Source organism: Chiloscyllium plagiosum, unplaced genomic scaffold (genome assembly GCF_037043375.1).
Source record: "Chiloscyllium plagiosum isolate Xiang-an unplaced genomic scaffold, Cpla_swu_hap1 HiC_scaffold_27, whole genome shotgun sequence".
In the NCBI taxonomy this organism is placed as follows: domain Eukaryota; kingdom Metazoa; phylum Chordata; class Chondrichthyes; order Orectolobiformes; family Hemiscylliidae; genus Chiloscyllium; species Chiloscyllium plagiosum.
This window is the reverse complement of record NW_028270165.1, coordinates 3,740,480-4,028,837: the sequence shown is the minus strand read 5'-3', so window position 1 is coordinate 4,028,837 and position 288,358 is coordinate 3,740,480. Positions and strand designations below refer to the sequence as shown.

The following is a 288,358-nucleotide window of genomic DNA, read 5'->3' as shown; positions in this document are numbered from 1 at the left end:
GCGGCTTGCGATCTGTGTCGCTCGTTCGTCTAGGGGTATGGTTCTCGCTTTGCGTTTTCCCCTGCGAAACATCCCGGGTTCAAATCCCCAGCGAGCCCGCGTTTCCTGATTTGTGCAAAAGTGCCCGATTAACTTTCTCAACCTCGCTAAACGAGGTTGGAGAACGAATTGGGCAGAAAGCAAGCAAGGAAGTGAAATGATGGAATATTGCGTTGACTTCAGTGGTGCCGTGTTTAAGGAATGTCAGCAATGAAGCAAGATTGGAACATTAGGACAGCTCTCCTCGGAGAACAGAAGTTTGAAATCTGGCCTGATTGAAACTTTCCAAGTCATGCGGGATCCAGGCAGAGAAAGTAATGCAGTTAAAGTGCTCCCACGCCTGAAAGGATCGGCAATGATTCGGCAGTTTTAAAGTCACGAGGAAAAGAACTAAAGGTGACATGAGGAAGAACGCTTTCGTACAGGGAATGGTTGGGGTCAGTAAATCCCTAACTGACATTGACAAAGAGGCAAATTCAACAGACGCAAAAGGAAATTCGGCGGTCATGTTTAAAGTAACAATGTGCAGATTTACGCTGAGAAGGCAAGAGAATAGAGAAACACGTTTACTTACTGTATTGAACCAGCAGAGTGAAGGTGTGCGCTGTGACACATGTTGTGACTCAGAATGAAATCACAGTTCGACCAACAGAATGTGGGAAGTTAGAAACAAGTTAATATTTACACAGCCTCCATTTGTCTGTGAAACAGCATATTACACGACAGTAATGGAGATTAGATTAGATTACTTACAGTGTGGAAACAGGCCCTTCGGCCCAACAAGTCCACACCGAAGCGTAATCCACCCAGACCCATTCTCCGACATTTACCCCTTACCTAACACTGCAGGCAATTTAGCCTGGCCAATTCACCTAACCTGAACATTTTTTTGGATTATGGGAGGAAACCGGAGCACCCGGAGGAAACCCACGCAGACACGGGGAGAATGTGCAAACTCCACACAGAGTCGCCTGAGGTGGGAATTGAACCTGGCGCTGGCGCTGTGAGACAGCAGTGCTAACCACTGTTCCACCGTGCCGCCCACTTTCGAACGTGCATGCCGCGTGCCAGACGAAAACCTGAAGTGTTCTGTGGAAACCGGGAGCGTGCTGGGCCCATAACCCAGCGGTCGATGGATCGAAACCATCCTCTGCTATTGCTCAAAGTCTCCTTCAGCAGCTTTCCTTTGTAAAGGTACTCTATTCTGTATCTTGCCTTCGCACCTACTTTCTGAATATCCTGAATCATACCGATACACTCAGGAAACTCACACGGTTCAAGTAACATGCTTTTTGGAGGTCTGAGTGGTCGTCTCCTGTTCTTCGTCGGTTTCCTATGAACTGATTCGCAAAACCACTTCTTTGAGGTGCCAATGAGCTGATAAAGTTGAAACACATGCCTTGCGGTTTTATCCATTCCCTGCAGTAATTCGCCACGCAGGTTCGGACGTGAATGACAAAACGATCAGCATGTCACAAACCGTATCACCACTCAGACACAGCCCCTTACTATTAGGACAGATATCACTGATTGTGAATAACCTCAGAGAGAGAAAAGTGGCAGAGAGTCGCCGTGGACTCGATGGGCTGAACGTCTTCTGTCTGGGCGAGAATGATGTTACGTGTTTATGCCGTCCCACTGCCTGTCTCTGGGACAGAGAGGCTGAGGGAGCGACAATGGTTCATTTAACAGTCCCTTCCGTGTTGGACTGCCTGCAGTCCCTCAGCTCAGGGCCGTGGGGATGACTCTCAGTGAGTGAAGGTTTCACTCGGATTCTCTTCATCTTGGACACTTAGGCTCAGAGGTTAACTGCTGCGCGGTCGCAGCGATGAAAGCGATGCCCACTTTGTGCTCATATGAATTTACTTGAGGGAAGAGTCCTCGGTGTCCATTTCTCTCTGCCCCGCCAGCACAGCATCTTTCTATCTCTCCGATAACAGACTTTGGAGGAAATTCATCATCAAAGTTACTCACTTCCCACGCATTAGTATAAGTGATACCTCTCACCCCAAGGGATTGAGAGAGAGAGAGCAGAAGAGCGAATGACTCTTCCCTCCCTCCAGAAAAGCGGACAAGTAGAAACAAATTGGTTTAATTATCCGCCAGTGGAGAGAGTCCAGTTCCTGGGAATGAGACAAGCATCAGCGCCCCGGGGACAGAATGACAAGCAGATGTTCTGGAAATTCTTTGCTGCTTGCAATTCTTGGAGCAATGTGGAACGTATTTCACACTGAGCAAGTTTCAGCTGGCTCAGAGTCTCTAGTGTACATTGCTCTCTGAGTTTATATTTGCACATCGGCGACATGTCTGCACAACAGCACATGGCACTACAGCAGTGAAGATCTTTTGACCTCATTCTCGAACACGCCAGATGGAAAGCTGAATACTTCTCTGGAAAAGCTACCGTGCAATGCAGGGGAATGGCACAGCGGGTGCATGCTGGGATGATAAACCAGAAGCGAAACCATTTTCTCCTATTCACTCAATGTCGTCTTTAGCAGCTTTCCCGTATAACGGCGCTCTGTTCTTTTCCTTGCCTTGTGATCTGCTTCCGAAAACTTCGGGTATCTGAGTTAAATATGTCACATCGATACACAAGTCAAATTTACACAGTTGCTCTGGCACCCTTGTGGAGCTCTGAGTTGTCTTGTCCTATTCTCTGTCAGTGTGTCCTGATCTCGTGTGAAACCTCTTCTCTCAGATGGCAATGAACCGGTGAAGTTGAAACACATGACTTTCTGTTTTTGTTCATTTCCTGCAGTAAAGAAACCAACGCCCGTGTCACAAAAAAACTTTCTGCAGGATCGCTGTGTCAAGACAAATTCTGAACACCAAGCAGGCTGCACAAAAATGTACTCATATCAATTTACCTGAGGGAAGAGTCTCCGGTGTCCATTTCTCTCAGTCTCCATCTTTCTGTCTCTCCGTTAACAGGATCTTTGGAACAAGTTCAAAGTTGCCCATTTCCTATGCATGACTGTAACTGACTTATCTTGCCTCAGGTAATAGTGCGAGAGAGCAGAAGAGCGAATGGGCTCTGCCTTCCACCAGCACAGCTTGCAAGTAGAAACAAAATGGTTCAATTATCCACCAGTGGAGAGAGCCCGGTCCCTGGGGACGGGACAAACAGCAGCGTCCTGGGAGCAGCGAGACAGATTGAGAAGCAGATGTTCTTGAAACTCTTGCCAGCTTGCAATTCTGGGAGCAATGTACAATGTATTTCGTACTGAGCAAGTCTCAGCTGCTTCAGGAGGTGGCTGCACCCATGGCTGGTGGCTCGTTAGTCTGGGATGTGATTCTAGCTTTGGGTCTTCCAGCGAATGCAGACGTGTGAGAGTTCCTGGGTTCCAATCCAAGGCAAACTCTCATTTCTTAAATTGACCTGAGCAAAAATGCCCAATCAATTTTCTCAAAAAGCCGCTTCGTTAAATAAGATCGCACTGCCTGAATTAGGGACGGTGCAGAGCTGCCATTGCAGTGAACACGGTGAAGAGAAACACTTGTTCAAAGTGAGAACAAGTATTGCAGATGTTTCGCTCGCGCAATCCGAGTCTGAATAAATCCTCCACTTGTATTACGCTCAATTCTGAGGGTGACACTTCAGGAAGCGGGGAAGTGAAGTGATTGCAGATGGCGCTGAACAGGTTAACGTGAATGGTCCCGTCCTGAGGAATGTCAGCAATGAAGGGAGATTGGAAAGTTTGGGGCAGCTGTCTTTGGAGAACAGAGGGCTGAAAGCTGGTCTGATTGACGTTTTCCACGTCATGATGGTTTTAGACAGAGAAAATAATGCAGTGTAAATGCTCCCAGGCCTGAAAGGATCGAGAATGATTTGGCAGAGATTTAAAGTCATCAGGAAAATAAGTAAAAGTGACATTAGGAAGACCGTTTTCGCACAGGGAGTGGGGTCAGTAAATCGCTGTCTGACAGTGACAAAGAGGCAGATTCAATGGACACAAAAGGGAATTCGGTGGGCACGTTCAATGTAACAATGTGCAGATTGACAGGGAGAAGGTGATTCTGAGTGAAATCGGAGTTGGACCAACAGGATACTCCATCACAGCAATGAAGGTGTTTTGACGTCATTCTCGAAGGTACATGCCACACTGCAGATTCAAAACCGAGTATTCCTTTGAATCACGGAGTAATTTGTTTACAGTTATTCAGTTGAGGTGAGTGGAGTTGACCATTGGGAGCCACTCCAGTTGATAGGTCGAAGCCGTTTTCTCCTGTGTGATAGTCCCACCAGCACTCCAATTTGCTGTGCTTCCAGTCAGTAGACGCAGATTACTATCCGATACTGATACACAGACCACGATGACCCAGCTGTGGTGATAAGCTTGTGAAGATCTGAGTGCTCTTCTCCTGTCCTCTGTCTGGCTGCTATGACCCGAAACATCAAACCTCTCTTCTCCGAGATAGAAATAAACTGGTGAAGGTGAAACACATCAGTTGCGGTGTGTCCCATGCGCAGGAGGCCCTGCAGTAATTCCCCACGCTGTTTCACACAGCAGCATCCTCTCGGTGAATTACACTTGGCAAAAAAATCGATTGAACCAAATCAGTGTCCGCCACTGGATTTTACTGCCACCGTTTATAAAATTCAGGCTCACCGTTAATGTGGAGAGAAACCGTCAGACTAGAGTTTCCGCTTCTCCTGTTGAGTAAAGATAATTTTAACTGTGTCCAGTGAGAGGAAAGGATTTGCTGTTGGTGGGAAACATTTCTATCTGAACTCGCTATCACTCTCCTAATAGATTGAAACAAAAAGCTGGGAGTCTCTGCATATGTTGTAAAATTATCGGCATTACATTAATTCACACCGCGCTGTCATCAACTGAACGAAGCGGCTGCCCAGAGGTAGGCGGCTGTGTTTAAATCCCGTGATGAACTGGGGGAGCTGAGCATTTACTCAAACAATGGGCACACCACCTCCCTGACACAGTGTTCACAAATCAAACTGACAGCAAAGCTTCACGTGTGATCGAAAATTTCCGCAAAGAAGATTTGGCTCAACAGATATCCGGAGTGAACGTACTCCTTTCTTGATTTGAAATATAAGAAGATGACGTCAGTGAGCCTGACGTGATTCGAACACACAACCTTTTGATTTGGAGTCAGACGTGCTACCGTTGCGCCACAAGCTCATGCATGGCCCACAGCCTCTACTCATGCTTAAGGGAAGTGATCGCACAGCAATGACTTTACGTTATGTGTAACAACGGAGATCAACAGTTCATGTGTGTTCTGTCTCTGCCCCCTCTCCTTCTGTCTCTCGAAGTAATTTCCAACTCTGCCTCAATAAAAAGGTGAAAGAACTGTGGATGCTGTATATCAGAAACAAAAAACAGGAGTTGCCGGTGACCCTTCCACAGAACTGATGGTGATTGGGAAAATGTTGGTTAAAATGCTGGAGATATTGTGGGAGGAAGGCGGATGCAGTTAATGATAGATCAGGACAGAGCTTAAAGCGAGGGAAGAACTGTGGACAGGAAAGGGAGTTGATAACGATCTGCGTGGGAGGATGAATGGAGACAGTTCGTGGCTAAGAATAGGTAGTGTGTAATGACAGACTATGTGATAACAAGGCTTGGTGTGTGTGGAAGGGACGAGGATACTATGCATTTCAGGCCCGAGAATTATTGAATTCGATATTGGGAACAGAGGGATGTAAGGTCTCCAAGTGAAATATTCGGTGCTCTTCGTTCTGCTGGTGCTGAGCTTCGCTGGAACACAGCAAACCTGAGACAGAGATGTTGGCCAGGGAACAGGGTGGGGTGTGGAATTGGCAGGCAACTGGAAGCTCAGGGTCTTTTTTGCAGGTAGAACGTAGATGTTCTGTGCAGCAGTCACCCAGTTTATGCTTCGTTTTCCCCAATGTCGATGAGACCACATTACGAGCAGCAACTGCAGTCGACTGGGTTGTGGGAAGTGCAGGTCAAGTGCTGCTTCACCTGGAAGGTAAGTTTGGACACTTGGATAGAGAGGAGGGAGCAGATAAATGGGCTGGTGTCAGACATTCGGCAGTTGCAGGGGAAAGTGCCGTTGGTCTATTGCGGTGGGAATGGGGTTAGGCTTGGAGGGAATGAAGGAAGAGTGGACCCAAGGTATAACTCCTGCCCATTTACCTATCTGCCAAATAGAGGAATTTGTTAAGTGTGTACAAGGACATTTTCTAATTCACAATGTGGATGTACATACTGGCGAGGGTGCAAAACCTAAGGGCCAGTAACCATAATTCTATTAACTTTAGAACAGTGATTAAAAATAATATATCAGATCTAAATGTTGAAGTTCTAAATTGGAGGAAGACTCAGGTATTAGGCAAGATCTTTCAAAAGCTGTTTGGGGGCAGATGTTCGCAGGTCAAAGGACTGCTGGAAAATGGGAAGCCTTAAAATATGAGATAACAAGAGTCCAGACGCAGTATATTCCTAATTCGGAGATGCCGGTGTTGGACTGGGGTGTACAAAGTTATAACATCACACCACACCAGGTTATAGTCCAACAGGTTTACTTGGAAGCACACTAGCTTTCGGAGCGACGCTCCTTCATCAGGTGTTTGTCTGATGCAGGAAAGGAAAGGCTGGTAGGTTTGGGAATGCTGGATGACGAGAGAAAATGAGATTTTGGTTAAGATAAAGAAGGATGGTATATATCAGGTATCGGCAGAGAGATCGAGTGAATCCTTAGAGTATAAAGGCAGTACGAGCATACTTAAGAGGGAAATCATGAGGACAAAAAAGGGGACATGAGATAGCTTTGGCAAATAGAGTCATGGATAACCCAAATGGTTTTTATAAATACATTAAGGACAAAAGGATAACAAGGGAGAGAATAGGGCCACTCAAAGATCAGCAAGGCGGCCTTTGTGTGGAGCTGCAGTAGATGGGGGGCGGGGGGGTGGGGGGGGGGTGCGAGATACTGAACGGATATTGTGCATCAGTGTTTACTGTAGAGAAGGGCATGGAAGATCTAGAATGTGAGAAAGTAGATGGTGACATGTTGAAAAAATGCCCATATTACAGATGAGAAATTGCTGGATATCTAGATATGCATAAAAGTGGATAATTCCCAAGGACCTGATCAGGAGTACCCTAGAACTCTGTGGGAAACTGGGGAAGTGATTGTTGGGCCTCTTACTGAGATATTTCTATCATCAACAGTCACAGGTGAGGTGCCGGAAGACCAGAGGGTGGCTAATGTGATGCCACTATTTAAGAAAGGTGGTAAGGAAAAGCCAGGGAACTATGGACCAGTGAACCTGACATCCGTGATGGGCAAGTTTTTGGAGAGAATCCTAAGAGACAGGATTTGCATGTATTTGGAAAGGCAAGAATTGATTATGGATAGTCAGCATGGCTTTATGCTTGGGAAATCATGTCTCATGAACATGATTGGGTTTTTTGAAGAAGTAACAAAGTGGATTGATGAGGGCAGAGCGATGGACGTGATCTATATGGACTTCAGGAAGGCGATCATCAAGGTTGCTCATGGGAGACTGGTGAGCATGGTTTAATCAAGGCATGCAGGGACAACTCGCCATTTGGATACAGAACTGGCTAGCAGGCGGAGGGTTGCTTTTCAGACTGAAGGCCTGTGACCAATGGTGTGTCACAAGGATTGAGGCTGGATCCGCTACTTTTTGTCATTTATATAAATGATTTGTATGTAAACGGAGGAGGTATAGTTAGCAAGTTTGTAGATGACACCAAAATTGGAGGTGCAGTGGACAGTAAAGAAGGTTACCTCAGATCACAACGGGACCTTGATCAGATGGGCCAATGGGCTGAGGAATGGCAGTTGGAGGTTAATGTGGATAAATGTGAGGTGCTGCATTTTGGAAAATCAAATCAGAGCATGACTTTTACACTTAATGGTAAGTTCATTGGAAGTGTTGCTGAACAAAGAGACCTTGGAGTTCAGGTTGATAGTTCCTTAAAAGTAGAGACTCAGGCAGATTGGATAGTACAGAAGGCGTTTGGTGTGCTTTCCTTTGTTGGTCCGAGCATCGAGGATAGATGTTGGGAGCTCATGTTGCCACTGTACAGAACATTGGTCAGGCCACGTTTGGAATATTGCATGTAATTTTGGTCTGCTTCCTATCGGAAAGATGTTGTGAAACTAGAAAAGGTTTAGAAATGATTTACAGGGATATTGTCAGGGTTGGAGGTTGGAGGGTAGGAAGGTTTTATGGGGATTTGAGCCAAGTGCTGGCAAATGGGACTAGATTAGGTTAGGATATCTGGGCTGCATGGATGAGTTGGACCGAAGGGTCTGTTTCCGTGCTGTACATCTGTGTCACTCTGTGAGACTCCATGGGATTCTCTGCCCAAGAGAGCAGTTGAGACAGCTTCATGAAGTTTATTGAAGACGCAGTTGGATGGGTTTTTGCATGGTAGGGGAATTAAGGGTAGTCGGGATTGTGCAGGTTGTTGGAGCTGTGATCTTAATGAATGACGGAGCAGGCTTGACCAAATGGTCTACTCCTGCTTCTGTTACTTTGAATCTGTAACACTGCATTTCCCGCGGCAGTAGTTTTCCCACGGCACAAAGGAGGTTTTCTAAAGTATATTTAAACCCCTTGCTTTGCTTGAACTCAAACTGTATTGACTTGGAGGAGAGTGGGATTTGCAAAGTGCCCTCCCCTCCACATGTGCCTCAACTGCAGGACAGCTGTCCGGCCCGCCCTCCATTGTTGACGTCACAATGCGGATGCAGCCCTGTCAGTTTCAGAGTGAAACTCCCTCCCTCTGGGCAACATCTGGGAGCAAAGCAATGTCTCCCCCTTTCCATATACCATCCTCCAGCAGCGGGGGGGGGGGGGGGCGCGGGGTTGGGGAAGGGGAGGTAGGGGTGGGTGAAACACTGTTCACTTGTAGCAACTGGAGTTAATCCAGGGAGGGAGCAGACACTCCAAAGGTGCTCAAATACTTTTTATCTCTCTTAAAGCTATTTTCCTTGTGTATTCCCTCAGTTTGGCACGTATACAGTTTGCACCCTAGAAAAGGATTGCTCCTTTCCTCATGTTCACAACTAAAAGGTTAGATTCTCAAGAAACTGAGCAGCATTTAAAGGATTGGCACATTGCTCAAAAAAAGGTAGGTCTCGTGGGGCCTGTGGCTCGTTGGTCTAGAGGTATGATTCTCGCTTCGGGCCTTCTGATGCGTGGGCATGCGAGAGATCCCGGGTTCAAATCCCGGACGAGCCCTTGTTTCTTGCACTTCCTTGTGCAAAAATGGCCAGTCAATACTCTCAAAAAGCCGCTTCATTAAACGAGATACCGTTCGAATGAACGCGGCAAGGGCAGCACTTATTCAAAGAGAATACGTGCTTTACTTCACACAGAGGGTGGTGGGCGTTTGGAACGCATTGCCAGCAGACGTCGTCGATTCATTTAAGATGCGTCTGGATAAATGCATGAGTGGGTGGGGAGTAGAGGGAAACAGATGCTTCGGAATTGACCGACAGGTTTAGACAGTACATTTGGAACGGCTCAAGCTTGAAGGGCCTGTTCCTGGGCTGTAAACTTTCTTTCTTCTATATGGTGTATATCTGATATTGTTGGCTGTTGTAAAAGTTTCTTTGTAATTATTAGTCACCTTCTAATGTAGTAATGGAGTTACGTCCTTTTTTTGTCATATTTTTTATTTAATAGGTCAGCAGGAAGTCATTCAGCAATTTTACTGCCTTTCTTTTCTCAAGCAGCCTGAACATTTCATTTTCATATCCTTGATTCAGCTCCATTTCCAGCATCTTTGTAGGCAGTTTGTTCCATGTTATTATCACTGAAATGAAGTTTTCGTCTATGCACAGCTAAGCCGATCTGGCTGCATGAGGGTTTTCAGGTTTCTGTGGCCTGGATAATATGTGATCAGCAGACATCTCTCAATCTGCAGGAATTGACACCAATGTTATGTTCATTAACTGTACTGACAGTGATCACTTATTTTGTGATTTTTCTTTGCAGGAAGACGTGCAGAAAGAAATCTGAAAACAAATGATACATCAACTTCTGACAGAGCCACTTGATTCATTGGGACTTGAATATCAGCAGCCATTCCAATCAAGAAGGCATGTTTGCTTTTGTTTGTTTGAGAGATTTTGGACAGTCCTGTGGCAGGAAGAATACTGAGACACCGAGTGAGGGAGATTCAGTGCGCTGACTGTGAAAAGTGCTTCAAACCATTTACTCATCTTGGAGGAATCAAAGTTTCACGCCTCAAGGTGGGAAAGGCTATGTACCCGTCCTGTTTGTAAATTCAATCCCAGAGCAACACAAGGAAAGCTCCCTCCAAAGGAGAAACCTTGGAAATGTGGGGTCTTTGGGAAAGGATTCCCTTCCCCATCCCTGCTGGAAACCCACAGACGCATTCACACCGGGAGAGGCCATTCACCTGCTCAGTGTGTGGGAAGGGCTTCAGTCGGATCAGCCATCAGCAGACGCATGAGTGAGTCCACAAGGGAGAGAAGCCATTCACATGCCCCATGTGCAGGCGGGGTTTCACTCAGTCAGCTGCACTGCTGACCCACCAGCGGCTCCACCCTGGAGAGAGGCCATTCACCTGCTGTAAGTGCCGGAAGGGATTCACCTGCTCCTCCCACGCGGAGGCACCAGTGAGTTCACGCGCCATCACAGGGGGGTTGAAGGAGCGGTGGCCGAGTGCCAAGTACCTATGCACGAAACGTCGATTCTCCTGCTCCTTGGATGCTGCCGGACCACCACACTCTCGACTCTGATCTCCAGCATCTGCATTTTTCACTTTCTCCTCGAGGGCAAGGTTGGACTTGTCTTTTATTCACTCATTCACTCCTTACAGCCTGTCCTTTGTTGTGGCATAAATGCACATACATCAATGCAAGTTTCAGAAAGATTTCTGCAGCTTTACCTTTGAAAAAAAATAACATTCTTCCCGACTGTAACGAAGTTTCTGAATATTTGGTTTTAGTTATTGTCAATTTTAAAAATCAGCTATTTCTCACATGCCGTGTTTCCCAGGTAAAGTCATTACCATCCATTCTCTCTCTTCCCTGAGAAAGACTTCATACAGCGATCAAAGAGGGCTGAGCCACGAGAAAGGACGATTGTGGGGGTGGAGGGGGTGAAGGGGTCGCTGGTGGTGGTGGAGAAGGGAGGAAAATTGACAGGGGAACAGACTGGTGTTCAGAGGGTTTGGGGGAGAGAATAGAGGGTGCAGTGTGAGGAGAGAGAATAGGCAGGGGCCAATGGATGGGGAGAAAATGGACAGGGGGGCAGAATGTGAAGAGAGTGACAGCACAAATGCCACCTTCTCCAGGACTCGTGTCAGTGTCCCACGAACTGGAACCCACTCCTCCCACATTTCTCAAAATACGCGTGGCCAAGGCAGTGGAACCATATCATCCCTACAGGCCATTCACACCGACCTTCCCAACAGCATCCCGCTTAGACTCAGTCGTTTATGCTACAGCCCTGCAGTTCCCCATGGCTATTTCCTGACGAAGGGTTTTGCCCGAAACGTCGAGTCTCCTGCTCCTCGGATGCTCCCTAACCTGCTGTGCTATTCCAGCTCCACACTCTCGACCCTAATCTCCAGCATCTGCAGTCCTCACTTTCGCCCAGTAAGGGGTGAATGTTCTATTCCTAGTCTTTTAGATCTTTCAAAATCTTTCCTACACACCCTAAACCTTTACCCTCTAGTTTTGGAATACCTCTAACCTGGGGAAAAGACAGAAACGTTGACCAGCCAGACAAAATGCAAAAGAAATAAAATGTCGAGGCACAGGGGAAAAAATCGGCAAAATAAAATAGCTTCGGCATTTTTCTTTCGTATTCGCATTTGGACGCTTAATATTTGTCATGATCGGGAGGTGCCTGTGTTGGACTAAGGTGTACGAAGTTAAAAATCACACAACACCAGGTTACAGTCCAATCGGCTTGTTTGGAAGCACTAGCTTTCGGAGCGCTGTTACTTCATCAGGTGGTTGTGGAATATAAGATCATAAATTCTGTGTCTTACGATGTTATACTCTACAATCAGCTGATGAAGGAGCAGGGCTCCGAAAGCTAGTGCTTCCAAATAAGTCTGTTGGACTATCACCAGGTGCTTTGTGATTTTTAATTTTAAAATTTGTAACAAATTCCTGCACACTGAGCATGCTCCACGGTGTCAGCAAGTACGGCGCATGATCGCCAGTGTCAGCAAAGCACTGCGCATACTCTTGGGTGTCCGCAGAAACGGCGCGCGAGCTGCTTTCCATGGAGCAGTGGAGAACCGGAAGGAGTCTGGTCCTCCTGCCAATCAGAGCCGGCCATTGTGGAAATGCGGAGGTTGGACCGTGAGCTCTGAAGCTGCTGCTGCTGCTCTTTTCACTCTGCATAAGGTGAAACTTCACCCCAGACTGTAACTTCCTTCCTCTGTCTAACATTTGTGAGTACAACAGTGTTTTTATCACCACGTTTTCATTCTGGGGTTCAAGAGTGAACCGAGGGAGCGGCCAGACTCTGGAAAAGTTGATCCAGGTCTGTGTGTCAACTTGCAAACACATGGAAAATGCAGTCCCACATTGTGAAGTTATAGCCTTTGCAGTGTAAAAAAATAGCAGAAAGGAGGTGCATTGTTTAAATGGTGATATGTTGAGATGTGGCGAAAGTGAGATGATGGAGATCAGAGTCGAATATTGTGGCGCTGGAAAACCACAGTAGGTCAGGCAGCAACTGAGGAGGAGGAGAGTCGACGTTTCGGGCACGAGCCCTTCATCAGGAGTGATGTGTGGATAGACAAAGGGCCCTCAGTGTCATTCCACACCAGTCACTGCCAGTTGTCAGAAAGTGCAACAAGCAATGAGCAAAGCAAGTGGTATATCAGCAAGAGGAATTGAGTTCAGAAGTGGGGATGTCTTCCTGCAGTTAGGTCGGTTAGTGAATGTATTCAAGGCTGAGTTCATGTGACTTTGAAGAACAAAGAAGTTTTGGGAGAATGCAAGAAAATGGTTTTAAAACCAGTACAGAACAGTTACAGAGTCATACAGCACAGAAACAGACCACTCAGTCGAACTAGTCAATTCTGGCGGCGTTCTGAAACTAAACTAGTCCCACCTGCCAATGATTGACCTACATCCCTCCGAACCTTTCCTATTCATGTACTTATCCAAATGTCTTTTAAACATTGTAACTGTACCTGCATCCAACAACTCCACTGGACATTGATTCCTCACACGAACTACTCTTTATCTTTAAAAAAAAATGTGCCCCTCATGTCTTCTTAAAATATTTCTTTCCTCACCTTCAAAATTTGCTCCCTAATCTTGAAACATCCACACTAGGGTAAGAATACCTGCCGTTCACCTCATCTATACCTCTCATGATTTTATAATCCTCTCTAAGGTCACCTCTCAAACTCTGATGCTCCAGTGCAAAAAGTCCCAGCCTATCCATCTAGATGCAGGTATATTTATATCCAGTTATGAACTGTTCAATGCTGGTGCCAGCTGGAAAGACAAATGACCTATTCCTGCTTCCAATTCTCTCACTGTGTCTAGGACAGCAAGAGACCATACAACATAGGTGCAGAAATTAAGCCATTTAGTCCATCAGATCTGCTCCACCATTCAATCACGGCTTATACGTTTCTCAACCCCATTTTGAAATATGGATTTTGGAAAGGCAGATCAGGGCAGGATCTACCCAATTAATGGGGAGTGTTGTTGAATAAACATACCTTGGAGTGCTGGTTCATAGTGGAGTCGGAGGTAGACAGGATAGCAAAGAAGGTGTTGATATATTTGCTTTTATAGGTCAGTGCATTTCAATACAGATGTTGGGAGGTCATGTTGCGGCTATACGGGACATTGATTAGGCCACTTTTGGAATACTGCATTCGGTTCTGGTTTCCCTGCTACAGGAAAAGTGTTACGAACCTTTGCAAGGATTTGGAAAAGATTTACAAGGGTATTGCCAGAGTTGGGGGGTTTGATCTATATGGAGAGGCTGAATAGGCTGGGCTGTTTTCTCTGGATCATTGGGGGCTGAGGGGTGACTTTATAAAAGTTCATAAGGCGCATGGATAGGGTGAATAGCCAAAATCTTTTCCCCAGAGAAGGGGAGTCCAAACCTAGAGGTCATAGGTCTGAGGTGAGAGGGTAAATATTTAAAAGGAACTTTACAGGCACCTTTCTCACGCAGAAGGTGTTGTGTGTATAGAATGAGCTGCCAGAGGAAGTGGTGGAGGCTGGTATAATTAAAGCATTTCAAAAGGCATCTGGTAATAGGGAGAATTGAGAGGGGTAGGGGTTATGTGCTGACAAATGAGACGATGTTAATTTGGGATATCTGGTCAGCACGGACAATTTGGACTGAAGGAAAGCAGAAGTGTCATTGTGAAGACTGGACTTTCAGAGCAACTTTCAAACATGTTTTGTCCATACTGGGAGCAGAACCTACAATGAAATCTTTCATTTGTGAGACAGCAACTGAGTGAGTGAGGACATTCAGGATATTGGTGGAAAGTGGGAATTTGTTGCAATGTGGAGTTGAAGTGATTTAAGTAAAGTGTGCTGAGCAGGGAGCCTAGTGAAGGGTTAGGTGAGTTTTTGTTTTAAACTGCTCATTTCTTTCAGCCTCCAACATTGTATTTCCAATGCTGTCCATCAGTGGGATTGGTGAATCAGTAACTGGTATCGTTAGAAGCCTTACGACTTTCAGTCCTGCAGGTATAGCATTGTCTCATCAGCTTTGTAAAGGTTACTGGCAGCAGCGGGAGGTGTGGGCTGGGATTCACGAGAAATGATTAAGCAGTTAGATAACACACGTACAAGAGGGCAGGGTGGGACTTGTCTTTCGATTTGCAGAAGGTGGGAGGTTCTGGTGCTGCAGTCAATGGCAAACACAACTGCGGTAAATCATAGAATCAATACAGCGTGGAAGCAGGCCATTCATCCCATCAAGTCCACACTGACCCATCCGATGAGCATGCCACCCAGACCCACCCTATCAAGTCGTTTCTGCCGGTGAGTGAGACTAGGTCCCAAGATTAGGGAGAGTAGGTTTAAGACAGAGGAGAAGGAACTGCTTTTCCCAGAGAGTGGTGAATCTATGGAATTCTCTGCTCAAAGAAGCAGAAGAAGCAGCCATATTCAAGACATAGTTCGATGGGATTTTGTATGGTAGGTGAATTTAGGATAGTCAGGATAATGCAGGTACGAGGAGCTGAGACGATGGATAGATGAGCCATGATCCTTATGAATGGTGGAGTAGCTCAATGGACCAAATGACCTACTCCTGCTTCTATTACTGCAAATGTATAAACATGCATTTTTTATGGACAATCCGTACCAAGGCAGGTGAGCAATGTAGTGGTGTGGAAATGAACATCAGAGAATGATAGAAAGGGACACGGAAAGTAAATGTCCCAGTCCAAAGATGTGCAGGTCAGGTCAAATGACCATGCTAAATTGTCCATAGTGTTAGGTTCATTAATCAGAAAGAAATGGGTCTGGGTGGGTTACTCTTCAGGGTGTCGGTGTGGACTTGTTGGGCCGAAGGGCCTGTTTCCACACTGTAGGGAATCGAATCTAATCAATCAAAACTGAATTCTACAGAACACAAGAATTGAAACTGAAGACTGTATGGCTGAATGTGTGCTGCAATGTTACACAACTGAATGAATTCACTGCACACATTGAAGAGAATAATTATGATCTGAGACTCCTTACAGGGACGTGGGTTCAGGATGACAAGGATTGGATCTGAATATTGAGGGGGTACGTGGCATTCAAGTTGAATAGGAAGCGAGGTAAAGGTAGAGGGTTGGCACTGCTAATCAAAGCACTAATAACAAATCTGGTGTCAGCTCGGATTTCAGGTCCTGATTTCTCTGTCCTCTTCTCCCTGTTCCCACAGAGTAAGATGTCTGTTCTCAGCTCAGCTGGCTTTCTGCTGAAACTTTGAGCCCCTTTTACACCTTCCAGAGCAATAAAACATTCAGTCGATCAAGGCCCAATCCACAATATTCTCAGCCTGACAACCATCCAGACTGAGAGAGTCATCGGAGCAGGGAATAAAACAAGAAAAATGAAACAAGATTAGACATAAATGCACATTTGGTGCTTAAAGTGTGTTCATTAGATAGTAAACCAGAATTAGGGGTCTCCCAGGATTCTTATCATCCCCTGCTTGAGGAATTCTCTCTCCCTAACAATATTTACATCAACAGAAATAAAGCATCTGTTATCAAATAGACATAGAGATATACAGCACGGAAATAGACTTTTTGATCCAACACATCCATGCTGACAAGATGTCCTATATAAATCTAGTGTCCCATTTGCCAGCATTTGGCCCATATCCCTCCAAACCTTTCCTATTCACACATCCATCCAGATGCCTTTTAAATGTTGTAGTTGTACCAGCCTCCACCACTTCCTCCAGCCTATTTACTCAATTCCTGCCCCTCATGATTTTATAAATGTCCATAAGATCACCCCTCAGCCTCCGACATTCCAGGGAAGCAGCCCCATCCTATTCAGGCTCTCCTTCTTCCACAAACTCTCCAACCCTGGCGACATCCTTTTCAATCTTTTCTGCACACTTTCAAGTTTCACAACATCGTTCCTATCCTATAGTAGGGAGACCAGAATCGAATGCAATAATCCAAAAGTGGCCGAACCAATGTCCTGTACAGCTACAACATGACCTCCCAACTCCTGTACCCATTCAATGAGACAAATGGCCTCTTTCTGCACTGCAGCGATTTAATGATTTGATTTTGTATCAGAGTCAATTTCAGTCACTATCTCTGGTTTATGGTGTGTCAGGGTGGGATCGCTGGTACCAGAATTGCATGCAATACTCCAAACGTGGCCTAACCAATGTCTTCTACAGTCGCAACATAACCTCCCGACTCCCGCACTCAGTGCACTGACCAATAAAGGCAGGTATATCAAACACCTTCTTCACTATGCTGTCTATGTGCGACTCCCCTTTCAAGGAACTATGAACTTACCATCGAGTCATACAGCATGATCATGGACCTTTGGTCCAACTAGTCCATGCCAACGATAATCCCAAACTAAATCAGTCTCTCCTGCCTGCTGTTGGCCTGTATCCCTCCAAACCTTTCCTATTCATGTACTAAAACAAATGTCTTTTTATTGTACCCGCATCCACCGCTTCCTGAGGAAGTTTATTCCACACATCAACCACCCTCTGTGTAAAATTAGTATTTGAATGGCAAGGATGAAGTTAAATTGAAATGGTTCATTAAAATCAACAGCTTCTACCAAACCCCCTACAATAGGTATGGCAGCAACTCCAACTCTGGAGTCTCTCAAATCGATATTTCCATGGAGTGGAGGGGGGAGTAAAGTGTTGGATTCACAGAGGTGGGCGTCTTCTGAGAGTGTAAAGCTAAAATTAAACCCCGTGCTTTGCTTGAACTCAAACCGCATTGACGTGGAGAAGAGCGAAAGGAGTTTGCAAAGTGTCCTCCCCTCCCCATGTGCCTCAGCTGCAGGGCAGCGCAGGAGCAGTGCGCACCCCCCCCCCCCCCCCCACCCCATTGTGGACGTCACAACGTGGAGGTAGCCCTGTCAATTTCAGAGTGAAACTCCCTCCCTCTGGGTAATATCTGGGAGCAAAGCAAGGTCTCTCCCTTTCCATTCCTCATCCTGGGAGGAGGGGGAGAGAGAGGCGTGGCGGGGTGTGGTGTGGGGTGGAGACTGTTCACTTGTAGCAACTGGAGTGACTCCATGGAGGGAGCAGGCTCTCCAAAGGTGCTCAGATGCTCTCTGTCCCTCTCAAATGTATTTTCCTTGTGTATTCCCTCAGTTTGGCACGTAGAGAGTTTGCACCCTGGAAAAGGTTTACTTCTTTCCTCATGTTCAGAATTATAAGGGTAGTTTCTCATGGAACTGAACAGTATTTCAGGGATTGGCACATTGATTTCAAATGTCGACATCTGTTGCTTCATATGGTGTATATCTGATATTATTGGCTGTTATAAAAACTTTGTGACTATGATTTTTCACCTTCTAATGCAGTAATAGAGTTACGTTCTATATCTCTTGTCTCTTTTTTATTTACAAGGACAGCAGGAAGTCATTCAGTAACTTCACTGGCTTTCTTTTCCCAAGCAGCCTTGACATTTCATTATCATATTCTTGATTCAGCTCCATTTCCAGCACCTTTGTCAACAGCTTGTTCCAGGTTATTGCGATCTAAATTAAGTTGTCCTCCATACACACTTAAGGCTATCATGTTGCATGAGGGTTTTCTGCGTCCTGCATAATATATGGTCAGCACTCATCTAGCAATCTACAGGAATTGCCACCGATGTTATGTTCATTTAACAGTACTGACAGTGATCACTCAATTTGTGATTCTTTTTGGAGGAAGACATGCAGAAAGAAATCTGAAAACAAATGATACATCATCTTCTGACAGAGCCACTTGAATCATTGGAGCTTGAATATCAGCAGCCATTCAATTCGAGAAGAAATGTTTGCTTTTGTCTGTGTGAGAGATTTTGAACACTGGTGTGGCAGGAATAATATTGAGACACCCGAGTGAGACAGATTCAGTACGCTGTCTGTGAAAAATGCGTCAAACAATTTACTCAGCTTGGGGGATCAAAATCTCACCCCTCATAGTGGGGAGAGACTATGTATCCATTCTGTTTTTAATTTCAAATCCAGCGCGACACAAAGAATGCTCCCCTCATGGGGAAACCATGGAAATGTGGGGACTGTGGGAATGGGTTCCCTTCCCCATTGGGGCTAGACACCCACAGATGCGTTCTCACTGGGGAGACGCCGTTCTCCTGCTCAGTATGCGGGAAGGGATTCAGTTGGCTGTGCAGCCTACAGACACACCAGCGAGTTCACACTAGGGAGAGGCTATTCATGTGCCGCCATTGTGGGAAGGGATTCATTCAGTCGTCCCACCTGTAGACACACCAGCAGGTTCACAGTAGGGAGAGGCCGTTCTCCTGCTCTCTGTGTGGGCAGCGATTCATCGATGCATCCCACCTCCCGAAACACCAGCGGGTTCACCTGGGGGAGAGGCCGTTCACCTGCTCTGAGTGCAGGAAGGGATTTGTCGATTCTTACACCCTGCTGACCCACCAGCAGGTCCACATCGGAGAGGCGCCATTCACCTGCCTTAAGTGCGAGAAGAGCTTCAGTCATGTGGGCAACTTGTGGAGGCACCAGCGGATCCACACCAGGGAGAGGCCATTCACATGCTCTGTGTGCGGGAAGGGGGTTCACTCAGACATCTACACTGTAATCTACCAAAGGGTCCATATCATGGAGAGGGCGTTAATCTGCTCTCAGTGTGGAAAGGGCTTCACCTGCTCCTCCCAACTGCGGAGTCACCAGCGAGTTCTGGAATTTTTTGAGGATGTAACTCTGAAGATGGACAAGGGAGATCCAGTGGATGTAGTGTACCTGGACTTTCAGAAAGCTTTTGATAAAGTCCCACACAGGAGGTTAGTGAGCAAAATTAGGGCGCATGGTAGTGGGGGCAAAGTACTGACTTGGATTGAAAATTGGTTGGCTGACAGGAAACAAAGAGTAGTGATAAGCAGCTCGCTTTCAGAATGGCAGGCGGTGACCAGTGGGGTACCGCAGGGATCAGTGCTGGGACCGCAGCTTTTTACAATATATATTAATGATATAGAAGATGGTATTAATAGTAATATTAGCAAATTTGCTGATGATACAAAGCTGGGTGGCAGCGTGAAACGTGAGGAGCATGTTAGGATATTACAGGGTGACCTAGACAGGTTAGGTGAGTGGACAGATGCATGGCAGATGCAGTTTAATGTGGATAAATGTATGGTTATCCACTTTGGTGGCAAGAACAGGAAGGCCGATTACTACCTAAATGGAGTCAAGTTAGGTAAAGGGGCAGTACAAAGAGATCTGGGTGTTCATGTACACCAGTCAATGAAGGCAAGCATGCAGGTACAGCAGGTAGTGAAGAAAGCTAATAGCATGCTGGCCTGGAATATTGTGTGCAGTTCTGGTCTCCAAATTTGAGGAAAGACATTCTGGCTATTGAGGGAGTGCAGCGTAGTTTCATGAGATCAATTCCTTGAATGGTGGGACTATCTTATGTTGAAAGGTTGGAGCGACAGGGGTTGCATTCCCTTGAGTTTAGAAGATTGAGAGGGGATCTGATTGAGACGTATAAGATTATTAAAGGATTGGACACTCTGGAGGCAGGAAATATGTTTCTGCTGATGGGTGAGTGCCGAACCAGAGGACACAGCTTAAAAATAAGGGGTAGGCCATTTAGGACAGAGATGAGGAGAAACTTCTTCACCCAGAAAGTGGTGGGTGTGTTGAATGCTCTGCCCCAGGAGACAGTGGAGGCCCAGTCTCTGAATTCGTTTAAGAAAGAGTTGGATAGAGCTAGCAAGGATAGTGGAATCAAGGGTTATGGAGATAAGGCAGGAACAGGATACTGATTGCGGATGATCTGCCATAATCATAATGAATGGTGGTGCAGGCTCGAAGGGCAGAATGGCCTACTCCTGCACCTATTGTCTATTGAGTTCACATGCCATTGCAGGGGGATTGAAGTGGTGACGGCCGAGTGCCATTATCGACTGGACGATCAACTCAGTTCCGGAGATTCCCGGGGTTTGAATCCAGCCGAGGCAGATGGTGGGATTGGAATTCGGTCAGAAATTTGGAGTTCTGAATCTAATAATGAAACCATTTTTGGGGGGGGAGAAACTGCCATCTAATTCACTCATGTTCCTTTTAGGAAAGGAAACTGCCATTGTGGGAAAGGATTCACTCAGTCATCTCAACTGCATCCTTTATCCGGTCTGGCGTACACCTGACTCCAGACCCACAGCAGCATAGTTGACTCTTGACTGCCCCCCCACCATGTCAAATGAGTGGGAATAACTAAAATGGATACAGTGTGTGGGTGGAAATTGCTGAGTGAGGCAATACTTCCTTCAGCTTAAGGCTGTACCAAGAATCCAATTATAAAGGGACAACTTGGTGCTGACCAACAGTAAAGGAAGTGGAGTTGGGAGGAGTGTGTGAGCTTTGAGCTGTTTAAAAAAATGCTTCTTTTCATACACTTTTTTTTTGCTGGGGAAATCTGAAGCTGTAACAAAGTTGGGTGGCAATAAAGGTTACTTGAACTTAACCCCAGTCTCAGACTGTCAATGAAAGCTATGAGATCCAATAGGTTTTTGTTTTAAAACTGCTCATTTCTTTCAACCTCTTGCACTAAGTTTCCAATATCGTGTATCAGAAGGAGCAGTGAATGAGTAGCTAATATTGTTAGAAATTGTAAGTTTTTCATCTCTGCAGGTATTGCATCGTTTCATCGACATTGTAAGGTTTACTGGCAGCACCGGGAAGTGTGGGATGTATTCACAAGAAACAAAGTTAAAAATCATACAACACCAGGTTATAGTCCAACATGTTTATCTGGAAGCACGAACTTTCGGAACACTACTCCTTCATCAGGTGTTTGTGGAGAAGGATCATAGGAGAATTTATAGCAATAGATCGCAGTTTCATGCAACAGAAATGATATAGAACAACTTAGATTGTTGTGAAGTCTTTCATCTTTGAGAATGGGTTGCAGGTTTTGGTTCATTAATATGTAAATCCCAGAACTTGTTTGAAGACACATTCTCGAGACAACTTAAGGTCTGTATCCCAATCTTGAGTGAGACTGGTTCTATTTCCAAAGTAGGAATTTATAAAATCTCACATGGATTAACTGCCTGTAGATTGTATTTGGCTCAAAAAGCGCACAATGTATCTGCAAATACAAAATCACACCAAAGGCTTATATGTAAGTGCGCATGCATGAGAGTATAGGTGAGTGTGTGCGTGCTTGATAAAGTGTGCGAGTGATAGAGTATCAGCCTGTGAGAGGGTGTATATGTGTGTGTGTCTGAGAGGGATCTGTGTGAATTTGAGAGTGTGTGCTTTGTGTGGTTGTGAGAGCGAGTGACAGTGAAGTGGGGTTACCTGTCATGTGACATGAATCCAAGGTCCTGGTTGATGCCATCCTCATGTGTTCCGAACTTGGCTACCAGCCTCTGCTGGGCCACTAAAACTGAATAAGCAGTTACATAGCACACATTGTAGAGGGCAGGGTGGGACTTGTCTTTCGATTTGCAGAAGGTGGGAGGTTCTGGGTGCTGGAAACTAGGGAAAACACATGTTGGAGGACCTTCGCCTCAGAGAGATGCAGCTGGAAGCCAGGCTGCAGACACGTTGGGGGAATCATCAAACCCCCTATACTGTGAAAATAGGCCCTCTGGCCCAACAATGCACATTGACCCCCCCTCAGAGCATCCCACTCAATAACCTCCGCAGCTAATCCCTGAATTTAGAACACCCAATCCACTCTAAGCTGCACATCCTGGGAGGAAACCAGAGCACCAAGAGATGGGGGGAGGGGGAGGGGGGTAGGAAAGTGCAAACTCCACACAGACAATCACCCTGAGGGTGGCCTCGAACTCAACTCCCTGGCACTGTGAGGCAGCTGCTGCCGCACCACCTACAGTCTTGGATTGAAGGAATCGATTGGCTTCATGCCAGTCCTGGTGACACTCCAGCCCGTTTGGGGAATTGAATTTGCTTCCACAGAGTTTCCACGGTGCAGGGGTCATTGCGTCTCAGCAGCTTCAACGATCCAAAGAAGGGCTCGTCTACGGCGAGAACACTAGTCCACATTTCGCTGCAGAGTTAAAGTTCTCTGCACAGCCAGAACCCTGGAACACTCCCACGCAGGCTGCGTATAATCACGGGGCTTCTCAAGTCACGTTGATGTTCGAAATAATTTCCCCTCCTGGATTCAAACGCTGCTGATATTCAGGCCCTGAGTAAATTTCTTGTGCACGCCTGAACAGCAAATCCTCCTCTGCTAATACCTTGAGAAAACAGATCATTGCTGTCAGTGCAGGGCAGGAAATAGGATAAGAGAATTCTAGTTTGTACCGAGCAGCCTTCCTTATCTCCTACCCGAAATCTCTGTCTCCCATTTCCTCCACCTTTCAATGGATTCCAACTCGAATTCATCCTTCCATCCTCCTGTTTTTGCCCAGCTCCCCTCACCGGAAAGCGCTGACTCTCGGTTCAGTTTCTTAGTCACTTCTTGCCGTTCCCAGTATATTGCCCACATCTTTATTTACTTTTTAAAACAGAAAGGCAGTGGTTTGCTGATGCCAGGATCTGAGGGTAATTGCGTTCACGCTCCAGATTCTCTCTCGCGTCTTTCACAAAAATCTGCACTGCGCATGTGCAAAGAAGGGGATGCTGGGAGTGGGTGGGACGCATTCACCAACTCCCCATTCAATCAAGATCCAATCATGCCCACAGCGCCTCCTGTCTATTCTCTCTCGCTATCCCAGCTCCCCCCCCGTCACACACGCCACCCTATGCACCTCCGTCCATTCTATCTCCATACCCTCTGCCCCCTGTCCAGTCCAGTCTCTCGTCCACCCTCTGCTTTCCTCCATTCAGTCCGTCTCCCCACATTCATTCTCTCTCTCCTCCCACTCTCTACCCCTCTCCATTCTCTCTCTTCCCCCATCCTCTGCTCTCCATCCATTCCCTCTGTCTCCCCCCACCCTCTCCTAACACTCATTGTTGCTCTCTTTCTCCCCACCCTCTGCCCCCCTTCCATTCTCTCCCCACCCACTGACCCACGTCCATTCTCTCTCCCCACACTCTGCACCCCCATTCTCTCGCTCTCTGACAAACGCTTTGCACCCCACCCTGTGCACCCCCAGGGTTTCTCTAACTCCAATGCTCTGTCCCCGTGTCCATTTCTCTCTCTCTCTTCCCCCTAGCCTCTGTTTCCCGTCCAATTTCTCTACTTGCACCCCCACCCTCATCCTTTCTTGTATCAGCCCATCTCAGGATCGAGAGAGCGCGGATGGTGATGACTCTACTTGGGAGATGGGAGGGTGTGGTGTGAGAAATGGCTGATCTTTAACATTGAGAATCGCTAAAATGATATTTTCAAAAACATCGGTAAAGGTTGAAAGCAAATTCAATTATTTTTTTAAAAAGTTCCAGACATTTTTCAGAAACTTGCATTGAAATCTATGCAATTAGGCCACAGTTGAGGACAGGCTGTAAGGATGGAATGGCCAATTCCTCATCTTGTGAAGTTGGTTCAGATTAAGTAGTAATAGAGTCATAGAGTTGCAGAGCATGGAAACAAACCTGTCGGTGCATGCCAACCACATATTCTAAATTAATCCGGTGATCCATTTGCCACCATTTGACCCATATCTCTCTCAACCCTTCCTATTCATATACCCATCCAGATGCCTTTTAAATGTTGTAATTGTTCCAGACTCGACCACTGTCTCTGGCAGCTCATTCCATACATATACCACATTCTGCATGAAAATGTTACCAGTTCGGTCCCATTTAAACCTTTCCCCTCTCACCCTGACCCTATGCCCCTCCAGTTTTGAATTTCCTCTACCCTGGGGAAAAGACATTCAAAAATTGAGCAGCCAGACAAAATGCAAAAGGAATAAACTGTTGAGCCCCAGGAAAACAAAAGAAGTGTGGCTCCAGCCTTTTTTTCTCTCCGATTGGCAATTGGACCAGCATCTCCACTGGGCATACTGCGCATGCTTCTCGGTGTCAGGAAGCATTGCGCATATACGCTGGTGTCAGCAAAATACGACGAATGCTCTTGCTGTTAGCGGAAATGGCGCGCAACATTCTTCTGATCGCCCAATGGGAAGCTCTGAAGGACCGGAAGGAGTGTGGTCCTCCTGCAATTGAGAGCCTCCCCCAAATTGTCTGAATGCGGAAGTTGGACAATGCGCTTGTGAAGGTGTTGCTGCTCCTCTCTCTATGAATGAAGATTTAACTTCATCCCAGTCTGCAACTTCTTTCCTCTGTCCAACATCTGTGAGTACAACACACTCTTCTCACCCCTTTTCCATTTTATTTTTTCACTCTGGTGTTCAGTTCTTGACTTGCAGCAAAGTTGGTTCAGGTATGTGTCTCAATTGGCAAACACATTGTAAATGTAGTAACGCAGTGTGAAGTTATAGCCTTTCCTATGAAATAAAAACAGAAAGGAGGTAAATTGTTTAAATGGTGATATATTGGGATGTGGAGTAAGTGAGGACTGCAGATACCGGAAATCAGAGTCGAAAATTGTGCCGCTGGAAAAGCACAGCTGGTCAGACAGCATCCGAGGTGCAGAACAGTCAACGTTTTGGGCAAAAGCCCTTCATCAGGAATGATGTGTGGATGTACAAACGTGCCTCAGATACCTTCTGCTCAGGCTTTCTACTCCAGTCAATGCCAGTTGTCACATAGGTGCAGCAAGCAATCAGCAAGGCAAGTGGTATATTAGCAAGAGGAAATTAGTTCAAAGTGGGGATGCCTTCCTGTAGTTTGGGACATATTGAATATATTCAAAGCTGAGTTCATCTGACTTTTGAATGTCAAAAATAGTTATGGGGAAGGCAAGAATTAAAAAAAAAAAATTATTAGAAACTTTTTCAAATCTCTCACAGCACCTCTATATACAAAAAAGAACAATACCAAAATACAGAAAAATAGCAGTACAACAATGTCATATTATGATACTATTAATAATGAGCTACCTATTATTCTACTAGAACAAACTTAGCTTAAACTAAACTACAATCAAATTGAATAAAAATAAAATTAAACATAATTTAAGTTAATTTGAATTCTATCACATTACTTTATTCTATTTCACTCACCACATCTCCATTAAGGCTCCCATCCATGGGAGCACCAGTTATTGCACCCGTATTCCTTTCACCCAGCCTTGCCCTCCCAGGGCCCATGAGCGCCCGGACTGATTCCCACTTGATCAGCAGTATTAAGCTCTAATTAATACTGCTGATCAGTCTGCATCAATATAATTTGGAAAGGGCCGCTAAGTCTTGTAAAACTACTATTTTGTGGTGCACCATATTTGTGAGGTCATCTTGGGGGGGATGCTCCATCACCAGCATATGCCACCCCATAAGCCCTGGGGTTTTTTCCAACATCCAATTAATTAAAATGTTCTTCCTTGCACAGTGCTTAAGAATGTTACACAGTCTGTTCCTGTGTTCTCCAAGAGAAGGCAAATTTGGCAACCCCAGAAGAAGAAATACCGGATTCACATTAACTTCAATCCCCCAGGATGTCCTTCAGCTCCCTCACTATAGCACTCCAGTATCTCTGGATCTTACAACATGACCAATAGCAGTGTGTGAGTGCCTATACTAATTTTACATTTGGGACACCCTGGTGATGTGCCTATCTTGAACTTAGCTCGCCTCTCTAGCGCCACATAAGCCCTGTGCAAAATCTTCAATTGCATGCCCTGTGCTTTGTTACATATTGAAATTTTCCTTACATTTTCCCATATATCTTGCCATACTTCTAATGAAATATCCTATCCTAGCTCCCGATTCCACATCCTAGAGAGTCCCTCCACATCCCCTAAGGTACGTCCCTTCTGTAAATGATACAACGTACTAACTGAAAGAGCACCTGTACACAGAGTACTCTTTACTCCACATTTGACCTGTATTGCTGAGCCAGAAGCGTGGTATTCCTCTGTATATAATCCCTTAGCTGAAAGTACCGGAAAAGGTCCCTATTAGACAATGCATATTTCTGACTTAGCTGGCTAAATGACATCAAGACCTAACCCTCGAATAAATCTCTCAGACAGAAGATTCCCTTATTCTCCCAGGACTGAAAGCCGGAGTCCATTGCCCCAGGTTTAAATACTTGGGCTGCCACCAGTGGGGTAATCAGTGAGGTCATCAGCCAATTGCCCTTGTCTTGCCTCATTATCCTCCAGGCTTTCACTGTATTTAAAATGATTGTACTCTTACACTGCTCAGTCTCGGATTTCATCTTATCAATGAATAATAGATTAAGTAGGGGACATCTCAACTGCAATGCTTCAACGTCAAGCAAAATCGACCCCGAGTCCCCTCGTGCCCAGTCACACATATATGCTAAGAAAGCGCAGATTTGATATCTCTTCAAGTCCAAAAGGTCCATTCCTCCTCATCCTGTGAGAGCTGCAATTTGATAAACTTAATTAGGGGGCGGCTGCGACACCAAATAAAAGAACCGAGCCAACCATTGAGCCTCAGTAATACTCATCTGGGTAGCAACAACAGGAGCATTCTCATGGGGTACAATAGGCGAGGAAGAACATTCATTTTAATCAGAGCTATTCGGCCTAACCATGAAAACGGTAATCCGTCCCATCGCTGCAAATCCTGCTTTATCCTCTCCAGTAATTGTACATAGTTAGCTTTTTACAGCTGGTGGAAGGCAGGAGTAATAAAAATTCCCAAATGCAAAAACTCTTTTGACAACCATCTAAACAGGAACTGCATTCCATCCTTCAGATCAGGCACCTCCACTAATTCTCTCCCTCCACCCACCCAAATAAATTATTGTTCGAATCAATCGAGGAACGGACTCCTCCAGATTGGCCAAGAACAAAAGGACATCATCAGCATATAGGGTAATCTTATGTTCCCCCATTCCCACTCCTGGCGCCACTATTTCAGGAATCCTCCTGGTAGCTTCAGCTAATGGCTCAATTGGCAAGGTAAAGAGCAGTGGTGAAAGAGGACGCCCCTGTTGACTACCTCTCCCAGTATTAAAGTTATCTGACTTAGTGCCATTTGTGATGACTGCTGCTTTAGGATCATTATACAACACCACCACCCACCTAGCAAAGGTTGTACCCAGACCAAAGCGCTTGAGGACCCCAAGCAGGTACAGCCATTCTATCTGGTCAAATGCCTTTTCTGCATCTAGGGAGGTCACCGAACCCAGGATCAACCTTTGCTGGCATACCTGCACCATGTTCAGTACCCTCCTGATATTGTTGGAGGAGCTACGGCCCTTAACAAAACCCATCTGATCTTCTTTCACAATACAGAACAACACCTTTTCCAACCTCAGGGTCAGCGTCTTGGGTAGAATTTTAAAATCTACATTCAACAGTGAAATGGGTCTGTATGAAGCACATTCTTCGGGCTCTTTCCCCTCCTTTAAAATGAGGGAGATATTAGCCTTCCTAAGAGAGGGCGGAAGATAATCCTGTGCATATGAATAGCGATACATCCCCACCAACATATTTATGAATTCCTTATAGAATTCACTTGGGAATCCATCTGACCCCAGTGCTTTGCCACCTTGGAGATGTTTTATTGCATCCTGCACCTCCTGTATCGTCATAGGCCCATTCAACAGGGAACCTGTTCCGCGGTTATACTAGGGAGATGCAGGATCTCAAAAAAGGCCTGTATTCTCGCTGCACCATGTTCATCTCCCTCCGACCGATATAACCCTGCAAAGTATTCCCTAAATCTTCTTTAACTCACGGGTAACTGTACCAGCCTTCTCTCTAACAGACATAATAGATTGGGAAACATTTTTCTTTCTGGCCAGATATCTACCTGGCTTATCTACAAAATCAAACAATCTTTGTTGAGCAAAGCAGACCTTTTTTTTTCCCAGTGTGTGCAATGAGTTGGGAGCAGCCCGGAGAGCTGCAGCTTGACCAGTGAAGGCCTATTGTAATATACTTCCTCAGCTATCTGCAGACGGGTCTCCAACATCTGTTGTTACTCCTTCCTCTGCGTCCTTCTCGTCATTGAATAAAAAATAATCAGGCCTCATAAAGATGCCTTAGTGGCCTCCTACAGTATTTCCGGATTACTGGCCGTACCCGAGTTGATATCCCAGAAGGCTCTGAACTCTTGTGATGTACTCAACAGATTTGCTATCCCTTAACAGGTATGGGTCCATGCACCACTGCTGTGCATCCATTCCACCACTCTTGATTTTACCATCTAATTACACTAGCACATGGTCCGAGACAGCAATAATGCCAATTTCACAAGCCAATGTTCTGTCCAAGCAATCCAATGGCATTAAAAAGTATCAGTTCCCATGTGGTACTTGTGTGGGTTGGAAGAGAAAGTAAAGTCTCTTCCATTAGGGTGGAGATGCCTCCACACATCCACTAATCCCAACTCCTCACACATGTCCACCAACTGCTCAGGTTGCGCAGGTGTACCTGCCTGGCCCCTTGGCACACTGTCTACCTCGGGATCTATTAGGCGATTAAAATCCCCTCCAGTGACCATGCGGCGTCCCCCAAGACTCATTAATTTAGCAACTGCATCAATTAGAAATTTAAGAGGGTGCACCGGGGGGACAATACACATTCAGGACGCCATACTCTTCACCATGTATGAGAGCTTTAAGAATGACGGACAGTCCATGTTTGTCCTTAATTTGCTCAATTACCTGGAAAGGGAGGTTCCTTCTTACCAGTATAGCCACTCCTCTACACTTGGAGCTAAAGGAGGAGAAGAATACCCTATCATAACCTCCTTGCTGCAGTTTCAGATGTTCCTTATCAGTTAAATGTGTCCACCCTTTCCTTCCTGAGGCTTGACAGCACCGTCTTTCTTTTTAATGGGGGAATGGCTCCCTTTTACATTCCAGGGGCACCACCTGAATGAATCAGTAGCCATGGTCATCCAGGGCAGCCCGTGGTTTCCCAAGAGGAGGAAGCTTATCTGAGGTGTGGTGAGCAACAAAGACATTAACTCTATAAAGTCTAAAAACTGCTCCGATTCAAAACTACTATAACTAAAAATCTAACCACCACATATAACTTAAGCAAATGCGCAAATAACCCCCAATTATGTAGAGATCTCCCCCCTCAACCCCCCAACCCCACCATTGCCACCATCCTGCCTCCTTCCCACTGAGGCTGTGCCCCAAACTCCAGGCAATTCACAGATTGAAAAAAACATGTTATTTACATTCTGAGAGTTAACAATGGTTGCCCATCTCCCCACACTCCTTCTCCATACATCTTAAGCACAGGTATAGCCACCCCCAATCCAAACACAAAAGGACAGCAGGAAAGAAATGGCCTCCGACAATACCTAACTGACTGATATACTATATAATTCCAGTTTTACGTCAAGGCAGTACGTATAAAGCCGATAACCACAAGAAAAGGGGCAAAAAAGTAATGATGTCCCTCCCGCCTTCACCCCGACTCGATTTCTTTAATTCAGAGAATTTGCAAAGTCCTTCGCCTTTTCTGCTGAATCAAAATTATATACCATCCCTCCATGAGAGAAACGCAATACGGTCAGGGACCTCAAAGAATATTTTCTGTTCAGATCCCTTAATTTTCTCTTAACTTCATCAAATGCCCGTTTCTTAATCCAGGCTCCCGAGAAGTCCTGAAAATATATTATTCTTGAGCCTTTGTGCATTAAAGCCTGTGGATCTCTTCCCAGTCTTCTTGCTGTTACAATCACTAACTGTTTTTCTCTTTTATGCAGGAGGCGCACTCGGACCACGCTGGGCTGCGGGTCCGACCCGGACCTGCGCATTTCGATCCGGTGGGCCCGCTTCACACTCAACAGGCCCGACTCCAACTCCAGCCCCAGGAATCCAATAAAGTCTTCGCCTCCCTCACATTCCGGAAGACCCACGAGCTGTAAGATATTTCTTCTACTTCAGTTTTCCAGGTCGTCCACTTGTTCCTGAAGGACCCGAACCTGGTCTTCCAGCGTTTAGATCCTTCCTCCTGAGACCTCCGCCACGGTCTTGATGCCACGGTCCTCTCCTCCGCTGCCTATTCTCTTCGGGCCAACATTTGAATTTCCTGCTCCATGCTTTTCCAGTGTGGCAGATAGCGGTTCCACCGCTGCTTCAATCTTATCTCAGAGTTTGGCAAACACCGAGAGTAACTGCTGCTGCCCCATTAAACCCAAAGGGTCTGCCCTGGGAGTTTGAGCAATGGCTCCAGGCGCCCCTGATGCAGTAGGGGAGTGCCCTACCTGCTGCACCCCTGTCGGCCCTTTTCCTTCATTTGCTTTCATTCTGGTCCTAAAGCTGTCAAACCACAATTATAGCAGCTCTAGACGTTCAGTAAGTTTATATTAGCGATTGTTTTCTCCTACGGATGGTTAATGAGGTGGGGGGAGGGGGTAAAAGTCCACCTTGCCGGGGGTATGGCACAGAGCCCAGCACAGCAGACCACTCAAACCACCGCCATCTTGGATTTCCAAGAAAATGGTTTTAAGACCAGTACAGAACAGCTGCACGGTCATACAGCACACAAACAGACCCTTCGGACCAACTAGTCTATGCTGACTATGTTCTCAAACCCAACTAGTCCCATCTGCCAGTGATTGGCCCATATCCCTCCGAACCTTTCCTGTTCATGTAGATTTCCAAATGTCTTTTAAACATTGTCACTCTACATGCATCCACTACTCCCTTTGGACACCCATTCCACACACAAACCGGAGAAAGAAATGGAGCTCTTCATATCTTTTTGAAATCTTTCTCCTCTCCCCTTCAAAATTTGCTCCCTAATCTTGAACGCCCCACCCTAGGGAAAGGACACCTGCCTTTCACCTCATCTGTACCCTTCATGATATTATAATCCTCTATAAGGTCACCTCTCAATCTCCTCTGCTCCAGTGAAAGAAAACCCAATCTATCCACCTGGCTGTAGGTATATTCATATTCAGTTATGATGTGTTCAATGTTGGTGCAGGCTCAAATGGCCAACTCCTGCTCCCAATTCTCTCACTCTGTGTCCAGGACAGCATTAGGAGATTGGGAAAGGGGAGGGATAGATATCTTGTTTGTTTTTATTTTTAAAATGCACTTGATTCCCACAAATAAAATCAACAGGTACAAGTACAGCACATGCAGTGTTCCTCATTGCAGCTTCAAGGTTTTGTGTCCTCTTCTTACGCGTTGGCTCCAGCACATTCAGCATACTTCCCCCGCCTCCCCACCCCCCCACCCCCCCCCCACCCTCCCCATCCCCGCCCTGAGCCGTTGATGCTTCCATTGTTTATAAAATCAAGAGAGGAATGGATAGGGTAAATAGACAAGGTCTTTTCTCTGGGAGTGTAGAACTATAGAGTAAAAGATTGAGGGTGAGGTGGCCCGGGGAGGGGGCGAGGAATTTAAAAGGAACCGAAGGGGCAATTCATGCAGAAGATGGCGCGTGTAAGGAAAGAGCTGCCAGAGGAAGTAGTAGATGCTGGTATAATTATGACACATTTAAAAGGCATCTGGATAGGTTTATGAATAGGAAGGGTTTAGAGGGATATGGGCCAAATGCTGGCAAATGAGACCAGATTCAGTGAGGATATCTGGTCAGCATAGACCATTGGACCAAAGGACCTGTTTCTGTGCTGTATATCTAGATGACTCTGGTTTGCCATGCCAGTCTGTTCAATTTCTCTCTGGTGTCATAGCCTTGATGTCTCATTCTAAAACTCCCCTGTGGGGGCACGTTTACCATTTTGTGTCTGATTGGTTGCCAAGAAGCTACATTGCCGGTTCATCCTGAATTTACACACTATATTTTTGCTTCCAAAAATCAGACCTGCTCACTCTCAACAGTATCCCAATGTCGTGGAAGATATTAATTTTCAGGTGCAGATATCCAAAATTCAGAGAGATGTCAGTTGTGACTGTTTTGCTCTTCTGTCCCTGTCAGATCCTGAATCAGCAATTTCAGGAGAATTAGAATGGAGTGAGAACAGAGGGGGAGAGAGAGAGAGAGGGATGGTGCTTTCAGTTTTGTGGAATAATAAAACAAAAGAATGTTCTGCAGAAAGTAGAATTGCATGTTCTGAATTTCTACACTGGACTGACAGTGTTGACTTTTGTAATCTCTTTTCAGACTATTTGATCTGAAGATGAAGTTTCAAAATCAACACATGAAGGGCTGATGCCTGAACCATTGACTCTCCTGCTCCTCAGATGCTGCCTGACCTGCAGTTTTCTACTCTGATTCTCCAGCATTTGTGAGTCACTCAATCCACCGGGACTGCAACAATTTTCAACTATGATCCAATTGGTTCCTGTTTCAGTACATTTTCAGCATCAGTGGGACTGGAAGAGAGACCCTACTGTTGCAGCAACGCACTGAGTGTGGAGCCTGAAACAGTTATCTGGCCTGGAAAGAGGAATTCGAGGCAGGGAGGGGACATACACGCGTTTGTGTGCAACTGTAGCTTCGGCCATGGAGAAACCATGGAAGTGTGGCGACTGCGGGAAAGGCTTCCGTGTCCCGTCTGCCCTGGAGACACATCGGCGCAGTCACACCCGGGAGAAGCCATTCTCCTGTCCTAAGTGCAGGAAGGCCTTCAGTGATTCCTCCGCCCTGCTGAGGCACCGGCGGGTGCACACTGGGGAGAGGCCCTTCAGCTGCCCGAAGTGCAGGAAGAGCTTCAGCGATTCCTCCGCCCGGCTGAGGCACTTGCAGGTTCACACAGGGGCGTGGCCCTTCAGCTGCCTCAAGTGTGGGAAGGCCTTCAGCGATTCCTCCGCCCTGATCAGGCACCAGCGGCTGCACACAGGGGAGAGGCCCTTCCGCTGCCCCGATTGTGGGAATGTGTTCACTCGCTCCTCCCACCTCGTGGTTCACCGGCGGGTCTACACCGGTGAGAAGCCCTTCCCCTGCCCCAAATGTGGGAAGGCCTTCAGCGATTCCTCTGACCTGCTGGCTCACCAGCGGGTCCACACCGGCGACAGGCCATTCACCTGCTCTGTCTGCGGGAAGTGCTTTACACGCTCTTCCGACCTGTTGAAGCACCAGCGGGTCCACACTGGGGAAAGGCCCTACAGCTGCTCTGTGTGCGGGAAGGGCTTTGCTGTCTCCTCCACTCTACTGACGCACCAGCGGGTCCACACTGGGGAGAGGCCGTTTGCCTGCCTCGAGTGCGGGAAGGGCTTTGCTGTCTCCTCCACTCTACTGACGCAACAGCGGGTCCACACTGGGGAGAGGCCGTTTGCCTGCCCCAAGTGTGGGCAGAGGTTCACAATGTCCTGCAGCTTGAACAAGCACCAGCGGAAGCACCAATGCTCCTAACAATCAGATTCTGCCGGTAACGCTGCTGAGGGTCACCCCCAGGACTGATCCTCCTGCCCTTTCTGACAGTGGGGGGAGTGGGAGAGTTGGTAGGCTTTTTTGTTTTCTACTGGGGGAGTGGGGGGGGGGGAAGGGAGGGTGGTGGATCAGTGGTTAGCACTGCTGCCTCATAGCGCCAGGGACCCAGATTTAATTCCATCCTCAGGGTGACTGTCTGTGTGGCGTTTGCATGTAATTCCCCGCTGTGTCTGCGTGGGTTTCCTCTGCGTGTTGCAGTGTCTTCCCAAAGTGCAAACGTGCGCATGTTTGGGCGAATTGGCCAAGCTAAATAGTCCCATAGTGTTCAAATATGTGTAGGTGTGGTGCATTAGTTAGGGGTAAGTGCAGAGTGATAGGGTAGGAAAATGTGTCTGGGTGAGTTACTCTTCGAAGGGTCGCTCTGAACTTGTTGGGCAGAAGGGCCCGTTTCCACACTGTAGTGCCTCTATGTTTCTATGAACCTTGCTTCCAGTGGGCGCTGCTGCTCATTGAGCCCAAGACCCGCACAAACCTACGACTGCAAGACCATTGGAGCAGAAGTTAGGATATTTTGACCCATCGAATCTGCTCCACCATTTATTAGAGACAAAATAAAAAACTGCAGATGCTGTAATCTAAAATAGACAAACAGGAGGCTGGGCACAATAAGGCAGGCAGCACCAGCAGGTGGAGAAGTCAGCATTTCAGGTATTATCTCTCAGGACTGAAGAAGGGTTCTACCCGAAACGTTGACATCTCCATCAGAAATGATTTATCAGTATGTTGTTAGAACTAGAGGGCATAGGTTTAGAGTGAGAGGGGAAGGATTTAAAAGGGACCGAAAGGGAAAACTTTTCATGCAGAGTGGTGCGTGCATGGAATAAGCTGCCAGAGGAAGTGGAGGAGACTGGTAGAATTACAGAATTTAAAAGACATTTGGTTGGGGACATGAATAGAAAGGGTTAGAGGGATTTGGGCCAAGTGCTGGCAAATGGGACTAGATTAATTAAGAATATCTGGTCCGCGTGGACGAGTTGGACTGAAGGATCTGTTTCCGTGCTGTACCTCTCTATGACTACCGGTCCTGATGTAAGTTTCGAATTTAGTAACTTTGAATAATTCAATCTTGTTGAATTCACCTCCTGGAAGGTTTCAAATGAAACCCTCCAAGCGATATGATTTAACTACGCCGAGTTGGATAAAGTATCCCATCAAGTTCACATGAATGCGCAGTTGAAGAAGTTGAAGTCAGAAGTCACACAACACCAGGTTTCAGTCCAACAGGTTTATTTGAAATCCCAAGCTTTGGGAGCATTGCTCCTTCATCAGTGCTGCTCCTTCATCACTTCACCTGATGAAGGAACAGTGCTTCGAAAGCTCATGAGTTCAAATCAATCTATTGGGATTCTCACCTGGTGTTGTGTGACTTCTGACCTGTCCCCCCCCCCCCCCCCCCCCCCCCCAGCACCTCCACATCAGAGATGACGAATGAGATCAGACTTTATTCAGCATGATTTAGTGAGATATTCATCTGGATGTCCTTATGCCTCAAACATCGATTCTCCTGCGCCTCGGGTGCTGCCTGACCTGCTGTGCTTTTCCAGCACCACACTCTCAACTCTGATCTCCAGCATTTGCAGTCCTCACTTTATCCTGGTTCATGTGGAAACTCAACACTGTCAGAGTTACAAAGAGATTCCAGTCATAGAGTACTATAGCACAGAGACAGGCCCTTCAGCCCAAACTGGTCCATGCTGACCAAAATGTTTGTCAACACTAACCTCATTTCCCTGCACTTGGCCCATATCTTTCTAAAGCTTTCCTACCCATGTATTTTTGAAACGCCTTTTCAATGTTGTTAATGTACCTGCTTCAACCACTTCCACTGGCAGCTGTTTCCCCAGGCGAACTACACTCTGTAAATATTTTGCCCCACATCTTTTCTTCCATCTTTCTCCTCTCACCATAAAACGCGTCCTTGCTCTTGAAATCCTTCCTCAAGGGAAGAGACAGCTACCATTTAGCCAACTCTACCCCTCATGGTTTGAAAATATTGCCTCTCAACTTCCTCTGCTCCAGTGGAAAAACATCCCAGCCTATCCAGCCTAAATTCTAATTTGATAATAATGGCAGTGATGATTTTGGCTGTGTGTGTGTCAAGGATCTCTCCTTTCTAAGCCAATGCTGTGCCTCTTAGGTTCACCTGATCTTAAAACGAATGGCACCCCATTCATTTAAAATGTCCATGTTTTCTGTGTAAAGTCGGTCCTGGTCGGCAAATAGGCAGTGGTGTCTTATATTCCCGTAGACTTCTTTTGACCGGGTTCATATGCTCTGTTTTGAGATGTATGAGTAAATCTTCAGAACAAAAGATTAATGCAGCCTTTATTCATGTCTCATTATTAAAAACACTTTCTCCATTTACAGATGTGATTGAGAAGCTTCTCCCAATGAATCTTTGACTGATAACAGCATTTGTCAGGCTTTTGAAAGTCACTGCAGCTCTGTCATAGCACAGGGGAGGGCTCTTTCAGACACAACGCGTCATGTAGTAAATTCTCCCACATTAGTCGAGCAAAGTAGACGTCTTTTTAAGACATTATGATACTTGAAAGGGTTCAGAAAAGGTTTGGAAGGTTGTTGCCAGGGTTGCAAGGTTTGAGCTACAGTGAGAGGCTGAATACGCTGGTACTATTTTCCCTGAAGCTTTAGAGTCAGCCAGAAACATCTGTTGAATCAGAAAACATGTCTTTCTGCAGCAGCTTTAGACAGACTGCTTGCCAAAACCAAAACCAGGGGAAAAGAATAGGACAACTGCCCTTTCATTGTAGAAGCGTTTTAGAAAAATAAAATGTCAAACCCTTTTCCCGGATTGTTGCCTTAGCCAGTATCTGTTAACCATTAGTGAAAACCTTAATCCTAGATGAATGGGAAGCCTTTTACAACCCCTCCTGAAAATAAACCAACAACGTAATCTTCTTAAAGGAGGAACATGATCACAACAAAAAGCACTTGAACTGAAACATTTGTAACAAAAGGCTGTACAGTTAGCAGGACAAGAAAACAGGTTTTCAATTTCACCAATCAATTTAAATCAGCCCCATTGGCTACCAGAAATTTATTAAATTTAAATCCTAAAGTTTTGACAACAGGACCAATCCTATCATAAAGAATTGGCGGTCTCAGTCATCTGTGTATTAGATAAAGCATCATTTAGAAAAACAGAGAAGGACATTCCTGACGGAGGAATCGGAGGAGGCATCCCAGACAGAAAATGGCGCAGAATATTCCGGAAGACACATAACCTGGTTGTAATCTGAGAGATTAAATTCTATTTTGTGTCATCTGAGTGGGACATGTATTGATTGGAAAAGCATACCAGAAGAATCTTGATTTATTCCAGAATACTCAGTAGTTAGGAAGGATTTCTTCAGTTTGTTAGTAGTTTTGTTCATTTGTTCACCGTGAGAGTTGGTGAAATAAATTGCTGATTGTCGGTTGTAAAGTGTCAGGGATTTACTTTTAACACTACAGCAGGTTACACCACTTATCACACTGACTTTACAGATTAAAGGGCAACGTGCCACTCTTTGGACGTTTCAGTTTGAGATCTTGGTGAGGTGGGGGGGGGGGGGGGGTTCAGCCTTCGCTTTGTAACAGTATTGATGACATTCTCTTGAATGCAATGGAGTCAATATTAATCCAAGCCTCTTGTTGTGGTTGTGGGTGAATCACCTTAATGTGGCTCCTGACTCAGAAACCGCACAGACAATCAACTGCTGAAACAATGATTTGCACTTTATTGCACGTCGCAACCACAAATAAAACCTCTCAAGTTCATTCAGCTTCACTCCCCAAACGTGGCTATCACCCAGTTGATGTCTGAAGTTAACTGGTTTTCCACCGACGGTGCCCATCTCTGGAAGTTCCAGGGGTTTGATGCAGTATTATTCTTCTGAGTACTGCTGCGGCTGCATCATTCTGGAGTTGAAGTTTGGTGGCGTTTCCTCAATTTCCAATCTGTGGTGTGACTTTTGTTTTTAAGACTCTAACATCACCTCACATTGCTGGAGACCTCAGGTCTGCAGCTTACCTTCTTATCCTTGAGGGTTAGCTGCCTGTTTGAAACAGCCTGCCATGCAATTAACCCCTCTATGTCAGGGCTTTCCTTCTGCAGGCAGAATTAATTGTTCTTTTGTCACACCATTATTAAACAACATTATCTTGCCTGTCCCAAGAAACAACTTATTGTGTTGCCTCCTTCTTCCCATGGATGTTCATTAGCAGAAATTAAGCCATTTATCGTATTGAATCTGCTCTGCCATTCAGTCATGGTTGATATTTTTCTTAACCCCATTCTCCCTGTAACCTTTGAGCCCCTTGATACTCAAGAATGAGTGAATGGTGGAGCAGACTCAATGGGCTGAATGGCCTAATTTACTTCCTGTGGTGTCACAGTTTCTCGTCGGCCCTTTCGTTTCTTGGTCCAGAAAGAGTTATTGTTGACTCGTGAAGTTTGCGAAGCTCTGGAGTTTACAGGTGCACACCACTCTCCTCTCTGCCTCCTCCCAGAATAACGATTCCTCCTGAGATACTGGCAGTTCTTGAGATCCCTGGATATCCAGGAATACAAATCAGTGTGTCTGGAAGTCTCTGCTGCTACCCTGGAACAGAAGGATTATGGGGAGAAAATCCAGAAATCCGAAGAGCAAAGAGACTTGGGACTTCTAGCACAGGATTCTCTCAAGGTAAACTTACAGGCTGAGTCAGTAGTGAGGAAGGCAAATGCAACAATGGCATTTATTTTGACAGGACTTGAATATAAAAGCAGGGATGTACTTCTGAGGATCTTTCAGGTTCCAGTCAGGCCACAATTGGAGTACTGTACACAGTTTGGTCTCCATATCTCAGGAAGGATGTACTGGCCCTGGAACATGTTCAGAGGAGGTTGATGAGAAAGGTCCCAGGATTGAAAAGCTTAACATATGAAGAACATTTGAGGACTCTGGGTCTATACTCAATGGAGTTTAGAAGATGACAAGGGAACAAATTGAAACCTACAGCATACTGAACAGCTTAGACAGAGTGGATGTTGGGAAAATGTTTCCATAGGTAGGAGAAACGAGGACCCGAGGGCTCAGCCTTCAAGTAAAGGGAAGACCTATTGGAACGGAGATAAGGAAAACTTCTTCAGACAGACAGTGGTGTATCTATGGAATTCACTGCCCCAGAAGGCTGTGAAGGCCAGATCGTTGAATACATTTAAGCTGGGGATAACTAGTTTCTTGAGTATCAAGAGGATCAAAGGTTATGGGGAGAATGGGGTTGAGAAACTTATCAGCCATGATTGAATGATGGAGCAGACTCAATGGGCTGAATGGCATAATTTCTGCTCCTATAATCTTATCATATGCTGATGTGTGGAGGGGTGAGAATGGGGGAAAAGAGATAAAGAGGTGAACACAATTAAAGTGAAGCTGGGTACAGATACATAGGAAATACAATAATTGAACGATAAATTTCAGACCACATAGAAGCACTCGCATACAGAGGGATCTGGCCATATAGATCTCCAAAATTGGCAATACAGGCGGGTAACGTGATCAAGAAGGCACACAGCACGTTTGCCTTGAGTCTAAGAGTTGACGAGTTATGTTACAGCTATTTATTCCGGCCACATTCAGAATATTGCGTGCAGTTCTGGTCCCTACACTCCCAGAAGGACATGGATGCTCTGCGAGAGGGTATAGAGAAGGTTCACTAGGACACTGCCTGGTCTGGAGGTCTCATTATGAGCAGAGAATGGGATAAACCTGGATTATTTTCACTGTGAAGATGGGGCAGAGAGATAACCTCAACAAAATGATGAGACACACAGATTGACTGGACGGGGGTGGCATGGTGGCTCAATCATTAGCACTGATGCCTCACAGCACCAGGGAAACTGGTTCGATTTCAGTCCCAGGTCACTGTCTGTGTGGAGTTTGCACATTCTCCCTGTGTCGATATGGGTTTCCTCCGGATTCCTCTCACAATCCAAATGTGTGGATTCGGGTGGAGTGGCTATGCTAAATTACCCCAATGCCCAGGGATTGGCAGGTTAAGTTGGATTGTCCGTGCTTAAATTGCCCCACAGTGTTCAGGAATGTGAATGTTAGGTACATTAGTCAGGGGTAAATGTCGAGTAATAGGGGTAGGGAAATGGGTCTGTGTGGATTATTCTTTGGATGTTTGGGGTTGGGCCAGATAGTCTGTTAGATAGTCAGAGGCTTCCCCCACCCCACCCACAGGGTGGAAAAGTCAACTACAAGAGGGCACAAGTTCAAGGCGAGAGGGGGACAGTCAGGGGGAGAATTGAAAGGGAAGATTTTTCACCCAGTTGGATGGTGGACGCCTGGAATGCACTGCCAGTGGACGAAGTGGAAAGAGGCACCTTAGCAACACTTAAGGTGTATCTGGACAGACACATGAAGGGGAGGTGAATATAGGGACAGAAACCACGCATCGGCAATAAATAGCAGGTCTAAGTTAGGATTAAGAATTGGCACAGGCTTGGGCGGGGAGGGGGTAGGGGGTAAAGTCAACTTTCCAAAAGCAGGGGATACCTGTATGGTGATGAAGGGGTGGGTGGAGGCTCAGGTGGAGCATAAACACTGACAGAGCCCAATTGGATTGACTGTGGTGGAGACTCAATGGGACAGAGACAAATGTATCTATTTCAGATTTCCCTGCACTTCAGCCGCTTCTGTGGACTGTTTCCGTAGGGAAGGTGCAATCCCAGGCTCAGAGAGCATCAGCCCCCACTGGAAGTAAAGTGGGTGAGAGAGCGGCCATTCAGCATAAAGGAACCCCTTGCCCCTCCCACTTCACCCACTAAACAGGGTTCAAGATGACACTCTCAGCAGCGGTAACAGCAGAGTCCAACCCGAATCCCTGCGCCATCTAACTTATGAAGTTGCTGGTGTCTCCACAAGTTGCACGACTGGGTGAAGCCCTTTCCATACACTGGACAGGTGAACGGCCGCTCCTTGGTGTGGATGCGCTGGTGTTTACGCAGGGTGGAGGAATCACAGAAGTCATTGCTCCACACGGGACAGGTGAACGGCCTCTCCTCAGTGTGGTAGCGGAAGCTGAGCAGCAGGTGATACGACTGGGTGTAGCCCTTCCCGTGCACAGAGCAGGAAAACGGTTTCTCCCCGGTGTGCATCCGCTGGTGCGGCAGTAGGTGGTGTGACTAAGTGTAGCCCTGCCCACACACGGGGCAGATGAACGGGTTCTTGCTGATGTGGACCCACTGGTGGGCCAGGAGGTGGTGTAACTGAGTGAAGCCTTTCCTGCACTGAGTGCTGGCGAACAGCCGCTGCCCGGTGTGCAAACGCCGATGAATCTCCAGTGTAGATGGCGAAGGGAAACCATTCCCACACTCCCCACATTTCCACGGTTTCTCCATGGTGCAGGTGCCCTCGTCTGTCTCAGACCATAACAATCAGTTGAAAGCTCACTCACGCTTACAGCATGTGTGTGGTGTTTCTGGTGAACCCTCTGATAATTGGAACACTCATTCAGTCTGTAAAGCTTGTTCCAGTCCCTACTCTGGTGTGAGGGTATGCGAGACTCTGAGTTTCCAGTCACACTTACGTTTAAAACCTAACTAAGCAGACAGGCCTTTTCCCCTTTGTTTTCACGGCCATCAATATCCACGTCCTCGTGAATCAAGTGACTGTCAGACTTTGATGTGATGTTTGGTCTGAGATTTCTGCCGCCAAATTCTTCTCTTGTAATATTCCAGTGAAGTGATTGCAAGGGTCATCACAGTCAGTCCATGATAGAAAATCTGAACGTAATTCTAGCTACTGTGGAACATTCTTTCCTCTCAATCCCAAAGATCTTTGTGTCGATCTATATGTAACTGTAAACCGACAGGGTTATGGGGCAGACTGCATACCTCCACGAAGAGTTCACATGGACTCAAGTTGCTGAACGGATATCTTTAGTGCAGTATTGACACTCTTACTGAAGATCTACAATATGCTGCAGTACGATATTACAAGCCCAGGAACAACTGCAAATCAGACAAGGTCTTTTCAGAAGTTGGACCCTGAACTTCTGAATCTGCTGCTGCTCTTCCTCTCTCTCTCTCTCTGAATGAAGATTGATCTTCACCCAGACTGCAACTTCCTTCCTCTGTCACAATATTTGTGAACAAATCCATTTTTTTGAAGGATGGCCTGTTTCCTGATCATCACAATTAAAAGGGTGTCTCCCCCTGATATGCAAAGTGACAGTCAGTCAGGGGAGGGCAGGGTCACGTCTTGTGTTGTGTGGAATCTGTGACAGCTGCAACAATTCATCCCAACTCCTGTACTCAGTGCTCCGACTGATGAAAACAAGCATGCCGAAAGTCTTCTTCACTGCCCTGTCTACCCATGACTCCACTTTCTAGGAGCTATGAACCTGCACCCTTACATCTCTTGGTTTGAAATACTGCATATGAAACAGATTTGGTGTTTGTTGGTATGTGTTATTATTTGGTGCTTATCTCGGCTCTAATTCGGTATTTTATACTGAATGCCATGACTGATGAAGGCCAGTGTGCCAAACGTTTCTACCTGTGACTCCACTTTCAGAGAACTGTGAACATGTACTCCAAGATCCCTCTGTTCCACTACACTCTTTAACGTCCTGCCATTCACCATGAAATTCCTACCTTGATTTGACTATACAAAATGTAAGACCTCACACTTATCTATATTAAACTCCATTTGCCATTAACCTTAAACCTATGCCCTCTAATTTTGGACTCCCCGAACCCCAAGGGAGAAGACCTTGCCTATTTACCCTACCCATGTCCCTCATGATTTTATAAATGTCTTTTATGTCACCCCTCAACCTCCAAAGCTCCAGAGAAAATAGCTCCAGTCTATTCAGCCTCTTCCTGTAGCTCAAACCCTCCAACCCTGGCAGCATCCTTGTAAATGTTTTCTGACCCTTTAAAGTTTCACAACACCCTTCCTGCAGCAGAAAGCACAGAATTGCATGCAGTATTGCAACAATGATGGCACCAATGTCCTCTCTGAAGAGGGTTTTAAAACAATACTTATGACTACAAGCAAATCAGGTTAGTTGGGCATGACTTTCCCATAGCAGTTGGTTTTGGTTGTCCTTCATTAACCTATGCTTTATAATATATAAGAAAATATTTTGAGGGATGGGATTGTTGCTAGCACGTCCAACATTTGCTCCCCATCCCTCATGGCCTTTGGACTGAGCAATTGGCTACATGCTAGAAGGCAGTTGAGAGTCAACCACATTGTAGTAGGTCTGGAGTCACGTGATGTGAGCGTGTGCACGCGTGTGTAGGGTTGTGAGTGGTAGATTTCCCTCCCTAAAAGAACACTTTCACAACACTCTATAATGATTGGACAAAAATAACAGTTCTGGTAGCATCTATGAGGAGACGACAGTGTTACTGTTTTGAGTCCGGTGGCCCTTCAAAATTAGGCTGGATTCAAAACATTAACTGTTTTCTTTCCACAGATGCTGCCAGACCTGCTGCATTTCCCCAGCAATTGTGCCTTTTGTTGCTGATCTCCAACATCTGCAATTCATTGTCTTAGCCAATAATGGTTTCCTGGTTGCCAGTACAGAGACAAACTCTCACTTCCAGATCTTTTTATTCGTTGAAAATAAAGTCCACTAGCATCCATGATGGGATTTTAATTTTTGTTCTCAGAAGACCGAGATCTCTGGGCTACTTAACCAGTATCACGAGATCACAATCTTCCCTTCATTGACAGTGACATTGACAATCTTGTCCTGAATATTTTTCTTTATTCATTCATGGAACGTGACACTTGGTCTCCCAAAAAATAACCAAGTGCCAATTCAGAGGGCAGTTAAGAGTCAACCACATGACTTTCGATTAAGGGTGACACATTCACCAAACTGGGACAGGACTGAAGATTTCCTTCCTTGAAAAAAAAGGTTATTAGTGAACAAGATAGGTACTTATGACAATTGATAAGATCACCAAAGCAGCGATAAGTTTATATTCCAGATACATAAATTGATTTCAAATTGCATCGGGGCCATAGCAGCATCAATTTGAAACTCCAGATGTTAAATCCAGGAACAATTCCCAAATGCCACCAACTCCCTACAATCTCTAGGCTTCCCAACACTGACTGGTCTGTAATTGCCAGTTGCATGCTTTTCCTCCTTACTATTTACTATTCAATTCAGCCCATTGAGTTGACTCTGCCATTTATTCAGATCACGATAATTCTGGGAAACATTTACTCCATTTTGCTGCCATTTCCCCATAATCCTCAATTCCCTTACTGGTTAAAAAAAATCTATCTCAGCCTTGAATGCACGTAACAACCCAGGCTCAACAGCCCTCTGTAGTATCAAGTTCCACAGATTTACTGCCCTCAGGAGAAATTCCTATCTGTCCTAAACATGCAATCTCTCATTTGGAGGTTACTTCCTCTGGTCCCAGACTCACCCACTTTTCCACGTCTAGCCTGTCAAGTCGCCTCAGAATCTTGTACGTGACAATAAGGTTACCTCTAATTCTTCGAACTTCTAATAAGCACAGGCCCAACCTATTCAGTTCTCCTCATAAGACATTCTTTCCATCCCTGGTATCATCATGGTCAACATTCTCTGGACTGCCTCCAATGCCAATATATCTTTCCTCAGGTAAAGGGCCCTAAACTGTTCACAGTATTCAGTTGTGGCCTGACTAATGCCTTACATAGATTCACTATAACCTCCCTACATTTCTACTCTATTGAAAAGGCCAACCGCCAATTAGCCTCCCTATTACTCACTGAAAGTGGATGAAGAGATTCGTGGTTGTGATTCCAAATCCCTCTATCTAATGTCATCCTCACCACCTGCTTTCACATCAACTGTGTCTTCTGCAAATTTAGCAATAGTACCTTCACTTTACTTATCCAAGTAATTCGTATATATATTGTAAATAATGTTGGCCCCAGTGCTGATTCCTGTGGTACACCACTAGTTACAAGTTGTCATCCTGAACATGTCCCTTACCACAACTGTGGTCGTTAGCCAATGTTCTATCCATGCTCACATACAGCCTCCCAACACTGTGGGCTCTTTGCTTACTATTTCATGAGATGTGAATATCATTGGCTGGCCAACAACTCTTCCCAAACTGACTTTGAAATGGTGGTGCCGAACTGCCTCTTAAATTGCTTCACAAATATGATGTGGTCTGCAACAATGTTCAGGAGTGATTTCCAGCATTTTGGTCAATAACAAAGAAACAATGCGATATATCTTGCAGTCGGAATCCTGTGTTCACACTTGTCTGTTCTTGGTGGTTGAGGTCATGACTTGGAAGGTGCTTTTGAAGAACCACCACTCATGCAATCAAGCCAGACTAATAGATTGTGGCCCGAGACTCTGCCATTTTGACTTCCCTCATCAATCTACATTCTTTCCAGCGAAGTTTCAGTCTCAACCCGCCACGCAATGCCATCCGTTACGGCTTAAAAGATAAGAATACACATGATTACCGACCGTATTTTGGGTTGTATAAATATTTGCCTGCCAGAATTATTTTCCAAAAGACTTTAATTAAACTGGGTGACTGCATGAAATGGTTTGTTGGTCAGACTATAATCATCATCATCCAAGGAGACAATGCCAGTAATACCATTGAACTCTTTTTGTTTAAAAAGCACAAGTTCTTGATTTATTTTTACAACTTACTAGCATTCACACCTGCATATTCAATGTCAAACTCAGACAACATAAATGAAATTATACCATTAATTTTGTTTTACAACAATCCAACAGATTAATTAATAATACACAGTGAATACCAAGGCTGATTAATGTGAAATGAAATTTGACTGAAAATGTAAAATCGAGATGAGAGATAACAAATGGGGGAAGGGCAGAAGGCAGGAAATGCAGCATCATAGAAGGTGCTCCTCCAGGGAGTGTATTTTATAAACTACAACTGCAAAATATAAACAAACACTCTGACATGATCCTCTGGTTTTCATGTAAACCATACTCCTTCCAGTAGGTACCATTTAAATAAGTTAATAGATACAAGCCTTGAGCAAATCCAGCCTCCAGCCGGGCCCGCCGCTTCTTGGAGCTCAGAGAGGGGTTCCCACTCATTCATTCAACAGGAGGCGGCTCAATTTATTGTAATGGGCACGGAGGGTACAGTGGTCGTGTATCATGTTGAGGAGGAAGCTGTTTCCTCTCATTCAACAGAAGTGGACCTATTTACTAGAGTTTTTTTGTGGTGCAGCTGTAGTCTCCCATAGAGCCCTGAGGCTCAGGTTCAAATCCCACTGGTCCAGTGTGTGTAATAACATTACTGCCCAAGCCACGTGCCAATTGGCAGAGGGATAAGAAAATTAGGGAAGTAAACACGTCAACCTGTTCAATGCTATCTCCAATCATTTCACTTCCTGTCCAATTCGTACTACAGGGAGCCCAGCCTCGTTTCACGGAGGTTCTTTTTGAGAAGTTTAATCGGGCATTTTTGCACAAGTCAAGTTAAGAAAGCCGGGATCTCTCGCAAGACTGCGCGGGAGACAACAATTGTAATTCGAGGCGGGGTGTCTGAATTATGAATTCACTAATAGCCTCATCTAAGCGATGGTGCAGTCCTCGCCAGCCTCTGTCTCTGTGGCGCAATTGGTCAGCGCGTTCGGCTGTTAACTCAAAGGTTGGTGGTTCGAGCCCACCCAGGGGCGGTGTGTTCGCTGTTGTTCGCTGTTCTTCACTGGCTTCGAAGCTGAGCGCTATTAATGGGGTCAGGAAAATGTTCCCCAAACGGAAATCCTCTCCACTAAGGGGCTTCTGAATTGAATTAATGTCTAACGGAAGGGACTGCGGATGCTGAGAAGCCGAGACAAAAAGAGAAACTCGGCAGGTTTGACAGTACCTGTCGGAGAAAACAGAATTTTGAAATGTTGTCTCTGATTCTCTTCCCACAGATGTTGCCTGACCTGCTGAGTTCCTCCTGAAATTTCTCGTGTTGTTTTTAACGGAAAGTTCATTTCACCTTTTGGGATGAAACACCTAGACTCGCCATGTGCAGATATTTATTCCTTTCGAATCACTGTGAAGTGATTGGATTCAAACAAACTCTGCGATGATTCACTCTTTCTCAGCTCCACAGGCAGACAGACCTGGGAAGTGAAGTTGTCAGTGTGGTTCTGTATTCGTGGGCCGAGTGGTTCATGCGATGGAACACATGGCGAGTCTAGGTGTTTCCCCACGCAGGTGTGAACCCTGCCGAGTACAAAATGAGAAATGTCGTCGAAAAGAAAGGGAGCTGGCTCCCCGGCTTCTTCTTTAAGATTCAAATCAGTGGAGGGGGAAAAGTATTTCACTCACATTGGGACTGGTGGGTATCTGCAACCCACTGCCTGTTCGGGTGGAACAAGCAGATACCCGCAGAGCTTCTTTTGAGGCTGTGAGCAAAGTGTTTGGAAATGAGATTAGAACAGTGAGGGGCTTGAAATCGTGATCGAAATGAAGCAGGCACCTGAGGACAAGGGTATTTCCTTTGCCAGTGAAAGATACTGCTTCACAAAGTTGGGCCTGTGGAAGGGAATCAGTGACGGTGATTATCTTTGGTTGCTCACCTTGTGAAGGTTCCCATTGCTGCGCATGTCCGTGTTAACGTCAGAACTCTGCAGCATGGCGGCGTGAGATACGCACAGGGCCGCGGCGCAATGGATGACGCATCTGACTCCACCGACCTGTTTGAAGTGCAGCTCACAGTTTCTTCACACACCCCAATTAATCTTTCTCATTGTCCTGAAGCCGGCATACGGTTTGAATTCCCGATCTGCGGGAATGAGAATCTTTTCACTGTCTCGCGTCAGTAAATGTCCCTGAGAACATCGGAGTCACGTCACAGCGCTGTCAGATGAGGGGAAGCTGAAAGAGCCCCACACGCTGCTCACGGGCACACTTTCCTTTCCCCAACTCACCGCCTCAACCACTGCGGCTCCTGGGAGTGGAAAGGAAATAATCACCAAAACCCAGTCTTAGCTTTGTGTATCTTCAGAAAATAAGCAAAGGTTCATCCCTTCGGATTTTCTATCCTGGGATGACAGGGATGGGTTTTGTCACTCTTTTGTAGGACATTGCAAGTGGATGTTTTGCAGAAAAGCACCACAATGCCATCTGATTAATCAGGACCTGGATGTTTTCGGTCTTTGAATGTAAGTGTTGTGCTCCAGAACTTTGTTGTTCACAGTTTATAATACTTATCTTCCCAGTCCCCTGTATCACTTATCGAAAATGTTTAATTTGCATCTTGTAATCCTTTCACTGTCTGCTAATGAGGATAGCGTTTCCGTGTTTTACCTAAATTATCTTGACCTTGCATACCTCAAGCCACAAGCTAATTTCACGAGAATACTTTTCCAGTTCAAAAGCCAACTGTTAATGATGGCTCTGTTTCTTGTCACGTATCCAATTTCAGATCGATGTTGTTAATGTCCCTTTTATTCCTTCAGATCCAGGTTTCGCTCACAGGGCTAGAACAGAACTGTCACCAAATACATTTACCAATCTACGTTCATCCTATCGATTGTATTAGCATCATCAACACTTCTCATCAAAATAACTCGAGAGACTTTCACCACAATTTTCTGTGAACAGTTCCACATTAGCTTTGCTGAATGAACCCCAAATTTCTTGAAGTGGCTCCTTATTTTCGGCCCTGATTATTAATCTCTCTATGCATGGGAATGGATCCTTCCCACCCGTTCTATCACTCATCAATGTGTGTAGTTCAGTTCGATCTCCCATCAGCCTCCTCTGTCCTGATCAAATCCAGGGGAACAGGATACGTTGGGACTATGGCGCGGACAGGAAAAGCCCAATACTCACCTTTCCTGTAAGAACCATTCCATGAGAAATTTTAGACCACAACTTTGGGCGTGTAGTTGTCGCCGAACACTTAAGGTGCTGGCGTAGAGATCCTTTGGGGCTCCCCCGCTCAGGGTGGTAACCTGCTGACTATGCTTTCTTCACTGACGATTTTAAATGACTTCCTGTTGGCTGCATTATCGCTCAAACTTCACAAAACCCGTCTCGATAAAATCCAGTTTTCTCATGTCTGGGAATTGATTGCCATGCAGGAAAATCTGGTTGTGAACAAACAACGTACCAGCCTCACAACGTCAGCTCTGTTTCCCTTTCCACAGATGCTGCTCGACCTGTTGGCTTTCTGCAGTATTCTCTATGTTTATTAGGCACAAGTGCTGCTTTTCATTCAAGAACTTCAATCCCTGTCCTCTGGTAACTGACTCTGGTCAGTGGCAATTGATTCTTCTCATCATTAATCTGCCCATTCCCACCGCTTCTTCTCCCATCATGATCAACAGCCCCAGGAAATCTCCAGTTAACCTTCTTTGCTCCAAAGCGAACATTCCCAACCTTGGGAATGTCTCTCCAAAATGGAAATTCCTCATCCCTGGAAATGAATCATGGCGTACAATTGGGAAGATGTTTTGGCAAAATATTGTCAGTTATGAAATGGAAAAATGTTCATGAAGCAAAACAGAAATCCCAGTCTCCAGCTTTGTGAACCTTGAGAAACTCTTTGGGAAGCGGATTTCGAGGAGAATGAAAGATGAACTGTCCGACTGAGTAGAGACAGTCCAGACACCGTCCCCTTGTTGAAGTTTGCGGGAGATTGACTCTGATGTTCTCGGGACATGAACTGATCTGAGACATTGAAAGAATTGTCGTTCCTGCACATCAGGAATTCAAACCCCTTCTCGCCTCCGAGCCAATGAGAGAACTCGGGTAACAGGCAAAACACGGAAAGGCTCGAAGGGTGACGGCCCGGAGTAAGAAAGCTAGTTCCTCCTGACATGGATGTGTCTCCAGCCTGTCCCCGGTGTCTCCACAATGAATGTCCCAGGCTTTATTATGGAAAAGTAAAACTGATAGACGACAACTGGAAATCGAGGCCGGGAGGCTGAATTATGAATTCACTAATAGCCTCCCCTAAGCGATGGCGCAGCCCACGTCATCGCCTGTCTCTGTGGCGCAATTGGTCAGCGCGTTCGGCTGTTAATCGAAAGGTTGGTGGATCGAGCTCACCCAGAGGCGATGAGCTTCTGGTTGCCTGTCACTTTAACACGCCACCCTGTTCCCTGACCCACATCTCTGTCTCAGACATGCAGCAGTGTTCCAACAAAGCTCCGCTCCAGATGGAAGACAAGCGCCTCATTTTCCGTTTGGAATCCTCCAGTCTTCAAGATCGAGTTCAATATTATTTGGACCCGAACACCCCCATGCCCTTGATCCCTACCACACCCACACGAGGCCGTGTTATCACATCGTCTGCTGTTACACACGACTTATTGTTAGCCAGGAATAGTCTCCATGAACAGTTAGTCACCCTCCGACACAGATCGTTATTCTCTCCTTTGTCCCTCCAATGTTCTCCCTCTGAACTAGTGGCAAAGAGAGCAATGTGGATTGATATCCCTGAGCCAGCTCTTTGTCCCATCTCCAGGAACCAGGTTCTCTCCACTGGCGGATAATTAAACCACTTTGTTGTTGCGTTGACGTGAGGAGATTATATAAATATAAACTTTTCTAAATCCCCACCTTCCGTTGATTGAACTGTGAGTTCACTCTGAATCACAACACGTGTCACAGCGCAATTTGAGGCCCACATTAGCTCTGCTGGTTCTATACAGCAAGTAAATGAGAGTCTCTATTCGTATCATTCTCTTGCCTTCGCCCTGTAAATCTCCACATTGTTACTTTGGACATGACCACCGAATTCCCTTTTTTGTTCTTGAATCTGCCTCCTTGTCACGGTCAGACAGGGACAAGAAAGTGTTCTTCCTAATGTCACTTTTACTTTTTTTTCCAAATGCCTTGAAATCTCTGCCAATTTTTGGGAAATTGAAAGGATTCTCATTCCTGCACATGAGGCTGAATTGATTTAATTTCTAACGTAAAGGACTGCGGATGCTGAGAATCAGAGACACAAAGAGGAGCTGCTGGAGAAACTCAGCCGGTTTGGCAGTACCTGTGGGAGAAAACAGAGTTCTGAAATATTGTCTCTGATTCTCTTTCCACCGATGGTGCCTGACCTGCTGAGTTGCTCCTGCAATTTCTGTTTTTGCTTTTAACTGAAAGTTTATTTCATCTTTCGTGATGAAACAACCAGACTCGCCATGTGCAGATATGTAACCCTTTCGAAACCTGTGAAGTGATTGTATTCAAACAAACCCAGCAATAACTCACTATTTCTCAGCTCCACAGGCAGAGAGACCTGGGAAATGAAGCTGTCAGTGTGGTTCTTTATTCCTGGGTCGAGTGGTTAATACGATGGATTTGAGATCGATTGCGATCTCCCCACGCAGGTGTGAACCTTGCCGACTATAGTTGAGAAATGTCGTCAAAAAGAAAGGAAGACTGTTCCCCGGTTTCTTCTTTAAGATTCACATCATTGGAGGGGTTGGAAATCTGCAACCCATTGCCTGTCAGGGTGGAACAAGCAGATACGCACAGAGCTACTTTTGAGGCTATGAGCCAAGTGTTTGGAAATGAGACGAGAACAGTGAGGGGCGTGAAGTCGTGATCGAAATGAAGCAGGCACCTGAGGACGAATGTGTTTTATTTGCCAGTGAAAGATACTGCTTCACCAAGTTGGGACAATGGAAGGGAAGCAGTGACGGTGATTATCTTTGGCTGTTCCTCTTGTGAATGTTCCCATTGCTGCGCATGTCCGTGTTAACGTCAGAACTCTGCAGCATGGTGGCGTCAGGTACGCACAGGGCCGGGGGCGCAATGGATGACGCATCTGACTCCACCTACCTCTTTGAAATGCAGCTCACAGCTTCTTCACACACTCCAATTAATCTTTCTCATTGTCCTGAAGCTGGCATACGGTTTGAATTCCTGATTTGCGGGAATGGGAATCTTTTTACTGTCTTGCGTCAGTAAGTGTCCCTGAGAACATCAGAGTCACGTCACATCGCTGTCAGAGGAGGGGAAGCTGAAATCGCCCCACACGCTGCTCATGGACATATTTCACTTTCTCCAACTCACCTCCCCAACCACTGCAGCTCCTGGGAGTGGAAAGGGAACAAACACCAAAACCCAGTCTCAGCTTTGTAAATCTTCAGGAAATAAGAAATCTGTTCATCCTGTTGGATCTTCGATCCTGGCCTGACAGCGTTGATTTTAAATGGCTGTCCAGTCAGTGCCGATTCGTTTTGGCTGAAAAACATCTTCCTTATCTCATCCCAGCATTTCTTGCCACAGAGAACTGTGCGGCAGAGTTCATGTATATATTTCCTTGTATGGTATTTTGTAAATAACATTCGTTTGCGGGTTGTTTGTATAGGCTATTCCAGGTTCAATAGCCGCTCTTTAAGTATGTTGGTAGGTTTGTGGGCTACCATGATGCTGAGAGCGTTGAGTTGTCTGGACATCATTTCCCAGATCTCTTTTATGTAAAGTAATGTGGCTAGGGTTTCTGCACACGTTGTGTCTGCTTGTGTCAGTTTGTTGATGTGAAATCGACATACTGGGTTTATTGGGTAGGCAAAAGTGCGGATTGCAGATGCTGGAAACCAGAGTTTAGATCAGAGTGGTGCTGGAAAAGCACAGCAGGTCAGACAGCTTCCGAGGAGCAGGAAAATCGACTTTTCGGTCAAAAGCCCTTCATCAGGAATGGAAGCAGGACACCTCCAGGGCGAAGAGATAAATTGGGGGGTGGGGGTGTGCTGGGCCGAAGGTAGCAAAGAGTACAATAGGTGAATAGGGGTGGGGATGGAGGTGAAAAGTCAGAGAGGAGGGTGGAGCGGATAAGTGGGAAGGGAGATTGGCAGGTAGGACAGGTCATGAGGATAGCACTGTGCTGGAAGTTTGGAACTGAAGTAAGGTGTGGGGAGGGGAAATGAGGAAACTGGTGAAGTCTACATTAATGTTCTGGGTTTGAATTTATCCGAGGCGGAAGATGGGGCGTTCTTCCTCCAGGCATCGGGTGTGGAGGGAGCGGCGATGGAGGAGGCCCAGGACTTGCATGTCCTCGGCAGAGTGGGAGGGGGTGTTGAAATGTTGGGCCAGAGGGCGATGGGGTTGATTGTTGCGGTTGTCCTGGAAATATCCCCTCAAGTGCCGTGACTGGACTCTGCGAGGAGTCTCCAGCCTCCCCAATGTAGAGGAGACCGCATCGGGAGCAATGGATACAAGAAATGACATTGTTGGATGCACAGGTGAAAGCTTGCTGACGACCGGGGCCCAGGTTCGATTTCCGGGCAGGAAAGTAATTTTTAGGAGAGCTGACAAGCGGAATCCGCATCTCCCTGGTGGTCTAGTGGTTAGGATTTGGCGCTCTCACCACCGCGGCCCGGGTTCGATTCCTGGTCAGGGAAACCATTTTCAGGGGTGCAGGCTACCATTCTTCTTAAATGCGCTGTGTAATTATTTATAGTCGTTCCTGGGTGCTGCAGTGTATCGTGGCTCGTTGAAATTGTGTCCTGATTCAGATTTGTTTGTATGTGGAGGGATGATTGCTTCTGTAGTTAAGTACTTGGTTCGTGTGTGTTGTTTTCCTGTAGAGGCTGTTTTGAATTTACCATTGACATTTGCTCTACTGTGACATCCAGAAATGGCACTTTGTTGTTGTTCTCCTCTTTTGTGAATTTTATGTCAGCGAGGATATTGTTGATGGTGTTGTAGGTTTCCTCTAATTTGTTTCATTTTTTGATGACAAAAGTGTCATCACTGTCGTGGACCCAAAGTTTGGGTGGATCGTTGGAAGGGCTGTTTGTTCGAGTCTCTGCATTATTGCTTCTGCGAGGAATCCTGATACTGGTGGTTTCATGGGTATTTCGTTGATTTGTTTGGAGGGCTTGTTACTGAATACGAAGTGGGTGGTAAGACACAGTTCTACGAGGTTGACAGTGCTATCTTTGCTGATGAAGTTGGTGCTGTGTTTGTGTCTCTGGTTCTTCGAGTAGTGTCTCCAGTTTTCTTTGGCCAAGTTGATGTTAATGGATGTGAACAGGGCTGTTATGTCAAAGAACAGCATTATTCCATCCTCTTCTATCTTAGTGTCTTTGGTGTTCAGGAATTCTTGGATGGAGTAAATGGAGTGGCGTGAATCTTCGACTTGGTGTTTTCAGTGGAGGCCTTTGACTAGTCTGCATATTGGTGTTCCAAATGGTGAAGCTTTGGGCCTGAGGGGGGCTCCTGGTTTGAAGAGGAGAACAACAACATAGTACCATTCTTAGATGTCACAGTAGAGCGAACAGTCAATGGGGAACTTCAAACTGGCGTCTACAGAAAAACAACACACACAAACCAAATATTTAACCACAGAAACAATCATCCCAACAACCACAAACGTTGCTGCATCAGGACATTATTTCAACGAGCCACTACACACTGCAGCACAGAGAAACTACGAAGAGCAGAAAAGGAATTCGTATATAGTGTATTTAAGGAGAACGGGTACCCAATAAACCCAGTCCGCCGATTTCTCATTGATGCTTCCAAGCTGACTTTCAAAAAATCGTTTGTCCCTCCATTCTTTCCTGTTTGTTTTTTGTGGGTTTTGAAAGCTTTCGCAATCCTCTGACTGAGTATTGGAGTTGGGACTTTATGTTTGTGGCTGTACAGGACATTGGTTAGACCAGTTTTGGAATATTGTGTGCAATTCTGGTCTCCTATCAGAAGGACACTGTGAAATTTGAAAGGGTTCTGAAGCACCAGTGGGTCCACAGAGGGGAAGAGGCCCTTCGGCTGCCCTGAGTGTGGGAAGGCCTTCAGTGATTCCTCTGCTTGCTGCCGCAACAGTTGGTCCACACCGGGGAAGGCTGTTCTCCGGCCCCAAGTGCGAGATGGCCTTCAGCAGTTCTTCCCACCTGCTGAGACACCAATGGGTCCACACTGAGGAGAGGCCGTTCTTCTGCCCCGAGTGTAGGAAGGGCTTTGCTCTTTCCTCCGACCTGCTGGCCCATTGGTGAGTCCACATGGGGGAGTGGTCGTTCAGTTGCCCTAAGTGCAGGAAGTCCTTCAGCACTTCCTCAGCCCTGCTGAGGCACCAGTCCGTCCACACCGGGGAGAAGCCGTTCTCCTGCCCCGAGTGTGGGAAGGGCTTTATCCGCTCCTCCACACTGCGGAAGCATCAGCTGGTCCACACGGGAGCGGGGGGGGGGGGGGGTGGGGGGGGGGGGGGGAAGGCCATTCTGCTGACCTGAGTGCGGGAAGGCCTTCAGCAATTCCTCCACCCTGCTGAAGCACCTGTGTGTCCTTCAGCAGTGGGAGGCCCTTCAGCTGGCCCGAGTGTGGGAAGAGGTTCATGTTTGCTTGCAACTTGCGGAAGCACCAGCGGGGGCACTGCTGCTCATTGAGCCAGGGACTGCACATTGCCAATGAAATGATCCAAATAAACCTCAGACCGCAAGACCATCGGAGCAGAAGTTAGGCCATTGGGCCCGTCGAGTCTACTCTGCCATTCGTTAGAGACAAAATTAGTGCAGATGAGATTAGCTACAGGAAACAGGCCATTTGTCCCAACAAGTCCACACAAACCCTCCGAAGAGTAACCCATCCACACCCATTTCCCTCTAACTAATGTACCTAACTCTATGGGCAATTAAGCATGGCCAATCAACATGACCTGCACATCTTTGGTTTATGTAAGAAGACAGGATAACCCAGAGAAAACCCATGCAGACACTGGGAGATTGTGCAAACTCCTCACAGACAGCTATCCAAGGCCGGAGTCAAACCTGGGTCCCGTGCGCTGTGAGGCTGCAGTGGTAACCACTGAGCCACTACAAATTGCAACCCGAAGTTGCAAGCAGGAGGTTGGGAGAATACAACCTCAGAATGTGGAGTAGTCAGCGTTTTGGGTATTAACCCTTCTTCAGGACTGAAACGTTAACTTCTCCATGAGAAACGATTTATGGGAATGATGCTGGGGGTTGTAGGGTTTGAGCTCCAGGGAGAGGCTGAATAGGCTGGAGCTGTTTTACCTGGAGCATCGGAGGCAGAGGAGTGACCTAATAGAGGTTACAAAATCATGAGGGGCATGGACAGGGTAATAGACAAGGTCTTTTCTCAGGGGTGGGGGAGTCCAGAACTAGAGGGCATAGGTTTAGGGTGAGAGGCGAAATATATTAAAGGGACAACGTCTTCATGCAGGGGGTGGTACATATATGAAATGAGCTGCCAGAATATATGGGTCAGGTGCTGTCAAATTGGACTAGATTAATTTAGGATATCAGGTCAGCATGGACAAGTTGGACCGAAGGGTCTGTTTCCATGCTGTACGTGTCTTTGACTACTGGTCCTGATGTAATTTTAAAATAGGGTCCAAGTAACTTTGAATAGTTCAATCTTATTGAGCTCACTTCCTGAAAAGTTTCAAATCAATCATCTGAGCGATACTGTTTAAACATGCTAAGTTGGACAAAGTATCCCATCAAGTTCAACACAAACCCAGAGTTGAAGAAGTCAGAAGTCAGAACACCAAGGGGACCAAAACTGATCACAATATTCCAGGTGCAGCCTCATCAACGTCCTGTATAACTACAACATAACTTGCCAACATCTATACTCAATCCCCTAATTGATGAAGGCCAGTGTGCCGAAACCTTTCTTCACTGCCTTGTGTACCGATGTTGTCAGAGATATAGGACCTACTTTAAACTGATCCACAATCCAGCTACTGGGATCCCAGAAGCAGAGTAGTGCTGCGTGAGTGTGCTGGGCACATAACCCAGAGGTCGATGGGTAAAAACCATGTGATGCTATTGCCCAATGTCTTCGTAAGCTGCTTTCATTTACAATGGTGCTCTGTTCTGTATGTTGCCTTTGCATCTGCTTCCCAAAGCTTCTTCAGTGGAGGAGTGGCAGCTGGAGCCCAGCAGTTCAATGACCCGCCGGAGCTTGAGGAAGGTCCAAGCTCCAAGAAGCGGGGGGTAAGGCTGGAGGCTGGATTTGCTCAAGGCTTGTATTTTTAACTCATTTAATGGTTCCTACTGTCTGGGGCTATGGTTTACATTAAAACCGGAGGATCATATCAGAGTGTTTATATTGAGCAGCGGTAGTTGGTAAAATACACTCCCTGGAGGAGCACCTTCTATGATGCTGCATTTCTTGCTTTATGCCCTTCCCCCATTTCTTATCTCCCAGCTTGGTTGTATGTTTTTTTGGTTAAATTTAATTTCATATTAATCAGACTGGGTATTGACTGTGTGCTATTAATTTGCTTCTTCGAATATTGAAAGTCAAAATTAATGGTGTAATTTCATTTCTGATGTCAGAGTTTGACATTAAATGTGCAGATGTGAATACCAGTAAGTTGTGAAAATACATCAAGAACTTGTGGTTTTTAACAAAAAGAGCAGTTCACTGATATTCATGGCATTGTCTCATTTGGGAGTGATGATTCAAATCAGACCAACAAACCGTTTCATGCAGTCACCCAATTTAGTTAAAATTTTCTTTAATTTAATTAAAGAAAAGAGCTCTGGCAGGCTAAGATTTATGCAATCTATTTATAAGATTATGTCCATTGCTTGCAATATGGTCTCATCCACATTGGGGAAACTGGACGCCAACTCGCGGAACGTTTCAGGGAACAGCTCTGGGACACTAAAACTAAACGACCGACGCCCTGTGGCTGAACGCTTTAACTCGCCCTCCCATTCCGCCAAGGACATGCAAGTCCTGGGCCGCCTCCACTGCCAAACTCTTGCTACCCGACGCTTGTAAGAAAAACACCTCACCTTCTGACTTGGGACCCTCCAACCACATGGTATCAATGTAGATTTCATCAGTTTCCGCATTTCCTCTCCCCCACCTTGTCCCAGATCCAACCTTCCAATTCGACACCAACCTCTTGACCTGTCATACCTGTCCACCTTGCTTCTCACCTATCTGCTCCACCCTCATCTCGGACCTATTACCATCAATCCCGACCTCCATCTACCTATTGCATTCCCAGCTGCCATTCATCCAGCCCCACTTCCTTCCCATTTACCTCTCAGCCCCCTTGGGCCACCCTTTATTCCTGATGAAGAGCTTATGCTCTAAACCAAGACTGTGATGAAACAACATTCTCAACAATTAGGAAATAGCTCCCAAGTCAGATTTCATTCCCTCTTCTGTTTCCCAGTACTTTCAGGAATAAGATATGTCTTTTTCTTCCACTAGAAAGTGATCTTCCACTTTGCGCTGTCTGAAGTGTTATGCCACATTATTACTTCAGCCACCTTTTAAGAATCCTTTCAACCTGTTTTTCTAACAATTGTGGAGGTGACCAAAAGCAAACATTACACTCCTCCTGAATGTCCCATTTCTCCTCCTATGAGCCATTTTGTCATGTTGTCTTGTTACAAGCAGCCGAGTGCACTTGGTTTCTGAATTGAAATTTGGCCATTGAAGTGATCAGAATTACTATATATCGATGGATAGCTATGTTTGCACTAACTGTAATTATCCACCAATATGATGTCGTTTGTTCCACCAAAACTGGAAACAATGCTTTGTGATTATATTGCAGTCGGATGTAGAAAATCATCCCAGCGATCTTCACGTTATTATAGTTTACTGTGGCCATACAGCATTGCGAGGCAATTTGATGTGACTAAAACTTGGATGGAAAGAATGTAGATTGATGAGAAGTCAAAATGGCAGTGTCTCTGGCCACAATTGATCTGTCTGGCTTGATTATATGAGTGGCGGCTCTTCAAGAGCAACTTCCACTCCATCACTTCAACCAGCAAGAGGAGATAAGTGTGAACACAACATTCCAACTGTGACATATACGCATTGCTTCGATGTTATTGATCAAAATCCTGGAACTCGCTCCTGAACCTTTATTATAGACCACATCATATTTGTGAAGTAATTTAAGAGGCAGCTCACCACCACTTTTTCAAGGACAGTTTGGGAAGACTTGCTGGCAGAGCCAATGATATGCACATGATATTGGAAACAGTCTAATCGCATGGATAGATGATTGGCTAACCAATGATACAGAAGGGATAAGGGGCATGCTCAGGATCGCAACTTATAACTAGCAACGTTCCACAGGGATCAGTGCTGGGGCACAAAATTATTTACGATATTTATATGAATTACTTGGATAAGTAAAGTGAATGTACTATTGCCAGGACTGCAGTAGAGACAGTTGATTAGAATGCAGGTGGTGAGGATGACATGAACTCTTCATCCAAGTTCAGTGAGTAATCGGGAAGGCAAAAGGGAGATTGGCCTTTCAATGGAATATAAAAGTAGGGAGGTTATAGTGAACTTCCGCCTGGAGGTTTTGATTGAAAGTGCAGTGAAGATTCAACCAGCTGACAGTGGATCTGAATCACATGTCGATCAGACCAGGTTTGGACAGCAGGAAACCAGATAAGTTTTTACAACAAACCACAACGATTTCATCATTTGACTCTTAATTCCAGATTTATATTGAATTCAGATTCCACCATCTGCCGTGGCAGGTTTTGAACCCAAGTCCCGTGAACATTACCTGGGTGAATGGTCTGGTGACAATAAAGTGGCCATCGCCTCCCCTGAACACATTGGCATATTGTGTTCAGAGGTAACAAAGGAGCAAGAGGTTTCAGCAGCTGCTAAGTTGTTGATATTACACAAGGGAACATCAGCACTCTCAGTAATGGCACAAACTGAAGTCAGTGTCCTGTATCAGAGGTAAGGGCTCGGGATCCACAAGAAATAGGAACAGCAATACGCCATTCAGCCTCTTGAGCCTGCTCCTCCATTCAGTAGGATCGTGGCTGATCTGGCATTCCCCACATCCACTTTCCTGCCCTTTTCCTGTAACTGTTCATCCCCTGACTGATCACGAATCTATCGATCCTAGTTTTAAATGTGACAAGAATGATGTCAACAGAGTTACTGGGGTTGGGGGAGGGGCGGGGGGTGCTCAGGTCGAACTTGGGGACTAAAACAATGGCTTCACACTTCACAATATTTAACTAAGGGAATGTTTATGGTTATCCAATGCTGGAAATTGGGCAGGCATTCAGATGAAATTATTGATAAATTATGAATGACAGAGGAGTCGGGAGAGAAGTGGTGTTCAGGCACAGTTGGATATCATCAGTATAGATGCCAACACCAGCAGCTACGGTTAAATAAATAAGAACGGAAGACGCTAAAAGCAGACCCTCCCAGAGCATACAGCGATGTTGGAGAGGGTCAGTACTGTCATTAACTCTGATCAAGGCTGTCCGCAGGTCGACGAGGGAATGTTCATCCCTGTCACCGTTACAAAGGATGTCAAATATGACCTTGATAAGAACTGTTTCAGGGGTAGAAACCAGACTCGAGGGCTTTAAATATAGAATTCTGGAAAAGATGGGAATGGCTAATTCAATAATGTTACATCCAAACCAACACTTCCATTGGTGCGATAATTATAGAAGTGTTTTGGTTTTTATTTGGATGATTCTCAGCAATACTGAGTAAGAAGCAACAAAATTAACACAAGAAATACTGCAATTCCTCCAATATGCCTGCTCCCAATAGGAGGCCACCTGGTGTTCACTTAACTGTCTGCAAGGCGCAATATTGGAAATGAATTATCCAGTTCATAGCTATAAGAGGGGAGACACAGACTGCTTGATACAAAGGGCGGGAGGAGGCCACTCGGCCCTACGAGCCTGCTGCAACATTCAATAAGATCATGACTGATCTGAATACAACCACAGCTCTACATTCCTCCACATCCCCAACAATCTGTCACCCACTTGGTTAGCAAGAACCTGTCTACCTCTGCCTTAAAGATTCTGAATTCACTGCCTTTTGAGGAAGACACACAACCATCAGAAAGAAAAAAAATCATCCTCATTTTTGTCTTCTACTTTTAAAATATGACCGTCTATTTTCAGATATTAAGATAGGGATACAAGCTGCATTCAAATAATACCTGTGGTACAGTTAACTATCTCAAAGTGCTTCACGTGAACATAATGAGAATTCCTTTAAAAATCACAAGAGTGGAGCACAGATTAGGACAGGTGGCCAAAGAATTGGTCAAAGGGGCAGGTTTAGGGCAATCTTTTAAACAGGTTCAATTTCCCAAACATCTGAGGACTAAGACATAAAGAGCAAACACAAAATAGCAAAGGATGGGAAACAACAGTGTGGACATAATGTCACAGGATGAGTAATCCAGGGAACATGAGTTCAAATCCCACCACAGCAAGAGGTGAGATGTGAATAATTCAAATCATAAATGGGGAATACAAAATTAGTCTCAGTATGGTATCGATGGCACTGACGTCAATTGTCATAAAAGCCCATGTTCACCAATGTCCTTTCAGGAGGGAAACTGCCATGCTTACCTGGTCTGGCTTACATGTGACTCCAGACACACACAATGTGGTTGACTCTTAAATTGCCCTCTGAATTGGCATAAGCAAGACACCTTGCACTTAAGGATGGATAACAAACATCAACCTTGTTAAAGTGTCAGAACAGAAATTGCTGGAGAAACTCAGCCAGTCTGGCAACACCGGTGGAGAGAGAGAGAGAAAGAAACAGAGTAAATATCCTGGCCTTCGTCCAGAACAGTTGTGAAGAAGGGTCACAGCACTTGAAATGCTAACTCTGCTTCTCTCTCCACTTGTGCTTCCAGTCCTACTGAGTTTCTCCAGCAATTGGTGCATTTTTGTGTTTCAGATCTCCAGCATTGAAGTTCTTTATTACACTGACTTAGGGAAGCTCAAATCCGATAAAAGAATAAAGCAGAAGGGCTGGAATTACTCAGCAAGTCTGGCAGCAGCTATGGAGATAAAAACAGTTAGTTCTTCGGGTAATTGAATGATCTTACATCGGGGACAAACTTTTGGCAAGCTGCAAGACTAAAAGGCACTGGTGTAACTTCAACATCTGGGAGAACTCTCTCAGCCATGGAGGTCAGACCGACTCAGCATTCTGGTCCTGCTCATTACCTGTTAACTTCTCTATTTGTTGTTCTTGTTATATTTCTACATGGTTGACACATTCCTATGTTTTAAAATGATATTCCAAACTGACAGGAATTTTCCATGTAAGTAATCATACATTAGAGGGTTTGGAACGTGAATGTAACTTTTAAACAAAAAGTATTTATTCATGCATGGTGTGTGGGCATCGCTGGCAATGCTTGCATTTATACCATCCTTAACCACCCTGTGGTTGGTTGGAAAAGTGAATGAACGTGTCTGAGAGTGTCTTGATCAGCACAGCAATCTCAAAGATGGGTGTGCTCAGGTAGAAGTACCCTCCACTCCCACAGCCAAGTCTGCATTCACTTCAATTACAGATGCCATCTCACACTCCCAGGACAAGGACAGCATGGGATTACAATCAGAATAAAGCTTCCTCTACTCTTAAATTGAAAGTGAAGCTACCTCAACACTGTCCCCAACAAACACTGTCAAGACAGAGAGCGCATTGGGTTAGATACAGAGTAAAACTCTCTCTACACTTCCCCATTCATTCAGTCCCTGGACAATGACAGCAAAGGGTTAAATAAACAGTACAGCTTCTTCCATTATGACTGACACTTAGTACGTTCTACACCAATCCTCAAAGATAATTCAGAACTGAGCCTATTATCTGGTACTGAATTCACACACCCTAATGGGAATGACAGCAACAGAAAATCAGGTAAAACACACACAATGTACAACAAAACTAGACCGTTATTGGGATCTAAGATATTTAAATGAGAGGAGATATGATCCCTGCAATGATCTGAATGTGAGCTGAACAACTTTCTCACTTGAACAATATTCTCTGGGAATGCAATGTCCACCTCACTGCTGTCTATTCAGTTCCTCTGCTCTCGTTCAGGGCTGAGTTGCGGCTGACCACATGGTGGCGTGGGCGTCAAGAGGTTAGACAATTAAGGTCAACTTGGATTGAGGGCATCCTGTGTCATGCCAGTGAGGTCGAGGGTCGCTGATTTACTCAACTTATAATCGGGGACAAGGGGATGTCAGGCTGGGCTTGTATCAATTTGCGTTTAGAAGAAACAGATGATCTGATGAAGCTGTATAACATCTGGAGAGGACTTAATGTAAATGTAATGTCCACTCATTTCTAGCCAGAGACTAGCCTCTCATTTAAGATAGGAGAGTTTTGTTTTTCTCTCAAGTGTTCCCACGTCTTTGAAATTCACTTCTTTAGAGAGCAGCATGTGGTGGTGGCACGGTGGTTCGCACTGCTGCCTCACGGCATCAGTGACCTCGGTTTGATCCCACCCTCGGGCCGACTGTCTGTGTGGAGTTTGCACTTCTCCCCTTGTGTCTGCGTGGGTTTCCTCTGGTGCTCTGGCCTCCTACCACAGTCCAAAGGATGTGCAGGTGAGTGTAGATTGACCATGGGAGATGCAGGGTTACAGAGATAGAGTAACTAACTGGTTTTGGGTGGGACGGTCAGTCAATGTTGACTCGATGGGCTGAATGGCCTACTTGCACGCAATTGACCTATATCAATCAACAATATACTCTTGCTTTATGGTTACCGGCATCAAATTACATTCGTGGTTTTGGTTATTTCATCTCTTACGTCATCATATTCAACCAACTGCAGCATCTCGAAACTTGCTTAATTACAAAATCCAATATCAGCAGAGTACTTTTTCTTTTTGTCACGACCATTATCTTGAAATCTGACGTGTGACCTCTTCATTGCTGTCAAAGTTCCTTATTTGTCCCTACATTGTCATGGTTTTACTTTGTCGAATGACTTCCTGGCTTTTGCATTTAAGACCCTATATTTTGCCCTCGTCAACACTTTCCCTTCCAAATCTGTACTAAAGATTTCATGAAAAACCTCAGAGTGTGGTGAGACTGTGGAACTCACTCCCATAGTGAATAGTTGGGGTGAAAGACATTACAACTAAGGGTAAGCAACCAAATACACATGAATGTCACTCTCACCAGATTCACAACACAGTGAAATTAAAACATGCAAAGCCCCTCAATTTCTCAACTGTTCCTAACCAGACTTGATGAAGAACAGATCTTGCACATCAACATTATAATTTAAACAAAAACCAACAATTATAAATACGGCAACTTTTCTAGGCCAAAGTTAAGTAGATAATCTAATTAATAGCAATGAATTAAACCCTTTGATCAAGTCCCCCATCATCTCAGAAATAGAAATTTCAGCGGCAAATTAAGAAAGAATTTCTTTTAAAAACTTACCAATTCAAACAAACAGTTTCCAACAATGTATTGCCAAGCCTTTGTGCAATACTTGGACTATGAGTTTTTCACAGACACGTAACTGTAAATCCAATTTAAAAGTCACTGCTGAATGTGACGAGACACCCCAAAGTATTCAGCCATTTCTTACAGGCTGGGACTCATTCCCAGAAAGAGCCAACAATTCTTTAACTGGACAGTAGAATCTCGAGAGAACAGCTCCTGGGCTCAACAAGCAGCAACGCCCAATGGAAGCAAAGTTGGCGGCGGGGCAGGGAGGGGCAAGGGCATAAAACAAAAAAGCCCACTGACTCTCCCACTGCACACACACTGTCAGAATGCACAGGGGCTCAGTCCTGGGAGTGACCCACAGCAGTTTCATCAAGAGGGCCACACTTGATGAACAGATCTTGCACACCAGAATTATAATTTAAACAAGAACAAACAATTATGAATACCGCAAATTTACTAGGGCAAAGTTAAACAAGATAATCCAGTTAATAGCGATGATTTAAGCCTTATGATCAAGTCCTCCACCATCCCATAGACACAAAATTAAGGGGTAAATTAAGGAAGAGAATTTTTAAAATTATCAATTGAAGCAATCAATTCCCAACAATGGATTGCCAAGCCGTTGGGCAATTCTTCGATGATGAGTTGTTCACAGGCACATAACCGTAAATTTAATTTGAAAGTCACTGCTGAATGTGAATGGACACCCTGAAGTATTCAGCTATTTCTTACAGACTGGGGCTCGTTTCCAGACAGAGCCAATAATTCTTTAACTGGACAGAAAACACTAGAGAGAAGAGCTCCTGGTCTCAACGAGCAGCAGTGCCCACTGGAAGCAAAGTTGCGGGGGTGGGGAGCACGACGGCATAAAACAAAAAAATCCGACCGACTCTCCCGCTATAAGCACTGTCAGAATGGACAGGGGTTCAGTCCTGGCAGTGACCCACAGCAGTTTCACCAACAGAATCAGATTGTTGGGAGCACTGGTGTGCCCGCTGGTGCTTCTGCAAGGTGCAGAATGATGAGAACCTCCGCCTGCACTCGGGGCAGGTGAACGGCCTCTCCCCGGTATGGTCCCCGCCTGTGCCTCAGCAGGTGGGAGGAATTGCTGAAGGCCTGCCCGCACTCTGGGCAGGGGAAGGGCCTCTCCCCGGTATGGACCCGAAGGTGGGATGCCTGGTTAAAGCCCTTCCCGCACTTGAGGCAGGAGAACGGGCTCTCCCCGGTGTGGACCCGCTGGTGCCTCAGCAGGGCAGAGGTATCGTTGAAGGCCTTCCCGCACCTGGATCAGCTGAAGGGCTTCTCCAATATGTGGACCCGGCAGTGGGTCAGCAGGACGGAGGAACAGCTGAAGGCCTTCCCGCATTCGGGGCAGGAGAATGACCTCTCGCTTGTGTGACCCGCTGGTACCTCTGCAGGACAGAGGAAATGCTGAAGGTCTTCCCGCACTCAGGGCAGCTGAAGGGTCTCTCCCTAATGTGGACCCGCTGATGGCTCAGCAGGCGGGAGGAATTGCTGAAGCCCTTTCCGCACTCAGAGCAGGAGAACAGTCTCTCCCCGGTGTGACTGCGCCCATGAGTCTCCAGGTCAGATGGGAAACGGAAGCCTTTCCCACAGTCGCCACACTTCCACGGTTTCTCCACGGGACGGGATTCCTTAGGTTTCTCCATGACCGAAGCTTCACCTGCACACAAACGCGTGTACAGTACCTCTCTGCCGTGAATTCCTCTTCCCAGTCTGTATAACATTTACTGGCTCCACAACCAAAGTACTGCAACAGTAGGGTCTCTCTTCCAGTCTCACTGATGCTGAAAACGTACTGAAACAGGAACTAAAACGCTTGGTTCCTTCTCACAGAATCATGGTCGAAAATTGTTACAGTCCCGACGGATTCAGTGACTGTCAGACATTGACGTGAAATTGAGGACAGCAAATGCTGGAGAGTCAGAGTCAAAGTGCAATGCTGGAAAATCACAACAGATCAGGCAGCATCCGAGGAGCAGTCGAGTCAATGTTTCAGGCAAAGCCCTTCAGCTATTGATATTGAAACTTCCGTCTTCAGATCTTCAAATAATCTGTAAAAAGAGATTACAAAAATCATCACTGTCAGTCCAGGTTAGAAATTCCAAACAAGCAATTCTACTTTACGCAGAACATTCTTTTCTTTTTCCACAAAATTGAAAGCACCATCCCACCCCCTCTCACCCCTCTATTCTCACTCCGCTCAAACTAATTCTCCCCATGGTACTGATTCAGGATCTTACAGAGACCGAAAAGTGAAAACATCAAGACAGACACCTCTGAATTTTGGATACATCCACCTGAAAGTTAGTATCTTTCACGATATGTAGGAATGAGTAAGTCTGATTTTGGGAAGCAAAAAAAGTACCAATTCAGGATGAACCTTCAATGCAGCTTCTTGAGAAACAACCAGACACGGAATGGTTAACATCTGGGGAGGTGGAGGAAATGAGGTATCAAGGCATTGGCACCGACACCCAGACAGAAACTGAACATACAGGCATGGCAAACATTACGGGCAAGCCAGAGTCATTGAGATACACAGCACAAAAACAGGTCCTTCAGTCCAACTCATCCGTGCCGACCAGATAGCCTAAATTAATCTCGTCTCATTTACCAGCACTTGGCCCATATCCCTCTGAACTCTTCCTATTCATATATCCATCCAGACGCCTTTTAAATGCTATAATTGGACCTACATCCACTACTTCCTCCGGCAGATCATGCCTTACACTTGCCTCCCTCACGCCAAACATACTACCCTCCTGTTCTGGACTTCTCCCATCCCTGGGAAATGACTTTGTCTATTTAACCTATCCATGCCTCGCATGACTCTATAAACGTCTGTAAGGTCACCCCTCAGCCTCTGGTATACCGGGGAAAACAGCTCAAGTAATGCACTGCGTGTACTTTTAGCTTCACACTCGCTGAACCTCCCTCCCGTGTAAAACATTGTTTCCCTCCCCAACACTGTCCATGGGAAAAGCCAAGAGTGCTGAGACTCTGGAGTTGGGGGAATGCCACGTAGAATTCCTACAATGTGGAAACACGCCATTCAGCCAAACAAGTCCACGCAGACCATCCAAAGTGTAACCCATGCATACAATTTCCCCTATCCCATTACACTACACTACACTACACTTCCTGCACACTCTGGGCCCATTTAGTATGGTCACTTCTCCCGAAACCGCACATCGTTAGACTTTGGGAGGAAACCAGAGCAGCCGGAGGAAACCCACGCAGACACGGCAGGGAGAATGTGCAAACTCCACACAGACAGTCGCCCCAAGGCTGGAATCGAACGCTGGTGCTTGGTGCGGTAACGCAGCAGTGCTCACCACTGATTGTGCTACTTACGTGTGCAAAAGGAGGTGGGGCCTGGGAACTTTGTTAATTGTACCACACAGTGGATTGTTGAGTAAGGTTAAATCTCACGGGATCCAGGGAGAGCTAACCAACTGGGTACAAAATTTAGAAGCGCGTTGTTGTAGATGCTGGAATCCTTCCTGAAAACAACAAATGCTGAAGATCACAGTGGGTCAGGCAGCGCTGTGCTACTCTATGACCGGATAGTGTGGATGTGGAGATGATGTTTCCACGAGGAGAAGGGTTGAGGATGCCAAGTCATTGAGAGCATTTAAGACAGAGATAGGTTCTTGATTAGTAAGGGGTCAAGGGTTATGAGGAGAAGGCAGCAGAATGGGATGGAGAAATATATCAGCCATGATCGACTGGTGGAGTAGACTCGATGGGCCAAACGGCCTCATCCTGCTCCTGTGTATTATTGTCTTAAAGCGGAGCAGTAGTCTTTAGAGGTTCTCACAAACTATTTCAGAATCCTGAAGAGGAGTTGTTGGACTGGAAACCTTAACTCTGCTTTTTCTCCACATATGCTTCCAGTCCTGCTGAGTTTTTCCAGTGTTGTCAGTTTTTGTTTCAGTTTTCCAGCATCCACAGTTCTTTGTCTTATTTATCACAGTCATTTCTTGCCTTTCACAAATGTCTGGAACTTCATCTCCCTGATCAAAGTGTTCACTTACCCTAGAAATGACCACTACCTCCTTATCAGAGTAGACCCCTTTGTTGCAAAATGATTGTTCAATTCTGTGACCAAAATAATTGCATTCGTAATTACTTACACCAGGGACTCTCAATATCTCAGGCAAGAACACAGCCAGATTTTTTCAGACAGTATATTTATGTGATTTGATACAAATCCCTATTCCCTACTTTACCAGCGTGCTGCTGGGAATGGAGGGTTTGAGTTAAGAAGAAGCTGGGACATTTTTCCAACGAAGCCTAGCAAGTTGACAGATAACTTTATAGAGATTTTTAAAATCAGGAGGGGGAAAAAATAAGGTGTCATTTCCTGGAGGCTCAGAATATTTTATTGCTCCAGAAGGTGTAAAAGGGGGTCAAAGATTCAGCAGAAATCGAGTAGAGCTGAGAACAGACAACATTTTACTCTGTGGGAACAGGGGGACCAGAGGACAGAGAAATCAGGACCTGAAATCGAGCTGACACCAGACTACCATGTTATCAGTGCTTTGACAATGGCACTTCTGTGCGGGGCAGGTTGAATTATGAATTGAATAGTAACTTCCTCAAGGAGACTGTGCAGGAAGGGCCGGGCCTGTCTCTGTGGCGCAACTGGTCAGCGCGTTCGGCTGTTAACCGGAAGGTTGGTGGTTGGAGACCACCCCGAGACGGTGCGTTTGTTGTTCTCGCTCAAACCGCTTTCTTGGCTGCAAAGATGCGCGTTTTAAATGGTGTCTGGAAAATGTTTCCCAAACGGAAATCTTTTCCACTGAGGAAGCACAAAGGGGTTTCTGAATTGATAGATTTTCTAACGTAAAGGACTGCGGATGCTTACAGTCCGAGACAGAAAGCGAAACAGCTGGAGCAACTCAGTACCTGGATGAGGAAAAAAAAGTTCTGAAATGTTGTCTCTGATTCTCTTTCTACAGATGCTGCCTGACCTGCTGAGTTGCTCCTGCAATTTCTGGTTTTGTTTTTAACTGAACGTCCATTTCATCTTTCGGGATGAAACACCCAGAATCGCCATTTGCAGATATTTAACCCTTTCGAAACCTGTGAAGTGATTGGATTCAAACAAACTCTGCAATGATTCACTCTTTCTCAGCTCCACAGGCAGAGAGACCTGGGAAATGAAGCTGTCAGTGTGGTTCTGTATTGGTGGCCCGAGTGGTGAATGCGATGGACATGAAATCCATTGCGGTTTCCCCACGCAGGTGTGAACCCTGCCGACTACAGTTGAGAACTGTCGTCAAAAAGAAAGGGAGATTGCTCCACGGTTTTTTTAAAGATGCAAATCAGTGGAGGGGTTGAAATATTTCAATCACATTGGGACTGGTCGGGAATCTGCAACCCACTGCCTGTCAGGGTGGGACAAGCAGATACCCACAGAGCTGCTTTTGAGGATATGAGCCAAGTGTTTGGAAATGAGACTAGAACAGTGAGGGGCGTGAAGTCGTGATCGAAATGAGGCAGGCACCTGAGGACAAAGGTGTTTTATTTGCCAGTGAAAGATACTGCTTCACAAATTGGTACAATGGAAGGGAAGCAGTGACGGTGATTATCTTTGGCTGTTCACCTTGTGAATGTTCCCATTGCTGCCCATGTCCGTATAACGTCAAAACTCTGCAGCATGGCGGCGTCAGGTACGCACAGGGCCGGGGGCGCAATGGATGACGCATCTGACTCCACCTTCCTGTTTGAAATGCAGCTCACAGCTTCTTCACACACCCCAATTAATCTTTCTTATTGTCCTGAAGCCGGCATACGGTTTGAATTCCCGATCTGCAGGAACGAGACTCTTTTCACTGTCTCGCGTCAGTAAGTGTCCCTGAGAACATCAAAGTCACGTCACAGCGCTGTCAGAGGAGGGGAAGCTGAAAGAGCCCCACACGCTGCTCACGGGCACATTTCACTTTCCCCAACTCACCGCCCCAACCACTGCGGCTTCTGGGAGTGGAAAGGGAACAAACACCAAAACCCAGTCTCAGCTTTGTAAATCTTCTGGAAATAAGAAAACTAATTGTCCCTTCCAATCTTCCATCCTGGCCTGACAGCGCTGATTTTAAATGGCTGTCCAGTTAGTGCCGATTCGTTTTGGCTGAAAAAAATCTTCCTTATCTCATCCCAGCATTTCTTGCCACAGAGAACTGTGCGGCAGAGTTCATGTATATATTTCCTTGTATGGTATTTTGTAAATAACATTCGTTCGCGGGTTGTTTGTATTTAAGGTTCACTAGCTGTTGTTTAATGCTGAGAGAGTTGAGTTGTCTGGACATCATTTCACAGATGTCTTTAATGTAAAGTAATGTGGCTAGGGTTTCTGCAGACGTTGTGTCTGCTAGTGTCAGTTTGTTGATGTGAAATCGTCACACTGGGTTCATTGGGTAGGCAAAAGTGAGGACTGCAGATGCTGGAAACCAAAGGTTTGATCAGAGTGGTGCTGGAAAAGCACAGCAGGTCAGACAGCTTCCGAGGAGCAGGAAAACCGACGTTTCGGGCAAAAGCCCTTCCTCAGGAATAGAGGCAGGACGCTTCCAGGGATGACGAGATAAATTGGGGGGGGGGGGGGAGGGGCTGTGCCGAAGGTAGCAAAGAGTACAATAGGTGAATGGGGGTGGGGATGGAGGTGACAGGTCAGAGAGGAGGGTGGAGTGGACAGTTGAGAAGGGAGATTGGCAGGGAGGACAGGTCATGAGGACAGCGCTGAGCTGGAAGGTTGGAACTGAGGTAAGGTGGGGGGAGGGGAAATGAGGGAACTAGTGAAGTCCACATTGATGTCCTACTGTTGAATTTATCCGAGGTGAAAGATGGGGCGTTCTTCCTTCAGGCATCGGGTGGGGAGTGAGCGGCGATGGAGGAGGCCCAGGACCTGCATGTCCTCGGCAGAGTGGGAGAGGGAGTTGAGAGGGTGATGGGGTTGATTGGTGCGGGTGTCCTGGAGATGTTCCCTCAAGCGCTGTGACTTGACTCTGCGAGGAGTCTCCAGTCTCCCCAATGTAGAGGAGACCGCATCGGGAGCAATGGATACAAGCAATGACATTGGTGGTAGCCTTCTCACGATCGTGGCCCAGGTTCGATTTCCGGGCAGGGAAGCAATTTACAATAGGGCTGTGAGGGAGTGGTGCTGTCTCCCTGGTAGTCTAGTGGTTAGGATTCGGCGCTTTCACCGCTGCGGCACGGGTTCGATTCCTGATCAGGGAAGTATTTCTCAGTGGATCTTTTGCCTACCCATTCTCCTTAAATGCGCTGTACAGTTCCTTATTGGTCTTCGTCGTTACTGGCTACTGCAGTGTGTCGTGCCTCGTTGAAATAGTGTCCTGATTCAGGCTTGTTTGTATGTGTAGGGATCATTGCTTCTGTAGCTAAGTACTTGGTTCGTGTGTGTTGTTTTCCTGTAGACGCTGTTTGAATTTACCATTGACTGTTCGCTCTACTGTGACATCTCGAAATGGCACTTTGTTGTTGTTCTCCTCTTTTGTGAATTTTATGCCAGTAAGGATATTGTTGATGGTGTTGTAGATTTCCTCTAATTTACTTCATTTTTTGATGACAAAAGTGTCATCACTGTGGCGGACACAAAGTTTGGGTTGGATCGTTGGAAGGGCTGTTGGTTTGAGACTCTGCATTATTGCTTCTGCTAGGAATCCTGATACTGGTGGTTTCATGGGTGTTTCGTTGATTTGTTTGAGGCTTGTTACTGAATATGAAGTGGGTGGTTAAGGCACAGTTCCACGAGCTGGATAGTGCTATCTTTGCTGATGAAGTTGGTGCTGTATTTGTGTCTTTGGTTCTTCGAGTAGTGTCTTCAGTTTTCTTTGGCCACGTTGATGTTAATGGATGTGAACAGGGCTGTTATGTCAAAGGACATCATTATTCCATCCTCTTCTAACTTAGTGTCTTTGGTGTTCAGGAATTCTTGGATGGAATAAATGGAGTGGCGTGAATCTTCGACTTGGTGTTTTAGTCTTCAGTGGAGGCCTTTGACTAGTCTGTATATTGGTGTTCCAAGTAGTGAGACTATGGCCTGAGGGGGGCTCCTGGTTTGAAGAGGAGGAGAACAACAACAAAGTGCCATTCTTAGATGTCACAGTAGAGCGAACAGTCAATAGGGAACTTCACACTAGCGTCTACAGAAAAACAACACACGCAAACCAAGTGCTTAACCACCGAAGCAATCATCCCAACACCCACAAACGAAGCTGCATCAGGACATTATTTCAATGAGCCACTACACACTGCATATAGAGGATTATAAAATCATGAGGGATACGGATGAGGTGAACAGCAGGTGTCCTTTCCCTCAGCTGGGGGTTTCAGGATCAGGGAGCAAATATTTTGAGGTGAGTAGAGAAAGGTTTTATAAAGACAGAACAAGGATCGTTTTTAAGAGAGTGGTCTGAGTGCAGAATGAATGTCCAGAAGAAGTCATAGAGTCACAGAGATGTACAGCACAGAAACAGACTGTTTGGTCCAACTTGTCCATGCTGACCAACTATCCCAACCCAATCTCGTCCCACCTGACAGCACACGGCCCCATATCCCTCCAAACCCTTCCTATTCATATACCTAACCAAATGCCTTTTAAATGTTGCAATCGTACTAGACTTCACCACTTCCTCTGGCAGTTCATTCAATAAACGTACAATCCTCTGCGTGAAAACGTTGCCCCTTAGATCTCTTTTGTATCTTTCCCCTCTTATGCTAAACCCATGCCCTCTCGTTCTGGACTCCCCCACCCCTGGGAAAAGACTTTGTCTATTTATCCTATCCATACCCCTCATAATTTTATACACGTACAGTTACAACGTTTAAAAGACATTTGGATAAGTACATGAATATGAAAGGTTCGAAGGTTTATGGGCAAACACTGGTAGGTGGGACGAGTTTAGTTTGAGAACATACTCAGCATGGACGAGTTGGATGAAGGGTCTGTTCAGTGCTGTCTGACTCTGTGACCGACCTGTACTGGTCTTAAAACCATTTTCTTACCTCCACCCCATAACCATCCACTTCTTTGTTGTTCAAAACCCAGATGAATTTAGCCTTGAATATGTTTAATGACCCCACTTCTGAACTGAATTCCTCTTCGTAATATACCACTTGCCTCGCTCATTGCCTGCTGCATCTGCCCGACAACTGGCATTGACTGGTGTGGGGGGGACTCTGAGACCCCTTTGTACATCAATACATCATTCCTGATGAAGGGCTTGTGTCCGAAACGTTCACTGTCCTGCTCCTCAGATGCTACCTGACCTGTTCTGCTTTTCCAGTGCCACATTTTTCGACTTTCACCTCTAGTCCTCACTTTCTCCACATTCCAATATATCACCATTTAAACAATGCACTGCTTTTTTTTAAAACAGCCAAGGCGATAACTTCACATTGATGCACTGCACTTGCCATGTGTTTGCCAACTGAGACACAGACCTGGACCAACTTCGGGAAGAGGCAAAACACTGAGTTCTGAACAAAAACCGTAACACACTCAAAACGTCGGCTCTGTTTACCTTTCCACAGATGCAGCCCGACCCGTTGGCTTTCTGCAGTATTCGCTGTGTTTGAACTGATAGAAGACAAAGGTAATTCTGGGCGGGGCAGGTTGAATTATGAATTGAATAGTAGCTTCCTCAACGAGACTGCGGTCGTGATGCTCGGCGCTGTCTCTGTGGCGCAATTGGTCAGCGCGTTCGGCTCGTAAACGGACGGTTCATGGTTCGAGACTACGCAGGGCCGGCGTGTTTGTTGTTCTCGCTCCTACCGCTGTCTTGGCTGCAAAGTTGCGCGTTTTAATGGTGTCAGGAAAATGTTTCCCAAACGGAAATCTTTTCCACTGAGGAAGCACAAAGGGGTTTCTGAATTGATTGAATTTCTAACGTAAAGGAATGTGGATGCTGACAGTCCGAGACAGAAAGCGAAACTGCTGGAGCAACTCAGTAGGTTTGGCTGTACCTGGATGAGGAAAAAAAAGGTTCTGAAATGTTGTCTCTGATTCTCTTTCTACAGATGCTGCTTGACATGCTGAGTTGCTCCTGCAATTTCTGTATTTCTTTTTAACTGAACGTCCATTTCATCTTTCAGACTCGCCATGTGCAGATATTTAACCCTTTCGAAACCTGTGAAATGATTGGATTCAAACAAACTCTGCAATGATTCACTCTTTCTCAGCTCCACAGGCAGAGAGACCTGGGAAATGAAGCTGTCAGTGTGGTTATGTATTGGTGGGCCGAGTGGTGAATGCGATAGACATGAAATCCATTGCGGTTTCCCCACGCAGGTGTGAACCCTGCCGACTACAGTTGAGAACTGTCGTCAAAAGGAAAGGGAGATTGCTCCACGGCTTTTTTTAAAGATGCAAACCAGTGGAGGGGTTGAAATATTTCAATCACATTGGGACTGGTCGGGAATCTGCAACCCACTTCCTGTCAGGGTGGAACAAGCAGATACCCACAGAGCTACTTTTGAGGCTATGAGCCAAGTGTTTGGAAATGAGACTAGAACAGTGAGGGGCGTGAAGTCGTGGTCAAAATGAAGCAGGCACCTGAGGACAAAAGTGTTTTATTTGCCAGTGAAAGATACTGTTTCACAAAGTTGGGTCTCTGGAAGGGAAGCAGTGACGGTGATTATCTTTGGCTGTTTACCTCTACCTCAAAAATTCGGCAGAATTTTAAAGTCACAATGAAAAGAAGTAAAAGTGACATTAGGAAGAACGTTTTCGTACAGGGAGTGGTTAGTGTCAGTAAGTCCCTGTCTGACACTGACAAAGAGGAAGATTCAATGGACACAAAAGGGAATTCGGTGGTCACGTTCAGATGTGCAGATTTACGCTGAGAAGGCGAGAGAATGAAACGAATAGAGACACACGTTTACTTAAGTGTAGAACCAGCAGAGCGAAGGTGGGCCGCATGGCCACCGTCTGCGCTGTGACACATGTTGTGATTCAGTGTGAAATCACAGTTCGACCAACAGAATGTGGGAATTTAGAAATAAGTTTATATTTACACAGCCTCCATACGTCCGCGAAACAGCATATTACACGACAGCAGTGGAGGTCTTTGACATCAGGCTCGAACGTGCCTGCCGCGTGCCAGACGAAATCCTGAAGTGTTCTGTGGAAGGAGCGCCGGGTGCGGCAGCAGAGTGGCGCAGCGGGAGCGTGCTGGGCCCATAACCCAGAGGTCGAAGGATCGAAACCATCGTCTGCTATTGTTCAATGTCACCTCGAGCTGCTTTCCTTTGGATCGGTGCTCTCTTCTGCAAGCTGCCTTTGTATCGACTTACCGAATGTCCAAATGGCATGTTAGCATTTCGATGCACTCGTCAAATCAAGTGGCACGATTTTAGAGGTCTCAGAGGTATTCTGATCTTCGTCTGTTTCCTCTGAACTGAATCGCAAACCCAGTTCTCTGCGATGCCAATCAGCTGGTAAAGTTGAAACACATGCCTTGCGGTTTTGTCCATTCCTTACAGTAATTCGCCACCCTGGTTCAGACGAGAATGACAAGCATGTCAGAAACCGCATCACGACTGAGACATAGTCCCCTACTATCAGGACGGATACCACCGATTGTGAACAACCTTAGAGAGAGAGACAAGTGACAGACAGTCGTCGTGGACTCGATGGGCTGAACGGCTTCTGTCTGCGCGAGAATGATGCTACGTGTTTATGCCGTCCCACTGCCTGTCTCTGGGACAGAGAGGCTGAGGGGGCAAAACTGGTTCATTTTTAACCGTCCCTTCCTTGTTGGACTGCCTGCAGTCCCTCAGGTCAGGGCCGTGGGGATGACTCTCAGTGAGTGAAGGTTTCACTCGGATTCTCTTCATCTGGGACTCTTGGGGCTCAGATGTTAACTGCTGCGCGGTCGCAGCAAAGAAAGCGATGCCCACTTTGCAATAGACTTTCCGTAAGATTGCTGCGTGAAGACGATTTCTGAACAGGAAGAAGGCTGCCCAACAATGTGAATTTACCTGAGCGAAGAGTCCTCGGTGTCCATTTCTTTCTGTCCTGCCAGCACAGCATCTTTCTATCTCTCCGATAACAGACCCTTGGAGAAAGTTCACAGTCAAAGTTGGTCATGTTCCCCGCATTAATGTAACTGACACCTCTCACCCCAAGGGTTTCAGAGAGAGAGAGAGAGAGAGAGCAGAAGAGCGAATGGACTCTACCCGCACCCCACCCTACACCCCGTCCCACCCCCCAGAACAACGTGCAAGTAGAAATGAAATGGTTTAATTTTCCACCAGTGGAGGTAGTCCAGTTCCTGGGGATGAGACAAATATCAGCGCCCCGGGGACAGAATGACAAGCAGATGTTCTGGAAACGCTTTGCTGCTTGCAATTGTTAGAGCAATGTGGAATGTAATTCACACTGAGCAAGTTTCAGCTGGCTCAGAGTCTCCGATGTACATTGCTGTGTTTGCCGCCAGCTCAGAGAGAGAACAATAGGAAGGACGTAGGAGTGAATAACGATCCGCGTGAGAGGGCGAATAACTGTTAATGGAGACTGTTAGCGGCTAACAATACGTAGTGTGTCATAGCAGACGAGGTGATAACAAGGAGTCGTTTGTGTGGGAGGGGTCAAGGACATGGGGGAGTTCAGGCCCTAAAGTTATGGAACTCGATATTGAAGACCGGAGGGCTGTAAAGTCTCCAAGTGGAAAATGAGGTGTTGTTCTTTCATCTGGAGCTAGAACACTGCTGCAAGCCTGAGACAGAGATGTTGGCCAGGGAACAGGGTGATGTGTTAAAGTGGCAGGCAACCGCAAGGTCAGGGCCTTTTTTTCCGCGGGCAGAACCGGGATGTTCTGCGAAGCAGTCACCCAGTTTATGCTTCATGCTACATTGGGGAAATGACACTGTGAGCAGCGAATGCAGTGGACTAGGTTGTGGCAAAAGTGCTGCTTCACCTGGCAGGTATGTTTGAGCCCTTGGATATTCAGGAGGGAGCAGGTAAATGGGCAGGTGTTACACATTCGGCGGTTGCAGGAGAAAGTGCCTTGGCACTATGGGAGGTGGGTGTGGGGTGTTGCGAGTGAAGGAAGAGTGGAACCGAGGTGGAACCCCTGGCACAACGGGTGCGTGTTGGGACCATAACCCAGCTGAGAAAGCATTCTCTCCTATTCACTCAATGTCGTCTTTAGCAGCTTTCCGGTATAACAGCGCTGTGTTCTGCACCTCGCCTTCTCATCTGCTGCCGAAAAAAAGCTTGGACATAAATATTTCCCAGTGATATACTGGCCCAATGTGCACAGTCGCGTTGATACACTCGTGGAGGTCTGCGTGGTCTTCTCCTGTTCTCTGTATCCTATGTTGAGGAGGGCAATGCTTGTCACTGGCCACTCGGGTGTCAGAGAAAAGTTTCGAAACAAAATGGTTGAATTATCTGCCAGTGGAGAGAGCCCGGTTCCTGGGGACGGGACAAACAGCAGCAGGGAGACTGAATGAGAAGCAGCTGTTCGGGAAACTCTTTGCCGTTTGCAATTCTCAGAGCAATCTCAAATATATTTTCTCCTGAGCAAGTCTCAGGTCGGGCAAGCGGTGTGGGGGGTTAGTAGCGTTCCAGCTCGTTGGTCTAGGCGTATGATTCTCGCTTAGGGTCCTTTAACTGTACCGAGTTGCGAGAGGTCCCGGGTTCAAATCCCGGACGAGCCCCCGTTTTTTAACTTGACTTGTGCAAAACTGCCTGATTGATTTTCTCAAAAAACGCCTTCGTGAAACGAGGTTGTATTGTTTGGAGTACGAATGAGACAGAAAACAGGGAAGTGAAATGGTTGGAGATAGTGTTCAACAGGTTGACGTGAGTGGTGCTGTGTTTGAGGAATGTCAACAATCAAGGGAGATTGGAAAATTGGAACAGCTCTCCTCGGAGAACCGAACTTTTCCAAGTCATGAGGGACCTAGAAACAGGAAATAATGTTGTGAAAATGCTCCCACACCTGAAAGGATCCACAACGATTCGGCAAGTGGAAAATGAGGTGTTGTTCTTTCATCTGGAGCTAGAACACTGCTGCAAGCCTGAGACAGAGATGTTGGCCAGGGAACAGGGTGATGTGTTAAAGTGGCAGGCAACCGCAAGGTCAGGGCCTTTTTAGTGAAACTGACACCTCTCACCCAAGGGATTCAGTGATGGAGACAGCAGAAGAGCAAAAGTGCGAGATCACTTTTTCACAAAAGCATCTTCGTTAAACGAGATCGGACTGCCAGAAGTAGGGGATGGGGCTGAGCTACCATTGCCGCGAACACAGCGAAGGGAAACACTTGTTCAAAGTTAGAACAAGTATTGCAGAATGTTCGCCCACACAATCCGGGTCTGAATGAATCCTCCAACTGCGTTTTTGCTCCAATCTGAGAGTGACATTTCAGGAAGCGGGGAATTGATGTGATTGGAGACAGCGCTGGGCAGGTTGTCTGAATTGTGCCGTGTATGAGGAATGTCAGTAATTAAGGCAGATTGGAAAGTTGGGACAGCTCTCCTTGAGGAACATACGTTTGAAATCTGGCCCAGTTGACGTTTTCCAAGACACGAGGCGTCTAGACAGAGAAAATAATAGAGTGAAAATGGTACCATGCCTGAAGGATCGCTAACAATTAGGCAGAGTCTTGAGGAAAGGAAGTAAAAATAACATTATGAAGAACATTTTCGTGCAGAGAGTGGTTAGGGTCAGATTTACACAGTTGCGCTGGCACCCTTGTGAAGCTCTGAGTTGCCTCGTCCTCTTCTGTCGGTGTGTTCTGATCTCAAGTGTGAAACCTCTTCCCTCAGATGGTAATGAACTGGTGAAGTTGAAACACATGACTTGCTGTTTTTTTGTCCATTTCCTGCGGTAAAGAAACAGACGCCCGTGTAACAAAATACTTTCTGCAGGATTGCTGTTAAGGCAAATTCTGAACACCAAACAGGCTGCACAAGAAGGCACTCATATCAATTTACCTGAGGGAAGAGTCTCCGGTGTCCATTTCTGTCTGTCCCGATAGCACATCACCTTGTCATTTCTCCGATAACAGACCTTTAGAACAAGTTGAAAGTTGCCATTTGATGTATTCGTGTCAATGACGTCTCCTACCCCAAGTGATAGTGAGAGAGAGCAGAAAAGCGAAGGGCTCTGCCTTCCACGAGCACAGCTTGCAAGTAGAAACACAATGGTTCAATTATCCGCTAGTGGAGAGAGCCCGGTCCCTGGGGACGGGACAAACAGCAGTGTTCTGGGAGCAGGAGACAGACTGAGAAGCAGATGTTCTTGAAATTCGTTGCGGCTTGAAATTCTGGAAGCAATGTACAATGTATTTCGTACTGAGCAAGTCTCAGTGGCTTCTGGAGCTGGCTGCGTCCATGGTATGTGACTCGTTGGTCTCAGGGTAGGAACAGGTTGACGTGAATGGTGCCGTGCCTGAGGAGTGTCAGTTCTGAAGGTAGATTGGAAAGTTGGGACAGTTCTCCTTGGACCTGTAGTTGCTGGGGAGGAGGATCATAAGACACGGAATATATAATAAAAGATTATAGTGTCATGTAACATAAATGATATCTTGAAGAAACCTAGATTGCTGTTGAGTCTTTCATGTTTTAAAACGGGTTGTAGATTTCGGTTCATTAATCTGTAAATCCCAGAACTTTTTAAAAGTCACATTCTCCAGGTAACTTAAGGTTCTATAAAAGGAGGTGACACCTCAGGTCAGACAATTCATGAAAGCTGTGAGGGTAGGGTCTATCTGTATCCTAATCTTGAGTGAGACTGGTTCTATTTCCAAATATATAATCCTGCAAAAGCAGATTCACCCCAAAGACTTCTATATGTGATAGCATGCATGAGAGAGAGAGAGTGTGTGTGCGTGTGCATGCTGGGTACAGTGTGTGAGTGTGTGTGTGTGCATGCTGGGTACTATGTGTGTGTGAGATGGAGTATCAGCATGTGAGATGGTGTGTGCGTAGGTTTGAGTGTGGGGATGTATTACTGTGTGTCTGAGAGAGAGCATGTCTATCAGAGAGGGTCTGCACGAGCGTGTGAGTATGTAAGAGTGTGTGCTTGTGTGTGTGAGAGTGTATTGTGTAGCTGGGTCTCCTGTAGTGTGACGTGAACCCAGGGTCTCGGCTGAGGCCATTATCATGTGTTCTAAACTTGGTTATCAGCCTCTGCTCGGCCACTAGATCAAAGAGGGCTGAGGCACGAGAAAGGACGGGCGGGGGCACTGGTGGTGGTGGAGAAGGGAGAGAAATGGAGAGGAGACAGAGGTTGTGGAGCAGAGAATGACTGGGGTTCAGATGGTTGGGGAAAGAATCGGGGTGCAGTGTGAAGAGGGGAGAAAGGGCGGGGGCAGTGGGTGGGGAGAAAATGGACAAGGGGCAGAATGGGAAGCGAGAGACAGCACAAATCCCACCTTCCCCAGGACTGGTGTCAGTGTCCCACGAACTGGAACCCACTCGTCCCACAGCAGATTTGGGGCAACCATTTCTCAATATAAGCATGGCTAAGGCATATCATCCCTGCAGACCATTCACACCGACCTTCCCAACAGCATCCTACCCAGACTCACTCGATTACGCTGCAGCCCTGCAGTTCCCCATGGCTATTTCCTGATGAAGGGTTTTGCCCAAAACGTCGATTCTCCTGCTCCTCAGATGCTGCCTGACCTGTTATGCTTTTCCAGCTCCACACTCTCGACCCTAATTTCCAGCATCTGCAGTCCTCACTTTCGCCCTGTAAGGGGTGAATGTTATATTCCGAGTCTTTTAAATCTTTTAAAATCTTTTCCCCTCACCCTAAACCTATACCCTGTAGTTTTGCAATACCTCTACCCTGGGGAAACGACAGAAACGTTGAGCAGCCAGACAAAATGCAAAAGGAATAACATGTGTAGGCACAGGGGAAAAACATTTCGACAAAATTTGCTTCGGCATTTTTCTCTCATATTCGCATTTGGACACTTAAAAATTGTCATGATGTGGAGGTGCCCGTGTTGGACTGGGGTGTACGAAGTTAAAAATCACACAACACCAGGTTACAGTCCAATCGGCTTGTTTGGAAGCACTAGCTTTCGGAGCGCTGCTCCTTCATCAGGCGGTTGTGGAGTATCCGATCATAAATTCTGTGTCTTACGATCTTATACTCCAGAACCACTTGATGGAGGAGCAGCGCTGTGAAAGCTAGTGCTTCCAAATAAGTCTGTTGGACTATAACCAGGTGTTTTGTGATTTTTAACTTTAAAATTTGTAACAAATTCCTGCACACTGAGCATGCTCCGCGGTGTCAGCAAGCACTGCGCATGACCGCCAGTGTCAGCAAAGCACTGCGCATATTCCTTGGTGTCCGCAGAAACTACGCGTCAGCTCCTTTCCATGGACCAATGGAGAACCTTGGAGGACCGGAAGGAGACTGGTCCTCCTGCCAACCAGAGCCGGCCATTGTCGAAATGTGGAGGTTGGACCGTGAGCTCTGAAGCTGCTGCTGCTCCTTTCTCTGTGAACTTCACCCCAGACTTTAACTTCCTTCCTCTGTCTAACTTTTGTGAGTACAACAGTCTGTTTCTCACCACTTTTTCCATTTTTTGTTTCATTCTGGGGTTCAATTGTTAACTTGCAGCAACTGAAAGGAAAGAGTGAATCGAGGGAGGGGACAGACTCCGGAAAAGTTGATCCAGGTCTGTCTCAATTTACAAACACATGGCAAATGCAGTGACACAATCTATAGCCTTTGATGTTAAAAATAAAAGCGCAGAGAGGAGGCGCATTGTTTAAATGGTGATATGTTGAGATGTGGTGAAAGTGAGATGATGGAGATCAGAGTTGAAAAGTGTGGCGCTGGAAAAGCACAGCAGGTTCGGCAGCAACGAAGGAGGAGAGTTAATGTTTTAGGCACGAGCCCTTCCTCAGGAATGATGTGTGGATGGACAAATGGGCCTCAGCGTCCTTCTACACCAGTCACTGCCAGTTGTCAGACAGGAGCAGCAAGCAATCAGCAAGGCAAGTGGTATATTAGCAAGAGAAGTTGAGGTCAGAAGTGGGGATGTCTTCCTGCAGTTAGGTCAGTCATTGAATTTTTCAAGGCTGCGTTCATTTGACTTTGAAGAACAAAGAAGTGGATGGGTATTGTTTGGGGGGGGGGGTAAGAAAATGGTTTTAGGACCAGTATAGAACAGTTACAGTCATACAGCACAGAAACAGACCATTAAATCCAACTAGTCCATGCTGACTGTGTTCTGAAACTAAACGAGTCCCACCTGCCAGTATTTGGTCCAGATTCTCTGAACCTTTCCTATTACAATTGCAACATTTAAGAGGCATTTGGATGGGTATATGAATAGGAAGGGTTTGGAGGGATATGGGCCGGGTGCTGGCAGGTGGGATTAGATTGGGTTGGGATATCTGGTCGGCATGGATGCGTTGGACCGAAGGGTCTGTTTCCATGCTGTCCATCTCTATGACTCTATGTACTTATCCAAATGTCTTTTAAACACTTTAACTGTACCTGTATCCACCACCTCCTCTGGACATTGATACCACATGAGAACCATTCTCTGTCTTAAAATAAAAAGGTGCCCCTCATGTCTCTTTAAAATATTTCTCCTCTCATCTTCAAAGTTTGCTCCCTAACCTTGAAACACCCATCCCAGGGAAAGAATACCTGCTGTTCACCTCATCGATACCCCTGAAGATTTTATAATCCTCTCTAAGGTCATCTCTCAACCTCCGATGCTGCAGTGAAAAAAATCCCACCCTGTCCACCTAGATGCCGGTATATTTATATCCAGTTATGAACTGTTCAATGCTGGTGCCGACTGGAAAGACCAAATGACCTATTCCTGCTCCCAATTCTCTCACTCTGTGTCCAGGACAGCAAGAGACCATTTGACATAGGTGCAGAAATTAGGCCATTCAGCCCATCAGATCTACTCCACCGTTCAGTCACAACTGATACGTTTCTCAACCCCATTTTGAAATTTTGATTTTGGAAAGGCAGATCAGGGCAGGATCTGCAAAGTTAATGGGGAGTGTTGTTGACCAAAGATACCTTGGAGTGCTGGTTCATAGTTTCTTGAAAGTGGAGTCGCAGGTAGACAGGACAGTGAAGGGGGTGTTTGGTATGCTTTCCTTTATAGGTCAGTGCATTTCAGTACAGATGTTGGGAGGTCATGTTGCCCCTGTACTGGACATTGATTAGGCTACTTTTGGAATACTGTGTTCAGTTCTGGTTATCCTGCTACAGGAAAAGTGTTGTGAAACTTTGAAAGGGTTTGGCAAAGATTTACAAGGATATTGCCAGGGTTGGAGGGTTTGAGCTAAAGGGAGAGGCTGAATAGGCCGGGGCTGTTTTCCCTGGAGCATTGGAGGCTGAGGGGTGACTTTATAGAAGTTCATATGGAGCATGGATAGGGTGAATATCCAAAAACATTTCCACATAGTAGGGGAGTCCAAAACTAGAGGGCATAGATTGGAGGTGAGAGGGGAAAGATTTAAAAGGAACCTTATGGACAACTGTCTCACACAGAGAGTGATGCAAGCATGGAATGAGCTGCCAGAGGAAGTGGTGGAGGCTGGTATAATTACAGCATTTTAAATGGCATCTGGTAACAGGGTGAATTGAGAGGGATATAGGCTAAGTGCTGACAAATGAGACTATGTTAATTTGGGATATCTGGTCAGCACAGACAATTTGGACTGAAGGAAAGCAGAAGTATTGTTGTGAAGACTGGAATTTCAGAGCAGCTTTCAAAGATATTTTGTCCTTACTGGGAGCAGAAGCTACAATGAAATCTTTCATTTGAGAGACAGCAACTGAGTAAGTGAGGACTTCCAGGATTTTGATGGAATGTGGGAATTTGTTGCAATGTGGGGTTGAAGTGTTTTAAGTAAAGTGTCCTGAGTGGGAAGCCTAGAGAAGGGTTTCGGTTGGTTTTTGTTTTAAACTGCTCATTTCTTTCAGCCCCCAACAATGTACTTCCAATGCTGTGCATCAGAAGGAGCGGTGAATCAGTAACTGGTATCATCAGAAGCCTTACGGTTTTCAGTACTGCAAGTATTGCATTGTTGCATCAGCATTGTAAAGGTTATCGGCAGCAGTGGGAGGTGTGGGCTGTATTCACTGGAAGCGATGAAGCAGTTAGATAACACACATATGAGAGGGCAGGGTGGGACTTGTCTTTCAATTTGCAGAAGTTGGGAGGTTCTGGGAGCTGTGGTTCTGCAGTAAATCATAGAAGCCTTACAGTGTGGAAGGAGGCCATTCAACCCATCAAGTCCACACTGACCCATCGAACAACTTGCCACCCAGACTCACCCTATCTCGTCGTTTCTGCTTGTGGGTTAGACTAGGTAACAAGATTATATGGCTAGGTTTAAGGCAGAGGAGGAGGGACTACGTTTCCTGGAGAGTGGTGAATCTATGGAATTCTTTGCCCAAGGAAGCAATAGAAGCAGGCATATTCAAGACACAGTTCGATGGGATTTTGGATGGTAGGTGAATTTAGGGTAGTCACGATAATGCAGGTAAGACGAGCTGAGATGATGGATAGATCAGCCATGATCTTAAAGAATGCCGGAGTAGGCTCGATGGGCCAAATGGCCTCTTTCTGCACTGCAGGGATTTTATGATTGCTTCATATGGTGTATATCTGATATTCGCTGTTGTACAAGCTGCATGGCTATGATTTTTCAACTTCTAATATAGTAATGGAATTACATCCTGTATTTCTTGTATTCATTTTTATTTAACAGGTCAGCAGGAAGTCTTTCGGCAGCTTTACCGGCTTTCTTTCCTGAAGCAGCCTTGACATTTCATTTTCATATCCTTCATTCAGCTCCATTTCCAGCAACTTTGTAGGAAGGTTGTTCCAGGTCATTGTCACCTAAATGAAGTTTTCCTCTTTATATACTTAATGCTATCTGGCTGAATGAGAGTTTTCAGGTTTCTGTGTCATGGATAATATATGATCAGCAGGTATCTGGAAATCTAAGGAATTGTCACCGATGTTATGTTCATTTGACTGGACTGACCGTGACTTATTTCATGATTTTATTTGCAGGAAGACATGGGGAAAAAAATCTGAAACCAAAAGATACATCAGCTTCTGACAGAGCCACTTGATTCATTGGGACTTGAATATCAGCAGCCATTCCAGTCGAGAAGAAATGTTTGCTTCTGTCTGCTTGGACACTGGTGTGGCAGGAAGAATACTGATACACCCGAATGAGGTGACTGTGAAAAGTGCAGTACTTCACACCATTTACTCAGCTTGGAGGATCAAAGAGGCCGTTCACTTGCTCTCTGTGCGGGAAGGGCTTCACCTGCTCCTCCCACCTGCAGAGACATCAGTGAGTTCACCTCCATCGCAGGGGGATTGAAGGAGCTTCGGCCGAGTGCCATTATTGACTGCATTAATAACCCAGTTCTGGGGACTCCCGGGTTTGAATCTCACCATAGCAGATGGTGGATTTGGAGTTCAGTCAGAAATCTGGAGTTCAGAATCTCATTATGAAGCCATTTTCGGGGAACAAACACCCCAATCTGATTCACTCATGCTTTAGGGGAGGAACCTGCCGTTGTGGGAAAGGATTCACTCAGTCGTCCCAGCTGCAACCTTTCCCTGGTCTGGCCTATATGTGACTCCAGACCACAGCAGTGTGGTTGACTCTTGACAGCCCCTCTGCAAATGCGCGGGGGGAATCTTACTTGCATACAGGCTATGGGTTGCAATTGCTGAGTGAAGCAATACTTCCTCCAGGCTAAGGCTGCACCAAGGATCGAATTACAAAGGGACAACTCAGCTGACCAATAGTAAAGAAAGTGGGTTGCAGGGAAGTGTGTGTATGTGTGAGTTTAAAAAAAAAGCTACTTTTTGTGCACCTTTGTGCTGAGACGATCTGAAGCTGCAACAAAGTTGGGTCCCAACAAAAGTTACCTGAACTTACCGTCGGACCCAGACATTGAAGGCTCTGAGATCCAGCAGGTTTTTCTTTTAAAGCTGCTAATTTCTTTCAATCTCCGGCGCGAGGTTTCCAATGTCTTATATCAGAAGGAGCAGTCAATGTGTAGCTCGTATTATTAGATTTGTACATTTTTCAGGACTGACGGTTCATTGTTTCCTCAGCATTGTAAAGTTTACTGGCAGCAGTGGGAGGGGTGGGCTGTTTTCACTGGAAACAAAGTTAAAATCCAGTTATAGTCCAACACGTTTATTTGGAAGCACTCGCTTTCGGAGTGTTGCTCCTTCGTGCAGCAGGATCATAAGACACAGAATTTGTAGCAAAATGATATATTGAACAAACCTCAACTGCTTTTAAGTGTTTCATCTTTAGAATGGGTTGCAGGTTTCAGTTCATTAGTATGAAAATCCCAAAACTTATTTTAAGTCACAGTCTCGAGATAACTTCAGGTTTTACAAAGAGGTACCATCTCAGCTCAGACAATGCATGAAAGATGTGAAGTTCGAGTCTGTCTTGAGTCATACTGGTTCTGTTTCCAAAGTAGGAATTTATAAAATATTACATGGATTGACTGTCTGCAGATTGTGCACTTTTTGAGCAAAATAGAATGCATCTATAAACATAATTCTGGAAATGCAAATTCATCCCATGGCCTTATCTATGTGTGAATGCATGAGAGTGAGTGAGTGTGTGCATACACGTGAGTCTGGCTGAGAGAGTGTGTGTTTGCGTGTGTGCATGCTTGGTAAAGTGAGAGTGTGCAGGAGGATGTGTGTGTGGGTGAGAGTGTGGGTGGGTACATGTGTGTGCATCTGAGAGAGCGCGTATATCTGAGAGAGTGCCTGCCTTAGTATGTGAGAATGTATGGCTGTGTGTGAGAGACAGAGAGACAGAATGTGTACAGTGTAGTGGGGTCACCTGTAATGTAACATGAACCCAAGATCCTAGTGGAGGCCATCTTCATGGGTTCCAAACTTGGCTATCAATCTCTGCTCGGCCACGAGAAATGATTAAGCAGTTACACAATAGACACGGGAGAGGGCAGGGTGAGACTTGTCTTTCAATTTGAAAAAGGTGGAAGGCTCTGGATGATGCGATCTAGGGCAAACACAACTTGGAGGACCTTCGGCTCAGAGAGGTGGAACTGGAAGCCAGGTTGCTGACATGCTGGGAAGGCAAGGCGGAAAGTTAATCAGATGTTTTTTTATTCCGGGAGATGATCTTTCCCTCCGTACAGAGCCTTCTGATGGGGTCAGTGGACAGGGTCAGGAGGGTGTGAGCCCGGGTCAGGTAGGTAAAGGGGATCTGAGAGAGGGCTGCAGGGGGGAGGAGCTAACTGTGGTGTGGTGGGAGTAAGAACAACGTTAGGGAGGGGGAGATAAGGGACAGAATAGTGATGGGGATTGCCTCCGTTCTCTGCAGTTGGCAGCAGGAGCACAGAGGGTATCGGAATCTGGTGCCAGGATTCAGGAACCGATGCGTTCAGGGCTGGAGAAGTGGGAAAGGGAGGTGCAATGGGTGTGGTCCAACGATGTCAGCAGGACACAGCCTCTGCTGAGGGTGCATGAGAAGTTAAAAGCTGCAAAGACAAAGCAGAACCTCAAAGCACTGGGTGGGATGGTGGCTCAGTGGTTAGCAATGCTGCTTAATAACGCCAGGAGCCTGGGTTTGATTCCATCCCTGGGTGACTGTCTGTGTGAAGCTTGGCATGTTCTCCCCCTTGTGTCTGTGTTGGTTACCTCTGGGTGTTCTGGCTTCCTCCCACAGTCCAAAGATCTGCACTTTAGGGTGGATCAGCTGTGCTAAAGTGTGCAGGTGAGCTTGCATCTTTTAGGATGACCATGTTAGTTTGGATTTCTTCATTTGTAAATCCCAGAACTTTTTTAAACTTACATTCTCAAGATAGCTTTTAACAATAGGTGTCACCTCAGCTCAGATAATGCATTGAAGGTGGGACATTAAAGTCTGTCTGTGTCCCAATGTTAGGTCAGACTGATTCTATTTCTAAAGTGGGAGCTACAGAATCTTACATGGATTTATGCAGTTTTTGAGTAATTCGGAATAGAATGGACTTCTGCAAGGAAGTGTACAAACAACTGACCAGGAACATAACAGGCAACTACCAGCTGATCTGACCAAAGAGCACAACCGTGAACTGACAGCATTCATCAAGACTTCTGATCCAATCCTTCCAGAAGCTCAGCACCCACGGATTAGTTGAATCCGTGGACATGTCAGTACTCTACACCAGCATTCCTCATGATGATGGCATCACGGTAACAGCCTCAGTACTCAATACCAACAACTGCCAATCTCTCAGCACTGTCCTACAACTCATCCGCTTCATTCTCAACCACAACATTTTCACCTTTGGCAACCAGTTCTTCATCCAGACACATGGAACAGCCATGGGGACCAAACTTCCACCCCAGTATGCCAACATTTTCATGCACAGGTTCGAACAAGGCTTCTTTTCTGCACAGGACCTCCAACCAACACTATACACCAGATATATTGATGACATTTCTTCCTCTGGACCCATGGTGAGGAGTCACTGAAACAATAATACTCTTTAGTATCTGTCTCATTTTTGAACACATGCAGCTCTATCAAGGATGCGTAGCTCAGCACTTCCCTGGACCGCAAACCCACGGATAACCTGACAGTGCTACACTTCTCTCGTGAAACATATTAAAACAGCCATCCCCTCTGGACAAGCCCTTCGCATACATAGGATCTGTTCAGGTGAGGAGGAACATGGCAGACACTTGCATGCTCTCATAAGAACGGGGTACAATGTTCAACTCATCAACTGCCAATTCCAATGTGTCACAGCAAGAAACTGTAATGACTTCCTTTAGGAGACAGACACGAGCTGCAACCAAAATGGTACCCTTTGTTGTCCAGTACTTCTCAGGAGCTGAAACACTACGCCATGTTCTTCACAGCCTGCAACACATTATTGATGAAGATGAGCACCTCGCCAAGACCTTCCCCACGCCTCCACTTCTCACCTTCAAACAACCGCCAAACTTTAAACAGATAATTGTTCTCAGAAGACTGCCTGGCCTTCAGGACAACACGATACAACTCTGTCACGGCAGATGATGAAAAACGTATCAGAATGTTGACACGATTATGACCATTACACATGAGGACACCACCCATCATGAGTGCAGCAGGTAATCATGTGACTCAGCCAACATTGTTTATCTCATACGCTGCAGGCAACGATGCTCTGAGTCTTGGTATATTGGTGAGACCAAGCAGAGGCTACAGCAACAGATGAATAGACACTGCACAACAATCAGCAGCCAGGAGTGTTCCCTCCCAGTCGGGGAACACTACAGCGGTCTGGGACATTCAGCCTTGGACCTTCGGGTGACCATTCTCCAAGGTAGACTTCAGGACAGGCAAAAATGCAAAATTGGCCAAGCAGGGGCTGATAGCCAAGTTCGGTACCCATGGAAATGGCCTCAACCAGGACCTTGGGTTCATGTCACACTACAGGTGACCCCACTGTACTATGCATTCTCTCTCTCTCACACACAAGCATGCATTCACACAAATACATGCTCCTCCAAACCAACACTCACACAGACTCTCTCTCATACACATACGCTCTCTCAAATGATCTCTCTCTCTCACACACACCCTCTCACAGACTTATACCCCATTACACTCTCTCTCTCTCACTCACACACACATACACACCCTATCACAGACTTATACCCCATTACACTCTCTCACACACACACATGATCACTCGGTTTCTCCTGCACACACACACACACAAAAGTTTGTGGGTTGAATTTGTACTTGCAGAATCGCATTTTATTTTGTTCAAAAACCCATACACGTAAGATTCTGTAATACAACGATAGAAATAGAATCCGTCTGACCTAACATTGGGACACAGACAGACTTTAACTTAACACCTTCAATGCATTATCTGATTGAGATGACACCTATTGTTAAAAGCTATCTTGAGAACGTAACTTTTGAAAAGTTCTGGGATTTACATTTGAAGGAATCAAAACTAACATGGTCATTCTAAAAAATGGTAGAGGTAAGCTAAAGTTGTTTAATGTTACATCCCATGACACTGCAATCCTGTTGCTATAAAGTCTGTGTGTTATGATTCTGCTCCACAACCAACGATGAAGGAGCGGCGCTTCGAAAACTAATGATTCTAAATAAACCTGTTGGGCTATAACCTAGCATTGTGTGATTTTTAACTTTGAAAATCTGCAGTAATACCAACATCTCCATACTGCGCATGCTACTCGGTGTCAGCAACGCACTACGCATGTTCCACAGTGTCAGCAAGATATTACGCATGCTCACACAACAAGCGGAAACACTCCGTGACCTTGTTTTGATGGACCAATGAGAAGTTCTGGAGGGCCGGATGGAGACTGGTCCTCCTGCCAATCACAGCAAACCCATCGTCTGGATGCGGAAGTAGGACAATGAACTTTTGAAGTTGTTGCTGCTGCTCCTCTCTCTTTGAACGAAGATTGAGCTTCACTCCAGACTGCAACTTCCTTCCTCTTTCCAACATCTGTGAGTACAGCACACTCTTTTTTCACCCCTTTTCCATTCCGGGGTTGAGCTGTTGACTTGCAGGAACTGAAGGGAAACGAAGTGAATCCAGGGAGGGGACAGACTCTGGGAAAGTTGGTCCAGGTCTTTTTTCAATGGCAAATACAGGAGAATTGACATTTCAGGCTCGAGCCTTTCATCAGAAATGATGTGTGGATGAACAAAGGGGCCTCTGCGTCCTTCTAATCCAGTCAATGCAAGTTGTCAGACAGGTGCAGCAAGTAGTGAGCAAGGCAAGTGGTATATTAGTAAGAGGAATTGAGTTCAGAAGTGGGGACCCCTTCCTGCAGTTTGGGCGTAATTGAATATATCCAAGGCTGAGTTCATCTGATTTTTGAACAACAAAGATGTGATGGTTATGGGGGAGGCAAGACCAGTACAGATCAGTTACAGAAACAGACTCTTCAGTCCAACTAGTCCATGCTGACTATGTTCTCAAACTAAACTGGACCCACCTGCCTGTGTTTAACCTATATGCCTCTGAACCTTTTATATTGGAGTCATAGAGATATACAGCACAGAAACAGACCCTTCGGTCCAATTTGTCCATGCCTATCAGTTATCCTAATCTCGTCTGCTTGCCAGCCCTGGGGCCATAATCCCTCGAACCCCTTCTATTATAGACCAATCCAAATGCCTTTTAAATTCTGTAATTATACCAGTCTCCGCCACTTCCTCTGGCTGGTCATTTTATATATGCACTACTGTGTGAAAAGGCTCCCCTTAGAGCTCTTTTATGTCTTTCCCCGTTCGCCCAAAACCTTTAGTTCTGCACTCCCCCACCCCAGGGAGAAGACTTTGTTTATTTACCCTATCCTTGCCTCTCATGATTTTATAAACCTCTAAGGTCATCCCTCAGCCTCCGACGCTCCAGTGAAAACAGCCCCAGCCTATTCAGCCTCTCCCGAGAGCTAATTTTTTTCAAACCTGGCAACATGCTGGTAAATCTTTTCTGAACCCTTTCAAGTTTCACACCGTCCTTCTGATGGGCAGGAGACCAGAGTTGCACACAATATTCCAAATGTGGCCTCACCAATGTCCTGTAAAGCTGCAACATCACCTACCTCCCAACTCCTTTACTCAGTGCTGTAACCGATAAAGGAAAGCATACCAAATGCTGCCTTCACTATCATATCTACCTGGGACTCTACCTTTAAGGAACTATGAACCTGCACTCCAGATTTTGAACTGGGACTCCTTACAGAGACATGGCTTCAGGATGACAAGGATTGGATCCTAAATCTTGAGGGGAGATGTGGCATTCAAGTCGAATGGGAAGCGAGGTAAAGGTACAGGGTTGACACTGCTAATCAAAGCACTGATCACAGGGTAGTCTAGTGTCAGCTCGGATTTCAGGTCCTGGTTTCTTTGTCCTCTATTGATCTCCCTGTTCCCACAGTTGTTGTCTGTTCTGAGCTCTGCTTCATTTCTGCTGAAGCTTTAACCTCCTTTGACACCTTCTGGAACAATAAATCATTCAGTCAATCAAAGTCCAATCTACAATCTCCCAGCCTGTAAACCATCCAGACACAGAGTATCATACCAGAAAATATAACAAAATAAGTGAAAAGTTAGAATTAAATAGGTGCTTGTGTCTGTTCATTGGCAAGTAAACTAGAAATAGGGGTCTGCCAGGATTCTTATAGTGCCCTGGTTGAAGAATTCTCTCTCCCTTACATCTAAGTATTAGTACCCTGCTATGATTTATAACAATATTTACATCAACAGAAATAAAGCATCTGTTATGCAATAGACATAGAGATATACAGTATGGAACTAGACTTTTTCTCTCTCTCGTGTGTGTGTGCGCGCACACACACACACCGAGGTCTATGGGGTGAATTTGTATTTGCAGATACCATCTATTTTGCTCAAAAAATGCACAATCTGCAGGCAGACAATACATGGAATATTTTATAAATTCCACTTTGGAAATAGAACCAGTCTGACTCAAAAACTGGGATACAGACAGACTCTGGCCTCACACCTTTAATGCATTGTCTGAGCTGAGTTGTCATCTTTTCTTATAAAACCTTAAGTTATCTTGAGCCTTAGAAGAAGTTCTGGGATTTACATATTAATGGCACCAGCAACTCATTCTAAAAGATGAAAGACTTTACAATCCAGGTTTCTTCAATGTATCATTTCAGTGGCATGACTCTGTAATGTTTTGCTGTAAACTCAGTGTCTTATGATCTTATACTCCACAACCACCGAATGAAGGAGCAGTGCTCCGAAAGCTAGTACTTCCAAATAAACCTGTTGGACTGGCGTCATGTGATTTTTATCTTTGCCCAGGTTAGGGTGGGTTGGCCCTGCTAAATTACCCATAGTGCTCAGGGTTTTGCAGGTGTGGGAGAATTGTTAGAAGCAATTTGATTCTACCTTCTCATGACTGTCTGTGTGAACTTTGGTATGTTCTCCCTCTTCTGTCTGCGCGGGTTACCTCTGGGTGCTCCGGTTTCCTCCCACAGTCCAAGGATCTGCAGTTTCGGATGGATCGGCTGTGCTAAAGTGTCCAGGGATGTGCAGGTTAGAGTGGGTTAGCCATGGGGAACTGCAGGGATGCAGGGTAAGTGGATGAGTCTGGGTGGGATGCTGTGTGGAAGGTCGGTGTGAATTTGATAGGTGAAATGGCCTGCAGGGATTATATAAGTCTTCTGCTTTAGCCATATGTGGATTGAGAAATGACTGCTGTGGGAGGAGTAGGTTCCAGTTGATGGGACACTGCCCCAGTCCTGGGGAAGGTGGGAATTGTGCTGTCTCTCTCCCCACCCACTGCCCCCAACCATTATCTCTCATCCCGCAACTCTCTGCCCCCCATTTTCTCTCTCTCCCCCTCATTCTATTCCTCCATCCTTTGACCCCCAAGTCTTTCCTTTCCGCCCCCACCACCCTCTGTTCCCCCCAGTCTCACAATGGCCCCACACTACGTCACCCTGTCCATTCTGTATCTCTTCCAACTCCCACTAAACTTTCTCATGCCTCGAGCTCTCTTTGATCGCTGTATCAAGCTCTTCTCAGAAGAGAGAAAGAAAATGGTTGGTGATGACACTGCCTGGGAGATGGGCGTGCACGAGAAATGGCTGATCTTTCAAATTGAGAATAGCTAAAATAATATATTCAGAAATAGCATTAAAGTTTGAACGCATGTTCAATTTTATATTAAGACAAAGCTGCAGCCATCTTTCTCAAACTTGCTTTGAACTATGTGCAGTTGAGGAAAGGCTGTTCGGGGTGAATGAGGCTTTTGCCTAAAATGTCAATTTTCCTGCTCCTCGGATGTTGCCTGACCTGCTGTGCTTTTCCAGCACCACATTCTTGACTCTAATCTCCAGCATCTGTAGTACTCACTTTCTCCTGTTAGGGGTGAATGGCCGATTCCTAGTCTTGAAAAATTGGTTCTGTTAGAAGGTGTAGAGGTGTATTCTACCTTCAAGAGAATTGAAAAGCGAGCAGAACCACCTGACATAGCACCAAACGTTGTGAACAAGGTAACAATTTAACATTTGGTCAAACAGCTCAGTAGCTGGGTTGCCTGGAGACAAAAACATACTCAATTTTGGCCAATCGATTTAAATCTTGCCCCAAAATACTGAATTCCAATCAAATTTGAATTTAGTATTTTGATAATATTGTTAGCATTGCTGCCTCACACCACCAGGGTCGATTCCAGCCTTGGGTGACTGTGTGGAGTTTGCACATTCTCCCTGTGTCTGCGTGGGTTTGTTCTGGGTGTTCCAGTTTCCTCCCACAGTCCAAAGATGTGCAGGTCAGGTGAAGTGGCTATGCTATATTGCCCGTAGTGTTAGGTGCATTCGTCAGAGGGAAATGGGTCTGGGTGAGTTGCTCTTCGGAGGCTCGGTGTGGACTGGTTGGGCCGAAGGGCCTGGTTCCGCACAGTAGGGAATTTAATCTAATCTAATATTAACACCAATGAAATGATTTGATGCTTTGGAGTACAATTCAAAAAAAAAAAATTGAACAGTTACAGGAGAACTGTCAAAAGACCAACAAATGTAGGCTTCTAGTGAGAACTCTGAGAGGTACCTGTCCAGAGAAGGAGTCTGCACAGAGAAAAAACATCGACACCGACCTGGAGAGCAAATCTACAGAGGAAGGTACAAAGAGAAGATTTAACAGCTGGCTGGGTTTGAAGTTTGAATCTTTCGGTAAATCTTAATCAGGGTTTTTTATTGGACTGGTATCATACAGGGGAAGGTAGGAGATAGGTTAGAGAAAGGAGTTGTAAATTGTTGTTAATTAATTATTCTCCGTTAGACGTTAATGAATAAAGTTGTTAATTTTAACTTTAAATACTGACCTTTGGGAATAGTTTCTTGGTTCTTGAATTTTCACAGATTACTGCATGGGTTAAACCTTCTCTATGTTGCTGGTTTAAATTAGGTAGGGGAGGTTGCACCCAGTGTTGTAAAATTTGGGGGCTTTCGTCCGAGATTTGAACTAGTTTAGACAGATTTGAATAGATTTGGCGGTACGAAAAATCCCAGCAGATTTAAACACTTGCAAGTTAGTGTCCTAGATCATTAAATAAAACTTTAAATAGTGACTTTTAGAAACAGTTCCTTACCTCTTGAATTTTCACATGATCACATGGGGTAAATCTTTTTTGGGTTTACATTAGTGGGGGGTGTTGTCCGTGTCATAACAGTTCTGACTATAGAGAAATAGAGTAGTGGAACATGGAAACAAACTGTTTGTTCCGTGCCAGTCGGATATCCTAAATTAACCTTGGCCCATTTGCCAGCTCTTGGCCCATATCCCTCCAAACCTTCCTGTTCATGTACCCATCCAGATGCCTTTTGAATATTGTAATTGTACCAGCCTCCACCACTTCCTCTGGGAGCTCATTCAATCCACGCACCACCCGCTGCGTAAAATAGTTGCCCATTAGGTCCCTTTTTATCCTTTCCCCTCCCACCCTAATATAAATCAATTGCTGCTTTTTCTGAACAGGCTGAGTGGTTAGCACTGCTGCCTTATAGCGCTAGGGACCCGGGTTTGATCCCAGTCTCGGGCAACTGTCTGAGTGGAGTTTGCACCTTCTCCCCATGTCTGCGTGGGATTCCTTTGGTGCTCCGGTTTCTCCCCACAATCCAAAGATGTGCAGGTTTGGAGAGGGCACTTGAGGGGAATTAACTTTCACACTTTTTTTCTACTCCTTCGGTCTCTTTTAAATCTTTCCCCTCTCAACTTCAATCTATGCCCTCCAGTTTGGGAATCCCCTACCCTGAGGAAAAGATGAGTCGTCAAATAAAATGCAAAAGGAATAGAATGTGGAGCCGCAGGATAAATATAAAATGTCGCTCCAGCCTTTCTTGTCTCCGATTGTCATTTGGGCACAAAACCTGTCGGTAACACCAGCAACGTCACAGAGCATCTTGCGCATGCTCCTCGGTGACAACACACACTGCGCATGTTCGCCTGTGTCAGCAAAACCTGCGCGTGCTCCTGGCGGTCCGCGGAAACTGCGCGTGATCTTCTTTTGTTGGGCCAATAGGAAGCCCTGGAGGACCGGAAGGAGCGTGGTCCTCCCACTAATCAGAGACACCTTTATTGTGTGTGTCTCTCTCTCTCAATCTCAATTTATGGAGGGGACAGATTCTGGAAAAGTTGTCTCAGTTGGCAAGCTCATGGAAACTGCAGTACCACGATGTGAAGTGATAGCATTCCCTGTCGGGGGGGGTGGGGGAAGCAGAAAGGAGATGCATTGTTTAAATGGTGATATATTGGGATGTGGAGAAAGTGAGGACTGCAAATGTTGGAGATCAGAGTCAAAAAGTGTGGTGCTCGAAAAGCACAGCAGATGAGGCAGCATCCGAGGAGCAGGAGAGTCAGCCTTACAGGCACGAGCCCTTCATCAGGAATGTGTACAAAGGGGCCTCAGCGTCCTTCCATACCAGTTAATGCCAGTTGTCAGATAGATGCAGCAAGCAATGAGCAAAGCACGTGTTATATTAGCAAGAGGAATTGAGTTCAGAAGTGAGGATGTCTTCCTGCAGTTATGGGATCATTGAATATATTCAAGGCTGAGTTCATCTGATTTTGGAACAACAAAGAAGTGGACGTTTATGGGGAAAGGCAAGAAAATGGTTTTCACACCATTGCAGAACAGTTACCGAGTCAAACAGCACAGAAACAGTCCCTTCAGTCCAACTACTCCATGCTATGTTCTGAAACTAATCTAATCCCATCTGCCAGTGTTTGGCCTATATCCCTCTGTCACAAAGCTGGTCCTTTTTTCTAAAAGCTGGTCCTTCTTCTCAAGGATGCTGTGTCCTTGGTTTTTTTTCAGAGGGGTGGTAAAAAGACCCAAGCTCCGAAGCGACTGGTTTAGTACAGAGATGAAAAACGGTATTGGGAGGCATTTTTGGTAATGTGTGAACAGATGAGACTTGAGGCCAAAGCTTTTATGTTTTAGAAGTGACCTGTACAATGAAAGGGGAGTGGTCAGTCCTGAAAGCTGAAGTCTTGTTTGGGTGAGTTAAGCAGTGGGCTGTGTGGAGAAAGGCTGCTAATACTGTCTCCTTCTGCCCTTCTAACTTCAACTGTAAGCCTCTGTTTCAGTTTTACTTTGTTTAAGGGGTTTGTTTTTTTGGTACTGTTGTGTTCAAGCATTGCGAAGAGTGTTCAGAGTTTCTCCACAGCTTGTACTGTACTTAATAAAGTTTGGTTGTTCACAGAAGTTGGCGTATTGCAGTGTAAGAAGCTCAAGCAAAAGAACTTAACAAAGGAACCTAAGGGATAGGTCTTTCATGCAGAAAGTGGCGTGTTTAAGGAAAGAGCTGTCAGAAGAAGTGGTGGGTGCTGGCACAATTATGACATTAAAAGGCATCTGGATGGGTATACGATTAGGAAGGGTTTAGATGATATGGGCCAGATGCTGGCAAATCAGCCGAGATTAGGTTAGGTTATCTAGTTGGCACGGATGAATTAGACCGAAGGGTCTGTTTCTGTGCTACATATCTTTATCACTCTGGCTTGCCACTAACATTTGCCACATCTATATGTACAGTTTCTCTCTGGTGTCAGTGTCAATGCCTTGATGTCTCATTCTTAACCGGACTGGCAGTGATGATTTTTGTAATCTTTTCTTACAGATTATCTGAAGACAGAAGTTTCAAAATCAACAGATAAAGGGCTCAAGTCCAAAATGTTGATTTTCCTGCTTATCTGATGCTGCTTGCCATGCTGCGCTTTTCCAGAGACGCATTTTTTGAATCTGACTCTCCAGCGTCTCCATTCCTCACTTTCATGTCAATGTCTGACAGTCACTCAATCCACCAGGACCGCAACAATTTTCAACTATGATTCTGTGAGAAGGAGCAAAGCTTTCTTTTTGCTTCCTGTTTGAGTACAGGGGCACTGGTTGAAAGACCCTACTGTTGCAGCGCACTGAGTGTGGAGCCTGAAACAACTCTACTGCCTGGAAAGAAGAATTCACGGCGGGGTTGTACACGTGTGTGTGTGTGTCTGTGCAGCTGAAGCTTCGGCCATGGAGAAACCTGAGGCAACACTCCCCGTTGAGAAACCATGGAAGTGTGGCAACTGCGGGAAGGGCTTCCGTGTCCCATCTGTCCTGGCGGCTCATCAGTGCAATCACACTGGGAAGAGGCCGTTCTCCTGCCCCAAGCGGGCGAAGGGCTTTACTTGCTCCTGTGTCCTGCTGGCCCACCAGCATATACAGACTGGTGAGAGGACGTTTTACTGCTCCGTGTGCGGGAAAGGGTTCACTTGTGTGGACAACCTCCAGACCCACCAGCGAATCCATGCAGGAGAGAGGCTTTTCAGTTGCCACGAGTGGAGGAAAGCCTTTAGCAATTCCTCCAACCTGCTGAAGCACCAGCGAGTCCACACGGGGGAGAGGCCATTCAGCTGCCCAGAGTGCGGGAAGGCCTTCAGCGACTCCTCCAACCTGCTGAGGCACCGGCGGGTCCACACAGGGGAGAGGCCCTTCAGCTGCCCAGAGTGCAGGAAGGCCTTCAGCAATTCCTCCAACCTGCTGGCCCATCAGCAGGTCCACACGGGGGAGAGGCCCTTCAGCTGCCCAGAGTGCGGGAAGGCCTTCAGTAAATCCTCCAACCTGCTGGCCCATCAGCGGGTCCACACGGGGGAGAGGCCCTTCAGGTGCCCAGAGTGCGGGAAGGCCTTCAGCAATTCCTCCGACCTACTGAGACACCGGCGAATCCACACGGGGGAGAGGCCTTTCGCCTGCTCTGTGTGTGGTAAGGCCTTCAGCAATTCCTCTGACCTGTTGTCCCACCGGCGATTCCACACCAGGGAAAGGACATTCAGCTGCCCCAAGTGTGGAAAGGGGTTCACCCGCTCCTCCAAACTGCTGGCCCATCAATGGGTCCACACCGGGGAGAGGCCGTTTGCCTGCCCCGACTGCGGGCGGAGGTTCACATTGTCCTGCAACTTGCGGAGGCACCAGCGGGGGCACCAGTGCACCCAACAATCAGATTCCACCAGTGCCGCTGCAGTGGGTCACCCCCAAGGCTGAACCTCTTGCCCATTCTGACAGTGGGTGCAGTGGGCTTTTTTGTTTTGTGCTGGACTCACCATCCCCTCCCCGCCCCCACCCCCACAAGCCCACCTACGTGGCTCATGGGTGGTATGGTGACTCAGTGGTTAGTACCACTGCCTCATGATGCTGACCTGTGTTCAATTCCAACCTCGGGATGACAGTCTGTGTGTATCTTTCACGATGTCCCCCCCACATCTCTATGGGTTACTTCTGAGTGCTCCGGTTTCCTTCCCCTGGTCTAAAGGTGTACAGGTTAGGATGGATTGGCCCATCTAAATTGTCCCATAGTGTTCTGGGATGTGTAGGTGTGGTGCATTAGTCAGGGGTAAATGTAGAGGAATAGGAATAGGGGAATGGGTCTGGCTGGGTTACTCTGCGGAGGGCCAGTGTGGACTTGTTGGGCTAAAGGACCTGTTTCCATACTGTTGGGAATCTAATCTTTAAAAAAAAGAATTCCTCCAAGCGATACTGATAAAATATGCCGAGTTGGACAAAGTATCCCGTCAAGTTTGAGACAAACCCAGAGTTGAAGAAGTCGGAAGTCACACAACACCATGTTACAGTGCAACAAGTTTATTTGAAATCACAAACTTTAAGAGCATTGCTCTTTCATGAGTGCTGCTCCTTCATCACTTCATCTGGTGCCATGTGACTTCTGACCTTGTCCACCCCAATTCAATACCAGCACCTCCGCATCAGAGTTGATGAATGAGATTGGAGTTTATTCGGCCTGATTTAGTAAGATGTTTATTTGGAAACTCAAAACTGTCGGACCGACAAAGAGACACGAATGATAGAGTCCCACAGCAGGAGACAGGCCCTTCGGCCCAACATGGTCCATGCCAACCAAACTGTCCATCAACACTAAGCCCATTTCCTTGCACTTGGCCCATTTCCTTCCATACCTTTCCTATCCACTTATTTGTCCAAATGCCTTATAAATATTGTTAATGTACCCACCTCAACCACTTCCGCTGGCATTTCATTCCATATGTGTACCACCGTCTGCATAAAAAAAAAAGTTGCCCCTCACATTCCCTTTTATTCTTTTTCCTCTAACCTTAAACTGATGCCCTCTAGCTCTCACTTCCCCAACCCCTCTCCATGCCTCTCACGATCACTTCACTTCTCTAAGGGCCCCTGTCAGTCTCTAATGCTCTAAATAAAAATATCTTAGCTTGTCCAACCTCTCCCTTTTACACAGACCCTTGAGTCCTGGCAACATCCTTGTATATGTCTTCAGCACGCTTCCAAGTTTAATAACATATTTGTTATAGACACTGCCCTGTCTACCTATTTTGTTGGAAATATAGGACCTAATCCAAACTGGATAATCTGGCTGATGGGACAGGAAACCACTTCCTTTCTTAAGAGAGAAGTCTCCTGGAGAGAACTGGCTGGCTGACTGATCTACTGACCCTCACAGTGTCCCACTGCCCTCAGTTATCTGGAGGGTGTCCACACATTTGCCTAAGGTGGTGCTTGAAACCTTTATCATCTTTGGGATTGATCCCCATTCATTCCGTGCGATGGAGTCATGCAGCCTGGAAACAGACACTTCAGACCAACCAGTCCATGATCCCTAACTAAACTAGTGCCACCCATCTGCTCCTGGCCTGTATCCAGTTTGTTAATAGTTTTGTTCATTTGTTCACCGTGAGAGTTGGATACATAAATTGCTGATTGTTGATTTTAAAGTGTTGGGGATTTATTCTTCTCACTAGAGCAGGTTACACCACTTTTCATGCTAATTTTATAGATTATTGGGCGACACTCTCCTCTGTTTGTGAAAGGTGGTGCTGTCAGCCTTCGCTTTATAAGAGTATTGACGTGATGTACTGCTGAATGCAATGGAGTCAACATGAATCCCAGCCTCTCACTGTGGTTGTGGGTGAATCGCCTTAATTTGGCTCTTAACTCAGAAACTGCACACAATTAACTGCTGAAACAATGATTTACACTTGATTGTATGCAGCAACCAAAAATAAAACTCAAGTAACCAAGTTCAACCTCACTCACAACTTGGCTATCACCCAATTGATGGCAGAATTTAACTGAGTTTCCACCAACAGTTTGTCTCTGGAAGTATCCAGGGATTCAGTGCAGCATTCTTCTTCCAAGTACTGCTGCTGCATCTTTCTGGAGTTGCATTCTGGTGGAGATTCCTCGCTTTCAAATCTGTGGTGTGATGCTTCTTTAGATTCTAACACCATCTCCCCACACTTCTGGAGATCTCCGGTCTGCAGCTTACCTTCTTATCCTCGAGGGTTAGTGGTTTGTTTGATACAGCCTTTCCTGCAAAAAACCCCTTTACGTCAGTGCCTTCCTTCCACAGACAAACTTAATTGTCCTTTTGTCATGAGGTTATTAAACACTTAGCTCATCGGTCCCAGGAAACAACTTGTTGTTTTGCATCCTTCTACCCAGGGATGACTAACTACCAGAAATTAGGCCATTCAGCCCATTGAGTCTGCTCCACTATTCAATCATGGCTGATATGTTTCTCAACCCAATTCTCCCCGTAGCCCTTGATAGGTAAGAATGATTGAATGGTGGAGCAGACTTAATGAGCTGAATGGCCTCATTTCTGCTTCTGAGGTCTTCTGATGTAGCAGTTTCTCAGTGGCCCTTTTGTTTCTTGGTCCAGAAAGAGTTACTGCTGACTCAGGGAGTTTGGAAAGTTCTGGAGTTTACAGGACCACACCACATTCCTCTCTGCCTCCTCCCGAGATACTGGCAATTCCCAAGATCCCTTGGTATCCCTGAAAACAATCGAGGTATCTGTAAATCTCTGCTGCTACTCAGGAACAGAAAGATTATGGGGACAGACTATGGAGTTCTACTCCAGGATTCTCTCAAGGTAAACTTACAGGTTGAGTCAGTAGTTGGGGAGGCAAATGCAATGAAGGCATTTATTTTGATCAGACTTGAATATAAAAGCAGGGATGTACTTCTGAGGCTCCGGTCAGGCCACAATTGGAGTACTGTATGTAGATTTGGGCCCCATATCTCAGGAAGGATGTACTGGCCCTGGAACATGTTCAGAGGAGGTTCACAAGAATGGTCCAGGAATGAAAAATTTAACATATGAAGAACATTAGAGGACTCTAGGTTTATACTTCATGGAGTTCAGAAGGATGAGAGGGGATCTAATTGAAACCTACAGAATAATGAACGGCGTGGATGTTGGGAATATGTTTCCATTGGTAGGAAAGACTAGAACCTGAGGGCTCAGCTTTCGCGTCAAGGGAAGACCCTTTAGAACAGAGGGGAGAGAAACTTCTTAAACCAGAGTGTGGTGAATCTATGGAATTCACCGCCACAGAAGGCTGCGGAGGACAAGTTACTGAGTATATTTAAGACTGAGATAAATAGGTTCTTGAGTATCAAGGGGATTAAGGGTTACGGGGAGAATGGGGTTGAGAAACGTATCAGCCATGATTGAATGGCGAAGCAGACTCAATGGGCTGAATGGCCTAATTTCTGCTCCAATGGTCTTATGATATGCTGATGTGTGGAGGAGTGAGGAGGGGGGAAAAAGAGATGAAGAGAGAAAGACAGTTAAAGTGAAGCTCGATAGTGATGAAGAAAATATAAGAATTGTATGATAAATGGCAGAACACATAGGAGCACTGGCATACAGAGGGATCTGGGCATATAGATCCGTGGAAGTGGTAATGCAGGTGGGCATGGTGGTCAAGAAGGCACACAGCACGCTTCCTTGAGTGTAAGAGTTACGTTACAGCTCTTTATTCTGACCACATTCGGAATATTGTGTGCAGTTCTGGTCACTGTGCTACTGGAAGGATGTGGGTGCTCTGGCAGAGGGTACAGACAAGGTTCACCAGGACATTGCCCAGTCTGGAGGGCTCTCGTTACGAGCAGAGGAGGCATAAACCTGTATTGTTTTCTTTGGAAAAACAGAGGCTGAGAGGAGACCTCGACAAAATGATGAGACACACAGATTTGCTGGACAGGGGTGGCAAGGTAGCTCAGTGGTTCGCACTGACGCCTCACAGTGCCAGAGCCCTGCGTTCGATTTTGGTCTCAGGCAACTATCTGTGTGGAGTTGGCACATTGTCCCTGCACCCCACCTCCCGTGTCTGTGTGGGCTTCCTCCGGGTGCTCCGGCTTCCTCCTACAATCCAAACTTGTATAGGTTAGGGTGGATTAGCGATGCTAAATTACCCATAGTGTCCAGGGAGAGGCAGGTTAAGTTGGATTGTCTGTATGTAAATTGCCCCAATGTTCAGGGATGTGTAAGTTCGGTGCATTAGTCAAGAGTAAATGTAGATAATAGGGGTAAGGGAACGGGTTTCTATGTGTTAATCTTTGGAGGGCCGGTGTTGACTTGTTGGGCTGAATGGTCTGTTTCCATGCTGGAGGGATTCTGTGATAGTCAGAGGCGTTTTTTCCCTCCAGGGTGGAAAGGTCAACTAAAAGAGGGCACAGGTTCAAGGTGAAAGGGGGACTGTTTGGGGGAGAAGTGGTGGGGGTGGGGAATTTACACAGAGAGGTGGTGGGTTTCTGGAACGCATTGCCAGTGGAGGTAGTGGAAGCAGGCATCTTAACAATGTTTAAGGTGTATCTTGATAGACACATGAAGGGGAGGTGAACAGAGGAACAGAAACCACACATGGGCAATAAATAGCAGGTCTAAGTAAGGATTAAGAATTAGCACAGGCTTGAGGGGGTGTGTGTGCCTAAACCAAGTGAGAAGAGCCTGTGACTGTGCTGTATTGTATTGATACAGCTTTCCCCCACTATTTGAAAGTAGAGTGTTCCTTTCATAAGCTGAAATGGGCCTAAAGCGAAGAAGCAATTACCAGTAATTAATTTATATTATGCCTTTCTTTGTAAAAGCGACAATCCTCTTCGGATTTCTTTCGGTTTGTGAGAACAGGTATTAATGTAGGTCTTTTGTAAAAGTGAAGTAGTGTAAAGTGACTTTCGAAAAGTGGGGGATACCCTTATGCAGATGGAGGGGAGATGGGGGAGAAATGAAGAGGGGTGGATGGAGGCTCATGTGGAGAATAAACACAGAGACCAATTGTGCCTGGCCCTGTGCTGGAGACTCAATGGGACAGAGACAAATGTATCTATTTCAGGTATACCTGCAGTATGCTCCATCCAGGATAAAAAAAAATGTCCTTCATCTGCTTCAGCATACAGGGCAGATGAGCAGTTTCTCCCCAATGTGGACTAGGAGGTGATGCGACTGAGTGAAGCCTTTCCTGTGCTGAATGCAGGTGATTGGCCGCTGCCCAGTATATAAATGCTGATGAATATCGGGCAGACGGGGAAGGGAAACCGTTCCTACACTCCCTGCATTTTCATGATTTCTCCATGGTGCAGGTGTCCTCGTATTTCTCCAGGTTCAACAATCAGTTGAAACTCGCTCACACTTACAGCATAGGTGTGGTGTTACTGGTGAACTGGTAATTGGAGGACTCTCATTCAGTCTGTAAAGCATGTTCCAGTCACTACTCTGGTGTGTAGGTATGTGAGACTCTGAGTTTCCAGTCACACTGACGTTTAAAACCTAACTAAGCAGACAGACCTTCTCCCCTTTGTTTTCAAGGCCATCAATATCCAAGTCCTGGTGAATCAAGCGACTGTCAGACTTCGATGTGATGTTTGGTCTGAGATTTCTGCCTCCAAATTCTTCTCTTGTAATATTCCTGTGGAAAGAGATTGCAAAGGTCATTGCTGTCAGTCCACAATAGAAAATCAAAACACACAATTCTAGTTTCTGTGGAACATTCTTTCCTCTCTTAATACCCAAGATCTTTGTGCTGATCTATATGTAAATGCATACAGCAGGGTAATGTGGTGAATTGCATACTCCATGAAGAGTTCACTCAAGTTGCTGAATGGACATCTATCATGCGGTATTGACGTTCTTACTGAAGATACACAATATTCTGCTGTACAATATTCCGAGCCCAGCAACAACTGCAAATCAGGCTTTGAGAGCTAGAAACATTCCATCAAATATGTAACATATACCCCAGACTTATCTGTCTTATCTTTACGCACGGTTGTCTTAAATCTGAGTCTTCTGGAAATGTAAGTTTTAAGTGTGACGTTTTGTAAAAGAAGCAGTCGTTTTGGACTCCTTCCATGCCATACTGACTCTATTACTGGAAATACATCCATATTACACCAGGATTCATGGATCAATGACGTGAGGCTAATCTTTACCCTCTTATAATTTTCTGTTACATAAATGTTTCGACGAATGCCAACGCTTTTCACCAGTCATAGAGTCAGAGACATAAAGCACAGAAACAGATCCTTCAATCTAACTTGTCCATGCCAATCGGATATCCAAAATTAGTCTAGTTCCATTTTTCATCACTTGGTCCATATCCCTCTAAACCCTTCCTTTTCATATATCCATCCAGATGCCTCCACCACTTCCTCTGGCAGCTCATTCCATACACGCATCACCCTCTGCAAAAAATGGAAGACTGCAAGGTCCCTTTTAAATTTTTCCCCTCTAGCCCTAAACCTGTGCCCTCTAGTTCTGCACTCCCCCTATCCCAGGGAAAAGACCTTGTCTATCCACCCTATCCACACCCCTCAAGTTTTTATAAACCTCTTTAAAAAACACACACTCAGCCTGAGATGCTCCAGGGAAAACAGCCCCATCCTATTCAGTCTCTCCTTGTGGTTCAAACCCTCCTACCCTGGCAACAGCCTTGTGAATCTTTTCTGAATCCTTTCAAGTATCACAACATCCTTCCTATAGAAGGGAGACCAGAATTGCACACAATATTCCAGAAGAAGCTGACTGAAACTGACTTTTGCAGAGTTTGCTCCCTGCTTGGATTCATACTCTCTGCCTCCCGTTGCTGCAAGTGAACAGTGCTTCCCCCTTCTCTCTCCCTCCCAGGATAAGGAATGGAAAGGAGGAGACATTGCTTCACTCCCAGATTTTACCCAGAAGAGTCCCCCTATTGTCTGAATTCACAAGTTGGACCATGAGCTTCTGAAGCTACTGCTGCTCCTCTCTTTCTCTGAATGAAGATTGAGCTTCACCCCAGACTGCAACTCCCTTCCTCTGTCCAAATATCTGTGAGCACAGCACATTTTTGTTGAAGTAAGGCATATTTCCTGAATGTTACAATTAAAGGGGTGTCTTCCCCCTGATATTCAAAGGGACGGTAAGTCAGAGACGGGCCACGCCTTGTGTTGTGTGGCATGTGTGACAGTTGCAACAGGATGTCCCAACTCCTATGCTCAATTCAAAGTTTGTGAGAAGGTTTGTAGCTCGGGTGCTCGTTGTTGTGGTTCTGTTCGCCGAGCTGGGAATTTTTGTTGCAGACGTTTCATCCCCTGTCTAGGTGACATCCTTAGTGCTTGGGAGCCTCTTGTGAAGCGCTTCTGTGATGTTTCCTCCAGCATTTATAGTGGTTTGTCTCTGCCGCTTCCGGTTGTCAGTTCCAACTGTCCGCTGCATTGGCCAGTGTATTGGGTCCAGGTCAATGTGTTTGTTGATAGAATCTGTGGATGAGTGCCATGCCAGAGAACAGCCAGGGAATTCCTAAAGGCATGGCCTCTAGGCATTTTTAAGGCGCCACATTTTTCAACTCTGGATCTGGGACAAGGTGTGTGATGTGGGGGTGGGTGGGGTGGGGGGAGGGGAAATAAAGAAACTGGTGAAATCTATATTGATCCTATGTAGTTAGTGGGTCCCAAAGCAGAAGACGAGGTGTTCTTCCTACAAGCCTCAGGTAGCTAGAGCTTGGAGGGAGAGGCAGCCGAGGACTTACATGTCCTTGACGGATTGGGAGGGGGGAGTTAAAGTGTTCAGCCACAAGGTGGTGGGGTGGTTTAGCTTTGGCGTCTCAGAGCTGTTCACTGAAATGTTCTGCAAGTTGGCGTCCAGTCTCCCCAATGTGGCAGAGACCACATCGAGAGCAATGGACTTATAAATAAATCTTATAAACAAATTGTACAAATCTTAGCCTGCTAGAGTTATTTTCTTTAATTAAGTTAAAGAAAATTTTAATTAAATTGGGTGACTACATGAAACGGTTTGTTGGTCAGACTCAAATGAGACAATGCCATTAATATCAGTGAACTGCTTTTTTTGTTAGAAGCACAAGTTCTTGATTTATTTTCACAACTTATTGGTATTCACATCTGCACATTCAATGTCAAACTCTGACATCAGAAATGACATGACACCATTAATTTTTTTCTTACAATAATTCAACAAACAAATTAATAACACACAGTGAACACCAAGTCTCATTAATATGAAATTAAATTTGACCAAATAAAATGTAAAATCAAATGGGAGATAACAAATGGGGGAAGGGCAGAAGGCAAGAAATGCAGCATCATAGAAGGTGCTCCTCCAGGGAGTGTATTTTACCAACTACAACTGCTCAATATAAACAAACACTCTGACATGACCCTCCGGTTTTAATGTAAACCATAGCCCCATACAGTAGGTACCATTTAAATAAGTTAATAGATACAAGCCTTGAGCAAATCCAGCCTCCAGCCGGACCCCCCGCTTCTTGGAGCTCGGACCTTCCTCCAGCTCCGGGGGGTTGTTGAGCTCCTGGGCTCCGGCCGCCGCCGAAGAAGCCGCGGGCGCCGGCTCTCTCTCCTCCACCGCCGACATTTTTAATTTGTTTTCTCGTTCACCCGGTAACCGTCACCTCCCCCTTCCCGGGCCCCGGGAATTATACACAAATAAACAATAAACCCCACCGAGGACTGTCTCCTTTTCTTCACATTTGTTTGAAAAGTTCCGGCTTTAATTTGAAATGTATTTTAAAGGTATTTTCTGAGGTAAACGATGCCTGTCTGCCCCCCTCCCTCCGTCAGAAACCGCCCGCTGAGTCGATGACAAAACCGCAGCCTCGCGCCGCCATCTTTGTTTTTCTTCTTCTTTTCCGTCTCCTCCTTCAGTGAAGCGCGTCATCCGCGTCCCCTCCAATCAGAGCGCACCTTACTCCACGTGACCAATGGCAGCTGGCATTCCGTGTCATGTTGGTCCCACCCTCTGTAAACTCTCTCTCCGATTAGTCGGTACCGACCACAAGCTTTGGGATTGGTGGAGAATTTCACAACCACGTCAGTGTATCCGCCCTTTTCATTCCCGTTCATTCCTTCAACAGCAGATGACCCAATTTACTGCAACGGGCTCTGGAGCTATAGCGGTAGTTTCACATATTCAGGGGGAAGATGTGATTTTTAACGTTATCAACCAATTCAACTGTGGCACCTCCGCATCCATTCATTCAACCGAAGAGGGCTCAATTTAGTGTAATGGGCTCTGAGGGTATAATATTTGTATCCCATGTTAAGAAGAAACCTCTCCCCATTCATTCAATAGAAGAGGGCCTATTTGCTGCAGAGGTTCTTTTTTTATGGCGCAGTGGTAGTGTCCCTATCTTCTTCACTATGAGGATGCGTAATAATAAGTTTTTAGTCATAAGTCACATGACACCAGGTTATAGTCCAGCAGGTTTGTTTGGAAGGGATCTTACAGAAATATATTAAATTATGAAAGAAATAAAAGTAGGATGTTGCATTGGTAGCTGAGACCTCAAGATTAGACGAAGCAGGTTGAAAACTGAACGGAGAAGAAACTTCTTCACCCAGAGGGTTGTTAATCTATGGAATTCCTTGCCCAGGAAGTATTTAACATTACTTCAGCAATTACTCGAAGCAGTAGATAATTCTTTTATTTTTCAAAAACGTAAGGGATATGGTGAAAACGCAGGTAAGTGCAGCATAGTCCACGAAAAGATTAGTCATGATCTTATTGAGTGGTGGAGCGGGCCGGAAGGCCGACTCTTGCTCCTAGTTCTTATGCTCTTATGTTGAAATCACAAGCTTTTGGAGTGCAGTCACTTCAGTAGATGAAGTCATGAAAAAACAAGTGCAGGAAAGAGAATTTAGATAAATGAAAGACAGAGCATCTCAACGGTCAATTACTTACTCTCATTCCTATTTCTGATTATCTTACTACACAGCAAGTTGTGTGTTTTCCAAACATTAATTTTATTTCCATTGTTTAAAGTCAAATATTTAAGATGAACAGTTTGTTTTTCCTCACTTGGACACACTGTGAATATCATAAACCCTCTCATGAGATATCATAGGAACAATTCATAAACTAGATTTGTCACTGAGTCACTCAAGTAGATACGAGAAAGGAGAAAAAATCCCAACATGTGCAGGATGCTAACGAAAAGTTAGCAACCTGAAATGGTAACAGGAGCAAGTGAACAGTCCCAATCAGGAAACTCATATTCTGACATCCACTGCAGTACCTTGCTTTCCTTTTCAGTTTAATGATCCATAATTGAATCTGACTCCAACACACTCTCTGGCAGACAGTTCCAGAGGTCAAAGTATTAACGAAGTAAGTTTTGGATCCATCCCAAAGACAATTCCGATGGACTTTTGCTTCCAAACATTTACAGTAAGTTCTTGGTATGGACACATTTCCAACTTATTAGGTTTATTCAAATTTTATAACATTTTGGGGTGGCACACTGCTTAGCATTGCTACCTCACAGCATAAGGGACCCAGGTTCAATTCCAGCCTCAGGTAACTGTCTGTGTGGAGTTTGCACGTTTTCCCTGTCTGCACAGTTTCCTTCCACTGTCCAAAGAGAGGCTTCGGTACATCTGTGTGGACCTCCTCCTGTTAACTGAGGGCAATGGGGCACTGTGAGGATCAACAGATCAGACAATCAGTCTGCAACTTCTCTCTGGGAGACTTGTCTCAAGAAAGGCAGCGGTTTCTTATCTCATCCATTGTCCTACCCTCCACAAACTCCACACCGACAGTCGCCCCAAGGGTGGAATTGATCCTTGGTTCCTGGTGCCATGAGGCAGTGCTAATCACTGAGTCACAATGCCACCCCTGAGCCGTGAGGTTGCAGTCCAATGGAAAACAAATACAGTGCACCAACTCTCCCACTGCACCCACTGTCAGGAGAATCAGTCCTGGGGGGGACTCATGGCAATGTCAGCGGTGGAATCTGATTGTTGTGAGTGCTGGTGCCTCCGCTGGTGCTTTCGCAAGTTGCGGGAAAATGTAAACCTCTTCCCGCACTCAGGGCAGCTGAAGGGCCTCTCCCCAGTGTGGACTCGCTGGTGCTTCAGCAGGGCAGAGGAATCACTGAAGGCCTTCCTGCACTCGGGGCAGCTGAATGGCCTCTCCCCCGTGTGGACCCGCCGGTGGGTCAGTAGCGTGGAGGAGCGGGTAAAGCCCTTCCCGCACTCGGGGCAGGAGAACGGCTTCTCTCCAGTGTGGACGCGCTGGTGCCGAAGCAGGGCAGAGGAATTGCTGAAGGCCTTCCCGCACTCGGGACAACTGAATGGCCTCTCCCCTGTGTGGACCCGCCGGTGGGCCACGAGGTGAGAGGAAACAGCAAAACCCTTCCCGCACTCGAGGCAGGAGAACGGTCTCTCGTAGGTGTGGATCCGCTGGTGGGTCAGCAGGTTGGAGGGCTGTGTAAAGCACTTTCCGCACTGGAGGCAGGAGAAGGGCCTCTCCCCAGTGTGGACCCGCTGGTGCCTCAGCAGGTGGGAAGACCTGCTGAAGGCCATCCTGCACTCTGGGCAGCTTAAGGGCTTCTCACCCGTGTGGACCCGCAGATGGGTCAGCAGAGCAGAAGAGCGGGTGAAGCCCTTCCTGCACTCAGGGCACGAGTACGGTCTTTTCCCCATGTGGACCCACTTGTGCCTCAGCAGGGTAGAGGAATCACTGAAGGCCTTCCTGCACTCAGGGCAGCTGAATGGCCTCTCACTCTGTGGACCCGCTGGTGCTTCAGCAGGTCTGAGGATTTGCTGAAGGCCTTCCCACATTCAGAGCAAGGGAAGGGCCTCTCCCCAGCGTGGACGCGCTGGTGGGCCAGCAGGTGGGAGGAGTAGGTGAAGCCCTTCCCACACTCAGGGCAGGAGAATGGCTTCTCCCCAGTGTGGACTCGGCGGTGGTCCAGCAGGTGGGAGGAGCAAGTAAAGCCTTTCCCGCACTCGGGGCAGGAGAATGGCCTTTCCCCGGTGTGACTTCGCCGATGAATCTCCAGGACAGATGGGGCATGGAAGCCTCTCCCGCAGTCGCAACACTTCCATGGTTTCTCCACGGTGTGGGATTCCTCTGGTTTCACCATGGCTGCAGCTACAGCCCTGTGTATGGCCCCTGTCCACAGTAAATTCCTCTTTCCTGGCCGTATAACTGTTTCAGGCTTTGCACACAGTGCGCTGTAACAGTAGAGACTCTCATTCAGTCCCACTAATGCTGAAAATGGTCTGAAACAGGAACCAAAATGTTTTGCTCCTTCTCACAGAATCATAGTTGAAAATCGTTGAGGTCGCGATGGATTGAGTGACTGTCAGACATTGATGTGAAAGTGGGGACTGTAGACGCTGGAGAGGAGTTGAAAAGTGCGGTGCTGGAACAGCACAGCAGGTCAGGCAGCATCCAAACAGCAGGAGAATCGACGATTCAGGCATAGGCCCTTCATCTGTTGATTTTTAAACTTCAGTCTTCAGATCTTCAAATACTCTAGAAAAAAAGAGATTCCAAAAGTCATCACGATCAGTCCAGGGTAGAAATTCAGAACAAGCTATTCCACTTTCTGCAGAACATTTGTTTCTTTTGCTGTTCCACAAAATTGAAAGCATCCCACACTCTCTCTCTTCCTCTATTCTCACTCCCTCAAATTAATTCTCCTGAAGGTGCTGATTCAGGATCTTACAGGGACAGAAAAAGCAAAAACATCAGGACTGACACCTTCGAATTTTGGATAACACCACGTGAAAGTTAATATCTTTCAGGATATTGGGATATTGCTGAGAGTGAGCAAGTCTGATTTTGGGAAGCAAAACAAGTGTAAATTCAGGTTGAACCTGCAATACAGCTTCTTGATAAAGAACCAGACATGAAGTGGTTATCGTCCCTTGGTGGGTGGGGGTGGGGGTGGTGGTGGTAGGTGGTGGGTGGAATGAGACATCAAGGCATTGACACAGACAACCCGAGAGAAACTAAATATACAGACATGGCAAATGTTAGTGGCAAGCCAGAGTCAGATCTACAGCACAGAAACAGCCCCTTCAGGCCAACCAGATATCCTAGCCTAATCTAGTCCCATTTGCCAGCACTTGGCCCATATCCCTCTAAACCTTTCCGATTCATATACCTATCCAGATGCCTTTTAAATGTCATAGCTGTATCAACATCCACCACTTCCTCTGGAGCTCATTCCTTACACACACCACCCTCTGCATGAAAAGGTTACTCCTTCGGACCCTTTTGAATCTTGCCCTCCTCCACCCTAAACCTTTTACCCTCTAGTTTTGGACTCTCTCACCCAGGGAAATGTCCTTGTCTATTTACCCTATCCATGCCTCTCATGATTTTATTAATGACTCTCAGTCACCCCTCAGCCTCTGATGCACGAGGAAAAACAGCCCAGCCCATTCAGCTCAAACCCTGGCAACATCCTTTTAAATGCGTTCTGAACCCTTTCAAGTTTCACAACATCATTCTGATAGGAGCGAGACCAGAATTGCACACAATATTCCAAAAGTGGTCTACCCAATGTCCTATCAGCCACAACACAACTTCCCAATTCTTATCTGCAGTCAGAGGAAAGTTTTCAAAACCCAGAAAAGACAGCCAGGAAAGAATGCAGGGACAAACCAAATTTGAGGGTCAGCTTGGAAGCCTCAATGAGAAATCGGCGGACTGGGTTTATTGGGTATCCGTTCTGGAGTACGTATACATATTTCTCTTCTGCTCTTCGCAGTTCCTCTGTGCTGCAATGTGTGGTGGCTCGTTGAAATAATCTCCTGATGCAGCTTCGTTTGTGGGTGTTGGGATGATTGCTTCTGTAGTTAGGTATTTGGTCCGTGTGTATTGTTTCTTGTAGACGCTAGTGTGAAGTTCCCCTTGACTGTTCGCTCTACTGTGACATCTAGGAAAGGCAGTTTGTTGTTGTTCTCCTCCTCTTCAAACCAGGAGCCCCCCTCAGGCCCATAGTCTCACTACCTGGAACACCAATATACAGACGAGTCAAAGACCTCCAGTGAAGACTAAAAAACTGAGTAGAAGATTCATGCCACTCCATTCACTCCACCCAAGAATTCCTGAACATCAAAGACACCAAGATAGAAGAGGATGAAATAATGCTGTCCTTTGACATAACAGCCCCGTTCACATCCATTAACATCAACGTGGCCAAAGAAACACTGACTACACTACAAGAACCACCAAAGACACAAACACCAAACAGCACCAACTTCATCAGCAAAGATAACATTGTCAAGCTTGTGGACCCGTATCTTATCACCCACTTCACATTCAATAACAAGCCCTACAAACAAATCAACAGAACATCCATGAGACCACCAATATCAAGGTTCCTAGCAGAAGCAATAATGCAGAGACTCGAACAAACAGCCCTCCCAACGCTCCAACCCAAATTTTGGGTCCGCCACAGAGATGACACCTGTCATCACAAAATGAAACAAATTAGAGGAAACCTACAGCACCATCAACAATATCCTTACTGGCATAAAATTCACAAAAGAGAACAACAAAGTGCCATTCCTAGATGTCAGTAGAGCGAACAGTCAATAGGGAACTTCAGACTAACGTCTACAGGAAAACAACATACACAGACTCAAGTACCTCATGCAGAAGCAAATCATCCCAAACAAATCTGCATCAGGACACTATTTCAACGTGCCACTACACACTGCACCACCCAGGAACTACGAAGAGCAGAAAATAAATACTTATACAACATATTCAAGAAGAACGGTACCCAATAAACCCTGTCCGCTGATTTCTTAACAACAAACTCAAACAAGCAGACACATGTGCAGAAACCCTAGCCACATTACCCTACATCAAAGACATCTGTGAAATGATGTCCAGACAACTCAAACCTCTCCACATCATGGTAGCCCACAAATCTACCAACACACTTAAGCAGCAGCTAATGAACCTGAAAAAAACTAATGTTATTTACAAATTACCATGCAAGGAAGTATAGACATGGACTCTGCTCCCATAGTTCTCGGTGGCAAGAAATGCTGGGATGAGATAAGGAAGATTTTTTTCAGTCAGGAAGAGGTGACTCTGTGGAACTCATTGCCACTGAAATGAGGAAAGTAACTGAGTGCTTTTAAAACAGATAAAGATAGGCTCTTGATTAGTAAGGAAATCAAGGGTTACAGGGAGGATGCAGGAGAATGGGGTTGAGACACATTGGCCATGATCGAATGGTGGAGCAGACTCAACAAGTCGAATGGACTGATTCTGCTTCTGTATCTTATGGATCAGTAACCACAAAGATCTGACTTATTTTTCACTACTTTTACTGTGTTCCTGTCGTATTTATGGCAAGCATGTGGCAATACGTTGTAGATTTCTCAAGCTAGATCTTCTAATTTCATATCAAATATTGATAATTGGAGCTAATATTAGAGAGAGTAAAGGTGCTTATTTCTTGGATAAATAAACCTGTCATGCATTTTAAGCTTAAACCTTGCATACTTGCGAAATTAGAGTTGCCATTTTGCCCGCTGTCATCAAATCTCCAATAATACTTTTACTTGATAACCCATTTTGGGAAATAATAAACATAACTGAGGTTTCGTGTTTTATGCAAGCACTTTAAGCTTTTGATATAATGATTTTAAGCCATCTACACAGAGTGTGATTGAATTTCTAAACTTAAGTAACAGCCTTAAAGTATTGTTATTTGTGTCACTCACATAACTGTAATTAATGTAAATATTGAATTAAACTTATTGAAAAGAACATACTTGCTGAATTAGAGTCAGCATCGTTTTCATTGCTTTGTCCATTATTCCCTTTCACCTCATTACCTATTTTAGAAAAAGAAAAATATTGCATATGTTTGAACATTTACTTTTTTTGGCAATATTATAAAATGAAGAAAGCAGTTCAGTCAACTTCAATCTTCATCCGGCCACTTTTTAGAAAAGGTTTTGAGCACAGTTATAAAATAATAATGCAAGGTTACCTAATTTGCAGCATTGCTTGAGACAGATTTAATAGTACAAGAAGTTATGATCTCCATTCAGTAATGTCTTGATTTGAACATAGTTTAAGTTAAGCGAAGGGTGTTGCAGGAATTGAAGTCATTGTGAAAATGTTACCAGGGAAAACATTGGATAAAAAAAAATTCTGGTTTGAGTTTCTTCTTTGAGTATAAACAGATACTGGATCCAAGTGTCCTCCCAATCTTGTTAAAATATCCCACAAAATAAACACAATGCAACCTAAATAAATCAGGCCCAAAAGAAATTCAGAACCCACACTAATATATGGCAAGGAGGAAAGTTTTAGACTACAGGGCAATAAAGATGGGTTGGTCAGATGGGCAGAACAATGACAGATGGAGTTCAATCCTGAAAAGATTGAGATGATACATTTCAGGAGGATCAACAGGCAAGGGAGTACATGAAGAATCACAAGAATTTAGAATATACTGAAGATCAGAGAAAGGTATATGTGTTCATAGATTCTTGAAGGCAACAGGACATGTGGATGAAATGGTTAAGGCGGCATATGAAATACTTGCCCTTAATAGTTAAGGCATTGAACATGAGAGCCAGGAGATCATGATGGAACTGTACAAGACATTCGTTGGGCCACAGCTGGAATAGTGGATCTGGTCGTCACATTATTAGAAGGATGTGATGGCACTAGAAAGGGTGCAGAAGGGAATACTAACCCAGGGTGGTGCATGTTGGTGGGTTTCAGCTATGAGTGATTAGATCGGCTGAGGGTATTTTCCTTAGAGCAGAGAAGGATGGGTGAGGACCTGTTTGTACAGATAAGACACTTAGGGTCTAGATAGGAAGAAACTTTTCCCCTTGGTGGACGGCTTCAGCAATTAGGGGGCATAGATTTAAGGAAAGAGATAGGACATTTTAATGGAATTTAAGGAAAAATATCACCTAGAAATGTGCTGGAGATGGATGAATTTACTTATGGGAAGAATTGGTTTGTTTAAAGGGATGGATATAATGAAATAAAACTAGTTCAGAAGATCATTATAATGTGCTAAGAAAAAGAACGGGAGGTAGACCTCCAATAGTGGAAACAATCTAAAGAAGTTTCATTGTCCCATCTGAGAAAAACAATTCTGCTAAACTTCTCAAACGAACCCGAACATTTGTCAGAACTTGTTTGTTTAAAATCAATTGAACCTATTCCAAGTATTTAGGAAAATGAGAATCATCTTTAATATTGTCCCTATTGGCTGCAACCAAAAGTGATAGGAAGCTTTTTCTGTTTCATTGAAATGGAACTGTCAGAGATATTGGCTCATTAGAAGAACAGAAGAGGGTTGTTTGAGCTTATTGAGCAGTTTGTAGACTCAAACAAGGATCCAGAAAACAATTGAGGGTTATCAGATCAGACATGATCTCACTGAATGGTGGAGCAGAATGGCCAATACTGCTATTTCTTGCGGTAAATCGATCTGTGTGTTGATAAATGCTTTTGTATGACTTTTCTTTGTAGTCAGCAACATTTTGTATTCGGAAGAAGTTGGCTTTTGTGTTGGATCTCAAATAACGCTGGAGGCTCCACTGAGGGTTGTTTAGCAACTGAGGTTACATATCATCAAGTTAAATCAAAATAAGCAGCAAAATATATGGTAAAAATGTAGGTGTGACTGCTGAAGGCCAAATAAAACATTTTCAGTCGCAAAAATGTCTTTACTCCATAATGTTTCGTTTTACATGCAGTCAGCGACAACCAATCAAGGTGTCGCAGAGTAAAGTTAGGTCTCACCAAGACAGCTGACATGTCCGTACAATACTGTTGTAGCGCTCTTTAACCACAGGGTATATACTAGTGATTCATTTATTTTTCACTTTCCCCAACATCCCAAATTAGGTTGAGGTTTGTGACAGCATCCTGATGGGAAGCCCGATGTAACGTGCTCAGATTCTGCTGCAGTAGTGGGATGTGTTAAATTCCCAATGATTTTCAAAAAAAAGAGTGAAAGGCAGTGGTTGCATGTGTTGACACCACAGGTATTATTTATATTGGCTTTGAGATAGGGAACAACCATCACCTCCCAAATTGTGTTTTGTTTGCACAGCAACTTTGAGTATGAAAAGCATTCTATTTTTAGACGGCCTAAATGCATACATCGTTTCTTATCAGCGTACCTTAAAATCAACATTAAAAAGCACAAACAATTCATTTTCACTGTAAATTACATATTTTAAAATCAAATATTGCAAGACATACAAACACACCAAGAAGTCAAAATTTGTGAAGAAAGCACATCTTTTCTGACAGTTCAGACAGGGAAAAACTTTGTTCTTGTGGTGGTCAGTGGAGACTTACTCGATCAAATATTAACTACCAGTGTATCTCACATAGATGCTGTATCAATCAAGATCTTATTGATCACTGTTGACAAAATTAAACCTATTGACCTGACTCTTTACAAAATAAGAACATATTTTAGTACATAACATTTTCCCATAATACAGACATTTGCAGTAGTGCAGTTATGTGAAAAGAAACCTGCGTTGTTAATTTAGTTTGTTGCTCCATTTCATAAATGTTGTTTTCATTTATTTTGAAAATCAACCCTTCCACTCTTTCTAAAGGTACATGATACTTTACTTTTTTTTTTCTTTTCCAATTTTCTTTCACCAACAAAAGTATTCACTTTTTTGGCATTGGGTGGGGGAGCTCTGCCAGCTGCCAATTTCTTGCTGAAATTGTTTCACTTGACATATCAGTCTTGCCAATAAATGACAGCAACAGCAGCAGCTAATACTGATGGTCACACTTCAACAAAAGTACACCAAGGTGCTTCACATTATGTATCACCCAAGTTGGAGAAATGTGAGGATCTCCTTCTCGGCCTTTCCCCTCAGCTGAGGTGTGGTGACCCTCAAGATAAACCACCACCAGCAATCTCTAATGAGAGAGAACAGTCTAATCCTCTGGGAAGACTGTGATGAATGTGTTTAAAGTTGAAAGACTGTTGAAATATAAGGGAGCGGCACGGTGGCTCAGTGGTTCGCACTGCTGCCTCACAGCACCAGGGACCCGGGTTCAATCCCATCCTGGGGCGACTGTGTCTGTGTCTCCCAGTGTCTGTGTTGGTTCCCTCCGGGTGCTCCGTTTTCCTCCCACAATCCAAAGATACGCAGGCTAGGTGAATTGGCCATGCTAAAATTGCCCATAGTGGTACATAAGTCAGGGGTAATTGTAGAGGAATGGGCTTGGCTGGCATAGTCTCTACAGGGTCGGTATGGAGCTGTTGGGCCGAAGGGCATATTCCCACACATAGGGATTCTATGACTGTAACAAACACTACATCTGACAAACAGGTATAAAACTAGCCACCAGGATATATGAACATCAACTAGCCACAAAAACACATGATCCACAAAAACACATGATCCACTATCACTAGTATCTTTACATACAGACAAAGGAGGACACCATGTTGACTGGGACCATACATCCATCCTATGACAAGCTACCATCCAATAAGCCAACCAGAAACACACACAAGAATTCCTTGGAACATGTCATTCCAACTGGAAATCTATTGATTTGGACCCCATCTGCCATGCTCTGAGAAAAAGAACAGAAATGATATCACCATCCTAAAACCAAAAGACATAAATAGAAAGCAGGACATAATACCAGTGCTTAACTCGACTCACTGATGATGTTACCCAGTATGGTGATGAAACATCTGAAAATGACCTTCCAGCTCAGCGAGCAAACCTACATCCAGAATGAGAAAATTCTAGTTGACACAAAGGCTGCCACAAAGTTGGAATTCTCTCTCAAATGACAGTTGATGGTGCCCTCACCAAGATGGATGCTCACGCTCTCCGCCCCAAGACAACATGCGTCTTACCCTCATGAATATGGCGACTGGTTGCCCCCAGAGGTCCTTCCCCAAACAAAGTAAACACTGGGCCTGTGGAGCTTTTATTCACGGCCTCAGGCCTCCCCTAGGAGTTTAGAAACTCCCCAGTCTCCCTCCTCCCGCGATTTCCAATTCTCCCCTGTCTCACTGTCTCCTCTCGGTAAAAGCAATGACTGCAGATGCTGGAAATCAGAGTCTAGATTAGAGTGGTGCTGGAAAAGCACAGCAGTTCAGGCAGCATCAGAGGAGCAGTAAAATCGACATTTCGGGCAAAAGCCCTTCATCAGGAATACAGGCAGAGATCCTGAAGGGTGGGGGTGGGGAGAAAGTAACAGAGTACAATGAGTGGGGGTGGGAAGAAGGTGATAGCTATGGGGGGAGGGGGTGATGGAGTGTATAGGTGGAAAAGAAGATAGGCAGGTAGGACAAGTCATGGGGACAGTGCTGAGCTGGAAGTTTGGAAGTGGGGGGAGGTGGAGGAAGGGGAAATGAGGAAATTGTTGAAGTCCACATTGATGCCCTGGGGTTGAAGTGTTCCGAGGCGGACGATGAGGCGTTCTTCCTCCAGGCGTCTGGTGGTGAGGGAGCAGCGGTGAAGGAGGCCCAGGACCTCCATGTCCTCGGCAGAGGGTGAGTGGGAGTTGAAATGTTGGGCCACAGGGCGGTGTGGTTGATTGGTGCGGGTGTCCCAGAGGTGTTCCCTAAAGCGCTCTGCTAGGAGGCGTCCAGTCTCCCCAATGTACAGGAGACCACATCTGGAGCAACGGATACAATAAATGATATTGGTGGATGTGCAGGTAAAACTTTGATGGGTGTGGAAGGCTCCTTTAGGGCTTTGGATGGAGATGTGCGCACAGGTTTTACAATTCCTGCGGTGGCAGGGGAAGGTGCCAGGATGGGAGGGTGGGTTGGAGGGGGGCATGGACCTGACCAGGTAGTCACAGAGGGAACAGTCTTTGCGGAAGGTGGAAAGGGATGGGGAGGGAAATAGATCCCTGGTGGTGGGGTCTGTTTGGAGGTGGCAGAAATGTCAGCGGATGATTTGGTTTATGCGAAGGTTGGTAGGGTGGAAGGTGAGTACCAGGGGCGTTCTGTCCTTGTTACGGTTGGAGGGGTAGGGTCTGAGGGCGGAGGTGCGGGATGTGGACAAGATGCGTTGGAGGGCATCTTTAACCACGTGGGAAGGGAAATTGCGGTATCTTAAGAAGGAGGCCATCTGGTGTGTTCTGGGGTGGAACTGGTCCTCCTGGGAGCAGATACGGCAGAGGCGAAGGAATTGGGAAGACAGGATGGCATTTTTGCAGGAGGTAGGGTGGGAAGAGGTGTAATCCAGGTAGCTGTGGGAGTCGGTAGATTTATAAAATGCTGGTATCAAGTCGGTCGTTATTAATGGAGATGGAGAGGGAGGTGTCAGATGGTCCAGGGAAATTTAAGGTCAGGTGGAATGTGTCAGTGAAGTTTGCTCAACCTCCTCACGGGAGCACGAGATGGCGCCAATGCAGTCATGAATGTAGCGGAGAAAGAGGTGGGGAGTGGTGCCAGTTTAATTACGGAAGATGGACTGTTCTACGTAGCCAACAAAGAGACAGGCATAGCTGGGGCCCATACGGGTGCCCATGGCTGTCCCTTTGGTCTGGAGGAAGTGGGAGGATTCGAAGGAGAAATTGTTAAAGGTGAGGACCAGATCAGCCAGATGAATGAGAGAGTTGGGGACGTCGGGAGAGGCAGAAACTGAGGGCTTGGAGGCCCTGGTCATGGCGGATGGAGGTGTAGAGGGATTGGGTATCCATGGTGAAGATGAGGCGTTGGGGGCCGGGGAAACGGAAGTCTTGGAGGAGGTGGAGGGCGTGGGTGGTGTCTCGAACGTATGTGGGGAGTTCCTGGACTCGGGGGGAATAGGACAGTGTCGAGGTAGGTCCTCACTGTCCCCTCTCCCCGGGCGCTCAGGCCTGGCGACCTCTCCGGGATGTTTCCGAAACCTGTTTCTGTTCTGAAGGAGGATCACTGGACCCGTAACGTTTCCTCAGATTCTCTTGACACATGCAGCCAGGGCTGCTCAGTTTTCCCAGCGGGTCCTGTTCTTGTTCCTTAAGCCACCGGCGCCATTCCTCTCCCACACTCAGTAACACTGCCTTTGTCTCGCTACATGACCTACACTGCACATGCGCCAACTCACCAGGGACTGGGTGGCCAGACCGTGACGTCACCCCGCGTGTAGTGGGCGCGGTTCGACGAGGCATCCAACCAATCGGAGACAATGGGGGCGGGGCCAATGTGTTCCCTGCTCCCCTCGCCAGCCACCTGAAAGGTGGGTTTGTCTTTAAGTTTTAACGTTGTTTTAAAAAAATTTCAGTCTTTTCCGAAATGTTTTTCCAGACCTCGAAGGCTGAAACATTGGAAAACTTGCAAACATAAAACGAAGGGATACTAAAAAATGGATAAATTACGAAAGAAACCTAGCGCAAAATATCAAAAAGAATAGCAAAAGCTTCTGTTGGCATGCTAAAGGGAACAGAGTCGCTATGGTCCCTTGGAAAATGAAACCGGTGAGTTAATAGGAGGAACACTGAAATGGCAGAGATGCTAAGTCAATACTTTTCCTCAGTTTTCAAGCTGGAGGACAATAGTACCATTCCTATTGGAACGGGCAAGTCAGAGGTGATAGAAAGGATAGAACTTAAACAATCAACGTTGAGAGGGAAAAGGTACACAGCAAACTATTAGGATTGAGGGCAGACAAGTCCCCTGGGCCTGACAGCTTACATGCCAGGGTACTACATAGACTTTAGTAAGGCTTTTGGCAAGATTCCCCAAGGGCGACAGGTTCGCAAGGTTAGATATCATGGAATACAGGGAGAACTAGCCATTTGGATACGGAACCAGCTCACAGGTAGGAAGACAGAGGGTGGTGGTGGAGAGTTGCTTTTCAGACTGGAGGCCTGTGACCAGTAGTATACCACAAGGATGGGTGCTGGGTCCACTACTTTTCATCATTTATATAAATGCTGTGGATGTCAATATACGAGGTATAGTTACTAAGTTTGCAGATGACACCAAAATTAGAGGTGTAGTGGACAGTGAAGATGCTTAGCTCAGAGGATAACAGGACCTTAATCAGATGGGCCAATGGGCTGAGAAGTGGCAGATGGAGTTTAATTTAGATACATATGAGGCACTGCATTTTGGAAAAGCATATCAGAGGAGGACTTATACACTTAATGGTAAGATCCAAGGGAGTGTTGCTGAATAAAGAGACCTTGAAGTGCAGGTTCATAGCTCCTTGAAAGTGGAGTCACAGGTAGATCGGATAACGAAGGCGGGGTTTGGAATGCTTTCCTTTATTGGTCAGAGTATCAAGTATTGAAGTTGGGAGGTGATGTTGCAGCTGTACAGGGCCACTTTTGGTTAGACCACTTTTGGAATATTGTGTGCAGTTCTGGTCTCCTTCCTGTCAGAAGTTTGTTGTGAAACTTGAACGGGTTCAGAAAAGATTTAGAAGGACATTGCCAGGGTTGGAGGATTTGAGTTATTGGGGGAAGCTGAATAGGTTGGTGCTGTTTTCCCTGAAACGTCGAAGGCTGAGAGGCGACCTTATAGAGGTTTATAAAATCATGAGGGACATTGATAGGATAAACAGACAAGTTCTTTTCCCTGTGTTGGGAGGAGTCTAGAACTTGATGGCATACATTTAGGGTGAGAGGGCAAAGAAATAAAAGGGACTTAATGGACAACTGTTTAACCCAAAGGGTGGTGTGGGTATGGAATTAGCTGCTTGAGGAAGTCGTGAAAGCTTGTATAACTACAACATTTGAATGGAATCTGGATGGAAGGGTTTCGAGGGATATGGGCCGAGTGCTAGCAAATGGGACTAGACTGTTTAGGCTAACTGGTCAACATGGATGAGTTGGAGTGTTAAAGTAGGGATTTGAGACGGCTCAGGGAATCCCAAGTTTCATTTCGGGGTCAGAATCAAACACTGTCATTAATTTCACAAGAGAACAGCCATGAATGTTATCACTCTGTGTCCTATTTACACAGATTCACTGTTAAGGCAAATGTACTTAATTGCCTTAGTACTGTTATCACTTGGTTATCTTCTGCATACCTTGAGTTCTCCCCTTTTACCAAGCCTCCCTGCCTGTCTATTTTCTAGTGTGCAGCAAATGTGCTCCATAATTCAACATTATATTTTAGTTTAAATGTTTAAAGACAGGTTTTATGGCTATAGACTTTCTTATTTCCTCCTTTTGTTATTTCATGACAACTACTTAGCTTGTAACTATAATTAGTCCATTCAGTCAATTTGTATTTTCAAATAAGTCAACTGCCTCCTCTGCCAGGTCATCGTCCAGAGGAGCAGAGTCTGAAAGATACTGGATTTCAGCATGGACGTTCAGGCATGGAGGGAGAGGGGTAGACAAGGGTCAATTAACCAGACTCCTTTTCGGCTGAGGTGAAAAACAATGTACAGTCCATTTCATGCATAAGCGGACGACAGTGTATATCCCTAGGATGAGACCAAGGACTATCAGTACAATCCACACGATCCATCCACACAGCGATCATAGCCAGCAAGTGAACTTCCATCCATATGAATCAGACGACAGTTGGGCATATATCTTCCCTGCATCTTGTCCCGTTAGGTGGAAGGAGGTTAAGGTGAGGGTGATAGGCCGGAGTGGGGATGGGGGTGGAGAGGTCAGGCGGCCTACTTGCGGAGTGTTTCAGTGAACACCTCTGGGACTTCTGGACCAACCAACCCAACCACCAGGTGGCTCAACACTTCAACACCCCCTCCCACTCCACCAAGGACATGCAGGTCCTTGGACTCCTCCATCGCCAGACCATAGCAACACGACGGTTGGAGGAAGAGCGCCTCATCTTCCTCGTAGGAACCCTCCAACCACGAGGGATGAACTCAGATTTCTCCAGTTTCCTCATTTCCCCTCCCCCCACCTTGTCTCAGTCCCAACCCTCGAACTCAGCACCGCCTTCCTAATCTGCAATCTTCTTCCTGACCTCTCCGCCCCCACCCCTACTCTGGCCTATCACCCTCACCTTAACCTCCTTCCACCTATCGCATTTCCAACGCCACTCCCCCAAGTCCCTCCTCCCTACCTTTTATCTTAGCCTGCTGGGCACACTTTCCTCATTCTTGAAGAAGGGCTCATGCCCGAAACGTCGATTCTCCTGTTTGGATGCTGCCTGTCCTGCTGCGCTTTTCCAGCAACACATTTTCAGCTCTGATCTCCAGCATCTGCAGTCCTCATTTTCTCCTCTATGTTTAGAAACCAGCATGAATACTGCAGAATGCGAGGTACAGACTTCTACATTTTGATGTAAAGTTATATTAGAGGTAGCACTACCATAGTATAGATGGCAGAGAGAATCTGGGTGCAGGAAGGCATACCTTGAGCAACGGGGTCAAGCTTAGTAGAAAAATAGGCAATAGGGCGCCAAGAAGATCCATGCTGCTGGGTGAGAACAGCTGTCGCACAGGTATCAAGGATGGCAACAGAAAGATGAAAGTGGCAGTCATACAAACGTCTGCCTAGCGTGGGTGCTGAAGAGAGGGTAGTTTTAAGCTCCGTAAAGACTTGTAGTTGTTATGGGGTGAGTTCATACCATTAAGGCACATTAGTCGAGGATAGGGGAGATAATTTTTGATCAGAAGGGCACAATTAGGAATCCATTGTCGGCAATAATTGATGAGGTCAAGAAACTACCGTCTCTGTTTAGGAGTGGTTGGAGGGGCAATACAAAGAATAGGATCAATACGTTCACGTGTCAAGCACCGATCGAATTCAGAAATGAGAGTACCTCGGAACTTAACTTCTTTCTGATTAGTCTTAACTTTGCTGGGGGGTACAATATAGCCACATTGATGTGGATGGTTGAGAAAGGTAGTGGAGTCAGTGTGATTGGACACTTTGTCAGGGCTAGCGAGGAGGTCATCGATGTATTGAACTAGGGTAACGTCTCCAGGAAATTCAAATAATTCAAGCTGGGCGTGAAGAGTCTCTGAAAAGAGACCTTGAGGTAGGCAAGTCCAAATATATTGGTGGCCCTTAAAAGAAGGCAAAAATGTATTGGGCTATCTGGATGCAAAGGAAGACAAAAGAATGCATGTTGGAGGTCAACGATAGTGAAGAGCTTGGCATCAACTGGAACTTGGCTGAGGATAGTAGCAGGATTAGCAACTGGAGGATTATGAGCCTCAATGATTTTATTTACTTCACGAAGGTCGTGAACGACATTCAGGACATCCCGGTGTAGGGATCGGAAAGATAGGTGTATTGACAGAAGAATGGCATGGGACGAGAAGGCCTTGCTGGAGAAATGAATCAATGACAGGTTGAATGCCAGCTTCACCTTCTGGTTTCAGGGGGTATTGAGATATAGACAGGAGGACAGAATTAGGTTTGATCAGGACAATGATGGGTGGGACCTTAGCAAGGCCCACTTGTGTTTTAGAGTCCACCCAGACTCCAGGATATACTGCGTCCTGCGGGTGATGGTGGGCATAATGATGATGAAGGCTGCCGTGAATTGGCTAAGGCTGTGCATAAAATAGGATTGATCCTTGAGTGAGCAGCTGAATTTCATGGCAAGTTTGATGAGCATGGTCAAAAAGAGTCTTGGTGTCAAAACCTACTTCTTAGGCTTTATGTTCTGGGTTCAAGTGAGTGGTGACACAGGGGAAAATGAGAGGGCCAGTTATCCAGCTATGAAGAGGAACTGACACGAAAAGAACGCCACCAGCTGGTGACCTGATCTCACCAATCACCCAAGCGTACTGAGTAGTGCCCAGTAAGTGATTATAGTATGTGTTCAAGCCTGAGATCATAAGCTAAAGTAATGTGGGGGTGAGGGACGTTATGTAAAATAGGATCAAAAGCATAAGGATCCAAATCAAATGACCACCATCGAGGAGGCTTTGGTTTGGTTTTGATGCATTGAACAAAATGAGGTGGATCCTGAATCAGGATACCATCATCACGACATTCAATAGTAATATTTAGAGGACAGAGGAGATCTCTAGCGAGTAGAGGGATATGTAATCCATTAGTTACAACAAAGCAAAAAGGGAGCGTGACACAATTTTTCCACATCACTGTCAGAGGGACAGCGTATGCATGTTTATTAGAGGAACCATCAAAACACTGCAGGATTTCATCATCATCCAAGATTTGAAAATCAAAAGCATTAGCAAGATGGACGGGAAGTGATGAAACAGTGGCTTCTGTGTCAAACATAAATTCAATATCATGGCCATTATGGTTAAGAATTAGCATAGGTCCATCCTCTGGGCTAGCGGTAAGTATGGGAAAATTCAAAGCAGGAAGCTGCTCTATATCCGGGAGTCAGTTTTGAAAAGGGTTTTGTGCAGTAAAAGGGCAACCTGCTGAGGTCACTGGGGAGGGAGACCAGGAGATTGTCTGTTGTTTTTACTGCGGTGATGAACCAGGGACTGCTATGGAAAGGGCAGTTCTTGGACCAATGTCCTGTTTCATTGCAATTGAAACAAAGGTGTAGTTGTTGGGGGACTCTTGGTGGGTGGGGGAGGCAGTGAAGAGTAATGAGAGGATGTATAGAGGCATCATGGACTGTTGGGGAAGGATATATAGGAGGACTGCAAGGTCCATTGGGATGTTGTGAATACACAGTACCATTTCTACTGTCCTGCCATACTGGACGATAGTATGAGGGTTTCATTTGCTAGCTTGACTGACCTTGCAGACGAAAAGGTCTACTTTGAATCCTGGGTTTAAGTTTAGCCACTGTAGTTTGGGCAAGTTCTGTCTTACTCTTGGGATCCTTTCATTCTCAGAAGTAACAAACCTCTCGGCTGAATTGTGCAACCTCAGCATCTTGCCAGTGGATATTGTGGGTTTTAATAGCTTTCTGTACCTGATCAGGTAAGAGAGTCATACATCGGGCATTAAATTGGGATGATCACCCTTGTAGGTAGTTAGCGTCACCAGAGGAAGCACCATAGCATTCCTTAAAACGGGTAAGGAACTCCTCAGCCTCTTCGCCTGAGCTAGGTTTACATGTTAAGACTTTACCCACATCAACTACACGATGCACTGCTTGGTGGAGACAGGTAATAATCCAATCTGATAGTTTCTGCCGGGTGCCGGACTACAGGCTGGGTATGATTATTACCTTGTAAAATTTCTCAGAACTCGCCCATTTTTCAGGCAAAAGGCTGCATTCTGAGGTGAAGTAGGTCTTGGGAGGCAGCATTATAAATGGTCTTAGTCCTGTTAATTACATGTATAAGGCTAACATCTGCTATTTTGTACGGTCAGTCAGGGAGGATCCGTCAGATCGATGTTGTATAATGATTCATGATTGGGGAACTGCAGGGATTGGAACTAGGACCCCAGGTATTCACAGTATATGTCAGTGATTTAGATGAGAAACTAATTGGAATATATCACAAATTGCAGATGATACAAAGCTGGGTGGAAGGGTGAGCTGTGAGGAGGATGCAATGTTATTTGGACAGGCTGAGTGAGTGGGTAAATGTATGGCAGGTGCAGTTTAGTGTGGATAAATGTGAGGTTATCCACTTTGGTAGTAAAAATAGAAAAGCAGATTATTTCAATAACTGTAACCTAGGAGATGGGAATGTTCACCAAGAACTAATCCAAGATGGAGGCTGAGAAAATTTGTGGCTGGAAGAGCTTCTCTTTTTTAAAGATATTTTCAGTGTTGGAGGCAATTTCCTTGAATTCCAGGAGCAGCAATTACTGTTTTATATGCTGTGCATTGTTTTGGAACTTTGGAGTAAAAAAATCAAGTCAACAGCACTTTTAAAAGAGAGAAAGACAGCTAAAGGCAGCGAGCACATGGTCTGAAAGAGAGACAGAGAGAGAAAATCCTACACTGCTAGCTGACACAGCAGTAAATCTATGTAGTTCCTGCCTTTGTTGTTTGAAATCATGTATCTCTGAACATTGGAGTGCATCTAGGGAAAATTAACAAACACAAAATTCACAACTGGTCTTGGTGGAATCTGTGTGGGAGAGCTCACAGCACAGAAACAGATAACTGCATAGTTTTTAATGTGTAACCTTGCTGTAAGTCTGCGGTAGTGAATAGAGTGGGTTCTTTCTTGATTATTTGTTTTGAGATTTTAGAAGCTCACCAGCGGGTCCACAACAGGGAGCGGCCAATCACCTGCTCCGAATGCAGGAAGAAATTCATTGATTCTTCCAGCCTGCAGACGCACCGGAGACAGCCTGCTCACCTGCTGTCAGTGTGGGAAGGGCTTTACCCCCCCTCCTCCCACCTGTGGAGGCCATTGCAGGGCAATTGAAGGAATGACAACCGAGTGCCATTATCGACTGGACTATCAACCCAGCTCTGGGGACTCCTTGGTTCGAGTCACACTGTGGCAGATGGCAGAATTGGAATTCAGTCAGAAATCTGGGGTTCAGAATCTAATGATGAAACCATATTCTGGGAAAAAAATATCCCATGAGATTCACTCATGTCAGAGTCTGTCTGTATCCCAATTTTGAGTCAGACTGGTTCTATTTCCATCGTAGAATTTATAACATATTACATGGATAGACTATCTGAAGATTGTGCGTTTTTTGAGCAAAATAGAATGTACTTGCAATTAAAATCCTGCAATTGCAAATTCACACCATAGACTGATGTGTGTGTCTGTGTATGTGCGTGCTTGGTAAAGTGTGTGAGTAATGGAGTATAAGCCTGTGAGAGGGTGTGTGCATGTGTGTGTGTCTGAGAGCGAGCATGAGTGTCAGAGTGAGAGAGAGTGAGTGTATAGTGTAGTGGGGTCACCTGTAGTGAGACATGAACCCAATGTCCCAGTTGAGGCCACCCTCATGGGGTTCCAAATTTGGCTATCAGCCTCTGCTCAGCTACCAGAAACGATTAAGCAGTTACACAACACACATTGGAGAGGGCAGGGTGGGCCTTGTCTTTCGATTTGCGGAAGTTGAGACGCTCTGGATGCTGTGATCCAGGGCAAACACAGGCTGGAGGACCTTCGGCTCAGAAAGATGCAGCTGGAAGCCGGGTTGCAGACACGTTGGGGGAAAAGGGGAAAGTTAACTGGACACTTTATTCTGGGAGATGGTCTTTCCTCTACGGACAAAGCCTTCTGACTGGGTCAGTGGACAGGGTCAGAGGGTGTCAGCACAGGTCAGACAGATAAAGGGGATCTGAGACAGGTCTGCACGAGCGAGGAGCTAACTGGCTGTGTGGTGGGAGTAAGAACAATGTTGGGGAGGGGGGAAGTGGTGGTCAGGGAGAGAATAGTGGCAGGGATTGTCACCGTTCTCTGCAGTTGGCAGCAGAAGACCAGATTGCATCAGTGTCTGCCTGGCACCAGGATTTGGGAACCGGTGTGCTCAGGCCTGGAGAAATGGAAAAGGGAAGTTGCAGCAGGCGTGGTCTAACAATGTCAGGAGGAGAGAGCCGCTGCTGAAGGCTCATGAGAAGTCAGAAGCTACAAAGACAAAGCAGAACTTCAAAGCTCTGGGTGGCACGGTGGCTCAGTGGTTAGCACCACTGCCTCACAGTACCACGGACTTGGGTTCAATTCCACTCTCATGCAGCTCTCTGTGTGGACTTTGGCATGTTCTCACCTTTGTGTCTGCGTGGGTGAACTCTGGGTGCTCCAGTTTCCTCCGACAGTCTAACCATCTGAAGTTTAGGGTGGATTGGCAATGCTGAAGTGTCCAGGCATCTGCAACCTCGGGTGGGTGAACTATGGAGAACTGCAGGGAAAGTGGGTGGGATGCTGTTTGGAAGGTCAGTCTGAATTTTATGGGCCGAATGGCCCATAGGGATTATATGAATCTACTGTCTTAGCCATGTGTCTATTGAGAAACGACTGCTCCCAAGTCTGCTGTGGATGGAGTGGGTTCCAGTTCATGGAACACTGACACCATTCCTGGGTAAGGTGGGATTTGAGCTGTCACTTCCCCAACCCACTGTCCCCGTGCATTCTCTCTCTCCTTACAGTCTGCACTCACCAAATCTCTCTGCCCAGCCATTCTCTCTCTCCCCCCCATTCTCTGTCTCCAAGTCTTTCTCCTCCCCTCCACCCTCTGTCCCCTGTCCATTTTTTCTCTCTCTCTCCCTCTACCCTCTGCTCCCCTATCCATTCTCTTTCTCTCTCTTTCCCCCCACCCTCTGCACCCCTGTCCATTCTCTCTCCCTTCTACCTTCCCCCCATCCTTTCTCGTACCTCGAGCCCTCTTTGATTGCTGTATCAAGCCCTTCTCGGGAAAGAGAGAGAATGGATGGTGATGACTCAACCTGGAAGACAGGGGAGCACAAGAAATGGCTAATCTTTAAAATTGAGAACAGCTGAATTGATATATTCAGAAACATTGTTAATCTAAAAGCATAAAGCTGCAGACATGTTTCTGAAACTTGCATTGAATTAGGCGGGTAGAGTCATGCAGCACAGAAACAGACTCTGCAGTCCAGCTCACCCATGCTGACTGGATATCCTAAATTAATCTTGTGACCCATTTGCCAGTATTTGACCCATATCTCTCTCGACCCTTCCAATACATATACCCAACTAGATGCCTTTTAAATGTTATAATGGTACCAGCTCCCATCACTTCCTCTGGCAGCCCATTGCACACACGTACCACCCTCTGTATGAAAAAAATACAAATCTATGCCTTCCCCACTCCCTCGTTTGATCTGTACTGATACCTTCGGGGATCTCTGGACTTGGACAGCAAGGTTCCTTTGTTCCTCAGCACTCTGTAGGGACCTACTATTTATTGATTACTTTCTTCCATTATTACATTTCCCAGAATGCCTGGAGATTAAATTCCATCTCTCTGCCCCATTTACCAGCTGATTGGTATCAAAGTGTAGCCGGAGACCATCCTCCTCACTATCAATACCAACACCTTTCCAGAGTTTACTCCTAAACAGAGGAGGGCAGCACTGTCTCCGGCTGAGCAGTGGGAATTGTGTGTGTGTGTGTGTGTTGTGGGGGCTTGGAAACTTTGCAAACTCCCTTTCCTTCATTTTTTATTTCCCCCAAATCCATGCGATTTGAGTTTTTATAACAGAAAACAGCACAGGGTTTAATTTTAACTTCCCACTGGCTGAAACTTTGTCCTCCCCTCTCACGTCTGAGAGTAAAACACTTTCCTTCCCCTCCCCTCCCTCCATGTGTAACACAGAGTTGTGGGATTGGCACCTGTTGTTATTTTGTGATCTATTCCAAATGAAATTTTATCTCTGCGCAGGCACAAGTGAACAGTCTGTTTTTGTGCTTTCTGCGAGATCAGGCTAGCAGCTTTTAAATCCTTATGTTAAGCAGCAGAAGCAAACAGTAGATCAGCAATTGTATTTTGAGAGTGGTAATTCTAGCCCTGGTAATCCCGTTGGGTCAACAGAGAGAGAGGGAGAGGATGTCACACCTAAAGTGCATACAGAAGAGTTGTTACACTTGTTCAGTCAGTTGAGTTGGTTCTGCCCACAGATGTGACTGGATGTTGCTTTTCATGGATCATAATTAAACTACAACGGAACACATTAAATTCAAGGAATTCAATTGAAAGCGAAGTTTGAGGGAATAAATGGAAAACTGCTTAAAGATTGGTTCCTGGTCTTTTACTTCACCAATTAGAAGTTGTTGGTTTGACAGCTCTCCTAATCATAGAATCCCTGCAGTGTGGGAGCAGGCCATTTGGCCCATCGAATCAACACTGACCCCCCCAAACAGCATCCCATCCAGACTCACAAAAATGTGCACCACATGTGTGCAGAGAAGAGGATGCTGGGAGTGAGTGGGATGCTTTCACCACCACCATCTCCCTCCAAGACCCAAACATCCCCACAGCACCACCTATCCATTCCTCCAACACCACAGTGCCTCCGGCCTTACCCCCTGCCAACCACAGTGCCACTGTCCATTCTCCCTGCCACTCACAGCGCCCCCCCATCCATTCTCCCCGCCACCCACAGCATCCCCTGACCATTCTCCCTGCCACCCACAGCACCCTGTCCATTCTCCCCCACCAACTACGGCACGACCTGCCCATTCTCCCCTGTGGCACCCACAGCACCCCCATCAATTCTCCCCCGCCATTCATGGCTCCCCCCTCTCCATTCCCCTGTGCCACCCACGGCACCCCTGTCCATTCCCTCATCACCCCCGGCACACCGTCTATTCTGTCTCTCTTTCTTTCTCTCACCCCCACCCTCTGCATCCCTGTCCAGTCCCTCTTCCCATCTTCTGACTCCCTATGCATTTTCTCTCTCCCCCAAACCCTCTGCTCTCCATCCCTCTGTTCCCCCATATATTCTCTTTCTCCACCCACGTTCTGCCCTCTGTCCATTCTCCTGCAATCCAATGACTCCCATCTATTCTCTCTCCCCTCACCCTCTGCACTCCACTATTTCTCTACCCCACAATGCTCTGTACCCCATTCTCCCTTGGCCCCCTCCACCATTCTCTGCTGCCCCATTCTCTCACTTTGCCCCCTACCCTTTGCCCTGCAGGTCTTTCTCTTCCCTCCCCCCCCACTAACCTCTGCCCCCCAATCTTTCTCTAACCCCACCCTCTGTTCCTGTCCATTTTCTGTTTCTCTGCACACCACCCTCTGCTCTCTCATCCATTCTCTCTCTTTTCTCCCCATCCTTTCTCATGCCTCGAGCCCTCTTTGATTACTGTATCAAGGCCTTTTCAGAAGAGAGAGAGAATAGATGGTGATGACTCAACTTGGAGTCAGGACGGGTGACAAATGGCTGATCTTTAAAATTGAGAATAGCTAAAATGATACATTCAGAAACATCATTAATGTCTGAAAGCATGTTCAATTTTTAAGAGCTGCTGAAATCTTCTGAAACTAGCATTTTAATAGGCGCAGTTAGGCCACAGCTCAGGACAAGCTGTAAGGGGTGAATGGCCTATTCTTAGTCTCATGAAATTGGTTCTGACTATGTCAAAATAGAGTTATAGATTTGTATAGCACAGAAACAAACTAAATTAATCTAGTGACCCATTTGGCCCATTTCCCTCTGAATCCTTCCTATTCATAGCCCTATGAGAATGCATTTTAAATATTGTAACTGTACCAGCCTCCACCACTTCATTGCATACACATACCACCCATTGTGCAAAAAGGTTGGCCCTTAAGATCCTCAGAAATCTTTCCCCTCTCATCCTCAACCTATGCCCACCAGTTCTGGACTCCCCTCCCCTCCCCATAAACATGCGGAAAAGACATACAAAAGTTGATCAGCCAGACAAAATGCAAAAGCAATAAAATGTCGAGCCACGGGGGAACAAAATTGTTGCTCTACCTTTGTTTTCCTATTTACATTTGGAGACTTAAAATCTGTCCGTAAAACTAGAACCCCACAAGAGTATATTGCCAATATTTGCTGGTGTCAGCAACGCAGTGCGCATGCTCATCGCTGCCCAAACGAAAGGCGCGCGACCTGTTTTTGATGGACCAATCGGAAGCCCTGGAGGACCAGTAGGAGATTGGTCTTCCTGCCAATCAGAGCCACCGCATTGTCTGAATGCGGAAGTTGGACCACGAGCTTCTGAAGCTGCTGCTCGTGCTCCTCTCTTTGGAATGGAGATTGAGCTTCACCCCAGACTCCAACTTCCTTTCTCCGTCCAACATCTGTGAGTATGGTAGTCTCTTTTCTCACCCACTTTTTCCATTTCACTTTTTTTCATTCTGGGGTTCGGTTGTTGACTTGCAGCAACTGAAATGAAAAGGAGTGAATCCAGGCAGAGACATACACTGGAAAAATTGGTCCAGGTCTGTGTCTCAATTGGCAAAATACATCGGCAGGAGACTCAAGAACACACTAAGCCAGGCAGCATAAGGGGGTGGACAAGGCGATGTTTTGGGTGTAAACCTTCTTCGTGGCGGAGTGGGCGGTGGGGGAGAGTGCAGGGGGAACTGTAGATGAGGCATTAAAATGGGTGGTGACTGGGAGGACCCGTCAGTCTCTGCGGACCCGGCTGCGATGCTCGGCGAACCGTTCCTCAAGTTTACTCTTGGTCTCCCCGATGTAGAGAAGTCCACAGTTGACAAACACATGGCAAATACAGTACCACAATGTGAAGTTATAGCATTTGCAGTAAAAAAAAACAGAAAGGAGGTGCATTATTTAAATGGTGATATATTGGGGTGTTAATAAAGTGAGAATTGGAGATCAGAGTCGAAAAATGTGGTGCTGGAAAAACAGCAGGTCAGACAGCAACGGAGGAGCAGGAGAGTCGCCGTTTTGGGCATGGGTCTTTCATCAGGAATGGACGTATAAAGGGGCCTCAGCGTCCTCCTACACCAGTCAATGCCAGTTGTCAGACAGGAGCAACAAGCAATCAGCAAGGCAATGGGACATTAACAAGAAAAATTGAGTTCAGAAGTTAACCAACCTCTGGACTTCTGGTACCTCTCCTGTGACTATTGATTTACAGATATCTCAGCAAGGGGCCCAGCAATCACTTCCCTAGATTCCCACAGAGTTCGAGACATCCAGCATCACCACCTCTGTAATATGGATATTTTTCAAGATGTCACCATCTATTTCCCTACAGTCTATATCTTCCATAACCTTTTCCACAGGAAATACTGATGCAAAATACTCATTTAGTATCTCCCCCATTTTCTGCGGTTCCACACACAATCCACCTTTCTGATCTTTGAGGTGCCCCATTCTCTCCCTAGTTACCCTCTTGTCCTTAATGTATTTGTAAAAACCCTTTTGATTCTCCTTCACCCGATTTTCCAAAGCTATCTCATGTCCCCTTTTTGACCTCCTGATTTCCCTCTTAAGTATACTTGTTTATACTTTGTACCTTTATACTCTTCTAAGAATTCACTCGATTTATCCTGTCTATACCTGACATATGCTTCCTTTTTTTTGAATCAAACCCTCAATTTCTCTAGTCATCCAGCATTCCCTACATCTATCAGACTTTCCTTTCACCCCAACAGGAATATACCATCTCTGGTCTCCTCATTATCTCATTTCTGAAGGCTTCCCATTTTCCAGCCGTCCCTTTACCTGCGAACATCCGCCCCAATTAGCTTTTGAAAGGTCTTGCCTAATACTGTCAGACTTAGGATTCCTCCAATTTAGAACTTCAACTTTTAGATCTGGTCTATCCTTTTCCATCACTATTTTAAAACTAATAGAATTATGGGCGCCGACCCAATGTGCTTCCCCACTGACACCTCTGTCACCTGTCCTGCCTTATTTCCCAAGAGTAAGTCAGGTTTTGCACCTTCTCTAGTAGGTACATCCACATACTGAATCAGAAATTTTCTTGTACACACTTAAATTCCTCTCCAACGAAATCCTTAAACCTATGGCAATCCCGGTCGATGTTTGGACAGTTAAATCCCCTACCATAACCATATAAGGGGAAAAAAGGGTCTAAAACTGGGCACAATCCTCCAGGTCCGGCCTCAGCAATGCCATGTATAGTTGCAGCAACGTTTCCTTACCTTTTGTATTCTATTCCTTTAGCTATCAAGGCCAACGTTGCATTCACTTTCTTTCTTATCTACTGTACCTGCATGCTAGTTTTCTGTGACTCATTAATGAGGATACCCAGATCCCTCTGCACCAGAGCACCCCAAAGTCTCTCCGCATTGAGACAGTAGGTCACCTTCCTTTTTTTTGACCAAAATGCATGACCTCACACTTATCCACCTGAAACTCCATCTGCCACATTTGGGCCCACTCTCCTAACCTATCTATATCTATTTGTAAGGTTCTTATTTCCTCATTGCAATTTACCGTCCCACCTATTTTTGTGTCATTCACAAATTTGGCAAAAGAGCTTTTTATCCCTGTATCCAAGTCACTAATGTGGATTGTAAATAGCTGGGATCCAAGGACCCAACCCTGTGGCACCTCACTAGTTACATCTTGCCATCCAGAAAAAAAGCCATAGATTCGGACTGTCATTCTTCTGCCGATCAGCTAGTCACCTATTGAAGCTGATAAATTACCCCTAATCCCATATGATCCCACCTGTGAATTAACTTTTTGTGTGGCACTTCAGCAAATGCCTTCTGAAAGGCCAGATATATTACATCTACAGGATCACCATTATCCACTTTGCTTGTTACATCTTTGAAGAACTTAGTCAAATCTGATTTGCCCTTCATAAAACCATGCTGACTCTGATGGATGGAGTTTTGACTTTCAGACATTCTGATATTGCTTCCTTGATAATTGATTCTACCAGCAGGTGTTAAACTAACTGGTCTGCAATTTCCCACATATTGCCTCCCTCCCTTTTTGAATACAGGTGTTACATTAGTATTTTTCAAATCCACTGGAACCATAAGACCATAAGATATAGGAGTAGAAATGAGACCATTCAGCCGATCGAGTCTGCTCCACCATGGTTGACTGGTTTATCAACCCCATTCTCCCACTTTCTCCCCATAACCTTTGATCACCTTGACAATCAACAACCTACCTATCTCAGTCTTAAATAAACTCAATGAATCTTTCTCACGTCTAGAGAACTTTGGAATATTATAACTAATGAATCCACCATCTCCACTGCACTTCCTAATGTATTTTTAAGAAGCTATGAACCTAGACTCCAAGGTCTCTTTTTTAAGCAATACTCCCAAAGACCTTATCATTATGTGTTGAAGTCCTGCTAAGATCAGCCTAAATTGGACAACTGCATGATGCATCTCGGGCCATAGTCTGGGGTGTGGATTACCAGGTGCTGGGGATTTGTAAACTTTTAATCCCATCAATTTCTCCAACACCATTTCCCTACGACTACTCAGTTCCTTCAGTTCTGCTCTCAATGGACCATGTGTTCCCCAATATTTTGGGGACGTTATTTGTGCCCTCCTTTTGTGATTATATCAGCAACACATGTGGTTAATTGGTCTGCCATCTTTGTTCCACATGAGAACTTTGCCGGTTTCTAATTGTAATTGTTTTCACCAATCCTTTTTTTCCCTCTTCACATACCCCATTTTCCCCTTTTAATCAATCCTTTTGTTGAAACCTGAACTGCTCCCAGTCTTCAGACTAGCTGCTTTTTTTTTTAGCTAATTTGTATGCCACTTCTTTGGATCCAGTCCTGCCCATAATATCCCTTGTTCGCAGTGGCTGGGCCACCTTTTGTGTTTTATTTTTCAGACAGGATGGAACAATGATTGTAGTTGCTCCAGGTGCTATCTAAATGTTTGTCATTTCTTTCAATAATGTGCCCTCGTTTGTTGCAGCCTGTTTGTGCCTGTAATTTCCTTGCTTTAGATTTAAGTCCCCAGTCTCAGTATCAATTCTGTTGCTCTCCACCCTAATAGAAAGTTCTCACTCAGTTCTTCACTCTTCCGCAAGGGACCTCTCACAGCTACATTGCCAATTATTCCCTTCTCGTGAAGGAATTAACATTTTGGAATTAAATTGCCATTGGCCAACAGAACCATTGCAATTTTTGGGAGATTGTGTGCAATTCGGGTCTCCCTCCTATTGGAAAGATGTTGTGAAGCTGAAAAGGGTTCAGAAAAGATTTACAATGATGTAGCCAGGGGGTTTGAGTGATAGCGAGAGGCCAAACAGACTGGGGCTATTTCCCCTTGCGCGCCGGAGGCTGAGAGGTGACCTTATAGACGTTTATAAAAGCATGAGAGGCATGGATAAGGTAAATAGACAAGGCCTTTTTCTTGGGATGGGAGAGTCCAGAGCTAGAGGGTAACAGGTTCAGGGTGAGGGCTGTGGGATGGGGTGCAGATTTAAAAGGGACCTCTGGCATCTTTTTCATTCAAAGCGTGGTGCTTGCAATGAATGAGCTACCAGAGAAAGTGGTGGAGGCTGGTACAATTACAGCATTTAAAAGGCATCTGGATGGGTATTTGAATTGGAAGGGTACAGAGGAATAGAAGCCAGGTGCCAGCAAACGGGGCGATATTAATTTGGGATATCTGGTCGGCATGGACAAGTTGGACTGAGAGTTTCTGTGCTGTATATCTCTGACTCTGGCTATCCACTAGACATTTGCCTCGTCTGTATGTTCAGTCTCTCTCTGGTGTCGGTGTCAAAGCCTTAATATCTCATTCCACTCCCACCTCCTGGGATGTTAACCATTTCGTGTCTGGTTTTTTCTCAAGAAGCTGTATTGCAAGTTCAACCTGAATTTGCACTTGTTTTACTCCCCAGAATCAGACCTGCTCACTCTCGGCAATATCCCAATGTTGTTGTGAAAGATATTAACTTTCAGGTGGAGTTATCCAAATTTCAGTGATGTCAGTCCTGACGTTTTTGCTTTTCTGCCCCTGTAAGATGCTGAATCAGCCCCTTCAGGAGAATTTGTTAGAGCAGAGTGAGAACAGAAGGGGAGAGAGAGTGGGATGGTGCTTTCAAATTTATGAAATAACAAAAGAAAAGAATGTTCAACGGCAAGTAAAATTCCTTGTTCTGAATTTCTACCCTGGACTGACAGTGACGACTTTTGTAATCTCTTTTAACAGAGTATTTGAAGATCTGAAGACCGAAGTTTCAACATCAGCTGATGAAGGGCTTATGCCCGAAACAGACTTTGCTGCTCCTCAGATGCTGCCTGACCTGCTGTGTTTTGCCAGTGCCGCACTTTCCGACTCTGACTATCCAGTGTCTTCAATCCTCACTTTGATGTCAATGTCTGACAGTCATTCAATCCATTGAGACCGCAACAATTTTCAACTATGGATCTATGAGAAGGAGCAAAGCTTTTGGTTCCTGCTTGAGTGCGTTTTCAGTATCAGTGGGACTGGATGAGAGACCCTACTGTTGCAGCGCACTGAGTGTGCAGCCTGAAACAGATATACAGGCCTGGAAAGTGGAATTCACAGCAGGAAGGGCCTGTACACAACTTTGTGTGCAGCTGAAGCTTTAGCCATGAAGAAACCCGAGGAATCCTGCCCTGTGGAGAAACCGTGGAAGTGTGGCAACTGCGGAAAAGGCTTCTGTTTCCCGTCTGTGTTGGAGACTCATCGGCGCATTCACACCGGGGAGAGGCTGCACTAAGTTTCCAATGTCATGTATCAGATGGAGCAGTGAATGACTAGCTAATATCATTTGAAATTGTAAATTTTTCAGGAGTGCGGTTACTGCGTCATTTCATCGGCATCGTAATGTTTACAGACAGCACCGGGAGGTATGGGCTGTCTCCACTAGAAATGATGTGGAGGAGCCAGTGTTAGACTGGGGTAAACAAAGTTAAAAACACAATACCAGTTATAGTCCACTAGGTTTATTTGGAAGCACTAGCTTTCAGAGCGATGCTCCTTCATCGGGTAGCTGTAGAACAGGATCATAAGACACAATTTATAGCAAAAGATCACAGTGTCATGCAACTGATGGGATATATTGAACAAATCTAGAATGATAGTAAGTCTTTCATCTTTTAGAATGGGTTGCAGGTTTCAGTTCATTCATATGTAAACCCCAGAACTACTTTTAAGTCCCCATTCTCAAATGTTTTATAAAGGTTTTATAAAAATAGGTGACATCTCAGCTCATATAATGCATGAAAGGTGTGAGGTTCAAGTCTGTCTGTATCCCACTCTTGTTTGAATCAGACTGGTTCTATTTCCAAAGTAGGAATTTATAAAATATTACATGGATTAACTGCCTGCAGATCGTGCACTTTTTGAGCAAAATTGAATGTATCTGCAAATTCACCCCATAGACTATTATCTGTGTGTGAGTGTGTGTGTATGTTTGCGTGTGTGCATGCTTGGTAAAGTGAGAGTGTGATTGGAGTATAAGTCTGTCAGAGGGTGAGTATTTTGGTTGCGGTGGGTGGTGCATATGTGTGTGTGTCTGAGAGACAGCATGTTTATGACAGAGTTGTGGATAAAAGCGAGGGGTTGCATTTTGCTAAAACAAGGGCAGGACTTGTACAGGTAATGGTAGGGCACTGGGTCGTGTTGTAGAACAGAGAGACATGGTGGCTTTCAGGTACATTGTTCTTGAAAGGTGCATTGCTGGGACACAGGATGGTTAAGAAGGCATTTAGCAGCATTGCCTTCATTGTTCACACCGTTGAGATAGGATTTGGGACATCATGTTGAGGATGTCCAGGATGTTGGTGAAGCCACTTTGAGTGCTGAGTACAGTTCTGGTTGCCCTGTAATAGGAAGAATACTATTGGAGTGGGTTTGGAAAACATTTTCCAGGATGTTGCCAGGACTGGAGGGATTGAGTTATAAGGAGAGACTGGGACTTTTTTCAGTGGAGTGCAGGAGGTTGAGGGGTGACCTTATTGAGACTTAGAAAATCATGAGTGGTGTCGGTAAGACAAACAGCAAAAATAGCGACAAGCATGTACGGTTATGTCAAGCTACAGGAGAACACAATTGTGGCTCTACTCTTTTTTTTCCCTATTAGCATTTGACCACTTAAAATCTGTCAGTAACAGCAGCATCTCCAGAGCATACTGCACATGCTCCTCGGTGTCAGCAAGGTCTGTGCGGGTTAGCCGGTGTCAGCAAAAACTGCATGCTCATCGCTGTCCCCGGAAACGGCTCGTGACCTTCATGGACCAATGGAGAGCATTGGTGGACTGAAAGGAAACTTATCCTCCTGCCAATCAGAGCCCCCCTACTGTCTGAATGTGGAAGGTGGACCATGTCCTTCTGAAGCTGCTGCTGTTCCTCTCTCTCTAAATGAAGATTGAGCTTCACCCCAGACTAACTTCCTTCCTTTGTCCAACATCTGTGAGTATGGCACTCTTTTCTCACCCTCTTTTTCCATTTATATTTCATTCGGAGCTTCAGTTGTTGACTTGCAGCAACTGAAACGGAAGAGAGTGAATCGGGGGGGGGGGGGGGGGTGGCAGGGGCAGACTCTGGAAATGTTGGAGAAATGACTACTGCAGATGCTGAAGATCAGAGTCGAGAGTGTGGTGTTGGAAAAGCACAACAGGTCAGGCAGCATCAAGGGAGGGTATGAAGGAATGGAGACTTTCAGCTTCTGCAGAATGAGAGAAAAAGAGTTCACTATAAATTAGAATTGATCAGATAGGCCAATGGGAGATGGAGTTTAATTTAGAGAAATACATTTTGGTCAAGCAATCCAGGCAGGACTGACTGGGGAGTGTTGCAGAATAAAGAGACCTTGGAGTGCAGGTTCATACTTCATTGAAAATGGAGTCTCAGGTAGACAGAATAGTGAAGGCAGTGTTTGGTATGCTTTCCGTTATTGGTCACAGCATTGAGTATGGGAGGTCACGTTGTGGCTGTGTTGGACATTGGTTAAGCCACATTTGGAATGCTACATCCATTTCTTGTCTCCTGTCTATCGGAAAGATGTTGTGAAACTTTGAAAAGGGTCAGAAAAGATTTACAAGGCTGTTGCCAGAGTTGGAGGGTTTCAGCTACAAGGAGAGGCTGAGTAAGCCAGGGATATTTTCTCTGCAGGGTCAGAGGCTGAGGATAAATAGACAAGGTCGTTTCCCTGGAGTCAGTGGCGGGGTTGGGGGGCGGAGGGAATAGAGACATAGGTTTTCAGTGAGAGGGGAAAGATATGAGCTCTGAGGGGCAACTTTTCCACGCAGAGTGTGGTGCATTTAAGGAGTAAGCTGCCAGAGGAAGTGGTGGACACTCATACAATTGCAACATTTAAAAGGCATCTGGATGGGTTTATGAATAGGAAAGGTTTGGAGGGATATGGGTCAGGTGCTGGCAAGTGGGACTAGATTGGGTTAGGATATCTGCTCCGCATGGACAGGTTCGAGTGAAGGGTCTGTTTCTATGCTGTACATCTATGACTCTGTCTATTTGATTACAGATGCTGCTCCTCTCTCTGAATGAAGATTGAGCTTCACCCCAGACTGCAACTTTCTTCCTCTGTCCAACATCTGTGAGTAAAATACTCTCTTTTCTCACCCACTTTTTCAATTTATTTTTTCATTCTGGGGTTCAATTGTTGACTTGCAGCAACTGAATGGAAAGGGAGTGAATCCAGGGAGGGGACAGACTCTGGAACAGTTGGTCCAGGTCTGTGTCTCGATTGACAATATAGACAGTCAGGAGGCTGGAAGAACACAGCAAGCCAGGCAGCATCAGGAGGTGGAGAAGTCGACGTTTCAGGTGTAATCCTTCTTCCGGATGGGGGATGGGTGTAGAACAAGATGCAGATAATGGGGCGCCGGGGGCAATGTGTTGAAGTGGGGATTGGTGAAGACAGAGGGGACGACCTGATGGTCGATGGGAGGAAGGAATCTGGTTGGTGGCAGGGAAGACTGAATGAGAGGGGCAGAGGCCGTGAAGGGAGTTGGGGATGGGAGGGGAGAAATTAGACAACTCCAGGTGGAAGATGAGGTGTTGTTCCTCCAATTTGTGGATTGGATCGTTGTGGCAATGAAGGAGGCCAAAGCTGGTCATGTCAGAAAGGGAGAGGGAACAGGAATTAAAATGGGTGGTGACTGGGACATCTGGTCAGCCTTTGCAGACCCTCTTGCCCTTCCTTGTTTTAGCAAAATGCAACCCCTGGCTTTTATCCACACCTGTCTTATGCACATACTCTCTGACACACGCACATCCCCAATACTCACCCTCGCACAGGCTGATACTCCATAACACTCACTTCACCAAGCAAGCACACATGCAAAAACACACTCACGCACAAACTCACAAACGCACCTGTGCTGCCCTGCATAGTTTGCAGAAATCTCTTCTCTCCAGAGAATCCCCACAGTGTGGAAGCAGGTTACTCGACCCAACGAGTCCATCCGACCCTCCAGAAAGTAACTCCCCTACCCCCATTTCTCTACATTCACCCCTGACTAATGCACCTAACCTGGACATCCCTGGGCACGATGGGTAATTTGAGCATGGCCAATCCACCCTAACCTGGACAAAGTTTAAAAATCACATAATATATTGGGTGTGGGCGTTTGCACTCCCCTTTTGATTTTCTTAAAAACCTCCTCCTCTGCTTTTGGTTGCACTTCAGTCCCACGCTCCGGATCTTCGGGCACCCGGTACGGAGGAGGGAGGGCAGGTCTGAAGACCTCCTCGTAGGTCTGCTCCTGGGCCTGGCCAAACTGGCCATCAACAGGTCCAGGCAGCGGGCTGTGGAGGGGGTCGTTAGGGCCGACTGCCTGCCCCTCTTCCGCGGTTACGTTAGAGTCCGGGTGTCCTTGGAGAAAGAGCACGCGGTGTCCACCAACACCCTGGAGTTGTTCAGGGAGAGGTGGGCGCCGCAGGGAGTGGAGTGCATTATTTCCCCCTCCAACTCTATTTTGATTTAGTCCCTACCCTCCCCTTCACTGTTTTGATCACACAGCGCTGCCCTTTGATGTGAAAGGCACTGCTTGTCACTGGCCATTCGGGTATTTTCCTATCTTCCTGGTGGTGGAAATTGAATAAAGATTCGTTCACTTTGTGTCTTTCACGGTGTCTCATACCTGCACACACACACCATGGGTGCTGGGGGAAAAAAAAGCACTACCGCGGTTAGTGTGGGGTTAAAAAAAAACAGAGTAAAAAAAAATAAACAGGAGTAAAATAAAAATCACATAACACCAAGCTATTTGGAAGCACTGGCTTTTGGCACAAAACTCTTTCATCAGGTGGTTGTGGAGAATAAGATCATAAGGGACAGAATTTATGGAAAAACATTGCAGTGTCCTGCCACTGAAATTATATATTGAATAAACCTGGATTGTTAAGTCTTCCATCTTTTCAAATGGGTTGCAGGCATCATTAATATGTAAATCTCCAACTTCCTGTAAGGCACTTCTCAACATAACTTAAGGTTTTGTAACAAAAGATGACATCTCAGCTCAGACAAAGCATTAAATGTGTGAGGTCAGAGTCCAAACCTTGTTCTATTTCCAAAGTCAAATTTACAAAATATTCTATGTATTGACTGTCTGCAGATTGTGCATTTTTAAGCAAAATAGAATGTATCTGCAAATAAAAATTCACCCCCATGGACTTGTGTGTACGCGCGCGCAAGAGAAAGAAAGTCTACTTCCGTGCTGTACGTGTCTATCTCTATTTGATAAGATGCTTCATTTCTGGTGTAAATATTGTAAATCATAGCTGGGTACTAACAGTTATATGTAAGGGAGAGAGAATCCTCAAGTTGGGCACAATCAGAATCCTGGGAGAGCCCTATTTCTGGTTTGCTTCCTAATGAACAGACATTAAGCACTAGCACCTATTTATTTCTCATGTTGTTGTTTCATTTTTCTTGTTTGATTCTCTGCTATGACTACACTTTTGTGTCTGGTTGGTTGGGAGACTGGGAGATTGTGCATTGGGCTTTGATTGACTGACTGAATATTTTATTGTTCCAGAAGGTGTAAAAAAAGAGGGGGTGGGCGTCAAAGCTTCAGCAGAAATCCAGTAGAGCTAAGAACAGACTGACATCTCATTCTCTGGGAACAGGGAGATCAGAGGACAGAGAAATGAGGACCTGAAATCAGAGCGGATACCAGACTACCCTGTGGTCAGGGCTTCGATTAGCAGTGGCAACCCTCTACCTTTACCTAGCTTCCCATTTGACTACCCCCTCGATATTCAGGATCCAATCCTTGTCATCCTGAAGCCATGTTTCTGTAAGGAGTCTCCGATCATAATTATTCTCTTCAATGTGTGCAGACAATTAATTTACTTTTGTTACAGTGCAGCACACATGCAGAAACACCACTTTTTGTTTCCATTTTTGTGATCTTCAGAATCCAGTTTTGATTGCTGGTATATTTACTCTCCTTGTCCCTTTCTATCATTCTCTGATGTTAATTTCCCACATCACTACATTGCTCACCAGCCTTGATTTGGATTGGCCAGGCAAAATTGCTCATCATGTCCAGGGATGTGCAGGTTAGGTGGGTTAGCCATGGGAAATGCAGGGTTATAGTTTCATAGTAATAGAAGCAGGAATAGGCCATTTGGTCCATCCAGCCTGCTCCACCATTCATTAAAATAATGGTAAAACTATCTATCGTCTCAGCTCCTCCTCCCTGCATTATCCCAACTATCCTTAATTAACCTACCTGCAAAAACCTAACCAACTGTGTCTTCAATATACTTAATGAGGCTGTCTCTCCTGCTTCCTTGGGCAGAGAATTCCATAGATTGACTACTATCCAGGAAAAATAGTTCCTCCTCATCTCTGTCCGAAATCCAGTCCTCCAAATTATGTGGCCTAGTCTTATCCACCAGCAGGGGGAAATGTCTGGATAAGGTAGGGTTTCATCCCTACAGTGCAGTGAATTCCTACTTTCCACCAAAGTCCTGTACATAACTGGATATTAATCTACCTACATCTAGGTGGATAGGCTGGGACTTTTCTCACTGGAGCACATGAGGTTGAGAGGTAACCTTAGAGATTTATAAAATCATGAGGGGGGATAGATGAGGTGAATGGTGGGTGTCATTCCCCACGGATGGGGATTTTAAGATTAGAGAGCAAACTTTGAAGGTGAGAGGAGAAAGATTTTAAAAAGACTTGAGGGGCAGCATTTTTCTTAAAAAAAGAGTGGTTTGTGTGTGGAATGAACATCCCGACAGTGGTGGATGCAGGTACAGTAACAACATTTAAAAGACATTTGGATAAGTACATGAATAGGAAAGGTTCAGAGGGATATGGGCCAAACACAGGCAGGTGTGACTAGTTCAGTTTGAGAACATAGTCAGCATGGATTAGTTGGACTCACTGGTCTGTTTCTATGCTGTATGACTCTGTAACAGTTCTGTACTGGTCTTAAAAGCCATTTTCTCACCTTCCCCCATAAATATCCTCCTCTTTGTTGTTCAAAAATCAGATGAACTCAGCCTTGAATATATTCAATGATCCCCTAACTGCAGGCAGGCATCCCCACTTCTGAACTCATTTCCACTTGCTAATATACCACTTGCATTGCTCGCTGCACCTGACAACTGGCATTGACTGTTGTAGAAGGACGCTGAGGCCTCTTTGTACATCTACACGTCATTCCTGATGAAGGGCCCGTGCCTGAAGCTTCAACTCTCCTCCTCATCGAATGTTGACTGAGCATTTCCAGTGCCACACTTTTCGAATCTGATCTCCAGCATCTGCTGTCCTCACTTTCTCCATATCCCAATATGTCACCATTTAAACAACGAACCTCTTTTCTGCTTTTTTTTTATACAGCAAAGGCTCTAACTTCACATTAGGGTATTGTATTTGCCATGTGTTTGCCAATTGTGGTCTTCGGGAGACAGAGGGTAAACGTGGGGAACGGTTCGCCGAGCGTCACAGCTGGGTCTGCAGAGGCCGACTGGACCTCCCAATCACCACCCATTTTAATTCCCCTTCCCAATCCCTTTCTGACATGACCATCTAAGGCCGCCTCCATTGCCACAACAAACCAAACCACAAGTTGGAGGAACACCACAACATCTTCCACCGGGGCAGCCTACAGCCTGGAGGACTCAACACTGAGTTCTCCAATTTCAAATAACCTCCTTCCCCACTCCTCAAATCCCTTCCCAGGCTCTTCCCCACCCCCACCCCTCTTTGCCACCAACCAGATTCCTTCCTCCCAGTGACCAACTAGTTTGTACCCTCTACCTGTCTCCACCTATCCCCAATTCACCACCCTGCTCCCAGCACACCCTTGTTCTGCAGCTCTTCCAACACCCATCCCCAGTCCTAAACAAGGGTGACACCCAAAGCAAGGAACATGCACAATGCTTGTTGACACAGAGGAACGTATGCAATATGCTCAGTGGTGATGCTGGCATTATTGACAGATTTTGAAGTGTCCAAATGCCAATAGGAGAAAAAAAAGGTAGAACCACAACTTTTTTCCCCATCTGGCTCGATATTTTGTGGCTTTTCCTTCTTGTCTGGCTGCTCAACTTTCTTATGTCTTTTCCCTAGTGTAGGGGGTGAAGGTCTGCACTAGAGGGCCTAGGTTCAGGGTGAGAGCAGAAAGATATAAAAGGTATTTAAGGGGCAACGTTTCCGTGCAGAGGGTGGTGCGTGAATGGAATGAGCTGCCCGAGGAAGTGGTGGCCGTGCTACAATTAAAGCACTTAAAATGTCTCTGGATGGGTATACGTTTAGGAAGGGCTTAGAGGCATGAGCCAAGTGCTGGCAAGTGGGACCGGATTAATTTAGGATATCTGGTTGGCATGGACGGGTTGGACCGAAGGGTCTGTTTCCGTGCTGTACATCTCTACCACTCTAAATAATAAAAATGTATACTTTGACAAATTATAAACTATATCCATGTTAATAAGGCTCAGTACACCACACACTTCACTAACCATTCTCAACAGGTCCTACCCCTTCAATGACTGAGGAACCTCCGACTCCAGAATGCTCCCCGGCTCCTGCCTGCTGTACAGCCGGTCGGTGTGGCCGTGACACAGCAGCTGCGCCAGGAAGGCGGCGGTGCCCAGTGACGGGTGTCTGCCCCGGGCCGCACGGCGCCATTTTCCTAACGGCCCCCGCTTCCCCGCTCGAGCGACTTCTCCTCCCAACCGCCTTCGCCCCCGCGTGACGTCTGCACGGGGGGGATGGGCGGGGCCGGGGGTCCTCACCGTCACCAAGCCACAGCCACCTCGCGCTACAACTGCTGCTACCTGAAGTGGGAAATCTGCATTTTAAAAGGGACATGGACATTTAACGGGCTATTTCTGCAAATAGATTGAAATGGACAAAATTACATTCAAAGGGATGTAGGCACATTCAAAATGGATATCTTAATATGCAAAATGTCGCAGTCACATCTAAATGAATCTACATTTCGAAGCGACGTTGCCCTATTTATAAGTAGAAATGACCCTTTAAGAGACATAGTCATCTCGAGGGGCAAGATTGCGCTTAGAGGAACACAACACATTTAAAGGGCATAACTACATTTGAAGGGGCATTTTTATATTTAATAAGACACATTGAAATCTCATAATTAAAAGTACATGGTAATATTTAGAAAGCGTGACCATGTTCGAAATAGTGCAGCCACTTTATAAGAAAAGGGATTTGGGCTGGGGCGTGGGGGAGAAGGGGCGGGTGGATAAGATTTAATTTTTAAGAAAGTAAGCAAGTTATTATGATTTGGAATGATCTTGAAGGGATGATGGCAGCAGTAAGTGGCAAATGATAATACAAAATTCTTGAAAAGAAAATGATTCCAGATATATGCGGATGCAGGAAAATAATTCAACAAAAGAGCCATTACAAATTTATGGAGCAAACAATATCTTTGAGAGATATTAATGGGAGCATCAATATTTAAGTAGGAATTCCAATTTTTGTTCTCCTCCCAAAAATCTGTCTTGTCAGGGTGCAGTGTAAGCCAGTACAACTTGTTATGCCACAGTAGGCCTTGCAACTCAACCTCATTGTGTCCTCACCTAATATTCATATGGGTGCTTAGCAGTCAAGTTTTCAAGGGAAAGAGGGGATGATGAAAAATACTGGCTCTGCCAGTGATGCTCACATTCCATGAACAAATAAGTGCTGCACACTACATGTGTCAGAATTAAATGATCAGAAAAATTCTGAACTCACTACAAACAGTTTGTGCACAATGCCGTTATTTCTACTTTTTCTTATAATTTTGATTGCGATTTAGTCTGTACCAAATTAAGAGCAGCCTTGGTTTCCGTTTCATTGGCAATTCTACATGTTGACTTTCTATTATCACAATCTCTTTGACATTCTTATATGTATTTAAAATTAATCTTCAGATTGTTCACAACCAGACCGAAAATTCACAGCTTAAAAAACATTTTGGCATTTGATGAAGTTATTTGGGCAATAGCAATAGCAAATGAAATATCAAAGAAATACAAAGTTATGAGGAGGGTTACATATCTTGTTTAACCAAATACAATGGCAGTGCAGAGAATTTCAGAAATGCACAATAAATATTCACAGTGTACCCCTTAATCAACTCATTCAAGAATTTCAAATTGTGTTTGAGGCAATTCAATGGCAACATTTGTTTGTTAATACACTCACCATAAATTGTGAATATGATTTTGGTAATAATCTATGTTTAATCCCCAATGGAGCAATTAAGTGCAAAGTTACTTTCAACCATTCAATAAAACACTGCAAATTTTATTTCATATGAAAATACAATCATTTTATAAAATCTTTACAAAGGAAACATATTAAGCAAAATAGCTTTCCTGGGTGTCAATATTTACAACATTTATGCAGCTATTATTTGGCAATCGACCAACTAATTGAAATAATTTCAGAATAAATTAGCTGTTTCATTATTATACATTGAGATATTTTAATTAAAGTGTCACAAAGGAAATCTTTAATACAAAGCAAAGTTAGATAAAATACAAAAGTATCTTGCAGAATTCACTTCAAATCGTATCTGTTGAATCACAAAAACATGATGCTCAATGTACCAAATGATGGACAATCACTGGTAATGATGGAAAAACATTGTAAAGAATGTATATATCTCAATTATATCTTAAATGAATATTTACTCTGCCTTGGACAACAACAACTGAAAATTGTTTTGACAAATTGAAAACTACAATAGCAAAGCTTTAGAAAATCCTCCACTGAGCCAAATCTTGAATAAAAGTTTTTTTCAGGAAATTCTTTAAAGATTTCAGGCTTCTCCAGCTTCAATTAGCTGAAGAAGAAAAAAATGCATCTGGTTGGAGACATGAATAGAAAAGAATCAGAGGGCTATGCACCAAATGCTGGCAAATGGGTCACTAGATTAATTTAGGATATTTGGTTGTCTGGACTGAAGGGTTTGCTTCTGTGCTCTACAACTCTATGACTCTATTTCTACATAGTCAGAATCAATTTCACAAAACTAGGATTAGGCCATTCATCCTTTACAACCTGTCTTGGGCTGTGGCCTAACTACGCATGTTTCAATGCAAGTTTCAGAAAGATTTCAGCAGCTCTTTTCAAAAAGTGAACATGCTTTCAGACTTTAACAATGTTTCTGAATATATCAATGTAACTATTCTCAATGTTAAAGATCAGCCATTTCAGAATGTCATTTAAACGTAGAGCTTTTCTAACAATAGGTGTGAATTCTGTGTGTCCCAATATCGAGTCAGACTGACATTGTTGTTCGAAAAGCTCTGCATTTAAATGACATTCTTGAAGGTAATTTGAAACAAGTTCTGGGATTAACATACCAAAGAACAGAAGCCCATTCTAAAATACGAAAGATTTAATCTAAAATTGTTTAGTGAAGGACATCTCCATGACCGTGGACTCCTTTGGCTATAAATTCTGTAATCATGATCTTACTGTCCACGACCACCTGATGAAAGAGCAGCACTCTGAAATGGAGTGATCAGTACCAGTCTCATCGGAGTGCAGAACCAACTCAACTGACGGAACAAACAAAACAACTTTTCAGTTTGCTTTTTAGATGTGACATCTTCTCTCCCTCCCTCTCTGGTGACCCAACAGGACTACCAGAGCTGGAAGTACCATTCTCGAAATACGATTGCTAACCTACAGTTTTCTTTTAAGGATTTAAAAGCTGCTAGCCTGATCTCGCACAAAGCACAAAAACAGACTGTTCACCCGTGTCTGCGCAGAGGAGAAATTTCAGGAGGAACAGATCACAAAATAACAACTGTTACCAGTCCCACAACACGTGTTTCCTTGGACAAAGTTAAAAATCTCACAACACCAGGTTATAAACCAACAGATTTATTGAAACACTAACGTTTGGAGCACTGCTCTTTTATCAGGTTGGTTGTGGAGAATGAGATCATGATCATGGCATTTATAGCCAAAGGACTCCAGTGTCATGGAGATGTGATATATTAAACAATTTTAGATTAAATCTTTCATCTTTTAGAATGGGTTTCTGCTCTTTGGCATGTTAATTCCAGAACTTGTTTTTAATTACCTTCTCAAGAAAGTCATTCAAATGCACAGTTTTTCTAACAATAGGTGTGAATTCTGTCTGGGTCCCAGGGTTGAGTCAGACGGACATTTTTCTTAGAAATGTTGTGCATTTAAATTACATTCTGAGAAGATAGTTTTTAGATTAGGGTGTAGGTTAGGCTGGATTGGCCATGCTAAATTACCCTTATTGTTCAGGATATGCAAGGTAGGGTGGATTAGCTATGAGAAATATGAAGTAAGGGGGTGGGTCTGGGTGGCAATGGTGCTGAATGCCTTCTTAACCATCCAGTCTACCAGTTCTTTGCAGGTTGCATAACTATGTATCTGAACCCTCCCAGGTCTCTGTTTTAAGTCCTGTCCTTCCTCGTTTTAGTAAACTGCAATCCCTTGCTTTTTTTTTAGATTAGATTAGATTAGATTACTTACAGTGTGGAAACAGGCCCTTCGGCCCAACAAGTCCACACCGACCCGCCGAAGCGCAACCCACCCATACCCGTACATGTACCCCTTTTTACCTAGCACTACGGGCAATTTAGCACAGCCAATTCACCTGACCTGCACATCTTTGGACTGTGGGAGGAAACCGGAGCACGCGGAGGAAACCCACGCAGACACGGGGAGAATGTGCAAACTCCACACAGTCAGTCGCCTGAGTCGGGAATTGAACCCGGGTCTCTGGCGCTGTGAGGCAACAGTGCTAACCACTGTGCCACCGTGCCGCCCACAAGCGGCTCATACCTCTCTCATATACGCACACCCTAACATGCTCACACTCCCAGACTTATACTCCATCACACACTCACTTTACCAAGCATGCACACACTCTTACATGCACTCACACACAAACTCACATGCACACACACAACTCTATGGAGTGAATTTGTATTGGCAGAATTATATTTGCAGATACTTTCAATTTTGCTCACAAAACGCACAATCTACAGGCAGTCAATCCATGTAATATTTTATATATTCCTACTTTAAAAACAGAACTAGTCTGATTCAAGATTGGGATACTGACAGACTCTAACCTCACAACTTTAATGTATTGTGTGAGCTGAGATGTCACTTTTTAAAAAAAAAATAAAACCATAAGTCATCTCAAGAACATGACTTAGATGTTGTTCTTGGATTTACATATTAATGAACCGAAACCTGCAACCCATTCTAAAAGGCATCAGTTGCATGACACTATGAATTTTGCTATAAGATTTGTGTCTTATGATCCTGCTCCACAGCTACCTGTGGAAGGACCGGCACTCCGAAAGCTCGTGCTTCCGAATAAATCTGTTGGACTATAACCTGGTCTTGTGTGATTTTTAATTTTATCCACCCCAGTCCAATACTGGCACCACCACATCGTTTCTAGTGAACACAGCCCATACCTCCCAGTGCCGCCAGTGAACTTTACAATGCCAATAAAACAACACAGTATCTGCACTCCTGAAAAATTTACAATTTCTAATGATACTAGCTACCCAATCACTGCTCCACCCGATACACAACATTGAAAACTTAGTGCAGGAGGCTGAAAGAAATGAACAGCTTTAAAACAAAAAACCTCTTGGAGCTCAAAGCTTTCAATGAGAGTCTGAGCCCGCAGTAAGTTCAGTAACCTTTATTGCGACCCAACTTTGTTAAAGCTTCAGATCCTCCCCAGCAAAAAAAGTGTAGAAAAAGTAGCTGCTTTTTAAACAGCTCAAAGTCAAACTGCGCATAATCCTCACTCCCCACCCCTCCACCCATCCCACCTCACTTTCTTTACTGTTGGTCATCACCAAGTTGTCCTTTGTAATTGGATCCTTGGTACAGCTGTAACCTGGAGGAAGTATTGCCTCACTCAGCAATTTCACCCCACCCTAAAAACGGTTTCATCATCAGATTCTGAACTCCAGATTTCTGACCGAATTCCAATTCCGTGATCTGCCGCGGCTGGATTCAAGCTCAGGAGTCCCAGGAACTGGGTTGATAGTCCAGTCCCTAATGGCACTCGGTTGTTGCTCCTTCAATCACCCTGCGATGGCAATTGAACTCGTTGGTGCCTCCGCAGGTGGGAGGAGCGGGTGAAGGCCTTCCCACACTCTGTGCAGCCGAAGGGCTTCTCCCCAGTGTGGATCCGCTGGTGGGTCTGGAGATTGGAGGAATCGCTGAACCCCTTCCTGCACTCAGGGCAGCTGAAGGGCCACTCTCCTGTGTGAACCTTCTGGTGTCTCAGCAGGATGGAGGAATTGCTGAAGGCCTTCCCGCACTCTGTGCAGGGGAATGGCCTCTCCCCCATATGGATCCGCCGGTGGGTCAGCAGAGTAGCGGAATTGCTGAAGGCCTTCCTGCACTCGGGGCAGCTGAAGGGCTTCTCCCCAGTGTGGAGACGCTGGTGCTTCCACAAGTTGCTCACCTGACTAAATCTCTTCCCGCACTTGGGGCAGATGAATGGCCTCTCCCCCGTGTGGACCCGCTGGTGAGTCAGCAGGTGGGAGGAATTGCTGAAGGCCTTCCTGCACTCGGGGCAGCTGTAGGGCCTCTCCCCCGTGTGGACCCGCCAGTGGGTCAGCAGGTCAGAGGAATGTCTGAATGCCTTCTTGCACTCGGAGCAAGAAAACGGCCTCTCACCAGTGTGGAGTCGCCTGTGTGTCTGGAGGTTGAAGGAATTGCTGAAGGCTTTCCCGCACTCGGGACACGGGAACGGCCTCTCCCCTGTGTGGACCCGCTGGTGAGTCCGCAGGGCAGAGGCCTGGGTAAAGCCCTTCCCACACTCAGGGCAGCCGAAGGGCCTCTCTCTGGTGTGACTGCACCGATAAGTTTCCAGGGCAGATGGGACATAGAAGCCTTTCCCGCAGTCACCACACTTCCATGGTTTCTCCACAGGACAGGATTCCTCAGGTTTCTCCATGGCCGAAGCTTCAGCCGCACACAAACGCATGTAGAGCCCCTTCGCACCGTGATTTCCTCTTAACAGGCGGTATAGCTGTTACACACTCCACACTCAGTGCACTGCAACAGTAGGTCTCTCATCCAGTCCCACTGATACTGGAAATGTACTCGAACAGGAACCAAAAAGCTTTGCTCCTTCTCTCAGAATCGCAGTCAAAAATCGTTGTGGTCCTGATGGATTGAGTGACCGTCAGACATTGACACCAAAGTGAGGACTGCTGACTCTGGAGAGTCACTGTCAAAAAGCACGGCACTTGAAAATTCACAGCACATCAAGTAGCATCGAGGAGCAGGAGAGTTGACGTTACAGTTGATTTTGAAACTTCTGTCTTCAGATCTTCAAACGCTGTAAAAAGAGAATATAAAAGTCATCACTGTCAGTCCAGAGTAGAAATTCAGAACAAGCAATTCTGCTTTCTGGAGAACATTCTTTTCTTTTATTATTCCACAAAATTGAAAGCGCCATCCCATTCTCTCTCCCCCCTTCTGTTCTCACTCCAATCTAACTAATTCTCCTGAAGGTGCTGATTCAGGATCTGACAGGAGCAGAAAAGCAAAAACGTCAAGACTTATCTCTCTGAAACTCCACCTGAAAGTTAATATCTTTCACGTCATTGGCATAATGCTGAGAGTGAGCAGGTCTGATTTGGAAAGCAAAATAAAGTGTGCCAATTCAGGATGAACCTGCAATGCAGCTTCTTGAGGAACAACCTCAAGAAATGGTTAATGTCCCCAGGAAGGAGAGCATAATGAGACATCAAGGTATTAACACCGACACCAGAGAGAGAAACTGAACATACAGACGTGGCAAACGTTAGTGGAAAACCAGAGTCATATACACACAGAAACAGAAACAGGCACAGGCACTTCAGTCAAACTCTTCTGTGCTGACCAGATAGCCTAAATTAATCTAGTCACATTTGCCAGCAAATGTTCTCTGGCCCTCTGAACCGTTCGTATTGATACACCCATCCAAATGCCTTTTAAATGCTGTAATTGTCCCAGCCTCCACTACTTTCTCTGGCAGGTCATTCCGGACACACATTTACACCCGCCCAAGCCTCGTGAAATAGTTGCCTCCTTAGGTCTCTTTTAAATCTCCACGCCCCCTCACCATAAACCAATCACCCTCTCGTTCTGGACTCCCCCATCCCAAGGAAAAGACCATGTCTATTTACCCTATCCATGCTCCTTCTGATTTTATAAAAGTCTATAAGGTTACCCCTAAGATTCTGGCGCGGGCTGGGGAAAACAGCCCCACCCTATCCTTCTGTCCCTCCTCACCTGGGCAACTAAGACACATACCTGAATTTGCAGAGTCTGCGCCCTCCCTGGATTCACTCCAGTTGCTACCAGTGAACAGATTTTCTCCCTCTTAAGAGTTGCCCAGAGAAAGGGTTTTACTCTGAACCGAGCAGAGCCACTTCCGCGTTGTGACGTCATCGATGGGTCGAGGCGGCGGAGGGAGAGACAGGAAGGGGAGGGGCGAGCAGCGGGGAGGGGGCGGAGCGACTGGGTGGAGCGAGAGGCATGAACAGACGCGGAGCGCGGCCGGGACAGTGGGAGGAGCAAGTGTCGAGTGACGGCCTGCGAGACGGGGCGGGGCGAACGGCGGCTCCGCACTGCGCCTGCTCCGGATTGACGGCCCGCTCTGCCCTGCACAGTTTGCAAAAATCCTTTCCCTTCAGAGAATCCGCAGGTCACCCGGCCCAATGAGACCACACCGACCCTCCGAAGGGTAACCCACCCACATCCATTCCCCTTTCCCCTCCTGCCCGATATTTACCCCCCGAATAGACCTCACCTGCCCATACCTGGTCACTATGGGTAATTTAACATGGCGAATCCACCCTAATCTGCACATCCCTGGACCATGTGGGGCAATTTAGCATGGCCAATCCACCCTCACCCTTCACAGATTAACTACTCTCCGGGAAAAACAGCTCCTCCTCATCTCTACCTTAAATCTACTCCCCCTAATTTTATGGCCGAGTCTCATCCCCCAGCAGGAACTGCGAGACAGGGCAGGGAGCTGGTGGGCGTGGGTCGGGATGACATGCTCTTCAGAGGGGTTGAATGGCCTACTTCCACACTGTAGAGATTGAATGATTTACTGCAGTCGCCTTTTCCCCCAGATCACAGCGCGCAGAACCTCCCACCTTCCACCAAATCAAAAGACAAGTCCCACTCTGCCCTCTCGTATGTGTGTTATCTGTCTGATTAATCGTTTCCAGTGAATACGGCCCAAACCCCGCTGCTGTCAGTAAACTTTAAAATGCTCAGGAAACAATGAGGTATTGAAAACCGTAAGGTTTCTAATAATAACAGTGACTGATTCACTCCTTCTGATGTACAGCAGTGGAAATACAATGCTGGAGGCTGAAAGAAGTGAGCAGTTTAAAACAAGAACCCACCTAACCCTTCACTCAGCTCCCCACTCAGCACACTGTACTTACTGCCGGTAAACCTTAAACCACTTCATCCCCACAGTGCAATGAATTCCCACTTTCCATTAAAATTCTGGATGTACTCATTCACTCAGTTGCTGTCCCACAAATTAAAGATTTCACTGTAACTTGTTCTGTGCAATTAACCAGAATTGATCAGGGACCTCGAAGTGAAGGAGCCATTGGGAAGTAGTGACCATAATACATTAAGCTTCAATCTGCAATTTGAGAAGGAGAGGGTACAATCGGAAGTGACAATATTTCTGTTGAATAAAGGGAACTTTGGAGCTATGAGGGAGGAGCTGGCCAAAGTTCAATACCTTAGCAGGGATGACAGTGGAGGAACAATGGCAGATATTTCTGTGTATAATGCAGAAGATGCAGGATCAGTTCATTCCAAAAAGGAAGACAGATCCTAGGAGGAGGCATGGGTGGCCATGGCTGATGAGGGAAGTTAAGAAACATATAAAGTTAAAAGAGAAAAAGTATAACATAAGAAAGATAAGTGGGAAAATGGAGGACTGGGAAGCTTTTAAAGAACAACAGAGGACAGCTAAGAAGGAAATACACAGAGAAAAAATGAGGTACGAAGGTAAACTGGCCAAAAACATAAAGGAGGATAGTAAAAGCTTTTTTAGGTATGTGAAAGGCAAAAAAATGGTTAAGACTAAAATTGGGCCCTTGAAGACAGAAACAGGGGAATATATTACGGGGAACAAAAAAATGGCAGAAGAATTGAATTAGTACTTCAGATCTGTGTTCACTGGGGAAGACACAAGCAGTCTCCCTGAGGTAACAGTGGCTGAAGGACCTGAACTTAAGGGAATTTATATTTGCTATAATTTGGTGTTGGAGAGACTGTTAGGTCTGAAGGTTGATAAGTCCCCGGGGCCTGATGGTCTACATCCCAGGGTACTGAAGGAGGTGGCTCAAGAAATCGTGGATGCATTGGTGATTATTTTCCAGAGTTCGATAGATTCGGGATCAGTTCCTGCAGATTGGAGGGTGGCTAATGTTGTACCCCTTTTTAAGAAAGGTGGGAGAGAGAAAGCAGGAAATTATAGACCAGTTAGTCTGACCTCAGTGGTGGGAAAGATGCTGGAGTCTATTATAAAGGATGAAATTACGACACATCTGGATAGTAGTAACAGGATAGGTCAGAGTCAGCATGAATTTATGAAGGGGAAATCATGCTTGACTAATCTTCTGGAATTTTTTGAGGATGTAACTCTGAAGATGAACGAGGGAGATCCAGTAGATGTCGTGTACCTGGACTTTCAAAAAGCTTTTGATAAAGTCCCACATAGGAGGTTAGTGAGCAAAATTAAGGTGCATGGTATTGGGGGCAAAGTACTAACTTGGATTGAAAGTTGCTTGGCTGATAGGAAACAAAGAGTAGTGATAAACGGCTCCATTTCGGAATGGAAGGCAGTGACCAGTGGGGTACCGCAGGGATCAGTGCTGGGACCGCAGCTTTTTACAATATATATTAATGATATAGAAGATGGTATTAGTAATAACATTAGCAAATTTGCTGATGATACTAAGCTGGGTGGCAGGGTGAAATGTGAGGGGGATGTTTGGAGTTTACAGGGTGACCTGAACAGGTGAGGTGAGTGGTCAGATGCATGGCAGATGCAGTTTAATGTGGATAAATGTATGGTTATCCACTTTGGTGGCAAGAACAGGAAGGCATATGACTACCGAAATGGAATCAATTTAGGTAAAGGGGCAGTACAAAGAGATCTGGGTGTTCTTGTACACCAGTCAATGAAGGTAAGCATGCAGGTACAGCAGGTAGTGAAGAAGGCTAATAGCATGCTGGCCTTCATAACAAGAGGGATTGAGTATAGAAGCAAAGAGGTTCTTCTGCAGCTGAACAGGGCCCTGGTGAGACCACACCTGGAGTATTGTGTGCAGTTCTGGTCTCCAAATTTGAGGAAAGACATTCTGGCTATTGAGGGAGTGCAGCGTAGGTTCACGAGGTCAATTCCTGGAATGGCGGGACTACCTTACGCTGACAGACTGGAGCGACTGGGCTTGTATACCTTTGAGTTTAGAAGACTGAGAGGGGATCTGATTGAGACATAAAGATTATTAAAGGATTGGACACTCTGGAGGCAGGAAACATGTTTCCGCTAATGGGCGAGTGCCGAACCAGAGGACACAACTTAAAAATACGGGGTAGACCATTTAGGACAGAGATGAGAAGATACTTCTTCACCCAGAGAATGGTGGCTGTGTAGAATCCTCTGCCCCAGAGGGCAGTGGAGGCCCAGTCTCTGGTTTCATTTAAGAAAGAGTTGGATAGAACATAGAACATAGAACATAGAAGAATACAGCGCAGTACAGGCCCTTGGGCCCTCGATGTTGCGCCGATCCAAGCCCAAATAAACTACACTAACCCACTATCCTCCATATACCTATCCAATGCCCTCTTAAATGCCCATAAAGAGGGAGAGTCCACCACTGTTACTGGCAGGGCATTCCATGAACTAACGACTCGCTGAGTGAAGAACCTACCCCTAACATCAGTCCTATATCTACCCCCCCTTAATTTAAAGCTATGCCCCCTTGTAATACCCGACTCCATACGCGGGAAAAGGTTCATACTGTCTACCCTATCTAACCCCCTAATCATCTTGTACACCTCAATCAAGTCACCCCTAAACCTTCTTTTCTCTAGTGAAAACAGCTCCAAGTGCCTCAGTCTTTCCTCATACGATTTTCCTTCCATACCAGGCAACATCCTGGTAAACCTCCTCTGCACCCGTTCCAATGCCTCCACATCCTTCCTATAGTATGGCGACCAAAACTGCACACAATATTCCAGATGCGGCCGTACAAGAGTCTTATACAACTGCATCATGACCTCAGGACTCCGGAACTCAATTCCTCTACCAATAAAAGCCAGTACGCCATATGCCTTCCTCACCGCACTATTTACCTGGGTGGCAACTTTCAGAGATCTGTGTACATGGACACCAAGATCCCTCTGTTCATCCACACTACCAAGTATCCGACCATTAGCCCAGTACCCCATCTTTTTGTTATTCTTCCCAAAGTGAATCACCTCGCACTTAGCTACATTGAATTCCATCTGCCACCTTTCTGCCCAGCTCTGCAGCTTCTCTATATCCTGCTGTAACCTGCCACATGCTTCCTCACTGTCAACAACTCCTCCGACTTTCGTATCATCCGCAAACTTGCTCACCCAACCTTCTAACCCCTCTTCCAGGTCATTTATAAAAATGACAAACAGCAATGGTCCCAAAACAGATCCTTGCGGAACACCGCTAGTGACGGCACTCCATGAAGAAACTTGCCATCAACTACTACCCTCTGTCTTCTTCCATCCAGCCAATTCCTAATCCAAACCTCCAATTCACCCTCAATGCCATATCTCCGTATTTTCTGCAGTAGCCTACCATGGGGAACCTTATCAAACGCCTTACTAAAATCCATATATACCACATCTACCGCTTTCCCCTCATCAACCTCCTTCGTCACCTTTTCAAAGAATTCAATAAGGTTTGTGAGGCACGACTTGCCCTTCACAAAACCATGCTGACTATCCTTGATCACATTATTCCTATCCAGATGTGCATAAATCCTATCCCTTACAATTCTCTCTAAGACTTTGCCCACAACAGAAGTGAGACTCACCGGCCTATAGTTACTAGGGCTATCCCTACTCCCCTTTTTGAACAAGGGAACCACATTTGCTATCCTCCAGTCTTCTGGGACTACTCCTGTAGACAAAGAGGACATAAAAATCGAGGCCAATGGCTCTGCAATCTCCTCCCTTGCTTCCCAGAGAATCCTAGGATAAATGCCATCAGGCCCAGGGGACTTATCAATTTTCACCTTTTCCAGGATTTCCAACACCTCTTCTCTACATACCTCAAAGCCATCCATTCTACTTATTTGTGACTCAGTATTCTCATCCACAACAATGCCCTGTTCCTGAGTAAATACTGAAGAAAAGTATTCATTCAGTGTCTCCCCAATCTCTTCCGCCTCCACACGCAACTTCCCACTACTATCCTTGATTGGACCTATTCCTACCCTAGTCATTCTTTTATTCCTAACATACCTATAGAAAGCCTTAGGGTTTTCCCTAATCCTATCGACTAAGGACCTTTCATGTCCCCTCCTTGCTGCTTTTAGCTCTCTCTTCAGGTCCTTCCTGGCTACCCTATAACTCTCAATCGCCCCAATTGAACCTTCACGTCTCATCTTGAGATAGGCCGCCCTCTTCCATTTAACAAGGGATTCCAATTCCTTATTAAACCACGGCTCCCTCGCACGACCCTTTCCTTCCTGCCTGACAGGTACATAATTATCAAGGACACTCAATAGTTGCCCCTTGAACAAGTTCCACATATCCTTTACACTCTTGCCTTGGAGTCTACTTTTCCAAGCCACACATCCTAAGTCATGCCTCACCGCATCATAATTTCCCTTACCCCAACTATAACTCTTGCCCTGTAGTACACACTTATCCCTCTCCATCACGAGTGTAAAAATCACCGAATTATGGTCACTATCCCCAAAGTGCTCACCTACCTTTAATTCTAACACCTGGCCTGGTTCGTTACCCAGAACCAAATCCAGTATGGCCTCACCTCTTGTTGGCCTGTCTACATAAATAGAGCTCTCAAGGATAGTGGAATCAAGGGCTATGGAGATAAGGCAGGAACAGGATACTGATTAAGGATGATCAGCCATGATCATATTGAATGGTGGTGCAGGCTCGAAGGGCAGAATGGCCTACTCCTGCACCTATAATCTATTGCTCCCAGTAAGGGCAAAACATCTTTGAAAGCTGCTCTGACTCTTCTGCTTTCAGCAAAGCTGATTAGAGTTATAAAGCATGGAAACAGACCCTTCGGTCCAGCTTGTCATGCCAACCAAATATCCTAAATTAACCTAGTCGCATTTGGCCCATATCCCTCTAAATCCTTCCTATTCATGTACCTATCCAGATGCCTTTTAAATGTTGTCATTATCTGGTAGTTTGTTGCACACATGCACTATCCTCTGCATGAAAACCTTGCCATCACATCCCTTTTAAATCATTCCCCTCTCACCTCAAACATATGCCCTCTAGTTTTGGACTCCCCTACCCTGGGAAAAATTGCCTTGGTATTTACCCTATCCATGCCCCTCATAAACATCTATAGGATCACCCCCATAGCCTCCAATTCTCCAGGGAAAATATCCCTGGCCTCTTCAGCCTCTCACTGTAGGTCACAAGCATGGCAACAGCCTTGTAAATCTTCTCCAACCACTTCCAAAGTTTCACAACCTCTTTGCTATAGCAGGGAGACCAGAACTGAACACAGTATTCCAAAAGTGGCCTAAACAATGTCTTATACAGCTGCAAAATGCAGCACCTCTCATTTCTCTAAATTATCTCCATCTGCCACTCCTTGGCCCATTGGCCCACCTGAACAATTCTAATTTATAATGAACTCTCTTTCCTCTCTTATTCCCTAGAAGCTGAAAATCTCCATCCCACATACTCTCTTTCCATTTGCCGAACCTAATCCCTGTTGTACCTCATCCTGAAGGGTCTGCTTCATGCTGACTAACAGGCCCACACTCAGGAGAGATCTAATTGAAACACACAGAATACTGAATGGCCTGGACACAGTGGACGTTGGGAAGATGTTTCCGTTGGTAGGAGAGACTCGGACCCGAGGGCACAGCCTCAGAGTAAAGAGAAGGCCTTTTAGAACATAGATAAATGTAAAACACTTCAGCCAGATAGTGGTGAATCTATGGAATTCATTGCCACAGAAGGTTGCAGAGGCTAGGTCACTGAGTACATTTAAGACTGAGACATATGTTCTTGAGGACCAAGGGGATCGAGGGTTATGGAGAGAAAGCAAGAGAATGGGATTGAGAAACCTATGAGCCACAACTGAATGGTATGAGCAGACTTGATGGGCTGAATGGCCTACTTTCTGCTCTTATGTCATATAGTCTCTTGCTGTCCTGGACACAGAGTGAGAGAACTGGAAAGAGAATTCGGCCATTTGGTCTTTCGAGCCTGCACCAGCATTGAACAGATCATAACTGGATATGAATCTAACTACACCTAAATGGAAACGCTGGGACTTTTTCACTGGAGCACAGCAGGTTGCGAGGTGACCTTATAGAGGTTTATAAAATCATGAAGGATATAGATGAGGTGAACGGCGGGTCTTCTTTCTCTAGGGTGGTTTCAAGATTAGGGAGCAAAGTTTGACGGTGAGTGGAGAAAGATTTTAAAAAGACATGAGGGGCACTAGTTTTTTTTAAAAAAACACAGAGCGCGGTTTGTGTGTGGAATAAATGTCCAGAGAAAGGACGCAGGTACCGTAACAACGTTTCAAAGAAATTTGGACAAGTACATGAATAGGAAATGTTTGGAGGGATATGGGCCAAACACAGGCAGCTGGGACTAATTTAGTTTGAAAACATAGTCAGCATGGACTAGTTGGACTGAAACTGTTCTAAAATCATTTCCTTGCCTTCCCCCATAAACATCCACTTCTTTATTGATCAAAAATCAGATGAACTCAGCCTTGAATACATTCAATGACCCTCTAACTGCAGGAAGACATCCCCACTTCTGAACTCAATTCATCTTGTTAACATAGCACTTGCCTTGCTGATTGCTTGCTGCACCTGACAACTGGTACTGACTGTTGTGGAATGACGCTGAGCCCCCTTTCTACATTCACACATCATTCCTGATGAAGGGCTCATGCCCAAAACGTCAACTCTCCTACTTCTTGAATGCTGCCTGACCTGCTGTGCTTTTCCAGTGCCACACTTTTCGACTCTGATCTCCAGCATCTGCAGTCCTCACTTTCTCCACATCCCAACACATCACCATTTAAACAATACACCTCCTTTCTGCTTCTTTTTTCACAGCAGACACTATAATTATACATTGTGGTACTGCATTTGCCATGTGTTTACCAATTGTGGACTTCTCTACATCGGGGAGACTAGGGGAACAGTTCACCGAGCATCGTACCTGGACCCGCAGAGGCTGACCGGACCTCCCAGTCACCAGCCATTTTAATTCCCCTTCCCACTCCCTTTCTGACATAACCATCTTTGGCCTCCTCCCTGACCACAATGAATCAAACTGCAAATTGGAGGAACAACATCCCATCTTCCGCCCGGGCTGCATAGAGTTGGGAGGACTCAACATTGGGGAACTCCTCCTCCTCCCTGCCATCAACCAGATTCCTTCCTCTCATTGATGGGGGCTAGAGGGTGGGGCTGGGGAGAATACAGAGAATGGACGGGGGTTGGGTGGAGCTGTGGAGAACAGAGAGAGAGAATGGACAGGGGAGCAGAGGGTGAGGGAGAGGAGATGGACTTGGGGGGGGGGAGAGATAAAGGCCTGCAGGGCAGAGCGTGGGGGACCCAGAGAATGGGGGGAATGGTCTGAGAGGGAGAATGTGGGGGTAGAGTGTTGGGGGGGGGGCAGGAGAGAGAATGGTGTGGGGTGCAGAATGTGAGGAGAGACAGAGAATGGACGGGGACAGAGGGTGGGTGGAGAGAGAGAATGAGTGGCAAGGAGAGGGTGGGGGCAGTGGAAGAATGGGCAGCAGAGAGTTGGTGGAGAGAGAGAATAGACAGGGAACAGAGAGATGGAGAGCGGAGGGTGAGGGGAGAGAGGGAGGATGGATGGAGTCAGAGAGTGGGGAGAGGGAAATGGACATGGGGCACTGTGGGTGGCAGGGTGGGAATGGAAAGGAGGAGCTGTGGATGGACAGGGGGTGCTGAGGGTGGTGGGGGAATGGAGAGGAGATGCTGTGGGTAGCAAGGAGGGAATAAGTGACCTCAAGGACAATCGTTTTATGCAGAGGGTGGTGTGTGTGTGGAACAAGCTGCCAGGGAGGTGGTGGAGATGGGTACAATTACAATATTTAAAAGGCATCTGGGAGGGATATGGGCCAGAGGCTGAAACTTGGGACTGGGTCAGCTTGGGACATCTGGTCAGCATGGATGAGTTTAACCAAAGGATCTGTTTCCGTGCAGTATGTCTCTAGATGTCTATAACTCTATGATTGAAACCAGACCTTTTTACTGATAATCTTCCTGCTGGACTTTTGTAGTGCACCCAGTTTCAGGAGATTTGTGGTGGGTATAAGTGACACATGTCTCCTATCATGGGAATTCTGGAAAATATAAAGGGGCTGTTAAAAGTACTTCAACTTTGGGAACACTGGGTCTTGTGGAAGCAGGGCATTTGACAAATCTTTTCAGATAAATTCTCTCCACCTGGTGGACTATAGACAGTTTTCCCACGGAACATTACACAGATATTAAGAATGTTACCTTCTGTAAAACATTTTCCTGAAAAATGCAGAATAATTCAACTTGCTAATGTGAAACAAATGTTGGAGAGAAAGGAAACTGCCAAGATCAAAAGGCTGATGAATGTCAACATTTATCAGATTGTTTCGAGAACAGAAAAACCTGCACTGGAGACACCTTGAAGAGGGTTGTCTCATACCTATTCCTTCAATTAGTTTTATATGTCTTAACTGTTAAGTCATACCTAGCACATAGAAAGATGGCTATGGTTTGTGGAGGTCAGTCATTTCGGCTTCAGGACAACTCTGCAGGAGTTCATAGGCCGAACCATCTTCATCAATGACCTTCCTCCATCATAAGTTCAGAAGTGGAGATGTTGCAATAATTGCAGATGTTCAGCACTAGAAACAACTCCCCACAAACTGAAGCAGTTAAGTTTGAAATGCTACAAGATCTTAACCATATCCAATGGGCTGATGAGTGGCAAGTAACATGAATGCCATGCAAATGTCACAGAATGACTCATCCCCAAAAGAGATAATCTGACCACTGACCTGTGATATCAACAATGTTACTGTCACTAAATACCCCACGATCAACATCCTTGGGTTTTACCATTGAACAGAAACTCAACTAGATGAACCATATATACACAGTGGCTACAAGAGCAGGTCAGAGGCCAGAAATACTGTAGTGAGTAACTCACCTCCTGACTCTCCAAAACCTGTTCCAACTTCTACATGCCACAAGTCAGCAGTGTAATGGAATACTCCCCACTAGCTTGGATGGGGTTGCAGCTTCAACTGTACTTGAAACGCTTCATACCATCCAGGTCAATGTTGCCTGCTTGATTGGTACCATATCCACTGTTCAGAAGCAATAGTGTGTAGTACCTACAAGATGCACTGCAAAAATTTACCAAAGCACCTTACAAATTGCCTTTCAAACTAACAACCACTTCCATCTGGAAGGACCGGGAAAACAGATACCTGGGAACACAACCTCTTGCAAGTACCCTTCCAAGCCACTCACCATCTTCACTTGGGAATGTTTCTTCAGTGTCACTGGTCCAAATCCTGGAATTCCTTCCCTCAAGATGTTTGGGTCACCGTACAGGGTTTGGACTGCAACGGTTCAAGAAGGCAGCTCACCACCACATTCTCAAGGAGAACCAAATGCTGGCCAGCCAGTGACGCCCATGTACCAGAAATAGATTTTAATAAATTGTTGAAACAGTGTTGAAATCTGCAAACTAAAGAAAATCAACGTTAAGAAGGATCAGATGGAGTGCATTGATTCGATGCTTATTTTAGAGCAGATAAAAAGCGATTATACTGACACTGAATTGGAACTAGAGTTTAGAGTTAAACACCTGTAGTGTTCCACTCAATGTATAAATCTAAAATCGATGAATGATTTACCCCTGACGTGTACTTCATTAAGGAGGAGAAAGTGAGGACTGCAGATCAGAGCTGAAAATGTGTTACTGGAAAAGCGCAGCAGGTCAGGCAGCATCGAAGGAGCAGGAGAATCGACGTTTCCGGTATGAGCCCTTCTTCATTAACTTCATTAACACGTGAATAGGACAGTTAAGAAGGCATATGGGATACTGGATTTCATGACATTAATGGCGCCGCCAATTCCCACATTCCCATGCGATCGAGAAACCTCTCTCTGGGCCCCTGGCTGTGCGCATGCGTGCGGTGAGGTAAAGTTACTGAGTGTGGGGGAGGAATGGCGCCGGCGGCTGAAGGAACAAGAACAGGAGCCGCTGGAAAAGCTGAGCAGGTCCGGCAGCTCGTGTCGGGAGGAATGTGAGGAGGTGTTTCGGGTCCGGGGATCCTCCTTCAGAACAGGACCAGGTTTCAGAAACATCCCGGGGAGAGGAGACAGTGAGACAGCGTAGGATTGGGAACCGCGGGAGGAGGGAGACTGGGGAGTTTATAAACTCCGAGGGGGAGGCCTGAGGCCGTGAATAAAACCTCCCCAGGCCCACTTCACCACCGAAGGAGCTCTCGTGTTGCCCGGGTAACAGGGCGCCATCTTTGTAAGGATAAGGCGCATGTTGACTTGGGGCGGGGAGCGCGGGCGGCCATCTTGGTGAGGGCACCATCAGCTGTCATTTCCGGGAGAGAAGTGACAGTTGGTGTCATTCAACTAGAATTTCCTCATTTCACTCTGAGAGACCTGGCCCTGAGCTTGGTCTGTGTGGCCTTAAAACAGGAAAAGGGAGTGGGAGAGAGAGAGAGATCTAGAATGACACGAAGGCGGACTGTGAATTTGAGGTGAATGAATCTGATCATTTGTGGCGCTGAAACAGAAACTGGGTACTTCCAAGATCGCAGTGACCAGGAGAGCATTGATGTGTTGATGTTATTTTCATTTTGTAGACAGGAGAAAAGAGAACGCCAGGAGTGGAGGAAAGACATGATGAAGATGGATTTGAAATTCAATGCAGGAGGAGGGATAACTTGAGCCAGCATCCGGACCATATCCCTCCGAACCCTTCCTATTCATATACCCATCCAGATGCCTTTTAAATGTTGCAATTGCACTAGCCTCCTCCACTTCCTCCAGCAGCTCATTCCATACACTTACCACTCTCTGCATGAAAAAATTGCCGCTTACATCTCCTTTAAATCTTTCCCCTCTCACCCTAAACCTATGTTCTAGAGTTATCAACTACCCCAATCCAGCAAGAAGACTTTGTCTATTTATTCTATCCATGCATCTCATCATATTATAAACCTTTATAAGGTCACCCCTCAGCGTCCGACTCTCCACGGAAAACCGCCAGCATTTTTAACTTCTCCCTATAGCTCAAATCTCTCAACCCTGGCATCATCTTTGTAAATCTTTTCTGAATCCTTTCAAGGTTCATACATCCTTCTGATAGGAAGGAGACCAGAATTGCATACAATATTCCAAAAGTGACCTAACCAATGTCCTGTACAGCTGCAACATGACCTCCCAACTCCTGTCCTCAATACTCTGACTGATGAAGGAAAGCATACCAAACACCTTCTTCACTATCCTATCTACCTGCAATTCCACTTTCATGGAGGTATGAACCTGCACTCCAAGGTCACTTTGTTCAGTAACACTCCATAGGACCTAACCATTAAACAGTTCTGCTAAGATCAGCCCAAGGTTTGCCAATTGTATGACCTCAGACCATAGTTTGGGGTGTGGGTTACCAGCACAGGGATTTGTAAACTTTTAATCCCATCAGTTTCCCCAACACCACTTCCCCACCACTGCTCATTTCCTTCAGTTCTGCTCTCATTGGACCATGTGTTCCCCAACATGGGATGTTACCTGTGTTTTGATAGAAGCAACATATGTAGTTAATTGGTCTGCCATCTCTTTGTTCCACATGAGAACTTTGCCTGTTCTCATTGTTATTGTTTTCTCTAATTTTATTTTCCTCTTCACATACCCCATTTTCCCCTTTTGACCAATCCTTTTGTTGAAACCTGAACTGCTCCCAGTCTTCAGATCTGCTACTTTATTTTTAACCAATTTGTGCGCCACTCCTTTGGATTTAGTCCTATCCATCATGTCCCTTGTTAGCCGTGGCTGTGTCACCTTCTGTGTTTTATTTTTTCAGACAGGAATGGACAACTGTTGCAGTTCCTCCAGGTGCTCTTTAAATATTTGTCATTCCTTTCAATAATGTTCCTTCATTTGTTGTGGCCTGTTTGTACCTCTGTCATTGTAATTTCCTTGCTTTAGATTTAAGTCCCCAGTCACAGAATCACCTCTGTTCCTCTCCATTTTAATGGAAAGTTCTCTCACTCAGTTCTTCACTCTTCCGCAAGAGGCCTCTTACAGCTACATTGCCAATTATTCCCTTCTCATGAAGAAATTAATATTTTGGAATTAAATTGCCATTGTTCAGCAGAACCATAGCCACTTTTGGAAGGTTGTGTGCAGTTCTGGTGTAACTCCTATCAGAAGGATGTTGTGAAACTTGAAAGGGTTCAGAAAAGATTTACAAGGATGTTGCCAGGGTTGGAGGGTTTGAGTGAAAGGGAGAGGCCAAGCAGACTGGGGCTGTTTCCCCTTGCGCACTGGAGGCTGAAGTTGATAAAATCATGAGAGGCATGGATCGGGTAAATAGTCAAGGTCTTTTCCTTGAGATGGGATACTCCAGAATGTAAGGGTAATAGGTTCAGGGTGGGCAGGTGGGGTGGGGAAGGGAAGGTTTAAAAGGGACGTAAGGGGCAGAGGGCGGTGTGTGTAAGGAATGAGCTGCCAGAGGAAATGGTGGAGGCTGGTGCAATCACAACATTTAAAAGGTATCTGGATGGGTATATGAACAGGAAGGGGTTAAAGGAAAATGGGCCAAGTGCTGGCAAACGGGCCTAGATTGTTTCTGGATACCTGATCGGCATGTTAACTTTCTCTCTGGTGTCGGTGTCAATACCTTGATGTCTCCTTTTCTCCCCCTTCCTGGGGATGTTAACCATTTCGTGTCTCATTGTTCGTCAAGAAACTGCATTGCAGGTTCACCCTGAATTGACACAGTATTTGTTTCCCAAAATCAGACCTGTTCAGTCTCAGCAGTTTTCCAATACTGGGAAAGATATCAACTTTCAGGTGGAGTTATCCAAAATTCAGAGAGATGTCAGACTTGACATTTTTGCTTCTCTGCCCCTGTAAGATCCTGAATCAGCATCTTCAGGAGAATTAGCTCGGAGTGAGAACAGAGGGGGAGAGAAGAGAGAGAGTGGGATGATGCTTTCAATTTTGTGGAGTAACAAAAGAAAAAAACGTTTTGCAGAAAGTAGAGTTGCTTGTTCTGAATTTCTACCCTGCACTGACAGTGATGATTTTTGTAATCTCTTTTTACAGATTATTTGAAGATCTGAATTTGGAAGTTTCAAAATCAACAGATGAAGGGCTTATGCTTGAAACATCGACTCTCCTGCTCCTCGGATGCTGCCTGACCTGCTGCGCTTTTCCAGCGCCGCACTTTTCGACACTGAGTGTCCAGTGTCTGCAGTCCTCACTTTGAGGAGCAAAGCTTTTTGGTTCCTGTTTCTATGTTTTCAGAATCAGTGGGACTGAATGAGAGACCGTACTGTTGCAGTGCACTGAGTGTGGAGCCAGAAATAGTTATACAGGCTGGAAAGAGGGATTCACGGCAGGGAGGGGCTCTACACATTTTTGTGCGTAGTTTTGGCCATGGAAAAACCTGAGGGATCCCGCTCCGTAGAGAAACCATGTAAGTGTGGTGACTGTGGGAAAAGTTTCCATTTCCCATCTGCCCTGGAGACTCATCGGCGCACTTATACCGGGGAGAGGCCGTTCCCCTGCACAGAGTGCGGTAAGGCCTTCAGACATTCCTCTGACCTGCTGAAGCACCAACGGGTCCACACAGGGGAGAGGCCCTTCAGCTGTCCCAAATGCAGGAAGGGCTTTACCCAGGCCTCCAGTCTGCTGACCCACCGGCAGGTCCACACCGGGGAGAGGCCGTTCCTTTGCATCAGGTGCGGGAAGGCCTTCAGCAATTCCACAGCCCTGCTGAGGCATCAGCGGGTCCACACGGGGGAGAAGCCCTTCAGCTGCCCCAAATGCGGGAAGGGCTTTTCCCATGCTTCCACCTTGCTGACCCACCGGCGGGTCCACACCGGGGAGAGGCCCTTCACCTGCCCCGAGTGCGGGAAAGCCTTCAGCAATTCATCCGACAGACTGAAGCACCAGCGGGTCCACACAGGGGAGAGACCCTTCAGCTGCCCCAAATGCGGGAAGGGCTTTTCCCATGCTTCCACCTTGCTGACCCACCGGCGGGCCCACACCGGGGAGAGGCCTTTCACCTGCCCCGAGTGCGGGAAAGCCTTCAGCAATTCATCCGACAGACTGAAGCACCAGCGGGTCCACACTGGGGAGAGACCCTTCAGCTGCCCTGAGTGTGGGAAGGGCTTTACACAGGCCTCCACCCTGCTGGCCCACCAGCGGGTCCACACTGGGGAGTGGCCATTCACCTGCTCTCAGTGTGGGAAGGGATTCACCCGCTCTTCCCACCTGCAGAGGCACCAGCGAGTTCACATGCCATGGCAGGGGGATTGAAGGAGCAATGGCAGAGTCCCATTATCGACTGGACCCCTGGGTTTGAATCCCGTCGTGGTAGATGGCGGAATTGGAATTCGGTCAGAAGTCTGGAGTTCGGAATCTAACGATGAAACCATTTTTGGGGGCGGGGGCGTGAGATCCCCCATCTGATTCACTCATGCCCTTTTTAGGAAAGGAAACTGCCGTGTGGGAAAGGATTCACTCAGTTGTCCCAGCTGCATCCTTTACCCGGGTGGCCTACATGTGACTCCAGACCCAGAGCAGTGTGGTTGACTCCCCCACCTGCAGAAATGAACAGGGAGAAACTCACTTGGATACAGGGTCTGGGTTGAAATTGCTGAGTGAGGCAATACTTCCTCCGGGTTAAGGCTGTACCAAGGATCCAATTACAAAGGGATAACTTGGTTCTGACTAATAGTAAAGAAAGTGGGGGGTGGGGAGACTGTGTACTCTTTGACCTTGAGCTGTTTTTAAAAAAATAAGCTACTTTTTCTACGCCTTTTTGCTGGGGGGATCTGAAGCTGTAATAAAGTTGGGTCTTGATAAAGGTTACCTGAACTTACTGCCGGGTTCAGACTTTCATTGAAAGCTTTGAGCTCCAAGAGGTTTTTGTTTTAAAACTGCTCATTTCTTTCAGCCTCCTGCGCTAAGTTTCCAATGTCATGTATCAGATGGAGCAGTGAATGAGTAGCTAGTATCATTAAAAATTGTAAATTTTTCATGTGTGCAGGTACTGCGTCATTTCATCAGCATTGTAAGGTTTACTGGCAGTACTGGGAGGTGTGGGCTGCCTTCACTAGAAATGATGTGGAGGAGCCAAAGATGGACTGGGTTGGATCAAGTTAAAATATCACACATCAGGCTATAGTGGTTTATTTGGAACCACTAGCTTTTGGAGCGCTGCTCCTTCATCAGGAAGCTGTGGAACAGCATCATAAGGCAGAATTTATAGCAAAAGATCACAGTATAGTGCAAAAAATCGGATATATTGTACAAACCTAGATTGTTGTGAAGTCTTTTGTGGGCGGCACGGTGGCACAGTGGTTAGCACTGCTGCCTCACAGCGCTAGAGATCCGGGTTCAATTCCCTCCTCAGGCGACTGACTGTGTGGAGTTTGCACGTTCTCCCCGTGTCTGCGTGGGTTTCCTCCGGGTGCTCCGGTTTCCTCCCACAATCCAAAAGATGTGCAGGTCAGGTGAATTGGCCATGCTAAATTGCCCGTAGTATTAGGTTAGGGGTAAATGTAGGGGTATGGGTGGGTTGCGCTTCGGCGGGTCGGTGTGGACTTGTTGGGCCGAAGGACCTGTTTCCACACTGGAAGTAATCTAATCTTTTGTCTTTTTTATAATAGATTGCAAATTTTAGTTCATTAATGTGTAAATTCCAGAAAGTCTTTGAAGTCAGATTCTTGAGATGACTTAAGGTTTTATATAAATAGGTTTCATCTCAGTTCAGACAATAATGAAATGTGTGAGGTTTGAGTCTGTCTGTATCCCAATCTTGAATCAGACTGGTTCTATTTCCAAAGTCGGAATTTACAAATATTTCATGTATCAACTGCCTGCAGATTGTGTGCTTTTTGATCAAAATTGAATGTATCTGCAAGTGCAAATTCACTCCATAGACTTGTGTGTGCATGAGAGAGTGTGTGTGTGCATGAGAGCGCGTGTGTCTGTTTGCGTGTGTGCATGCTTGAAGTGTGAGTGTGATGGAGGAGAAGCCTGTGAGAGGGTGTGAGTGTCTCAGAGAGAGCGTGTGTATGAGAGAGGTATGGATAAAAGCGAGGGGTTTCATTTTGCTCAAACAAGGAAGGGCAGGATTTGTATAGTTAATGGGTTGCGTTGTAGAACAGAGACATGGTGGGTTTCAGGTACATTGTTCTATGAAAGTTGCATCATTGGTAGACAGGGTGGTTAAGAGGCGTTCAGTACACTTGCCTTCATTGTTCACAACGTTGTGTATAGGAGTTGGGACATCATGTTGGTAAGACCACTTTCAGAGTACTGAGTACAGTTCTGGTCGCCCTGTTATAGCATGTCGGAGAAATTTGCCCAATAAGTTAGAGATCACAAAGCACAGTTCAAAGTGAAATTGACAAACACTTTATTACAAGCGATGTCACTGGAAGAGAAACTGACTAGGCTGACACAAAACTGACAGTCTGTACAGGTAGATCAGAATTTCTCTTCCAAGAGCTGAGGATGAGACCAGTTTTTATAATAATGCTGTACAATAAGGATGATTAAGAAATGGGGAATATACAATGTATCTGGAAATGGAGTAATCTAGTTACAAGGATGCTAATTGGAAAACAGTTATCGGATGAATGTCCTGTTCCTTCACACAGTGTAACATCCTGACTATCGATGGTTCCATTCCTCTTCACAGGTAGGTGTTAACTTCTCCTCTGAAGTGGTGAGGTGCTTCCATTTCTTGTTCTGGAAGCAAGTCCTTGCTGGTGCCTCTCTGTCTGACCTGCTGTTTGTGTGGCTTTGGTATTGTTGGGTTGTGAAACTGTCCTTGGGGCTTTGAGATACCTGTGGTGCTCTGTCATTGTTAGTGAGGTTGAAGTGCATTACTTTGTCCGTGTGTGCTGTCTGGTTTGGTTTGTGAGCCTGCATGGGCATTCTGGGTGTTTTAGGTACAGTTTGGCCAATTTTGCTTTTGTGGGCCTATTGTGGGTTGGCAGAGTGGCAGATCTTTTTCCACAATTTCCCCCCCTTTTCTTTTTGTTTTGCTCAGGGGAGGGACGAGAAGGGGCAATGTAGCCGGAGCCAGGGGGATTGTCAGGTGGGGGTCTCGGTATCAGACAGATAGCTCTCTGTGTCTGAGTCTGGTCCAGGAGAGGCTATTTTAGGGGCAGGGATGTTCTCCCAGTGGATCTGTGATAGCTGAGTGGTAAGGGGGACAGAGGGTAACAGAATTGTACATAGGTGTGAACAGCACAGTCGGATAGCCATGGCTAGCGCTCTAAGCCTGGCAATGATAGTGATGAGGGCTATCAGTCCCTGCAGTCAGGCTCTGCGCGTGCCCTCTTTCACAGTGAGTAGGTCGTCCAGGGCTATCGTGTTCTGCAGAGTCACAGTACAGATGGCAACAGCCTCCACATTCAGCTGGGCGAATGCGTCTGCTGTGGAGTTTGCCACCTCCTGTACTGTGACAGCGAGTTTGTGGGCTTCTACCTGTAACTGTAAGGTTGCACAGTGGGGTGACATCAGGTAGAGAGCTGCTTCAATGGCAGCAAGGGCTCGTCTGCTGCGTGGCATGGGCTTTGGGAAGGGAGGGGACTGGGAGTGATAAATTAATGGTACCGCATACCCAACATTGTAGCTCCCTGTCCAGGACAGCAGTAGGCTTTGTGGCCACAGATGAAATAGGTGTGGAGATGGAGTGTCTGGGTCCCTGTCCAGCTGGTGAGGAAGGTGGTATTCTGGGTGATCCTGTTGAGGACCTGTCAGTTTAAAATGCTGCCTTCTGCAGTGGATCGGCATGCTGCGGGAGTTAGGAGCAGGGAGTCAGTGCACCGGCTCCAGTCAGCCTCCCATCCAGATGGCTGTGTGTGTTTCAAACAGATGGATCCTGCAGGTGGCCCGTGTGTGTTAGTGTCAGCAATGGTCAGGGCTGGGGGCTCATGGGAGAGGTTGTAGGCCGGGTAAAAGCACCCTTTATATTTTTCCAGGTGGTAACCTGCAGACCTCCAGCGGGCTGGGCTGTTGCCCCCATATTTGGTCATTGATGGTGGTATTTTGAGTGTGGTAACTTCATGGGACCTGTCTGGCTCCAGGCACCATTCCACCATGTCAGAGATATTTAAGGGGATTGAGGCTAAGGAAATACCCCCCGTGAGAGTGGACAGGGACCTAGTGCAGACCCAGTAGCGGGTCTGATTAAGTCGCTGGGCAGACCCATGAGCCATTCTGAGGTAGGTGTTGGCCTGCAAATCACAGTGGGTTATGAAATGTGCTGCCCTTTGGGCCTGTTTACCAGCAAGCCACAGTGTGATGGTCAGACAGATCAGATGGTGATGGCTGCCGCGAGTAGCTGGATTCATCCTCTGTGTTCGGAGTGGTGCCTTCCTCTGTGTGGTCCCTGTTCAGAGGTTGTGGAGCCCTCTTGCAGCGGGTGGTATGTGTCCATTCGGGCCATCCTTCCGGTTTCACAGCAGTCTGGGTTGTCATCAGGATCAGGTACAGACCTTTCCACCGATGGGAGAGAGAATCTTTTTCTAGTGATTTGATCATGACATAGTCCCCAGGTCAGAACAGATGAATGGGCAATGATTGGGGTGTGGGCAATGCAGCCCTGACCTAGTTGTGTGAGCACTAATGCTCCTGCTAAGGGCCTGGACATACTCTAGTGGGGCCTCTTGTGTCAGAAGCAGGGTTGTGTCTGTGGTGAGTGTCAGGGGTATGGTGGCAGTGGGCATAGGCTGCCCCATAAGTACTTGAAAAGGGCTGAGCACAGCTGTTCAGTTTGGCTGTGTATGTGTAGCATATAGGGCAAGTGGCAAGGTGTCTGACCAGGTCAGTCCTGTTTTCTGGGTGGTTTTAGTCAGTGTGGTCTTCAGGATGCCATTCATCTGCTCGACCATGTCTGACAACGGGTTGGTTGTGAATGGGGTGTTGCTGTGGTATCCCTTGTGCCTCGCTAGTGCTGGTCACAAGCCAAGCCATGAGTGAGTCCCCCTCTCCGTCTCTATGCTGCTGGGAACTCCATTCCTGGTGATGACATCCTTTAGGAGGCATTTTACTACCATACATGCATCATCCTTTCTTATGGGAAATGCTTCGACCCATTTGGAGAACATGTCTCTGATGACCAGAATGTACTTGTAACCCTGTTTTGGGGGCATGTGTGTGAAGTCAATCTGTAAGAGGCTGAAAGGCCCCTCAGGAACTGGCAGGTACTTGGCAACTGGCTTCCCTGCATTGTTCTGCAGGCAGATGAGGCACTGTGACAGCAGGACTTGGGCAGCGGCAGTGAATCCTGGTGCATACCAGGACTGCGTTACAGTGTGTATCATGCCCCTCTTGCCTGTATGGCCAATGCTGTGGGCTGCTAGGGCCAGTGTGTGTAGGTGGGCACTTGGGCAAATGATGTGGCCATCAGGGTGTATTAGTAGGTTGAGGGAAGGAGATTGTGTGGCCCCAATGCAGGCCCAACTGTCCTTTTCCTGCTGTGGAGCAGTTTCTTGGGTAGCTTGCACAGCCTCCATGGGGTCAGGGAATACTGGGGCCTGCGCTATTCTGGGAGCCTGCAGGATGTAGATGGCGGGGTGCAGTGCAACATCCGGGCTGCTGTGTCAGCTGAGGCATTCCCGAGGGTGACCGGGTCAGTGGCAGAGGTATGGGCACGGCATTTGATAATTGCTAGGGCTGAGGGTAACAGGGCTGCTTCCAGGAGATTAGAAATCAACGTAGCGTGTTGTAGTGGCCTCCCTGCTGACGTGACGAAGCCTCTCTGTTTCCAGAATGTGCCAAAATCGTGGATGACTCTGGCATATGTGGAGTCAGGATAAATGTTTGCTGTGTGTCCTTTAGCAATGACACAAGCCCTAGTGAGTGCAAACAGCTCTGCAGCTTGTGCAGATGTGCCATTTGGCAGTGCAACTGACTCTAGAACTGTGAAAGAAGTGCAGAGGGCACATCCTGCCAGTGTGCAGTGGTCTGAGGGCCTGAAGGATGAGCCATCTGTATAGAGTATGAGGTCAGAGTTGTCTCGAGGTGTTTCAGAGAGGTCAGGGCACGGGACAGCGACCTGCTGGACAGGGTCTAAACAGTTGTGTTCATCTGTAATAGTGGTCAGAGTGATTGGGAGCAGGGTGGTGGGGTTCAGGGCATGGGCACGTTGTAGGGACAGGATGCCTTTGCATAGTTATGCAACCTCATTTCCAATTCTCTGGGTGGCAGTGAAATGTTGCTGCTGGAAATGGAGTAATCTAGTTACAATGATGCTAATCGGAAAACAGTTATCAGAGGAATGTCCTAATTCTCTACACAAAGCAACATTCTGACAGTATCGATGGATCAGGAGCTTCCATTCCTATTCGCAGGAAGGTGCTAATGTTTCCTCTGAAGCGGTGAGGTGCTTCCATTGTCCTGTTCTGGGAGCAATGCTTTTGCTGGTGCCTCTCTGTCTGACCTGTCCTTTGTGTGGTTTTGGTAATGCTGGGTTGTGAAACTGCCTTCAGGGCTTTGGGATAGCTGTGGTACTCTGTCATTGTTAGTGGGTGCTTGAGCTGTACAGGTATTCCCTTGTCTGCAAGTGCTGTCTAGTTTCGCTTGTCAGCCTGCTTGGTCCCTGCTAAGATATTTTGGGTGTTTTAGGTACAGTTTGGCCAATTTTGCTTTTGTGGGCCTATTGTGGGTTGCCAGGGTGGCAGATCTTTTCCCACATACAATTACCAGGAATACTTGGAATCCTGAGAAGGATTCAAGTGAATCCTAGAGAGATGTTGCATCCCTTGGACTATTCCCAGAAAGTGAATGAACTATCAAGACTCCAGTTAATTGGTAATTTTTATTTGTTTAAAAATGTGAATACTTAATGAAGAGTTCTCCCAGTTAATCATTGGGTATTCAAATTTCTCTTCAGAATTAAAGATCATAACAAAACTGGGTGTCATTGTGGGATGTTGAATCTGTAGTATGTGCTTGGTAAAATTTGGATGAACAATATTTCAAAGTGAATTTTATCGTGTTAAGTACTAAGACTTTCTGGAGAGGAAAGATTTGCCCTTGTGTGTTTTGCAACACTTAATCAAGGTCAGTTCAATAGAATACGCAGACAAGTTGATGCTCGAGTTGAGAGCTGTGGCAAAATATCAGAAATAATGCAGGCAGTAGCACTGCAATTAAGGTTAGAAAGTTAGCTAAAAGAATTATAAAAACAGGTTGGAAAGTTTTGTCAGCTTTTCTTAAAAAAAGTTAACAAAATGAGTCTGGGGATTCAGTAACGGAGGATAAAGAGATGGCACATGAATTGAAGAGTTTGAATCTGACTTCACTAGAGAGGATACAAATAACACCCTGGAACTAGTTGTAAATCAGGAATTGAAAGGGAGGGAGGAACTGAAAAAAATTACAATCACCAAGGAATTAGTACTGAGTAAACTGTTGGAACTACGAGCTGATAAGTCCCGGGTATTTGAAGGAATTCATCCTAGACTGTTAAAGAGAAATTAGCGAGTGAAATAAGACCATAAGACATAGGAGTGGAAGTAAGGCCATTCGGCCCATCGAGTCCACTCCGCCATTCAATCATGGCTGATGGGCATTTCAACTCTACTTACCCGCATTCTCCCCGTAATAGTTAATGTATTGGTTTTAATTTTCCAAACCTCATTAGTTTCAGGGATGGTTTCTTTAGATTGGAAAACTCCTTTCTTCAAAAAGGGAGGCCGAGAACAGGATACTGCAGACCATTTAACTTAACATATGGAATGGGGAAAATGTTCAAAGCTATTATCAAAGATATTATGACAGGGCACTTGTTTCAGTTCAAGGTAATCAGGCAGCGTGAATGTGTTTTTGTCAATGGGAAATAATGTTGTAATAATTTTTTGAAGAACGGCCTCTCCGCACTGCGACTGAGCTGATGAATCTCCAGTGCCCACAGGGAATGGAATCCCTTCCCTCAGTCCCCACATTTCCACAACTTCTCCGCAGTTCTGGTGACTTTTTGGCTCTGTGTTTCCGATAAACAATTGAAAGTGTGATCACACTCAGGAAACGTGTACAGTCACTCCCTCCTGCGAATAGTGTAATGTTTCTTCAGTCTGTGTAACTGGTTAAAGCGCTGCCCATAGTCAGCACACGGGGAGACTCTCTCAACAAGGGTAAAAGACACATAAAGATGAAGCAGCGAGACAAAATGCAAAAGCAATAAAATGTCGAACCACGGGGAAAACATATTGTGGCTCGACTCCTTTTTTTCCCATTGGCATTTGGACACTTAAAATCTGCCAGTAACACCAGCATCCCGATTGAGCATACAGCGCATGTTTGCCGGTGTCAGCAACGCCATGCGCATGCTCGCCGAGTGTCAGCAAAACACTGGGCAAGCTCATCGCAGTCCGCACAAAAAGGCGCGCGATCTTCTTTTGATTGACCAATAGAAAGTACAGGAGGACCGGAAGGAGTCTAGTCCTCCTGCCAATCAGAGCCACTCTATTGTCTGAATGCGGAAGTTGGACCCTGAGTTTCTGAAGCTGCTGCTGCTGCTTCTGTTTCTCTGAATGAAGATTGAGCTTCACCCCAGACTGCAATCTCCTTCCTCTGTCCAACATCTGTAAGTATGGCACTCTCTTTTCTCACCACCTTTTCCAATTCTTTATTTTCATTCAGGGCTTCAGTTGTTGACTTGCAGCAAATGAAAGGAAAGGGAGTGAATCGGGGTGGACAGACTCTGGAAACGTTGCTCCACGTCTGTGTCGCAATTGGCAAAATAGACAGGCAGGAGGCTGGAAGAACAAGCCAGGTAGCATCAGGAGGTGGAGAAGTTGATGTTTCAGGGGTAACCCTTCTTCAGGATTGGGGATGGGTGCAGATAAAGAGTGTCCTTGGGGCAGGGTGGTGAATTGGGGATAGGTGAAAGGTCTGACCTGGTTGGTGAATGGGAGGAATAAATCTGGTTCGTGACAGTGATGAGTGGAAATGAGGGGGAGGAGCTGAGAAGGGAGTCGTGGGGGATGGGTGGGGGGAATGGGAAGTGAGGTTATTTGAGACTGGAGAACTCAATGTTGAGTCCTCTAGGCTATAGGCTGCCCAGGCGGAAGATGAGGTGTTGTTCTTCCAATTCACTATTTGGTTCATTGTGGCAATGGAGAAAGCCTAAGATAGTCTTTTCAGAAAGGGAGTGGGAAGGGGAATTAAAGTGGGCAGTGACTGTGGACCCGCCTGCGACATTCAGCAAACCGTTCCCAAGTTTATGCTCAGTCTCCACAATGTAGAGAAGACCACAATTGGAAAACATGAGAAAAAGAGTACAACAATATGAAGTTGTGAAAAAGAGCAGAAAGGAAGTGTATTATTTAAATGGTGATATACTGAGATGTGGAGAAAGTGAGATCTGCAGATACTGGTGATTAGAGTCAGTAAGTGTGGCGCTGGAAAAGCACAGCAGGTCAGACAGCATCTGAGGGGCAGGACAGTCGATGTTTCAGGCACAAGGGAATAGGGAATGATATGTGGATCTAGAAAGGGGGTTCAGTGTATTTCTACACCAGTCACTGCCAGTTGTTAGACAGGTGCAGCAAGCAATCAGCAAGGCAAGTGGTATATTAACAAGAGGAATTGTGTTCAGAATTGTGGATGCCTTCCTGCAGTTAGGGGTCATTGAATATATTCAAGGCTGAGTTCATCTGAGTTTTGAGCAACAATGAAGTGGATGTTTATGGGAGAAAGCAAGAAAATGTTTTTAAGACAAGTACAGAACAGTTAGAGTCATACAGCAAAGAAACAGACCACTCAGTCCAACTAGTCCACGTTGAATATATTCACAAACTAATCTAGTCCCACCTGCCAGTGTTTGGCCCATATCCCTCCGAACCTTTCCTATTCATGTAATTAACCAAATGTCTTTTGAAAGTAACATCACTTCCTCTGGACATTCATTCCACACATGAACTACTGTATTAAAAAAAAACTGCCTCAAGTCTTTTCAAAACCTCTCTCCTCTCTCCTTTCAAATTTGCTGCCTAATTCTGAAACCCCCACCTGAGGGAAATGACACCTGCCATTCACCTCCTGTATACTTCTCATGATTTTATAAACCTGTATAAGGTCACTTCTCAACCTCCTGTGCTCCAGTGAAGGAAGTCCCAGCCTATCCACCGAGATGTAGGAAGATTCATATCCAGTTATGGTCTGTTCAATGCTGGTTCAGGCTCCAAAGAGCAAATGGCCAACTCCTGCTCCCAATTCTCACGCTCTGTGTCCAAAGTTAAAAATCAAAAACACAGGATTATGGTCCAACAGGTTTATTTGGAAGCACTTAGCTTTCAGACTGCTGCTCCTTCATCGGGTGGTTGTGAAGAATAAGATTGTAAGACACTGAATTTATAGCAAAAGTTTACAGTGGGGTGTAACTGAAATTATATATTGAAAAAGACTTGGGTTATTTGTTAAGTCTCTCCTCTTTTAGAATAACCATGTTGGTTTTAGTTCTTTCATATGTAAATAGCAAAACCTTTTTTAAAAGTTACATTCCCAATTGGTATCATGTTGTCTCAGATAACGTATTGAAGGTGTGAGTTTCCCTGTTTGAGGCTGTCTGTACCACAACGGTTAGACTGATTCTAATCTTAAAAAATGGATTAACAGAATCTTACTTGGATTCATGCAGTTTGTGTCCAGGACAGCAAGAGACCATCAGATATAGGAACAGCAATTAGACCATTCAGCCCATTGGGTTTGCTCATACCATTCAATCGTGGCTGTTAAGTTTCTTATCCACATTCTCCTGCTTTTTCCCCGTAACCCTCGATCCCCTTGATACTCAAGAACCTATCTATCTCAGTCTTAAATATCCTCAGTGACCTGGCCTCCACAGCCTTCTGTGGCAGTTAATTCCTTCGAGTCATTACTCTCTGGCTGAAGATGTTTCTCCTTATCACCAATGTAAAGGTCTTCCCCTTACTATAAGACTGTGCCTCGAGCCCCAGTCTCTCCTCCCAATGGAAAGATCTTCCCAACATCCACTCTGTCCAGGCCGTTCAGTATTCTGTATGTTTCAATTAGATCTCCCCTGAGTGTGGGCCTGTTAAACAGCATGAACCAGACCCTTCAGGATGAGATACAGCAGGGATTAGGTTCTACAAAGTGAGAAGGGAGGGAGAGTGTGTGGGATGGAGATTTTCAGCTTCGAGAGAATGAGAGGAAGCAGAATTCACTATAAATTAGAATTGATCAGATGGTCCAATGGGCCAAGGAGTGGCAGATGGAGTTTAATTTAGAGAAATGAGGTTTTGCATTTTGGTCAAGCAATCCCGGCAGGACTGGCAAAGTGAAGGGGAGTGTTGTAGAACAAAGAGACCTTGGAGTGCAGGGTCATAGCTCCTTGAAAGTGGAGTCGCAGGTAGACAGGATAGTGAAGAATGTGTTTGGTATGCTTTCCTTTATTGGTCAGAGCATTGTGTATAGGCATTGGGAGATCATGTTGTGGCTGTACATTGGGAAGGTGACTTTTGGAATAGTGCGTCCAGTTCTGGTCTCCCTGCTTTCGGAAAGAACTTGTGAAACTTTGAGAGGGGTCGGAAAAGATTTGCGAGGATGTTGCTAGACTTGGAGGGTTTGAACTACCCTGGAGCATCGGAGGCTGAGGGGCAGCCATATAGAGGTTTATAATGAGCATGGATTGGGTGAATATCCAAGGTCTTTTCCCCAAGGTAGGAGAGTCCAAAACTAGAGGGCATATGTTTGAGGTGAGAGGGGAATGATTTAAAAGGGCCCTGAGGGGCAACGTTTTCACGCAGAGGGTTGTGCATGTATGGAACGAGCTGCCAGAGGAAGTGGTGAGGCTGGTACAATTATCTTTAAAATGCATCTGGCTGGGTACATGAAGAGGAATGGTTTAGAACCATAAGAGCCACATGCTGGCAAATGGGACTAGATTAATTTTGGGTATCTGTTTGGCACAGACGAGTTTGACCAAAGGGTCTGTTTCCATGCTGTATGACTAATTGTCTTCGGTGAAAGCAGGAGTCTGGTTGTGAAGACTGGACTTTCAGAGCAACTTTCAAAGATGTTTTGCCCTTACTGGGAGCAGAAGAAATTACAATGAAATATTTGATTTGAGAGAGAGCAACTGAGTGAGCATGGATATTTGGGATTTTGGTTGAAAGTGGGAATTCATTGCACTGTGGGGATCAAGCCCTCCCTAACCAGTCATTTCAGCTGGTGGATGAGACTCGGCAGTTCATGCAGGCAGTCAATCCAGATAATATTTTATAAATTCCGGCTTTGAAAATAGAACCAGTCTGACTCACGACTGAGATACAGGCAAACTCTGACCTCATACCTTTAATGCATTGTCTGAGCTGAGATGCCACCTTTTGTTGTAAAGCCTTATGTTATCTTGAGAGGGTGCCTTACAGGAAGTTCTGGGATTTACATATTAATGATACCTGCAATCCATTCTAAAAGATGAAAGACTTAACAATCCAGATTTGACCGATATATCATTTCAGTGGCAGGCCACAAATGTCTTTCCATAAATTCTGTGCCTTATGGTCTTATTCTCCACAACCACCTGATGAAGGAGCAGTGCTCTGAACGATGGTCCTTCCAAATAAACCTGTTGGACTATAACCCGGGTTTGTGTGATTTTTAACCTTTGCCCAGGTTCGGGTGGATTGACCATGCTAAATTATGCATAGTGCCCAGGGATGTGCAGGTGAGGGTGGATTGCACATGTTAAAGTACCCATCATGCCCAAGGAGGTGCAGGTTTGTGTGGGTTAGCCATGCTAACTTACACATCGTGTCCAGGGATGTGCAACGTGGGGTGGATTGGCCAAGGGGTATGGGCCAAATGCTGGCAAATGGGACTAAATTGATTTACAATATCTGGTCAGCATAGTCGAATTGGACCAAAAGGTCTGTTACTGTGCGGTATATCTTAATGACTCTGGCTTTCTACTAATGTTTGCCACATCTCTTCTGTTCAGTTTCTCTCTGGTGTCTGTGTTAATACCTTGACGTGTCTGGTTATTCCTCAAGCTGCATTCCCGATTCATCCTGAATTGACACATTTTGTTTTGCTTCCCAACATCAGACCTGCTCACTCTCGGCAGTATCCCAATGTTGTGAAAGATATTAACTTTCAGGTGGAGTTATCCAATATGTAAATCTTGACGTTTTTGCTGTTCTGATCCTGAATCAGCACCTTCAGGAGAATTACTTAGAGCGGAGTGAGAACAGAGAGGGGGAGAGGGAGAGAAGGATGTTGCTTTCAATTTTGTGGAATAACAAAAAAGAATGCTCCACAGAAAGTAGAATAGCTTGTTCTGAATTTCTACCCTGCACTGATAGTGATGACTTTTGTAATCTCTTTTTCCAGAGTATTTGAAGATCCGAAGACAAAAGTTTCAAAATGAACAGATGAAGGCCTTATGCCTGAAATGTTGACTCTCCTGCTCCTTGGATGCTGCCTGACCTGCTGTGCTTTTCCAGCGCCGCACTGTTCAACACTGACTCTTCCCCCATCTGCGGTCCTCGCTTTCACGTCAATATCTGACAGTCACTCAATCGACTGGGACAGCCACGATTTTTTATTACAATTCTGTGAGAAGGAGCAAAGCTTTTTAGTTCCGATTTCAGTACATTTTCATTATCAGTGGGACTGGATGAGAGACCCTACTGTTGCTGCATACTGAGAGTGGAGCCTGAAACAGTTATACGGCCTGGAAAGAGGAACTCACAGCAGTGAGGGGCAGTACATGCGTTTGCTTGTGGCTGAAGCTTTGGACATGGAGAAACCGTGGAAGTGTGGTAACTGTGGGAAAGGCTTCTGTACTCCGTCTGACCTGGAGATTCATCAGCGCATCCACACCGGGGAGAGGCCGTTTTCCTGTCCCAAGTGCGGGAAGGGCTTTACCCAGGTCTCTGCCCTGCTTCGGCACCAGCGGATTCACACAGGGGAGAGGTCCTTCAGCTGTCCCGAGTGTGGGAAGGCCTTCAGCGATTCCTCCACCCTGCTGAGGCACCAGCGGGTCCACACGGGGGAGACCCCCTTCAGCTGCCCCGAGTGCGGGAAGGCCTTCAGCCGTTCCTCCAATTTGTTGACCCACCAGCAGGTCCACACAGGGGAGAGGCCCTTCTGCTGTCCTGAGTGCGGGAAGGCCTTCAGCGATTCCTCCTCGCTGCTGACCCACCGGCGAGTCCACACAGGGGAGAGGCCCTTCAGCTGCACTGAGTGTGGGAAGGCTTTCACTCGCTCCTCCCACCTCCGGAGCCACCAGCGGCTTCACGTGCCATCGCAGGGGGACTGACAAAGCGACTGCCGAGTGCCGATATCGACTGGACTATTAACCCAGTTCTGGGATCTGTTGGGTTTGAATACCACTGCGGCAGATGGCGGAATTGGAATACGGTCAGAATCTAACGATGAAACCATTTTCTGTGGGTGGGGGGGAAGGGGAGAAAACCCCAATCTGATTCACGCCCTTTTTAGGGAAGGGCACTGCCGTTGTGGGAAAGGATTAACTCAGTCGTCCCAGCTGCATCCTTTATCTGGTCTGGCCTACACGTGACTCCAGACCCACAGCAGTCTGTTTCACTCCACACTACCCCCGTTCCCGGCCCCACGGGTTAAGGCTGTACCAAGGATCCAATTACAAAGGGACAACTCTGTGCTGACCGATAGTAAAGAAAGTGGGGTGGGGTGGGGTGGGGGGGGGGCGGGGGAGTGTGTGCGCTTTGACCTTGAGCTGTTTAAAAAGCAGCTACTTTCTCTACATCTTTTTGCTGGGGGGGATCTGAAGCTGTAACAAAGTTGGGTCACAATAAAGATTACCTGAACTTACTGCTGGGCTCAGACTCTCATTGAAAGCTTTGAGCTCCAGATGGTTTTTTGTTTTAAAGCTGCTCATTTCTTTCAGCCTTCTGCACTAAGTTTCTAATGTCGTTTATCAGATGGAGCAGTGAATGAGTAGCTAGTATCGTTAGAAATTGTAAATGTTTAAGGAGTCCAGGTACTGCATCGTTTCATCAACATTGTAAAGGTTACTGGCTGCACTGGGAGGTGTGGGCTGTGTTCACTCGAAACTCTTATCTTTAAAATTGAGAATAGCTAAAATGATATATTCAGAAACATCATTGAAGTCTAAACGCATTTCAATTTTTTAAGAGCTGCTGAAATCTTTCTGAAACTTGCACTGGAATATGTGCAGTTAGGCCACAGCTCAGGACAGGCTGTAAGGGGTGAATGACCTATTCCTCATTTTGTGAAATTGGTTTCCAACTATGTAGACATCGTTGTAGAGCCTGAAACAAACCCTTCAGCCCATATCTTAAATGAATCTAGTGGCCCATTTGCCAGCATTTGGCCTATGTTCATCTGTACCCCTCCTATTCATATCCCCATCCAGATGCCTTTTAAATGTTGTAATTGTACCAGCTTCCACCACTTCTGGCAGTTCATTCCATACACGCACCACCCTCTGCGTGAAAATGTTGCCCCTCAGATCCCTTTCCCCACTCACCTTCAACCTATGCCCCTTTAGTACTGGACTCCCCTACCTGGGGAAAGACCTTGGGTATTCACCCTATCCATGCCCCTTACAAATGTCTATAATTTTGAGGAGGAGAAAATGAGGACTGCAGATGCTAGACATCATTTTCCACCCCCCCCCCGCCAACTTTATCCCAGTCCCGTGCCTTCAACTCAGCACGCCCTCTTGACCTGTCCATCAACTTTTCAATCTATCAGCTCCACCCACTTCTCCAACCTATCCATCGCCAAACCGTTACTACCTGATGCCTGAAGGAGGAACACCTCATATTCTGCCTTGCAACCCTGCAACCCCACAGGACAAATGTGGATTTCAACAGTTTCCTCACCTCCCCCACTTTATCCCAGTCCCAAGCCTCCAACTTGGCGCTGCCCCTTCTGACCTGTCCATCATTTTTTCCTATCTATCTGCACCATAACCCCCTCCGAACTATCATCTTGCCACCCCAACCCTCATCTCTCTCTCTCTCTCTCTCTCACACATTCACACACTCACACACACACACACACACACACACACACACACACACACACACATACATCCATACACCTACCTTCATCTACCTATGGCATTCTCAGCTACCTTGTCCCCAACCCCACCCTCTTCCCATTTATCTCTCAGCACCCCGGCCCACAAGCCTCGTTCCTGATGAAGGGCTTATGCCCAAAACATCAATTCTCCTGCTCCTTGGCTGCTGCCTGACCTGCTATGGTTTTCCAGCACCACACTCCCGGCATAATTTTAAGGTAATTGGAGGAAGGTTTCGGGGAGATGTCAGAGTAGGTTCTCTACTCAGATAGTGGTGGCCGTGTGAAATGCACTGTCAACAGTGGTAGTAGAGTCAGATACATTAGGGACATTTAATCGACTCTTGGATAGGTACATGACAGTTAGTACAATAAATGGTATGTCGGTCAGTCTGATCTTAGAGTAGGATAAAGGACTGGTACTGCATCGAGTGCCGAAGGGCCTGTACTGTGCTATGTACCTAAGTAGAGTTAAAAGTTTTGTTTTATCAGCAGTACAGTCAGATCCGAGCAAACCAAGGACATGCAGGTCATACTGCGCTTAGACAGAGTGAGGCATACAGGGTTACAGCTGCACAAGAGGTGCGCAGAAGCAACATTAGATTTCAAATTGGAGAGCTCCATTCAGCAGTCTAATAATGGCAGGGAAGAAGCTATTCTTGAACCTGTTGGTACATGTGTTCAAGCTTCTGTATCTTCTGCCTGACAGAAGATGGTGCAGGAGATCATTCCCGGGGTGGGAGGGGTCTTTGAGGTTGGTAGCCTTTCCACGACAACGAGAAGTGTAGATGGATTACATAGGTGGGAGGTTGGCTTCCGTGATGGACTGTGCTGTGCACACCACCTTCTGTAATTTCTTCCGGTCCTGGGCAGAGCAGTTGCCGTAGCAGGACGTGATGCACCCAGATTCAATGCTTTCTGTGGTGCATCTGTAAATGTTGGTGAGTGTCATTATGGACATGCCGAATATCTTGAGCATCCTGAGGAAGAAAAGTTGTTGTTGTGCCTTCTTGACTGTTGCATGGGTAGGTTTAGATATTTAGCCACTCCTTTCTCACTATTACTAACTCCTTTACTTGATGCAGTCACAGTCAGTTTCATACCTTGTGCTAAATATTATGAAGGGCAAAGGTAGTGTACATACATAATATGAAATCTTTAAACTTGAATTCATTTTAAAGAGCAGAACAACGTATTTATGGTAAAAATGGGTAAACTTAACAGGTTTTATGAAGGGTGAGAGTGGGAAGTATGTGAAGGTGCATGTTAAAACAGGACAGAGTCTGCATGGCTTTGACAACAGGAGGTCATGTCTGACAAATCTATTAGGATTCTTTGTGCAGGTAATGAGTAAGTTAGACAAAGGCAGAGCCAGTGGACGTGAGCGATTTGGATTTCCAGAAGGCCTTTGACAAGGTGCCGTGCAGGAGGCTGCTAAGTAAGATAAGTGTCCCTGGAGGAGTGGCAAGTTACTGGCACGGATAGAGGATTGGCTGACTGGCAGAAGGCAGAGAGTTGGCATAAAGGGGTCTTTGGAGTTCCAAAGGGGGTCCATGCTGAGAATGCTTGGACAGGCCAGGAGAATGGTCAGAGAAGGGGCAGATGGAATACAATGTGGTAAAGTGTGAGGTTATGCACTTTGGTGGGAAGACCAGAAACAGAGACTGTTTTCAAAATGGGAAAGGCTTCGGAAATGTGAAACAGAAAGGGATTGGGGAATCCCAGCTCAGGGGGAGGATTGTACCATTCATTCGGGGTGGTGTGGAAAGGATCGTCCCATTGAGACTTTGGAGAATTGTACCTTTAATGGCTGTGGGGGAGTAAAGGATTATACCATTCAGAGGGGGACGATTGCATCATTCGAAGGTGGAGGGGTGTGGAGGAGGAAAAGGGGAGGGGAGGATTGTACCATTCACATCACGGGGTGTGGATTATACCATTCACAGAGAGAATTATTTATTTTTATTTTTCAGAATTTCCAGGATACAGGACATATGCCAATTTTCCCCACCAGAAATCGACTGAAACTGGGTGCACTAAAAAATTCCAGCAGGAAGATTATCAGTAAAAAGGTCTCGTTTCGGTCAAAGCAGTTATAGACTTAGAGTCACACCGCACAGAAACAGACACTTCAGTTCAACTCATCCATGCCGACCAGATGTTCCAATCTGGCCCAGTCCCAAGTTCCAGCATTTGCTCCATATTCCTCTAAATCCGAACTATTCATCTAGACACCTTTTTAAATGTTGTAATTGTACCCACCTCCACCACTACCTCTGGCTGCTCATTCCATACACGCTCTACCTTCTGCGTGAAAACGTTGCCCCTCAGTTCCTTTTTAAATCTTTCCCCCTCTCATCTTAAACTTATACCTTCCAGTTTTGGACTCCTCCATTTCGGGGGGTAAAAGACCTTGGCTATTCGCCCTATCCGTGATTTTCATGATTTTATCAACCTCTCAGGTCACCCCTCAGCCGCCTCCGCTCCAGGGAGAACAGCCTCAGCCAAGTCAACTTCTCCCTATAGCTCAAATCCTCCAACCCTGGCAACATCCTTGTAAATCTTTTCTGAACCCTTTCAAGTTTCACAACATCCTTCCAAGAGGAAGGATGCCGGAATTGTACACTTATTCCAAAAGGGTCCTAAACATTCTCCTGTACAGCCACACCATAACCTCTCAAATCCTCTGCTCAATACTCTGACCAACAAAGGAAAGTATACCAAACACCACCTTCACTATCCTATCTACCTGCAACTCCACTTTCAAGAAACTGTGAACCTGCTCTCCAAAGTCTCTTTGTTCAACAACACTCCCTAGAACCTTCCCATTAAGTGTAGATGTGCTGCTCTGATTTGTTTTTCCAAAATGCAGCACCTCGCATTCATCTAAATTAAACTCCATCTGCCACTCTTCAGCCCATTGGCACATCTGATCAAGATCCCATTGTAATCTGAGGTAACCTTCCTCTTGTTCACTACACCTCCAATTTTGGTGTCATCAGCAAACCTACTAACTATACATCTATGTTCACATCCAAGTCATTTGCATAAAAAAATACAGAAAGGAGTGGACCCAGCACCGATCCTTGTGGCACTCCAGTGGTCATAAGCCTCCAGTCTGAAAAACAACTCTCCTCCACCACCTTCTACCTTTGAGCCAGTTCTGTATACAAAGGGCTAGTTCTCTCTGTATTCCATAAGATCTAAACTTGCGAACCAGTCTCCCTTGGGGAACCTTGTCAAACACCTTACTGAAGTACGTATAGATCATGTCCATTGCTCTGCCCTCATCAATCTTCTTTGTTACTTCTTCAAAGCACTCAATCAAGTTTGTGAGACATGATTTCCCATGCACAAAGCCATGCCGACGATCCCTAATCAGTCCTTGCCTTTCCAAATATGTATAAACCCTATCTCTCAGGTTTCACTCCGACAACCTGCCCACCACCGATGTCAGGTTCTCTGGCTTTTCCTTATCACCTTTCTTAAATAGTGGTACCACGTTAACCAACCTCCAGTTTTCTGGCACCTCTCATGTGACTATCAATGATACAAATATTTCAGCAAGGGGCCCAACAATCACTTCCCGTAGCCTCCCACAGAGTTCTCTGGTACACCTGATCAGGTCCTGGAGATTTATCCACCTTCGTGTTTCAAGACATCCAGCACCACCACCTCTGTAATATGGACATTTTTAAAGATGTTATAATCTATTTCCCTACACTCTATATTTTTCATGTCCTTCTCCAGAGTAAACATTGATGCAAAATACTTGTTTAGTATCTCCCCCATCTCGTGTAGTTCCACACATTGGCTGCCTTGCTCATCTTTGATGTGCCCTATTCTCTCCCCAGTGACCCTTTTGTCCTTAATGTATTTGTAAAAACACTTTGGATTGTCCTTAACCCTATTTGCCAAAGTTATCTCATGTCCAGTTTTTGCCCTCCTGGTTTCCCTTTTAAGTATACTCCTACTACCTTTATACTCTAAGGATTCACTCAATCTATCCTGTCTATACCTGACATATGCTTCCTTCTTTTTCTGAACCAAACAATCAATTTCTCCAGTCATCCAACATTCCCTACACCTACCAGACATTCCTTTCACCCGAACAGGAATATACTGTCTCTGGAATCACGTTATCTCATGTCTGAAGGTTTCCCATTTTCCAGCTGTCTCTTTACCTGCAAACATCTGCCCCCAAACAGCTTTTGAAAGTTCTTGCCTATTACTGTCAAAATGAGACATTCTCCAATTTAGAATTTCAACTTTTAGATCTGGTCTATTCTTTTTCATCACTATTTTAAAATTAAGAGAATTATGGTTGCTGGCCCCAAAGTGCACCCCCACTGACACCTCAGTCAGCTGCCCTGCCTTATTTCCCAAGAGTAGGTCAAGTTTTGCATCTTCTCCATAGATATATCCACATACTAAGTCAGAAATCTTTCTTGAACACGCTCAATAAATTCCTCTCCATCTAAACCCTTAAACCTATGGCAGTCCTGGTCTATGGTTGGAAAGTTAAATCCCCTACCATAACCATATAAGGGGAAATGAGTTTAAAACTGGGCACAATCCTCCAGGTGCAGTTTCAGCAATGCTATGTTTGGTTGCAGCAACACTTCCTTCCCTTTATGTTCTATTCCTTTAGCGATAAAAGCGAATGCTGCATTCACTTTCTTACTTATCTACTGTACCTGCATGCTAGTTTTCTGTGACTCATTAATGAGGATACCCAGATCCCTCTGCACCAGGTCACCCCAAACCCTCTATTCGATAATAGGTTGCCTTGCTGGTTTTGTTTTTGATCAAAATGCATGACCTCACACTTATCCACCTTAAACTCCATCTGCCACATTTTGGCCAACTCTCCTAACCTATCCAGATCCATTTGTAAGGTTCATATATCCTCATTGCAATCTACCATCACGCCTATTTATGTGTCATCCACAAATTTGGCAAATGAGCCTTTTATACGTGTATCCAAGTCACTAATGTAGATTGTAAATAGCTGGGGTCCAAGGACCCAACCCTGTGGCACCTGACCAGTGACATCTTGCCATCCAGAAAAAAAAGCCATCAATTCGGACTGTCTATCTTCTGCCCATCAGACAGCCACCTATCCAAGCTGATAAATCAGCCCATATCGCATAACCTTGCGAGTTAACGCTTTCTGTGGCACTTTAGCAAATGCCTTCTGAAAAGCCAGATATATTACATCTACAGGACCCCTATTATCCACTTGTTACATCTATGAAGAACTTAGTCAAATCTGATTTGCCCATCATAAAACCATGCTGACTCTGATGGATAGAGTTTTGACTTTTCAAACGTCCTGATATTGCTTCCTTGATAATTGACCCTAACACCTTCCCAACAACAGATGTTAAACTAACTGGTCTGCAATTTCCCACATATTGCCTGCCTCCCTTTCTGAATACAGGCATTACATTAGCATTTTTCCAATCCACTGGAACCATAAGATCCTAAGATATAGGAGCAGAAACTAAGCCATTCAATCATGGAAGAAACGTTTCTCAAATCCATTCTCCCGCTTTCTTTGATCACCTTGACAATCAAGAACCTACCTATCTCTGTATTAAATAAACTCAATGAATCTTTCTCATGTCCAGGGAATTTTGGAATATTGTAACTAATGAATCCACAATCTCCACTGCCACTTCCTTTAGTACCGAGGATGTAGGCCATCAGGCCCAGGGGATTTGTTTGCCCTCAATCCTAATAGTGTACCTATCAACGTTGATTGTTTAAATTCTACCTTTTCTATAGCGTTTGACTTGCTCGTTCCAATACGAATGATCCTGCTGTCCTCTAACGTGAAAACTGAGGAAAAGTATTGATTTAGCAGCTCTGTCATTTCAGTGTTCATCTTATTAACTCACCTGTTTCACCTTCCAAGGAACCAACATTTACTTTAGCGACTCTGTTCCCTTTGGCAGACCAACAGAAGCTTTTGATAATCTATGCTATGTTTCTTTCGTAATTTACCTTACCTATTTCTATTCATCTTTGAAAATCCCTTTGTTTGTGTCTGGAAGTTTCCCGATGTTTCAGCTTTCCAAAGGTCTGGAGTAACATTCCTGAACAGGCTGGGGGCGGGGAAAACCAACCCCCATTGTCCCCTATTGGTTGGAGGGCGCCCCCCAGCCACGCCCCCTCAGTTGGCGACGACTTTGTGGACCACGCCCCCTATGTGTTGGCGCATGTGCAGTGTCGGTCCCGCGGCCGGACAGAGGCAGTGTTACTGAGTGTGGGAGAGGAATGGCGCCGGTGGCTGAAGGAAGAAGAACAGGAGCCGCTGGAAAAGCTGAGCAGGTCCGGCAGCTCGTGTCGGGAGAAATGTGAGGAGGTGTTTCGGGTCCGGGGATCCTCCTTCAAAACAGGACCAGGTTTCAGGAACATCCCGGGGAGGTCGCCAGGCCCGAGCGCCAAGACCTGGCTCCTGCCCCCGGGGAGAGGAGACGGTGAGACAGGGTAGGATTGGGACCCGCAGGAGGAGGGAGACTGGGGAGTTTATAAACTCCTAGGGGGAGGCCTCAGGCCGCGAATAAAAGCCCCACAGGCTCAGTGTTTACTTCACCGGCGAAGGAGCTCTCGGGTTGCCCGGGCAACCGGCCGCCAGCTTTGTGAGGGTCAGGCGCCTGTTGTCTTGGGACGGGGTTGTTGGATTGTTGTATAATATTGATCTCCTCTGTACTTTTAATCTTGAATATTTTTAAAATGTACACTGGCTTCAATTTCTGAATTCTAAGTTCAGAAGCAAAATATAAACATCTCCTTACATGCATCCCAATATGTGCATAGGAGCCAAGACCGTTTCAAGATTTACTGAGGTGCTGAATCAATAGCTCTTTCCCTTTTGATTAATGAAGGTGGTGCCCAGCAGACTCCTGCACACAGCCTGTTCTGTCAGCCTTTATGGGAGAGATATGATAGCAAAACCCGTGAAGCCAAGTAATTTGAAGTCACACTTTGGTGCTTTAATCCCCTCAAATTCAGCATTACGTCAAGGCTGCAGGTGTACCATACTCCCTCGGACAGCCAGGATGGATAACAAAGAGGAGAGCTGAGGTGTTATCCTCGTCAAGCCTGTAACTTCTGCAAAAAACACCATCAAGTTAGTTAAATACAATGTCCCCTTCAGCAATCCCACGCTGACTCTTCCTAATCCACCTTTCTCCATGTGACTACTAATTTTGACCAGAATAACTATTTCTGCTTTTCCATCAAATTTAAACTGGCTGCCCTCTAATTGCTGAGTATATCTTTACAACCTTTCTTAAACAAGGCTAAAGTGTTTGCAGTTTTCCAGTCACTTCCTCCAATTCCATGGAAGACTGTTGAATTATGTCGAATGCTCCCACAATTTCTGTCGTCCCTTTCTTCAAGATCCTTGGATACATTTCATCAAGTCCCAGTGCCTTGTCAACTTCTAAGTGCCAACAGCTTATCGAAGACTTCTTTCATATTAATTTTGAACTTATACAGTGACAAAGTCACCTTGTTGGTTGCCCCGTAAGAATTAGTTAGAGCGGAGTGAGAACAGAGGGGGAGAGAGTGGGATGGTGTTTTCAATTTTGTGAAATAAGAAAAGAATATTCTGCAGAAAGTAGAATTGCTTGTTCTGAATTTCTACCCTGCACTGACAGTGATGAATTTTATAATTTCTTTTTGCAGCGTATTTGAAGATCTGAAGACAGAAGTTTCAAAATGAACAGGTATAAGCGTTATGCCGGAAACATTGACTCTCCTGCACCTCGGATGCTGCCTGACCTGCTGTGCTTTTCCAGTGCTGCGCTTTTTGACTCTGACTCTCCAGCGACTGCAGTCCTCACTTTGACATCAATGTCTGACAGTCACCCAATTCATCAGGACCGCAACAATTTTCAACTATGATTCTGTGAGAAGGAAACAAGCTTTTTGGTTCTTGTTTGAGTACTTTTTCAGCATCAATGGGACTAGATGAGACACCCTACTGTTGCAGCGCACTGAGCGTGGAGCGTGTAACAGCTATACGGCCTGAAAACAGGAATTCACAGTGGGGAGGGGCTGTACAAGTGTTTGCGTACAGCTGAAGCTTCAGCCATGGAGAAACCGGAAGAATCCCGCCCTGTGGAGAAACCATGGAAGTGTGGTAACTGTGGGAAATGCTTTTATGCCCTGTCTGCCCCAGAGACTTATCAGCGCAGCCACACTGGGGAGAGGCCGTTCTCCTGCCCAGTCTGGAGGAAGGCCTTCAGCAAATCCTCTGACCTGCTAAAGCACCACCAGATCCACAGAGGGGAGAGGCCATTCAGCTGCCCTGAGTGCGGCAAGGCATTCAGCAGTTCCACCACCCTGCTGACCCACAAGCGGGTCCAGGCGGGGGAGAGACCCTTCAGCTGCTCCGAGTGTAGGAAGGCCTTCAGCAATTCCTCCGACCTCCTGAAGCACCAGCGGGTCCACACAGGGGAGAGGCCATTCTCCTGCCCTGACTGCGGGCAGGTCTTCGGTGATTCCTCTGCCCTGCTGACCCACCGGCGGGTCCACACAGGGGAAAGGCCCTTCAGCTGTCCCTACTGCGGGAAGGCCTTCAGCAAATCCTCTGACCTGCTGAAGCACCAGCGGGTCCACACGGGGGAGAGGCCGTTCTCCTGCCCCGAGTGTGGGAAGGCCTTCAGCTATTCCTCTGCCTTGCTGGCCCACCGGCGGGTCCACACCGGGGAAAGGCCCTTCAGCTGCCCAGAGTGTGGGAAGGCCTTCAGCAGTTCCTCCTACAGGCTGAACCACCAACGGGTCCACACGGGTGAAAGGCCTTTCAGCTGCTTAGAGTGCGGGAAAGCCTTCAGCAATTCCTCCAACCTACTGACCCACCGGCGTGTCCACACAGGGGAGAGACCCTTCAGCTGTCCAGAGTGCGGGAAGGCCTTCAACAGTTCCTTCCACCTGCTGACCCATCAGCGTGTCCACACGGGGGAGAGGCCGTTCCCCTGCACCGTGTGCGGGAAGGCTTTTAGCAATTCCTCCAACCTGCTGAACCACCAGCGGGTCCACACGGGCGAGAAGCCCTTCACCTGCTCTCAGTGTGGGAAGGGTTTCACACGCTTCTTCAACCTGCGGAGCCACCAGCGAGTTCACGCGCCATTGCAGGAGGATTGAAGGAGCAACGGGTTGGTGGTGGTGTTGGGTGTGGAGAGTGTGTGCGCTTTGACCTTGAGCTGTTTTTTAAAAACTACTTTTTCTATGCCTTTTTGCTGGGGGGAATCTGAAGCTGTAACAAAGTTGGTCACAGTAAAGTTTACCTGAACTTAACGTCGGGTTCAGGCTCTCATTGAAAGCTTTGAGCTCCAAATGGTTTTTGTTTTAAAGCTGCTCATTTCTTTCAGCCTCCTGCACTAAGTTTCCAATGTCATGTATCAGATGGAGTAGTGAATGAGTAGCTACTATCGTTAGAAATTGTAAATTTTTCAGGAGTGCAGGTACTGCACCATTTCATCAGCATTGTAAAGTTTACTGGCAGCAGTAAAGGGTGTAGGCCGTGTTCACTAGAAACGATGTGGAGGAGCCGGTGTTGAACTGGGGTGGGTAAAGTTAAAAAGCACCAGGTGATAGTCCAACAGGGTTTATTTGGATGCACTAGCTTCCAGAGCACTGCTCCTTCATCAGGTAGCTGTGGAGCAGGATCATAAGACACAGAATTTAAAGCAAAAGATCACAGTGTCATGCAACAGAAATGATATATTGAAAAAAACCTGGATTGCTGTTAAGTCTTTCATCTTTTAGAATGGGTTGCAGGTTTTGCTTCATTAATGTATAAATCCCAGAATATTTTTTAAGTCAGTCTCAAGATGACTTAAGGTTTTATAAAAATAGGTGACATCTCAGCTCTCAATGTATGAAAGGTGTGAAGTTTGAGTGTGTCTGTATCCGAATCTTGAATCAGAATGGTTCTATTATCAAAGTAGGAATTTATAAAATAATCCATGGATTGACTACCTGCCGATTTCTGCTCAAAGCGCACATCGAATGTATCTGCAAATGCAAATTCACCACATAGACCCATGTGTATGTGTTTGCAAGTGTGCATGCTTGGTAACGTTTGTGTGATGGAGTATAAGCCTCTGAGAAGGCGTGTGTGGGGTGTGTTTGTATCTGTGTGTCTGAGAGACCATGTGGATGTAAGAGAGAGTGTGAGTGTACAATGAAGTGGAGTCAAAATACGTACAACACAGATGGCCTCCTTCTTCAAGGACCGCAATTTCCCCCCCGACGTGGTCGACGGTGCCCTCCACCGCATCTCCTCCACTTCCCGCTCCTCCGACCTTGAGCCCCGTCCCTCCAACCGCCACCAGGACAGAACCCCACTGGTCCTCACCTACCACCCCACCAATCTCCATGTACAGCGCATCATCCGCCGTCACTTCCGCCACCTCCAAACAGACCCCAGCACCAAGGATATATTTCCCTCCCCTCCCCTATCAGCTTTCCGTAGAGACCACTCCCTCCGTGACTCCCTTGTCAGATCCACACCCCCCACCGACCCAACCTCCACTCCCGGCACCTTCCCTTGCAACCGCAGGAGGTGCAACACTTGCGCCCACACCTCCCCCCTCACTTCTCTCCAAGGCCCCAAAGGAAACTTCCATATCCGCCACAGATTCACCTGCACCCACATCATCTGCTGCAGCCGGTGTGGCCTCCTCTATATTGGGGAGACAGGCCGCCTACTTGCGGAGCGATTCAGAGAGCACCTCTGGGCCACCCGGACGAACCAACCCAACCAACCTGTAGCACAGCATTTCAACTCCCCCTCCCACTCCACCGAGGATATGCAGGTCATTGGACTCATCCACCGCCAAACCACAACAACCCGACGGTCGGAGGAGGAGCGTCTTATCTTCCGACTGGGAACCCTCCAACCGCAGGGGATGAACTTGGACTTCACCAGTTTCTTCATCCCCCCTCCCCCCACATTGTCTCAGCCGGATCCCTCCAGCCCGGCACTGCCTTCCTGACCTGCAGTCTTCTTCTTGACCTCTCCGCCTCCATCCTACTCCGACCTATCACCCTCACCTTGACCTCTTTCCACCTATCACATTTCCAACGCCCCTCCTCCAAGTCCCTCCTCCCTACCTTTTATCTTCTCCTGCTGAACACTCTCTGCTCATTCCTGAAGAAGGGCCTGTGCCCGAAACGTTGAATCTCCTGTTCCCTGGATGCTGCCTGACCTGCTGTGCTGTTCCAGCAATAAAGTTTCAACAATGAAGTGGAGTCACCCAAGGTCCCTGTTGAGACCATCCTCGTGGGTTCCGAACTTGGCTATCAGCCTCTGCTTGGCCACTAAAAACAATTGAGCAGTTACACAACATGCATTGGAGAGTACTGGGTGGGACTTATCTTTTGCTTTGCAGAAGGTGGGAGGCTCTGGATGAGAGCAAACACATGCTGGAAGACCTTCGGCTCAGAGTTGGAGCTGGAAGCCAGGCTGCATACACATCAGGGGAAAACTTAACCAGCTTTTTATTCCGGGTAATGGTCATTCATCTCCAGACAGAGCCTTCTCATTGGGTCAGTGGACAGGATCAGGTGGGTATGAGTGTGAATCACGCAGGTAAAGAGGATCTGAGAGAGGGCTGCAGGGGGGAGGAGCTAACTGGCTGGGTGGTGGGAGGAAGAACAAAGTTGGGGGGGGGGAAGAAGGTGGTGGTAAGGGACAATAGTGACAGAGATCGTCTCTGTTCTCTGCAGTTGGCAGCAGGATTCAGGAACCAATATGCTCAGGGCTGGAGAAGTGGGAAAGGGAGGCTGCAGTGGGTGTGGTCCAACACTGTCAGGAGACGACAGCCAGTCAGAAACTACAAAGACAAAGCAGAACCCAAAAGCTATGGGCAGCACAGTGACTCTGTGGCTAGTGCTGCTGCCTCTCATTGCCAGGGACCTGGGTTTGATTCCAGCCTTTGAGGACTGTCTGTGTGGACTTTGTGCATGGTTTACCTCTGGGTGCTGCGGTTTCTACCCACAGTCCAACAATCTGCAGTTTAGGGAAATAAGCCAGGGGGAGCTGCAGAGCCATATGGTAGGTGAGTTGGTCTGGTGGGAAGCTGTTTGGAAGTTTGGTGTGAATTAGATGGGCCAAATAGCCTGCAGGGATTATATGATTCTGCTGCCATGACCACATGTATATTGAGAAGTGACTGCTGTGGTCCTGGGAAAGGTGGGATTTGTAGTGTCGCTGCCCGCTGTCCATTCTCTCCCTGTCCCCCCAACCCATCTCCATTTTCTCTCTCTCAACCCCTAGCCATTCTCTTTCCCTTTTTCCCCCAGCACCTGTTATTTCTTGTGCCTCAAGACTTCTTTGATTGCTGTATCATGACTTTCTAAGAAAAGAGAGAGAATGGATGTTGATGAGTCTATATGAGAGATCGGGGTGTATGAGAAATGGCTGATCTTAAAAATGAAGAACAGCTAAAATTATATATTCAGAAACATCATTAAAGCATCTTCAATTTTATTAAAAAGCTGCAGGCACCTTTCTGAACCTGTATTGAAATATGCGCAGTTAGGCCACAGTTGAGTACAGGCTGTAATGGGTGAATGGCATATTCCTAGTCTTATGATATAGGTTCCAACTATGTAGAACAAGAGTCACAGAGTCAGCAAAGGACTGCTTATGCTCTTCGGTGTCAGCAAAAATCTGCGCATACTCCTAGATTTCCGCACAAACGGTTTGCGACCTTCTTTTGATGGTCCAATAGAGAGCCCTGGAGGACCGGAAAGAGACTGGACCTCCTGCCATTCAGAGCTCCCCATTCTCTGAATGCGGAAGTTGGACAATGAGCTTTGGAAGCTGCGAATCTCTCCCTGAATGATGGTTGGGCTTCACCCCAGACTGCAACTTCATTCCTCTGTCCAACATCTGTGAGGTACAGCACTCTTTTTTCCGTTTCTGGTTTTGCATTCTGGGCTTCAATTGTTGACTTACAGCAAGTGAAAGGAAAGGGAGTGAATCCAGGGAGGGGACGGACTACGGAAACGTTGGTCCAGGTCGGGACCAACGAGGGATGTGTTCTCAGTTGGCAAACACATGGCAATTGCATTACCACAATGTGGTAATATAGCCTTTACTGTGGAATAAAAAGCAGAAAGGAGTTGCATTGTTAAAAGTGACACATTGGGATGTGAAGGAAGTGAGGACTGCAGATGCTAGAGGTTAAGAGTCAAAGTGTGGCGCTGGAAAAGCACAGCAGGTCAGACAGTATCCGAGGAACAGGAGAGTTAACATTTCCAACATGTGCCCTTCATCAGGAATGATGTGTGGATGTACAAAGGGCCTTCTACAGGCCGCCGCCTTACGGAACGTTTCAGAGAACACCTCTGGGACACCCGGACCAACCAACCCAACCACCCTGTGACTCAACACTTCAACTCCCCCTCCCACTCCACCAAGGACATGCAGGTCCTTGGCCTCCTCCATCGCCAAACCATTGCAACACGACAGCTGGAGGAAGAGCGCCTCATCTTCCGCCTAGGAACCCTCCAACCACGAGGGATGAATTCAGATTTCTCCAGTTTCCTCATTTCCCCTCCCCCCACCTTGTCTCAGTCCCAACACTCGAACTCAGCACCACCTTCCTAACCTGCAATCTTCTTCCTGACCTCTCCACCCCCACCCCCACTCCGGCCTATCACCCTCACCTTAACCTCCTTCCACCTCTCGCATTTCCAATGCCCCTCCTCCAAGTCCCTCCTCCCTACCTTTTATCTTAGCCTGCTTGGCACACTCTCCTCATTCCTGAAGAAGGGCTCATGCCCGAAACGGCGATTCTCCTGTTCCTTGGATGCTGCCTGACCTGCTGCGCTTTTCCAGCAACACATTTTCAGCTCAGCGTCCTTCTACACTAGTCAATGCCAATTGTCAGACAGGTGAAACAAGCAATCAGCAAGGCAAGTGATATATTAGCAAGAGGAATTGAGTTCAGAATTGAGGATGTCTTCCTGCAGTTGTGAAGGGTCATTGAATATATTCAAGGCTGAATTCATCTGATTGGTGGATGGTGATGGGGAAAGTTTAAAAAAAAGTTTTTAAGACCAGTACAGAATAGTTACAAAGTAATACAGAACAGAAACAGACCCTTCAGTCCAACTAGTCCATGCTGACTATATTCACAAACTAATCTAGTCCCATCTAGTTTGACCTATATCCCTCCAAACTTTTCCTATTAATGTACTTATCTAAATGTCTTAAATGTTGACAGTTCCTGCATCCACCATTTCCTCAGGAAATTGAAAGAGTGATTCCACACGTAAACCAAAAGAAAAAGGTGCTCTTCATGTCTTTTTTTTTTAATCTTTCTCCTCTCACCTTAAAAATGTACTCCCTAATCTTGAAACCCCCACCCGAAGGAAACAGCATCTGCCACGCACCTCAACAATATCCCTTCTTGACTTTATAAACCAAGGTCACCTCTCAACCTCTTGTGCTGCAGTGAAAAGTGTCCCAGCATATCCACCTCGATGTAGGTATATTCATATCTGTTCAATGCTGGTGCAGGCCCGAAAGACCAAATGGCCTACTCCTGCTCCCAATTCTCACCCTCATGAGTCTAAGGACAGCAAGAGACCATAAAATATTGGAGCACAAAATTAGGCTATTCAGCCCATCAGGTATCTTCATACCATTCAATCGTGGCTGATACGTTTCTCAATCCCATTCTCCCGCTTTCTCCCTGTAACTCTCGATCCCCTTGATACTCAAGAGCCTATCTATCTCAGTCTTTCATCTCCTCAGCGACCTGGCCTGCACAGCCTTCTGTGGCAATGAATTCAATAGATTCGCCACTCTCTGGTTGAAAGGTTCCTCCTTATCTCGGTTCTAAAAGGTCTTCCCTTTACTCAAAGGCTGTGCCCTCGGTTTCTAGTCTCTTCTGTCAGTGGAAACATCTTCCCAACATCCACTCTGCCCAGGCCGTTCAGTGTTCGGTATGTTTCAATTAGATCTCCCCTGTGTGGGGGCCTGTGTTATGGACTAAACATTCTTAAGCAGGCAGCCCCACACTATAACTTTGCAATTTGTTTCAGTAAGTGTACAGTAAAAATTACCTGGAGTAAGTTAGCTTGGTTGATTACTAGATTTTAAAACAGACAATTATTCACAAAATTACACAATTAAAACACAAAGATCAGAATAAAGAACCCCTACAGAACTCAGCCTATCCACTAGACTTAATTATGCTGTTCGAATATATACAACAGTCCCAATAAGCAAACTCAATTTGAAAACCAGTATAAATAGAACACATACTTACAGATTGAAGTTGACAGGCAGAAAAGAGAGACAGAGTTTCCACACAGCTCCCTGTTGAACTTCCAACCAGTTCGAGAGCTGACTATACCCCTTTTTTTATACAGGTCACTTCTAAAATATGACCACGTTGGCCTGAAATCTCATCAGTTTACATATAAACAAAAGGCCTCTTAAAATCCTTTTAATCTCTGTACCAAACCAGACTGATCAGAGATTGACCCAGTTTATTACCCCTCTGGGAAAAAAAGTCAAAGACACAGTCTCCTTGAGCCAAGGAACATCTTCCTAGGAAAAAAAGGTACTAGCTTTGTGACACCTGTTAATCAGCAAGAACCAGACACTTCAGGAGGAGGTATAGCAGGGATTAGGTTCAACAAAGTGAGAATGGAGGGAGTGAGAGAGGATATGGGGCCTCTGGAAGGTAGGATAAAATGGCTGAAGGAGCTGCACAAGATGGCTTCTGCATTGCTACGTGACGAGCTGCTGCTTGTGTCTATAGCTGTATAAACAACTAACTACTAAAACCACTAGAATGCAGAATTAGACCAATGAGAAAGTACTAACCACACTCTGCAAGCTGCAAGTCCTTTGTATCTCAAGATAAAGATGACCTAACCTTTATGACTTAACTCGTTGACCAATTATCATAAGAGTCATAGAGATGTACAGCATGGAACAGACCCTTCAGTCCAACCCGTCCAGATATCTCAACACAATAGAGTCCCACCTACCAGCACCCAGCCCATATCCCTCCAAACCCTTCCTATTCATCCAAATGCCTTTTAAATGTTACAATTATATCAGCCTCCACCGCATCCTCTGGCAGTTCATTCCATACACGTACCACCCTCTGTGAAAAAGTTGCCCCTTAGGTCTCTTTTATATCTTTCCCCTCTCACCCTAAACCTATGCCCTCTAGTTCTGGACTCCCCGACCCCAGGGAAAAGACTTAGTCTATTTACCCTATCCATGCCCCTCATAATTTTGTAAACCTCTATAAGGTCACCCCTTAACCTCTGACGCTCCAGGGAAAACAGCCCCAACCTGTTCAGCCTCTCCCATAGCTCAAATCCTCCAACTTTGGCAACATGCTTGTAAATCTTTTCTGAACCTTTTCAAGTTGCTATACACTCACTCACTTGTAGCTGAAGCTTTGGCCATGGAGAAACCTGAGGAATCCTGCCCCATGAAGAAACCATGGAAGTGTGGCAACTGCGGGAAAGGCTGTTCCTCTGCACAGATTGCAGGAAGGCCTTCAGCAAGTTATTCATTCTGCTGAGGCACCAGTGGGTCCATGCCAGGGAGAGGCCTTCAGCTGCCCAGAGTGCAGTAAGGGCTTTACCCATGCCTGTGCCCTGCCGACCCACAGCAATATGGTTGACTCAACACTGCCCCAGCCGGGCAAATGTGTGGGGAGAAACTGACTTGGATGCAGTGTATGGGATGAAATTGCTGGGTGAGGCAATACCTCCTCCGGGTTACGGCTGTACCAAGGATGCAATTACAAAGGGACAACTCGGTGGTGACCAATAGTAAAGAAAGTGGAGTGGGGAGTGTGTGAGCTTTGACCTTGAGCTATCTTTCATGTGTCTTTTTGTTGAGGAGATCTGAAGCTGTAACAAAGTTGGGTCGCATTAAAGGTGACCTGAACTTATCGCCAGGCTCAGACTCTCATTGAAAGCTTTGAACTCCAAGAGGTTTTGTTTTAAAGCTGATCCTTTCTTTCAGCCTCCTGCACTGAATTTCCAATGTCATGTATCAGCAGGAGTAGTGAATGAGTACCTAGTTTTGTTTGAAATTCTAAGTTTTTCAGGAGTGCAGAGTGCTTCGCTTCATCAGCATTGTAATGTTTCCTGGCAGCACCAGGAGGCGTGTGCTGTGTTCACTAGAATTGTGGTGGAAGTGCTGGTATTGGACTGCAGTGGGTAAAGTTAAAAATCACACAACACCAGGTTACAATCCAACAGGTTTATTTGGAAGCACTAGCTTTTGGAGCGCTGCTCCTTCATCGGGGAGTTGTGGTGCATGATCATAAGACTGAGATTTTATAGAAAAAGATCAGTGTCATGCAACTGATAGGATATATTGAACAACCCTAGGTTGCTATTCAGTCTTTCCTCTTTTAGAACGGGTTGCAGGTTTCAGTTCATTAATATGTAAATCCCAGAACACAGAGTCACAGAGATATACAGCATGAAAACAGACCCTTCGGTCCAACTTGTCCATGCCAACCAGATATCCTAACCCAATCTAGTCCCACTTGCCAGCACCTGGCCCATATCCCACCAAACCCTTCCTATTCATATACCCATCCAAATGCCTCTTAAATGCCCTACCAATGTCCTGTACAGCCACAACATGACCCCCCAACTGCTGTACTGAATACTCTGACCAATAAAAGAAAGCATACCAAACACCCTCTTCACTATCCTATCTACCTGCAACTCCACTTTCAAGGAGCTATGAACCTGCACTCCGAGGTCACTTTGTTTAGCAACACTCCCTAGGACCTTACCATTAAGTGTTTAAATCAGAGTGGCACTGGAAAAGCACAGCAGGTCAGGTAGCATCCGAGGAACAGGTAAATCAACATTTCGGGCAAAAGCCCTTCATCAGGAATAAAGCTTTATTCCTGACGAAGGGCTTTTGTCTGAAACATCAATTTTCCTGCACCTCGGATGCAGCCTGACTTGCTGTGCTTTTCCAGCACCACTCTGATCGAAACTCTGGTTTCCAGCATCTGCAGTCCTCATTTTGCCTCGTTGATCCTTACCATGAAGTGAAAAAGTCCTGCTAAGATTTGCTTTCCCAAAATGCAGCACCTCACTTTTATCTGAATTAAACTACATCTGCCACTTCTCAGCCCATTGGCCCATCTGGTCAAGATCCTGTTGTAATCTGAGGTAACTCTCTTCGCTGTTCACTACACCTCCAATTTTGGTGTCATCTGCAAACTTACTAATTGTTCCTCTTATGCTTACATCCAAAATCATTTAGGTAAATGACAAAAAGTAGAGGACCCAGCACTGATCCTTGTGACACTCCACTGGTCACAGGCCTCCAGCCTGAAAAACAATCCTCCACCACCACCCTCCGTCTTCTACCTTTGGAGCCAGTTCTGTATCCAAATGGCTAGTTCTACCTGTATTCCGTGAGATCTAACCTTGCTAATCAGTCTCCCATGGGCAACCTTGTCGAACGCCTTACTGAAGTCCATATACATCACATCTACCACTCTTCCCTCATCAATCCTCTTTGTTACTTCCTCAAAAAACTCAATCTGACTATCCCTAATCAGTCGTTGCCTTTCCAAATACATGTACATACTGTCCCTCAGGATTCCCTCCAACAACTTGCCCACCACTGATGTTCGGCTCACTGGTCTCTAGTTTGCTGGCTTGTCCTTACCACCCTTCTTAAACAGTGGCAACACGTTACCCAACCTCCAGTCTTCCGGCACCTCACCTGTTGACGATCAATGATACAAATATCTCAGCAAGAGGCCCAACAATCACTTCTCTAGCTTATCACAGAGTTCTAGGGTACACCTGATCAGGTCCTGGGAATTTATCCACTTTTAGGTGATTTCAAGACATGCAGCATTTCCTCCTCTGTAATATGGACATTTTGCAAGATGTCACCATCTATTTCCCTACAATCTATATCTTCCATATCCTTTTCCACAGTAAATACTGATGCAAAATACTAATTTAGTATCTCCCCCATTTTCTGCGGCTCCACACAAAGACCGCCATGCTGATCTTTGAGGGGCCCTATTCTCTCCCTAGTTACCCTTTTGTCCTTAATATATATATGTAAAAACTCTTTGGATTCTCCTTAATTTTACTTGCCAAAGCTATCTCATGTCCACTTTTTGCCCTCCTGATTTCCCTCTTAAGTATACTTCTACTTCTTTTATACTCTAAGGATTCACTATACATAACAAATGCTTCCTTTTTCTTAACCAAACCCTCAATTTCTTTTGTCATCCAGCATTCCTTATACCTACCAGCCTTTCCTTTTACCCTAACAGGAATATACTCTCTCTGGATTCTCATTATCTCATTTCTGAAGGCTTCCCATTTTCCAGCCGTCCCTTTACCTGCGAACATCTGTCCCCAATCAGCTTTCAAAAGTTCTTGCCTAATACCGTCACAATTGGCCTTTCTCCAATTTACAATCTGGTCAATCCTTTTCCATCATTATTTTAAATCTAATAGAATTATGGTCGCTGGCTCCAAAGTGCTCCCCCACTGACACCCCAGTCACCTGTCCTGCCTTATTTCCCAAGAGTAAGTTAAGGTTTGCACCTTCTCTAGTAGGTACATCCGCATACCGAATCAGAAAATTTTCTTGTACACACTTGACAAATTCCTCTCCATCTAAACACTTAACACTATGGCAGTCCCAGTCTATGTTTGGAAAGTTAAAATCCCCTATCATTACCACCCTATTTTTCTTCCAGATAGCAGAAATCTCCTTACAAGTTTGTTTCTCAATTTCCCTCTGACTATTAGGGGGTCTATGATACAATCCCAATAAGGTTATCATCCCTTTCTTATTTCTCAGTTCCACCCAAATAACTTCCCTAGATGTATTTCCGGTAATATCCTCCCTCAGCACAGCTGTAATGCTATCCCTTATCAAAAATGCCACCCCACCCCCTCCTCTCTTGCCTCCCTTTCTATTCTTCCTGTAGCACTTGTACCCTGGAACATGAAGCTGCTGGTCCTGCCCATCCCTGAGTCACGTTTCTGTAATTGCTATGATATTCCAGTCCCATGTTCCTAACCATGCCCTGAGTTCATCTGTGTTCCCTGTTAGGCCCCTTGAATTGAAATAAATGCAGTTTAACTTATTAGTCCTACCTTGTCCCTGCCTGCCCTGACTGTTTGACTCGCTTCTCTTTTAAGTCACGTTCTCGAGATGACTTAAGGTTTTATTTAAAAAGGGTGGCATCTGAGCTCAAACAATGCATGAAAAGTGTGATGTTCGAGTCTGTCAGTATCCCAATCTTGAATCAGACTGGTTCTTTTTCCAAAATAGGGATTCCAAAAGCAAGGGATTGTGTTTTGTTAAAACAAGGGCGGGCAGGATTTGTACAGTTAATGGTAGGGCCCTGGGTCATGTTGTAAAACAGAGAGACATGGGGGAGTAGGAGTTCAGGTACACAGTTCTTTGAAAGTTGCATCACTGGTAGGTAGGGTGGTTAAGAAGGCATTTAGCACAAATGCCTTCATTGTTCACGCTGTTGAGTTTCTGAGTTGAGACATCATGTTGAGGTTATACAGAATGTTGGTGAGGCCATTTTAGAGTACTGAGTACAGTTCTGGTGACCCTGTAATAGGAAGAACTCTATTAGAGGGGATTTGGTAAAGATTTACCAGAACGTCACCAGGACTGGAGGGTTTGAGTTATAAGGAGAGGGTGGAGCACAGGAGGTTGAGGGGTGACCTCATTGAGATTTATAAAATCTGAGGAGTGGAGGTAAGGATTATAGCAAAGGGCTGTTCCTTAGCATCGGGGTGCTCAAAACGGTGGGGTGGGGGCGCATATTGTTTTAATGAGAGAGGGAGAGAGATTTAAAAGGAACCTGAAGGGCAACGTTTTGACAGAGTGTTGTTTGCATGTGGAATGAACTTGCTGAGGATGTGGTAGATGCAGGTACAGCTACAACATTTAAACGACATTTAGATGGGTACATGAAGAGAAAGGTTGAGAGGGATATGGGCAAATGCAGGCAAATGGGACTAGTTTAATTTGGGAATCCTGGTCGGTATGAAGGGGTTGGACCGTGCTGTATACCTCTATGAACCAGAAGTGATCTTATTCAAACCAGTAGAATTCTGAAAGGGGCTTGACAGGATAGATGCAGATAAAATTCTCCTTTGTTGGGGGCGTCATAGAATCCTGACAACGTGGAAGCAGGTCATTCGGCCCATCTATTCCATTCTGGCCCTCCATATTGCATCCCACCCATACCTACCCCCTTACTCCGTATTTCCCATGGCTAATCCATCCTAACTTGCACATCCCTGGCAATAGGACTCAGCTGGAGAGGTTCTCACACAATGTCGAAGGCATTGAAACCCATCATTCAGGGAACCCCTAGCTTTTATCACGACACTACAGATTTCTTACAGAAACTCAGCACCCATGGACCAGTACTCTCATAATGTCGGCATCACGGCAACAGCCTCATTACTCAATACCAATCTCTGACCACCGTGCTACAACTCATCCACTTTATCCTCGATCACAACATCTTCACCTTTGACAACCAGTTCTTCATCCAGACACATGGAACAGCCATGGGACCAAATTTGCACCCCAATATGCCAACATTTTTACACACAGGTTGGAACAAGACGACTTCTCTACGCAGGCTTTCCAACCAACACTATACACCAGGTACATTGACGACACTTTCTTCTTCTGGACACATGGAGAGGAGTCACGGAAAAAGCTATACAGTGATATCAACATGTCACCATCAAACTCATTTTGGACTATTCTCTACTATCTGTCTCATTCTTGGACACCTGCAACTCCATCAAGGATGGGCAGCAACTCAGCACCACACACAACCTCAAACCCACACATAACCTCACGATGCTACACTTCTCCAGCTTCCACCCAAAACAGCCATCCCCTTATGGACAAGCCCTACGCATACACAGGATTTGTTCAGATGAGGAGGAACGTGACGGGCACTTAGAAGTATTCAGGGATGCTCAACTCATTGACCGCCGGTTCCAACATGCCATGGTGAACCATGGGAAATGCAGGGTTATAGTTTCATAGTAATAGAAGCAAGAGTAGGCCATTTGGCTCGCCCAGTCCGCTCCGCCATTTATTAAGATCATGGCTGATTTATCCATCGTCTCAGCTCCTCCTCCCTGCATTGTACCAACTACCCTTAAGTCCCTGACCATGCAAAACCCATCCAACCGTGTCTTCAATATACTTAATGAAGCTGCCTCTACTGCTTCCACAGGCAAAGAGTTCCATAGATTCATGACTCTCTGGGAATAGTGGTTCCTCCTAATGTCTGTCCTAAATCTACTCCCCCTAATCTTGAGACCTGGTCTCATCCACCAGCAGAAATGTGTGGAAAGGGTAGGGCTGCATTCCACAGTGCAATGAATTCCCATCTCCCACCAAAATCCCGGATGTACTCAGTTGCAGTCTCACAATTGAAAGATTTTTCTGTAACTTCTTCTGCTCCCACTAAGGGCAAAAAAGTCCATTCTTCATAACCACATTTCTGCTTTCACCGAAGACGATTAGAATCATATAGCATGGAAACAGACCCTTCCGTCCAACCCGTCCGTACCGACCAGATATCCTAAATTAATCTCGTCTCATTTGCTAGCATTTGGGCCACATCCCTCTAAACCCTTTCTATTCATGTACTCAGCCAGATGCCTTTTAAAATGCTCTAATTGTACCAGCCTCCTCCACTTCCTCTGTTAGTTTGTTCCATACATACACCACCCTCTGCATGAAAAAAATGCCTCTCAGGTCCCTTTCCTCACCCACCTTAAACCGATGCCCCTCTTGTTCTGGACTCCCCTACCCTGGGAACAAACCCTATTCACCCTATCCATGCCCCTTAAACTTCTAAAGGTCACCTCAGCCTTGAATGCTCCAGGGAAAACATTGCTGGCCTACTCAGCCTCTCCCTGTAGCTCAAACTCACCAACTCTGGCAACAGCCTTGTAACTCTTTTCAAAACCCTTTCAAAGTTTCACAACATCGTTCCTATAGTAGAGAGACCAGAACTGTATACAGTATTCCAGACCTCCTGTACTGCCTCAACATAACCTCCCAACTCCTATACTCAATCCACTGACCAATAAAGGAAAGCATACCAAACACTTTCTTCACTACCATCCCTACTTGTGACTCCACTTTCAAGGAAAGGAACCTACACTCCCTGTCTCTTGGTTCAGGAACACTCCCCAGGACCTGACCATTTAGTGTATAAGTCCTGTCCCAATTTGCCTTTCCAAAATGCAACACCTCACATTTCTCTAAATTAAACTCTATCTACCATTCCTCGGCCCATTGGCCTATCCGATAAATTATAATTCATAATGAACTCTCTTTCCTCTCTTATTCCTGAGAAGCTGAAAATCTCCATCCCACACACTCTCCCTCCATTTTTACTTTGCTGAACCTCATCCTGAAGGGTCTGGATCATTCCGATGAACGGGTCCACACTCAGGGGGATCTAACTGAAACATACAGAATACTGAACAGACTGGCCAAAGTGGACATTGGGAAGATGTTTCCACTGGTAGAAGAGACTAGGACTCGATGGCACAGCCTTCGAGTAAAGGGAAAACCTTTCAGAATAGAGGCAAGGAGAAACTTCATCAGCCAGAGAGCAGTGAATCTATGGAATTCATTGCCACAGAAGGCTGTGGAGGACAAGTCACTGAGAAAATTTAAGACGGAGACAGATCGGCTCTTGAGTATCAAGGGGATTGAGCGTTACAGGGAGAAAGTGGAAGAATGGGTTTGAGAAACTCATCAGCCATGATAAAATGATGGAGCAGAGATAATGGACAGAATAGCATTATTTCTGCTCCTATGTCTTGTGGTCTGTTGATGTCCTGGACACAGTGTCAGAATTGGGAGCAGGAGTAGACCATTTGATCTTTCGAGCTTGGACCAGCATTGAACAGATCATAACTGGATATGAATCTACTTCCATTTTGATGGATAGGCTGAGACGTTTTCACTGGAAGTAAGTGAGGGCTGCAGATGCTGGAGATCAGAGCCCAGAGTGCGGTGCTAGAAAGGCACAGGCCAGGCAGCATCTGAAAAGCAGGAAAATCGACGGTTCAGGCATATGTCCTTCATCAGAGCTTATGCCCAAAACATAGATTTTCCTGCTGCTCGGATGTTGCCTGACCTGCAACATGCATTTGGATAAGTACATGAATAGGGATGTGCACCAACCAGATTCCTTCCACCCACTTATCAACCAGGTTGTACCCTCTACCTCTCTCCAGCTATCTCCACTTCACCACCCAGCACACACTTGTTCTGCACCTTCCCCTACACCCATCCTCAGTCTGGAACAAGGGTTACACCCCGAAACGTCAACTTCTCCACCTCCTGACGCTGCCTGGCTTGCTGCATTCTTCCAGCCTCCTGCCGGTCTATTTTGCCAATTGAAACACAGACCTGGACCAACATTTCCCGAGTCTGCCCCCTCCCTGGATTTGTTCCCTCTCCTTTCGGTTGCTGCAAGTCAACAATTAAACCCCAGAATGAAAAATAAATAGAAAAAGGGGTGAGAAAAGAGTGTTGTACTCACAGATGTTAGACAGAGGAAGGAAGTTGCAGTCTGGGCTGAAGCTCAATCTTCATTCTGAGAGAGTGGAGCAGCAGCAGCTTCAGAAGGTCATGGTCCAACTTCTGCTTTCAGACAGTAGGGGAGCTCTGGTTGTCAAGAGGACAAGTCACCTTCAGGTTCTCCAGTGCTCCTTATCGGTCCATCAAAAGAAAATCTTGCGCCTTTTCTGCCGACAGCAAGGAACATGCCCAATATTTTGGTGACACTACTGAACATGCGCCCTGCAATATGCTCTGTGGCGATACTAGTGTTACTGACAGATTTTAAGTGTCCAAATACCAAGAGGAGAAAAAAGGGTAGAGCCACAATTTTTTTTTCCCCCACATGGCTTGACATTTTATTGTTTTGGCATTTTGTCTGGCTGCTCAATCTCTGTGTTTTCCCCAGTGTAGCGGTAAAGTTCTGAACTAGAGGGTATAGGTTTAGGTTGAGAGCGGAAAGATATAAAAGGTACCTAAGGGGCAACGTTTCCATGCAGAGTGTGGTGCGTGTATGGAAGGAGCTACCGGAGGAAGTGGTGGAGGCTGGTTCAATTACAACATTTAAAAGGTATCTGGATGGATATATGAATAGGAAGAGTTTAGAGGGATATGAGCCAAGTGCTGGCAAATGGGACTAGATTAATTTAGGATATCTCGGAGAAAGTGAGGACTGCAAATGCTGGAGATCCGAGTTGAGAGTGTTGGAAAAGCACAGCAGGTCAGGCAGCATCTGAGGAGCAGGAGAATTGACATTTTGGGCATAAGCCCTTAAACAGGAATCTTTTCTGAGGATGTAGAATCTGGGTTGCAGTTCTGGGAAAGGTGAGGCTCTGAGCTTGGGCAGGACTGACTGCAGGTAAAGTAGATGGCTGATAGTGTGCAGTGGAGGATCCAAAAAGAGAATCGTTGGTGAAGGTTTTGGATTTGTAGTGTGTACTGGGTATCCTGTTCAGGTCCAAACTGGGTTGGTCTGAATGTGGTCCGGAGTCCATGTGGGATCAGATGGTTCCATAGCTAAGCAATGAGAAAGGAGATATGGCTGTGGTAGTCAAATTGCTTGAGGACATGGCTGAAGAAATTCTGGGCAGAGGAGAGGACTTGGGGGGTACAGTGAGAGAGGGACTCTCAGATCTTTGTAGACAGAGGAGGAGAACTTCTTCCAGGTAGGCATCCATGGAAGAGACTTCGCAGTAATGTTGAAATCAACTAGGAGAAAGTGAGGACTGCAGATGCTGGAGATCAGAGCAGAGAGAGTGTAGTGCTGTAAAAGCACAGCAGGTCAGGCAGCACCTGAGGAGCAGGAGAATCGATGTTTCGGGCATAAGCACTTCATTATGTTGAAGGACTTATGCCCGAAACATCGATTCTCCTGCTCCTTGGATGCTGCCTGAGCTGCTGTGTTTATCCAGCACTATACTGTCAACATTAATTTTGGATATCTGGTCAGCATGGACAGGTTGGACCAAAGGGTCTGTACAACTCTATGAGAAGCATACTTTGACAAATTACAAACTACTGTATGTCAATGTTAATAAGGCTTAATATACCACATGCTTTACTAACCATTCTCCACAGGATCCCACCCCTTCAATGACTGAGGAACATATACATGCTGGTGCATAATCTCCTTCACTAGTATTTCCACACTACCCTAGGGAATTGCACAAATAATAGCAAGAGTAAACAGCACAAGGATTTTTAAAAAGTGAGGATAAACAGGACAAGAATTTAAAAAGTGAGGGTAAAAATCACAAGCCCCAGTAAAAGCAGATGGAAAGTGAGTGTAAAATGTCACTATGACAGGACAGGCCCCACATTCCTTCCCCTCCGTCCCCCCCACAACCTGCCTCACCTTTCACCTCCCGGGCCCAGTACCTTCCAGGTGGCCCCATAGTTGACACAGGGGCCGCCCCACGACCAGTAGAACTCCACCACCCAGGCGGCCGACGAGTTCCCAAGCAGGCCCTTAACCCCATCCGCCTCCAGAATGCTCACCGGCTCCTGCCTGCTGTACAGCCGGCCGGTGTGGCCGTGTCCCAGCAGCTGCGCCAGGAAGGCGGCGGTGCCCAGTGACGGGTGTCTGCCCCGGGCCGCACGGCGCCATTTTCCTAACGGCCGCCCTCCCGCCGCTTCCCCGCTCGAGCGACTTCTCCTCCCAACCGCCTTCGCCCCCGCGTGACGTCTGCACGGGGGGATGGGCGGGGTCGGGGGAGCCTCACCGTCACCAAGCAACAGACACCTCGCGCTACAACTGCTCATTCACAAAAACAAACTCTCCTGTCTCGCTCTGCAGCTGCAGGGGGGACACTGCCACGTTTCCAGGAGCCCTGTCTACATTGGGAAAGCTCACGGCTCAATTTAAACAGATATTCTGACATCTAACGGAACGGCGTCATATCGAAAGGGGGCAATCTGCATTTTAAAGGGACACGGACATTTTAACGGATATTTCTGCAAATAAAGAGATGTAAATGGACGAGATTATATTTCAAAAGGGATGTGGGCACATTCAAAGGGATATCTTAATATGTAAAGTGACGCAGTTATATCTAAATGAATCTACATTTCGAAGAAACGTTGCCCTATTTTTAAGCAGAAGTACCCTTTTAAGAGACATACTGATATCTAAAGGGGTAAATATACATTATCGAGGAGCAAGATTGCGCTGGGAGGAACATAACACATTTAAAGCGCTGAGCTACATGTAAAGGGGCATTTTCATATTTAAAAAGGTACATTGAAATCTAAAGAGACATTGTACATAATTAAAAATACATGGTAATATTTAGAAAGCACGACCGTATTGGAAACAGTGCAGTCATTTTTTAAAAAGGGGGTTGGAATGGCCGTGAGATGGTTTAATTTTTAAGAAAATAAGCAGGTTAATTCTGATCCAGTAAAAGCAGTATCCAGTCTCATCTGAGTGCAGAACCTACTCAACTGACTGAACAAGCGAAATAACTTTTCTGTTTGCTCTTTAGATGTGACATCCTCCCCCTCTCTCTGTTGATGCAACAGGATTACCAGAGCTGGAAGTACCACTCTCGGAATACAATTGCTGATCAATAGTTTGCTTCTGCTGCTTGACATAAGGATTTAAAAGCTGCTAGCCTGATCTCGCACAAAGCACAAAAACAAACTGTTCACCCGTGCCTGCAAGAGGAGAAATTTCACGTGGAATAGATCACAAAATAAGAACTGTTACCAGTCCCACAACTCATGTGTTTCCCATGGATAAAGTTAAAAATCACACAACACCAGGTTATAATCCAGCAGGTTTGTTTGGAAGCACTAGCTTTCGGAGCGTCGCTCCTTCATCAGGTGGTTGTGGAGAATGAGATCATGATCACAATTTATATCCAAAGGAGTCTAGTGTCATGGAAATGTGACACATCAAACAATTTTAGATTAAATCTTTCACCTTTAGAATAGGTTTCTGCTCTTTGGTATGTTAATCCCAGAACTTGTTTTTTGTTACCTTCTCAAGAATGCTACTCAAATGCAGAGCTTTTCTAACAGTAAGTGTGAATTCTGTCTGCGCCCGAATGTTGAGTCAGGACTGACATTGTTCTTAGAGAAAAACTCTACATTTAAATGACATTTTTGAGAAGGTAATTTATAGATTAGGTTGTAGAGGTTAGGGTGGATTGCCTGTGCTAAATTACCCTTAGTGACCAGGGATGTGAAACTTAGGGTGGATTGGCCATGGGATGGATGTGGGCGAGATGCTCTTCAGAGGGCTAATGTGGAATAGATGGGCCGAATGGCCTGCTTCCACATTGTTGGGATTCTATGACTCCCTCCACAAAGGAGCATTTTATCTACTTTTATCCTGTCAAGCCCCTTTCAGAATTCTACTGGTTTCAATAAGACCACTTCAATAAGATCACTCAATCAGGATTCCCAAACTAAGCTTGTCCCACTTGCCTGCGTTTGGCCCATGTCCCTCTAAACCTTTCTATTCATGTACTCATCCAAATGTCATTTAAAATTTGTAACTTCATCTGCATCTACCACATCCTCATCCAAGTTCATTCCACGTGTAAACCGCCCTCAGTCAAAACATTGCCACTCAGGTTCCTTTTAAATCTTCTCCTCTCACTTTAAAGAAATATACCCCCTAGTCTTGAGCTCCCCTACGCTAAGCAAGAGCCTTTTGGTGTTCACCTTACCTCCACTGCCCATGATTTTATTAATCTCAATTATGTCACCCCTCAATTTCCTGTGCTCCAGTGAATAAAGTCCCAGCCTCTCCTTAGAACTCAAACCCTCCAGTCTTGGCAACATCCTGGTAAATCTTTACTGAACCCTCTCTAATAGAATTCTCCCTATTACAGGGACACTAGAAGCATACTCAGTACTCGACAAGTGGCCTCACCAACATCCTGTACAACCTCAACATGATGTCCCAACCCCTCTACTCAAATGGTGTGAACAATGAAGGCAAGTATGCTAAATGCCTTCTTGACCACCCTGTCTAGCAGCGATGCAACTTTCAAAGAACTGTGTACCTGAACCCCACCATGTCTCTCTTTTACAGCACGACACAGGGCCCTACCATTATCTGTACAAATCCTGCCCTTCCTTGTTTTAGCAAAATGCAAGCCCTTTCTTTTATTAATACCTCACTCATACACACGTGTTCTCTCAGACACCCACACATACAACCCAACACACTCACAGGCATATACTCCATCACACTCTCACTTTACCAAACATGCACACACTCTTACGTGCACTCATGCACAAACTCACATGCACGCATTCACACATCACTTTGTGGGCAAACTTGTATTGGCAGAATTATGTTTGCAGATACATTTTACTTTGCTCAAAAAGTGCACAAATTGGAGACAGTCAATTCATGTAATATTTTATAAATTCCTACTTTGGAATGAGAACCAGTCTGATTCAAGATTGGGTTATTGACAGACTCAAACCTCACACCTTTAATGCATTGTCTGGGCTGAGGTGTCACTTTTTTTAAAAAAAACCTTAAGTCATCTCGAGAATGTGAATTAATAGTAGTTCTGGGATTCACAGATTAATGAACTGAAACCTGCAACTCATTCTAAAAGGTGAAAGACTTAACAGCAATCTTGGTTTGTTCAATATGTCATTTCAGTTGCATGACACTGATCTTTTGCTATAAAATCTGTGTCTTATGATCCTGTTCCACAGTTACACAATGAAGGAGCAGCGCTCCAAAACCTCACACTTCCAAATAAACCTGTTGGACTATAACCTGGTGTTGTGTGATTTTTAACTTTATCCAGCCCAGTCCAACATCGGCTCCTTCACATCGTTTCTATTGAACACAGCCCACACCACCCGATGCTGCCACGAAACCTTACAACGCCGATGAAACGACACACTCTGCACTCCTGAAAAATTGACAATTTCTCACGGTACTGGCTGCTCATTCACTGATCCATCTGATATTCGACATTGGAAGCTTAGTGCAGGAGGCTGAAAGAAATTAGTAGCTTTAAAACAAAAACCTCTCGGAGCTCAAAGCCTTCAATGAGAGTCTGAGCTCGGCATTAAGTTCACTTAACCTTTATTGTGACCCAACTTTGTTACAGCTTCAAATCCCCCTCAGCAAAAAAGCAGAGAAAAAGTAACTGCTTTTTAAACAGCTCAAGATCAAAGCACACTCACTCACGCATACACACCCACCGCACTGTCTTTACTATCGATCAGCACCGAGATGTCCCTTTCTAATTGGATCCTTGGTACAGCTGTAACCCGGAGGAAGTGTTGCCTCACTCAGCAATTTCAACCCATACCCTGTATAGCGCCATCTGCCGCAGTGGGATTCAAACCCGGGAGTCCCGGGAACTGGGTTGATGGTCCAGTGAATAATGGAATTCAGCCGTCGCTCCTTCAATCCCCCTGCGATTGTACGTGAACTCGCTGGTGCCTCCGGAGGTTGGAGGAGCGGGTGAAGACCTTCCCACACTCGGGGCAGGGGAATGGCCTCTCGCCGGTGTGTATCCGCTGGTGGGTCAGCCTGTCGGAGGAATTGCTGAAGGCCTTCCCGCACTCGGGGCAGCTGAAGGGCCTCTCCCCAATGTGGACCCGTTGGTGGGTCAGCAGGTTGGAGGAATTGCTGAAAGTCTTCCTGCACTCAGTGCAGCAGAAGGGCCGCTCCCCGGTGTGGACCCGCTGGTGCCTCAGCAGGGTGGAGGAATTGTTGAAGGCCTTCCCGCACTCGGGGCAGCTGAAGGGCCTCTCTCCAGTGTGGGCCTGCTGGTGCCTCAGCAGAGAGGAGGAATTGCTGAAGGCCTTTCTGCATTCGGGGCAGCTGAAGGGCCTCTCCCCAGTGTGGGCCCGCTGGTGCCTCAGCAGAGAGGAGGAATTACTGAAGGCCTTCCCGCACTCGGGGCAGCTGAAGGGCCTCTCCCCTGTGTGGGCCCGCTGGTGCCTCAGCAGAGAGGAGGAATCGCTGAAGGCCTTCCCGCACTCGGGGCAGCTGAATGGCCTCGCCCCCGTGTGGACCCGCTGGTGCCTCAGCAGAGAGGAGGAATGTCTGAAGCCCTCCCCACAGACAGGGCAGGGGAACGGCTTCTGCCCGGTGTGACTACGCCGATGAATCTCCAGGGAAGATGGGAAACGGAAGCCTTTCCCACAGTCACCACACTTCCACGGTTTCTCCAAGAGGTGGGATTCCTCAGGTTTCTCCATGGACGAAGTGTGGAGCCACTTCCTACTGTGAATTCCTCTTTCCAGGCCGTATGGCTGTTTTAGGCTCCACACTCAGTGCGCTGCAATGGTAGGGTCTCTCATCCAGTCCCATTGATGCTGAAAACGTACTCAAACAGGAACCAAAAAGCTTTACTCCTTCTCACAGAATCATAGTTGAAAACCTTTGCGGTCCCGATGGATTGAGTGACTGTCAGACATTGACGTCAAAGTGAGGACTGCAGACGCTGGCGAGTCAGTGTTGAAAAGTGCAGCGCTGGAAAAGCACAGCAGGTGAGGCTGCATCCGAGGAGCAGGAGAGTCAACGTTTCGGGAATAAGACCATCATCTGTTGATTTTGAAACTTCCGTCTTCAGATTTTCAAATACAGTCGCGGCTCAACTTACGAACTTAATCCGTTCCTGGACCCGGTTCGCGAATTGAATCAACTTTTCCCATTGTTCGGATTGCGTAAGAATGCTTGGACGGCTATTCACAGCTCACGCGCCAAAGACGAACTGAAGGAGATCACTCAGGGCCCGATGAGCTTTTGCGTTCAACAAGCGCGTAGCAAAGCAGAACAATGAAACCACGTGGTCGCACATGGGCTTTTTGCGTTCGTACCTTGAAGCAAAATTTTACGTACAATCCTGTTCATAAATCGGTTTGTACATGAATAGGGTCGTTCGTATGTCGAGGTGCTACTGTACTCTGTATAAAGAAATTACAAAGGTCATCACTGTCAGTGCAGGGTAGAAATTCTGAACAAGGAATTCTACTTTCTGTGGAATATTCTTTTCTTCTGTTATTCCACAAAATTGAAAGCACCATCCCACTCTCTCTCCCCCTCTGTTCTCACTCCGCTCTAACTAATTCCTCCTGAGGGTGCTGATTCAGGATCTTATGGAGCAGAAAAGCAAAAACGTCAAGACTGCCACCTCTCTGAACTTTGAATATCTCTGCCTGAAAAGCTAATATCTTTCACAACACAGATACTGCTGAGAGTGAGCAGGTCTGATTTGGGGAAGCAAAACGAAAGTGTCAATTCAGGGTGAACCTGCCACGCAGCTTCTTTAGGAACAACCAGACAAAACGGTTAACGTCCCCGGGAGGGTTGGAGCAAAATGAGACGTCAAGGCATTAACATTGACAGTAGAGAGAAAGTGAACCTACTCACGTGGCAAACGTTAGTACAACGCCAGAGTCATAGAGATATATAGCACAGAAACAGACCCTTCTGTCCCCAACACGACTGTACTGACCAGATATCCTAAATTAATCTAGTCCCACTTGCTGGCATATGGCCCATAGCTGGGTTCATCCCCACCCCCTGTCCTGAGACCTGATGCCTCCAAGCTGACCCTCAAAGGTTCGGTTTGTCCCTCCATTCTTTCCCAGGTGTCTTTTGTAGATTTTGAAAACTTTCCCAATCCTCTGAGTATAGGATTTGGGAAGTTATGTTGTCGCTGTACAGGACATTGGTTAGGCCACATTTGGAATATTGTATGCAATTCTGGTTTCCTTACTATCGGTAAGACGTTGTGAAACTTGAAAGGGTTTAGGAAAATTTACAAGGATGTTACCAGGGTTGGAGGATTTGATCTATAGGGAGGCTAGGGCTGTTTTCCCTGGAGCGTTGGAGGCTAAGGAGTAACCTTATAGAGGTTTACAAAATCATGAAATGCATGGATCGGATAAATAGCCAAGGTCTTTTCCCTGCGGTGGGGGTCCAGAACTAGAGGCCATAGGTTTAGGGTGAGAGGGGAAAGATACAAAAGAGGTTTTAGGGTCAATTTTTTCACACAGAGGGTGGTACATGTTTGGAATGAGCTGCCAGAGGAAGTGGTGGAGGTTAGTACAATTGCAATATTTAAAAGGCATCTGGATGGGTATATGAATGGGAAGGGTTTTGAGGGATACGGGCTAGGTGCCGACAGGTGGGACCAGATTGGGTTGGGATATCTGGTCGGCATGGATGAGTTGGACCAAAGGGTCTGTTTCCATGCTGTACATCTCTATGACTAGTTGGACTAAAGGGTCTGTTTTTGTGCTGTATGACTCTGGAACTGTTCTATACTGGTCTTAAAACTATGTTCTTGCCTTCCCCCACAATCATCCACTTCTTTGTTGTTCAAAAATCAGATGAACTCAGCCTTGAATATATTCAATGACACCCTAACTGCAGGAAGACACCCCCACTTCTGAACTCAATTCCTCTTGCTAATATAACGCTTGCCTTGCTGATTGCCTGCTGCACCAGTCTGACAACTGGCAGTGACTGGAGGAGGAGGACACTGAGGCCTCTTTGCCCATCCACACATCAGTCTCGATGAAGGGCTCTTGCCCGAAACGTCAACTCTCCTGCTCCTGAGATGCTGCCTCACCTACCGTGCCCTTCCAGTGCCACAATCTTTGACCCTGATCTCCAGCATCTGCAGTTCTCACTTTCTCCACATCCAAATACATCTCCATTTAAACAATGCACCTCCTTTTGTGTTTTTCTTTGCCACAGCCAAGGCTATAACTTCATATTGTGGTACTGCATTTGCCCTGTGTTTGCTGATTGTGGTCCTCTCTATATCAGGGAGAGCCAGCGCAAACTTGTGAAAGGTTCACTGAGCATCACAGCTGGGTCCACAGAGCTGACCAGACCTCCCAGTCACCACTCATTTCAATTCCCCTTCCCACCCCCTTTCTGACATGACCATCTTTGGCCTCCTCCATTGCCACAACGAACCTAACTGCAAATTGGAGGGACCACACCTCATCTTCCAGGCAGCCTACAGCCCGAAGGACTCAATGTTGAGTTTTCCAATTTCAAAAAACCTCCCTCCTCGTTCCCTGCCACCAACCAGATTCATTCCTCCCATTGACCAACCAGGTCGTACCCTCTCCCTGTCTTGACCTATCCCCACTTCACTCCCACCCCCTTTATCTGCAGCTTCTACACCCAGCCCCAGGCCCGAGGAAGGGTTACACCCGAAACGTCGACTTCTCCATCTCCTGCCTGTCTATTTTGCAAATTGAGACACAGACCTGGACCAACGTTTCCGGAGTCTGTCCCTCCCGGATTCACTCTCTTTTCTTTCAGTTGCTGCAAGTCAACAACTGAACCCCAGAATGAAAAAGAAATGGAATGGGAGTGCCATACTCACATATCTGGGACACAGGAAGGAATTTGCAGTCTGGGTAAAGCTCAATCTTTACTCAGACAGAGAGGATCAGGAGTCGCAGCTTGAGAAGTTCATGGTGCAACTTCCGCATTCAGACAATGGGCTGGCTCTGATTGGTAGGAGGACCAGTCTTCTTCCAGTCCTCCAATGCTGCCTATTGGTCAATCAAAAGAAGGTCTCGCGCCTTTTTTTGCGCACAGTGATGAGCATGCTCAGTGTTTTGCTGACACTGGCCAGCATGCGCACTGCGTTGCTGACACCGGCAAACATGCGCAGTATGCTCTACGGGGATGTTGGTATTACTGACAGATTTTAAGTGTCCAAATGCCAACAGGGGAAAAAAGATAGAGCCACAACTTTTTTTCCTATGGCTCGATATTTTATTCCTTTTGCATTTTGTCTGGCTGCTCAATTTTTGTATGTCTTTTCCTCTTGTTGTGGGGGAAAGGCGCCGAGACCAGAACTGGAGGGCATAGATTTAGGGTGAGGGGGGAAAGATTTCTGAGGGTCCTTAGGGGCAACCTTTTCGCACAGAGGGTGGTATGTTTATGGAATGAGCTGCCAGAGCAAGTGGTACAGTTACATTATTTAAAATGCATCTGGATGGGGTTATGAATACGAAAGATTCAGAGGGGTAAGGGGTGAAATGCTGGCAAATGGGTCACTAAATTAATTTAGGACATCTGGTCTGCTCTACAACTCTGAGTCTATTTTTAGATAGTATGGAAAATAAAGAGCATGAAAGCATGGAGATCACTGCCATTGTTGCAAAGGATGGTGGAAAGCTCTTACACTAATTAGCAGAGTAAGGTTGAGGCTGAAAGGTCACCATGGCAAGATGAGATAACAGTCAGTAAAGTTAGACTCACCTACTAAATATAATTGACAGGATTGGGACAATAAATATTTGGGACATGATATTAAATATCTAATTAATAATTAGTAGAGTCAGCCTGCTTGAGACTATTGATAATAAATATCTAATCATGACATTGGGAAAATATTAAGTAGGGTCTGGAATGCAAGACCATTGTTGCAAAAGCTGGCACTAAATCTCTAACTGTGACATTAGAATAACATTAAGTAGAATGAAGAAAAAACTATAAGGGCACAACTAAAGAGATAATGGGAATTAACATCGCTGGTTTATTGTGTAGCTAGCGTGAGGTACTTTTGATTAATATAGTTGGATATGCTGATAAGCTAACAAACAGACTGCTGAGCTGGAGATAGTGCTGCCCCCTCTGTCTAGGAGTAAACGCTGGAAAGGTGATATTGTTCATAGGGAAGAGGATGGTCTCCGGCTCCACTCTGATATCTATCAGCTAGTAAATGTGGCAGAACGATGGAATTTAAACTCCAGGCAGTTTGGGAAATTTATTAAGGGAAGGAAGGAAGTAATAAATAGTAGATCCCTACAGAGTGCTGAGGAACAAAGGGTCCTTGCTGTCCAAGTTCAGAGATCCCCAAAGGTATCAGTACAGGTAAAACAGGGGATGAGGAAGGCATAGATTTGTACTTTTTCACAGAGAGAGTGGTGCGTGTATGCAATGAGCTGCGAGACGAAGTGGTGGAGGCTGGCACAAATCCAATTTTTAAAAGGCAGCTGGATGGGTATGTGAATGGGTAGGGTTTAGAGGGATATGGGCCAAGTGCTGGTAAATAGGATAGATTAATTTCAGATATCTAGTGAGCATGGATGAGATGGACTGTTTCTGTGCTGTACAGCTCTATGGCCATCCACTTCATTTTGAAATGTTTTCACGACCACTTGGAACACCCTGTTAGGGTTCAGAGTGTGCCAGGTCCTGACACCTCCTTCCTCACTCTGGATCAGTGGTGCTGGAAGAGCACAGCAATTCAGACAGCATCCGAAAAGCTTCGAAATCAACGTTTCGGGCAAAAGCCCTTCATCAGGAATAAAGGAAGAGAGCCTGAAGCGTGGAGAGATAAGCTAGAGGAGGGTGGGGGTGGGGATAGAGTAGCATAGAGTACAATAGGTCAGTGGGGGAGGAGATGAAGGTGATAGGTCAGGGAGGAGAGGGTGGAGTGGATAGGTGGAAAAGGAGCTGGGCAGGTCGGACAAGTCCGGACAAGTCAAGGGGATCGTGTTGTTGGAGGTTAGAAACTAGGATGAGGTGGGGGAAGGGGAAATGAGGAAGCTGTTGAAATCCACATTGATGCCCTGGGGCTGAAGTGTTCCGAGGCGGAAGATGAGGCGTTCTTCTTCCATGCGTCTGGTTGTGAGGGAGCGGCGGTGGAGGAGGCCCAGCACCTCCATATCCTCGGCAGAGTGGGAGGAGGAGTTGAAATATTGAGCCACGGGGCGGTTTGGTTGATTGGTGCGGGATTCTCGGAGATGTTCCCTAAAGCGCTCTGCTAGGAGGCGCCCAGTCTCCCCAATGTAGAGGAGACCGCATCGGGAGCAACGGATACAATAAATGATATGAGTGGATGTGCAGGTAAAACTTTGATGGATGTGGAAGGCTCCTTTAGGGCCTTGGATGGAGGTGAGGGAGGAGGTGTGGGCACAGGTTTTACAGTTACTGCGGTGGCAGGGGAAAGTGCCAGGATGGGAGGGTGGGTCGTAGGGGGGCATGGACCTGACCAGGTAGTCACGGAGGGAACGGTCTTTGCGGAAGGCGGAGAGGGGTGGGGAGGGAAATATATCTCTGGTGGTGGGGTCTGTTTGGAGGTGGCGGAAATGTCGGCAGATGATTTGGTTTATGCGAAGGTTGGTAGGGTGGAAGGTGAGCACCAGGGGCGTTCTGTCCTTGTTGCGGTTGGAGGGGTTGGGTCTGAGGGCGGAGGTGCGGGATGTGGACGAGATGCATTGGAGGGCATCTTTAACCACGTGGGAAGGAAAATTGCGGTCTCTAAAGAAGGAGGCAATCTGATGTGTTCTATGGTGGAACTGCTCCTCCTGGGAGCAGATACGCTGGAGACGGAGGAATTGGGAATACGGGATGGCATTTTTGCAAGAGGTAGGGTGGGAAGAGGTGTAATCCAGGTAGCTGTGGGAGTCGGTGGGTTTGTAGAAAATGTCAGTGTCAAGTCGGTCGTCACTGATGGAGATGGAGAGGTCCAGGAAGGGGAGGGAGGTGTCAGAGATGGTCCAGGTAAATTTAAGGTCAGGGTGGAATGTGTTGGTGAAGTTGATGAATTGCTCAACCTCCTCGCGGGAGCACGAGGTGGCGCCAATGCAGTCATCAATGTAGCGGAGGAAGAGGTGGGGAGTGGTGCCGGTGCCCTTTTTATTCCTGATGAAGGGCTTTTGCCCGAAACGTCGATTTCGAAGCTTGTCGGATGCTGCCTGAATTGCTGTGCTCTTCCAGCACCACTGATCCAGAATCTGGTTTCCAGCATCTGCAGTCATTGTTTTTACCTCGTTGATTTTAACCCTACTGCGAATCCTCTTGCAAGGATGCCTGCCTTGAAGAAGTTTTCCTCCTCTCTCTACAAGAATCTCAGGGAGTCTCTCTCCCACTGCAACTCCCAGGTCATTTCCTCTGCCCTGAAGCTCTTCAACCATGTCCTGAAACAAACCCGCTACCACAGCCACGTTTGCTTCCTCAATGCCTGTCTCCGAAACCACCTCATCCCACACGGACTCCGGACCACCTTTAAACCAGCAGAGTTCGGACCCGAATAGGACAAACAGTACAGGCTAGATTCAAAAACACCAGCAACAGTTCTCCTTCAAGATCCTCCGCTCCACACTTGCAGCAATGCGCCGGCACCTAACCTCGCTACAGTCAGCCCTGCCTCAGCTGAGGGCCACACTCTCTCAGAATTGCAAAGGACCCACTCTGTACTACATCCTCAGGAGAATCCATACTCTCAACAAACAGTATTTCAATTCCATCTCAAACATCAAAAACTGTAAGTACAACAAACTTTTATCTACCCACCTCCATAACCAGCCCTCCTCAAACATTCCAGAAGATTTCCCTGGCCACGGAAACACCATTAGCCATGCAGCTGATGCAGCTACCACCCCCACGCTGATTGATGATGTCACTTCTGTCCCCATCATGGCCACTCCCACAGCCACTTCCGGCCCTCACATCATCGCCGATGCCACACACTCAGTGACTTCCGCCACCCCTACTGCCGTTTCTGCCACTTCCGCCCCCACCAGCGCCACTCACCTGCATTCTGCTGACACGCCCCCCACAGACTCCACTGTCACTATTCCCACCCCCCAGGACCCCGAGGGGAACACTACCCCTGCTCATGACTCTACCCCCATTCCCCCCACCATCACACCCACTCCAGATACTGGCTCCGACCCACTCCCAGCTCTACACCCACACCAGCTCCCAGCTCCCAGCCCTGCCAAGTTTTCACCATCCCTCCAGACCTCCCCCTCACTGAGGACGAACGATCAGTCCTCAGCAAAGGACTCACCTTCGTCCTCCTCCGTCCACGCATCAATGAATTTAATACACGCCGTGACATCGAACAATTCTTCCGTCGCCTCCGCCTCCGAGCTTACTTCCACAATCAGGATTCCCGCCCATCTTCCGAGGACCCCTTCGCCCACCTCCAACACACTGCATTCACCTGGACACCCCGTGCTGGCCTTTTACCTGCCCTCAACCTCTTCATTTCCAACTGCCGCCGGGACATTAACCGCCTCAACCTGTCGACCTCCCTCCCCCACTCCAACCTCTCACCCTCACAACGCGCAGCCCTCCAATCCCTCTGCTCCAATCCTGACCTCACCATCAAGCCAGCGGACAAAGGGGGCACAGTGGTAGTCTGGCGCACTGACCTCTACATCGCTGAAGCCAAAAGCCAACTCGAGGATACCTCTTCCTACCGCCCCCTTGACCATGACCCCACCCCCCCATCACCAAACCATCATCTCCCAGACCATACAGAACCTCATCACCTCAGGAGATCTCCCACCCACAGCTTCCAACCTCATAGTCCGGGAACCCAACACTGCCCGGTTCTACCTCCTTCCCAAGATCCACAAGCCTGACCACCCTGGCCGACCCATTGTCTCAGCATGATCCTGCCCCACTGAACCCATCTCTACCTACCTCGACACTGTCCTATCCCCCCTAGTCTAGGAACTCCCCACATACGTACGAGACACCACCCATGCCCTCCACCTCCTCCAAGACTTCCGTTTCCCCGGCCCCCAACGCCTCGTCTTCACCATGGATATCCAATCCCTCTACACCTCCATCCGCCATGGCCAGGGCCTCCAAGCCCTCCGTTTTTTCCTCTCCAGACATTCCCAACAGTACCCCTCCACCAACACTCTCATTCGTTTGGCCGAACTGGTCCTCACCCTTAACAATTTCTCCTTTGAATCCTCCCACTTCCTCCAGACCAAAGGGGTAGCCATGGGCACACGTATGGGCCCCAGCTATACCTGTCTCTTTGTTGGCTACGTAGAGCAGTTGATCTTCCGTAATTACACCGGCACCACTCCCCACCTCTTCCTCCGCTACATTGATGACTGCATTTGCACCACCTCGTGCTCCCGCGAGGATGTTGAGCAATTCATCAACTTCACCAACACATTCCACCCTGACTTTAAATTTACCTGGACCATCTCTGACACCTCCCGCCCCTTCCTGGACCTCTCCATCTCCATCAGTGATGAGCGACTTGACACTGACATTTTCTACAAACCCACCGACTCCCACAGCTACCTGGATTACACCTCTTCCCACCCTACCTCTTGCAAAAATGCCATCCCGTATTCCCAATTCCTCCGCCTCCGCCGTATCTGCTCCCAGAAGGAGCAGTTCCACCATAGAACACACCAGATGGCCTCCTTCTTTAGAGACCGCAATTTCATTTCCCACGTGGTTAAAGATGCCCTCCAACGCATCTCATCCACATCCCGCACCTCCGCCCTCAGACCCAACCCCTCCAACCGCAACAAGGACAGAACGCCCCTGGTGCTCACCTTCCACCCTACCAACCTTCGCATAAACCAAATCATCCGCCGACATTTCCGCCACCTCCAAACAGACCCCACCACCAGGGATATATTTCCCTCCCCACTCCTCTCTGCCTTCCGCAAAGACCGTTCCCTCCGTGACTACCTGGTCAGGTCCATGCCCCCCTACGACCCACCCTCCCATCCTGGCACTTTCCCCTGCCACCGCAGTAACTGTAAAACCTGTGCCCACACCTCCTCCCTCACCTCCATCCAAGGCCCTAAAGGAGCCTTCCACATCCAACAAAGTTTTACCTGCACATCCACTCATATCATTTATTGTATCCGTTGCTCCCGATGCGATCTCCTCTACATTGGGGAGACTGGGCGCCTCCTAGCAGAGCGCTTTAGGGAACATCTCCGAGACACCCGCACCAATCAACCAAACCGCCCCGTGGCTCAACATTTCAACTCCCCCTCCCACTCTGCCGAGGATATGGAGGTGCTGGGCCTCCTCACCGCCGCTCCCTCACCACCAGACGCATGGAAGAAGAACGCCTAATCCTCCGCCTCGGAACACTTCAACCCCAGGGCATCAATGTGGATTTTAACAGCTTCCTCATTTCCCCTTCCCCCACCTCATCCTAGTTTCTAACCTCCAACAACACGATCCCCTTGACTTGTCCGGACTTGTCCGACCTGCCCAGCTCCTTTTCCACCAATCCACTCCACCCTCTCCTCCCTGACCTATCACCTTCATCTCCTCCTCCACTGACCTATTGTACTCTATGCTACTCTATCCCCACCCCCACCCTCCTCTAGCTTATCTCTCCACGGTTCAGGCTCTCTGCCTTTATTCCTGATGAAGGGCTTTTGCCCGAAACGTCGATTTCGAAGCTTTTCGGAAGCTGCCTGAATTGCTGTGCTCTTCCAGCACCACTGATCCAGAATCTGGTTTCCAGCATCTGCAGTCATTGTTTTTACCTCCTTCCTCACGTCTCCTGTGCATTTTAAATCAATAATACCAGTTGTATGTTACTGAGTTAGTACACAGACACATACAATATAATCAGAATTTCTATTCGGTACAGACAGTGATGACTTTTTTCAACTTTGCTAACAGGGTATCAGAAGGGGAGGATCTTCAGACAGAAATCTTGGAAGAAATTCCATAACAAGATCTGACAGAGTCACTCAATATCATTGGGGGGGAGGGGGGGGGGTTGAGTCTGGAAAGAGAAATCCATTCGACCTGCTTCAAAAGGTACTGGACATCAGTGTGAGCAGAGGAGCACTAAGAGAGGAACACACCAGTGAACTGAGCTTTAACTGATTACACAGAATGAGTGTGTGTGTGTCCCAGTGAGCTGACTATGGGAAGGAGCTTTAACCAGTTATACAGACTGAGAGAAGGGCTGTGGCATTTATTTTACCCTGGAACATCAGAGTCTTAGGGGTTACCTTTGAGAGGTTTATAAAATCATGAGGGGCATAGATAGGGCAAATAGCCTAGGTCTTTTTCCCCAGGGTTGGGAGTCGAAAACTAGAAGGCATAGGTTTAAGGTGAGAAGGGAAAGATTTAAAAGGGGCCGAAGGGACAACTTTTCATGCAGAGGGTTATGCATGTATGGAATGAACTGCCAGAGGAAGTGGTGGAGGTGGGTACAATTGCAACGTTTAAGAGGCATTTGGATGGGTATATGAATAGGAAGGGTTTGAAGGGATATGGGCTGGGTGCTGGCAGGTGGGATTAGATTAGGTTGGGATATCTGGTCAGCATGGGCGGGTTGGACCTAAGGATTTATTTCCAGGCTGTACATCTCTATGATTAGCACTCGGAGTGTGGCTCCTTCGTCAGGTGATTTTGGAGAATAAAATCATAAGGCACAGAATGGATGGAAAAACATTACAGTGCACTGAAATGATATATTGAAAAACCCTGGATTGTTAAGTATTTCATCTTTTAGTATGGGCTGCTCATATCATTCATTTGTAAATCCCAGAATTTCCTGAAAGACATTTTCTTGAGATAACTCAAGGTTTTATAAGGAAAGGTGACATCTCAGCTCTGACAATGCATTAAAGGTGTGAAATCATGGTCTGTCTGTATCACAATCTTGAGTCAGACTGGTTCTATTTCCAAAGTGGAACTTACAAAATATTACATGGATTGAACAGCCTGCAGGTTGTGTATATTTTGAGAAAAATAGAATGTTTCTGCAAAAATAATCCTGCAAATACAAATTCACCCCCACGGATGTATATGTGTATATGTGTGTGAATGAGACAGAGGAAAGTCTATTTCGTGCTGTATATCCCGATGTCTACTTGATAACAGATGCTTTAATTCTGCTGGTGTAAATATTGTTGTAAATCATAGTTGGGTATGAATAGTTAGATGTTAGGGAGAGAGAATGCCTCAAGTTGGGCACTGTAAGAATCGTGGGAGAGCCCTATTTTTGGTTTACTTCCTCATGAACAAACGTTAAGCACGAGCATTTATTTATTTCTAATTTTGTTCTGTTTTTCTTGTTTGATTCCCGGCTAGGATTACACTCTGTGTCTGGATGGTTGACAGGCTGGGGGATTGTGGCTTGGGTCTTGATTGAATGTTTTATTGTTCCAGAAGGTGTAGAGGTGGGGGGGTCAAAGCTTCAGCAGAAATCCAGCAGAGCAGAACAGACCAATATCTTACTCTGTGGGTACAGGGACATCAGAGGACAGAGAAATCAGGACCTGAAATCCAAGCTGACACCAGACTTCCCTGTGATTAGTGCTTTGATGAGCAGCATCAACCCTCTACCTTCACCGAGCTTCCCATTTGACTATCACCTCAATATTCAGGATCCAATCCTTGTCATCCTGAAGCCATGCCTCTGTAAGGAGTCTCAGATCATAATTATTCTCTTCAATGTGTGCAGTCAATTTTGTTACAATGCACCACACATTCAGAAACATCGTTTTTAGTTTCAAGTTTTGTGATCTTCAGAATCCAGTTTTGATTGTTGGTACATTTACTCACCTTGTCCCTTTCTATCGTCCTTTGATGGTCATTTTCCATATCACTACATTGCTCACCGGCCTTGATTTGGATTGGCCATGCTAAATTGCCCATAATGTCCAGGCATGTGAAGGTTAGATGGGTTAGCCATGGGAAATGCAGGGTTATAGTTTCATAGTAAAAGAAGTAGGAGTGGGCCATTTGGCCCATCAAACCTGCTCCACCATTCATTATGATCATGGCTGATATATCCGTCGTCTGAGATCCTCCTCCCTGCATTGTCCCAACTACCCTTAATTCCATACCATGCAAATACCCATCCAACTATGTTTTGAATATACTTAATAAAGATGCCTCTACTGCTTCCTTGGGCAGAGAATTCCATAGATTGACTACTCTCCAGGAAAAGCAGTTCCGCCTCATCTCCGTCCTAAATCTACTCCCCTCAACTTGAGGCCTGGTCTCATCCACCAGCAGAAATCACTGGATAGGGTAGGGCTTCATCCCCACAGTGCAATGAATTCCCACTTTCCACCAACCTCTCAGATGTACTCACTCACTCGGTTGCTGTCTCACAAACGAAAGACTTCATTGTAACTTATTTTGCTCCCAGTAAGGGCACAACATCTTGGAAAGCTGCTCTGAAAGTCCAACCACACATCTGCATTCACCGAACACAATTCGAGTGTTACAGCTCGGAAACAGACCGTCTGGCCCAACTTGTCCGTGCTGACCAAATATCCTAAATTAACCTTGTCTCATTTGCCCACATATGGCCCATATCCCTCTAAACTCTTCCTATGCATGTACCCATCAAAATGGGTTTTAAATGTTGTACCTGTTCCAGCCTCCACCACTTCCTCTGGCAGTTCGTTCCATAGATGCACCACCATGTGTGTGAAAAGGTTGCCTCTCATGTCCCTTTCCCCACTCACCTACCCTGGGGAAAAGACCTTGGGTATTGACTCTCCCTGCCCCTTATCAAGGTTAACGCTCAGCATCCGATGTACAGAAAGTGAGACCTGCAGATGCTGGAATCAAAGTCTAAAAGTGTGGGGCTGAAAAAGCACAGTAGGACAGGCAGCATCTGAAGACGAGGAGAGTTGACATTCTAGGCCCGAGCCCTTCATCAGGAATGAAGGATGGATGTACAAAGGGGCCTCAGTGTTCTTCTACACCAGTCATCAGACAGATGCAGCAAGCAATCAGCAAGGCATATATATGGAAGATGAACTGGGATTAGAAGTGGGGATGTCTTCCTGCATTTAGGGGCCCATTGAATATATTCAAGGTTGAGTTCATCTGTTTTTTGAACAACAGAGTGCGGATTTTTATGTTGTGTAGATGAAGTGGGTTTTTTTTGTTGAGAGTAGTTTATGTATTGGATGCAGGTACAGTAGCTGTGAGAGGCCCTTGCGAAGTGTTGTTTCTGCAAAAATCACAAGACTGAGTCACGGCGGGGGGATATGTTAAGTTAGATATGCTTGCAAGCAGTTACAAGTAGCTGCATCTTGCTTCTGCAAAAATCACAAGGCAGAATTGTGAGGATATATTCCAAGAAATAACTAACTAAAGGAGGTGGATTAGTGGTGCTGGAAGAACACAGCAGTTCAGGAAGCATCCAAGGAGCCCTCTGGTTTCCAGCATCTGCAGGACTTGTTTTTACCTGACTAAAGGAGGTGGTCGACTGGTAGAATCAAATGTATTAACATGACCGTAGCAATGGTCACGCATTCCAAATAAGACGCTGTGTTGCATCAGCAAAAGTAATAAGACCCAGCTATCGGTGGGGTGGTTGCACGTCACAGATAGATGTGGTAAAACGATTAGATTAGCAGAAGTAAGAAGGGAGTCTGGAACAAACTCAATCTTCATTTAGAGAAAAGCAGCAACTTCCGAAGCTCGTGTTCCAGCTTCTGCATTCAGACAATAGGAAGGCTCTGATTGGCAGGAGGACCAGTCACCTTCCGGTCCTCCAGCACTCCTGATTGGCCCACCAAAAGAAAGTCTCGAGGCACTTGCGTGCAGTGAGGGGCATGCGCAGTTTCATTCAGACGGCGAGCACGCGCAGTATGCTCTCTGGCGATGAGGCTGTTACTGACAGAATTTAAGTGTCCAAATGCCAAGAGAAGTAAAAAAGGGGAGCTGCATAATTTTTTTCCCGCTGTGATATTTACCTTTCCTACACGCCCCAAGACTTTATAAATCGAAATAAGGTCACCCGACAACTTGTGGTCGTCGATAGGGCGAACAGAAGTGTACTCAGTCCTCTCCACGTGGTCTCACCAATATCCTGTACAACCACAACGTGATGTCCCAACTCCTGCACTGAACGGTGTGAACAATGAAGGAAAGTGTGCTAAACGCCTCTTTCACAACCCTGTCTACCAATGATGCAACTTCCAAAGAACTATGTCCCTGATTTGGAGATGCCGGTGTTGGACTGGGGTGTATGAAGTTAAAATTCACACCACACCAGGTGATACTGCAACAGGCTCATTTGCAAACATTAGCCTTTGGAGCGCTGCTCCTTCATCAGGTGGTTGTGTCTTATGATCCTGTTCCACAAACACCCCATGAAGGAGCAGCGCTCCGAAAGCTTGTGCTTCCAAATAAACCAGTTGGACGATAACGTGTCATTGAGAGATTTTTAACGTTATGTACCAGAACCCCTCCACGCCGCCCCGCCCCCCCATGAATCTGTTCTAGAACACGATGCAGGGCCCTACCATTAACTGTACAAGTCCTGCCCTTCCTTGTTTTAGCAAAATGCAACCCCTTGCCTTTGTCTGTCACTGGCTCAGACACCACACACCCTAACACTTACACCATATCACAGGCTTATACTCCATCTCCCACACACACTTCATTAGCATATATGCACAAACTCGCATGCGCGCACACACACTCTCATGCACACACAGTCACACATAAGTCTATGGGGTGAATTTGCATTTGCAGAATTATATTTGCAGATATCTTCAATTTTGATCAAAAAGCACACAAACTGCATGTAATATTTTATAAATTCCTACTTTGGTTAATAGAACCAATCTGATTCAAGATTGGGATACAGACTCGAACCTCACACCTTTTATGCAGTATCTGAGCTGAGACGTCACCTATTTTTATAAAACCTTAAACCATCTCGAGAAGGTGAATTAAAAGTAGTTCTGGGGTTTACATATTAATGAACTGAAACCTGCAACCCATGGTTAAAGATGAAAGACTAATCCGCAATCTAGATTTGTTCAATATCTTATCAGTTGCATGACACCGTCAGCTTTTGCTATAAATTCTGTGTCTTATGATTCTGCTCCGCAGCTACCTGATGAAGGAGCAGCGCTCCAAAAGCCAGTGCTTCCAAATAAACCAGAAGGAAGATAATCTGGTGTTGTGTGATTTTTAACTTTATCCACCCCACCAGTCCAACATCGGCACCTCCACATCATTTCCAGTCGACACAGCCCACACCTCCCAGTGATGCCAGGAAACTGTACAATGACAATGGGATGATGTAGTTCCCGCACTCCTGAAAAATTCATAATTTCTAACAATACTGGCTACTCATTCACTGCTGCAACCAATACACAACATTGGAAACATAGTACAAGAGACTGTCAGAAATGAGCACAACAGGTCAGGCAGCATCTGAGGAGCAGGAAAATCAACATTGCCTGAAAAATGTAGATTTTCCTGCTCCTTGGATGCTGCCTGACCTGCTGTGCATTGCCAGCACCACTCTAATCTTGACTCTGATCTCCAGCATCAGCAGTTCTCACTTTCACCTGTAAGAAATGAGCAGTTTTAAAACAAAAACCTGGTTGCAATTCAAAGCTTTCAATGAGAGTCTGAACTTGGCGTGAAGTTCAGGTAATCTTTATTGCGACCCAACTTTGTTACAGCTTCAGAATCTCCCAGCAGAAAGGCACAGAAAAAGTAGCAATGTTTTAAAAACAGCTCACAGTCAAAGTGCACACACTCCCTCCAACCCCTCACTTTCTTCATTATCGGTCACCACCAAGTTGCCCTTTGTAATTGGATCCTTGGTACATCCTTAACCCGGAGAAATTATTGCCTCACTCAGCATTTTCAACCCGTATCCTGTGTCCAAGTAAGTTGGATGGACAGTGCAGAGTCAATCATACAGCTGTGGATCTGGAGTCACGTGTAGGCCAGATCAGGTAAAGGATGCAGCTGGGACGACTGAGTGAATCCTCTCCCTAAAAAAGAACTGCGTGAATCAGGTGGGAGTTTTCTTCCACCCCCACCCCACGGACAATAGTTTCACCGTTAGATTCTGAACTCCAGATTTCTGACTAAATTCCAATTCCACCATCTGCTGCGGTCGGAATCGAACCCGAGAGTCCCCGGAAACAGGTTGATAGTCCAGTCGATAATGGCACTTGGCCGTCATTCCTTCAATCCCCCTGCGATGGCACATGAACTCGCTGGTGGCTCCGCAGGTAGGAGGAGCAGGTGAAGGCCTTCCAGCACTCGGGGCAGCGAAAGGGCCTCTCCTCCATGTGGACCTGCTGGTGCCTCAGCAGGTTAGAGGAATTGCTGAAGGCCTTCCCGCACTCGTGGCATGGGAACGGCCTCTCCCCTGTGTGGACCCGCCGGTGGGTCAGCAGGTTAGTGGAATGCCTGAAGGCCTTCCCACACTCGGGGCAGCTGAAGGGCCTCTCCCCGGTGTGGACCCGCCAGTGGGTCAGCAATGAGAAGAATACCTGAAGGCCTTCCCACACTCTGTGCAAGGGAACAGCCTCTTCCCAGTGTGGACCTGCTGGTGGCCTAGCAGGTTAGAAGAATTGGTGAAGGCCTTCCCGCACTCAGGGCAGCTGAAGGGCCTTTCCCCCGTGTGGACCTGCTGGTGCCTCAGCAGGGTGGAGGAATTACTGAAGGCCTTCCCGCATTCAGGGCAGCTGAAGGGCCTCTCCCCGGTGTGGACCTGCTGGTGCCTCAGCAGGTGGGAGGAATTACTGAAGGCCTTCCCACACTCGGGGCAGCTGAAGGGTCTCTCCCCTGTGTGGACCCACTGGTGGCTCCGCAGGTGGGAGGAATTGCTGAAGGCCTTCCCACATTCAGGGCAGCTGAAGGGCCTCTCCCCCGTGTGGACCCACTGGTGGGTCAGCAAGTGGGAGGAATTCCTGAAGGCCTTCCCGCACTCGAGGCAGCTGAAGGGCCTCTCCCCCGTGTGGACTCGCCGGTGGGTCTGGAGGTTGGAGGCCTGGGTAAAGGCCTTCCCACACTCAGGGCAGCTGAAGGGCCTCTCCCCTGTGTGGACTCGCTGGTGGGTGTGGAGGTTGGAGGCCTGGGAAAAGGCCTTCCCACACTCAGGGCAGCTGAAGGGCCTCTCCCCCATGTGGACCCGCTGGTGGGTGTGGAGGTTGGTGGAATCGCTGAAGCCCTTCCCACAGACAGGGCAGGGGAATCGCCTCTCCCCAGTGTGGCTGTGCCGATGAGTCTCCAGGGCAGACGGGAAACTGAAGCCTTTTTTGCAGTCGCCACACTTCCACGGTTTCTCCACGGGGCGGGATTCTTCTGGTTTCTCCATGGCCGGAGCTTCAGCCACACACAAACGTGTGCAGAGCCTATTTCCCACAGTGAATTCCTCTTTCCAGGCCATATAACTGCTTCAGGCTCCACACTCAGTGCACTGCAATGGTAGGGTCTCTCATCCAGTCCCACTGATGCTGAAAACGTACTCAAACAGGAACCAAAACGCTTTGCTACTTCTCACAGAATCATAATTGAAAACGGTTGCAATCCCGATGGATTGAGTGACTGTCAAAGTGAGGACTGCAGACGCTGGAGAGTCAGAAAGTGTGGCGCTGGAAAAGCACAGCAGGTCAGGCAGCATCTGAGGAGCAGGAGAGTCAACAGTTTGGGCATAAGGCCTTCATCTGTTGATTTTGAAACTTCCATCTTCAGATCTTCAAATGCTCTGTAAAAAGAGATTACAAAAGCCATCACTGTCAGTGCAGAGTAGAAATTCTGAACAAGGAATTCTACTTTCTGTGGAATATTCTTTTCTTTTGTTATTCCACAAAATTGAAAGCACCATCCCACTCTCTCTCCCCCTCTGTTCTCACTCCATTCTAACTAATTCCCTGAAGGTGCTAATTCAGAATCTTAAAGGGGCAGAAAAGCAAAAACGTCAAGACTGCCATCTCTCTGCATTTTGGATAACTCCACAACACTGGGATACAGTTGACAGTGAGCAGGTCTGATTCTGGGAAGCAAACATAAGTGTGTCAATTCATGGGGTAACCTGCAATGCAGCTATTTGTGGAACAAAATGGTTAACGTCCCCAGGAAGGTGGGAGCAAATTGAGACATCAAGGAATTAACACCGACACACTTCAGTGAAACTCTTCTGCTCCCAGTCAGGGCAAAACATCTTTGAAAGCTGCTCTGAAAGCCCAGTCTTCACAACCACACTTCTGCTTTCACCAAATATAATTAGAGTCATACAGCACGGAAACAGACCCTTTGGCCCAACTTGTCCGAGCTGACCAGATATCCTACATTAATCTAGCCACATTTGCCATCACTTGGCCCCTATATGGGCCGGGGGCTGGCAGCTGGGACTAAATTGTGTTGGCTATCTGTTCGGCAAGAATGAGTTGAACCAAAGGATCTGTTTCCGTGCTGTACATCTCTATGACTCCAGTCGCATTTGCCATCACTTGGCCCTGATCCACTGAACCCTTCGTATTCATACACCCATCCAAGTGCCTTTTAACTGCTGGAATTGTACCAGAACCCACCATCTCATCTGGCAGCTCATTCCATAACTGCACCACCCTCTCCATCAAAAACGTTTCCCCTAAGATCTCTTTTACATCTCCCCACCCCGGCCTTACCGGAAACCTATTACCCTCTCGTTCTGGACTCCCCCATCCGAAGGAAAAGACCTTGAGTATTGACCCTATCCATGCCCCTCAGGATTCTATAAAACGTCTGTAATGTCACCCTTCAGACTCTGGGGAAAACAGCCCCACCCCATCCTTCCATCCCTCCTCGCCCAGGTCATTAATACACATAGCTGAGTTTGCAGAATCTGCTCCCTCCCTGGATTCACTCCAGCTGCTACAAGTGAACAGATTTTCACCCCTCCCCTCTCTCGCCTTTCCAGGATGAACAGTTCCTCCAGAGGGAGGGAGTTTCACTCTGAAACTGACAGGGCCACTTCCGCGCATTGTGACGCCATCAATGGGTCGGGGGTGGGGGAGGGTATGGGAGACGTGGCAAGAGAAAGGGGTGGGACGAGATGCGGGGCTCGGCCGGAAGCGGGACCCCGCACTCCGCCTGCGCTGCCCTGCACAGTTTGCAGAAATTCCTTCCCTTCAGAGAATCCCCAGTGTAGAAGCAGGCCACTCGGCGCAATGAGTCCACACCGACCCTCCAAAGGGTAACTCACCCTCAACCATTCCCCTAGCCTTTTTGCTCAAAACTGTTAGAAATGGGGTAAAGTGTTGTTATTGCAGATGTAGAAAAAGCATACAGAAAAGGGGTACAGCAAGAGAACTATTAACCCTGCAGGTATTTAGGGACTTTTCAGTGTATAATTGTGGTTAATTAAATGCTAACATTGGTGTGTAATTACGATAACAAAAAATTCTTTTTGTAAAATTATGCTTTCAGCAAAAAGCTGAGATAACCGAAATGCTTGAGCTACACAAAACGATACAAGTTAATGAAATGTCCGAGGATGGAATGTACCAGCAGAATTGATACAAAGTGTGAAACCAGATCTTGACAAAATAAATGTATGTGTCGGCATTTACAGAAAGGAAGGTTGCCAACCTGGGGAAGGGGGACGTAATAAGGGTGGAGTGCAGCTGGGCAGTGGTCTGGTACAGTAAGAGAGATTGGGTAATTAGGAGTCTGGAGAGATGCCCTCACTCAGCTCAAAGGGTATAACTGTACACTAACCTGAGTGCTAATTTGCTCATTTGCTTCTGCATTTGATGCCCTTTCGTGCAAGATCGTAGAATAAATTGTCTTGTTTCCAGTTTTGGTGGTCTCGTCTAAATTTTATTAAACTTGTTTCTAAAAGATTTGGGGGCGTGTTCCAGGATCCCAAGCTCCGAACGCTCGGCATTCTTGGAGAAACGGAGAAGGTGCACCTCGCTGATTTCGGCGATCTCTAGTTTCCCCTTGTTGCCGAGGCAGCTCTGGGCGAGTGTGATCCGGACTGGGAGACCCTGGAGACAGGACGGGCAGACGCGATGCAGCGTGGTCGGTCGGGTAACTCTTGTGCACAAGACCCGGGTAAGAAAAAGGTCTTAAATAAGTATTATCTGGGTGACTGGGGTAGGCAGCGGGTTTTGTTTTGTTGTCAGTCTTTGCCACGAGCGAGGCGCACTAAGACACGGCGGGTTGGTCGGGTAACTCTTATGGACTTAAGACCCACATTCGCGGGCGGCCAGGATTTGCAGCATTACTTGCTGTTTCGCCGCAGTGCGAAGGGCAGTAAGACGTGGTGGTTCAGTCAGGTTACTCTTGTGTACATAAGACCCGGGTAAAGGTAAATTTCGGGCGACCTCGATTGACAACATACTTTGCTGTCTGGTATTGCCGCGGGACGGGGTGCGCATTCGACCAAGTAACATATGTGCACAGACCAAGGTATGAAAATTGACCTTTAAGTATTACCTTGGTGGTTGGTTCCGTACGAGAAGTACGGGGGAATTGGCAACTTAAAAAAATAGAGAATAAAGGTCTTTAATTGGCTAGGTTAATCTAACAAGTAAGGTGTCTAACTGATTCGATTACCCAGCCTTAGACGGGTTATTAAGAAGGGAAACCCCCACGCGGAGATTAGGACCCCGAAGTGGGTGTGGAAGAAGGTAACACCGAACTTCAGAGAGGTTAATTGAAATTATATAAAGAAAACGGCCGAGTATTAAAATGGGAAATAAGAATAGCAATTTAGATGTAGAAGGGGACATGAGAGGGACGTTCGAGGACCACATCCCAATGGACAGTCCTTGAGGAAAAATGTTAAGAGATTGGAAGTACAATCCTCGGACGCGAGGAAAGGATAAAAAACAAAAAGATTAAATGTCAATGAAAAACAGCCTTACAGTCAGGAGGAATCAGATCATGCTTCGTATCAGAAGGGCTAGTAGCTGAAGGGCTACTGAGGGTGCACTTCGTAGCTAACTTATGGCAGATGCCCAGAAAAATATTCAAAAGCTAGAGGAGTCGTTGCGGGAAACTCAAAGTGTCTGTGAGACATGGTGTCTGTGTGTGTGTGTGTGTGTGTGAGAGAGAGAAAAGAGCTGTACAGCGAGGAGAAAGTTTATCCCTTTGTGATTCAGTGTGAATGCACATTTGTTTGTTGGTGATTGAATGTTCCCTGGAGCTTGAGATCCGGGACTGTTTTGAGTCTGATTTCTATTATGGAAATTTTAACATCGTTTCTTTTAAGGTTAAGGATTTTGCAAGATTATGAAATAAAATGTTCTTTTTACAGGTCATGACTGCCTGACTATCAGTTTCTAACTAATCCCTTTTATCCTTACATAAAAGCGATTTATGGAGGACAGTTGAAGTTTTAACTTGAATAGACAAATCCTTTTAAGGCAGCTCTGGTTATTTCACGACCTATAGCATTGTAATTGAGCAATGACTGGTCAGGACTACTTGGGAGGACTAGTTTTGGATTTGAATCAGGGGACTGGAACCGGGTGATTGTGGTGGATTTCAGAGTTCGGAACTGTGTGCATTTTGCATTTTGAATATTAAACACTGAATAAAAGAATTTATAATATATAAATATATATTTACAAGTAAGATTCCAAAATGTATAGTTAGGAACAGGCTTTAAAGAAAAGCAAGCATCAATTGATAAATTGTATTTGAGATTACAGGGAGCAAGAAAAATTGCAATATTTCTTTAAAAGAATCAAGGTTTAAACAAAACATTGGGTGAGGAGATGTTACAAAAGGGAGGAGAAAGGATCGGGGAGGAGATGTTAAGGGGGCTGGTAGACAGGAACAAGGATCAAAGTGGAAATCCCCACAGGCAGGATGTTATTACTGTGGAAAGACAGGTCACTTTAAGAGAGAGTGTCCAGATCCGAAAACGGAAGTAAAGGCAGTGTCGTTTATGAACCTTGATGAAAAATAGGGGTGTCAGGAGTTCCTCCCCCGGGGACCCACCAGGAACCCTTGATAAATTTAAAGATGGGACCTTACAAAGAGGACGTAGTTTTCCTAGTCAATATGGGGACAGCAAGGTCATCCTTAAATTTTAAGCCCAAGGGAGTGGGAACAAAAACAAAAGTTAATTGGATTATGGCAACAGTTTTGTGATGAGAGGCACGAAGAATCAGTTTTGCGTTCATGATGAGATATTGCCACCAAATTGGGGATTTGATTAACTGCAAAAGGTGCTATTGAATCTGTTGAGGTTCTTATAAATGAATGTGCTTGAGCAAAAATATATAATTAATAATTAATATTTATAATAATTCAATTGTGTTAGCCTGAATCAATATTAATTGGCAGGATTCCTTCATACATTCTCAGTGACCTGTCTTATTGATTCATGGTTAATTTAAAACATGACTGCATTAATTCATTGTTAATTAAAGAATGGAAAACTACATTACTGGCCAGTGTGTGTGCAGGCAGTGGTAGCAATAGCCTTATTGGTAGAGGAGAGTCGGAAACTTACTTTTAGGGGAGCCTTAGTAGTCAGCACCCCACATCAGGTACGGTCAGGAGAAGAAAGGGGCATGATTAGAAGAGCTGCTCTGAGGGAATGGAAAAGAGACATCCGGTGGGTGAGGGAGTGATACCAGCCAAAAACAAATTCCCCAATGTGGACCCACATTGGAAGGGTATGGATGAACATGATAGAGGAAAAATGAGGGACTTACGAGAAATGGTCATTTTGGGTATTAAAGAAGCAGCACCTAAATCTCAGAAGTTTTTTAAAGCTTTTCAAGTAAGACAGGAAAAGGAGGAAGCCCTGTCATCCTTTTTACAGGGATTAAAATAAGCCACTAGAAAATATTCGGGAATGAATCCCGATGATCCGGTAGCACAGGGACTTTTAAAGGTCCAATTTGTGACTAAATCATAGCCGGACATACAAAAGAAATTACAGAAATTAGAAGGCTGGAGTGAAAAACAGATAGATGATCTGCGATATGAGGCACAGAAAGTGTATGTGAAAAGGGAAGAGGAGAAACGAAAACAAAAACAAAAAGCTAAAATAATGGTTGCAGCGGTTGAAAAATTACGATAGACAATGTCCAAGGTTAGGACGACAAAGAGAAGCGGTATCATTGATGATTTTTGATGAAGATTAGGGGAGGCAGGGGTTCCCTCCTCCTGTGACCCACCGGGAACCCTTGATAAATTTAAAGGTGGGACCTGAAGGAGAGGAAACAGTATTTTTAGTGGATACGGGAGCAGAACGATCATCCCTAAGCTTTAGACCTAGCGGTGTTTAGATTAGATTAGATTACTTACAGCGTGGAAACAGGCCCTTCGGCCCAACAAGTCCACACCGACCCGCCGAAGCGCAACCCACCCAGACCCACTCTCCTACATTTACCCCTTCACCTAACACTACGGGCAATTTAGCATGGCCAATTCACCTAACCCCTGCACATTTTTTTTTGGATTGTGGGAGGAAACCGGAGCACCCGGAGGAAACCCACGCAGACACGGGGAGAATGTGCAAACTCCACACAGAGAGTCGCCTGAGGCGGGAATTGAACCCGGGTCTCTGGCGCCGTGAAGCAGCAGTGCTAACCACTGTGCTACCGTGCCGCCCATGTTAAATTAACTAACAAAGGTCTCAAGGTTTCTGGAGTAAAAGGCAAAGAATTCTTAAATCAGAATGCAGGACAATGGCTCACAGACTCCAGGATCTTGAAATATGAGACAATCTTAATAGAACAGAATGACCTTGTGTTAGTCACAGACAGTTGCTTGAATCCAACTGCATTTCTGTGGCGGAGAGAGGGGGGTAGCCCCTGTCAATCCAGAACATGACTGCCTTGATATTACTGAATATCAGACTAAAGTGCGAATGAACTTAAGAGACGTACCGTTGCATGCGGGAGCTCGGTTGTTTATCGATGGGTCCTCCCGGCTGATTGAGGGTAAAAAGCACAATGAATATACTGTAGTAGACAGGATAGAGGGAAGCATTATCGAGGCTGAAAGACTGCCTAACGGCTGGTCAGAGTTCAATGATAAGTTTTTAAAGAACTATACTGTGGCGCTCGGCTCTTCTTTGTCTATTCTTAGGAATAAAGGCCTGTTGGTACAGACACTGCCACTCAAGTTTGCAGTACATCGAATACAACCGGGTGATTGGGTCCTGATCAAGACCTGGAAAGATACCAAACTGCACCCGTGCTGGGAGGGACCATTCCTCACCCTCCTGACTAGTGAAACTGCTATTCGGACTGCTGAGAAAGGGTGGAGTCATCACACTCGCGTTAAAGGTCCTGTGAATGCCCCAAAGGCGGAGTGGCACGCTCATCCTACAGACAACCCTCTGAAAGTTAAGAAAGAAAGAATGAACGGAGACAAAAGACTCTTTTAACGTTTGCTGATATATATATATATATATATATTGTTATTGATTGTAAGGGCTGTGTGACACCTAAAATGTTAAGACAGGACAGTAGGCAGAGTTCAGAGATGGGTAGATACTGGTATAGTATTGTAACGTTAGTAGTACTAACTATTCAAGGAAAAGCGAAAAATCACTTCACTACACTGTGCCAGAATTATGCTAAACAAGAGGGACTTGCCGACTGTTGGGTCTGTGCAGAGGTCCCACACCATGGCGAATCTGGAATCCCCCCCTCAGTAATATTGCTCACTAAAAAAAGTGTATGATGTACAATAATTTGATGTGGGTTCAAATAATACAAAGTGGAGATCTGAAAGGAGCAAATATAACTTTGTGGGATGGTTCCCAAGGCCAGCCCCGAAAAATCAGGGCCCTATTGATAGTCTTAGAATTTCCCCACCGAAAGGAGCAGTAAATACCACCTGTTTCTGTAATCAGAATGATCTGCACCTTTCCAACTGGGAAAATCATCTTGTGTCCATACCAGTCAAGCCATTGCCATGACCACTTCCCGAATATTAAACGGAACATATTGGGTATGCGGTCTGAAGGCCTATCCATCCCGGGGAAAAATATGTTCGTGTGATCAAATGTGTCATGTTATGAAGTTGACGAAACACTTCCCCAAAACCAGAAAGGTTAGAGTGGCTGCTGTTACCTCGCTTATATAGTCCCTCACCTCCGAATAGAAAAGCATGAGCCCAACCTGAGAAAGGAAGGGGGGATAAGACGCAAGACCAGAGAGGTCTCAGAAGGAGACCGTCTACTGTGGACACTACTCCCAAACTACGGCACTACAAGGGCAGGGGTGGAAATACAGAAATAGCAGCTGCCCTTGAAAATTTAATTAATGATACCACCGGCGCGATGGGAGAAACTCGGCCATAACCACTGAAATGATTGCCACAAGACTGACAGCTTTACAGAATCGAATGGCTTTAGACTATCTTTTGGCCGAAAAAGGGGGAACCTGTGCTCTGATTGGTAAAGAATGCTGCACCTTCATCCCAGACACCTCTTCCATAGTGGAAGATAAGGCAGAAATAGTAAAGAAAAAGATAAGCAATATGAGAGAAATTGAAGATGAACTCCGAAAAGATGAAGGATGGGGATGGGGTAACTGGAGATTGACCGGGTGGGAAAACGGTTAGTGAATTTAGGCATTTATGTGCTACTAATAATTGTAGGTTTACTGATAGGGGTTTAATGTGTTAAAATGGATAATGACTAAGCTGGTAATGTCTTTGGGAGGACAACAACCAATAATGGTACAAACTTAGAAGGACAGGAATGACTAGATTGTGAACCTCGATACCATAGGGTGAAAATAGGGCAGAAAATAAGATTGCAAAAACAACAAATGGTTAAGAAAAGAAATGGGGGAATTGTTAGAAATGGGTAAAGTATATTTTTGCTGATATAGAAAAAGCATACAGAAAAGGGGTACAGCAAGAGAACTATTAACCCTGCAGGTATTTAGGGACTTTAGTGAATTTAGTGTATAATTGTGGTTAATTAAATGCTAACTTTGGTGTGTAATTACTATAACAAAAAGTTCTTTTTGTAAAGTTATGCTTTCAGCAAAAAGCTGAGATAACCGAAATGTTTGAGCTATACAAAACGATACAAGTTAATGAAATGTCCGAGGATGGAATGTACCAGCAGAATTGATACAAAATGTGAAACCAGATCTTGACAAAATAAATGTATGTGTCAGCATTTACAGAAAGGAAGGTTGCCAACCTGGGGAAGGGGGAAGTAATAAGGGTGGAGTGCAGCTGGGCAGTAGTCTGGAAGGGCTTATGCCCTAAACGTCGATTCTCCTGTTCCCTGGATGCTGCCTGACCTGCTGCGCTTTTCCAGCAACACATTTTCAGCTCTGATCTCCAGCATCTGCAGACCTCACTTTCTCCTCAGTGGTCTGGTACAGTAAGAGAGATTGGGTAATTAGAAGTCTGGAGAGATGCCCTCACTCAGCTCAACTGTACACTAACCTAAGTTCTAATTTGCTCATTTGCTTCTGCATTTGATGCCCTTTCTTGCAAGATCGTAGAATAAATTATCTTGTTTCCAGTTTTGGTGGTCTCGTCTAAATTTTATTAAACTTGTTTCTAACAATACTAACGCTCCTGACTAATGCACCTAACCTGCACATCCCTGGGCACTATGGGTAATTTAGAACTGCCAATCCACCCTAACCTGCACATCCCTACACACCATGGATAATTTTGTATTGCAAATCCCCCCCTAACATGGATAAAGTTAAAAATCACACAACACCAGGTTGGAGACTAACAGGTTTGTTTGGAAGCACTAGCATTTGGAGCGCTGCTCCTTCATTAGGTGGTTGTCAAGAATAAGGTCATAAGACATAGAATTTATGGAAAAACAGGACAGTGTCCATGTCATTGAAATGACATGTTGAACAAACCTGGATTGTTCAGTCTTTCATCTTTTCGATTGGGTTGCAGGCATCATTAACATGCAAATCCCAGAACTACCTGTCAGGCACCTTCTCAAGAGAACTTCAAGTTTTATAACAAAAAGTGACATTTTAGCCCAGCTCTGCAAGTGAAGTGTAGTGCGGTGCGGTCATGAGAGAGAAAAATGTCTATTTCCATCCTGTATGTCTCTACCTATTTGAGAACAGATGCCTTACTTCTGTTGGTGTAAGTATTGTTGTAAATCATAGCTGGGTACTAATAGTTAGATATGAGGGGGAAGAGAATTCCTCAAATAGGGCAGTATAAGAATCCCTGGAGAGCTCTATTTCTGGTTTACTTGCTAATGAACAAACATTAAACACAAGCACCTATTTATTTCAAATTTGGTTTCATTTTCCTTGTGTGATTCCCTGCTGTGACTACACTGTGCCTGGATGTTGACAGGCTGGGAGATTGTGGGTTGGGGCTTGATTGACTGAATGTTTTATTGTTCCAGAAGGTGTAGAAGGGAACAGGGAGATCAACAGAGGACAGAGAAATCAGGACCTGAAATCTGAGCTGACACCAGACTACCAGACTACAATGATCAGTGCATTGATTAGCAGTGCCAACCCTCCACCTTTACCTAGCTTCCCATTTGAGGACACCCTCAATATTCAGGATCCAATCCTTGTCATCCTGAAGCCATGCCTCTGTAGGAGTGTCAGATTGCAATTATTCACTTCAATGTATGTAGTCAATTCATTCACTTTTGTTACAATGCAGCACACATTTAGACACACCATTTTTAGTTTCAATTTTTGTGATCTTTAGAATCTAGTTTTGATTGCTGGTACATTTACTCTTCTTGTCCCTTTCAATTGTTCTCTGATGTTCATTTTCCACATCACTACATTACTCACTGGCCTTGATTTGGATTGGCCATAATGTCCAGGGACGTGCATGTTAGGTGGGTTAGCCATGGGAAATGCAGGGTTATAGTTTCGGGGTAATAGAAGCAGGAGTAGGGCCATTTGGCCCATCCAGCCGCTCCGCCATTCATTAAGATCATTGCTGATCTATCCATTCTCTCAGCTTCTCCTCCCTGCATTATCCCAACTACCCTTAATTCCCCTACCATTGCAAAAACCCATCCAACTGTGTCTTGAATATTCTTAATGAAGCTGCCTCTACTGCTTCTTTGGGCAAAGAATTCCATAGATTCACCACTATCCAGGAAAAGCAGTTCCTCCTCATCTCTGTCCTAAATTTACTCCTCCTAATCTTGAGGCCTGGTTTCATTCACCAGCAGAAATTACTCAATAGGTAGAGCTTCATCCCCACAGTGCAATGAATTCCCACTTTCCACCAAAATCCTGGATGCAACTCATTCAGTTGCTGTCTCACAAATGCAAGATTTCATTGTAACTTCTTCTATTCCCATTAAGGGCAAAACATCTTTGAAAGCTGCTCTGAAACTCCAGCCTTCACAATCACACTTCTGCTTTCACCAAAGATTAGAGTCATACAGCACGGAAACAGCCCATTTGGTCCAACGTGTCCGGCCAAACAGATATCCTAAATCAACCTCATCCAATTTGCCTGCATGTGGCTCATATCCCTCAAAACCCTTCCTTTTCATGTACCCATCCAAATGCCTTTTAAAATTCTTCTTCACCTCAAACATATACTTTCTAGTTTGGACCTTTCTACTTTGGCAAAAGTAACTTGGTTATTCACCCTATCCATGCCTCTTACGAATGTCTATAAGGTCACCCTTCAGCCTCCAGTGCTCTAGGGAAAATATCCCCAGCCATTTGAGTCTCTCCCTGTAGCTCGAACCCTCCAACTCTGACAGGAGCCTTAAAAATCTTTTCCGACCCCTTTCAAAGTTTCACAACATCTTTTCTATAACAGGGAGACCAGAAATGAATGCAGTCTTCCAAATGTGGACTTACACAGCTGCAACATGACCTCCCAATTCCTGTACTCTCTGCTCTGACCAAAAAAGGAAAGCATACCAAATGCCTTCTTCACTATCCTGTCTACCGGTGACTCCACTTTCAAGGAACTATGAACCTGCACTCCAAGGTCCCTTTGTTCTGCAACACTCCCCTTAACGGTGTCAGTCCTGCCTGGATTGCTTGACCAAAATGCAAACTACACACCTCTTAAACTAAACTGCCACTTCTTGGCCCATCAGCTCACCTGATCAATTCTCATTCATAGTGAACTCTGTTTCCTCTCTTATTCCTTTGAAGTTGAAAATCTCCACCCCACACACCCTCTCTCCGTTCTCAGTTTGCTGAACCTAATCCCTGCTGGACCTCATCCTGAAGGGTCTGCTTCATGCTGATTAACAGGCCCACACTCAGGGTGGAGAGGGGGTGGGGACCTAATTGAAACAAGGAATACTGAACAGCTTGGACAGAGTGGAATTTGGAAAGGTGATTCCATTGGTTGGAGGGATTAGAACCAGTGGGCACAGCCTTAGAGTAAAGGGAAGACCTTTCAGCATGGAGATAAGGAGAAACTTCTTCAGCCAGACAGCGGTGAATCTATGGAATTCACTGCCACAGAAGGCTGTGCAGGCCAGGTCACCGAGGATATTCAAGATTGAGATGGAGACGTTCTTGAGTCTCAAGGTGATGGAGGGTTACGGAGATGAAGTGGGAGAATGTGGCTGAGGAACCTATCAGCCATGATTGAATGGCAGAGCAAACCTTGAATGGTCCAATTTCTGCTCCGATGCCTTATGTTCTCTTGCTGTCCTGGACACACACACAGTGCATTGGAAGCAGGAGTCGGCTGTTTGGTCTTTCAAGCCTGCACCAACATTCAACAGATTATCGGCAGATTCACAACCATCGAGATGAATAGGTTGGGACTTGTTCACTGGATTACAGGAGGTTTAGAGGTGACCTAACAGAGGTTTATAAAATCACGAGGGGCAGAGATGAGGTGACCGCTGGTATCCTTTCCCTAAGGTGGGGGTTTCAAGTTTAGGCAGCAAATTTGAAGGTTCGAGGAGAAAGGATTTTAAAAAGGCGGGGGGGGGGGGGGGGGGGCACTTTTCTTTTTACACAGAGTGGTTTGTATGTGGAATGAATGTGGATGCAGGTTGAGTAACAACATTTAAAAGACATTTGGATAAGTATATGAATAGGAAAGGTTCGGAGGAATATGTGCCAATCACAGGTAGGTGGAATTAGTTTAGTTTGTGAAGAGAGTCGGCCTTAGACTAGTTTGACTAAAGGGTCTGGTTTTGTTGGTGTCTGACTCTGTAACTGTTCTATACTGGTGTTAAATCATTTACTTGCCTTCCCCCAGAAACATCCACTTCTTTGGTGTTCAAAAATCAGATGAACTCAGCCTTGAATAATATTCAATGACCCCCTAACGCAGGAAGACATCCCCACTTCTGAACGCAATTCCCCTTGCCTTGCTGATTGCTTGCTGCACCTGTCCAGGCAAAAGTGAGGACTGAAGATGCTGGAAATCAGAGTCGAGATTAGAGTGATGCTGGAAAAGCACAGCCAGTCAGGCAGCATCTGAGGAACAGGAAAAATCGACATTTCAGGCAAAAGCTCTTCATCTGCACCTGTCTGACAACTGGCAGTGACTGGTGTAGAAGGATGCTGAGGTCCCTTTGCACATCCACACATCATTCCTGATGAAGTGCTCGGGAACGAAATGTCGACTTTCCTGGTCCTCGGATGCTGCCTGACCTACTGCCTTTTTCCAGCCCGACACTTTGACTCTCATCTCCAGCATCTGCAGTTCTCACTTTCTCCACATCCCAATATATCGCCATTTAAACAATACATCTCCTTTCTGCTTTTTTTTCCCCGCAGCAATGGCTATAACTTCACATTGAGATACTGCATTTGTCACGTGTTTGTAAATTGTGGTCTTATCTACATTGGGAAGACCCAGTGTAAACTTAGGGAACAGTTTGGCGAACATCACAGCTGGGTCTGCAGAGGCTGACCAGACCTCCCAATCACCACTTATTTTAATTCCCCTTCCCACTCCCTTTCTGACAAGAACATCTTAGGCTTCCTCTATTGCCACATTGAACCAAACCGCAAATTGGGGGAACAACACCCCATCTTCCGCCCGGGCAGCCTACAGCCTGTGGGACTCAATATCAAGTTCTCCAATTTCAAATAACCTCCCTTTCCATCCCCCGACTCCCTTCTCAGCCCCGTGCCCCTCATTTCCACTTCTCCCTTTCATTAACCTGATTTCTTTCACCCATTGACTCATCAGGCCGTAACCTCTCCCTGTCTTCATTTATCCCCACTTTAGTCCCCTGCCCCATCACCCATCCCCAGTCCTGAAGAAGAGTTACACCCAAAACATCAACTTCTCGACTTCCTGATGCTTATTGGTTTGCTGTGTCGTTCCAGCCTCCTGCCTGTCTATTTTGCCAATTGAGACACAGACCTCGACCATGTTTCTAGAGTCTGTCCCCTCCCTGGGTTCACTCCCTTTCCTTTCAGTTCCTGCAAATCAACAATTGAATCCCAGAATGAAAACGAAACGGAAAAGGGGGCGAGAAAAGAGAGTGCTGTACTCACAGATCTTAGACAGAGGAAGGAATTTGCAGTCTGGGTGAAGCTCAATGTTGATTCAGAAAGAGAGGAGCAGGAGTAGCAGCTTCAGAAACTCATGGTCCAACTTCCGCATTCAGACAATGCTGTGGCTCTGATTGGCAGGAGGACCATTCTCCTTCCGGTCCTCCAGGGTTCCCTTCTGGGCCATCAAAGGAAGGTCGCGAGCCTTTTTTTGCGGAACGTGATGAGCATGGCCAGAGTTTTGCTGATACCGGTGGGCATACGCACTGCGTTGCTGACACCGGGTAACATGCGCAGAATGCTCACTGGGGATGCTGGTGTTCCTGTCAGATTTTAAGAGGCCAAATGCCAATGGGTAAAAAAGGGGTTGAGGCACAATTTGTTTTTTCGCTGTGGTTCGACACTTCATTGCTTTTGCATTCTGTCTGGCTGCTCAACTTTTGTATGTCTTTTCACCACGTTGGGGGGCGAGTCCAGAACTGGAGGGCATGGGTTTAGGGTGAGAGGGGAAAGGTTTCTGAGGGGTAACCTTTTTGCACAGACGGTGGTGCGTGTCAACCAGAGGAATTGGTGGAGGCTAGTACGTATGATAATATTTAAAATGCATCTGCATGGGGATATGAATAGGACAGATTCGGAGGGATAAGGGGCCAAATACTGGCAAATGAGTCACTAGATTAATTCAGGATATCTGGTCGGCATAGACCGAAGGGTATGTTTCTGTGCTCTGTGACGCTATTTCTAGATAGTTGGAACAACTTCATTAGGCCATTCACCCCTTACAGTCAAGATCAGAGTGGTGCTGGAAATGTACAGCAGATCAGGCAGCATCCAAGGGAGCAGGAAAATCGACGTTTCAGACAAAAGCCTTAAATGCTGCCTGACCTGCTGTGCATTTCCAGCAACACATTTTCAGCTCTGATCTCCAGCATCTGCAGTCCTCACTTTCTCCATTTTTAACCCCTCCCGACTCCCAGGTAGAGTCATCACCATCCATTTTCTGTGTGTGTGTGTGTGTGTCCTTTGAAGGGCTTGATACAGCGGTCAAAGCTGGTTCGAGGCATGAGAAAAGAAGGGTGTGGTTGGGGCTGGGGAGAAAAGAGACAGAATGGATGGGGGACAGAGAGAAACTGTGGGGGGGGGGGGACAGAGAGAGAGAATAAGTGGGGTTGATAGAGAGATTGGGCGGGGGAGAGAGAGTGGGCGTGGCGGAGAAGTGGGAGATGGCACAGGGCAACGTGACACTAGGCACACAGATACACAAGATGATCACTGAGCCATCAGTTGGCCAACTTGACACACAAGATGGCCGCCAGATGACAATACGGAGAGAAACAGCAGAGCTGATACAGATACTGCCTGGGGCCACCAGAATGCCAGCACAATGGACTCACAACCCAGGTGATTAGTTTAAGGTGGGTGGGGGAGAGAACACTGTCCGCCGAATTGTCTGGGTCCAGCCAACACCCATTATAGAAGTGCTAACAGCTTGATACAGACTCAATACCAAATGCTAATAGCCAGGGCTGCAGGAATCCCCCTTCTCAGGAAGAGCAATTAGCGCCCATTACTACAACAATGGATTTCCATGCAGACATTGAAATGGACAATGTCTGCACTGAAACTGACAACGACTGTGCGGAAACTAACAAAGGCTGTGCCTGAACTGACAAAGACTGTACCGAAACTATCAACAATTCTACAAGGATTACCATAAACAAATCATGTTACAAAGACAATAATCTCATCCCTGACCGATTGTATCACAAGATGTATAAAAGTTTCTTGACGTGTGCTCCAGGTCGAGAGAAGTCTCGCAGCTGACACTGTTCGGTTGGTGCCTTTCTCTCCCCGGAGCCCCGGTATTTTCTCGTGCAATAAACTCTGTCATTGAACCTCAATTCTGAATCCGAGCCTAGTGTTTTTCCCCACAACAGGGGAGAGAGAATGGGCGGGGATGGCAGATGGTGGGGGGAGGGAGGGAGAGAGAGAGAATGGATAGAGAGGAGATGGTGGAGGCCTGGAAGAATAGAAATGGGACAGAGGGTGTGGCGAGAGAATAGATGGGGGCAGAAGGTGTGGTGGAGAGAGAATAGATGGGGCAGAGGGTGTGTAGAAGGACTGGTCAGAAGGCAGAGGGTGAGGAATGAAATGACAGGGTTGCAGAGGGTTACGTGAGAGAGAATGGACAGGCTGTTTGAAGTATAGAGGGAGAATGGACAAGAAGCTGGGGATGGAAAGAGAATGGACAAGGGGCGCTGTGGATAGAATAGACAGTGGGATCTGTGGGTAATGGGGTGAATGGACAGGGAGAGCTGTGGCTGGCCAAGATCAAAAAAGTTGATGACAGTAAACATTTATCAGATTGTTTCTGGAACAGAAAAACTTGCACTAGCGTCTCCCAGAAGAGGGGTGTCTCGTATGTATTCCTTCAATTTGTTTTAAAATAATTGTTATGTATCTTAATTGTTAAGGTGTACCTGGCACCCAGAGAGATGGCTGTGGTTGTTGGAGTCAGTCATCTCAGTTCCGGGACCGTCTCTGCAGGAATTCATGGGGTAGTGTCTTAGGCTCAACCATCTTCATCAATGACCTTCTTCCATCATAAGGTCAGAGGTGGAGATATTCACCAATAATTGCACAATGTTCACAATTCCTCACAAACTGAAGCTGTTCAGTTTGAAATGCAACAAGATCTTAACAATATCCAATGGGCTGATGAGTGACAAGTAACATTTATGCCACGCCAATGCCAAACAATGACTCATCCCCAAAAGAGATAATCTGACCACTGCCCCGTGATATTCAACAGTGTTACTGTCACTAAACACCCCACAATCAACATCCTTGGGGTTTACCATTGACCAGAAACTGAATTAGACTAACAACAGACTGAATGGCAACAAATGCAGGCAACAGGTCAGGAATATTGTGGCAAGAAACTCCCCAAATCCTGCCCATCTTCTACAAGGCAGAAGTCAATAGTATAACGGACTACTCTCCCACCAGCTTGGATGGGTGCAGCTTCAACAACATTCAAAAAACTTGATACCATCCAGGACAAAGTCGCCTGCTTGATTGGCACCATCTCCACATACATCAACTCCCTCTGCCCGACTGTTCAGAAGCAGGAGTGCATATGATCTACAAGACACAACACAGAAATTCACCAAAGACCCTTAGAAAATACCTTCCAAACCAACAACCACTTCCATCTCAAAGGATCAGGCAACAGATACTTAGGAACACAACTTCTTGCAAGTACCCCTCCAAGCCACTCACCATCTTGACTTGGAAATATATTGCTGTTCCTTCAGTGTTGCTGGGTCTAAATCCTGGAATACCCTCCGTAAGGACATTATGGGTCACCGTACAGCGTGTGGACCACAGCAGTTGAAGAAGGCAGGTCACCATTACCTTTTCAAGCGGAACTAAATGCTGGCCAGCCAGCAAAGCTCATGTACCATGAATAACTTTTAATAAATGGTTGGCATCTGCAAACTAAAAAAAAAATCAGTGTTCAGGTGGAATAGACGTCGGGCTTTGATTTGGTTCTGGATTAGTGGTACTGGAAGAGCACAGCAGTTCAGGCAGCATCCAAGGAGCTTTGAAATCGACGTTTCAGGCAAAAGCCCTTCATCAGGAATAAAGGCAGTGAGCCTGAAGCGTGAAGAGATAAGCGAGGGGAGGGTGGCTTTGGGGAGAGAGTAGCATAGAGTACAATGGGTGAGTGGGGGAGGAGATGAAGGTGATAGGTCAGGGAGGAGAGGGTGGAGTGGATAGGTGGAAAAGGAGCTAGGCAGGTCGGACAAGTCCGGACAAGTCATGGGGACTGTGCTGAGCTGGAAGTTTGAAGAGCTTCAGGGCAGAGGAAATGACCTGGGAGTTGCAGTGGGAGAGGGACTCCCTGAGATTCTTGTAGAGAGAGGAGGAAAACTTCTTCAAGGCAGGCATGATTTGGTCCTTATTTGAGGACGGACAAAGAGCGATATACTGATACTGAATTGGAAATAGAGTTTCGAGTTAAACATCTGTAGTGTTTCACTCAGTGGATCAATTGAAAATCGATTAAAGATTGTCTCCTGGCGTGTATGTCATGAACACATGAAAAAGGACCGTTAAGAAGGCATATGGGACTCTTTATTTCATCTCGTTCATGGCTGATGTCCTACCCACAATCCCATGCGACCCAGATACTGCTCTATCGGCTGTGAGCAATGTTCATGGTGCTCATGTGTGAGATCGGAATGGGGCCCCGTCCCTCGTCGTTCTGATGGACGGTGCGACCAACCTTTGGGAATCCAAGGAGGACCGGAAGGGGCCTGGTCCTCCTGCCAATTAAAACCCCCGCCATTGTCTGAATGCGGAAGTTTGACCATGAACCTCTGAAGCTCTTCTCTCGCTGAATGAAGATTGAGTTTCAGTACATACTGCATCTTCCTTTCTCTGTTTAACATCTGGAGTACCGCACTCTCTTTTCTCGCCCCCTTTCCCATTTCTTTTCTTATCCTTGGGTTCAGCTGTTGGTTTGTAGGAGCTGAGGGGAAAAGGAAGTCAATCGAGGGGAAGGGACGGACTCTGGAAAAGGTTGGTTTAGATCTGTGCCTGTTAATGTTTGACAGGCTTTGTTTCCTGAGCTTGATACATTCACTTGTCTGGCAAAAAAGTATGGCCTCTTGATCCATGTTGGGGATGGAAGTGGATTATGCTGTGGGTGACTTGCTCGTAGTAGTCCAATAAGTATTGGATAAGTAATCATGACACACAAACCTTGAGTTATTGACTGTTTGTTCGGGAGCTCACGGGGAGAGCCAAGTCGACCTAATAGTCACAAGTCACTCCGACGAGAAACAAAGAGTTATGTGATTATATAGGTTACCGTTATTTAACAATTAGCAAACTGTTAATTGCAGGATATTGAGTAACTAAGTCACATTGCCCAGCGACGTAGTGTCTGGACGGTGTTGGGTAGCAGCTGATAAATTTGCAATAGGTCCTTGCAAAGAGAAGGATATTCCCATGGAAGGAAAGAATTTGTTTATCAGGTAGCAGTACAGCTGCAAGGCTGAGTGTCTCTGTTGAGTCTGGGAATTAAGGGTAGTTGGGACAATGCAGGGAGGAGGAGCTCAGACAATGGATAGATCAGCCATGATCTTAATGAATGGCGGAGCTGGTTGGAAGGGCCAAATGGCCTATTCCTGCTTCTATTACTATGAAACTATAACCCTGCATTCCCCATGGCTAACCCACCTAACCTGCACATCCCTGGACACTGTGGCCAATTTAGCATGGCGAATCCAAATCATGGCCGGTGAGCAATGTCGTGATGTGGAAAATGAACATCAGAACAACAGAAAGGGACAAGGAGAGGAAATGTATCAGCAATCGAAACTGAATACTAATGTCACAAAAATTGAAATGATACATGGTGAGTCTGAATGTGTGCTGCATTGTAACAAAAGTGAATGAATTGACTGCACACATTGAAGTGAATAATTATGATCTGAGACTCCTTACAGAGACATGGCTTCAGGATGGCAAGGATTGGATCCTGGATATTGAGGTGTAGTCAGATGGGAAGCGAGGTAAAGGCAGAGGGTTGGCACTGCTCACCAAAGCACTGAGCACACAGTAGTCTGCTGTCAGCTCGGGTTTCAGGGCCTGATTTCTCTGTCCTCTGATCTCCCTCTTCCCACAGAGTAAGATGTCGGTCTGTTCTCAGCTTTGCTGGACTTCTGCTGAAGCTTTCACGCCTCTTTTACAGCTTCCAGAACAAGAAAACATTCAGTCAATCGAAAGCCAACCCACAATCTCAGCCTGTCACCCATCCAGACACAGAGTGTAGTCAGAGCAGGGAATCAAACAAGAAAAATGAAACAAAATCAGAAATAAATAAATGCTTAATGTTTGTTCATTAGGAAGTAAACCAGAAATAGGGGCCTCCCAGGATCTTGAGAGTGCCCTATTTGAGGAATTCTCTCTCCCTAGATGTAACTATTAGTATTGTTGGGGCAAAGTAACTCGTGTGTCAAATCATTTAAAGCAAAGTAGTCAGGAGAGGAGACCTTGACAATTGACTAGCTTTATTCGTTGCCATGGGGAATACCTCTTATTTCAAAACAAAATCCGACGTATTCCAATAAAATACAGAATGTTACAAGTTTTATGTAAAACACAAGCCCCACTCTCCATTAATTATGCAACTGAGGGGCAGTTGTAAGGTTCACATACATTGTCCAGACCTACACTTCCTAATGCCTGCAAAACTGAATGTTTTCTTAGACTGCAGGTTCAGCTAGGCTCGAATTACTAATAAGGGACAGAGATAACCAATCCATCATTCTATGAAGCAGCACAGTATGATGGCCTGAGGAACAGAGACAGCCTGCAGCTCCAAGGTCAGGCTATCAAAACAGAATTCCTTTGCCAGGGCTCAGACAGCATTATGTTAACAGGCTACATTTTCCTCTAAACATTGCTTTGTGATAAAATGGCTTCCACGCAGTTTTGTGTCAATTTTGATCAAATTCTCCTTTTTTATTAAAAAGAGGAGATTGGGGGTGTCAGCAAAAGGGGGATTATACCCAGAGCCAGGGGGATTGTCAGGAGGTAGTGTTTGGAGATCGGACTGTTAGTCCTCGGGTTCAGTAAGGACAGGGGCAGAAGGCTCCAAGGAAGGGGAATCATCATCAGGGGTTTCATCAGGAAGGGGAAATCTCAGCAACTGGGAGATCACTGGAGAGGAGGGCCACAACAGTGAACTGAGCCGAGCACAGGATTGTCTGTGGGGTGACTTTGATTTCCAATCGAGCAGTTCCAAAGGCAGGGGGAAAGAAAGCTTCAAGTCGCTCAAACTACATAAGGGCTCGCTTGGTACGAGTTCGGGATGGATGGGGATATGGGCACATAGCCAGCAGCTAGAATGGTTGACCTTCTGTGCATAAAGAAAAGTATTAAACTGTAATTTCTGTTTACTAGAGGTTATCAGGCCCAATCAAACATAGTTCGTGAAAGAAAGATAAGAAAGAGTGCAGTGAAAGGCAGAATAATCAGGCTGAGCCATTCACGGATGAAGGCTGAAGATGTGTCTCTGACGGGGTCTTCTGGTGTTCCTCCAGGAGGTGGCGCTCGTTTGCATTGTGTTGTGTGTGTCCATGCGGCCTCCCCTTGACCCTGACTGCTGACCGGGTAACCCAGCAGGAGTAGGAACGGGCCTTTCCATCTCAGCTCCAATATGCCCCGGTCCTAATGCTGAGGCTTGGCGTACCCATGAATGTGAATTCTGAAGAGTTTTGGTTAACTGATGCAAATATTTCCCACTTGTCCAACATTAGAGTGTCAGCTGTTTCAGCCATTGGGATGGTTTTGATTCATCGACTAAATACATCTACTCTTATTAGACAATATTCATAACAATGTACGCGAGGTGATTCTATAAAAGCAAATTGTAGATAGGGAAAAAGGCTGACCAGGCAAGGAGGTGGTTAACAAACACACTCTCTGTCTGCCTGCTTGCCTGCACCTCTCTCTCAGCCTGCCTGCACCACTCTCTCTCCCCCCCCCCCCCCTCTCTCTCTCTCTCTGTTCTCTCTCTCTCCCTTTTTCTTTCTATCTATCTGCCTCCCTCATGCGCATACGCACACATAGAAGTGCATGGCAGTGAATGTGTATCTGCAGAATTAAATTTGCAGATACATTCTATTTTGCTCAAAAAATGCACAATCTGCAGGCAGTCAAAACATGCAATATTTTGTGAATTTTGCTTTGGAAATAGAATCAGTCTGACTGAAGACTGGGACACAGAAGACTCTGACCTCACATCTTTAATGCACTGTCTGAGCTGAGATGTCACATTTTGCTATAAAACCTTGAGTTATCTTGAGAAGGTGACAGACAGAAGATGTGGGATTTACACAGTAATGATACCTGCAACCCATTTGAAAAGATGAAAAACTTAACAATCTAGGTTTGTTCAATATGTCATTTCAGTGGTAGGACACTAGAATGTTTTGCTATAAATTCTGTGTTTGTGATATTATTCTCCACAACCACCTGATGGAGGAGCAGCACTCCGAAAGCTGCTGGTTCCAAAAAAACCTGTTGGACAAAACCTGGTGTTGTGTGGTTTTTAACTTTGTCCAGATTAGGGTGGGTTGACCCTGCTAAATTACCCATAGTGCCCAGGGATGTGCAGGTTAGGGTGGATTGGCTATGCCAGGGATGTGCAGGTTCGGGTGGATTGGCTATGCCAGGGATGTGCAGGTTTGGTGTATTACTCAGGGTTAAATGTAGAGCGGTGGGGGAATAGGTATGGGTGGGTTACCCTTGGGAGGGTCAGTGTGGACTCGTGGGTCAGAGTAGCCTGCTTCCACACTGTGGGGATTCCCTGAAGGGAAGAGGTTCGCCTCCCCTTCTGCTGCAGGGCCGCGCAGGTGCAGTGAGGTGGCCCGCTGTCCACCTCGTCCCGCCCCTTAACCGTCACATTTCCCCGCCCCTTTAATGACGTAACAAGACAGAAGTGGCCCTGTCAGTTTGAGTGACACTCCCTCCCTCTGGGCAACTCCTATCCTGAGAGGGCCGGAGAGACGGGAGGCGGGGAAGTCTCTTCTGTTGTTGCAGCTGGAGTGAATTCAGGGAGGGAGCAGTCTCCACAAACTCAGGTAGGTTTCTTAATTACCCCAGTGAAGAGGGACGGAAGAATAGAGATTGGAAAGGGTGAGGGGTGGACATTTTTTCTGTTTTGATGTTTAAAATGCACCCGATTCCCACCAGTAACTGCAACAGGTACAAGTACAGCACATGCAATATTCCTCATTGCAGCTTCAAGCCGGTTTTGCACGCTCTGTTCTTCCTCCACCTTGGACATTCAGCTTCCTTCCCTCATTCCCATCCCCCCGCCCTGATGTCCAAGCTGACCCGCAAAAGTTCCTCCATTCTTTCTCCAGTGTCTTTTGTGGGTTTTGAAAACTTTCTCAATCCTTCAATTGAGTAGATGAGTTGAGAAGTTATGTTGTAGCTGCACCAGGTTAGGCCACTTTTGGAATGTTGTGTGCAGTTCTGGTCTCTCTGCTGGAGGAAGGATGTTGTGAAACCTGAAAGGATTCAGAAAAGATTGACAAGAATGTTGTCAAGGTTTGAGCTGAACATGGTTGGGCTGTTTTTCCTTCGAGCGCCAGAGGCTGAAGGGTGACCCGACAGATTTCTATAAAATCATGAGGGGCATGGATAGGATAAATAGACAAGGTGTTTTCCCTGGGATGGGGGAGTCCAGAACTACAGGGTAATAGGTTTAGGGTGAGGGTGTGGGGAAGATTTAAAAGAGACCTTTGGGGCAATGCCTATGTTGAGGGTAGTGCATGTAAGGAATGAGCTGCCAGAGGAAGTGGTGGAGGCTGGTACAATCACAACATTTAAAAGGCATCTGGATGTGTAAATGAATAGGAAGGGTTCATTTTTTTTAAAATTGGCACCTCTCAGAATGAACAGGATGTCTGTCACTCCTGTGTATTTTTTAAAATTTTTTTTTTCCTTTTAACCCCCATGCTACCGCCTAACTGCGGTAATGCTTATTTTTTTCCCCAGAACCCATGTTGTGTGTGTGCAGGTGTGAGACACAGTGAGAGACACAAGGTGTATGAATCTTTATTCAATTTCCACCACCAGGAAGAAAGGAAACACCCGAGTGACCAATGACAAGCAGTGCCCTTCACAAATAGGAAGGGTTTACAGGTATATGGGCCAAGTGTTTGTAAATGGGACCAGATTGATTTAGGATATCTGATCAGCATGGATGAGTTGTACCAAAGGGCCTGTTTCTGTGCTGTGCATTTGGTAGACAATGGTCCTCAGAATTCTGTTCCCATTAGGCTCTCCCTTAACTCTCTTGCAAATGGTCTTGGTGACAGTATGAGATTCTGAAAAGAAACAGGTCCCATAAATGCGCAAGGGAAGGATTCCGTACATGGAGATGGGTATAGTTACTTATGCCGCATAAGGCCTACTGTATCCCAGCCAGTGGAACGCAAGCTGTTTGTCTATACGGGCAGGAGGTATATATGGCCCCTTTGTCTTACAGGAGTGGGTGAGACAAGTCTCAAATAGGCAGGAGATGTTATGTGGAACATGCACACCCATAGCTGGTTCCATTAAATCAATTCTCATATGACCCTGCAGTAGAGTTAAAAGACATCAGCAAACAGGTGGCAGGAGGGCTCATACAGTATTGGAAAACTTATCCTTAAGCATTTTGACTAAAAATGTTTAATTTTGAATTATACAACACATTTGCTGCACAATAGAAAATAGGCAGGGAGAGTAAGACAATTAAGAACGTTTGCCTGAACATCAGTGAATCTGTATAAACAGGATACCGAGTGATAACATTAATGGCTGTTCCTTGTGAAATTAATAACAATGTTTGATTCTGACCTCAAAATGAAACTCGCTACAAATTGACTTCTCCCTTGAATTATTGTCCTTCACTATTATCTGTCCAGTTCAGAACATGCAGTGCTTTTGTTAACTTTTTGTGTTTGTGACAGTATCGTCTTTGTAAACTTGTGTATAAAGGTAGTCTTCTAGGAGTAAGTGAGGACTGGAGATCAGAGCTGAAAATGTGTTGCTGGAAAAGCGCAGGAGGTCAGGCAGCATCTAAGGAGCAGGAGCTCATGCCCGAAACGTCGATTCTCCTGCTCTTTGGATGCTGCCTGACCTGCTGCGCTTTTCCAGCAACACGTTTTCAGCTATAAAGGTAGTCTGTTTGCGATAGTACAACAGAGTAGCCTGCCAGGGCTCTTGAAGGAAGAACAATGTCCTACTCTCCTGGGTTATTAGAATCCAGTTAGCCTGGCTTATAGGTTTCAGCGTTATGTTGTAACAGTGATGCTATTAGTAAATTAAAGGAATGATTAAAATTAAACTAAAACTGTCTGCAAGAGTTTTTGTGAAATTCCAGACTACCAAAGGTACGATCTCCGGGATGAACCAAGAGAGGCTTACAAGTTGAGTTCATAAGGAATTCCTTGGGCCGTCTCAAATCTGTACTTCATCAAGAGTTCTTCATGACTATTACCAACAAAGTGCGATCCATTGTCCAAGCTAATGCACGCAGGTATACCGAAGCAGGGAATAATTTCCTTAAGCAAAATCTTCACAGTCTCAGCAGCAGTGTTAGGGGAAGGGTAGGCTTCAATCCACTTAGAAAAAACATCAACAATAAGCTAAACATATTTATAGCACTGACATTTCTGCAACTCAATGAAGTCCAGTTGAAGTGTCTCAAAGGGACCCTCCGGCAAGGGAGTTCTACCCGGAGTGCAAGGCAAGCCTTTTCCGGGGTTATGTTCCTGACAAATAAGACACCGGCCGCTAACCCTTTGAGCTCATTGTTGGAGGCAGGGATGCCACCAAGCCGTCAGGAGAAAGAGGGCGACCGAACGGGCACCACCGTGAGTTGCATAATGTACACAGTCAATAACCCATAGAGCAAGATCATCAGACATACAAGTTTAACCCACGGGAGGAGTCCAGAGTTGGAATTGTCCTCCTGCCAATCAGAGCCCCCCCCCCCGCCCCATTGTCCAAATGCAGAAGTTGGACCATGAGCTTCTGAAGCTGCTATTGCTCTCCTCTCTCTCTCTGAATGAAGATTGAGCTTCACCCCAGACTGCAATGCCCTTCCCCTGTCCAACATCTCTGAGCACGGTACTCTCTTTTCTCACCACCTTTTTCCAGAGTGGTGAAGGGAGGTGATTTGAAATTGGAGAACTCAATGTTGATCCTCAGGGCTGCAGGCTGCCCAGGCACAAGATGAGGTGTTGTTCCTCCAATTTGCAGTTTGCTTTGTTGTGGCAATGGAAGAGGCCAAAGATGGTCATATTGGGAAGGGGAATTAAAATGGGTGGCGCCTGGGAGGTCCAGTCGGCTTCTGTGGACCCAGCTGCGATGCTCGGCGAACCATTCCCCAAGTTTATGCTCAGTCCCCATGATGTAGAGAAGACCACAGTTGGCAAACACATGGCAAATGGAGTGCCACAATGTAAAGTTACAGCCTTTGCTATGGAAATAAAAGCAGAAAGGAGGTGAATTTCCAATGCTGGAGATCAGAGTCGAAAAGTGTGGTGCTGGAAAAGCACAGCAGGTCAGACAGCATCCGAGGAGCAGGAGAGTTGATGTTTCAGGCACCAGTCCTTCGTCAGGGATGATGTGTGGTTGTGCAAAGGGGCCTCAGTGTCCTCCTACACCAGTCACTGCCAGTTGTCAGACAGTTGCAGCCAGCAATCAGCAAGGCAAGTGGTATATTAGCAAGAGGAATTGAGTTCAGAAGTGGGAATGTCTCCCTGCAGTTAGAGGGTCATTGAATATATTCAAGGCTGAACTCATCTGACTTTGGAACAACGAAGAAGTGGACGTTTGTGGGGGAAGGCAAGAAAATGGTTTCAAGACCAGTCCAGAATAGTTAGTCAGACAGCACAGAAACAGACCATTCAGTCCAATTAGTCCATGCTGACTATATTCAGAAACTAAGCTAGTCCTACCTAGATTGGGCCATATCCCTCAGAACCTTTCCTATTCATGTACTTATACAAATGTTAAGTTGTAGAACGAAGAGACCTTGGACTGCAGGTTCATAGTTCCTTGAGAGCGGAGTCTCAGGAACATAGTGAAGAAAGCTTTTGGGATGCTTTCCTTCATTGGTCAGAGCATTGAGTATGGGGTTGGGAGGTCATGTGCAGCTGTACAGGACATTGGTGAGACCATTTTTAGAAGACTGCATTTAGTTCTGGTCTCTCTGCTAGAGGGAAGATGTTGTGAAACTTTGACAGGAGTAGGAAAAGATTTACAAGGCTGTTGCCAGGGTTGGAGGGTTTGAGCTACAGGGGGAGGCTGAATAGGCCAGGGATATTTTCCCTGGAGCATGAGAGGCTGATGTTTAGCGGTAAGGATAAATTATACAAGAGGGACGGGTTGCACCTTAATAGGTGGGGGACCAGCATTCTGGCAGGTAGGTTTGCCACTGCAACACAGCTGCGTTTAAATTAAATAGCGGGGCGGGGGGGGGGGGGGGGGGTAGAGGGGACAAGCTGGAAGTTTAAGAAGAAAGTTAGAACAAGAGAAGTCAAGAAAGACAATGGAATCAATGGAGCAGAAAACTCAAAAGAAAAGGATCATGCCATAAGGTCAACTGAAATAGGGATTGATAGGAAGGGTGAGGGAAGTAACAAATTAAAAATATTAAATATGAATGCACGAAGCATTAGAAATAAAGTGGATGAGCTTGAGGCTCATTTGGAAATTGGCAGTTACGATGATGTGGGGATAACTGAGATGTGGCTTCAAGTGGACAGAGCCTGGGAAATGAATATTCAAGAGTATACGTGCTATCATAAGGACAGACTAACTGGCAGAGGTGGTGGGGTAGCCCTGTTGGTAAGGAATGATATTCAGTCCCTTGCACGGGGGGACCTAGAATCAGGGGATGTAGAGTCAGTATGGCGAGAACTGAGAAATTCTAAGGGTAGAAAGACCCTAATGGGAGTTATCTACAGGCCCCCAAACAGTAGCCTGGATGTAGTGTGTAAGTTGAATAAGGGGCTGAAATTGGCCTGTCACAAAGATATTAGTACAGTTGTTATGGGGGATTTCAACATGCAGGTAGACTGGGAGAAATCGTGGATGCATTGGTGATCATTTTCCAATGTTCTATAAATTCAGGATCAGTTCCTGCAGATTGGAGGGTGGCTAATGTTGTCCCACTTTTTAAGAAGGGAGGGAGAGAGAAAACAGAATTATACACCAGTGCGTCTGACCTCAGTGGTGGGAAAAATGCTGGAGTCAAGTATAAAGGATGAAATTACAACACATCTGGATAGCAGTAACAGGATCGGTCAGAGTTGGCGTGGATTTATGAAGGAGAAATCATGCTTGACTAATCTTCTGGAATTTTTTGAGGATGTAACTCTGAAGACGGACAAGGGAGATCCAGTGGATGTAGTATACCTGGACTTTCAGAAAGTCTTTGACAAAGTCCCACATAGGAGGTTAGTGAGCAAATTTAGGGCACATGGTATTGAGGGCAAAATACTGACATGGATTGAAAATTGGTTGGCTGACAGGAAACAAAGAATAGTGATAATGAAAGTAAGAATAATGGCAGGCAGTGACCAGTGGTGTGCCGCAGGGATCAGTGCTGGGACTGCAGCTTTTTACATTGTACATTAATGATATAGATGAAGGTATTAAAAGTAATATTATCAAATTTGCTGATGCCACAAAGCTGGGTGGCAGGGTGAAATGTGAGGAGGATGTTAGGAGAATACAGGGTGACATGGATAGGCTAGGTGGGTGGACGGATGCATGGCAGATGCTGTTTAATGTGGATAAATGTGTGGTTATCCACTTTGGTGGCAAGTACAGGAAGGCAGATTACTACCTAAATGGAGTCAAGTTAGGTAAAGGAGATCTAGGTGTTCTTGTACATCAGTCAATGAAAGTAAGCATGCAGGTACAGCAGGCAGTGAAGTAAGTTAATAGCATCCTGGCCTTCATAACAAGAGGAATTGAGTAAAGAAGCAAAGTGGTCCTTCTGCAACTATACAGGGCCCTGATGAGACTGCACCTGGAATATTGTGCGCAGTTTTGGTCTCCAAATTTGAGGAAAGACATTCCGGCTATTGAGGGAATGCAGCATATGTTCACGAGGTCAATTCCCAGAATGGCGGGACGATCTTACGCTGAAAGATTGGAGCGACTGGGCTTGTGTACGCTAGAGTTTGGAAGGCTGAGAGGGGATCTGATTGAGATGTACAAGATTATTAAAGGATTGGACACTCTGGAGGCAGGAAGCATGTTTCCGCTGATGGGTGAGTCCTGAACCAGAGGACACAGTTTAAAAACAAGGGGTAGGCCACTTAGAACGGACTTGAAGAGAAACTTCTTCACCCAGAGAGTGGTGGGTGTATGGAATGCTCTGCCCCAGAAGGCTGTGGAGGCCAAGTCTCTGGATACTTTCAAGAAAGAGTTGGATAGAGCTCTTAAGGATCGTAGAATCCAAGGTTATGGGGATAAGGCAGGAACAGGAAACTGATTGCAGATGATCAGCCATGATGGTGCTGGCTCTAAGGGCAGAATGGCCTACTCCTGCACCTATTGTCTATTGTCTGATGGATGTTCATAAGGGGCATGGATTGGGTGAATATCCAAGGTCTTTTCCCCTGGGTATGGGAGTCCAGAACTAGAGGGCATATGTTTGAGCTGAGAGGGGAATGATTTAATAGGGACCTGAGGGGCAGACCTGCTCGCTCTCAGCAGTATCCCACTTTCAGGTGGATTTGTCTTGACGTTAGTCTTGACATTTTTGCTTTTCTGCCCCTGTAAGATCCTGAATCAGCATCTTCAGGGGAGTTAGTTCGAGCGGAGTGAGAACAGACGGGGAGAGAGAGAGTGGGATGGTGCTTTCAATTTTGTGGAATAACAAAAGAAAAGAATATTCCACAGAAAGTAGAATTCCTTGTTCTGAATTTCTACCCTGCACTGACAATGATCACTTTGGTAATCTCTTTTAACAGAGTATTGGACGATCTGAAGACAGAAGTTTCAAAATCAACAGATGAAGGGCTCTCCATTGTCTGCAGTCCTCACTTTGACATCAATGTCTGACAGTCACTCACTCCATTGGGACGACAACAATTTTCCAACTATGATTTTGTGAGAAGGAGCAAAGCTTTTTGGTTCCGGTTTGAGTACATTTTCAGCATCAGTGGGATTGGATGAGAGACCCTACTGTTGCAGTGCACTGAGTGTGGAGCCTGAAGCAGTTATACGGCCTGGAAAAAGAAATTCACGGTGGGGAGGGGCTCCACACGCGTTTGTGTGTGGCTGAAGCGTTGGCCATGGAGAAACCCGAGGAATCCTGCCTCGTACAGAAACCGTGGAAGTGTGGCGACTGTGGGAAAGGTTTCCATGTCCCGTCTGTCCTGGAGACTCATCGGCGCAGCCACACCGGGGAGAAGCCATTCTTCTGCTATGTCTGCGGGAAAGGCTTCAGCGATTCCTCCAACCTGCTGACCCACCAGCGAGTCCACACGGGTGAGAGGCCCTTCATCTGCCCTGAGTGCGGGAAGGCGTTTCGTGATTCCTCTGCCCTGCTGACCCACCAGCGGATCCACACAGGGGAGAGGCCCTTCAGCTGCCCCGTGTGCGGGAAGGCTTTTCGTGATTCCTCAGCCCTGCTGACCCACCGGCGGGTCCACACCGGGGAGAGGCCCTTCAGCTGCCCCGAGTGCAGGAAGGCCTTCAGCAATTCCTCCAACCTACTGACCCACCAGTGGGTCCACATGGGGGAGAGGCCGTTCAGCTGCCCCCAGTGCAGGAAGGCCTTTACCCAGGCCTCCACCCTGCTGAGGCACCGGCGGATCCACTTGGGGAGAGGCCGTTCCCCTGCACAGAGTGCGGGAAGGCCTTTAGCAATTCCTCCAACCTACTGGCGCACTGGCGGATCCACACAGGGGAGAGGCCATTCAGCTGCCCCGAGTGCGGGAAGACCTTTACCCAGGCCTCCACCCTGCTGACCCACCGGCAGATCCACACGGGGGAGAGGCCTTTCAGCTGCTCAGAGTTTGGGGAGGGGTTCAGTCAGGTGAGCCACCTGCAGAGGCACTAGCGGCTCCACTAGGGGGAGAGGCCCTTCAGGGGCTCCGAGTGCAGGACGGGGTTCACCTGCTCGATTTAAGCTGCTGATCCAATAGTGTCTCCACACCAGGGAGAGGCCGTTCACCTGCTCCTCCCAACTGTGGACGCACTTAAGCGGCGACGGCCGAATGCCATTATCGACTGGACTGTCAACCCAGTTTCGGGGCTGCTGGGTTCGAATCCAGCCGCGGCAGATGGCGGAATTGGAATTGGGTCAGAAACTGGAGTTCAGAATCTAATGATGAAACCATTTTTTGTTGGGGGGGGGGTGGGTGGAGAAAAGCCCCATCTGATTCACTCACATCCTTTTTAGGGGAGGAAACTGCCGTTGTGGGAAAGGATTCACTCAGTCGTTCCAGCTGCATTCTTTACCCAGGCTGGCCTACACGTGACTCCAGACCCACAGCAGTGTGGTTGACTCGACACTGCCCATCCAACTTACTTGGATACAGGTTGAAATTACTGAGTGAGGCAATACTTCCCACAGGTTAAGGCTGTACCAAGGATCCAACTACAAAGGGACAACTCGGGGGTGACCAATACTAAGGAAAGTGTGGTTGTGGGGGGATGTGCGTGCACTTTGGTCTTGAGCTGTTTGAAAAGTAGCTACTTTTTCTCTGCATTTTTGCTGGGGTGGGCGGGGGGGGGGATCTGAAGCTGTAACAAAGCTGGATCCCAATTAAGGTTACCTGAACTTACTGCTAGGCTCAGACTCTCATTGAAAGTTTTGAGCTCCAAGAGGTTTTTCTTTTATAGCTGCTCATTTCTTTCAGCCTCCTGCACTGAGTTTCCAATGTTGTGTTTCAGATCGAGCAGTGAATGAGTAGCTAGTATCGTTAGAAATTGTAAATTTTTCAGGAGTGCAGATACTGCGTCATTTCATCAGCATTGTAAAGTTTCCTGGCAGCACTGGGACTGTGTTCACTAGATGTGGAGGTGCCAGTTTTGGACTCGGGTGGATAAAATTTAAAAACTCTCACAACACCAGGTTTATTTGAAAGCACCAGCTTTTGGAGTGCTGCTCCTTCATTGGGTAGCTGTGAAGCAGGATCAAAGACATTACATTTTATAGCAAAAGATCACCGTGTCATGCAACTGATAGAATATATTGAACAAACCTAGATTGCTGTGATTGTGTGCATGTGAGTTTGTGCGTGAGTGTGCATGTAAGAGTGTGTGCATGCTTGGTAAAGTGAAAGTGTGTTGGAGTATAAGTCTGTGAGAGTGTGGGTGTATGTGTGTATGAGACAGGTATGAACGCAAGGCGTTATGTTTTACTAAAACAAGAAAGGCCAGGATGTGTACAGTTAATTGTAGGACCCTGGGTCATGTTGTAAAAGAGAGAGACATAGAGTCATAGAGATATACAGCATGGAAACAGACCCTTCGGTCCAACCTATCCACGCCGACCAGATATCCCAACCAAATCTAGTCCCACCTGCCAGCACCCGGCCCGTATCTCTCCAAACCCGAGACATGGGGAGGTGGGGTTTAGGTATGTGGTTCTTTGAAAGTTGTATCACTGGTAGACAGGGTGGTTTAGAGTACTGGGTACAGTTCGGGTGGCCCTGTAATACGAAGAAGACTATTAGAGAGGGTTCGGTAAAGATTTACTAGGACATTGCCAGGACTGGAAGGTTTGAGTTATAAGGAGAGGCCGGGACATCTTTCACTGAGCACAAGGAGGTTGAGGGGTGACCTCATCGAGATTTATAAAATCATAAGGAGTGAAGTTCAGTAAATAGCAAAGGGCTCTTCCTTCGTGTAGGGGAGCTCAAAACTAGGGGGCATATTCTTTCAAGGTGAGAGGAGAGAGATTTAAAAGGAACCGGAGGGGCACTGTTTTGACAGAGGGTGGTTTGTGTGTGGAATGAATTTGCTGAGGAAGTGGTAGATGCAGGTACAGTTACAACATTTAAACGACATTCGGATGGGTACATGAATAGAAACGTTTAGAGAAATATGGGACAAATGCAGGCAAGTGGGACTGGTTTAGTTTGGGAATCCTGGTCGGCATGGACAAGTTGGACCGAAGGGTCTGTTTCTGTGCTGTATACGTCTATGATCTTATTGAAACCAATAGAATTCTGAAAAGGGCTTGATAAGATAGATGCCGATAAAATGCTCCTTTTTGGGGAGAGTCAATAGAATCCCAACAATGTGGAAGCAGGCCATTCGGCCTATCTATTCCACACTGGCCCTCTGAAGAGTGTCCCACCCATATCCATCCCCTCACTCTGTATTTCCCCTTCCCCCACCTCACCCCAGCTCCAAAATTCCAGCTCAGCACTGTCCCCATGACATGTCTTACTTGCCTATCTTGCTTTCCACCCATCCACTCCCCCCTCCTCTCTGACCTATCACCTTCATCCTCACCCCCATTCACCCATCGTACTCTTTGCTACCTTCCCCCCACCCTCCTCCCTGTCCTATCCCCTCCATCCCCACCCCCATTCACCTATTGGACTCTATGCTACTTTCCCACCACCCCCATCCCCACCCTCACCCTCCTCTCAATTGTCTCTCCACCCTGCAGGCACTCCGCCTCTATTCCTGATGAAGGGCTTTTGCCTGAAACGTCAATTTTCCTGCTCCTCGGATGCTGCCTGCACTGCTGTGCTTTTCCAGCACCACTCTAATCAAGAATCTGGTTTCCAGCATCTGCAGTCCTTGTTTTTACCCTGTATTTCCCATGGCTCATGCACCCTAACCTGCACATCCCAGGGCACTATGGGTAATTTAACATGACCAATGCACCACAGCCTGCCCATCCCGGGGCACTATGGGTAATTTAGCATGGCTAATCCAACATAACCTACACCTTAATCTATAAATTAGATTAGTCCGCAAGGGTGAAAAGTACAAGGATTTTTTAAAAAATCAGTGACGATAAAAAGTACAAGTACAAGGTTAGTGACAGGTGTCTGCCCCGGGCCGCGCAGCGCCATTTTCCTAACGGCCGCCCTCCCGCCGCTTCCCCGCTCGAGCGACTTCTCCTCCCAACCGCCTTCGCCCCCGCGTGACGTCTGCACGGAGGGATGGGCGGGGCCGGGGGAGCCTCACCGTCACCACGCAACAGCGTCACCAATGGACCAACAATCGAAACTGGATACTAATGTCACAAAAACTGAAACGATACATGGTGTGTCTGAATGTGTGCCGCATTGTAACAAAAGTGAATGAATTAACTGAAATTTAAAATGAACCGAAGAGGCAACTCCTATATTCAGAGGATGATGCGTGTAAGGAATGAGCTGCCAGAGGAAGTGGTGGCGGCTGGGACAGTTACAGCATTTAAAAGGTACCCAGCTGGTGTAATGGAAAATTAACATTTATTGTGAAATCTACAAAAGCACAGGGAAACAAAGAAATAAGGGCCTGACTTTGGAGACAGGCAGAAAAAAAATGTAAAGTTAAACCGACCTAACAGCAGACTTACAAGGCCAGTAAACTACCATATCAACAGTCAAGGAATAAGAAAAACAACTCCATACATGAAAAGGACCTCAAATGTTCCAGGCTCCTGGCCTTGAGCTGTTGATAAGGAGAAGTGAATCCAGCCAGGACTGACACAGTTAAGGCGAGTGTTGTAGAGCAAAGAGACCTTGGACTGCAGGTTCATAGTTCCTTGAAATTGGAGTCGCAGGTAGGCAGGATAGTGAAGAAAGCGTTTGGTATGCTGGCCTTTATTGGTCAGAGCAGAGAGCACAGGAGTTGGGAGGTTAAGTTGTGGATGTGCAGGGCATTGGTCAGAACACTTTTAGAATACTGTGTTCAGTTCTGGTCTCCCTGCTGTAGGAAACATGTGTGATACTTCGAAAGATTGACAAGGCTGTTGCCAGATTTTGAGGGTTTGAGCTACATGGAGAGGCTGAATAGGCTGAGAATATTTACCCTGGAGCATCGGAGGCTGCATGGTGATCTTATAGACGTTTGTGAAGGGCATGGATAGGGTGAGTACTTAAAGTCTTTTCCCCAGGGTAGGGGAGTCTGTGGCACAGCAAGGAAGCGTAATGACCTCCTTAGGAGACAGACATATGCTGCAACTGACAGGGTACCTTTCGTTGTTCTGTACTTCCCAGGGGCTGAAAAATTACGCCATGTTCTTCGTGACCTGCAACACATTATCAATGAGGGTGAGCACCTCACCAAGACCTTCCCCACACCTCCACTACTTGCCTTTAAACAACCGCTAAACCTCAAACAGATCATTGTTCGTAGCAAACTGCCCGGCTCTCAGGACAACTCCATGCAACCCTGTCACGGTGGACGCTGCAAGACGTGTCAGATTGTGGACATAGATACCACTATTATGCGTTGGAACACCTCCCACCTTGTACATGGCAGGTACTCATGTGACTCAGCCAACGTTGTCTATCTTATACGTTGCAGGCAAGGATGCCTGGAGGCATGGTACATTGGGGAAAACGAGCAAAGGCTACGACAACGGATGAATGGGCACCGCACAACGATCAACAGACAGGAGGGTTCCCTCCCAGTTGGGGAACACTTCAGTGGTCCAGGACATTCAGCCTCGGACCTTCGGGTGACCATCCTCCAAGGTGGACTTCGGGACAGGCAGCAGAGGAAAGTGGCCGAGCAGAGGCTGATAGCTAAGTTCGGTACCCATAGGGAGGGCCTCAACCGGGACCTTGGGTTCATGTCACATTACAGGTGATCACCATTGCACTACACACACACACATATATTCCTACACAAACACACACGGGCACAGGTACACACAGACGCGCACACAGGCGCCCACACACACCCTTATAGACACACACACACTCACACATGCACCCCCTCACAGACTTAAGACACTCTGCACTCACTACACGCACACACACACTCATACATACACACACATTCTCACACTCTCAACTCCCAACCCAGACAGACACACACACACAGACAGACAAAGACCCACATGCACACATCGATTTTGTGTGGTGAATTTGTACTTGCAGAGTTACATTGCACTTTGCTCAAAAACTGCATACATTCATGTAGAACTGTATGAATCTATGTAAAACTCTGTTATATCACTTTTTAGATTAGAATCAATCTAAACATCAGGTCATAGACAGAGAACACAGGGGGCTAACTCCTTCAAAATATTATCTAGCTATCGCCACTGTTAACACCTAACCCGAGAATGCAACTTTAAAAAAAGGGTTTTGTGATTTACACATGAAAGAAGTGAAACTATCACTGTATTCTGACAGATGAAAGGCTTAACAGACAATCAATTTTTCAATGTATAATTTCAGTTACATCACACTGCAAATTTTTGCGATAAATTCTGTGTTACGATCGAGCCCTCCACTATCACCTGATGAAGGAGCGTCGCTCCGAAAGCTAGTGTGCTTCCAATTAAACCTGTTGGACTATAACCTGGCGTTGTATGATTTTTAACTTTGTACACCCCAGTCAGACAGCGGCATCTCTAAATCAAGGCAATCGGAGTTTTTTTAAAACCCGAAAAGTAACGAAGTTTAACGACGCGAACCCGAAAATAAACGAAGGCAATCGGAGTTTCTTTAAACCGAAAAGTAACGAATTTTAAGTGACGCGACCCCAAAATAAACGAAGCTACAACCCGAAAAATAACGAAGTTCAAATGAAACGAACCCGAAAATAAACGAAGTTTAGCCAATAGGAGTTTTTTTTTTAAACCGAAAACTAACAAAGTTAACACAACCCGAACCGAAAATAAATGAAGTTTAAGCGATCGAATTTTTTTCTATTAAAAAGATAACGCCAGAAAATAACCAATCTCTGGAGATTGATTTTGTTTTATTTCTGAAAGCAACGAAGCTCGGGAGAAAGAATTTTTTAAAAAAACCAAAAATTAATAAAGCTTGGGAATTCAGATTTCAACCCTCCCCTCAGAGTTCAGCAATTTTCGAAGACCACTGTCCGTAAGTACCAAAGCACCCTCAACTTCAATTAATCTCTGCCCCCTTTTTAAACATTTAACAAGTCCCCCAGACTCATCCATTGCTAAGATCGATCCTTTCGGGCTGGACTGGTCACGTTAGACACCACTTGACTGACAGGAAAACCAAACGTTCTCTAAATAATCACGTCTGGCAGGCCGAATTCCTCAACACTCAATAGTGAGGGACATTTAACTTGTACACTGCTGTTCACAATCTGTCTGAGCCGAAACGTGCCAGGGCACCAAAATGAAGATCTGCGTCTCCTCAAGAGGGGCCTCTTGGTTCGAGATCGGTTAAAGGAATCGACAAATGCGGTGTATTCGAAAAGCAAGGTTCACTAGTTTATTGAATTTAGGTATCTTAACGCAATTCTATCCAGCAACACAGAGATTGAAGCTTCTGTGTTCCGTGATGAAGTTGCACAATTACATTTGAAAATTGCACATGATTTATATATTTTTAAAGACACAGTAGTCTTAATTACGAGAAAGACCAATCACATATAATAAGGTGACATGATTTACAGCAAAATAATCCAATATATTTTCTTTAAGAAGGATATCTAATTTACATAAAGTGTCATGCCATGTATTAGTTCAAGGTTAGTTCAAATGGTCAAATAATGTGTCAGTATTCATCTTATGAAAATTCTATTGTCCTCTTATCTTTGAACTGCAAGTTAATTCTGCGAATCAGCAGTATGTTCAGCAGTATGGTTCACAGGCCATTTTGTAGTATTCTTTTAAATCGAGAAGCCATTTTGTTGAAATAAAAATGTACATATTTTGTTGCCTAAATTCCAACTTTAGATCCTCACACCCACCTCCCAATTCAATCTATTACGACCAGACTAGGCAACAGTTTCTTCCCCCAAGCCATCAGGCTCCTTACCACTACATGATTGGACTCTTTTCCATCTGACTATTTTTGCACATTTTCGAATTTCTGCTAGAAAAATGTCTATTATTTATCATTCTTTTATTATGCTGTAACTTGCGTGTTTTGCACTCTGGTCCCTCGAAGTAGAGGAGATGACAGAAACATTGGAAGCTGGTGAGAGAGCGTTCACAAAATTAATCCCGGGAATTGACGTGTTTGCTAATGATGCAATGTTGAGTAGCTTAGCTGAGCATTCGTTCGAGTTTGGAAGAATGAGAGGAGATCTGAATGAATAAATATCAGAATTTTAGTGGGCCTGAAAGGTTAGTTGCCAAAAAGGTAGTGTTCATTTGTGGGAGAGTCTCAGACCAGAAGGAATAGCCTCTAATCTTAAGTGTTTGCATATTTATGATGGAGATGAGGTGGATATCTTCTCTCAGAGGGTAATGAATGACAGGGCTATTGAAGTTCAGTCACTAAGTATAGTCAAAGCAGATGTTGGGCAGAATTTTAATCAATAGGGGAATCAATAATAAGGCATGAATGTGGATTTTTGGATTATAATATTAATCATTATGGTAATAAATGGTGGAGCAGATTCGATGGGGTGAATGGATTATTTTGGCCGAAGGGCTTATAAACATCCTGTGGAACCTTGACAGGGGAGATATGGATAAAATGCTTCAACTTATGTTTGATATTCAGACCTAGGGTTCCACAGGATCTGTCAGTCAACATTTTTCAGCATTTTTAGGAGAACGGGAATGAGGGTGATAATAGCCACAGTAGAGAAAGAATGGAGGGAGACTGTAGCATTACGATTCACATTTTTGAGGGAAGGAGAAAAGAAAGAATGTTCCACAGAAACCAGAATTGTCTGTATTAAATTTCTATACTGTGTAGACAGCAATGTCTTCTGTAATCTCCTTTTACAGGATACGAGAAAGGGAGGATTTACAGCCAGAAATCTCAAAACAAGATCTGATAGAGACAATCAATTCATTGGCACGGGAATATCATCGGCCTTTGAATCTAGTAGAATTTTTTTATTTCTCTCCTGTCCTGTCTGCTTCACAAGGTTTCAAACATCAGTGAGACTGAGGTATGCATACCTGAGTGAGAGTGTTCCAATGAACTGACTGTGGGAAGAGCTTTAAGAGGGTACACAGCCTGAAATAGCAACACCCCATTTGCAACAGCAATAGATGGAACACGTTCCATACATGAGTGGTCTTTCAACCAATTGTCAAAGCTGGAGAGAGACAAGGATTCCCACATCATGGAGAAATCGTGAGAGCCAATATCTTTGCCCTTTCCATTCCTCATCCTGGGAGGGAGAGAGAGAGGGAGGAAACACTATTCACTTGTAGCAACTGAAGTGAATCCAGGGAGGGAGCAGACTCTGCAAAGGTGTCAGATGCTCTCTGTCCTTCTTAACGGTATATTAATTTTTTTCCCCTCAGTTTGATAGGTTTATTTAAATACAATTTGCATTGTGGTAAACGATAGCTTCAGAATTAAAGGGGTAGTTACTCATGGGATGGAGCAGAATCTAAGGGATTGGCACGTTGATATAAAATGTAGACATATGTTGCTTCATATGGTGTATATCTGATATTATTCGCTGTTATAAAAGCCTTGTGGCTATTATTTTTCACATTCTAATCTAGCACTGAAGTGATGTTCTGTATTTCTTGTCATCTTTTTTATTGAATAGGACAGCAGAAAGTCATTCAGCAACTTTACTGGTTTGTTTTTCTCAAAAAGCCTTGACATTTCATTTTCATTGTCCTTGATTCAGCTCCATTTCCAGTGCCTTTGTCGGCAGCTTGTTCCAGGTTATTGTCACCGAAATGAAGATTTCCTCCATACACACTTAAGGCTATCTGGCTGCATGAGGGTTTTCAGGTTTCTGTGTCCTGGATAAGATGTGATCAGGCATCTGGCAAACTACAGGAATTGTCACCGATGTTATGTTCATTTAACAGTATTGACTGTGATCACGTGTTTTGTGAATTTATTTTTGCAGGAAGACATGTAGAAAGAAATCTGAAAGCAAATGATACATCAACTTCTGACAGAGCCACTTGATTCATTGGGACTGAAATATCAGCAACCATTCCAATTGAGAAGAAATGTTTGCTTGAGAGATTTTGGACACTTTGGCAGGAAGAACACGGAGACACCCAAGTGAGGGAGATTCAGTGCACTGACTGTGAAAAGTGCTTGAAACCAGTTACTCAGTTTGGGGAATCAAAGTCTCACCCCTCACGGTGGAGAGAGACTGTGTACCCATTCTGTTGGTAATTTCAAACCCAGAGCGACACAAGGAAAGCTCTCCCCATGGGGAAACTGTGGAAATGAGGGGACTGTGGGAAAGTGTTCCCTTCCCCGTCAGTGCTGGAGACTCATAGAAGCATTCACACAGGGGAGAGGCCATTCTCCTGCTCTGTGTGTGGGAAGGGATTCAGTTGGCTGTGCAACCAGCTGATGCACTGGCATGTTCACACCGGGGAGAAGCCATTCACTTGCTCCAAGTACAGGAATACATTCGTCAATTCTCCTGGCCTGCTGAAACATCCTTGGGTCCGCACTGGGGAGAGGCCGTTCACCTACTGTCACTGCAGGAAGAGGTTCATCAGTTCATCCACCCTGCAGACATACCAGTGGGTCCACACTGGGAGAGGCTGTTCTCCTGCCCTGAGTGCAGGAAGGGATTTAGTTCGGTGGACAACTTCCGGAGGCACGAGTGAGTTCATGTGCCATCACTGGGATCGAAGGAGCAATGGCCGAGTGGTATTATCAACTGGATTACTACCTCAACTTTGGGGAATTCCCGGGTTTGAATCCCGCCATGGCAGATTGGAATTTGGTCAGAAATCTGGAGTTCAGAATCTAATGATGAAACCATTTTCAGGGGGAAAACATCCTCATCTGATTCACTCATGACTTTTTTAGGGAAGGAAACTGCTGTTGTGGGAAAGGATTCACTCAGTCGTCCCAGATGCATCCTTTACCCGGTCTGGCCTACACATGACTCCAGACTCTCAGCAATATAGTCGACTTTAAACCCCGTCCCCACCCCTGCCCCCGGAAAATGTGTGGGGAGAAACTTACTTGGATACAGTATATGGGTTGAAATTGCTGAGTGAGGCATTACTTCCTCCGTGTTAAGACTGTATCAAGGATTCAGTTACAAAGGGACACCACAGTGCTTACCAATAATAAAGCAACTGGGGTATCAGGGGAGATCAGGGGTGTGTGTGTGTGCTTTGAGCTTCAGCTGTTGAAGAAAAGGAAAGCTACTTTTTGTAATTTTTTTGCTGGAGAGATCATGAAGCTGTAACAAATTTGGGTCGCAATAAAGGTTACCTAAATTCGGACTCAGACATTGAAAGATTTAAAATCCAACAGGTTTCTGTTTTAAAGCTGCTCACTCAGCTTCCAGCACTACGTTACCAAAGAAGTGTATCAGAAGGAGCAGTGAATCAGCAGCAAGTATCGCTAGAAACTGTTAAGATTTTCATCTCTGCAGGTACTGCATCGTTTCATCAGCATTGCAATGTTTACTGGCAGCAGCAGGAAGTGTTGTGGCTGTGTTCATGAGAAACAACGTTAAAAATCACATATCACCAGGATATAGTCCAACAGGTTTATTTGGGAGCACTAGCTTTCGGAGCGCTGCTCCTTCATCAGGTAGCTGTGGAGCAGGATCATAAGACACAGAATTTATAGCAAAAGATCAGTATCATGCAACTTAAATGATATATTGAACAAACCAAGATTGCTGTTAAGTCTTTCATCTTTTAGAATGGGTTGCAGGTTTCAGTTCATTAATATGCAAATCCTAGAACTTCTTTTAAGTCATATCCTCGAGATAACTTAAGGGAGATAGGATAGTGAAGAAGGCGTTTGGTATGCTTTCCTTTATTGGTCAGAGTATTGAGTACAGGAATTGGGAGATCATGTTGCAGCTGTTCAGGACATTGGTTCGGCCACTGTTGGAATATTGCATGCAATTCTGGTCTACACAAGTCGACACCAACCCGCCGAAGCACAACCCACCCATACCCCTACATTTATCGCTTACCTAACACTACGGGCAATTTAGCATGGCCAATTCACCTGACCTGCACATCTTTGGACTGTGGGAGGAAACTGGAGCACCCAGAGGAAACCCACACAGACATGCGGAGAACGTGCAAACTCCACACAGTCAGTCGCCTGAGGCGGGAATTGAATCCGGGTCTCTGGCGCTGTGAGGCAGCAGTGCTTACCACTGTGCCACTGCGCTGCCCATGAGATGTTGTGAAACTTGAAAGGGTTCAGAAAAGATTTACAAGGATGTTTCCAGGGTTGGAGGATTTGAGTTACAGGGAGAGGCTGAACAGGCTGGGGCTGTATTTCCTGGAGCGTCGGAGGCTGAGGGGTGACCTTATAGAGGTTTACAAAATTATGAGGGGCATGGATAGGATAAATAGACAAAGTATTTTCCCTGGGATCGGGGAGTCCAGAACTGGAGGACATTCCGTTTGGGTGAGAGGGGAAAGATATAAAAGTAACCTAAGGGGCAAGTTTTTCACGCAGAGGGTGGTACGTGTATGGAATGAGCTGCCAGAGGATGTCGTGGAGGCTGGTACAATTGTAACATTTAAGAGGCATTTGGATGGGTATATGAATAGGAAGGGTTTGGAGGGATATGGGCTGGGTGCTGGCAGGTGGGATTAGATTGGGTTGGGATGTCTGGTCGGCGTAGACGGATTGGACCAAAGGGTCTATTTCCATGCTGTACATCTCTAAGACTCTATGACTCTATTTTATAAAAAGAAGTGACAGCTCAGACAATGCATGGAAGGTGTGAGGTTCAAGTCTGTCAGTATCCTAATCTTGAGTCAGACTGGTTGTATTTCCAAAGTAGGAATTTATAAAATAATTACATGCATTGACTGCCTGCAGATTGTGCACTTTTTGAGCAAAATACAATGTATTTGCAAATATAATTCCGCAAATTCACCCTATTGATTTACGTGCATGTGTGTGTGTATGAGTGATTAGATTAGATTACTTACAGTGTGGAAACAGGCCCTTCGGCCCAACAAGTCCACACCAACCCGCCGAAGCGTAACCCACCCATACCCTTACCCATTACATTTACCCCTTTAACCTAACACTACGGGCAATTTAGCATGGCCAATTCACCTGACCCGCACATCTTTGGACTGTGGGAGGAAACCGGAGCACCCGGAGGAAACCCACGCAGACACGGGGAGAACGTGCAAACTCCACACAGTCAGTTGCCTGAGTCGGGAATCGAACCCGGGTCTCTGGCGCTGTGAGGCAGCAGTGCTAACCACTGTGCCACCGTTGTGTGTGTGTGTGTGTGTGTGTGTGTGTGTGTGTGTGTGTGTGTGTGTGTGTGTGTGTGTGTGTGTGTGTGTGTGTGTGTGTGTGTGTGTGTGTGTGTGTGTGTGTGTGTGTGTGTGTGTGTGTGTGTGTGTGTGTGTGTGTGTGTGTGTGTGTGTGTGTGTGTGTGTGTGTGTGTGTGTGTGTGTGTGTGTGAGACTGTATGGTGTAGTGGAGTCACATGTAGTGTGACATCAACCCAAGGTCCATTTGAAGCCATCCTCATGGCTATTGATACCCAAGTTTGGAATCCAAGTTGAACTGAGCCTCTGCTCGGCCACCAGAAATGATTACGCAGTTACACAACACACATTGGAGAGTGTAAGGTGGGACTTGTCTTTTGATTTGCAGAAGGTGGGAGGCTCTGGATGCTGTGATCCAGGGCAAACACATGCTGGTGGACATTTGGCTCAGAGAATGGAGCTGAAAGCCAGGCTGCAGACCTTTTATGAAAAAGATAACCAGACATTTTATTCCAGGAGTTGGTCATTCCTCTCCGGACAGACCCTTCTGATTGACCCTGTCCACTGACTCAGGAGGTGTGAGCGTGGATGAGGCAGGTAAAGGGGATCTGAGAGAGGGCTGCAAGGGAGTGGAAGAGCGAACTGGCTGGGTGCTGGGAGTACGAACAACATTGGGGAGGTGGTGGTAAGGGACAGAATAGTGACAGGGATTGTCTCCGGTCTCCGCAATTGGTAGCAGGAGGCCAGATGACATCGGTGTCTATCTGGTGCCAGGATTCGGGAACCAATGTGTTCAGGGCTGAAGATGTGGGAAAGGGAGGTTACAGCAGGTGTGGTCCACAAATGTCAGGAGAGAGCCTCTGCTGAGGCTGCGTGAAAAATTAGAAGCTAACTCTGGACGGCACAGTGGCTCAGTGGTTAGTACCACTGCCTCACAGTGCCAGGGATTCATGTTTGATTCCATCCTTGGGCAACTGTCTGTGTGGACTTTGGCACATCCTCCTCCTTGTGTCTGTGTCGGTTACCTGCGAGTGCTCTGGTTTCCTCCCACAGTCCAAAGATCTGCAGTTTAGGGTGGATTGGCCATGCTGAAGTGTGCAGATTAGAGTGGGTTAGCCATGAGGAACTGCAGGGCTGTAGGGTCAGCAGATGGGTCTGGATGGGATGCTATTTGGAATGTCAGTGTGAATTCGATGGGCCGAATGGCCTGTCAGAATTATGATTCTACTGCTTTTACCACGTATATATTGAGAAATGATTGACACAGGTCTGCTGTGGGAGGAGTGGGTTCCAGTTCGTGAGATATCAACACCGGTCCTGGGGAAGGTGGGATTTGGGCAGTCTCTCCCCCCCCACCCTCTGCCCCCCTGTCCAATCTCTCCTCACCCACTGTCCCCGTCCATTCTCTCTCAACCCCCACCCTCTGCCCTGCATTCTCTTCCTCCCCACCTCTGCCCACCAGTCTTTCTCTTTCCCTCACCATCGGTCCCCACAACCTTCTCCATTCCCATCACTCTCTGTTCCCCCCAGTGTTCTCATCCTCCCACCCTCTGTCCCCCTGTCAATTATCTCTCTCACCCCCTGATACTCTGCCCCCTCTGTCCATTCTCTCTCCTTCTCTTCCACCCACTCCCTGTCCTTGCGGATGCCTCAAACCCTCTTCGATCGCTGTATCAAACCCTTCTAGGAAGAGAGAAAGAGAATGGATGTTGATGACTCTACCTGGTAGACACGGCTGCACGAGAAATGACTGATCTTTAAAATTGAGAATAGCTAAAATGATATATTCAGAAATATAATGAAAGCATGTTCAACTTTATAGAAAAGCTGCAGACATCTTTCTGAAACTTGCATTCAAATATGTCCAGTTAGTCCACAGTTGAGGACAGGGTGTAATTTGTGGACGGCCCATTCCTAGTCTTGTGAAATTGATTCTGACTATGCAGAAATAGAACCATAGAGTTGTACAAACCCGTCGGTCCATGCTGACCAGGTATCCTAAATTAATCTTGGCCCATATACCCATCCAAATGTCTTTTAAATTTTGTAATTGTACCAGCCTCCACCACTTCTTCTGGCAGCTAATTCAATACATGCACCACCCTTTGCGTGAAACATTTGCCCCTTAGGTCCTTTTAATATCTTTCCCCGCTCACCCAAAATAAATGCCCTCTATTTCTGGACTCTCCCACCCCAGTGAAAAGACCTTGTGTATTTAACCTATCAATGTCCCTCATGATTTTATAAATCTCTATAAGGTTTCATAAACCCTCAGCATCCAACGCTGTATGAAAAACAGCCCCAGCCTATTCAGCCTCTCCCTGCAACTGAACCCCTCCAACCTTTGCAACATATTTGTAAATCGTTTTTGAACCCTTCTAAGTTTCACAACATCATTGCTACTCATGATTAATAGGCTGTGAACAATCTATCTTGTTCAGGGCATAAGAGGGGGCATTTGTTGAGGCGAATTAACTTTCAAAGTGTTTTTTTTCTGACCCTGAGGTCCCTTGAAATCTTTTCCCTCTCAACCGAAATCTATGCCTCTAGGGGACTCCCCTACCCTGGGGAAAATACATTCAAAAGTTGAGGAGTCACACAAAATGCAAACGCGATAAAATGTCGAGCTACAGGTTTAAAAAAATGTGGCTTCAGCTTTTTTCAAACTCCTGTTGACATTTGACATTCGGGTACAAAATCTTGTCAGCAACACCAGCATCGCCACAGGCCACACTGCGCATACGCCTCGGTGTCAGTAAGTACTGCGCATGTTCGGCGGCGTTAACAAGAACTGCGCATGCCCCACGCTGTCCGCAATTACGGACCGCGACCTTCTTTTGATGGGCCAATGGGGAGCTCGGGATGACCGGAAGGAGCCTGGTTCCTTTGTCAATCAGAGCCTTGCTATTGTCTGAATAGGGAAGTTTGCCCATGAGCTTCTGAAGCTGCTACTGCTGTTGTTCCTCTGAATGAAGATTGAGCTTCACCCTAGACTGCAACTTCTTTCCTCTGTCCAACATCTGTGAGTACGGCACTCTCTTTTCTTACCCCCTTTTCCATTTGTTTTCATTCTGGGGTTCAATTTTTGTTTTGCAGCAATTGAAAGGAAAGGGAGTGAATACCGGCGAGGGGAGAGAGTCTGGAAAAGTTGGTCCAAGATTGTGTCTCAGTTAGCAAACACATGGCAAATGTAGTAGCACAATGTGAAGTTATCGCATTTGCTGTTTTTAAAAAAAAGCAGAAAGGAGACGCATTCCTTAAATAGTGATATATTGGGATGTGCAGAAAGTGAGGACTGCATATGCTGGAGATCAGAGTCGAAAAGTGTAGCGCTAGAAAAGCATAGCAGGTTCAGGCTGCATCTGAGGAGCATGAGATTCGACATTTCAGGCTTGAGCCCTTCATCAGGAATGATGTGTTGATGTACAAACAGGCCTCAGCGTCCTTCTATATCAGCAAGCAATGAGCAAGACAAGTGGTACATTAGCAAGAGGAATTCAGAGGTGGCGATGTCTTCCTGCAGTTGGGAGGGGGGGGGGGGGGGGGGGTGTTCATTGAATATATTCAAGGCTGAGTTCATTTGAATTTTCGACAACAAGGAAGTGGATGGTCATGGGGGGAGGCAAGAAAATGGGTTTAAGACCAGTATAGAACAGTTAGACAGTCAGACAGTGCAGAAACAGACTGTTCTGTCCAACTAGTCCATGCTGACTATGTTCTCAAACTAAACTAGTTGCACCTGCCAGTGTTTGGCCCACATCTCTCCGAACCATTCCTATTCATGTGCTGATCCAAATGCTTTTTAACCCTTTTAACTGGACTACATCCACCACTTGAACTGAATTGAATTTATTTATTGTCACATGTACTGAGGCACAGTGAAAAGCGTTGTCTTGCGATCACATGGTTAAGCAGCATAGTAAATAATAGGTAAACAGTGGCAAAAACAAAGCTTCAGGCAAATCCTGAGAGTTTGAGAGTCCAGTCAGTGTTCTAACAATAGTAGGGTAGAAACTGTGACAAAACTGGCTGGTGCGTTTGTTCAGGCTTCTGTACCTTCTCGATGGTAGAGGTTGTAGACAAACATTGCCAGAGTGGGATGGATCTTTAAGAATGCTGGCGGCTTCCCTTGACAGCAGGCCTGGTAGATGGATTCTATAGATGGGAGGTTGGCCTTTGTGATTGTCCGGGCTGAGTTCACCACTCTCTGTAACCGTCTCCAATCTTGAATGGTACAGTTGCCATACCAGGTCGTGATACATCCAAGACAGCTTGTTGTGGATGACCACTCCCAGGAGCTTGACACTCTCCTCTCATTCCACCTCTGTGCTGTTAATGTGTATGGGGGCATGGGTAACATCCCGCCAAAAGTCAATAACGAGTTTCTTGATTTTGCTAGCATTGAGATCTAGTTTGTTTTCAGTGCATCATTTTTCCAGGTCTTCCATCTCCCGTCTGCAGTCTGTTTTGTTGCCATCTGAGATATGACTGACTATAGTGGTGCCAGTGAACTTGTAAATGGCATTAGTCTTGTATTTGGTGACGCAGTCATGGGTATACAGTGAGTACAGTAGGGGGCTGAGTATGCACCCCTGGAGGACTCCAGTGTTAGTGAGGATCAAATATTGTCCCCAGTCTTCACTGATTGTGGCCTGTGGGTCAGGAAACTGAGGATCCAGTTGCAGAGAGTGGGGCTTAGTCCGAGATCACTAAGTTTAGTAATCAGTCTCGAGGGGATAACAGTGTTGAAGGCTGAACTGTAGTCAAGTAGGATTCTTACGTACCTGTTCTTGGTGTCAAGATGTTCCAGGGAGGAGGGAAGGGCAAATAATATGGCATCTGACGTGGATCCCAATTTCCCGATAGGCACATTGGAGTGGGGCAAGAGTAGTGGGAAGGCTGGAGTTGATTAATGCCATGACCAACTTTTCAAAGCAATTCATGACCACCGAAGTTAAGGCAACTGGGCGGTAGTCATTGAGACGTGCTGCATGAGTCTTCTGAGGCACAGGGATGATGTTGGCCCTCTTGAAACAGGCAGGGACAATGGCCTGCTGCAGGGAGAGGTTGAAGGTGTGCGAGAAGACCTCTGTCAGTTGATCTGCCCATGCTCTGAGTGCACGGCCTGGTCCTACGTCTGATCCCATCGCTTTCCTTGGATTCACACGAAGGAAAACTGATCTGACCTCTGGGCTTTCTCTGGACATTCATTCCACACACAAACTACTCTCTTAAAAAAGGGTGCTTCTGATGTCTTTTTAAAATCTTTCTCCTCTCGCCTTAAAAATGTGCTCCCTAATCTTGATGCTCACATCTGACCGAAAGGACATCTCTATCCTTCGTGATTTTATAATCCTCTGTGAGGTCACCTCTATGCTCCAGTGAAAAGAAATCCCAGTGTATCCACCTAGATGTAGGTAGATTAATGTCCAGTCATGATCTGTTGAACGCTGGTGCAGGCTTGAAAGACCAAATGGCCTACTCCTGCTCCCAAGTTTCTCTCACTGTGTCCAGAACAGCAAGAGACCATAAGACACAGGAGCAGAAATTAGGCCAATCAGCCCACTGGGTCTGCTCCACCATTCAATCATGGCTGATAAGTTTCTCAACCCCATTCTCCAGCTTTCTCCCCTTGATACTCAAGAACCTATCATCTGTTTCAGTCTTAAATATACTCAGTGACTTGGCTACCGCAGCTTTCTGTGGCAGTAAATTTCATAGATTCGCCACTGTCTGGCTGAAGAAGTTTCTCCTTATCTCCGTTCGAAAAGATCTTCCGTTTACTCGAAGACTGTGCCCTCGAGTCCCCATCTCTCCTACCACTGGAAACATCTCCCCCAACATGCACTCTGTCCAAGCCATTCAGCATTCTTATGTTTCAATTAAATCCCCCCTGAGTGTAGGCCTGTTAATCAGCATGAACCAGACTTTCCAGGATGAGGCAGAGCAGGGATTAGGTTCAGTAAAATGAGAATGAAAGGAGAGTGTGTGGGATGGAGATTTTCAGCTTTTAGGGAATAAGGGAGGAAAGAGAGTTTGCTATAAATTATAATCGATCGGATGGAATAATGGACCGAGGATTGGCAGATGGAGTTTAATTTAGACGAACGTGAGGTGTTGCATTTTAGGAAAGCAATCCAGGACTTAACCAGTTAATGGGGAATGTTGCTAGTGAGGGTGAGAATAGGTGGACAGGGCAGATGAATGCGTGGCTGAGGAACTGGTGCATGGGAGAAAGGATCCAAAAATGTGAATATTGGAATCTCTTCTGGGGTAGAAAAGACCTGGACAAGAAGGATGGATTGCACCCGAATTGGACGGGGACTAATATATTGCTGGGAGATTTGCGAGAGCTGCTCAGGAGGATTTAAACTAGTAAGGTAGGGGTGGGTGGGGGGTACGGATTGCTGGGACCCAGAGAAACAGCACTGACAGCTTAATGTTCTAGAACACACATGGTATTGGAAGGATAGAAAGGGGGGTAGGAGAGGAGGGAGAGTGGCTTTTTTGATAAGGGATATATTACTGTGCGTGGGGAGGATATTCCTGGGAATACATGCAGGAAGCTTATTTGGGTGGAACTGAGAAATAAGAAAAGGGATGATCACCTTATTGGGATTTTATTACAGACTCCCTAATAGTCAGAGGGAAATTGAGAAAAATATTGTAAGGAGATTTCAGTTATCTGTAATAATAATAGGATGGTTATGGTCAGGAATTTTAACTTTCCAAACATAGACTGGGACTGCCATAGTGTTTAAAGGAAGTACAAAGGCAGTTGGAGTATACTTAAGAGTAAACTCAGGAGGGCAAAAAGGGAACATGAGATAGCTTCGACAAGTAGAGTTAAGGAGGAATTTAAATGTGTACAAGAAAATTTTCTGATTCAGTAAGTGGATGTTCTGACTAGTGAAGGTGCAAACCGTGACCTACTCTTGGGAAATAAGGCAGGGCAGGTGACTGAGCTGTCAGTGGAGGAGCACTTTGGGGCCAGTGACCATAATTCTATGAGCTATAAAAGAATGATAATAAAGTATAGACCAGATCTAAATTGGAGGATGGCTAACTTGGTATTAGGCAAGATCTTTCAAAAGCTAACTGGGAGCAGATGTTCGCAGGTAAAGGGATGGCTAGAAAATGGGAAGCCTTCAAAAATAAGAAACTGAGAGTCCAGAGACAGTATATTCCTGTTAGGGTTAAAGGGTAAAAACAAGGACTGCAGATGCTGGAAACCAGATTCTAGATTAGATGAATGACTTTTGCCCAAAACATCGATTTTCCTGCTCCTCGGATGCTGCCTGAACTGCTGTGTTTTTCCAGCACCACTCTCATCTGGAACCCAGGGTGAAAGGGGAGGCTGGAAGGTGTAGTGAATGCTGAATGACGAGAGGAATTGAGCTTTTGGTTCAGAAAAAGAAGGAAGCATATGACAAGTATCGACAGGAGAGATCGAGTGAATCCTGACAGTACAAAGCAGTTGGAGTATACTTAAGAGTAAACTCAGGAGGGCAAAAAGGGAATGAGATAGCTTCGACAAGTAGAGTTAAGGAGAATCCAAAGGGTTTTTATAAATACATTAAGGAGAAAAGGGTAACTGGGGAGAGAACAGGGCCCCTCAAAGATCAGCAAGACAGCCTATGTGTGGAGCTGCAGGAGTTGGGGGAGATAATAAACAAGTATTTTGCATCAGTGTTTACTGTAGGGAAGGACATGGAAGAAATAGAATGTGTGGAAACAGATGATGATATCTTGAAAAATGTAAAATGTCCATACTACAAAGGAGGTGGTACTGGATGTCTTGAAATGCATGCAAGTGGATAAATCCCCAGAACCTGAACAGTTGTACCCTAGAACTCTGTGGGAAGCTAGAGAAGTGATTGCTGGGTCCCTTGCTGAGGTATTTGTACCATCGATAGTCACAAGTGAGGTGATGAAAGACTGGAGGTTGTCTAACGTGGTACCAATATTTAAGAAAGATTGCAAGGAAAAGCCAGGGAACTATCAACCAGTGAGCCTGACATTGCCGGAGGGCAAGTGGTTGGAGGTAATCCTGAGGGACAGGATTTACATGTAGTTGGAAAGGCAAGGACTGATTAGGGATAGTCAGCATGGCTTTGTGCGTGAGAAATCATGCCTCACGAACTTGATTGAATTTTATGAAGAAGCAGCAAGGGATTGACGAGGGCAGAGCAGTCGACATGATCTCCATGGACTTCAGAAAGGCATTCAACAAGGTTCCTCATGAGAGACTGGTTAGCAAGGTTAGATCTCGAGAAATACAGGGAGAACTAGCCATTTGGATACAGATCTGGCTTGAAGGTAGTAGACAGAGTGTGGTGGTGAAGGGTTGATTTTCAGACTGGAGGCCTGTGACCAGTGTTGTGCCACATGGATTGGTGCTGGTCCCACTACTTTTCATCATTCATATGAATGATTTGGATGTGAGCATAAGAGGTATAGTTAGTAAGTTTGCAGATGACACCAAAATTGGAGGTGTCGTGGACAGCAAATAAGGTTACCTGAGATGACAATGGGATCTTGATCCAATGGGTCAATGGGCTAAGGAATGGCAGATGGAGTTTAATTTAGATAAATGTTACATTTGGAAAAGCAAATCAGGTAAGGTCCGAGGGAGTGTTGCTGATCAAAGAAACCTTGGAGTGCAGGTTCATAGCTTCTTGACAGTAGAGTCGCAGGTAGATGGAACAGTGAGGAAATCATTTGTATTGCCTTCCTTTATCGGTCAGAGCATTGCGTAGGAAAGTTGAGAGGTCACGTTGCAGCTGTATACGACACTGGTTAAGCCACTTTCGGAATATTGTGTGCAATTCTGGTCTCCTTCCTAACAGGAGGATGCTGTGAAACTTGAAAGGGTTCAGAAAAGATTTACAAGAATGTTGCCAGGTTTGGAGGATTTTAGCTATCTGGAGAGGCAGAATAGACTCGGGCTGTTTTCCTGGAGCGTCAGAAGCTTTTGTGGGTGGGGGTGACCTTCGACACGTTTATTCTATCCGTAATCCTCATGATTTTATAAACAGACAAGGTCTTATCCCTGGGTTGTGGAGTCCAGAACTAGAGGGCATAGGTTTAGAGTGAGAGGGGAAAGATTTTAAAAGGGACCTCAGGGACAAGTGTTTCATGCAGAGGGTGGTGAATGTATGGAATGAGTGTCAAAGTAAGTGATGGAGGATGGTACAACTAAGGCATTTAAAAGGCATCTGGATGGGTATATGAATAGGAAAGGTTTAGAGCGATAGTGACCAAGTCCTGGCAAATGGGACGAGATTAGGTTAGGATAACTGGTCGGCATGGATGAGTTGGACTAAAGGGTCTGTTTCCGTGCTGTATGCCTCTACGACTTTACTTCAGGACTCTGAAATTGTTCATGAAAACCACTTCAGTAATCTGCCCAGTTTTAAAACGACAATATACAGGAGCAAAATGAGGCCATTTGGCCCATTGAGTCTGCTCCACCAGTCGATCATGGCCGATATGTTCTCAACCCCATTCTGTTGCCTTCTCCTCGTAACCCTTGATCCCCTTACTTATCAAAGACCTATCTATCCCTGTCTTAAATGCCCTCAACGACTTGGCCTCCACAGCGCTCTGCAGCAATGAGATCCACAGATTCACCATCCTCTGGCTGCAGAATTTCCTCCTCATCTCAGTTCTGAAGGGCATTCCTTCACCCTGAGCCTGTGTCCTCTGGTCCTCGTTTCTCCTACTGGTGGAAACATCTTCCC

At 46.0% G+C, this 288,358-nt stretch overlaps 6 protein-coding genes, 1 long non-coding RNA gene, 2 other non-coding genes and 2 pseudogenes across 9 annotated transcripts; 8 read left to right on the top strand and 3 right to left on the bottom strand.

The window, feature by feature from the left end:
- Nucleotides 1-9,160: 9,160 nt before the first annotated feature.
- trnap-cgg (transfer RNA proline (anticodon CGG)) lies at nucleotides 9,161-9,250 on the top strand. The gene is given in 2 exon segments: nucleotides 9,161-9,196; nucleotides 9,215-9,250. It is a non-coding gene; the product is annotated as a tRNA-Pro (tRNA).
- A 9,485-nt stretch (nucleotides 9,251-18,735) lies between these two features.
- LOC148142898 (uncharacterized) lies at nucleotides 18,736-30,569 on the top strand (annotated as a pseudogene).
- Nucleotides 30,570-33,121: 2,552 nt separating this feature from the next.
- LOC148142897 (uncharacterized) lies at nucleotides 33,122-33,970 on the top strand. Its single transcript, XM_087975759.1, has one exon. It carries the CDS (start codon nucleotides 33,122-33,124, stop codon nucleotides 33,968-33,970), a length of 849 nt encoding a protein of 282 aa, XP_087831885.1.
- A 19,373-nt stretch (nucleotides 33,971-53,343) lies between these two features.
- On the top strand, nucleotides 53,344-53,415 carry trnae-cuc (transfer RNA glutamic acid (anticodon CUC)). The gene has a single exon. It is a non-coding gene; the product is annotated as a tRNA-Glu (tRNA).
- Nucleotides 53,416-90,431: 37,016 nt separating this feature from the next.
- LOC148142895 (uncharacterized) lies at nucleotides 90,432-100,972 on the top strand. The gene is made up of 2 exons (XM_087975657.1): nucleotides 90,432-90,781; nucleotides 97,942-100,972. The coding sequence occupies exon 2, from the start codon at nucleotides 98,337-98,339 to the stop codon at nucleotides 99,342-99,344; it is 1,008 nt and encodes a 335-aa protein (XP_087831783.1). The 5' UTR covers nucleotides 90,432-90,781; nucleotides 97,942-98,336; the 3' UTR covers nucleotides 99,345-100,972.
- A 7,445-nt stretch (nucleotides 100,973-108,417) lies between these two features.
- Nucleotides 108,418-213,480, bottom strand: LOC122545205 (uncharacterized). Its single transcript, XM_087973884.1, is given in 5 exon segments — nucleotides 108,418-111,160; nucleotides 111,163-111,505; nucleotides 153,189-154,433; nucleotides 211,335-211,539; nucleotides 213,350-213,480. Coding segments are annotated over 3 exon segments (2,046 nt in total). The 5' UTR covers nucleotides 154,077-154,433; nucleotides 211,335-211,539; nucleotides 213,350-213,480; the 3' UTR covers nucleotides 108,418-110,345.
- On the top strand, nucleotides 138,647-152,472 carry LOC148142894 (uncharacterized). Its single transcript, XR_015751047.1, has 3 exons — nucleotides 138,647-138,729; nucleotides 142,103-142,174; nucleotides 150,773-152,472. It is a non-coding gene; the product is annotated as an uncharacterized LOC148142894 (long non-coding RNA).
- Nucleotides 166,627-185,004, top strand: LOC148142893 (uncharacterized). Its single transcript, XM_087973885.1, has 4 exons — nucleotides 166,627-166,676; nucleotides 169,720-170,918; nucleotides 173,355-173,361; nucleotides 184,415-185,004. Exons 2-4 carry the CDS (start codon nucleotides 170,053-170,055, stop codon nucleotides 184,928-184,930), a joined length of 1,389 nt encoding a protein of 462 aa, XP_087830011.1. The 5' UTR covers nucleotides 166,627-166,676; nucleotides 169,720-170,052; the 3' UTR covers nucleotides 184,931-185,004.
- LOC148142890 (uncharacterized) lies at nucleotides 192,955-275,340 on the top strand. Its single transcript, XM_087975758.1, has 4 exons — nucleotides 192,955-193,035; nucleotides 194,398-195,793; nucleotides 265,691-265,822; nucleotides 275,279-275,340. Exons 2-4 carry the CDS (start codon nucleotides 194,806-194,808, stop codon nucleotides 275,338-275,340), a joined length of 1,182 nt encoding a protein of 393 aa, XP_087831884.1. The 5' UTR covers nucleotides 192,955-193,035; nucleotides 194,398-194,805.
- LOC148142892 (uncharacterized) lies at nucleotides 217,225-218,582 on the bottom strand. The gene has a single exon (XM_087973883.1). The coding sequence runs from the start codon at nucleotides 218,039-218,041 to the stop codon at nucleotides 217,241-217,243; it is 801 nt and encodes a 266-aa protein (XP_087830009.1). The 5' UTR covers nucleotides 218,042-218,582; the 3' UTR covers nucleotides 217,225-217,240.
- Nucleotides 234,539-235,977, bottom strand: LOC148142891 (uncharacterized; annotated as a pseudogene).
- Nucleotides 275,341-288,358: the final 13,018 nt, after the last annotated feature.

Coding starts and splice junctions, on each gene's coding strand:
- LOC148142897 (XM_087975759.1), top strand. CDS start 33,122: ATGGAGAAACCATGGAAGTGTGGCGACTGCGGGAAAGGCTTCCGTGTC.
- LOC148142895 (XM_087975657.1), top strand. CDS start 98,337: ATGGAGAAACCTGAGGCAACACTCCCCGTTGAGAAACCATGGAAGTGT.
- LOC148142893 (XM_087973885.1), top strand. CDS start 170,053: ATGGAAAAACCTGAGGGATCCCGCTCCGTAGAGAAACCATGTAAGTGT.
- LOC148142890 (XM_087975758.1), top strand. CDS start 194,806: ATGGAGAAACCGGAAGAATCCCGCCCTGTGGAGAAACCATGGAAGTGT. Junction 195,794..265,690: donor CTGCTCTCAGTGTGGGAAGG/GTTTCACACGCT, acceptor ACTGTGGGAAAG/GTTTCCATGTCCCGTCTGTC. Junction 265,823..275,278: donor CCACCAGCGAGTCCACACGG/GTGAGAGGCCCT, acceptor TTATTTTTGCAG/GAAGACATGTAGAAAGAAAT.
- LOC148142892 (XM_087973883.1), bottom strand. CDS start 218,041: ATGGAGAAACCTGAGGAATCCCACCTCTTGGAGAAACCGTGGAAGTGT.